Below are 288,358 nucleotides of genomic sequence, written 5' to 3'. Positions count from 1 at the left end.
ACATTGTCCTGTGCAGATTCTGAGAGGATAGAGAACACACATACAGCAGAAATGAGAAAGAACAATCAAGTGGCTGGTACATCCCATGGGCATCATAGCATCTCGGTAGCCTCACCAAGAAAACCTGGTTCAACTCGTGGTTAAACTTGACGGCGCAAGCGACAGGTATTGGAAGCTCACAAAGAGGCCAAGAGAAATGAGAAACACCACATTGGTCTACAGAGAGCTAGGACTACACATTATTAAGTCTCTAAAGATTTTGGTTCAGGTCTGTAAGTAAGCAACGAATAAGTTTGCTCGAATTACAATTCATTGAGTTAACTGTTTATTTGCATGTACCAGTCAAAATGACACGAGCTTTCAACTAGGCATGAAATCTTTTGACTGCTGTGCTTCTTGAGACCCTCAAGGGACAATGTTGTCCACTGCGTCAGCAGGTTGCTCCTTGCACGATTTTTATGGAGCAAGATCATACACACTAAACATTATAACACCCATAATCGTGTAAAACGGGTGTAAGTTAGGAAAAACACCCTTCTTACACTTCATTTACGCGATATTTGAATATCGGTGGGTGTAAAAAGGGTGTGCTGATGTTTTTCATCCCTTCCACACCCTTTTTACGACCTCGCTTATTGCGATGGCGTCTGAAATCGTGTAAAAAGGGTGTATGGGCGGATTATACGCCCTGTATTAACACGGTGTGAAAGGGGCGTTATGGTGATGCCAGTCTAATACACCCATGATTTCATATCCGTTAATGCTTATTGCTTTGCTGAAACTGTTGCTGATGTACGGCGGTATAAACATCCAGTATAATTAATCGCTACACGAAGTCGCGTATGGTTAGGAAATGATGGAGTATAGTTTTTGCAACTCCGATCGAACTCACCGTCCGACACGAGCCGAAAATGACGTGTCGCGTGCGCGTCAGTTTCATCAGTTCAACTTCGATTTAAAAACAAAACATCTCCACTCGCAAAAGATGAACGAAGACGTGTCAATATACAACCCAAACAGCACACAGCATTGCGCCGATATAGGATCAAATATGAAAAAATGCGCCGTTACCATTTTGGTCCAGCCAATATCTGTGAAAAAAAGGATGGGTCGCGGCGACGCCATCCAGACATACCGTAGGCAATGCCGTTTTTGGTTGAGCGTCAAGATTCCCGCATGAATGGCCTATGCCGGCGAGGTATGTCCATTTCTTAACCGCCTAAAATCCGACGTTAAAAAAGAAAAGAAAAACAAGATGAAGCAAAACGGAATCTGCTTACTTTTAACCAGAGAAAGACCTCCTGCGCTGAACCGTGCACTGAACAAACTATGGGCCGTGGCGCCCTCATTTCGTGTATTACAAACTCACCTGACTGGCCCTCGCACTACTTATAGCACCTTCACTGAGATTTTATTTTTGTGTGTAGTTCTGACGAAACAATTCCGCAAGACAATCGAAAGTGCCGAATTTATGACACCCCGGCTAGAGTACGCGATCCTTAGTTGACACCAAAATATCTAGCCTCCCGACGCTTTTTTTTAGTTTTTTTTTTTTCTTTTTTCGTACGGGTGAAATTTCATCTCTTGTTTCATGCGTTCGAATTTGTTTTGTGTTATTTATTTCGTGATTTCGCGGTCGGCATCAGAGCACACACGCCACTGCGTGAAGCAAGTCCTGACGTGTCCCATTTTGCGACCCTCCTTGGGCAGCCCAGGTGGCTTATACAAAGCCGCAGAGGGTGATTAGCTGCTTTGTCCACCCCTCTTTGACCTCGTCTTCTGATAAGCCTCCACACCTTCTTTTGTGTCTTCGTGTGGCTGGGAGCGAGTGCGAAGGCCGCTTCTAGCAAATCAGAGGGGTGGTGTGTAACACGTGACCGTTCTCCGTAGGACAGGCAGCTTGGACTATAATATGTCACGTGGCCCGCTCCGACGCGCTGATGGGCTCACTGGGGCCGAAGTCTTTGCCGTATTCCAAATTACGGTGAGTGTAGGGGCCACGTAGGTCCAGTTTCTAAAAAGCTTCCGTCAGGCGTCAGTGTTCTTCTGTTTTTCGTGCGTTGCAGTCGCAGCCGTGGTTTTTCGTCTTGAACGGCCGGAATACGTTCCTACTAATTTTTTGGTAATATTTGTGAATTTCGTCGGAGTCCATGGAATTATTGTGCTGTGTTTGTTGGACGCGTTTCGACAAAGAACTGCTCGTCGGCGCTCGTGAGACTTCCGCTGATTGTGATCGACCGCCTTCATCCTCGACATTGTGTTTGCGTAGTTTTGTGCTGCCCTAGTCGGATTGTGCATCTATCACGACAGAGAGCTGCTCATCGGCGACGGCGAGAGTTCCGTTGAATGTGAGCAACCGCCTTCATCCTGGACGTTGTGTTTGCGAATTTTTCTGTGGTGCCCGAACCGGATTATGCAACTATCACGGATTACATGAGATCGGTGTTTTATTTGTAAGTACTCTGCAAGCATGCTTCTGGTAGTAGACCTGCTTCCGTCTCAATAGACCATTTTACTGTTTACAAGCATGAACTGCTGCTTACGCCTCAATCAACTCCCGGTCGTTCCGTCTCTGCCAGCCTGTCGAGTTTTGCCTACGTCAGCAGGGCTAGAAAGCTTTAAAGTAGGTTTAGGCGAAGGAAAGCCTTATTTAAAGTTTGAGTGCATTTATTTTAAGCCTCTAAGAATTTTGTAGCTTTGTCACAAAAACTTAACACTAGGTCACAAATGCCAGCATTTGAGGTTTGACATTGGTTTCTCGCGAATTCGCGAAAGAAGAAGATGAGGTCCATGCATGTTTTTTCTGGATTCAAAAAATAAAGTGTTCCACATGTTTCAATTTGTTAGCAATCATTTCTCCGTAAATACTTTTTGATGAAGTGCTGTGTTACACATTTAGTATAACTTCTTGTAGCTGAATGAAGTGAGAGTTACTGCGCAGGCGAGCTGGTGAAGGATCATGGTGAAAAAAAAAACCAAGACTAGGACAAAAATCGGGACAACACAACACGTCTCAAGACATTTTGAGACAGTATTGTGTTTTCCCAATTTTTTTGTCACTAGTCTCGGGGTTTACCCACCATGCTCTTCTAGCTGCAGTACACGTTTTTGGTAGGGTGTACTGCTGCCATCACACCCTAATAAATAGGTGTAGAGCAGAATCACTCCTTTCTGTGTAGGGTGTAAGGGATTACACCGGTTTTTGAGGGAGTGAGAAATAACACCATTTTTCTAGGGCGTTTTTGTACACCAATAAGGGGGTGAGTTGTGACCCATGCCATTTACACCAATAAGAGCGTAAAAATGTTTAGTGTGTAGACTAACAGAAGCCTCTGAGCTTCTACTTTGTTTAAACACGTTTGCCTGCTGGTGGCCAACAACCTCTAGGCAGTTTCTTTTCTTTAGGATGGGAGGGCGACGGGGGAAATATCTGTTGCTTCGAATCAGTGATTCCAGGACATTTAATACTAATTTTTTAATAATAATAATTTATTTTCCTTTTTTCTACAAAGGAGGGAGATAGGGCAAAAAGCTGCGTGGCTTGCAGCTTGACGAGGCCCTACTCCGTGTAGCAAAGCAGCAGAGACATTTCAAAACAGGACACGCAAAAAACAAAGCACTACACCTTATTGCATTGATTATCTACAAAAAAAAAGTCTTTAACACTGTTTTCCAATAGCATTTCGCGTAGCATACCCTTTGATTTTTTTGTAATGTCAATATTTTCACCTTCGAGCTCATTTAAAAGTGACGGTAGTGTATGTTTTAAAGAAGTTAGTCCATAGTTCGTGCTGGAAGTAGTAACACACCAGCCCTCACAGTGTCTAGTTTCATACGTCTGGGTTGTTCTCTCCAGGCCCGACAGCACAGAAAGAAAAAAGTTGTTATTTTGTTTTACTGCCGTACTTTAGACTCCCATCAAACGATAGTTGTACAAATGCTTAATTGTCACAGCTTTATGTTTACGAAAAAGCTCCTCAGAAGAATGCAAAAAAGAAACATTTTCAATTATGCGAAATACTTTCTTCTGTGTTAGTAGCAGTGTTGTTAAGTTTTGTTTCGTTGTGGTTCCCCAAACCAGGTGACAGTACACGTAATGTGTGTAGATCAGAGAGTAATACAAGAGCAACTTCACTCGCGCGGGAAACATAAAACGAGTTTTTGATATTATTCCTATGGCTTTGCAAACCTTCCGGTGGATATACTCAACGTCTTCAGTCCAAGAGAGTGATTCGGTAAAAATGACACCAAGAATTTTAACAGATTTTGCAATCTCTAAGGGAGATGAATTCATCGTGATATTTAAAGGCAACGATTAACCTTAACACCAGCAGACAAAGAAGGCGGTTTTGTTGTCATGCCCAAAGAGGAGTTCGGGGTAAAATCCCTTTTAGCAATCGAATCTGTGTTCCAACGTCACGACGGCATCTCATTAACAAAAGTAAAATGTGAAGCTAAAAGGCTCCTTCAGGACCTAAATATAAAAGAGTTTTGAAAAAAGCAAACACCTTAGCTTAGAAATATTTTTCAGCGTTAAGACGCACAAGGTTGAGTGTCCCTTGCGAGTTATTGTGTCAGAAAGAGACACCTGGCAAAAATCTTTGGCTATATTTTTACAAAAAAGACTTAATTTATTAACAGTTGATGAGCCCTTTTTGGTAAAAAAACTCATATGAGGTCATAAGCTTTTTACAAGGACACAGCGCCAACCAATACCAGGCCTTCTCAATTGATATCAAAGACTTGTACTATGCTTTACCTCAGGTACGCCTTTTAGAGTGCATTGAAGACAGCATTGACTCGTATGGTGCCGTAGCTTTCCAGAATACCTCAGGACTTTCCCAAAGCAACGTTCTTGGTTTGCTCAGGTTTTACCTCAGGTCAACCTTCGTGTCTTGGAACGGTAACACATACCTTCAAAAAAAGGGAGTCTGCATTGGATCCTGCATAGCGCCAATTCTCAGTGATTTATTCCTAGCACACCACGACAGACTGCTTCAAAAGAGCTTAGATTCCTCGACTGTTGTGAAAGTGTTGCGCTACGTTGATGACTATTTGATACTCCTGGACACCAACGAAAAAGATCTCCCGATTCATGTGCCCAATGTGCTCGTCAAGTTTAAAACATGCTTAAACCCTTTGGAGATTACGCACGAGCTTCCAGAGCTAGGATACTTAAGATTTCTGGACCTAAGATTGTCTTTTCAGCCCCGTCATGTCTGTTGGTCGTATGAGCCAAGAGGGAAAAATACCACTCCTCAACTATAATTCGGCGCATTCCAAATTAGTAAAGAGAGGCATAGTTAATCAGTGCTTCAAAAACTCTATTTTCAAGTCCTGCCCACATTCAGGCCTAACAAGTTTCACAGGACAAGTATCTAGGATAGTAAGTGCGGGATATCCTTCACATATATTAACTTCAGTCGCCGAAAGTCTGCTTAAACAGATTAAAAAATGTCAAATCACATCCCGCAAGCCACGCGAAAGATTCAGTAACCAGAGACCGGTAGTCATCCCCTTCATTCATAACATTTCTCATAACCTGAAGAAGATTGGGAATCGCGCAAACATATACGTAGTCTTTTCCGCCCCCATCAAACTATCAGGCCTTTGTAAAAAAGTTAACGCCACACCAAAAACTAATACCGTCTGCACTAAAAAGCATAAAACCTCATACATACCTTGCTCAGAGGGAGTGACTTATTCCTTTCCCCTATCATGCGGCAAACAGTACATAGGACAAACTGGAAGATGTATTAACGACAGATTAAGGGAACACAACAACAACACCCGATTAGCAAACTCAGGACTTTTGGGCATTCACTGCCGTGACTGTGGGTGCGCCGCGGACTTCGAAAATAGCACCATAATAGGAAAGAACCATCATCAGTTAACACGTGAGATAATAGAGGCAGCTCACATCATAAAAAGAAGTGACACCTGTGTTAGCAGTCCATCCATAACGCTAACGGAAAAAGAATTGTTTTATCTTGATTCTAGAAGGTAATGTGCGATAGACACTGCTAATTGTTTTGTACAGAAGAGAACGAAGTGAGATGACAATTTTAATACGGGTAAAAGAAAAACGAATGAAGACGAAAATACAATTTGAGGTGAAAGTCAGCGCGACGTGAATGACCGTTTTTCTGGTGTGAGTGTGAATGTGAGTTTGAGGGTGAGTGAATCTACTTAGCGCTTCTCCTACAATACTAAGTGGCAGTTTGCAAAAAGACTCTGTCTCCGGTCCTGTTTCCCAGCAGTGGCCTGCTTCCACCAAACATTCCCGGCAATACCACAGCTACCCACCACTCTGAAATTGACAAGCGAGTGACACGAAAACAAAACTGGTTCACCAGTTCCAAGACTGACGTTTGCTATTTATATAGAAGGTCCACTTCTAGAAGCATCTGGTACAAAGGGCTGTGGGAGCAGAACGTACCTAGCTGAGCATTGCCTATCGAACTCGGCCAAATCGTCGTCATGCACTTTTGCATATTTCTTTTAATTGTTTGCACTCTGGTATTCAAGTCCTCCACCTTTAACTAGAGATCACAATCTGTCACAGTCATGTTAAAAGTAAGTAGCAGAGGGTTCCTGCCACCGCACAGGGCAATATTTTATGCGTCCTTCATTGGACAAACACAGGCAAACTTTGTCGTGATCACTTGGCGGTTTAAACTTCTGTGTAGGCCTAACCCAAGTTCCTGCACTAGCATATACTGCCACGCGCGTCTTCGAGCAAGCGCGTTCGTGGCCCAATGATTATCATGCTTGCCTCCCTTGCAAAGGGTCGAGGTTCGATGCGTGGCCGTGTATGCCTCTTTGTGTTAATGACCCGCAACTCCACCTAAATGTCACAAATGACAGATGATGAGGTGACGAATGAACAGAAATGAAACGTTTAATTTGGTGAACGTGTGCCGAAAAGAAAAATATCAAGAGGTAGCGTCACAGGTATCGAGGCGGAGTAGCACGATCGAGTGGAAGAGCGAGACTCCGTTTCGCCTCGCCCTCATGTACTACACGCGTGGGCTTCCGGGACAATCGGCGTAGAAGGTTCGGCGCATATAACATTTGGACTTCGAACAAGCGGCAGGGTTCTTGAATTTACCAGAACGTGACATTTACAGAAACAACAAAAGGTGCCTGTGTGGCCAGGCATCGTACCTCGGCCCTTTGCATGGGAGCTAAGCGCGATAACCATTCGGCCACGGGCACACTTGCTCAGTGACGCGCGTGGCAGTATGAGCACCCTCTGCCATTAACCATATCCCACGTGTACAGAGTGGTGGCCACCACCACGGCATTCTTGAAAGTGCCCAAAAGCAGCGTCTCTTACACTGACATGACATCACGTGCAAACCATAAATGCGTGCTACTGAAACTGTGTCATGTTATAATATAATAAGTAATATAGTAATATAATATTATAATATAGTAGTAATATAGTAATAAGTGGTATTTTAATAATAATAAATAAATATTGATAATAATATAATATAGTAGTAGTATAGTAATATAATATAGTGCCATGTTGTCAGCCGTGCACCAGTCATCAGGTACACTGCCACCCTGGATAGTGAGGGCCTGAACTGCCCCCAACTGCACTGTTTAGGACCTCTTGCCCACTCAGCAGGAGTAGCTAGTTGCATTGCACATGCTGCTGGAGTGCAACATGAATGCCCTAGTTTTAGAGAAGTGCAGTCAAGGTCCAAAATTGGCTGGCAAGCATTGTGTAGAGAACCATAGAAAGAAAACCTGCATTATATGGCAATAATGAGTTACTTTAGGCGGAGTTTCTTCATCCTTGCTTTATTCAGTTACGTCAAGAGCAGCTCGTGCTCGCATCCTTTGTTGCAAGCTCAACGCATTGCGGAAATACTGGACTTCTACAGTACCAAATGCATTGATGGGAACAACAGTTAGCGTAATCAGCTATGACGGACAGTTATAGGAGAAAGGAAGACGAATGCAGCAATCCTGTGTTTTCCCTCTTCATTTTCTGACCTTCTGTTGGGTTTCGAAGTGACCAATATCCACAGCTTGTCCCTTTCCATTTTTTTATGCGATCGACAGAGACGGCCTGCTTAATGCAAATTAATTAGATCAAGCTAAATGCACATTGCTGAGGGCTGCCCATCTCATAGGTTACGTGCTGCACTGGAAAACCTACAGCATGAGTGTGCTGGTCTGAGCACTTCCTTGGTTAGGAAGGTGCTCGCATAAACTAAAGTTTTTCCAAAGTCTCGCATTCTTGCTATTTTCAGTACTGCATGAGAGTTATGAGAGCAGGTAAAAGCAGTGGTATGCCATACACTACTGCTCACCGGACCACTGGGATTATATTGTTCTATGCGATTTCTCCAGCAACGTCCATCACGACAGTGTGCTAGAAAAGCTCCTGGCAACCAATTGCGGCACCAGGCTCTACAATTACGTCCGATGCTTCCTACGCGGACGCACATACTCTCTCAGCTTAGGTGGAATCACATCCACTACCTTCGACCATCCCCAACGCGGCATTCCACAAGGCTCAGTACTCTCACCTACTCTTTTCAATCTCGCCATGTGCCATATACATCAAGCGCTAGCTCCCATACCAGACATACACTATATTCTATACGCCGACGATATCACCCTCTGGGTAAATCGGGGCTCAGTAGGACACATACAGGATACATTACAACATGCTCTCAACAGAATCCAACAAGCCGCCAACCACATAGGCCTACAATGTGCTCCTACTAAATCGGAACTCCTTCTAGTTCACAATCCCCGCTGGGAACCGCCACAGATTCACCTTGAACAAAACGGTATCCCTATCCCACAGCCTAGCAGCATCCGTCTTTTAGGACTCCACATCCAGCGTGATGGCGGTGGCTCAACCACGGTTAATCATCTCCTCAAACAAGGCGAACAGGTTCTGAACCTGCTCCGCCGCGTCTCCACTTCCTCTCGCGGACTTAAAGAAAGGAGTATGGTGAGGCTCTACATGTGACGCCTTACTGATATCCCGCCTCCGCTACCACCTCCCGTACACTAAACTCACACAAAGACAAAAAATAAAACTGAACGCTCTCATTCGTAAAGGCATCAAGCTCGCCATGGGCCTACCCGTCACCACTAGCACCCACCGCCTCCTCGATATGGGCTATCACAATACCGCAGATGAGCTCGTTGCTATTCACAAACGCCGTCAGGAAATCCGACTCCTTCTCACCCCTCAGGGAAGACACATACTCACTCAACTGGGCCATAATGTCCCATCCTCACTTCCTCCGAGAGAAGCAGCTCTCTCCACCACCACCCGTTCACATCTTATCATAGCACCACTCCCTCGACACATGCACCCGATGCTGAATTTAGCACGACGCGCTCAACGTATTGCCTTTTTCACACGTTACACCGCCCGCACTCCTCATCGCACATACGTCTACACAGATGCAGTACGACCGATACTCGCACGGCAATAGCGGTCACAGATCATCATTTCACTACAATACACACCGCCGTTCTTCCTCCCATGGACCCATGGATGCTTGGCGGAACTACGCGCCATTGCAGGGGCTATCACATATACCTCCTCAGGCTCTTTTACCTCGTCTATTCCCATCATCTTCACCGACTCTATGGCCGCCTGCCGGCGACTCATACACAACTCGCTTCCACTTGCCATCGCAGAACAATTAGAACGCGACCTACTATCACCCGTTGAGGTGGTTTGGATACCAGGTCATGGGGGCATGCCGGGCAACGAGAAAGCACACTTGCTCGCCCGCGAAACGCTTTACCGGGCACCCGACATCCCCAGATCTGCCCAGACGTTTCCCGTGGCCTTACCTTCCCTCGAGTCATATAGACGAGCCCGTCGAGTCTTTCCCCCCCTTCACAATCACCTCACACGCCACCAAGGCACCATCCTGCGCAACGCCCAAAGTAACACTCTTCCCACCCAGCCCGCATCCACCTTCTACGAGGTCTACTTTCTGAGGATCCTCCCCCCTGCATCCACTGTGGCGACCGCCCAAATACACATCACATCTTATGGATCTGCCATCCCCCGCTTCCACCCCTCCCTAACCCCACCTCCCTGTCCTTCCCTCCCAACCCCGAGTGGCTGACTGCGGCCACCACATTATCGGACCAAATTTACCTGGCTGCGTACATCCAGTCCTCTCTGGAGTACGCCACCAGAGGGGGCCTGGACTGAGGCCCCCTGCTCATATTCTTTGGGCATAATAAAGTTTCATCTCTCTCTCTCTCTCCAGCATGCTCTTTAAAAATGTATGTATTTGTAAGCAGTATCCCCCTTCGCGTACTTTGTCTGTAGGCTGTGGAGGGAAAAGCAGCTGCACATGCCCAGCCGTCATTTTCACTGACGACACTCGTGCTGCACCTCATGGTGGTGCAGAATGTTCATCAATAAGAACGCTTCCTATGCACCATTTTGCTTCTGTCATTATTTCAGTATAGCATGGAAACAAAATTTGCAGAAGCACCTTAAAGGGATACTACAACGAAATTTCGGCGCTCATTTTTTTGGTCTATATGTGTTCAAAAGAGCAGTATCACATGGAACATACCAATATCTTGTTAAAAAAGTCTCGAAAAGGAATTTTAAAACGAATTAAACAATTAGCAAAGAGCACCTGGTGGATGTCGCTAACGCCTCGTTTGTAATGCTCGTCTAGGAACCTTGACAGCTAGTGACGGAGGTTGTCTCGTCTCCGGCCACGACGAGAGAAGGGGGGAAGGAGGAACTCCCCTCTTCCCGAGAATCCCTTTTGTGTGTCGCAGAAGTCGCTATTGTCCCCCTAGAAGATTATAGAAGATTAACCCGTCACTCAAAATTCGTACAAAAGCAGCCGCTTCGGTGGCTGGAACGACTAGGCCATCCTCTCGACGTCAGCCTCGCCGTAGCTTTGCTCGTCTTGAGACGACCTACGTCATGATTGCGTTGGATGTCACGTGCTCTAACCTAGGCCTTCTCCGAGCGCTTGCCAGAGTGGGCCGTTTATAACGAAAAATACAGCCACCAGGATCAAAATACAAACGTGCGATTGTCATTTACGGATATTGTGGATCATATTCAACCTATTTTTGAACACGACGGGAATATTTCAAATTTCGTTGAAGTATCCCTTTAATCCTACCCTACAAAATTGTCATACATAAAATAAAATTTTTGGGTCAGCAAATCTCGGTGCAATTGTTTTTGTACCGACACTTGTACCGTAACTTCTGATGTCAATGTGAATTTCATATACAAGGAACCAGAAATTTCACAATTAATGGTGGTAAGGGGGTGGGGCTTCAATCGTCCACATGCCAGCAACCACAGTTGAATCTTCACCTTCTCTTTCTCTGTGCTTAGAACAATACACTGTTCAAGCCGGAATGCTTACACAGTCGATGAGAAACGAGATGCCACCCGTGAGGGGGCCCTGCTTTTGTTCTCAGTCGTAATGCTTCGGAGTCTAGCCTTATGCGGTTTAAATTTTTGCCAGGTTACATTTGCCATAAACATTGTGATAAAAAAAAACTTTTTTAAATACAGAAACTTATCATAAACATGAAGTTCTAATTTAAGGAGCCATACAAAAAAAATTCTGACAACACATGCTTGGTATGTTGTTTCTTAAACCGGTACCACAGCATTTTAAAGAATTATACTTGTCTTCTATTTCTTTCCGCCTAATACGTAACAGATTTTTTTAAATACCAGACTTGACGGCGATGGGCTTGGGGTAAGTTGTTTTGATGCATATGCAATTGCTTCAGACCAAAAAAAGTCTCCTTGTGTCAAACTGCTTCTTCGCCCATAATAGTGTCTCTATAGGACACCGAGGGCATTGAATGTTGCTTGGACTCTCTGCTACGTAGATCACACTGCAGTCAAAAGGGACTTGCCGTGTCTCCTGAATTGAGAAGGTTTCAAAGTATGACCCAACATTGCAAGCGGATGCGCACATATTTCGCAGATGTGACAAGTTGAGGGACTAAGCTCGTAACGTGTTCGAGAGCAGGCACACTTAAGTTTAAGCAGGGCGACCCTGGTAGGCAGCACATACTTGGGGTGCAGAGGCGGACACCTCTAAAATTTTCAACGCTGCACAGCTTCTCCTCTGCTGTCAAAGATGACATCATCTACGGGGTCGAACTCTTGAGGAGCAAGGGGCTCTTGAAGATAGTGTTATACGAGCCCGCCTTGTAGAGAAAGGCAAATGATGTCGCTATGCCCAGTACCTGTGCAACCACAGGGCCTGCTTTTGAGCATTCTATTCGCTGCTCCAAAACAAAATCTTAAACAATGCGTTTTGTTCAGCTGGCCTTGGGACAGCAGAGCACCAATTGGGGTTGCAAGGAATAAGTGCGCAATCATGGCTTCAGGGGTAAGTCACAGTCACAACAGTGGGACGGTATCTGACGTGGATGTTTCATAACATTTTCAGTCGTCCAAAAGCACATCAAGACTTCATAGATGCGTTTTATACTAATTCAACCTCTACTTGGAGCTAGTAGTTTCATAACTTCCCAAAGAGCCTGCAACATACTAATAATAAAAAATATATTTACAACGAGAGAAATGTGGATATATTTTACTTGCTTTGCACAATACCAAAAATCATGTCTTCCACAGCAAAAAGGTGCAGCGTCAAATGAGTTTGGCAATCGTAAAGTGAAAAACTACACAGCATGCTGCAGCTAAACAATTTCCCGAGGTTGAGGCGCGAGACCTTTGGATCAATGATGCACATGCGATCACGAGTAGGCTCGAATGCGTGCGACGATCTCGCACGACACTCATCACGGTGAATGAGGCACCCGTTTTCTACCGAGAGCTCTCGTGCAAGCGCGTTGAGAAATGTTCTCTTCAGGCTGTATTAGAACACAGCGTATCGATACGTAAGAGCATTTACCGGGCACACCGCTGGACTCGCATCGCTGATCTACTTGGTTGTCGCCTTTCCGTCTTCTCTTTGCGCGAAGCCCACCCACCAATGGAGCCCCGGGTCGCCCGGCTGATCGATTATGACCTTTGAACCCGAAAGAATGCGATTCACAGCGCACCGATGCACGGCGATATCTTCGTTGGAGCGAAATGTGCCGTCGACTACGCAGAAGCTGAGAGCACTTGCTACTCGGCTGTCAGCGCATGCGGCCTCTCGCAACGCCGCCAAAGCTTCTGCGGCAACTGTCAGAGCCAGCGAGTGTCGGGCAGTGTTCCCCGATTACGTCCTTGACGAACCTTGAGCCGAACATATCAAAAACGTAGCGATGGTCCGTGAAAGCTCGCTTTGGCTCGTCCCGTCCGCGAGCGTGAACGTCGCCATTTTCATTGACTTCGGCAACTTTGGCCTCCTGACGACTACAAGATTATCGTCATCGCCAAACTGAATCGTGACGACATTGTGACGTCACCGCGAACTTTAATATTTCACCAGCATAGCTCGAACTCTATCGAAATCCGTAGGGGAAAACGCAATCGCAACGTCACATCACGCGACCAAAAGGGCAGCCAATCAGCGACCGATTGAGTTAACTTCATCGTTGATTTTGCGATCTAGCATAGACAGACAGAGCACGAACGCCCTTGTTTTCTCGCTGTTAGACCCGAAAAAGGCGGGCGCGAGCGTACCCGATTGCCGGCCGCCCACCTCTCTGCCCGTCAGTGACGTCACGTTTAGATTTTCGGCAGCGGCCGTGGTGACGAACGAATCGACGCCTGAGCAACACTTTTTGATACCGCATGTTCCCGTTGCAAGCCATCTACATTCGGCAGTTTGCGTGTGAACATCAGTACTCGGCTCGGCTGCAGTTGCGAAGCTCTGCAGCGTCATCGCCCGCAGCAAGCAGACGCGCAAGAAACACGCAAGTCAGGGACCTGCGCGTGACTGTCATCGAAAGCATCGTCATCCCACCAACGCCCTCAAGATCATCACGTGGTCACTACGTCATCGGCCACTGGCTATATAACACGGGATTGTCACCGAGGTCTCAGCATTTCGGCAGCGGCAGTGGTGACGAACGAATCGACGCCTGAGCAACACTTTTTGATACCGCAGGTTCCCGTTGCAAGCCATCTACATTCGGCAGTTTGCGTGTGAACATCAGTACTCGGCTCGGCTGCAGTTGCGAAGCTCTGCAGCGTCATCGCCCGCAGCAAGCAGACGCGCAAGAAACACGCAAGTCAGGGACCTGCGCGTGACTGTCATCGAAAGCATCGTCATCCCACCAACGCCCTCAAGATCATCACGTGGTCACTACGTCATCGGCCACTGGCTATATAACACGGGATTGTCACCGAGGTTTCTGTATTTCGGCAGCGGCAGTGGTGACGAACGAATCGACGCCTGAGCAACACTTTTTGATACCGCAGGTTCCCGTTGCAAGCCATCTACATTCGGCAGTTTGAGTGTGAACATCAGTACTCGGCTCGGCTGCAGTTGCGAAGCTCTGCAGCGTCATCGCCCGCAGCAAGCAGACGCGCAAGAAACACGCAAGTCAGGGACCTGCGCGTGACTGTCATCGAAAGCATCGTCATCCCACCAACGCCCTCAAGATCATCACGTGGTCACTACGTCATCGGCCACTGGCTATATAACACGGGATTGTCCCCGAGGTTTCTGTATTTCGGCAGCGGCAGTGGTGACGAACGAATCGACGCCTGAGCAACACTTTTTGATACCGCAGGTTCCCGTTGCAAGCCCTCTACATTCGGCAGTTTGCGTGTGAACATCAGTACTCGGCTCGGCTGCAGTTGCGAAGCTCTGCAGCGTCATCGCCCGCAGCAAGCAGACGCGCAAGAAACACGCAAGTCAGGGACCTGCGCGTGACTGTCATCGAAAGCATCGTCATCCCACCAACGCCCTCAAGATCATCACGTGGTCACTACGTCATCGGCCACTGGCTATATAACACGGGATTGTCACCGAGGTCTCAGCATTTCGGCAGCGGCAGTGGTGACGAACGAATCGACGCCTGAGCAACACTTTTTGATACCGCAGGTTCCCGTTGCAAGCCATCTACATTCGGCAGTTTGCGTGTGAACATCAGTACTCAACTCGGCTGCAGTTGCGAAGCTCTGCAGCGTCATCGCCCGCAGCAAGCAGACGCGCAAGAAACACGCAAGTCAGGGACCTGCGCGTGACTGTCATCGAAAGCATCGTCATCCCACCAACGCCCTCAAGATCATCACGTGGTCACTACGTTATCGGCCACTGGCTATATAACACGGGATTGTCACCGAGGTTTCTGTATTTCGGCAGCGGCAGTGGTGACGAACGAATCGACGCCTGAGCAACACTTTTTGATACCGCAGGTTCCCGTTGCAAGCCATCTACATTCGGCAGTTTGCGTGTGAACATCAGTACTCGGCTCGGCTGCAGTTGCGAAGCTCTGCAGCGTCATCGCCCGCAGCAAGCAGACGCGCAAGAAACATGCAAGTCAGGGACCTGCGCGTGACTGTCATCGAAAGCATCGTCATCCCACCAACGCCCTCAAGATCATCAAATGGTCACTACGTCATCGGCCACTGGCTATATAACACGGGATTGTCCCCGAGGTTTCTGTATTTCGGCAGCGGCAGTGGTGACGAACGAATCGACGCCTGAGCAACACTTTTTGATACCGCAGGTTCCCGTCGCAAGCCATCTACATTCGGCAGTTTGCGTGTGAACATCAGTACTCGGCTCGGCTGCAGTTGCGAAGCTCTGCAGCGTCATCGCCCGCAGCAAGCAGACGCGCAAGAAACACGCAAGTCAGGGACCTGCGCGTGACTGTCATCGAAAGCATCGTCATCCCACAACGCCCTCAAGATCATCACGTGGTCACTACGTCATCGGCCACTGGCTATATAACACGGGATTGTCACCGAGGTTTCTGTATTTCGGCAGCGGCAGTGGTGACGAACGAATCGACGCCTGAGCAACACTTTTTGATACCGCAGGTTCCCGTCGCAAGCCATCTACATTCGGCAGTTTGCGTGTGAACATCAGTACTCGGCTCGGCTGCAGTTGCGAAGCTCTGCAGCGTCATCGCCCGCAGCAAGCAGACGCGCAAGAAACACGCAAGTCAGGGACCTGCGCGTGACTGTCATCGAAAGCATCGTCATCCCACCAACGCCCTCAAGATCATCACGTGGTCACTACGTCATCGGCCACTGGCTCTATAACACGGGATTGTCACCGAGGTCTCTGTATTTCGGCAGCGGCAGTGGTGACGAACGAATCGACGCCTGAGCAACACTTTTTGATACCGCAAATTGGTGTTATTTCTATTTGAATGTTTTTTTTTTGCCACTGCTGCTGCTGCCACTGTAGTACTGCTGTTTTTGTCTTTGTTTTTTTTTTTTGTTTTTGAGCAGTTTTAGTTTTATCCATTTTTGAACATGGTACTGAACAAAGAATTGTTGGCTGCATTTGAGGATATAAAGAATGAGTTCAAAGCAGAGCTCAAGCTTTTCGGAGGTACTTTTGATAGAGAAATCCGAAAGGATCTGCGGGACGTTAAGGCGAGCTTAAAGTTTATAAATCAAATGTGTAAGGAAATGAAAACCCAGGTCAAAGTCGTACAGGATGAGAACAGGGAACTGAAAAAGGACAATGCACGGCTCCAGACGACGTGTGACGAACTTGCCATCCGTATGAAGGATAGCGAGACGCGTATACTGAGTTCAGAGCAGTATTCTCGAAATGCAAACATTGAAATAAAAGGGGTACCCACAGCGCCAAATGAGAATCTGTCCATGCTACTGGAACAAATAGGTGCCCAAATTGGCGTACCAATTACAAAAGAAGACATCGAGATATGCCATCGAGTACCCATCGCACACAGCACCACCGACAAAAACATCGTCGTGCAGTTCGTTCATACAGCCAAACAAAACGATGTACTAGAGGAAGCAAGACGCTACAGGCTTACTGGAACAAGAATCGGATTAACTTCAAACGAGCCCATTTACATCAATGAGCACCTCTTTCCTCAGCTGAAGAGGCTCCTTGGTCAAACTACCAGCAAAAAAAGGGAGGCGAATGGGAAGTTTGTCTGGGTTAGAAACGGCCAGACCTTTGCACGGAAGGCAGTTGGCACTCTGGCTTTAAAGATCATGACTTGTGACGACCTCTCCAAAATCGTTTAAATTTCATACAAAAAAAAATTGCAGCATTGAAAGATGGGAGTCGCAAATTTTTTAGATCCCGCGGACCTTGGAAAGTTACTAAACGCAAACGATTTAACATTTTTTTTTTACTTAAACTTCCGTTCAATGAGTAATAAAACGACGTCGAAATGTTGCTAGATAGTACAGGTATAAAATTTGATGTAATAATGTTTCCTGAAACTTGGTATAATGATAACTCGAGTCACTTTATTATTCCTAATTATAACAACTTTGTGCTAAATCGATCGCATAGAAGGGGCGGTGGAGTAGCCATACAAACCAGTATCATCTCTAAAAACCGAACTTTTAACTGAATTTACTACGTCAACCAAGGACTACGAAGTATTAACTTTATGTAATGATTGTAATATATTGTGTGTTGTATATCGGCCTCATGATGGAAATTTTGCCAATTTTTGTGTGTTTCTGGAACGATTTCTTGATTTTGTATGTTGCAACAAATATCTATTGTTTATGAGTGGAGACTTCAATATAGACGTATCCACTGTATCTGCCTCGCAAACTGAATTTATTTCTATTCTTGAATCAAATGGCTGTCACAATTCAATCACATGTCCAACACGTGTCACAAGTAACTCGTCTACTCTCATTGACCTCTTCATAACAAATAATGATAATGAACATGGGTAGTCTGGCGTAATACTAAGTGATGTCAGCGACCAATTCCCCATTTTTTCGTTCATTAGAGAAGCTCGTAATAAGACATCAATACCATTACAGGAACCAATATTTGCTCAACAAATGAATGCCCAAAGATTAGAAATGTTTCGTAATGCCATAGGTAATACAGACTGGAACTTAGTATATATAGAAGAAACAGCAGATGAAGCTTATAACATTTTCTTGTCTTCGTTAACTAGGATCTATGAAAATTGTTTTCCGTATAAAGAATTAAGGAAAAGCAAAAAGTCTAAAAAGCCAAGGGTCACACCTGAACTAGTTCGTAAAATAAACATAAAAAGTAAGCTTTTTAAAAAAAAAATTTTAATCAGGGATCCAAATTAACTAAATGCTTATAAAGTTTTCCGTAACAAACTAAATTCCGAACTGAAGCATGCTAAATCGAATTACTATAGCACTCTGTTCAATGACACCATCAGACAAAGGGGAGATATTTTATGGAAACGCATAAATTCTTTTTAAAACCAACTGAAGAACGTTCTCGTTTAGATGTTGAACTTGATGGAAGCAAGTTGTCTGACTTACAGCTTGCTACCACTTTTAATAATTACTTCGTAAATTTGGTACAACCAGCAAATTATACCATAGATCCGTTGGTAACATCGCGATATGTTCTTAATGAATGTTCTTGTTTTCTACTACAGTAAGTGAAGTGATTAGCACGTTCCTAAATCTTAAAAATAGCCGATCCCAGGACATAAATGGATTGCAAATTAAACCCATCAAATGTGTCATTGACATAATTGCTCCTCCTCTCACGTACATTTTTAACCTCGTTTTAACGACCTGTGTTTTTCCAAAAGCAATGAAAAAGGCAAAAGTAACGGTGCTGCACAAAGGTGGTGACAAAAACAACCTCACTAATTATAGACCAATATCAATTTTACCGGTACTGTCTAGGGGTCTTGACAAAATAATTCATTTGAGACTAATTAACTTTCTTAACAGACACAATATTCTATCCAACTCACAATTTGGTTTTCGTAAACAGAGATCAACAGAAACCGCACTGTTAACACAAAAATACCTGATTGTTGAAGCATTTGAGAAAAAAAAACTCGTACTTGGTATATTTATTGACCTGACTAAAGCGTTTGACCACATAAACCATAATATACTAAACCTTAAACTTCACGCTTAGGGTATTAGAGGAAGCGCAGCATTATTAATTCAATCTTATTTGCAGCATCTCTCTCAATGCGTCTGTATAAACTCATCTTTTTCTCCACTTGATACTATTACAACAGGTGTGCCCCAGGGCAGCATATTAGGCCCTCTTCTCTTCATACTTTACATTAATGACGTTTTTAACATAATGACATCAGCAAAAATAATAGCCTATGCCGATGATATGACTTTTCTTATTACTGGTACTGACCCGACTGACATGGTTTCAGAAGCAAATAGCTCTTTTAGAAATTTGCAAAGATACATGGGCGCAAATTGTCTGCAAATAAACCCTAATAAAACTAAAGCGATTTTCTTTGGACCCAGAAATAAATTCATTTGTAGGCCTATGTAGGTATCTTCATCTAGACAACCAGAAAATAGAAGTTGTAAGTAAAATAAAATCTTTGGGCGTTTATTTTACCGAGCACCTTACATGGGACATTCATATAAATCACACCCGTACAAAGATAAATAGAATAAATGGGCTGATAAATAAACATAGATACAGCCTACCATGCAATATTAAAAAAATATTATACAATGCTCTTGTTGTTCCTCATCTAACATATTGTCATCTCCTATGGGGTACAACTACGGAACATAACATACTTAACCTCGTTCGTGCACAGAAAAAATCAATTTGAATAATAGCAAATCTCGCATGGAATGAGAGCACTGCTAATTATTTTCAGCAGTTAAACATTCTAAATATATCTTTCCTTTATGAACTCAGACTCACATGCCTTTACAGATCTGCCCTACTCGCAAACAACACCTTTATAATTGAATTTTTTAATCTAAACAAGCATCTCGCAAGTCATAATACACGACATGCAGAACCATGGTTTGTGCCGACATTTTGTACATCATATGGACATCAGTCAACCAAGCTACAATCTACCTCACTTACTAAACGAATTGATTCAATATCACGTCATACCTGAAGTTGTCACCAAGTCCCATATAATGTCCCTGTTTATGTCTTTCACTAGCTCTGACTAACAAATTTTAACCCACAGGTTTTTTGGTTGACCACTGCTTAATTTTTATTGTATGTGGGTAGTTTTTGTTTTTCTTGTTTTCATTATTTTTGTAAATGAGTGATTATAGAACATGTCATCACTACTTTCTGCCGTTTGTATCGGGGCAGGGACCTCTTCAAGTTGCTGAATGCAGCTTTTTGTCCTTGCCCCTCCGCTCCCTGGAGAGGAAATAAAGTATTATTATTATTATTTATGACGGGGAAAATTGGGGAAAATCTAGGGAGAACGAAGTTCATTAATGTCGGCAGAGAACAAAACATCACTTTTTTTTATTTACTAGAGTGAATCTGGGGGTACGAGATAGCATTTCAGAACCAGGAAGTCATCCGCATTCAGATGATTCCTTTACACTAGGCATCTAATAACATCGGCGGAGATCCCGTTTAAATGTGCGGAAGCCCGTCACCGATTGATCACAACTTACATTCTGGCAACACAACCCCTTCAAAGTGACGGCAAAAAACAAACAAAAAAAAAACGTTCAGTTTCTTCTTGTCTGGTGACACAGCCCAGCTTTTCATGGACAACGAACGAGGAAAGGTAAGTCGTCGCAGCTGCCTCAAGCACGCAATGGAAATGTTTGAACACATATCCACCAGAGCACTTGAATGACGGTGTTTATGTTAGGGCAGGATCATTCCCCGGAGATGGATCTACTTTGGGCTAAATCTTTAATGCGTTAAATCACGCGCTACAATGAAGGCATTGCTGTTGGTGCTCGCGCTGATATTCACCTCCGGAGAATATTTTGAATTGGAGCAGCAGTACTTCGACTGGTGCGCGGGAGAATTGAGTAAGTTTGAGCAACAGCCCACCAATTTATGGTCTCGAGACCTTTGTCCTTTTTAACTTGAAGTCGTAAGAAAACCTAGAGAAAGTGAGGACTGCCGGCGCGTTTTCATACACGCGATTTCGTTCCTAAAGGCGACATCCTTTGCTGACCGTAAGCTCTAAACTCTAGAGATATCGCTTAACTACAGCTCGCAAAGTCAAGAATTGAAGCAGCCAATGTTTGGCTGCTTTCTGTCTATAAGTTTTATTTTCGTACTTCCCGAAGTTATACGGCATTCGGTTCTAATAAAAGAATAATAAAAGACATGAGGAGAATTAACGAATCTAAGCTAAAAGTACACAAGACCAAGTAGAAGACACACAGTTCTTTCCTTCGTTTGTCTTTTTCTTTATTTTGGTATTGCAATAACTTGCCCAAACAGACACTTTGCCATAAAAGGCAGCTATCCGATTTGTCAAGGGAAGGGTCCTGGACATCAGCGCTCCGCAGTCAATCAGATGAGGGCCGATAACAATGACCAACCACGAATAAGCACGAGCCCGATGAGCCGAGTTTTTGAAGCTCCCAGTACACAGCTCTTTAAATGTATGCATCACAGTTCTTAAAGAATTGCGTACAAAGTATACTAACTATTCCGATGGATGTGTCATCTCGTTGTGCTTCAATAAATCCGACTACAAAAACATTACGCTTGAGGTTGTGCAGCATATTCTGGCCATAATTCTAAATCTACGACTAGAGCTTTTTCTCCTAATTGGTTTTCTCACTGTTTGTCCTTCTAGATCCTATTGAGACGGCCAAAGCGACCAGAATGATATCGGGGGCATTCCTTGCTTGCAAACACGTTATTATCAACCTGAACGTCAAACCGTCCATTCTCAAGGTCGGAATTTAAACGCCTTTTACGGCTTAACATTGACTTAAGACTTGAACTCTCCAACCTGTCTTTAAGCCTACTTTCTTCCCTTTCACTCGATATTTTCCGACCGGGGAAAGATGTACCGCCAATTTGTTTTTGTTTTTCTTACTTTTTCTAAGATTTGTATTTTGCATGTGACTTTGGAATACATTTTAGCGCTCAAAATACAGGGACAAAGAGGCGAGAAACAGACAGCACAGTGCGCTACTAACAACTGATTTTATTACGTGAAACGACACTTTTATACCATCCGAGTTTCTGATTTTGCTCCACCACTAGCCAACCCGGTGCCAGGCCGCGTCATTGAGGAACGCACGCTCCTTGTCCAGTAAATCAATTGAGGCCACGCTGACACATGCTGCACCACCCTTCCTAATCTCATCTGCCTCGATTATCTCCCTTACAGTTTTTTCCTTGTGCCGTGCCAGAATCTTGCTCTCGGAAAACAACGCCATACACTTGCATCTTTCACAATGATCAGACAGATGACCGTCCCGATAATTTCCTACTTTAAGTTTGTGCTCCCTCAGCCTATCTTTAACACACCTACCTGTCTGACCTATATACTTGTTTCCGCATGATAAGGGGATCTGATATACTACTTCCTCCGCACATTCAACGAAGGGATCCCTGTGTTTTACCGCGCAGCCAGAAGGGGCCTTACAAAAAGGATCTGTCATCCTACATAATCTACTAAGTTTGTTTGGTGCGGAAAACACTACTTTCACGTTTGATCTATTGGCCACCTTTTTCAAGCCATGCGCCGTTTTGTGAATGTACGGTATCACCGCGACCTTCTGTTTATCTCTGGGAACCATTGGGCAAGGGCGATCTTCACTACGCAATCTTTTTAATACGATCTCTGCAACTGAGACCACTACATTCTTCGGGAAGCCAGCTGCCAACAACCGCCAGCTGCCAACAACCGCCTATAGGCGGTTGTTGGCAGCTGGCTTCCCGAAGAATGTAGTGGTCTCAGTTGCAGAGATCGTATTCTTTTTAATACGATCTCTGCAACTGAGACCACTACATTCTTCGGGAAGCCAGCTGCCAACAACCGCCAGCTGCCAACAACCGCCTATAGGCGGTTGTTGGCAGCTGGCTTCCCGAAGAATGTAGTGGTCTCAGTTGCAGAGATCGTATTAAAAAGATTGCGTAGTGAAGATCGCCCTTGCCCAATGGTTCCCAGAGATAAACAGAAGGTCGCGGTGATACCGTACATTCACAAAACGGCGCATGGCTTGAAAAAGGTGGCCAATAGATCAAACGTGAAAGTAGTGTTTTCCGCACCAAACAAACTTAGTAGATTATGTAGGATGACAGATCTTTTTTGTAAGGCCCCTTCTGGCTGCGCGGTAAAACACAGGGATCCCTTCGTTGAATGTGCGGAGGAAGTAGTATATCAGATCCCCTTATCATGCGGAAACAAGTATATAGGTCAGACAGGTAGGTGTGTTAATGATAGGCTGAGGGAGCACAAACTTAAAGTAGGAAATTATCGGGACGGTCATCTGTCTGATCATTGTGAAAGATGCAAGTGTATGGCGTTGTTTTCCGAGAGCAAGATTATGGCACGGCACAAGGAAAAAACTGTAAGGGAGATAATCGAGGCAGATGAGATTAGGAAGGGTGGTGCAGCATGTGTCAGCGTGGCCTCAATTGATTTACTGGACAAGGAGCGTGCGTTCCTCAATGACGCGGCCTGGCACCGGGTTGGCTAGTGGTGGAGCAAAATCAGAAACTCGGATGGTATAAAAGTGTCGTTTCAGGTAATAAAATCAGTTGTTAGTAGCGCACTGTGCTGTCTGTTTCTCGCCTCTTTGTCCCTGTATTTTGAGCGCTAAAATGTATTCCAAATTCCAAAACCAACTAGCCCAACAATCGACTCTATTGCATGTGACGTCAGCGCAGCATGCGGGCTCTTATTCCTAGTTATTCTTCCGAAAAAAAACAAGAAAAAAAACATTTACTGCACGCAACGTATGTTGCCAAAGGTATGCGCTCCACAATAAGGCCACCCAGTGGCGACTGGTGTGACATCAGTACATCCCATGTAAAGGCTCATGATAACTCCAGGATTTTTGTTTTCTTTTGTTAATCATTCTTTTCGCAGTAGTTGATAGGTCAAACTTGGAATGAGGCATAAAATACGAGGACATAAAAAACGACAACGAAAATCCTTAATTTTATTGAAAGCGACCTTTAAGGGAAACTTCAAGAAGTGCTTCGTATGGCACTTTCATTGAATGGAAAGCGCCGAATAGACAAGGACGAAGAAGGGAACAGAGACGAAGCGCACTTACAAGGTTTATTGAAAACAACATTGACTATTAATACTGTCTATCGGGGTGTTGGCTCTAAATAGCGGGTATTAATAGTCAACGTTGCTTCCAATAAACCTTCAGTTGTGAGTGCGCTTCGTCTCTGTCCCCTTCTTCGTCCTTGTCTATTCGGCGCTTTCCATTCAATGATGTATCAACTAGCCCAATTATCTATTTTACGACACTTTCATAGACTACTAAATATGCGTTCCAAGCCTTGCAGTTTTAGGGCTCCAATAATTGTGAAAGGAAATTATTTTAAGTTTTACAATATGCATTTCTGACCAGGCAACCATGAAAAACTTTCCGCTATACACTCGGTATCGCTGTTGCCGACTCAAAATTCAAGAAGCCGCTAAAGGAATTTCGAAAAAGGGTAAAAAAACGAACAAGAACATTCAAGGCGCTAGTAACATTTTGACAGAATAGTCCGATGCCACCAGCCAGTTTGACTACGCCACCACTGCCATCGCGGGAACTTTAGTATTTCTGTGCGTGCGACAACCTCGCTAGATCTGTGCGCGCGCAAGGCACGAACAGTCTCGTGCGCTGCCGATTGCCTCCTGGGAAGTAAAGTTATGGCGGCCTCGCGTATGCGCCGAACGCTTGGTGAGATCGGTCTATTTACTGCTCTAATTTACCCAAAAACAGCGAACTAAATAAATCAGCCCTGAGAAAGGAGCTGTCCTGTGTAACCCAGAGTCCTTTAATGCAAAAAACAATATCCACTGATTGGCCTTACTGCTACCAGGTGTTACCACGTCTGTTGTCTAAACAAACCTGGCGACTCACACACAATTAGTTCCGATCTTTTTTGTGCAATATTTGGTGGCTGTTCGAAGCTGGAGCGGCCAAATTTGCATGGTTTGCAAAAGGAGTTCTTTATTTATTTTATTTATTTATTTATATACCTTAAGGACCCCCTAGGGGTATTACATAAGCGGTGGCATACAACAAACATCAAAAAAGGGTACAAATGTCAAAAAAGCAAATTATGCATATAAAATAAAACAAAATCGTCAAGACAATTAGTATGCAAACAAAAAAATATATATATACCTAGAACGCGATTGCACGTATTAATTCTTTAAATTCGAATGAGTCATGAGTAGTAACAATGTTCTGGGAGAGCCCGTTCCAATCAGAGGCTGTACGTGAAAAAAATGAGTTCTGAAATGTGGTGGTTCTTGGCCTTTCGACGCTGTACATCAAGATTGTGACCCGTGCGACGGTTGCGGCGTACAGAAAGAACGATGTATGATAATCGGAGGCACGGGCTGCAAAAAAATTTGTGAAAAAGAGATCACCTAGCTAAACGGCGGCGTTCAGAGAGGAGGGGGAGATTGGCACGGGTTCGAAGAGATGTGACGCTAGTAAAAGAAGAATAATCTGAGTAAATAAAACGTAATGCTCGACGCTGAACTGATTCGATGTTATTGATGAGGTAGGCTTGGTGCGGATCCCAGATAGCAGATGCGTATTCCAGTTTAGGGCGGATAAGGGATAAGTAGGCAAGTTGTTTTATGTGAGGAGGGGCCAGTTTCAAATTGCGCCTTAAAAAACCTAGAGAGCGATTAGCAGAAGATATGGTGTGACTGATATGAGTAGCCCAGGAAAGATCGGATGTAAGATGAACTCCGAGATACATGTAAGAATTAGTTTTTTTCCAAAGGAACGCTGTTAAGGGAGTAGGAAAAGATAGAGGGTTTAGATCTGTAAACGACGGGTGTAGGAACAAATGGTCCCGGAACTAATGGTCCCGGAACTAAAGGTCCCGGAATAAATGGTCCCGGAACAAATGGTCCCGGAACTAATGGTCCCAAGTCCAAGGCAGGAAAATATGGTCCCGTAAGAATATCGTTTAGAAACTAAGATGCACCATATGGTGCGTCTTAGTTTCTAAACGATAATCACTGATTCCCTAACGAATGAAGTATATTGTATATACAATATACTTCATCCGCGATGCAATCAGTGATTTCCTGGTAGAATGAAGGATCTCGTCTAAATTTTGAGTTCGGTTACCTCGAAGAAAGTGGTCGGGTATTGAACTTAAATTTCTTCAAAATCGTCAGAATATTTTCGAAATGAATACTGTCCAACAGTTATCTCCTAACTGTTATTTAGTGACCTTATGCGATATTATAGGCGTTATTACTATTTTAATATAAGGGGCTTTAGGATATTTAAAATATCAGTAGGCTCTTTTGAAACAAAAAATGAGTACCCTTAGTCATTCTGGTGAAGCCTTGAAACTCGAATTACTTCCATCTCGCCATGACGCGTGATGGTAGCACAAAGAAAGAGCGGAGCTCAATTCTTTTATAGGTGCATTAGGTTTCCATGCTCATTTGGTGTTCCTCCATGCCTCTTTAACCAGATCAGCAACTGCACTAGCTAGGTTAAACTATATTTTACGACAGGATATTCAGAAATTATACAATTTATTGATGACACATATATGGACGTGCCTTAACATCTTACTCCTGGTGTTCAAAACCGAACGGTGTGACTGACACCTCGAAGGAATTCCTCCATCGTATTTGCTCCCTGCTCCTACTGGGCGGAGAGTCTGCAGTCGGCGCTACATCAGGACCAGCGCTGTTTTTGTTGTCTTCTTCGTAAAAACTCCTGAGCAGCTTTTACGGAGACAGATAAAGCTTCCGCCCGTAGAGCGTCGATCGCCTTCCATAAAGTTGGATGACTATGCCCGACTATGCTGCTGAATCCCCGGTTACATTCCTAGCAGTTGTTTTTGAGCATCTTTTTTATATAGCAGTGTTTTTGAATAGTATATTTATATAAGCGAGCCCCATTCGATTATTGTCGTAGAGAAGCTACCTGACTTTTCTTTTTTATATGGGCTGAAAAAATATTATTTTATGACGCTTGTAGCACAAAAGTTTAAATAAAAAAAATCTACGCAAAACATTTTTGAGCTTTCCAGAAAATATAAAAACCGGATGTGTGTGTGCAACCGGCAGCATCGAAATTCGGAGGTTTTCGTATAAATTGGAAACCGTAAAATGTTTTACCGGCAAGTGTTATTGGATATTATCGGATTTATTTGAAAACGCGAAACCCATCCCTACCAAAAAATCCGGTACAACTTTTCGCTATCCGGATTATGGAACCGGAAATTTGTTTCTGGAAACCCGAAATCCAGATTGCAGACAAAGGAATAATTTCTGAAAACCTGAATTCCAGATAGAATCCGGATAGAATCCAGATAGATTTCCGGTTCCATAATCCGGATAGCGAAAAGTTATACCGGATTTTTCGGTAGGGATATTTGCAATATTTATCTAGGACCATTTTTTCCTAGTTTGTACTTGGGACCATTAGTTCCGGGACCATTTGTTCCGGGACCATTTATTCCAGGACCATTTGTTCCGGGATCATTTGTTCCGTTTCCCGTAAACGACACAAGCTTGCACTTATTGACGTTGAGACTCATCTGCCATGTATTGCACCATGCTTGGATGCGGTTGAGGTCATCTTGGATGAGTACGTGATCTGATGGGTTAGTCACTTGGCGATAGATGACACAGTCCTCAGCGAAAAGACGAACATGCGATGTTATTGATATAGGCATGTCATTAATGTAAATTAAAAATAGAAGGGGTCCGAGGACCGATCCTTGAGGAACACCGGAAATGACTGGAGCAAAAAAAGATGATGACTCGTTAGCGGTAACAAGTTGCTGTCTGTTAGTTAAAAAGTAAATGATCCAGTTCAGAATCAAGGAATCTAAGTTGAGTTTAGAAAGCTTGTATATGAGTCGTCTATGATGGACCTTATCAAACGCTTTGGCAAAGTCCAGGAAGATAGCGTCAGTCTGAATGTTTGAATCAAGGTTAGCATGTATGTCATGAGTAAACGATGCAAGTTGAGCTTCACATGAAAAATCTTTTCAAAAGCCGTGCTGGAATGGGTTGATGAAACAGTTGTCTGACAGAAATTGAATGATGTTAGTGTACATGATATGCTCCGTTAGTTTACATGATACGCTTGTTAGGGAGATGGGTCGATAGTTAAATCGGGAGTATTTGTCACCATTTTTGAAAATCGGGACAATCTTTACCACTTTCCAGTCATCAGGCAGAAGACTACTAGAAAGAGATTGCGAAAATATTTTAGCTAATATCACGCTCATCAAGTCTTTCGTGTTTTTTAGAATTTTTGCATTTACGTTATTCATGCCTGCTGATGAAGAGATTTTAAGGTTGTCAATGAGTTTAGCGATGCCTGCGGGTTCAAACACAATACCTGAACCATTTCGTCGTTTACCCTGAGACAGGGGGGTTTTTTGAAGAGCAGAAGTAACAGAAAAAACAGACAGGTCTCAAACTCAGCTACAAGTTTATTTCAACAACTTCCTCTTATATAGTTCGTTCTCGTCGTCATCAACCAATCACATACGACTTGTCCTCTGCACCGTGACTTTAGTGGTTCCACTCTATCACAAAAGAAGCGGACACTCCCAACGTTTCCAAGTGAAAAGGTTCTAGCAGAAGATATGCCTCACAAAGACTTCAAGCAACTCTTTTGTGTCCTCACAATAAACAGGACAACAGCCCACAACAACATCCTACTCAAAACTGGTCACCTCCAAAATTATAGAAAACAGACAATACACACCAATACACACCACAGACAATACACACCAAAGAAGCCTTTCAGGATGACTAAAAAAAACACTTAAAACTGCAAAAATTGCTTGCAGCGGTTCCCTATTTGCATGGAAATTGACTAATGCAATTTCCCAACGATCTAATCCTAAGTGTTTCTCTTACCACTCTTTTAACATCGTTGCTTTCCTTAACAACTACATCCGTTCCAGACCAATCCGTGTAGTTGTTAAGGAAAGCAACGATATTAAAAGAGTGTTAAGAGAAACAATTAGGATTAGATCGTTGGGAAATTGCATTAGTCAACCTTCCATGCAAATAGGGAACCGCTGCAAGCAATTTTTACAGTTTTAAGTGTGTTTTTTTTTTGTCATCCTGAAAGGCTTTTTTGGTGTGTATTGTCTGTGGTGTGTATTGGTGTGTATTGTCTGTTTTCTATAATTTTGGAGGTGACCAGTTTTGAGTAGGATGTTGGTGTGGGCTGTTGTCCTCTTTATTGTGAGGACACAAAAGACTTGCTTGAAGTCTTTGTGAGGCATATCTTCTGCTAGAACCTTTTCACTTGGAAACGTTGGGAGTGTCCGCTTCTTTTGTGATAGAGTGGAAGCTGTAAAGTCACGGTGCAGAGGACAAGTCGTATGTGATTGGTTGATGACGACGAGAACGAACTATATAAGAGGAAGTTGTTGAAATAAACTTGTAGCTGAGTTTGAGACCTGTCTGTTTTTTCTGTTACTTCTGCTCCTCAAAAAAAAACCCAGTCTCAGGGTAAACGACGAAATGGTTGACTTCCACCAGCTAGCCTTTACTTTGACTCTTTTCTCGTTAACAATTCCTGACATGGGTGTAGGAATAGCGGGAAGAGGAGAAAGAAAGACTTCGCTATTTTCTTGCGTAAATATGGAACAAAAAGCATGATTCAGTAATTCGGCACATTCGTTATCCTGAACCAGTGTGTCACCGTTATTTTTAAGTGTGATTGCTGTATCAGATTTAGGGTTAATAACTTTCCAGAACTTTCAGACGAGTACAATACCAGACGAGGTATCGTACTCGTCTGATCACGCTTTAAAATTCCATTAACTAATCCCAAAGTTTTGAATCCTGTCAATGTGCTGTGCACAGTTCATTGCACAATAAAACAAAGGGTGGTGTTGCCCTTACACCCCTTGTCACATACTCGACACCCCTAAACTACAGTTGGACGTACAGCGCAGCGACGTAAAGCCGACGCTACCATCTTTCACGAGCGGCTTGATAGCCGAGTTGTACAACTTGTTAAAACAGCTTAAGTGAAAGTAGTTGCAAAAAAAGTAATGGGGGTTTTCATGGCCCTATAGCAAAGCCTCTGTGTTTTAGAGCGCAGCTCTAAGGCGCCCGTTTCCGGCTTGAGCGGCGTCGCCGTCAGCGTCGGCGTCGGCGTCGGCGTCGGCGTAATCGCGCGGAGCATTGTGGGTAAATTTCCCCAGTAAATTTAGCGGAAAAAGTTCCCCGCTCAATTTAGCGGAAAAAATTCCCCGCTAAATTTAGCGGAAATAATTCCCCGCTAAATTTGAAGGAAAAAAATATCCCGCTAAAATTAGCGGAAAACATTTCCCTCTAAATTTAGCGGAAATATTTTCCCGCTAAGTTTTGCGGAAAAAATTCCCTGCTAAATTTAGCGGGAAAATTTCCCCGCTAAATTTAACGGAAAAATTTCCCCTAAATGGGAGGCGAGGAGGAGAGGATGAGGGGCACAGCCTCCTCTCCGTACCTTCCCCTCCTCCTCCTCAAGAGCTGCGCTCTAATTCGGCGGTACAGGGAGTTGTAAACGTCTTTGATTTTTTCTTTCTGCACTCTTTGATGCGTTCTTTCGCTGTTTAAGATCTTATATCGTACCGTAAAAGTTGGGGCCGTCAGTTTGACGTCAGTGCGTTGAATGGCGAACTGAAGTTTTGGGGAGTCGTTTATGTGCCAAGGGGTGTAATGGCTACACCCTTTTTTTTTTTAGTGTGGGCTCGCGTCATCTGGCAGACTTGGAAAACAAATTGATACATTTATGCACAAATTACTTCAAAGCACGTTCCACTTATTGTTTACGTAATATCTCAATAGTGTTGCAAGCGTTGTTCTCACTGGCAACAATGTTGAGAGCAAGCAAAAATAACGACCTCGTGACTCTAAATTACCATAAAGAAATAAGTTACTTACGATAAATAAATGTGAACCGGAGAACATTTTATGCCATTAGGGAATACGCGAACATGATTGAAAATCCCTTAAAATTGTGCCAATCGCAAAACGGCTATTGCCCCCTCTACACGACTCTGAAAACCGTTAAATGTAATGGGAAAGCTGCTAAATTGGCAACAATGCACGATATGTTTTCAACCTTCTGCCCTTTACATGGAGTCCGTATGTAATATCAAGAGAAAAATGTCCCATTCGACCGCTTCCGAAGGTCAGGGCGTACACGTGGAAATTTACACGTGCAAATAATTTATTAAATTTATTTACCACTACTATCAGCCCCCCAGCGGAGACTCACTTGTATTCCAACGAGCACCTCTTGCCTTCGCACATCTGCCGCAACCGGACTGAGGGTCACGGGAAGTGGGGAACGCGCGAAATGAGTACAGAGAGTGGTTCGTGACGTCGTTCACATTTTAAAGCCGCTTCTTCAGAAGGCTGGAGCCATTTTGTCTGCGATGAAATCAAATTTATTCGCTAAATCAGCCTCACAGCGCAGGGGTGGAACATGAATAGCTTCATGTATTGAATTTTTGCAGCTACGGATCTTGAATAATCCGGAAGATCTAATAGATTTTAACTGCAATATACTCCAATTCAAAAAAAGACTCAAGACACTTCTGGTGGGCAGTGACATTGTGTTCTGATATGTGTGTACTTTGTACTTATTAAATCATGTCCATATTTCACTTGGGAATTGTTAAAACATGTTTCTGACCAATTAGTTTTATCCTTCTTTGCTGAAAAAAACTATCGTGGGAGAACTGGTCGATCCTGTTGTCTATTGTTTCTGAGTTATATAGAGCTTTATAGGTTCTTTTCTCTAATTTTCGTGTTCAAAAATTTATGTACTCCGCACTGCTGCGTTAGAACTGTAAAGGGGACCGAGACCTCGTCAGGCATCACGCCTTTAGTCTCTGCCCACCTCCCGGTCAATCCGGAAAGAAACAAGTCCGTAGTTTCGCTCCGATTTGCAAGGAAAGCCGAAGCGCATACGTTGTAGTCAAAATTAAGGTACGTAATTCAAATCAAGCTTCCACAAGTGAATGTAAAAGAATTGTTTCCCAACAACTTTACTTTTTTGCAAATCCCAAGCGTAAAAAAGACAAATATTTAGCGCACCAATCTATGTTCCGTGTCATAGCCGCGCAGTCGATGGGCGAATTTATTTGCGATTGTGACATTCGCTTTCCTCGAAATATTACCAAAAGCGTCATTTTTGGAAATTCGCAAAAGATATAGGCTTCGAACATAGCCCCGTTTACACAATGTCAAGTTCGTATGAAGATTTTATGTTGTTAGCGTCTATACACTAACATTTTTGGGTCTTCGTCGGCGTGCCGTCTTATTTTCTAATTCGAAATATGTCACCCAAGAGAAATTAAACAAAAATTGAACTTCCGAAAAATTGCAACTGAACGCTTTATTTTTAAACGATCTTCCCGACAATCGATTTGAAGATGATTTAACGTGTTCTTATGTAGGTATACTACATTTATTTACAAATTCACCAGGACTTCAACAGATTTTGTGCCGTTCTACGACTTTGCCGTCCAATTGTGCTCGAAGCGACAAATGTAAGTTTGATTTGTCGAACGGCAACCGAACGCCTGGCGCGGCTGTTTCGGGAACGACCTTCATAATTTTGTATCACGTTTAAACATGTATACGCGTGTTATTCAAATCTAGAAGCGTCATATATGAAGCTCAAAGTATTTACTTTAGTATCTAGGCGAATGAAGCATCTTTGAATGTTACTTCCAATCTAGCCGAGGAATAGGTTCCTTCATTCCTGTTCTAGCTGTCCTACGCTTCAATATTACGTAGCTAAAAGGCACGTCCTCTTACGACGCACCGCATTAGACGCTACGAGTCATCCCAGCCAATCAAATGCTAAGAACGAATCAGGCTGTGCCCCTCTCGAGTGCCGCGTGACGCAGCGTTGAATTGGCTCTGATTCCCAGCTCGGACGGCTCGCAGAGTCTGCTGCGGTTTGTCGTAAAAGAAATCTCCGATTTCCGGTTTTGTTTCGACTTGCGTCCTTTCTTGACAAAGAGTGAACGCTGCTTCGAGCCAATCAGAGCTAATCAGTACGTGACAGCTCTCGGACAAATCGCGCTCTGATGATGCGTTGTCGCGTGCCTCGCGCCTACGCTGTGATTGGCTCTCTGGAGCGCCGTCAGCTAACTTATAAAGAAACTAGTGGTAGTCGTAGTAGGAACGTTCATTTCACTTTTTCGCACTGGGAAATGCTTCGGCGAAACGGAGCGGGGGGCCTCCATTCTTATTTGTTGGCCCGGTAGGTGCGACGGCGTCAGACGGAGTAACGCGCGCTCCTTTTACCAGGGCTCCCCGCTGCAGACACATTCCATGGATGCACGTCTCTCGAAACTTGGTGTTCCTGTTTCGCCTCCGTAGAGTTTATCATCTTAATGAATTACCCCCAACTGGGGCGAAAATTTACAAGCATCAATCGTGGAAGAGAAAAGAGAGAGTGACAGCAAGGGTAACGTTACTAATGTCACATTCAATTGGGGCGCACCACACCGCACCGCACTGCACCGACGGACGCGTCACGTTCAGATGGTCGTGTCGGCGCGGCTGCACTACGTTCATTTGGGACTTGGTGCGGCGCACGACACCGGCGCGTTGCTGCACCAGCTGCACCGTCGAAAGGAGACCGTGCAGCTTCGCGCACTGCGGGCCGGCGCGGCCTTGAGCTACCGCTCTCCGCCTCCTTCGGCCCCTTCTTTCCCTCGCTTCGTCTTCCTCGTCTCGGTAAACATGGCGACTCGGGAGACCCTCGCTAGATGGCGCGCGCCGCCGCCCCACTCGCGGCGGATTTTGTTCAACGGTCCACCTGTTTAAGTTTTGCCCTTGAAGTGACCGCGCCAAGCGCGCTGCACGGCGGAATGCTTCGTGTTCACTTGGTAGTGCGTCACACGCTGCACCTGCGCGGTGGCACGGCCTTGGGGGCAGCATTTTCTCGGTGCTGCGTGCGCCCCAATTGAATGTGACAAACACTCACTTGGGAAACTTGCCCTTGAAACCCGGACCGCTCGCGTCCACCGAGGCCAAACTAAATACGATAACAGCGCCGCCCTTTAGCAGTAATTGAAAACCTGAAAGTTGATTTTAATAGCTACTGCGAAATGGCACTTCAAGATGGCGACCTAGGGCCTTGCGGAACTAAGGATAGATGATATTTATCAAGGGGCCTTGACATAACCCTTTCATCAATAAAAAAAAGTCTAACCACCACCCCCACCATCTGAACCATTAAGTGCAGCCGTGCAGTTCCCGGAATGGCCGCTGCGAGAGAAATGGCGGCGTTGCGATCGCCATTAGCTCGGCTCTCGAGTACGGATCGGAGCCAATTTCCCAAAGCAGGCTCTATGGCAGTTTCCCCAATTGAGTTGTTCTACCGGGTGATTCAAGGAAACGGCAGGCTCTTTAAATCGACCGGAAAATTCGGTTTCCTAACCTATCGCGCTACGACTTTGTGCAGCGTTGCCCACAGATGGTGCTTTTTTTTTTTTTTTTGTAAAATTTGCAAAGAGCGAATTTACCTGAGGAAGAAGTAAACAAAGAAAAAGGCTTAGCTCCTATGGAAACGCAGCGACGCCACCGGTCTTCAAACAACACGGCGCCGTTTCGCACGGGACACAAGAGATGGCGCAACGAACGACGCCAACGAACGAGCATACAGCGCCGAGAGCCAGCCTCTTTAGCAGACAATCTTTTCGACTCAAAAGCGGAGCGCGTTCCGCGGGCGGCGACAGTCGCAGTAACAAAAACAGGCGCGGTAACAACAAGGAACTGCAGTTCCTTATCTGCTAAATATGCCGGTTGTCGGCGTCGTGTGCTCGTTCGTTGGCGGCAGTTGGCGTGGCGACCGCTTGCGCCATCTCTTGTCTCCCGTGCGAAACGGCGCCGTGTTGTTTGCAGACCGGTGGCGTCGCTGCGTTTCCATAGGAGCTAAGCCTTTTTCTTTCTTTACTTTTTCCTCAGGCAAGTTCGCTCTTTGCAAATTTTACAAAAAAAATGCACCATCTGTGGGCAGCGCTGCGCAAAGTCGTAGCGCGATAGGGCGTCGAGAACGAGAGCTTTCTCGAACAAAATACGACGGGGCAAGTTAGCTGCGTAGGTAAATGTTAAACCTGATGATGTTGCCCAATCCTCGGGTAAAGTCACCATCTTTAGCTTTCTCTAATGCTTATTGGGCAGTCAGAGGTTTCTGCTGGGGGAGTTTTATCGACAAATGTTAAATTTTTTACCCGCACACGGATGGTGATAGACATCTCGGGGGCCGCTGTTGCGTTTGTTCTGAGCATTTCTTTACACACTGGTATATTTCAGCGTTTGTACGGCAACAGAGCGATTTAAAACCTGCAAATAAATCACGGGTTGTCAATCGCTTCCTTCGTGAAATAGCAGAGGCTCACAATTCAAGCTCGCGTTTGATTTCGTTGCCCGCGGGACGCGATTTCTAACAAATTACTTTTTTTTTTTTTTACGTTTGTTCTGCGACACATTGTAGCAGACGAACCCTCGTCGTCTGCTCCCGCTCCTCGCCGGCCCCACCGGAGCGAGGCATGACGGGATTGCATTGTGGCGCACTCCCGATTTTCTCGGTGCAGCGAGTGCATGCACGCGTGGGGTGTCAGCGCTGAAACGAACTCGGAGAGTGCAACCACTCGTGGAGTGCCGGCCGAAACGAGCCCGTTCCACGCTGCGAGTGGGCACGCGTGGGCACGAGTGCCGTGAAACGAACTCGCTATTAGAAACCAAATTTTCCGGTCGATTTGAAGGGCCTGCCGTCTCCTTGAACCACCCGGTACATCCCGGGTGGAACCAGCTGAACAGGGAAGGAAGGAGATGCAGAAAAGAGAACTGACCACTGGTCTGTTTTTCCTTTTTTCTTTTCTTCTTCCGTGCTTGTTCAGCTGTTCAGCTGATTTCACCCATGATGTATAATAACCAACTAGCTCAGCTCATCTCCGTATTGAGTTGTTCTAGTAACGCTGCAGTAAAGGCCTTCGTGTCACTTTTTCTTTCTCTTGCACGATTGATGTTTCTAATGTTTCGCCCTAGTCTCGGGCAATTCATTCAGATCGTAAATATACACGAGCTCGCCTGCATTGTCACTGCAATATGTAGGGTTAATCTTATAAGGGAAAGTGGGGGATTATCTCTGGATTCTTGCTGTTTGTTGTTTATTTTGGGGTGAAGAGAAAGGGGGGAGCCAGGAAATATGTGGGCCTCCAGTCAGGGGCAAGTCGCAACCTCGCTTTTTTGGGAGATAGATGTGATGGCCAGCGGAGCCACGCGACCACCAAATATCAAAAGCGATCTGCAGCCAGAGCGCGTGCCCGCAGAGCGCGATCCAGAGACACGAGCCCCGATGGCGCAAGCCAGTCGTCCCCGAACGCTGATCCGCTTCTGATCAATAAACCAGAGCCTTCGGCGGTTCTTTGATCCAGCCGCCAGTCTGGCAGCACTGATCAAACAGTCTGGCAACTGTGCGCATCCGCCATGATCTGCCTTGCCGCCTAGCTTGATTGCACCTTTGCATTTAATTGCATTATAATTATAACCTTAAATTGCAAGCTTCACCCTTGTTTGGTGTAAGGCTGGTGGCGGCTGATAAAACCCGTTTGCCCTACTGACTCGAGCCGGCAGTCGGCTCGCTAGAGTCCATGGAGCGAGAGACAACGATGAAAATGATCGTTCTGCGCTGCGCTCGGCCAGACGTTAGATGAAAAAGAAATGGGGGGCTGCAGTGCCGTTGGGTGCTCGAACAACGCGAAAAAGGGGTTCAGGATGTACCGGTTCCCGCAAGGAAAAGAAAACCGCGCAAGGCACAAGATCTGGGAAACAAAACCAAGAAGGGCTGACTGGATGCCGAGTTCTCGATTTTGCGAGGTAAGTTTATGATTGACGTATGATTAACGTAACAAAATGCTTGATTTTTCGACTTTCTCCTTACGCCAACAAAAGCGCAAACGGCGAAACCTACACGCGTATGCATCGCATGTCAGTGGGGACCCACTCGCCGGGAGGCACATCATGGCGGAAGCGGCGCCCGCTGAGTCCGCTAGACCTAGCGGGCCGTAAGCCCCTCCCACCCGCCGAACTCTCCCAGTATAAAAGGCTCTGCAATAAACCTAAGTATTCGGTCGGTAGCCACCTAGTCTACGCGAATACAACAATAGATAAATAAAGGAAAGGGGAAGAAGCAATCTCTGGAGCAGACGGGGAAAATTACCCACTCGAGTTTCTCGAAAGTCGTTCTAGATGGAGGCACCTGTCGCGCATAGACGGCTTTTGTTGGTAAACACGCTGCATGAACAAATGAGTTGATTTCTCGAGAAGAATATCAGAGGTTGGATGACCAATACAAATGTATCTTTCTGCCGTTCTAATGATGCGATTATGAAGTGAGTTAGTTCCTAAACCCTACTTTCACAATGATATATTCGTCTGTTCAGGTTGCTGGTAGGGCAATCCTATATGTTTTACTCGCTACTACTCGCGTTTGAGGGCCGTTCACACAGAACACGACTTCCTTCAACTTTTCACGGCCACAATTTCGCGCCCCATGCAGCATAAAGTACGAGGGGCGTGCATAAAGTTCGTGTTGTATGCATGAAAAAAAGGCTACGTTCTCGACCCCCGGTGGTGAGGTTAGTCTAACTCAACATATGTGTCACCGAGGGCTGGACATACTCCAAAAATTGTTCCGGTGCACAAACACTCAGAGAACGTATATTTCAGCCAAAATACACATATAGATATGTAACGAAATATCACTGAGACACTTCAGCAAAAACGGGGAAAAAAGTATTCCGGAATACAAATACATACGAGAGTAACATATTAATTTTATTTTCGAAAGGGATGGGCGTCACGGCCAGTTTGGGGAAGAGGTGGTTGGGGTTTAAAAGTGTTTTAGCACTCTTCATATAGGTAGGTGTATTCCATTAGCTTGGGCGAAGTCCCAAAGGGACGTGAAGATTTTCTTATAAATGTTTTTGCCGAAACGTTATAGGTGCGGAGGGTGCAGTTGGCTGCAAACCCTCCCCGAAGAAAATTCTGCCTTAACTTCTATTGTCGGTGTTAAATCCCCGTGCCCCCACTGTTCGCTTCGGTTCTTTATCATGGGATTGTAATCGTATACCCACGCTCATCCATGGTAATCAGGCGATCAAAAAAGTTGGCTGGACCGATTTGATAAAGCTGCAACGTTTCCATTGCAGTTCCCATTGGGTGCCATTGTTTGCATGTGCATGAGTAGTTGCCAAATCAAGCGGGCTCCGAACTTCATTATGTGCTAATCATTGAGCATTGTGAAAGAACTATTTTTGAAAGTGCCGAAACTATAAGGGCGCCGGCTTTCCCCCTACGCAAACCTTTCCGATATTTTTTTTTTTTTTTTTTAAGGCTATTTTTAAAAAGGCAATTGTTTATGCTGTGCGTTTGATAGTTCTAGACGGAGCTTGAGGTTAAATGCTGTTTCACGCAGCACCGTTATCTTACGTTACGTGAAAATGGCCGAAATATTCGTTTCTCGAATGTCGCGTGTTAGGCTATCTCCTTGAACTGGTAGCCACGCTTAATACAAAGCATCCAGGTGACTTGTGGCGGAAGCTTTTTTCTACCGAAACGAAGAAAACGGGGCTTTCAGCGTCAACCAACATTAATATGTGTTCTTTAAGGCGATTGCATCGTTATTAAGCTTGAAACGTATCTTGGACGTTCCGTCGAAGAAAAGTGTAGCAAAACGTCCCATGGCGGAAGTTCCCAATACAGGAGTCCCTCAAAGCTGGACAAAGGCGCATCTTAACGGCTTCGGGATTTGTTCTTGGTCGCGCTCATGGGGCCCCAATCCCATTGGGCGCGTTCAGTAGCGCCTCGCTTGCCTGCGGAGTGACTCGAGTCAGAGCTCTTGGGATTTTTTCGCCGGAAATCGTCACCACTCAGGAAATGACGTCATCGTTAGCTCCTTTGACTCTACGGACACCGTCTTCGGACTCGGTGCGTCGGAGCTTGGCTCCGAAGCCCCGGAATCGCGAGCACCGAAAGTGACTTTTGGCCGTCCAGTGAAAGGAGTGACACCTTAACCTCTACTGAACACGCCCATAAGTGCGGGCCGATAATGAGATGAACCCGCCGCGCCACGCTTTTTTTTTTTTAACTTGGCAGCGCAAATATGGGGCGTCCCAAGCGGACCTTCTGCTGCAAAATAAGCCGCTGCCTGCACAAAGAAAGCATTCAGCCAATGTGTATTCGGCAGGTCAATCATAGCGCGTAAAATTTCAAAACGTAGTTTTCTTCCTGAAAACAAAAATGAGAGCGGAACTCTTTTTCAAGTCTAGGTTGAGCACGCAAACAAACAATTAAGCGACGCTATTTACTTATGGCGCCATCTCCCGATAGGCGCGGCGAACAAACGGTGCATCGTCTGCTCGCTGTGCCTATCGGGAGATGGCGTCCCAAGTCAGCGTCGCTTACTCAGTTGTCTACATACGCGCAAACCTTGACGTTGGCAAGTTTTTGCCCTCAATTTTCGCAGAAAAAAAACTACACGTCGGAATTTCACGTCATAATCTTGACTTACCTGCTCACTGCATGTTTGGTGAAAGTTCGAGCTCTCTACGACCAGGCGCCAACTCTTCCGGCTTGTTTTACAGCGGAAGGTCCGCTTGGGACACGCTACAGATGTCGAGTATTCTCGAGAGGTCTTAGCAACTAGGGCTAATACATTTTTTTTTTAGTATGGTTAACCGAGGCGAGCTGAAATAAAGGTTGTTACGGCCTTGAGCTCGAGCGTACTATGCATAAGTAAGAGCTATCCTCTCCAGTAAGCCGACAGTACGTCTGCGGCTTCTAGTATATGCCAAGTGTTAATGGTGATTATGTTTCTATGTGGAATAATAAATAGTAGAAACCTGCTGGAAGGATTTCTATCGTTACTTTGTGTTCTTTTCTCGAGGAATCGATGGATCAAGAATCGATGAAGACGGCAGGATTAAACTGCCTTAATAAATTCATTCACGGCTTCTTTGGTCTATACCCTGTGAGTATGCTCATCTCGCAACAATGGCATCATCACTAAAAATACATGCACAACAAAAAGAGGCACATAAAATGTTTGACATACTTTTTTGTATTTTAAAGCCTGCTCTTTTTAAGCGCGTTTACATAAATCTGAAAGTTTTTACTTTGAAACCAGAGAAGCTTAAATAACGAGGGCTGTTCTTTCTCTTCGTGTTCCAATAAACTCAGTAAAAAAGCAAGAGTGACAAAAAATCATTTAATACAACCAAAATTGAGTACGTCAAAAAAGCTACTTCTCCATATTGCCACGCGCCAGGCTGGCCAGACGTGCGGGCCGATAGCATGCGAAGGGCTATGTCCTTAGGATAAGCCCGTGACGGTGCGCAAATTTATTGAACGTTTTTCTTCTACCCTAATCTCTTCGGATGGGCTGACAAGCAAGAGGAAGGAGAGGCCTTAAACGTGCGAGAACCCCTTTTGGTTTTGGCGACATAAAGTCGGGACAAAATCCACCTCTTTAGAAATCATGATTCCACAGTTTCTGGTATGAAAACACATGTTCGTGTTTTATAGATCCACAAGCGACCATCGCATGCTTTCAAGCGAGATCTCGTGAGAGTGCTCGTAGTGTGCCCGCTTTCTCTGTCCAGAAATCTCGAACCGGGGATTTCCTAAAAAGTTGGATTGGTGGAGGTGCGGGGTATAATCACGGTCTGAGACGACCCCTCATCCCCCCCTCCTCCAAAGAAAAAAAACGAAGGCAAGCACGAACGTTCGACTAAGCAGACGACAGCGAGGTCGACCAGCGGAGCACGGCTTCCTTTCGGACCAGCCGCCAGCTACGACTTACAACTGAGACTTTAGGCGCTGAGACGATGCCTTCACCTCTTGTCCCGAGCCAAATAATTTTCCAGGTCATCCGAACACTTAAGACATTCCATGGTGACCTCTACTAGGACGAGAAAGACTGGGTTGAACATTTCGATCGGGAAGCGACACTTAGTAGCTGGGACGATTCGTTCAAGTTGCGAAATGTTTACTTCTCGCTTGAGGACATAGCCCGCGCTTGATTCGAAAAGCGAGAAACGGGCTTTACATCGTGGAATAAATCCAAGATCCAGTTCTTGAAACTTCTTCCCACGGAGCCTCCAAAAAGAAGTACTAAAGCGACTTCACTCTGGACATCAGGGGGGTCGTTCGGTGCAGAGCACGAGCAAGAGATGCTGCGTGGGCTCTACCACACTTCATCCCAAGTCACTTCATCCCAGGATAGTTCATCCCAGGCATATCATACCAAAGTCATTTCATCCCAGGATGTTTCACCCCAAGCCAGTTCATCCCATGGACAATTCATACCACGACATTTGATGCCAGAATAGTCCATACAGTCCAGCCGACTATTACTCGAGTTCATAGAGCTAGAAGAACTTCCACGAACAAGCACAGAACACATAACAAAAGTGTTAAGCCAGATATTCGCGATACATAGATGCCCAGAAGTACTACACTCAGATAATGGACCTCCGTTATGATCGAACGACTTTCGGCGGTTTGCGAACGAATGGGGAGTCAAATTGGTGACTTCATGCCTTTACTACGCTTAAAACGGCGATTTCAATGTTAACATATTAGATGACTCCTTCTATTCAAATTCTCTCAGTAGTGCACTCAACTTTAACGGCTTTGTAAATGTAATTACGTCTGCTACTAGAATCACCCAAACTACGTCAAATGCAATTGATCTTTTTATTACGAACGTTACAACCAAAGTTAAAGTATTTGGCACTATAAGCTGTAGTATCAGTGACCATATTCTCATTTTCTTGTCGATACAAAATTATGAAACACCGAAAAAAGTAAAAACTACCGCCACCTTCCGCAAAACGTCCGATGACTGCCTCCTGGCATTTAGGAATGCAGCTGTTAACTGTGACTGGAGCTTTGTTTATTCTAGCTTAAACGCTGATGTCTCTTATAATACTTTCTTGGACGTTTTTACAGAACTTTTTCATTTGCATTTTCCGTTAAAAACCGTAACCGTAAATAAAAAGATAAGGAAACCCTGGGTGACCGCCGTACACATTAAAATGATGCATAAAAAAGACCGCCTGTACACAGCTTTCCTAAAAACGAGGGACCCAAACAGGCTCTCATCTTTTGAGAAATTTAGGAGTAATCTAACTTCTGAACTTAGAAAAGCAAAATATTCATACTATAAGCAAATGTTTCATAATATCACTGGAAAATAATAAATGAAGTCATAAATCGTACAAAGGTGTTCCCCTCTATCGGTGAATTAAAAATAGACGGTCAGGTTATATCCGATGAAAGTCTGGCGGAATGCTTTAACACTCACTTTTCGGTTGAACAACCCACTGCTTATAATCCTAGTGCCCTTTCATTTGTAAGGCATAATAACGATACTTTTCTTCTAAGTCCAACTGACGAAATTGAGATATGTAATATATTCTTAGGACTAAAAAACAGCAAAAGTAGTGACGTTCATCAATTACAAATAAAGCCGGCTAAATATGTAATAGATGTCATCGCCCCATGCTTAGCACACATATATAATTTGGCATTATCATCTGGCCAATTTCCAGCAAACATGAAGTTGGCAAACGTTTCTGCTATATATAAAGGAGGCGATAAGAACATCCCGAATAACTACAGGCTATATGTAAAGCGAATAATATCTGAAGTAAATTTGACATGTGGTCCAAAGTTAATGCCCTTAAAGTAAACACCCAAAAATCCAAAGCCATTTTATTGAGATCTATTAATAAACCAGTTCTGGTTAAAAATAAAATCAAACTTGGTGATTCACAATCGAATTAGTTAGCCAACATAAAATTTTAGGAGTACTTTTTTCCGAGTATATGATGTGGGACTGCCATGTTAACTATCTAATCGCTAAACTTTCCAGAGTTGTTGGCATTATTGCCCGCTGTCGTAATGTTCTACCAATCAGTATTAAGTTAAAACTTTACTACGCACTATTTCAGTCCAATTTAAATTACTGTAATCTTGTATGGGCTACGACAACTAAGACAAACCTTCAAAATCTACTATTATTGAAAAAAAAAAGTTTTACGTTATATCGCGGGTGTCTCATATACAGACCATACAGAACCATTATTTTTTAGATATCAAATACTTCCCGTAGAACGCGTGTATAATTATCGTTTACTCTGTACCCTTCGTTTCTCATCGCCAACACTCATAGATTTTTTTGTATTTTATTTATGAACTTGGGAGAAACGTGAAAGTAATATAAACACACGCCGTGTAGACACTTGGCTCCTTCCTCGGTGCCGCACAAATTACAACCTCCAATCATTGCATTACAAAGTACCATACGTGTTAAATAAATGTTTCACGAGCAACATAAACATCTACACAATTGGCAAAAAAGACTTACGTACCTACTGTTTCAACTATTCATAGCTAATTTTGTTCTTGTGCTACTCCAATGTTATGTGACCTTTTTTTTATTTTTCTTAGCACCCTGGTAAAGTGTTTTATATGTTTGTAGTCCGAGCTGCTGCCATGTGTAAGGGGGACCCAGACCCTGTCAAGCTGCTTTTAGCAGCTTTTTGTCTGGGGACCCCTCCAGTACTTCTGGAAAAATAAAGTTTATTGTATTGTATTGTAAAGTAACGGAGAGGCTGAGCGAGTGGTACAAACAGCCAAGAATCTTCAGAGCAAATCACCCAATGTAGCACAGGCTCTTCTAACCCACAGAACAACTCCAGGCCCAGAAGGTCTCTTTCGAGCGGAACTCCTCATGGGGAGGAAGTTACGTTCAAGAGTTCCAACTGCGCTAAATACACTGACGCCTCGGTGGTAGCATGTACGCAAGTATAGGCGACAGCACGGCAAACGAAAAACAAGAGAAGCCTCACACTACAATCAACGCCATTGTACAAGAGATCTCGTACGATACCTCCTCACTCAGAGGTCTGGATACGAGCGGGCGCAGGGAAGGATACACCGCCAAGCGGGAATGCCGCTGTCAGACGTGGTGGAAACAAGTCAAGGTACAGTGAGACGCACAAGCCGTCATCTGCAGCCCGCGTCTTTGGAGGTGGACAACCGGACGGTCGAGCAACAGCAGCCCGCGACTTCGGATGTACAGAACCAGACAGTCGTGCAACAAAGCACCGAAACCTCCGCAACTGTAACAAGGAGCGGCAGGGTATCACGCCCAGCAAACCGCTACGGACAATAATGCTTCGAAAGGGGAAGGTGTCATAAAGCGCCTCGCGGTCTGGGATGCAAGTGGGGAGAAAAAGAGGAAGGCGAGTTAAGTGCTTGAGCGAGGGTAAATCCGATGGTGTTCTAGTTCCTCTTGTCTCGGCTCTTCTTTACATAGCACTCGGTAACACGATACTACGGACCTTCGAAAATGTGCAGCGCAAGGACAAAGCTGAACAGTTGCTACAGACGAGAACGCAGCACCTCAACGAGGGTGTCGTTACATACGTAGAGATGACGCGCCTCTTCCGTCGTGCGAAGTCGACCATGACCGAAGAGAAAAAAATATGGCGCCTGATGACCGCCGTACTTTTTTTGAACGATGAAGTACGGCACCTGATGAACGAAGAGAGAAAAAGTACGGCAGCTGATGACAACAAGGAGGCCACCCCTACCGAAAATGGTTGCCACCCTTTGAAAACAGAATCGCTCCCTCCAATTTGAATTCCCGTGAACGCGTCCGCCAAAGGGGATTGGCATCCTGTCAAAAATAACTCAACATCACCGGTACAACTTACCCAGAGAAGAGCCAAGTGCGCTCCGGGCACGTCGGGAGGATGACAAGATCGTTCTTCTTCCAGCTGATAAAGGTAATTCAACAGTCGTCCTTGACCGAGTAGTCTACAAAAAAAAAAGGTTCTGGATATCTTCTTGATACCTCCGCTTATAAAAAGCTGAAAAAAAGACCTTACACCACAAGTTCAGGACAGGATGAATAAGGTACTAGCGGAAATTTTCAAAAGCATCCAGAGTCACGAAGCCTTCACCTGCGACTTCTCTGTAGGAATGGATATGCACCGGGTTTTCACGGCTTTCCATAGATACATAAACCTAGCGTTCCATTCAGGCCCATCGTGGACTTTACGCCATCACCACTTTGAGGTCTCTCAAACTACCTTCACCGCACTATTTTACCTCTCGTGGGCAAAATCACGACATATATACAAAACTCCGACTTCGTGGAACCAATTTCGACGTTGAAGGAGAGCACTGAAGGAAGTCGCACATCCCCTGGCAGTCGCTACGGCCAAGAACGCCCTCGAGAAAGACCAATCCCTGAGCGAAAGGACAAAACTTAGCGTGGAAGAACTTTGCCGCTTGAGTCCTGCCACAGCAGCACCTATTTTGGCTTCAAGGGAGAGTTTGTAGCGCCAAAGCGCGAGACTTAGAGCGGTGGCGTCAAAGCGCGAGACTTACTGCGGTGGCGCCAAAGCGCGAGACTTGGAGCAGTGACTCACGCGACGTCAGCAGCTAATGAAGAATCAAGCGCGCGGAAACCATAGCGAAGGCAATCGTCAGTGGTTGGATTTCACGATTTGGAGTTCCGTCATCTATTTCCACCGACAGAGGCGCACAATTCGAATCTCGTTTGTTTAACGAGATCATGACTCTTATCGGGTCCTCCCGAATTCGAACAACAGCGTACCATCCCGCTGCTAACGGCCTTGTGGAAAGATTTCATCGTACCCTAAAAGCCGCACTAAGAGCACACAACGACCCGAACAACTGGAGCACACTTCTTTCCATCGTGCTTTTAGGCCTCCGCACAACACTCAAGCCAGACTTGGGATGCACTGCCGCAGACCTAGTCTACGGGCAGTCACTTCGCCTCCCAGGAGAAATGTTCGTGACGTCTCCTACTTCTACGGTGCCCGATCCTTTCAGCTATGCCACCCAGCTCCGAGAAGTTATGCGGAACCTACGTGCCACACCAACAAGGGAGCACGACCGTCATCCGACGTACGTATGCGACGAGTTAACCTCGGCCACACACGTTTTCTTGCGTCGAGATGCAGTCCGGAAGCCTCTGCAACAACCTTACGATGGCCCTTTCAAAGTCCTCGAAAGGCGCGACAAGTATTTCGTTCTGGATTTGAACGGGCGGCATGACACCATCTGCGTCAACCGCCTGAAGCCTCCTCACATTGAACTATCATCCGCATCCAGCCTACACCCTCTACATTGGCCGCCTGCATGCCAGCCGACAGCACCACCCTTACAAGCCACCGAGCATCAGCATCATCGCTCTCTTGGGCACAACATCGCCCTAGCGACTCCTCTAGGGGGGAGCCCTTGTAGCGCCAAAGCGCGAGACTTAGAGCGGTGGCGTCAAAGCGCGAGACTTACTGCGGTGGCGCCAAAGCGCGAGACTTAGAGCAGTGACTCACGCAACGTCAGCAGCTAATGAAGAATCAAGCGCGCGGCACGAGCAGCACCGACGGCGCCGAGCTCCGGGTTCGAACAGAACGGCACGAGCCTGGCAGCGTTCGACGATGTAGCAGGGCGGTCTCAGCGGAGCCCCTTTTTATGTTCTTTTCAGTTTTTGTGAGGTGATAAAGATAAGTTCGTTGATTTGCATCGACGGACGTCTTTCCTAATCCCCCTCAAGTTTTTCAAACAGTCCAGTAGAACCGCAATAGGGTATTTCATTTCCGTTACAACTGCGAACCTATGTATGGAAGCCATTGAGGAAAAGGCGCTACAGTCATTTGCCACGACCCCCAAAGTGCTCTTGCCGTATGTAGATGATTGCTTCTGCATCCTAAAAACATCGGAAGTGGACACGTTTCTTACTACCTCAACTCGATTGGAAAATTTATACGATTCTCCGCGGAGCATGAAAAGGCCAATATGTTTTTCAATGTGCATGGTAAAAATACAAAATGAAGAGCTCCAGTTTTCTGTCTGCAGAAAACCGACACATACTGGACGTCATTTCCATTTTCATCCCAATCACCCAGCCATGTTAGAAGGCATCAGAGGTCAGAACGCTCTTATCCAGGTCAAATAATACCTGCTCGTCCGAAGCTGACCGCATAAAAAAAAGAGGAACACAACGACCTACAACATCATGGTTAGACAAGCAGCTTCATCCACCGACTCGGCCGCCATCAAGCCCAAGATCGCCGACACCTGCAACCCCAAGCATGTACACAGTACCGTCCTATCTCTATTGGCATCAGCGTTCCCTACATAAAAGATACTAGTGAGGCGCTGGCACGTGTATTGGCCAAAGAAGGGATCCAGGTGGACCACAGGCCGATGTCCAATCTCGGAAAACTCATGCCTCGTCCAAAAGATCGCCCGCCTAAGGACAAAGCACAAGGCGTTATTTATAAAATTTCCTGCGCGAACTGCCCGGTCGCATATATCGATGAAACAAAGAACTTATAGGAGAAAATCCGCCAGCATAAGAACGACGTCCGTAAGTTCAACCATGAACGCATCGCCATAGCTGAGCACTGCGACGTCAAGGACCACAGGATTGACTTTGCCAACACCAGTATTCTTGCCGTTGAGATCTACCCCAGACCTACTTTTTATTGAATCCTGGCACATGCTAATGACGTCAGACACCATAAATAGATCCCTCGGCACTCTGCCGACCGTCTACGTGAATGGACTTCGCCACCTTACCGATGCAAAACGAAAGACACCGCCGTAGAAGAACAAAACAGAATACTGCTCCGCAATCACCATAGCCGCAGTCAACCCCTGAAAAAGAGACCGAGGTGGTCTCGAAACGTAGGGTTCCCCCTTAATCAAGGATTTGGTTGGTACATACTTTCATTGATTATTATAATCATAGTCTCTTCTTAAAGGGTCCGTGAAACAAATTTTGGGTTGGGATAAATTATTTTAGATTGGGATTTTACTAATAGCACATTGTTCAGTGGGCCAACAGAAAAAGGTAGAAAGTCAAAAGCCTGACTTTAGTGCGAAAATTGGAAAACACAGCGGACTATTTCGTACCTCCTCCCCTTCGTAGGCTCTCTGCCTTTTCACTGTGGTACATCCGCGGTCCCAAAAGCACGTCATCGGATCCAAACGCACGTCACACGAAACCGGACCTCACTTAGTTCCTTCCCTCCTAAGCTGACATTGTGGTGGAAGCTACGCGCTTGCTGGACCAATCAGACGCCTCCCTTTCATCACCTGACCTCGTTCTCTGCGCGTGAGTATGCGCGAAGGAGCGTGATCACGTGGCAAGTCTGCTGGCCCTACGAGCGCGTAGCTTCCACAGCACTGTCAGCTACGGGGTGAACGGGTTGGGGAAAGCAACTTTTGTCTGAATTTTGAGCGACGGGCTAATCTTCTTGGAGGGGAATGGCTGTGTCCGGGTACACAAGCGAGGGTCCGAGCAAGAGGGGCATCCCCTCTTTTCATCTTCCTGAACTGTTTGGTGGAATGCGCGATTTATGAGTTCAGGAGGAAAGCTAAACAGAAAAAAGTTGGACACGCGTTTCATGAACCCTTTAAGAATTTTTTGGGAGGATGCAAAATTGATTTAGAGGTCCCTGGCATTCAAACTCAGAATCAAACCGCGCTCGAGCCATGGTTAAAATCGTTCGCTTCCCTATACTTTGTAAAATGTAATGCTGTATGTTAATCGTCCAATAAATTTAGTTCGAGCTGAAGAAACGTAAATGCCGAACTTTAGGTTGTATGCTGCAGTGAGTGCTCATTTGCCAGTTTAGGAAAAATCCCGTATCCTAGATCAACCTTCAATCTTGTTCTTTGTACACACTAAGCGGTGCATCCAAATATCTACGATAATGTTTTATAGCAATGCATTTAAGTGTCTGTATTTCTGCCTCAACAAAATGAATTGTACTTCCAAATACGTTTCTATTGTTTTAAATTCATTTTTGAAACGTATCGCGATATGTTTTTACGAAGTCGTGTCAGTATCGGTAGACATAGTAACCCTGGATCGACGGAACAAAAAAGGAACGGACAGACACGAAACTCGCTCCAGGGCTACTATCTCGCCTGCCTGCTTGCTTCAACTTCCAGTATCAGTACTTTAGCTGTTTTCGACATGTATCCCGGTATTTGTATTTCCAAATACTTTTGAGAGTGTTTCTGCCCCACCCTGCTAATGAAACCTAAGCTTTTTTTACCGCATGACATACGCTTTTATACTCAGTCGAATACCTTGTTCTTTTACAAAATGTGCGCCTGAATACCGCAGCTGCGAGTTTGACGACACCTTTTCGATGATTAGCAACTGTCTTCTTTTCACAGGAGAAGGCAAAGGACTACAACCTCGACATCGACAAATCCTTTAGGGACCTAGAGGTAAGCGAGCTTCGCTGGAAAGCTATTCGTGAGCTCTTTTCCTTTTTTATAGGCGGTCCCTTAATCGCATACGCGCGCGAAAAGCCGCATGGACGTTTGGCACAACGGACAAAATCCACCGCCGCAAGCCAATATTATTATTTTATTTTAACACGCAGAACTTGTGCACGATTCCAATAAGGCCCTTTTCAAAATAACATCAAGCAACATTGTGAGTCGACATTTTCGAGCACGAGTCCTCGCCCAGTGCTGACACAGCGCTCATTATGAGTACTAGTTTAGCCGAGTTCATTCTCACGCCGATCATGCTCAATACATGCTCAAATTGGTGAATTAAGGGTCAGCTTGAACTAAAAGAAGACGGGATATGGCAAAACAGCCGACTAACCACTGCTTTCCAACACTTTATGTGCGTGATCGCCGTCAGTGGCTGTTCACATGTCCGTACTTCGCCAATTTGTACAAACTAGCTCAAGCCTGTAAACATCATCAGAGTGCGTCCAAACATAGACTAAAAATTGACACACCAACTACTATATATAGCGCTTTTTTTAAGGAACGCTTCTTAAAATGCATATTTTTCCCCTGTTAACGTGCCGTGCAAGGGCAATGTATACCAGGTTAAATTAAGCAGAAACAAAGGCAGATAAGATGCACCAGCTAACAACGTTTACACCCGTAGGTCATGCAACTCAGCTTATCCCAACGAGAACATACTAAGGGGGTTAGAGCAACACCCTTTGGACGCTGGTAGCCCCATAAAAATGGGTACCTGTCGATTTTAACGGCTTTCTATGGCTAGTGTTATATGAGCAACACGCTTACAAGTAGAATTCGGCTCTCACGTGTGCAGAAACAGCAAATTCGGACGCAAGGAATCATGTACGACATGTGTGGCCATCTTCACCATTACGGAAATTACACATTAATTGCTTTGTTATTCATATTTTACCTGTTATCAAAAAATGCACCTTCAGATAAAAAGCATTGGCATAGCCATTCAGTATGGAGTTTTAGAATAACGTACGCAATTTTAGTGCACGCTAGCGCTAAATGTAGCCCTTGTGTTAGAGCACGCTACGCAAGTTTGTTTTAGAATAGCGTTTCTCCGCTGTGACGCGATAGCTAAAGCATCTCGCGTTTGCAACGCGATTAAGATGCAGTAACAGTTTGTGTTTCACACACGAAATGCTGTTACTTGAGACGAAAAAAAAAAAGTCTTTTGGGTCAAAGCAGCATTTTAGGTCTGTTTAAATATGAGAATGCGACGGGAGCAATCGACCGGTCGTGTGCGCTTGCGTCGCTTGCCGCCGATCGATGCCCACCTTGCTGGGTCTTCCGAGGGTTTCTGACATGCACATTCCGTAGGAGCGCAATGTCGTCCTGTGTTCAAAATTGCTGTCGCGAGGATGCCGCCGACGTCCCACTAACGACGCCGCCACACCGACCACAGCCGCTGACCTGGGAGCCTTTGTAAATGGACTCGTCTTGGCTGTAGCCGAATTCTCATCAGAAATCCTCTTTGGAGAAGCGCAAAGACTCTTTGCGTATGCACGCGGTTTCCGACAAACAAGGTACGTTAAAATACCGCGCGCAAACCGCAGACCGCAATTAGCGTTCGGCTCATGCGCACAGTGGCGACGACGTTACTCTTTGCCTACCCAAAGCTTTAGCGTGCGCTATTCTAAAACTGCCAATTCTTCGACATAGTTGCTAAAACAAGCCGTTAAAAGCGAGTGTCAGTACAGCGAAACACCCATGAAAAAAAATTGCAGTGGCTTAGCTCGGCTCTGCCAGGATATACGTAGCGTGAGCTTATGAGCACAAAACGAGAGGCGCTATCAAGCGGCTCCGGTGCAGCGTCAGACTTGGCTACTGCGCAACGGAGGCGCACAGCTGGACACGTGGCGGCGCCAGTGCGTCTGTTGCGGCTATGACGTCACTCCTCTGGAATGCGGAGACCGGCGAGGCGCGCGTGGCGGCGGCGGCGCGCCAGCTGTGCGCCCTGTGACGTCACTGTTCCTCGCGCCTCCGCAGCACGGCTCTTTGGGAGCCACTCGAAACTGCTCAACCTCGGCCAGTGTAGCTCACGCTACAATATGAAGGGTTTTCTCACTTCACCGTAGAGCCCCGTTTCCTCTCCCTTTTTACATCCCTCATGAATGAAGGGTGTTTCATACACCAGAACCCCATTTTAGGACTGAAAAGGGTGTTTTACGAAATATTAAGGGACTGGAAGGCTCTAGGTGCCAATCTAAAACTCAAAACAAAACATTACTTTTACGCCCCGTGTAAAATGTCTTAGCACCAACGCAACGCGTCAGGCGCTGTTCAAAGTCTGGCGTGGGAAAAGGTGTTCGTAAACAGCGCCTAACAACTTCAAATGAACTTACTCGTTTGGCAACATGAACCAATTTCGTCCGTGTATATCAGCTTGTTTTTCACTTTCCAGAAATGTGGTCGCAAATACATTAGACCAAAGATGGACTACTTACTATTCGGATGTAGGTGGGCAAAATATCTCGTGTCGGGTTGAGGCAGAAATGATTTACCCAAGAGCGAAAAAAAGCAAACCGAAGGTAAGAAACAAAGACTGAATTTTTGTGGATCTTTCGGTGTAGTCGACAGTACTGCGCCAATTAGCGCAGAAATCTCTAACATATTGCTTTATATTCGAAATTATTATTTTAATTCCAATCAAGCAAAGTGAATAGGTCTTCTGCGCTCACCAAAGTAGCGAAACCTACCTTCCCCTCGGGCACCTAACCATATCCGGTTAGGTGCCAGCAGCGGAAGTCGACAATCCGACTGCCATCCGAACGCGTTCACAACGCTGTCTCCTCACTCATTCAGCATCCAACCGAACTTCTTCATCGAGAGTCTCCGTGTTACACTTCCGGTGAGGGTTAAGCGTGGTCATCCATACAGGGGCGCTCTGCTCCGTAAAACGATCGCTGTCAGGATCCTCCAGAAAAAGAAGGCAAAAAAGAACACCACAAAGTAAAAAAGAAATGCTGAATAGTGCATAGTATTCAGTTATCCACTACAGCGGAAATGGAGGCAGGGGAGTTGGAGAGACGGTGGGTCGGCATGTGGCCGCTTCCCACAGAGCCCGGAAGGCGCCGGATTTGGCAAAGGGCGAAGGCTGCGGTCCGAGTGAACCAACCAGCTTGTAGGAAGGGAGACACCTGACTATACCCACTAGTTGCGTGCACTGCTGTTAAAGCCACGGGTGGGAGGGAAGAGGAAAGACGCTTTTGTACGAATTTTGAGTGACGGGATAACTTTGGAGGGGAACAAAAAAAAAAGTCAGCGACACACGGAAGAGGGTCCGAGTAAGAGAGGAGTTCCTTCTTCTCTTCTCCAAACGCTTGTTTTACGATCTCGCCCAAGTGCATCTGTCGAGGCCTGTCACGTGCTTCGAATCCGTCGCTCTGATTGGGCCAAAAGGGTCGTAGCGTTCGCTCTTTGCAAAGATGGAATGATGGATGCCAACTGCTGTACCCTTTCTAACGGGCGGTTGCTTGTGCCCCCCAGCCTAGGAATTAAAAACCAAAGGTAAGATTCCTCCCCTCGGCCTTCTGAGCCAATTTGCTTCCCCTCTGCAATTTTGCAACTAGTAACACCAGGCGGTGCGGGATATCGCCAGTATGGGAAAGTAATGCTGCATTTGGGGGATCGTGCCTCAGTGTTGCTTGCCGACTGCGCCTTGCTGGAGCGGGGCCAACTCTGTCGTCTGCTAGCAAAACGGCTCTCTTGCCTCCTACTTGACGCATCGGGTGTGGACTTTTTCAGCGGCAGTCTCGGACAAAGCGATTTACAGCGCGCGTCCCTGGTTTTGAGCGTGCTCGTCAGTATTGCCCGACAGCGCTGGGCAGTGGGTTTCCTCCTCAGTGGGCTTTGGCAGCCTACGTAGGCGCAATTCCGGACCGTGGTGGCGTCTCCTTCAGTTCATCAGATAAAAGAACATCATTTCATTCCGAGGCGACGTCTTGAAGTGACCTCAAAGAATGAAAGCCGTTTACAACTCTCTGTGACGCCGTATTAGAGCGCAGCTCTTGGGGGGGAGGAGGGAAGGGTACTGGGGGAGGGTAGACCCCTCATCTCTCCTCCTCACCTCCTCATTCTGCCTGCTACTCCTCCCTCCGAGCGCCGTCGGCGTCGCCGTTGGCGTGACCGTGAGCGCACATGACCCTTGTGACCTCACGGGGGTCACGTGACGTCACCAAAATCACGTGACCTCACAGGAGTCACGTGACGTCAACGGGGTGACGTGACGTCACGGGGGTCGAGACGTGACCTTCCAGGGGTCACGTGGCTTCACGGGGGTCACGTGACGTCACCGGGGGGTCATCCTGATGACGTCATCGGCATCGTGATGAGTCACGTGTCGTCATCGTCACTGATGACGTAGTGACGTTACCAGTGACGTCACGCGTCCCATAACGCACCGCGTGGTTACGCCGACGGCGACGGCGGCGCCGCTCAAGCCGGAAACGGGCGCCTATAGAGCTGCACTCTAAAAGGTACCGACATCGGGCTAGGATGTTGACTTTCAAAGATATTTGGGTAGATATAAAACGAATTTGGAGGTTCTTGTGATATTGCTTCGAAGGCGTGCAATACATCTAAAGAACTGCACTGCATTATGGATGGAAACTATTTCCAACCTTAGTTCCCACAGCTTTAAGCTAAAAGAAATAGTACAATTCTACACGAAATAATTTTGGGCTCGAGAACACCCAAGTTAGATTTCAATCGTTTTTTGTTTTTTGTTTTTGCAGGAGGACTTGTTTTTCGCCTTAGAAGTACAAACCCCGTCAACGAAGGCTACCTATTACCATCTTTAAGCTTGGTCCTCATATACATTAAAACCGAAAAAAAAATATTTGCATGGTCTAAAACTTTTTTTTCAGTGTTAAAATGGTCGCCGTTTATTTTAATATGAACCTGTGTTCGTTGCCCAAATCGGCAGCGGCTGATCGAAGAGCTTTAAAAAGCTACTAAAGTTACCATATGAGAAGATAAAATATGCAGCACAAAGTTGTTTTATTTGTGTTTCACAAATCGTAATTTTTTGCCGGCTATGCAAAAATTCACATCACAAAAAGATTTTTTTTAACTTCATGTGAGTATTAGTGCCCCAGCAAAATGTATTCCTCGATATGTATATCAGCATGTATTTCAGTGTATAGTCTTCTTCGTGTATCGCAGTATTTGTATTTCCAAACACATTTTAGAGCATCTGCCCAACTCCGGTCCTAAGCAAGCTGGAACGTTGAGTATTATTACCTTACACCTCGTTCGTCCGTTTTGTGGGGCTTATTACAAGCAAACCTTGACGTGAAAAGCAAATCAAAAGGTAAATAAATGCTGTTAAAGCTTTCTACTAACACAAAAGCAAGCTGCTCTCAGAACTCTAGTATGGCGTAATTTACATCGATAAAATGTTGCTGATGAAAGTGTACTTTAAATGTACCGTAGCTTTCGCCCGTATTGTGTTAAAAAATCTGTGGGATTGATTAATCCATCCATCAGATTTTTTTTAAACAATACGGACGAAAGCATTTGTACATTTAAAGTACACTTTCATCATCAACTTTTTATCGATGTAAATTACGCCATTCTAGTGTTGATCATGGCAGATGATTGATCAATTCATCCGCCATATTTAAAAATACATGCAAAGATAAATTATTGCTTTTTTCAGCAGCAGTGATTTAAATCAAATTAGTCTGATTCATATAAAAAATGATTTAAATAAAATATATCTGATTTAAATAAATATGTTAAAAAAAAGATTGATTTGTGGATCCTCAGGGAATGCGTTAGCATGAAATTTGGGAATCGCCACACACGTATCCCTTTGGGAAACCCTAACGACCAAGGAGGCTAAAAGGCTAGGAGAGGGCATGACGCCAGCCGCGTAGCCTCCACAAGCCATGCTCCCTTGACGCCTCGCCTCTTTCTCATTTTCCTCCTTACTCTCCTCACTTACCACGCCAACGTGACCACATCACGTGACCGCAGCTAGCCTTCGTCTTGCTATGGGGTACTAGAATACACCACAGTCTAGCCTTCGATCTGATAAAACCTATCGGACGGAGCGCGCGCAACCCTGCAAGGAGTCCTTCTACAATCAACCATCCATCTCACACGTGACATGTCACGCGCACCAATCGCCAGAGAGATCTGCGGTCACGCTGGGCACAAAATTGTTTAAACTTTTTATGACTAGGCTTCACCAATATTGCAACGTTCTAACCTCCTTGCTAACGACTAACCCCTTCACTTTTCCTTCCTCTGTTTTTTTGCTCACTCTTTTCGGCTTCGTTACGGAGTCAGTCTTAGTGTCTTTAAAAAGGGAGATGTGTGTTGCGTCTTCCAAGCGTCATGCTGACGCGTTCCCTAAGGATTCACCAATGGGTCTTCCTTTCATTTTTTCCTGCTTCTGTCGCACGCAGACCCGCCACGGCTTGCCGCTTCCTGCGCCGCATTTCGGCCAGCCGAGTTAGGCGCTGCTGCCGTCCTCTGTATCGTTCGCGTCCCTTGCCACGCTTACATTATATACTCCGTTCACCCTCAAAAAAAACACTGACACCCCCCACCCCCAAAAAAAGATATATATATATATATATATATATTTGGCCAGGCGACCCATTATGGTCATCAAAAGACTACCCAATCAATATTTTGCTACAGCGTCACGTATATTTTTTAATGAAGTCAATAAAACGTAACTGCTCGAAACCGAAGCTGGTCTGGGAAGGAAGGAGAAATATAGAGGAGAACAAAGTTACCGAAAGTCACGTGACTGTGCAACTTTCTTTTTTTTCGGTCAACGTATTTGCGAATTTTAACAGGCCACAAAAAAAAATAGGTATCATATTTTCTGTCTTTTTTAGTTTTGAGTGTGTACCTTCGATGACCCACGGCTTTGATTGCCTTTGGGGTTTTTGTCTAAACCATAGAAAGATGCACGTGACCACGGGGAAGAGAGTGAGCGCGACTCAAACTGTCCGGTTCTAGATCAGAGGTACGCAGTACGCATGAAGGAGCACCGATTTTGATATGAGGTAGGCAGGGTCGTACTACCGCTTTATTATCAGTCAGTATGAAGGTGCTGCCCATTTGCTATTGCTTATTTATATTACAGCAAGCTGACCTGTCCTTTTGTTTATTTATGTTATAGTAAGCCACCCTCACGCCGCTTCACGGGAACAGTCTGCGGCCGCTCATTACAGAAAAAGTTAATCAGAGCTGTCGATGTAAGAGTTAAACGGCCTGGCGATGCCACTGTATGTCGACGAAACGTCATGCCGTGAACCAACGTTACTAAAGTACTCAGTTGGGAAACTCCCATAGAGACAGTTTTGAAAAAGTGGCCCCAATCTGTCTCCGAGCACCGAGCTAATGACGAACACAACGCCACCATTTCTCCCGCAGCGGCCACTCGAAGAACTGCACGTGACTTGTATTGTGGCTTTAAGAACAGATACAGCAGTAGAGGTTACATGGGTGCCACCCCCGTCTCCTCGGCGGATGCGCCGCGTTCAACAACCGAAGTTAAAATGCACCTAGGGCGGGACGCGCTACCTGAAAGGTCCGCTGAGGCATGGTTGTATAAAAACTATATTAATTGTTCCGCAAAACCTTGCGAACTAAAGATGATAAAAACATCACGCGCCCATCATTTGGTACTAAACTCCAATAAACTTCATACAAAAAAAGTATTTTCCGTTTGTTTTTACGTAAAAACAGGCTTTCAAAAAGCTCGAGGTGACCATAGTACAGACAAACGAAAAAGAGTGGCGCTGTTGTCGCATTTAGCTCGGTCTCGGTGGACGCCAGCGGTCCAGGTTTCGACGGCGAGTTTCCCAACTGAGTGTTTTAGTAACGTTGCCATGAACTGATTGCCTGCGAGATCGCATCCCGCGTTCTCGCGGATGCCTTGTACGACAAGCAGTGCTCACCGCTTCGCGGATTAATCGAGACCTTTTTGGTGGGTGCCAAAAGACTGTTAGAGATCGTCATTTCCTGCGGCCCCTATCTCAAAGAGAGAACACGTTGTACTGGCCTGTAACTATATTGGCCACGCATAAACGGTCACCGACGTTTGTCTGTCACAGGCCACATCACTCCATCACTTCCATCACTCGCTTCCCATCGTTGCTTCAATGCTTTGTTTCACGGAAACTGGCTTGGCTTGCGTTAGAACAACGTACCGCGGAGCTGTAAACCATTTTCACCGCGAACACAGCACGGCTAACACGCCTAGAAGGGCTCTCGACGCAGCTGGACGAACCACGACCGGCACCGGACGAACCGGAAGCGTGAAGTCACGTGATACCTCACTTTAGATGACGAAACTTCCGGCTCAAACGCCGGTCACCTATTGTGCTCTGGCCAGCCACGTATCCAGGGGGGGGGGGGGGGGGGGGAGAAGGGGGCAGAGAGAGGGGCATGGGGTTTGGGCCCCCCAAAATCTTCTTTTTGCTGGTGCCTGTCCCCCTCCACCTGGTAAAGCATTTTGTAATGAGCCCCCCCCCCCCCCCCCCTATTGCGCTCAGGCGCAATATGGCAATATGGCGTAGCGCGTTGTCGTGAAATGTCTGCGGTTGATAATAATATTAACTTAACTGAAAAAAAAAAAAAAAGACTCAGCGCGGCGCGGAGGAATCTGGAGACGACACCGCCGCGGCCGCCGCTAGCATCCTGATGCGCACGCGCGTCGACTGACGCGGACCTTCCCTCCGTCAAGCTGGATTCGGCGCTGTAGGCGGTCTCTTCTCCTGTTCTGGGCAGCTCGCCAAGATTGATATTTGTACATTACACATATGTAATGTACACAGAGAGAGAGAGAATAAACTTTATAAAAGCTTCATAAGATCCAGAACGTGGGTTCCTTCTCCTACGGCCGGCGTGGTGCCTCCCCTGCAGAGTGGCCGGACGGACTGGGCCGGGCGGCGACTTGCTCGGCTCTTGTGACCGCAGCGAGTTGAATAACGCAGTCGGAGCTGAGCAGCAGGGTCGTCCACTGAGTGTCTGGTTGTGTCAAATGTCGTGTGAGGGAAGACGGTGGGGGATCGGCCGGGCAGGACCAGAATATATGTTCGATCGTGGCCTTGTTGTATTCGTCGGCGTCCTTTGTTGGATCATAGCACTTGGTGCATCGGGCCTTGTATAGATCCGGGAGGTAGTGTCTGAGTGTCGGGGTTAGGAAGAGTATTCGTCTGAAGTTGTCGCCATAATACTTGTTGGCGTCTGTTGAGTGACTTATGTGGTGGTGGGTATATCTGGCGCTGTAATCTGTAGTGTTGTGTAATGTCATGAAAACCACGAAGCGGTTCCTTATGCCATGGGATATCTCTCGGCTCGTTAGCAATCGGAATGGCCACGCTGACCGCCCCGCATGTCCCGGCCCGGCGAGTCGCATCTCGGGCCGCGGCGTGGGCCGCCTCGTTACCACCGACCCCCTGATGAGCCGGAGACCAGATTAATGTGATTGGGTGTGTGACTGGAGGGATGATGGATGATTTCAATGTTAGGAGCTTTGTTTCTGATCGAGAGACGCGACCTGAGCTGAAGCCGAGAATGGCCGTCTTGGAGTCACAGATTATGGTGCGTAACGACTCGGACGCGTGGTTGAGGGCCAGGCCGATTGCAGCTTCCTCCGCTCTGGTGGGGGAATCCTCCTTGACTGAGGCCATCACTACAATGCGCCCCGTCCCATCCACCACGGCCAGGGCATAGCGGTCCCGGTGTTCGCTGTAGTTAGCCGCGTCTACGAAGTATACGTCGGGACGCCCCGCGTACAGCTTGTGAAGGGCCTCCGCTCGGGCTTTGCGGCGTTGAATATGGAAAGTCGGGTTCATGTTCCTGGGTAAGGGTGGGATCCTGAGCCGAGACCTAATTTCGGTTGGTAGTGGCACGATTAGAGACGCGGTATTTAGAGGTGGGGGTATGCCGAGCCTTTCGAGAACCGCTCGTCCGGTTCTGGTGCCCGCCAGACGTAGCATCTGAGCAGAGCGGTGCGCCTCAAGCAGCTCGTCTACTGTGTTGTGTAGTCCTAGAGCCATGAGGCGGACAGTTGGTGTTTGGGGGGACAGGCCCAGTGCTGATTTGTACGCCGACCGGAGAAGCAGATCGCATTTGTTCCTGTCGGTCTTTCTTAATAGTAGATACGGTAAGGAGTATAGGAAGCGGGACTCCACGAAAGCCTTGATGAGTCTCACAATGTCTGCTTCCTTTACTCCTCCGCGTCTGTTGGATATGCGTCTGATGAGTCTAACAGTCTGGTGGGTGATCGAGTGTAATTTTAGCATTACGTCCGTGTTTGGTTTGAAGCAATGAAAGATTAAGCCCAGTATTCTGATGGTTCTGACCCCTGGTATGGGTTGGTCGCCTACCCTCAGGTCCAGTCGCTGTACTGAGCCTTCTGTGTCAGTGAGACGTGCGCTCTCGTCCTTGATTAGCTGTTCTGATTTAAGCGGAGAGATGTCGAGCCCTAAATTCGCGACATATTCATATGTGACGTCTATGGCTGTCTGAAGCGTCTCCTCCATGTCCGCGTCACTGCCCTTGTTGGTCCACAGCGTGATGTCGTCTGCGTAAATAGAGTGACCAAGTCTGGGTATAGTGGCCAGCTTACTCGGGAGGTACAGCATGGCTATGTTGAATAGCTTAGGGGACAGTACCGCTCCTTGCGGAGTGCCTCTGTCTCCTGTGAGTATGGGGTCTGACGTGTATCCCGCGACTGAAATTTCTATCGTACGGTTTTCGAGGAACGACTGCACGTACGCGAAAAAGCGTTCGCCCAGCCCCAAATTAGTTATGTTGGATAGGACTGCCGTCTGCCGTATGTTGTCAAAGGCTCTGTGCAAGTCAAGCCCCACCACAACCCTTTTGTTTCGGCGCGGCTCGATTACCTCCGACTGGAGTTGGAGAAGGATGTCTTGCGTCGAGAGGTGTTGGCGGAAGCCAAACATGGAGTCAGGGAACAAGCCCTGATCATCCATGTAGTCCCGAAGACGATTGAGCACTACGTGCTCCATCACCTTGCCGACGCAGGACGTCAGCGAAATGGGTCTCAAATTATCGACGTTGAGAGGTTTACCAGTTTTGGGTATAAAAAGCATTTTAGCCCGTTTCCACTCTGGCGGGATTGTGCCGCTGTGCCATATCTCGTTAATGAAACGCGTGAGATCCGTTATAGATTTAGCGTCTAGGTTGCGTAGGGTCTTGTTGGTGACCCCATCGGGGCCCGGTGCCGAATTGGGATTGAGTTGAGTGGTGGCGTGACGGACCTCGGCCTCGAGGATATCCGCATCTAGTTCGGGGTTCCCGATTCCCGAGTACGATTGAGATTCCGCGTCGTCCTTCTTTAGGTTAACGTACTTGTCCTTCAGGGCCTCTATGAGTGCCCTGGCATCTCCCGGGAACGTACTGGCTACCTTGGTTAGTGTGTTACGCTGTACCGTTTTTGAACCCTGGGGGTCCATCAGGTGGCGAAGGAGGCCCCACGTGTCTCGGAGCCCCAATTTGCCGTTGATCTGGTCACATATCTGCCCCCAGTGTTGACTGTCTAGCTCAATCGCGTACGTTTCGATGTCCCTCTCTAGGCGCGAGATGCGTTTGCGGAGCGAGCGGTTGCGTTTTTGTTTGGACCAGCGAGCGCGGAGTCTCTCCAAAGCCTGCCACATATGTAGCAGTTTGGCGTCCGCCCTCCCTTCTGGTGAGGCAGCGGGGACCGTGTCCGTGGCCTGCCTGACACTGTCCTGTAAGGCACGCGTCCAGCTGCCCAGGTCGACAGCCTCCCCCTCCTCTTCGCGAAGGGCCCGGAAATGGTCCCAATTAACTAAACGTTTTTCGGCTGTCTCCCGTCTTTTGTGCGTGTTGTCGGGGATCGTTATTTCCAGAATAAAGTGATCGCTGCCGAGCGTGTTTCGAGTGTTCGACCATGTGGCTAGCGGGATGTTGCGCGTGATGGAAAGATCCGGGGTCGTATCCGGAGACACGCTGTTCCCTTCGCGGGTCGGATAATCCGGGTCACTTATGAGTGTGAGATGGTCCGTCTGGAGCGTGTTCCATATGGCTACGCCTTTGGGTAGTGAGCGCGGATATCCCCATGCCTGGTGGCGCGCGTTAAAGTCCCCCGCAATTAATAAGGGTGCTGCGCCGGCCAGGATCGCGGCTTTGTGGATGAGTGCAGCAGCCTGCTTGGAACTATCTTTGGGCGAGCTGTAAGCGTTAAGCACATATATACTGGGCCTGCCCTTCTTGTGCGGATGGATCTCGAGGAACACGTGTGGAATTAGCGTGTCCTCGATTTCGTGTTGTGTGACTGCAAGATTGCGTTGTGTGAATGTGACTACCGTCGACGTTTGTTTGTGTTGTCGTTTGGAAGTGGATGGTTGCGTGGGGTAAGTGTATGCGAACGCTGCGTAGCCCGCCATTTTAAGTGGTGGCGTCGCTTCTTGTAACGCTAGAATGTCTGGCTGTGTCGGTTGTTGACTGATGTGGAGCGACAGGTTACTCCGCTTTTGGCGAAGTCCCCTGCAGTTCCATTGCCACACAGTTATTGGTCTGTTGAGGTTGGCCATGGTTAATGCTTATGTCTAATTTGGCCGCTATTAGAGCGATGATGGGTAAGATACTGTCGAGGCTCTGTTGTATTGCCACGACCTTCTGTTCCAGACTATCCATGCGCTCTTCTAGTCTATTTATGCGTTCCTCCCGCCGAGCCACGCGATCGCGGAGCCGGAGTCTACGTTTAGGATTCTCTTTGACGGAGTTCGTCACCGATCCCACGGTCGACATTTCCGTGAGAGAAGAGTCCGACTTCCCCGATACGGCGTCTGTCGCCTTGCGCTTCGAGCTTTGCGGATGGTGTGTCATAGTGGGAGTGGATGTCTGTCCTCGCGGCGCAGTGAAGGTTGGCCTCGCTGTTTCGGTTTCTGCGTTCGGAGGGGTTGGTGGTGTTAAAGTCGTAGCTGCTGGTGTGTGCGCTTGACTGAGAAGCGTGGTATAAGTCTGCTTCGCGGTTGTGGTTTCCATGTTCACGAGGGGTGGTGTTGGGGTTGCGGTTACTTTCCGCCTGAGGATTGCGCATTCGTTCCTGAGTGCTTCCAGCTCCCTAGCTACTGCCGGGGGTATTGTGTTGTTGGGGAGTGTGTTGGTGTTGTGTGCGACCCTGCTAGCCCAGCTCACCTTGCGGGGGTCATCTTGCCGCTGCTGTTGCTGATTCGTCCTGCCCTTGCTCCCTGGGTGCGAAGTTGAGGACCTGGAGCGGTCCCGGCTCCTGAGGGATTCCGCTCCCCGCCGGTATTTTCTGTCTGACGGTGTCGACGGTCCCGGTGTCTTCTTGCGTTGCACGAAGCGGTGGGGGCACACTTTGGAGCCGCTTTCATGTTCCCCTCTGCAGATGATGCAGACCGGTTTACAGGTGTAAGTCGAGCCGTCTGGGTTGGTGTTGGAGTGTTCGGTGCCACAGCTGCGGCACTTGTTGCTGGTAGCTTGCCTACACACGTCGGCCCTGTGTCCGGTTTGGCGGCAGTTGAAGCAGGTCTCGATTTTCTCTCTGTATGGGTAGCAGAGCAGCACTGCGTGACGAAAGGTGACTTGTCTGGGTAGCTTGGTTCCCTCAATAGTCATTAGCATGGTCCGAGTTGTAGCCATCCTCCTCGCATGAAGGACGTTCAGTTCGGGGTTGTCAAGGGTGGCGTAGTGTATGACTTCCTCCATCGTCTCCCCCATGCATAGTGCCTCCGGTACAACTATGCGGGTGGAGTTTTCGGGCATCGCCACGTAGGCAGAAACTTGAAAAGTCCGGTCTCCCAGCGTGAGCGATGTGGCTCCGCCTAGTCGGCGAGCCCTGTCCTGACCTGGTGTGCTGACTGTAAAGGCGCGGTTGTACGGGTGAATCCTAATCTTCTCCTGTGGGCGTGACTGAAGAGGTGGAAGAAGCTGAAGTATCGCCATCATAAGCGTACTAGCACCGTATGTTATGGGATCGAACCCACGTGGACGGAAAACCACCTTAATGTCTTCCATAGGTAGTCTTGATAAAGTCGGACGGCGTTTTTGCGCGAAGCCTTTTAAAGGCTTTGCCGGATTCATTTCCCGCTTCCCGGGTGGAGTGGTGGATAATGGCGTGGCCGTCTGCTGAGCCGTACGCGCTGCTTCCTGTGTGGCCTTCTCTTTCTGTCTCTTCGAGACAAAGGCGGAGTGTGCGTTCATTTGTCGGCGAAAAACAGACTCCCAGACTCCCTCCTGGAGGTCCTCCGGTGTGATCGAGGTGCCTTCGACTTCGTAATGCATCCCAAAGGTCGAGGCGACTTATGCAGTAGCGGCGGAGTCGATTATATGATCGCCCCACGTATGCCGAGGCGTTGGGCTTAGCTTCTCCCCCCACATGCGTGGGGGGAAAAGCGGCGGATAAATCTGGTTCCTGGCGACGGTCCGGGTTCGGAATCGTGTGAAAGTGGTCCGCTTACCGTTGGCCGTCGGGTGGAAATCCAGAAAATCTGCAGAACTGGTGAATAGCAATCGAAAATGTGTCGAAAAAAGGAGCCGAGCAGAACACGTCCACACTGCCTGCCGCCCTCTTCTTCTTCTCTCTGTAATGCACAAATAAAAATTTTGGCGAGCTTAAATACCCTGCCAGTGTCCCTTTAACCTCCACTCTCAAATACTAGTAGAATACCATTCCACCCCTTGAAAATACAATAGACTCGGCGCGGACAGGTTTTTGTGGCTTGGCGAGAGCCATCTATCGTCGGGGAGGTCTCGGCTATCCGGCGGTAAATGATGATGATGATGATTCTTGACTGGCTGGTGGCTTTTTCTAGGGTATTTGCTTTTTCCTTCTAAGACAATGCCCGGTGGGTGCGCCGCTGGCCGTTCGATTGTGCCTTTTTATCTACCTTATTTTATTTATACATATATACGCGCATAAACAAAGAACACGTACAACGGCAACGACGTTGAGACTATAAAAACTTATCGCAAATTGCTTTGCAGAAACCAGCCTAGCCGGCTGCGATCACAGGGCCATCGTGACGGAAACCTATATGAACTTCCCGAAATCAGGCATTCATAGCAAACAACTAAAACGCTTTGCTGAGATCGACCTCAAGCACCTCAACTCGCTTCTCCACCTCGCCCCGTGGGGAATGGTTTTCCAGGAAGACAACACCGAAGATGCCTACAATCTTTGGCTGGATTTTATGCATGCCATCGAGACGGAGTGCGTCCCAGCAGTCTCGAGGAGGAACAAAAGCCGTGCCCCCTGGATAACAAAAAAAATCTTGCACCTAGCCCGCCAAAAACGTCAGCTATTTGCCAGAGCCAAGAACAACAGATGCGCCGCTACTCTCAGCGCTGCCCATGCTGCACAAAGAGACCTGAAGAAGATTATCCGGAAGTCTCACCAGAACTATGCCCTCGGTGTTCCAGAACGTGCCTTCAAAGAACCGAAGGTGTTTTGGGCATATGTAAGAAAACACAAAAGGAATACATACACATGCATTGGACATCTGCCGAAATGGCAAAGCCCTCAGCGATACTGAGGCCGCAGAACTTTTGAGCAGGCATTTCGCTTCAGTCTGGACACCACCTCTACCAGATCAACAGCTTCAACTTTGCCCAGTCTCGGATACTCCAGCTGACCAAGTCCAACTCACTCTGACCACAATCTATCAGCACATCTGACGTGGAAGAAGCCCTAACTCGGCTGAAACCATCGCAGTCGCCTGGTCCAGATGGCATCCGCCCTGCGCTTCTGAAAGCAAGCAGCAAATTCATTTTACCTATACTGGCACGTCTGTTCCAGCAAAGTCTGGACATTGGAAGGGTCCCAAGAACATGGAAAATGGCGTATATTACGCCTGTGTACAAGGGAAATGGAGCTCCAGCTCACAAGCTGGAATCGTATCGGCCCATCTCTACCGCGTCGGTGGTCTGCCGTACAATGGAACGAGTCATGAACCAAGCGATACACAAGCACCTCGAGAGCCATGTCTTGCTCTCGCCGGCGCAGCATGGCTTTCGTCCCGGCAGAAGTTGTGAAACCGCCTGTCACGATCTTTCTCGAACGTGGACGAAGGGGGCCGAAGCACCCGCCGAGAAGAGACGACACGCAGCCTGGTTGTGAGGGTGAACGATGACTGACCGGAGCAGCGTGCGCTCAACGGTGTTTATTAGCGCGGTGAACAATGTTGCCCGCCGAGCCTGGCGGCCGCAGATGGGCGGACTGGAGGGGGGCGCCACTAACTTGTCACACTCCTCCCCCCCAGTTTGTTTGTTCTAAAACAAAATACATGAATAAAAACACACGGCCGACACCATCTCGGCGTCTGGTCATGCAAAGTCCCGGCCTGTCGACGATGAAGGTCACCCCGGCGAGTAGCGGTCAGGTGGCCTCCTCTGCCGTGCACTCCGCCTGGGCACTGGTGTCGACGGGCCAGGTGTGGCAACGCCAGGCGCTGCCTGAATTGGTCACGCTCCACCCGGTGGAGCAGCAGGGACCGGATTTGGGAGTGGCACCGGTCCAACTGGTGTCGCAGGACTGGAGACTTTTGTTGCCTCCGTGGTGGGTGGCGCTCCGCTTGCCACGACTGGTGCTGTTGGGCCCCCTGTAGGCTGGTCCTCTGAAGCGACGGCCGAGGGTGCAAGCCAGGTCCCGGAACGAGGCCTGACATGGTCGGCGTGCCGGTGCCAGGTGGTCCCGTCGGGCATGCGGACGAGCAGCGATGAGGCACTCGCTGGTGAAACCACACGCCCGGCAGACCAGGGTGGGCCAGCACGGAAGTTCCTGGCGTACACCGACGCTCCCGGCTCCGGCAAAGGCCTGGGACGGCACCCTCGGTCAGCAGCCAGCTTCTGCTTCAGCTGCTTCAGGAGCGCCGTGGGCCGGAGGTCTGGATGCAAGACGTCCAACGGTGTCTTGACCATCCGGCTCAGCAGAAGCTCGCAGGGGGCACGGCCAGTGACCTCGAGGTGTGGTCCGGTACTGGAATAGTACCTGGGCCACGTGCGTCCGGAAATCCCCGGGCTGGTTCTTCTTGAGCTTGTCCTTGATGGTCTGGACCACCCGCTCGGCTGCACTATTGGACGCAGGGTGGTACGGCGGAACCAGCATCCGGCGGATTCCATTCCTCTGCAGCCAGTCCAGGTACTCGGCGCTGGCGAAAGCGGGACCATTGTAAGACACGATAATGTCCAGCAATCCCTGCGCCGCGAAGACTTGCCGCAGCGCCGCAATGGTCGCGCTTGCCGAGGGACTGGTGACTGGCAGTGCCTCCACCCACTTTGAGAAGGCGTCCACTACCACCAGGAAGTAGTGGCCCTTGAAGGGTCCCGCATAGTCCACGTGCAGGCGGGACCAGGGCCTCTGTGGGAACGGCCAGGGGGTGATCTCCACGTGGCGCGAGGCTCGCTGGTTCTCCTGGCAGACCTGGCAGCCTTGCACCTGGTGCACGATGTCCTGGTCCAGGCCAGGCCACCAAACGTGCGACCGTACCACCATCTTGGTATTTTCAATGCCAGGGTGCCCCGCGTGCAGCAACTGCAGCACCTTGGCCCGCAGACTTTGTGGAATCACCACCCTGGAACCCCACAGGAGGCAGCCCTGCTCCAAGCTCAGCTCGGCGGCCTTGTGGCTGTAGGCCTGGTGACGCAGCTCCTCCCCTCGGGAAACCGCCTTGACCACCTGAGACACGACCGGGTCCCGGCTGGTCGCCTGCGCCACCGCAGTCCTGGTAAGCACCCCCGCGTAGGCCCGCTCCAGCAGGAACACGTCAGCTGGCTCTGGAACGGCAGCAGGCACCTCCGGCAGGGGCAGGCGGTTCAGGCCGTCGGCAGGTCCCAGGTCCTTCCCAGGGCGGTAGACCAGCTTGTACCTGTAGGCTGCCAGCGTCAAGGCCCAGCGTACCACACGAGGCGATGCTTGCACTGGAACTGCCTTGTCAGGCCCCAGCAGCCCCAGCAGCGGCTTGTGGTCCGTGACTGCCTCGAGTTGCCGGCCCCACAGGTACTGGTGGAAGCGCTGGACCCCGAAGATGAGGGCCAGACCTTCCTTGTCGAGCTGGCTGTAGCGTTGCTCTGCTGCATGTAGTTGACGAGAAGCAAACGCCACAGGGTGTTCCTGACCGTCCTGACCCCGGTGCGACAGGACGGCTCCTACCCCATACGGTGACGCATCCACGGTGAGGACCACAGGCTTGGCCGGATCGAAGTGCACCAGCACTGGAGCCTTAACGACGAGCCCCTTGCTGCGCTGGAAGGCCAAGTCCTGCTCCTTCTTCCAAGCCCACTGCTGCCCATCACGAAGCAGGCGATGCAGCGGCTCTAGATGCGTCGAAAGGTTGGGCAGGAACCTCCTGTAGACGTTGATGAGGCCGAGGTAGCTCTGAAGCTCCTTCTTGCTCTTGGGCTTCGGCGCCTTGAGCACGGCCTCAATCTTGCGGGGTGCCGGGGCCAGGCCAGCCTGGGAGATGATGTGTCCCAAGTACCCCACGCTGGGGGTCAGGAACACGCACTTGTCCAGCCTCAGCTTGAGACCGACGTCCTGTAGTCGTGTCAGGACTTTGCGCAGGTTCTGCAGGTGGTCCCCGTCGTCGGTACCGGTAACCAGGATGTCCAAGTACACCGCCACGTGCCTCATGCCCCTGAAGAGGTTGTCCATGTCTCTCTAGAAGATGGCTGGGGCTGAGGCCACGCCGAACGGTAGGCGCGTGTACTGGAAGAGTCCCATGGTAGTCGAAATGGTGACATACTTCCGGGCGGCATCCTGGAGCACCAGCTGCTGGTAGGCATCTCGAAGGTCGAGCTTGGTGAACTTCTGTCCCCCGGACAGAGCCGACCAGAGATCTTCTACCCGAGGCAGCGGGTACTTCTCGACGGTAGCGACGGGGTTGATGGTGACCTTAAAGTCCCCGCAGATCCTGACGCGGCCGTCTCGCTTGAGGATTGGAACAATCGGTGCAGCCCACTCGGAGGTCCTGACGGGCACCAGAATACCCTCTCGCTGCAGCCGTTGCAGCTCCTGGGTGACCCCGTCCTTCAGGGCGAACGGCAGCGGACGCGGCTTGAAGAACCGAGGCCGGGCTCCCTCGGGTATGTGGATGCCGACCGTCGTGCCGGCGAAGGTGCCCACCCCCGGCTGGAACAGGGACTGGAAGTCGGTCAGGAGGCTCGGGATGTCCTTCACCACGTGCAGCGCAGCTTCTTGGTACTCCGGCAGCCGAACACCCAGTGCGTGAATCCAGTTCCGGCCCAGCAGCGTCGGCGACGACCCCTTGGTTAAGTAAAGGGGAAGGATTGCCTCCCTGTCGCCAAGGCGAACACTGACTTGGGCCCGACCCTGGACCTGGGAAAGCTGCCCGGAGTAGCTGCGCAGCATGACGTCGCACGCCTCGATGGACACGCCGGGGAAGGTCCGCTTGAACAGCTTTCCGGGCATGACCGACACGCTGGCCCCTGTGTCCTGCTCCATGGTGATGGGGTGGCCGCAGATTTCGACGGACACCAAGTAAGGTGGCACAGACGATGAAAGTCTATTGGTGTGCCACACGTCGAAAATCTGCGGTTCCTCGGCCACGACGTGGAGCCTGGCTGAGGAGGTACCCGGACCTGGTGCCGCTCGTCCCCGCCGCGTTTTCTTGCGACAGCCACCCTGGCCGCGGGCTTGGCTGGAACCCGGGCTTGAACCAGGCTGCTGCTGCTGGCCGCCGCTCGTCCTCCCCCCTCGGCAGAGACGTGCGAGGTGCCCAGTTCTCCCGCACGTAAAACATTGTGCTTGGACGAACTGGCACTGTGAGGGAGAGTGGGCAGCACCGCAGCGGCTACAGGCACCGCTCCTTGCCGCCATCTTGTTCACCGCCGCTTCCGTCGACGGTGAGCCGGCCGCACGCGCTATCTCGCTGGCGTCCTTCGCTGCTGCTTCCATCGCCAGCGCTGCCTTCACCGCGTCGTCCAGCGAGGGGTCGGGGAGCTCCAGGAGTCGTGTCTGCATGGCGCGGTTGTTGATGCCGCAGACGAACCGGTCCCGGAGTAGCGAGTCCAACTGATCGCCGAAGGCGCAGGTGTTCGCTAACCCTCGTAGCGCAGCGACGAACTGCCCGAGGGTCTCCCCGTCCTGGCGGCTCCGGTTGTTGAAGCGGAACCGCTCCATAAGCGTGGACGGCGCCAGGCTGAAGTGCGAGCGCAGCGTGGCGAGCAGCTCACCCAGCGTTTTGACGTGCGGCGTGGCCGGCTTGAGGAGGTCGAGCAGGAGGCTGAAGACGCGGGTCCCGCAGCTGGCCAAGAAGATGTCCCGTTGTTTCGCCTCCGGCGTGTCGTTCGCCCGGAAGAACACGTGGACTTGTTCTTCGTAGACTGGCCAGGCGGACCCATCTCCGTCGAACGGCTCGAGCCTCCCGTACAGCGGCATGGCGACAGGAGCGGGGGACGGTGTTGCGACTCTCTCGGCGGCGTGGGCCGAACCGTGCACGTTGGTGGCCTCCAGTGCCACGGTTCCTCGTCGCCAGTGTCACGATCTTTCTCGAACGTGGACGAAGGGGGCCGAAGCACCCGCCGAGAAGAGACGACACGCAGCCTGGTTGTGAGGGTGAACGATGACTGACCGGAGCGGCGTGCGCTCAACGGTGTTTATTAGCGCGGTGAACAATGTTGCCCGCCGAGCCTGATGGCCGCAGACGGGCGGACTGGAGGGGGGCGCCACTAACTTGTCACACCGCCCTCCTCACAGTAGTACACAGGATCAGCGACAGTCTCGATAGCGCAGTGCCGTGCGAACTCGTACAGCTGGACTTTACAAAAGCCTTCGACAAAGTTGACCACACCCTTTTACGGAAGAAACTTGTGCGTGCCGGCTTTCAGGATCAAATTCTAGTTTGGCTATCAGACTTCATCTCCAGCAGACAACAGCGTGTATACCACAACGGCACCCCCTCACAACCCCAATCTGTCATACCTGGAATCCCACAAGGCAGTGTTCTTGGCCCTACACTTTTCTCCTTGTTCATCAACGATCTTATTCCCCATATAAGCTCAACTCCTGTACTGTATGCCGATGACCTCACACTTGTTAAACCGATTAAGTCAACCAAAGATTATGATGACCTTCAGCAGGACCTCGACAGGGTACACATATGGACCACCGTAAACAAACTACCCCTTAGCGCCTCTAAATCTAAATCAGTGTACTTCACAACCCAGAGGAAGGTGCCATGCCCCCTTCCCCTCGTGAGGATCAACGACGAACTTATCCACCGCAGTGACAACATCAAGATACTTGGAGTGACTCTGGACACCCGGTTAACCTTCTCAAACCATGTTCATTTCATTGCATCGCATTCCCGCCGTTTGCTGGGGTTCATACAAAATAGCAAGGGCCTAGGACCCATCGTGATGGCGAAAATATACGCCGCCCTTGTTCTGCCCATCCTAGAATATTGTTCACCCATCTGGTCCCCTCGATCCACGTCAACACAAGACATTCTGGAGCGGATCCAGCGGAAAGCCGAATACGGGGTCTACGCCCGGAGTTCCCCGATCCCTCGTCTCCAACCAAGCGACATTTCGACGAGCCAGCTACTCAGAACCTCAGCGTGGACAAGCCTCGCTACCAGGAGAGACATGGCCACCCTGAGACTTAGCAACCATCACTGGGCCAGGGATACCCCAAGATGATTACCTGAGCACAGTCCCACGCAGGAACCACCGTACCGGTCATCTGGAGCCCCTGCTCGCAAGAACTGAGCGCCACGCGGGCTCATGCCTCGTCCGCGCTGTACAACTATGGCGTTCATTGCCACCAAGAATTGTCAGCACGCCCATGAGTGACAAACCGGAAATACTGGAACTTTGTCTCGAGGCTGGAGCACACCTGCGATCACACGCATAACCCTGCCCCATCCCTCACGGTGCATCACTGCCCCGCCCTTCATTATACCTCACTGTTCATTAATCACTAACATAATCACCCCCTCTAGACGGGCCTCACAGGCATTATTGTACGGGCTACACGCCTTTCTGTGACGCCTGTGCTCACGAGCTCAAATAAATACCAAATACCACACCGGGCGACGGCGGTGCCTTAATCTGAGCCCCGAGTTCCTCGCAGGCGGCAGCGTCTAGTTTAACTGGGCTACCTTTTTGGAGCCTGATGTTTCAACCCCGGTGGGCTCCAGTGAGCAACAGCGCCATCATGTTCCTGGGGCTGCTTCATGCACCGATCGAACGGCGTGCCAGATCCCCATGGCTCGCTGCTGACCCGCCCAACCCGCCGCCACAAAATCTGGACTTCTGCGAATCGGACTGCCATCCTCTCCAATACCAACAACCCATTTCGTCGCCATCTTGCACTCGTCACATTATCATATTCACTAGAAGCAGCACCGCGGGGCCTCCCTGGTACGGGCTACTGTCTTTTCGCGGTGCCGCGGCTCTCCAGAGCCGAATAAATTAAGACGAAAGACTAAAGACAAAATGCTTTGCTGATCAACAGCCGGTAGCGCCTTAAAAGAGAGAACATTAGCTGAACATGGTTAAAATCGCGCACAAAGAGACGTGGACAAACGTGGAAGGAACACAGAACACAGACAGGCGCGCACTCACAACTCTAGTATATTAAGTGAAGAAGAGAAAGATGAAGCACTATTTCTTACAGGGGACAACGTCACCAGGGGGAAACAGATCATCCGCAGTCAAATAATCGCAAGAAGGCAACTTCTTTTTCGCTCAAAGCTACCGACGGCTGGCTAACGCAGCGATCGGTCAGGCTCAAGATGTTGAACGCCTCGAGCACCTCGCGCGTTTGTTTTTCTTTAAAGCGGCCAATGATTGATGTTTTTTCTAAAGATGGTGTGCACATACAGGTTTTACAGTGCACCGAAAGGTGCCCTCCTACATTGGATGTTAAAGGAAGTTTATGCTCTCGTAGCCGGTCATACAGACACCGTCCCGCCTGTCCAACATAGCATCTTCCACATGAAAGAGGAAACCGATGAACAGGGAACAAATGGCCGCACATGTTTTTTGTGGCACGTGTTTTTTGATAATTTTTCCGCCTTTTCACGAACCTTACAACAGATTTCGGGGGGATCGGTGGCCGAATGGGCTGAAGCGCACACCCAGCTCGACGCGCGTGGATCGAAAGCTCGCGCTGCAGAACCCAGGGATCCTGGGTTCGAGCCCCACCCCTGCCCGTTTCGATCTGGATGAGCATCGTACCGGCGTGCGGTCGTGTATCACTACTGCGTGGTGCACGTTAAAGACCCCAGGCTAGCGGTTGTACTGCACTGGCTAAATTGCTCATCTACAGTGTAAACCAGTGTCGCCCCTACTGGCAGACCAACCTTACGCTGTATAAATCACTAAACGTCCAATTTGACTTTTTGACAACAGATTTGTCGCATTTTCTTAGGGCTGATAGTACTACGGGCACACCATACCTGCTGGCCACTTGTTTTAGGTTATGCGATATTTTGTGTGGGTATGGCATAACCACCACCCGGTTTTTTTTCTACGGGGCGAATAGTTTTTTTAAGAACATTAGCGTTTCCTCGTTCATAAAATACACATTCCAAAACTACACCATACTAGTGGAGCGCATCACTGAAATAATATATGCAACACAGAAAATAACAGATTTTAGAGCGCAGCTCTTAGGCGCCCGTTTCCGGCTTGAACGGCGTTGCCGTCGCCGTCGGCGTAACCGCACGGTGCATTATGGGTAAATTTTCCCGCTAAATTTAGCGGAAACATTTCTCCGCCAAATTTAGCGGAAAAATTTTCCTCGCCAAATTTAGCGGGAGAAACTTTTTCGCTAAATTTAGCGGAAAGCTTTCTCTGCAAAATTTAGTGCAAAAATTTTAAGGAAAAATTTACCTCCCTAAGTTTAGCGGAAAAATCTCCCGCCAAATGTATCGGAAAAAATTTCTCGCTTAATTAAACGAAAAAAGTTTTTACTAAATTTAGCGGAAAAATCTCCCCTTCAAATTTAGCGAAAATATCTCCCCGCAAAATTTAGCATAAAAATATCACCGCTAAATTTAGCGGGAAAATTTCCCTGCCAAATTTAGCGAAAAATTTTCCTCGTCAAATTTAGCGGAAAATATTCCCCACTATATTTAGCAGAAACATTTCACTGCTAAATTTAGCGGAAAAATTTCCCCGACAAATTTAGCAGAAGATTTTCCCCGGAAAATATAGAGGAAAAAATTTCCCACTATACTTAGCAGAAACATTCCCCACAACCTTTAGCGGAAAAAATTCCCCGCTAAATTTAGCGAAAAACTTCCCTGCTAAACTTAGCGGGAAAATTTCCCCGCTAAATTTAGCGAAAAAATTCCCTGCTAAACTTAGCGGGAAAATTTCCCCACTAAATTTAGCGAAAGATCTTCCCCTCCAAATTCAACAGAAATAAAATTATCCCCTAAATTTAACAAAAACTTTTCCCGCTAAATTTGGCGGGAAAATTTCCGAGCCCAATTCATGGAAGATTTTCCCCGCCAAATTTAGCGGAAAAATATCGCCGCTAAATTTAGCGGGAAATTTCTCTGCCAAATTTAGCAGAAAATTTTCCTCGCCAAATTTAGCGGCAAATATTCCTCGCTATATTTAGCGAAAAAATTTCACCTCTACATTTAATGAAAAAATTCCACGCTACCTTTAGCAGAAAAATTTCCCCGCCAAATTTAGCAGGACATTTTTCCCGGCAAATATAGCACAAATAATTTCCCGCTAAACTTAGCGGAAAATTTTCCCCGCCAAATTTAGCGAAAGATCTTCCACGCGAAATTTATCGAAAAAAATTTCCCCGCCAAATTTAAGAAAAAAAATTACCCGCTAAATTTAACAAAAAAAATTCCCCGCTAAATTTAGCGGAAAAAGTTCCCCGCTAAATTTAGCGAAGTAAGTTCTCAGCTGCTAAACTTAGCGGAAAAAATTTCCCGCCAAATTTAGCGGAAGATCTTCCTCGCCATATTTATCGAAAAAAATGTCTCTGCCAAATTTAACAAAAAAGCTTACCTGCTCAATTTAACAGAAAAATTTCCCCGCTAAATTTATCGGAAAACATTGCCCGCTAAATTTAGCGGAAAAAATTCCCTGATAAACTTAGCGGAATAATTTTCCCGCCAAATGGAGCGGAAGATCTTTCCCGCACAATTTATCAAAAAACATTTCCCCACGAAATTTCACAGAAAAAAATTTACCCGCTAAATTTAACAAAAAAATTCCCTGCTAAATTTAGCAGAAATAAATTCCTAGCAAAAAAAAATTCCATCTAAACGGGGCAGAAAAATTTTCCCGCTAAATTTAGCGAGCAGAACTCTCTACCAAATTTAGGGGAAAATTTTCCCCTAAATGGGAGGCGAGCAGGAGAGGAGGGGTATAGCTCCTCTCCCTTCCTTCCCCTCCTCGAGGAGGGGAAGGTAGGTTCGGCGTTAGAGGGCCCGATTGTAAACAAACTAACTCGGGGTATATCGTGTGCATCGTTTCGAAAAAGTATCAAACGAAAACACAACGCAACACATTTGACGTTGTTTGACACCTCGAGACAGTGGCTTTCACTGGCGCACCGACCGCCGGTGTAGCGCAGCGCTTAGTCGGGAAACGTCCGCGACTGATAAGGAGAATAGCTTATTTGCCAAATAAAACAAAGAAGAGGACCCGGCGCGGAGAAATCCGGAGAGGACACCGCCGCCGCCGCTAGCATCCTGATGCGCATGCGCGTAGACTGACGCGGACCTCCCCTCCATCATGCAGGGCTGGATTCGGCGCTGTAGGCGTTCTGTCTAATGCAAATACCCGGAGTGGAATGTATTCCCCCTAAGAAAGTATTTTCTACCCTCCTCGATTTTCTCCTCGCCGTTTTTTCCTGCAAGATGAAAGGCCCCTCCTTTTTACGTTGCCATTTAGGGCTCTAGTAGGTTACAAGTCAAGAAGGTAGCGGCAAATGCCCCTCAAAGGGAATCATATATCCCTCTTCCACCTCCGCATCCAATAGCGTCCCATCGTTTCCGTGACGTCGTGGCCAACGCGCGAGGAGGGTCTTGCCTTTCTGTACATATTTGCTTTATCTTTCGAAATTTGACTTAGCATTGTGGAAGCCACGAGAGGGAGATTAGAGTTTTCCCCCTCTGATGGAAACAAATACGACTTTCGGGGATTAGGTTCCCCCTCCGATAGATAGAAAGGCTGCTTTCAGGGTCTCGGTTCCCCCTCCGATGAATACAAAGGTCGCTTTCTTAAAAAGTGGGATCAAAGACAAGTTGGCATCACTCTGTAGCCAATATTGCCGCGCGCGCAGCTGGCCAAGTAGGTAGCGCGCGCGTCGCCTAACGGTTATCGCGCTTGCCTCCCACGCAGAATGCCAGGGTTCGATTCCTGGCCGCGACTACACATTTTTGTTGACAGTGTAATTTGATGTTCTAGTGAATTCGAGAACCGTCTTGCTGATTCGAGGTTAGAATGTTCTACGCGCCGAACCTTCTACGCCGAACGATCCAGAAACCCACGAGGGTACATAAGGGATTCCGCCAGGCGAGCGGAGTCAGTTTCGCCCCAGCGTTCGACTCTGCTGTTACGCCGACTTCGACGCCCGCGAAGCTCTCTTATTATCTTTTGTACCCTTTTATTTTTGTCACAAGTTCGCCACATTAAACGTTTATTTATTCCTGTTCATTTCTTGTTTATTGGTCACCACTCGTGACATTTTGGTGGAGGTGCGAGGTACCCGCATGCCCGTGCAGCGCTCCCCTCCGAGTTCCCGCAGTGCAAGTCCGGACCCAGCCTCCCGAGGACTGAGCGAAGACCAGATCGAGACCCGATCCAGTCGCCGCACCCAAGGTCTACCCCCGGAACACGGACTTCTGCCACCCCGGACCAGACAGCCAACGAGGCCGACGATGGACAACCAGTCGTCGCAGAACCCGTCCGCCGCCGCCGTCGTATACCTTCCCGTCGCACCCCGGACTCCGACGCCATTCCACGGGGAGGTCCACAAGGACGTTGAAGATTGGCTGCAACATTACGAACGAGTTGCTCGCCATAACGCATGAACTCCGGAGCAGTGCCTTCAGAACGTCTACTTCGCTCTGGAAGGCACGGCACGCACCTGGTTCTAGAACCACGAAGCGTCAATTTCGTCGTGGCAAGACTTCCAGACGGAACTTCGACGCACGTTTGCCAGCCAGCAGCGACGTCAGCGGGCCGAGGAACTTCTTCAAGCAAGAAGCCAAGGGCCAAACGAGAGCGTCACAAGTTTCGTCGAGGACCTTCTCCGCCTCATGAACCGCGCCGACCCAAACGCTCCTGACGAGAAGAAGCTGCGGTTCCTGATGCGAGGGGTGAAAGAGACCATCTTCGGAGGCCTTGTCCGCAAACCCCCAGCCACCGTCGAAGATTTCTTCAAGGAAGCCACAAACATCGAACGGGCCCTTCAAGCACGGGCCTCCCATTACCAGCGACTTCCCGGCGTCGCTGCCTTCTCGACTTCCAGCTGCACCGGCCCGGACCTCCGCGACATCATCCGGGACGTCGTGCGGGAGGAAATCAGGAAGCTTCTTCCTACTGCCGCAAGCCCGGATTCGCCCTCAATCGCCGTGATTGTCCGGGAAGAAGTTCAGAAGGCGCTGCAGCCACAAGATCTTGTCAACGCCGCTCCCGAACAACCGACACTGAGCTACGCCGCAGCTACCCGACGACCACCGCCCCTGCTCACCCGTACACCGCGCCATTTCGACGTGAACCTCCAGCGCCGCAGTTTCCCCGACGCCAGGAAGATTGGGCGCACGCCCACCCAGAACAGGCAGCGCCACGAAAGACCGACGTGTGGAGGACAGCGGATCGACGACCCCTGTGCTATCACTGCGGTGAAGCCGGCCACATTTACCGTCGATGCCCCTACAGACAACTGGGGCTGCGCGGGTTCCACCCGAGCGACCCGCACCCAAGATACAACGAACGCCCTCGCGACATTGAGGAGTACCTCCGACGCTCGCCCTCCCCAGTGTCGTCTCTCCGCCGTGAAGCCCGCTCCCCATCGCCACGACGTTCAGCGTCCCCAGCGCAACGACCCCGCCGAGAGAGCCTATCTCCCCTGCGTCGCCGGGAAAACTAAGTGCGGCAACGCCTGGAGGTGACGTTGCCGAAAACGACGGAAGCAAACAGCCTCCAAGAACTCCGGAGCGCTCCCACTCTACCGACGTCCACCATTGTATACCGACGTCCCTGCAACGGTGTCCAACAGCCTAAACGTTGTTATTGACGGCCTCGACGCATCGGCACTCGTGGACACCGGAGCGGACTACTCAGTCTTGAGTGGGAGGCTCTCTCGCCGCCTGCGAAAAGTGACGACGCCGTGGGGTGGACCTCAAATACGAACCGCCGGAGGGCATCTCATCACACCAGTCGGAAGATGCACCGCTCGCGTCAAGATCCATGGCGAGACGTGCCCTGTGAAATTTGCCATTCTAAAAGACTGTGCCAGGGACGTCATTCTCGGCATGGACTTTCTGTCTGAATACGGCGCCGTCATCGACCTTCGTGAAAACAGATTGACGCTGCGAACCCCTGTGCCACCTTCAGAGAAACCCCAAACAGCGTCAGCCGCCATCCGAGTCGCTGCCGACCACGTGAACCTGCCACCGCGATCAAGTGTTGTCGTACCCGTCGTGGCCGATACAGCTACCTGCGGCGAAGTTGTCCTGGAAGGCAACCTTCAATTGCTCCTGGGAAGAGGAATAGGCGTCGCAAGAGGAGTAGCTGAACTTCAGGATGGGCGGACTGTGGTCCTCGTGACGAACTTCCGAAATGAAACGCAACACCTCACAAAAGGTGCCGCTGTGGGCCACGCCGAGAAACTTCGGAACTCCGCCGAAATCGCCGCGATTGCTGAAGAATCATCAGCACCTCAGCAAGGCAGTAAGTCGCCAGCGCAGCTTGACATCCCTGCTGGAAATGGGCGATGTGAAATGAGGCCAAAATTCACATTGAACCAATGTGCAACTGTAGGTCCAGACACATTGAGCAATATGCATTTATGAAACAAAAACCTATGTGCACCAATTGGTAATCCTTTAGGGAATTCACATTGGGCTGAATTGGTAATCCTTTAGGGAATTCACATTGGGCTGATTGCATTTATGAAACAAAAACCAATGAGCAGCAATTGGCAACAGGTGCTCCTGTGCACATTGGGTTGATGGTATTCATGGGGCAAAAACTAATGAGTGGCTATTGGCAACAGGCCCCCCTGTGCACACTGGATTGATGGTATTTATGGGGCGAAAACCAATAAGCGGCAATTGACGACAGGCACCCCTGTGCACATTGGGTTGATGGCGTTTAGGGGGCGAAAACCAATGAGCGGTAATTGACAACAGGTGCCCCGGTGCACATTGGTTTGATGGTACCCAGTCAACCAGCAACCGTCTATTAAACATCAGAGAGATGTGTTGTTCGGACATTTAACATATCCAGTGGATATCTGCTACGATTCATCCAACATTGAAAGTATCTACTGTGCAGTGCAAAATGGTTCCCCAGAAAACGTACCACTAACGCAATCTGGTTGATGCAGCAGGACATTCAGGACCATTGTAGGATGTTCAGCCTGATCCTGTGGATGTACCATCTACATACCTCAGAAATATTACCTTTCCTGGTATTCGCGACTCCAGCGACCTATAGGGGGCGCCACCACCAAACAAACATGGCGGCTGAGTCCAGGTCGCGTCGGCTCAGCCGGGCCGCCTGAATGGGTGGCGCATTCAATTTAACAATTATTCTTTTGTTGAATGCCCAATTTTATGGGTATTCGAACTGAGACAGTTAAGTTTAGCTGGAGCGCATAAACTTGCCGAGCATAGTTTTGTTTTGCCGGTGTTTTTTGTTCTTTTCATGTCAAACTTTCGCTTCGGAGACTTCGATCAAAACCAAAACTATGGGCTCCGGAGAAACGGTAATAGACTGTAATTAGTTTTGGTCATCTAAGGAAAGCGGCGAGGGCTACAAAATTGTTCCACCGAGAGTAATTTTCAGCTAACTCGCATGCCTCGATCATGCGACTTACCTGTCCGCGAAATTGAGCTGTTGTGCCTGTCCGCGTTTCAAGAAACAGCTGCAGTCGTGTGCTCGGTCAAGAACACAGGCTGCAGGAAAATTACGAACGTTAAGCAAGCGCTTCTTGAGCCAAGGAGCATGTCAACTCGCTGGCACTTCACTAAGCAGCTGATACTCGTATTTCAATTGAGGTTTTAATAGCAATCGAGAAGTCATTTTGATGAATATGCGGTTATGTATAATATTACGTACTATGGTCCCACTAAAGCGATATTAGTATGTTCTTCGGGTTGAAATATGAACTTAGTTGACTAACTATTAGGGTGAACTGCTGAATAAAAGTATCTTTGACAGACAGAGAGATACTGCTTAAACTTAGCCAATTGGTTCTAGCCGGTAGAACGGAGACGAATGCGGACAAGCTGAGGAGAGTCTTCATCGGAGATTCACTCAGACCTCTCTGAATTGAACTTGACTTCGAATCCTGAACGGATAAAATTAGTATTTTTTGTGGCCGGTCAACCTGAGCAATGTAGACGTATATTGCTGCTGGATTCGACGGGGGTTATAATATAAGTATTGGGGGCGCGATAGATCCTAATGACGTGACAGCTTCAATCTTTGCGAGACGCGTCCCCCACCTTTTAAAAGCAGATAATTTCCCTCATTAATCATATGGAGCGAGCAGGTTTTCTGAATCAAGCAATTGCGAAATTAGCCCAACTCCTTCAATGTGCTCTTTTTCGGCGAGAAGCCGCCAAGATGAATAGCCAACGCACCGGCCGGCGTTAGTGGCTCAAATTAACTTGAAGCTAATCGAGCACAACCAAACTCAAGGAAAGCAGCTATCGAACCTTCCCTTTCACTTGACTGCAACATTGGTGTCCCCTCCAGTGAAGCACTTCGTCTGTCGACCTCAGTCTACTGTTCTACATCCTTATAAAAAAACCGCTTATCAGTTACCAAGCAGTCGTCACTTTGATTGTGATTAGAGACAGACGAGAAATCAAAACGTTTTTCCATGATTCCTCCCCATCCAAAAAATTGAAAGCACGCGATCGTGTGTTGTGAAATAAACGGGCTTTCAAACACGTGATGGAAAGAAACAATCTACTGAGGCTTCACCACACTAATGAACACTCAGGCAAACTTAAGAAATTTTCGGACCTTCGTCAAATTACATTGCTCGCCGCCGCGCCGACAGCACGCGTCCGCGAAAGCCATCAGAGACCCGGCGGGGCGCGGAGCGACCTGGACCGGCTGGTTCCCGGTTTTCCCGCTTGGCGGCGTCCGTTTTGCTGGAGTCGCGAATAGGGACCAGCCCTATGCCAGGAGGGCAAGGAAGTACCTAAGCAGCCTTCATTTTATGCTAGCATATAGCGTGTAAACTGTCCTACAAAAAAATTTAAACGGATAAGAGTCCAATTCTTTACAAAACAAGAGCTCAGAGGGCAGATTTGCTGTATGGCCCGTGCATGCTCTCAATGTATACCCAAATGGCGCATTACAGATGTATAATGTAGCAATCAGGCCCGCAGCAGACATTCTTTATATTGAAGTTTTTTTTTCACCATCAAGCTCAGAAGCTTTACCACAGGATCAATGCAGACGACACTGACAAGGAAGGCGACACTACTGATGCTGACTCGTTTTAGTGAGGTGGACCTCGCCACATGCGAGAGAACTGAAATACTGGACACAAACATTGTCATAAGCTATGACGAACGGCCCTGAGGAATTGACTACTGAAGTCTAAGGCTTCAGTAGTCATATGCTCTAGTGACGATTACACCAGAATTCCATGAGAGCTGTAGCACCGACTGCATGGCAAAAGATGCCGCTGCAGTCTTGCAGCGTAACTTTGAACGTGAGTAGCGCACTAAATTCCTGCCCAGCCTGTCAGGCATGCACATCCGTTCTGTAGAAAAAGTTGCAGTGCCAAACAAATCGCCATTAACTCTTTATTGTTACTGTTAGACAGACGAGCAGTGCTTGATGCTTTTAAAATAAAGTATAATTTTTGAACAATGCTGCATAGACAGCATGAGGTTTTCAAAATAAAGTATACTTACTGAACAATGCAGGATACTTTGCTTAAAAAAAATGTCTGATAAACATAATAAAAAGCTCAGCGCATTCAAGGCCCACTTAAGGCAGTTCACATCTCTCTCTCCTATGGTGCAGAATGTTCCTGAAAAGCAACGAAAAAATGTTACGTTAAAGATATGTGAGCAGTGGTTTACCATTCTTTGAAACAAAACTAATAAAACAGTGAAGTTCAAAGTGAAGTGACTCAAATATGCAAGAATTGGAACTGATGTAAATAAATCACAAGTATTTTATGCCTTGTTTTTAAAGCACATTCATGCTGGATGTGTGTACTGTATTGCCAACTTTTGTTTGTTAGATTTACATCAAATATCAGTGTTCTTAAAATTCGTTGTCTATGCATTCTTTTTAATCCATAATAAGGTACTATTACATATTGAAATTTTTCCTCTTAGAGAAACACTCCAAACAAAATTTTTTTTATTTAAAATTATTCAATACTGTTCACACCTGTAGTATTTGCTCTCAAATTAAACCAAAAAAGGTGTCACTGGCTTTAATAATTAAAGCATTCAAATACTCTTATATAGAAATTATGCTTTGAAGAAATTGCACACCATACTTACTGTTCTAGAAAAGTTTGATTTTTGTGCTAACATCAGCTTAATAAGACCAGCTTACCATTTGAGATGACTGATGTCAGGCAGGTGCGTGGCAAAGGTAATCCGTGACCATGGTTTCTACCTTGAAGTCTTCACATTTATGGCAGCTCTGCACTGCATCTGATAAAAGAAAGCAACAGAAGTATGACACCAACAATTCCATAAATCTGGTTCCATGTGAAGCGATCTGCAGTACTGTTCCAGAGATTACTTACTTATGATGCACTCAGCAAGGTGAAGGTTCCTGAATGTCAACTTTCTCTTACGTCCTTCTTACAAAAATTTTCGCCCCAACTGGTCAGTCAGCAACCGCTTCGTGATCTGTCTCGTACAGGAAGCATAACCAGATCCCCAGACTTTGATGAGCTGTCGAACATAAAAAAACATCCACATAGCAACCGCTTAGTGCAATCATAACTATTGATTGGATGTTTGTTTATTTTTAGTCAACCTTGGCAGGTGTTTATCGGCATCCATTTCTTCAGTAAATGTGCTGCAAAAATATTCCAAAAGCCGGGAATCATAATGATAAAAAAACTGCACCGACTTTACTCAACAAGATTAACAATTTAATCAAACGTTTCGTCTCCCATGTGGGAAACATCGTCGGTGAAACCTTGAAGCAGGAATGAGCGAAAGAAACTTCAACAGTCCTATTTAAGCAAGTCCGCATACACATTGAGGAGGGGGCCGCAGCGGGAGTTACAAGCTGATGAGTCATTTCGGATGAACCATGATTCTACGAACCTGCTTGGACCCCACATTTGTTCACGCGCCAGAGTGGACGCATTCTCAAAGTCGAAACTGTGTCCCGTATTCCAACAATGGTCTACGAGTTCCGTCTTCGCTCTTGTCGCATGCGTGGCCTTTGCCATGTCCCTTTTGTGACTTTCATTTAGCTTTAAACAGCATTGAATCATCAATCCAATTCACATATGAAGTTGAACAGAACGGTGCAAAGCCTTTTCTGTATGTTAATGTGTTCCGAAATAGTACCGGTCGCTTATATACAACAGTGTACCGCAAAGCTGTGATACAGGCAACCTCTTAAGCTTTAACTCGCATCATTCTGTCGAACATAAAAGGGCTGTCGTAAAAAACCTACTACACCGGTCCGAACGCATTTCTTTTAATCCTCAATTGCGCGCTTCTGAGAAAAAAGTCAAATTTGGGGGATTTACGTGCTAAACCAACGACGGGCATCTGGCACGCCCCAGCGGAGGACTGAGGATTAATTTAGACTACCTGGGGATCTTTTGACGTGCAACCGAAAGCTCGGTTACACGGCGCCTGCTCCGCAATAAGCCTCCGCCACATGGGGATCCGTAGGCCAGCGCTCTCGCCTCGGAGCCACCGAGGCGGCTTGCGCGCTTCTGAGGATGCTGTTATTGTTGACCTGCTGATGAAGCGGAATTATCCGAAACGTTTTATTGATAACACGCACAAACAGATGGGACAAAGAAGTCAGGATAATGGACAACTTAGGACAGGGCAAGCAACAATACCCTATTTGAGAGGTGCTTTTGAGTCCATTCGCAGGGCCCTCGCCCCTTTGAATATCCGCACAGCTTTCAAACCCCACCATAAACTATGTGATTTCATTTCTAAACCTAAAAATTACACCCCCCCAGAGTCCCAGTGCGGTGTTGTGTATAAAGTGAACTGTCTAGACTGTGACACATCCTACATTGGGGAGACAGGCTGGAAGCGCTGCACTCGCCTAAACAAACACAGCGAAGACGGAACTCGTAGACCATTGTTGGAAAACGGGTCACAGTTTCGACTTTGAGAATGCGTCCACACTGGCGTGTGAACAAAGGTGGGGTCCATGAAGGTTGGTGGAATCATGGTTCATCTGAAGTGACTCATCAGCTTGCAACTCCAACCGCGGCCCCCTCCCCCGATGTTTATGCGGACTTGCTTAAATAAGATTGTTAAAGTTTTTTCGCTCAATCCTGCTTGAAGGTTTCACTTATGATGTTCCCCGCATGGGAGACGAAACGCTTGATTAAATTGTTAATCTTGTTGAGTAAAGTCGGCGCAGTTTTTTTATCATTAAATTTGCTACTTATATTTATACCTGCTCTTATTGAGGCACTTCCGACATTTAAACTGAGGAATTTTGACGTCTTTATCTCAATATGGCGATTGGATTAAAGATTATACCACTGGGCACGGGCTTGGGCTTACCCGAAAGCCCAGGCCTGGGATGGGCTCGGACTTTTGACTGTGGGCCCGGGCCGGGCTCGGGCCAGCACGTTGATTGGCCTGGTTCAGGCCAGCACGTTGATTGGCCTGGTTCGGGCTCGGGCCAGCTGTAATTGACCATGATGCTGACAGAGGCCATCGTAGAAATCGGCGTCTCAGTTATCTCAGCAACATCAACTCCAGAACCACTAGACAAGTACCCATGAACGTAGGCCCACCTTAAGACAGTGGACGGCAGCGTCGTTAATCATGAGGTGAGCTTCAGGTTAATCCCAGTGGCGTGATGTTTTTGCTTGTGGTGATAAATAGCGGCAAACCAAAAATAAACGGACATTGAAGCGCTCTGTCAGGAATTAAAAATGGGGGACTCAAAAACATTAACGCTAAACAATCTCAACCTAATTGATCATGAGAAACACTTATCTCTCTCGAATAATAGCTGGGAAGCGCTAACATAGCGGCAATGATGTAGTGGGGAAGCTTACAGGCCTAGTAAACAATTATACACATACTGGGGAATGCCTGGCACATATTCAGGTATGAATACATGCTCAGATCTACAAAATATTTTAGGAGAAGATACAAACTGCAAATTAGTAGTCTTTCTTAGAAAACACATTGACGTATCTTAATCACAGTGCTAAAACCCATAAAAACACTTGATTACAATTATTTTAATAAAAAAAAGTTCTGAATATGTACATGACACCAGCAGTCATAACTTTGATTTAGTTCATCGCAAGCTATATTTCTCTGGCAGCAAACGAAGACAAACCTTTTAACTGTGCAGTGAATCAGAATTAATACAATACGACGAAGTTTCCGTATACCACTTTAAAATAACCACAAACAACGCTTTTCAGATCAGTATGTTTTGCTATAAAAGGCTTATTATAAAGCCATAGTCCTTACAGTATATTATAAAGCTTTTAGTCTTGCTGCATCCAGTTGTTGCTTTGCTTAGCCTTTGTGCGGTTTGAAGGTCTGCCGGTTACAATTCGCCAAGGGGGCCATCTGTGGCGGAGATAATTACCAAACCTTACCGGATGAACATTGATTCCCTCTTCTATTTGAGAACTTTCGTGTGTGAAGTCTTGTTGAGCCACATGCCATTGCCAATGCACACATAGAAGACATAAACTTCAGTTCATCTTTGAAGCAGCACTATGTACAGGAAATTTACCAGCGCAATATTCGTGACTCCAGCGAAATCGACGCCGCGTAGCGGCAGCGCCGAGAAGCTCAGGAGAGGAGGTTGTCCCGACTCTGTCGTCTGCTATCGCTGCTTGGTTCTCGTAGGCAGCATAGAAACAAACATTGTTTCCAGTAATCATTTTAATGATTCCACCGGGTCCTTCCTACGCACTGAGTAGACGAACGTTTCTAGGGTCGAAAAATCGCTTTGCATTCAAATGTAACACCGATTTTACGCTGCAGTGCAGGAATTTGTGATGGTCCGCATGCTGAACAACGAAAACGACCTTCTTTCGTCCGAATTTTGCCTGAGCAGCGCGCCATCTATAGTTCGCTGGAGTCGCAAATAACCTGGACTGGGATTGAAAACAGGGGTCCTATTTGTCAACGGCATGCCTCAAAATTAATTTTGTTGATGAAAAAAAAAATTGTAGCAATATTTACGCGGCAAAACGCAATTTGAGTTTGGCACAAAACCCAACCGGTGTAACTAGCAGGTATCCTTCTTACCTCATTACTGTCAGAGTTAACGATTTGAATGATTCGACCTGATCCCTCACCCTCCTCCTCTTCTTCATCTCCTCTCTCTCCCCCAACGAACAAACAAACAAACGAACACGCACGCACGCACGCACGCACGCACACACACACACACACACACATACCTCTTCTCCAAATAGACACAGACTGCGCCACGCCTTGACAGATATAATTCATTTAAACCTTAAGCCTATCAGCACAGAAAAAATGTTAAAACACATAACCTTTACCTAGTTTCTGGCCATATGAAAACAAACACATGGCACCCCTATCAATGAAATTCCTTGTACTTGTGGCGGCATAACTAAAGAAAATCTCAAATTTAAAATACGTCTTATGAATTGCTTCGCAAGCGCGAAAATGAAATTATAATTACCTGTCTCATACAAGCTTCCTCCAACCCCCCCGGGCAGTCACTCATCTCGTCGGAGGTACTAGCACCCGCCTACTGTCACTGGGTCTCCGCGTCACTCTGCGATCCTGAAACAACCGGCGCCGAGAGTTACTCCCACATATTGTGCTTAAAGCTGCAATTTTTAACTTAAAGGAGATGGTCACTAGACTGGGCACAACGCGTGTGGAGACTAGAACTTACCAAACAACTTTAGGATCCGCGCCTTGAAGAAGTCCGATTCCGTTTCGTCACAAGGCTTGACGGGCAGATATTTGAGATGACATGTGCAGTGATGTGATTGGCCTAAGCCATTTTGGAGCACCTTTTGGAGCAGCCAGAACAGTGTTTTGGAGCAGCAAATGTGGACTTTGGAGCAGCCAAGACAGTGTTTTGGAGCAGCAAAAGTGGCTTTCGGAGCAGCCAAAACAGTGTTTCAGAGCAGAAAAAGTGACTTCTGGAGCATATAATCTTAGAAAAATAAATATTTGTTTTAAGTGCTGGACAAACGAAGGACACTTTTTGTGGTGTGTTGTGATGTGACGTGTTGGGGCGGAACTCGCTGCTTGTGTTTGTGATGCTGAGACATCCCACAAGTATAGGAGGTATTCACTGGACGCCATATTTGTGGGTGCTGTTTAGAGCGCATGCTCAGAACGAGCTCACATTTATAGCCTGCTAAGACCGGCAACCTTGATGGTGCTAAATGCACGCTCCAAAAGGACCGCGGAAGCTCGCCGTCAGCACGCGCTCAGCAGCAGCGCACACGGATATGGCCGCAAGTGAATACAAAGCTGTAAGCATTGCCGAAAAAAAAAAAAAAAACACTTGCTATCGTTTTACTGGTTCCCGACGTGGCAGATTTTCATAAAAAGTAAGCAAACCTAAAACAATGAATCGCAAGCGTCCCGGCTCGTGCCTCTCGTGCAATCATGTTCACATGCACGTGAGGGCAACTTCGGCAGGCTTGCAGTTACACGTGATTCGCCGCGCGAGCGGAGACAACGGTTGTTCGACCGAAACCGAAACCATGCCACTCCGCGCATCGCCAACTGGTTCCCAAAATAGTATGCAAAATGTAACTGTCCAGCATACGACAATAAAAAGTCCAGCGGCGCGTGCTTTGCAGGCCGGCAGGCGAGGTACAGGCTAAACACACAGGAAAAAAGAACCTGAGAGTATCGATGCAAGACATTACCAATCAAGGTCAAAAAGTTCTTGGAGCGCTTTGTGCAACGACTAAACTCGAGACAAACAAGCACGCTGTGCGGGTTCAGCATGCAGACATTGCCTTCGTTGCTTTAGCTCGCTTCTCGTCATCAACTTTCTTTCGCGGGAGATTTTTCACGTACCGGGGTCCCTCTCGAAAGAAAGCCCACCGAGAGAAACCTAGGTAATCAAAACTTCGCCAAACATTAATCGAGTTAAAGAGGAATTTTTATAGCAGCGTATGATTTAAACAAGAGCAGGAATGTCGATGCGTTTCATTTTAGAAAGCGCCATATCTGCAGCGACGTGGGGACGGCAACACACGACGTCGCGCGACCACGGCGACTGTGGTCGCGCGAGCGCTTCAGCTCACAAAGTAACTCTCGCCCCGAAAAACGTGGTTTTGTTTCACAGCATGACGGCATGGCTAGAACACGGCACACTAACGTCGGAGCGTCCGCACACGCCCACGTCTATCGCTAAAAAAAAGTAAAAAAAAGAAAGAAAAAGGCGCGAGACAAGATTGCCGAGACAACGAGAGCGCGAAACGCAAGACGACGCGGGAAAAATCATGCAAGACCGAATAGACCAGGGGTGGCCAGGCCAACCAGGCCTAAGAGCCGCAAACGAAACCACGAAACTTTTAAGAGCCACGGGGGGGGGGGGGGGGGGGGGGGGGGGCAAGTTTAAATTATGTTCAGAGTCTGACTGTACGTAGGAGTGCACAAGGCTGTACGACAGTACGTATGGAGGTACAAGGCTGCCAAACCCCGAGTCGCACTTCATTCTGCCTGAAATCCCTTCTTTTTTTCCTGGGGAAATGCGGGAAGGGGGGGGGGGTCCCCTCACGAGGGATCCGCGAGCCGCACTTGGACCAGCAAAGAGCCGCATGCGGCTCGCGAGCCGCGGTTTGGCCACCCCTGGAATAGACGATTGATTCAGGGTACTTCGTGTCGGGCGGCGTCTATTGCCACCTAGCTCATACATGCTCAATTACGGTTCTTAGTTTCGTTTTCGAAAGGCGACCAAAAATGCTCCTTTGGCGCAGGCTTGGCGCAGATTAGCCATATTCCGGTGAAATGTAGCAGGATGTAGCAGGGTTAGCCCCTTGGCGCAGTTTGGCGCAATTGGCGCAGCAATCACATCACTGCATGTGGCTCATGGTCGTCCTCAAGACGTACGCTTGCATAATCGTTCGTAAAATTCCGGCCGCTCAACTGGTCTCGACTCTGCAACGTGCTTCAAGCGGTTAGACTTCCCGCGAACGTTGCTTCGGCAGCTTCGGTTCTTCTTCCACGCTTCCTTGTCCTCCGACCGGACCGTTCGGTTTATCACGTCGGACCACTTCCTGACGCAGGGGATGTATCACGTGACTATAATAATTCGTATTTTAACTCTTGTTTTTGTTTGCTGAAGTAAACGAATACTTAAAAAATTTACTTATTGACCTTAATTTAGCAAAAAATTTGCATAAATTGCACTTTGAAAACTTATTTTGGTTTTATATGTCATGCGGGCTATGTGCATGCGGGTGACCCCACTGTTCACTCTATTGACTCTAGCTCACTCTATATTGTCACGTGGTGTAACCCGCAAGCCCGCAAGTGTGACTGATGCACTTAAGAAAATAATAAACGTTTCTAAAAATTATGGTATTACTTAATTGTCAAATGTAAATACTGAATATATATTAAACTTATAACGGAGTAATTTTTATTTGTCATTTTAATTAGAAAATTTCATTTGCTGCGAGACGACGTCGGTGCGAATTTTAAAATTTGGATTTGAGACACGTAGGGTGTCGCGCTGTGCGACCATGAACCCAAACAAAAAATTATACTTGGAGCCACTAAGTATACCCAGCTTGCCAAGGACAACAGTTCTGAGACGAAGTTGTGTCCTGAAAAATGCTGCAACAGGCCAGGGACCAGAACCGACGTCGCCGACAGCAGTTTCTGTAAGCTCGGTAGTCTCGGAACACGGTGAGACAAAAACTCCCCGTGAACTGAGTAGTACCAATGAAACCAGAAGCGGTCACAGTACTGGGCCAGTTAGTGAAGACACAAGTGATAAAATTGTGGAAGTGACGGGAGATTTGAAGACCAATTTTCTGTCCAAGTTTCCGAAAAGGCCACTGCCAAAGACGAATGTAACGAGTCTGACGTACCCTGTTTCGGCTGGCCTTCATTTTAATTGGACGCAAAATGAAGGGCTTTTGAATCTCGAAAACTTCATTGCTGGAGTGTACACTCTTCCCGGCATCAAGGAAAACTACAACATTGGGAAGCCAGAAGCCAAACTAAAGGCCCAAACTGCCAACAAGCGCGTAAAATGCCTTTCAAAAAGGAACTTCCTTGCTCAACTACAAAGTGGAAAGCGCTGCCTGACACTTACTGTGCGTGAAACAAGGTGCAATCATAATTTCGGGAAGGTCATCCTTATTTCGTGTGTGTGTGTGTGCGCGCATTTTATGTGCTTTTTTTTAATGACTTCTGTGGTGTTAATAATTATTGGATGTTATTCGGCACTACCGGCTTTTCTTTTCTGTTAATAAAAAACATGCCCACGATAGAATGTGCTCGTGATCTGCCGCCCCAGAACGAGCGCGTAGCCTCTGCTAGGGCTCAACCAGGATACGTTCACATGGCAAAATGGAAGCCTGAAGTATCGCATTTTTTCGCCAACTCCGCCAAAGTTTTAAAGTCCCTACGTCGGAAGTCGGAGAGCTTTGGACCAATCGTGAAAGATGATAATAGGATTTTTGAGTCAGTGTTATTCTGTTTTTGACCCGGTTTTACCCTGATTTGCTCGGTTCCGGAGCGAAATTTATACAAAAACGAGAACGTTCCACTCCGAAACCAGGAAGAACTGAATAAAACGGAGCAAAGTCTAATGTGAATACATAATCCAGTTGGTGCAATCGTTTACGCTATTACTGTTACCGAAACATCCAGGAAAACAAAAGGACAGAATACACCGCTAAAACTGCCGAGTTCCGATGATACCTGAATTTCGTGGCTTGCCTATATATAATTATTCATGAATCGTGTGCATACTATGTGCACACACAATGTTCCCGTTCCCCATAGTCTTTTCTTTATGTTTTACTGGCAGCCGCATGTTTTATAATACGAAGGAGGACAGTACGTAATCAGGAAATTCTAAAACACGTGACAAAAAAGAGTTCATATTCACTTTATTAACTGAATGTTTTATTTAATTAGTGTCTACATGGCCCAACCCAAGTTATATAGCTAAAAAAAAAATTTTATTTGACAGAGAGGAACCCAGCGGGCACGCACGTATCTGCACGGGGGAGGGGGGGGGGGAACCATGGGACCCCCCCCCCTCCTCCCAAACCTTTCATTTGGTGGGGCCTCCTTTCCCCCCTCCCCCTCATACAGTATTTTGTAATGGGCGAATCAAAATCCTGGCTGCGTGCCTGCCATCGGGTATATTTGCGGCAAAAATTATTTTCCTGTGCTCAAAACAAAACTTTAGTATATAACAACCCTAATTTCTCCACTAAGCATACTGTTTAACCTGATAGATGCCCACTTAATAGATTTTATGTTCTGTATTCCCAGTCGACCATTAAAAGTTCTCGATCCGAAATGCATTCCATTTCACCAATGAAGCTTTCAGTTTAACCAGTACAACTTGTTATTGATCCTATTGAAGGACCATTAGGCACTTGTATTCCGGACCAGAAAACATTCGTGTTGTTCCCATAGGAGTTTCTACTTGTCCCATAGAAGTTCCTGCTTGTCCCACAGAAGTTCCTAATGGTACAAGAGAAGTCTGTATTGGTACGATATAACTTGTTATCGGCCCAGTAGAAATGCCCATCGGTACGATGAAATCCTATTGATCGCATAAAAATCTCTATCGGTCCCATAGAAAATTTTTGCAAGGGTGTGCTAATTTGGCGATTGAGCATTGTCACTGCCATACTGCACCGAGTTCACTTCTCTGCAGTGCATGGCTCTTTGCTATCTCCCGTACAATGGCTCTGCCACATAGCGCCACTGGCTGCAATGAGCGGTAATGAGCAAACTGAGTGTCGTGCACATTGACACAATTGCATCATGGCGCTTGCCCCCTAAAGTTGACTTTCCCTCAACCGATTCTTTGGCCTTCCCCCGTGCTGCGGCTTCTCTGCAGCATTTCGAGTTGCACCAATGTGCAAAACATCGGATTTTCTCATCGGCGCCAATTGCACATTCATGCTCATAGGCTTTGGCTATGCATTTCAATTGGAACAGGCCTGCCATTTCCAGCAGGGATTGACCCTAAGCTTCCGGGCCCAAAACGACGGCAGCTGATTAACCTCCTCACCGAGTACCGCGACTGCTTTGCGACGTCGTCGAGGGTGCGCCAAACTGCCGTTGCGAAGCACCGAATCGTTACCGAGGACGACGCGCGCTCTGTGCGTCGATCGCCGTACAGTCTCCGTCAAAGAAAGGGAGGTGATCCAGGAGCAAGTCCAAGAGATGCTGAACGACGACATAATCCAGCCATTAAGCAGTCCTTGGCCTTCTCCAGTCGTACTGGTTAAGAAGAAGGACGGAACGCTTAGGTTCTGCGTGGACTACCGGCAGCTGAACGCGGTGACGAAGAAAGACGTCTACTTACTTCCCCGCATCGACGACACGTTAGACCGGCTGCGCCACTCTCGATACTTCTCATCGATGGACCTGAAGAGCGGCTACTGGCAGATCGAAGTCGATGAACGGGACCGAAAGAAGACAGCTTTCGTCACGCCGGATGGGCTGTACGAGTTCAAGGTGATGCCCTTCGGACTATGCACGGCGCCAGCAACTTTCCAGCGTGTCATGGACACCGCACTGGCAGGACTGAAATGGCAGAGCTGTCTCGTCTACCTCGATGACGTCGTAGTGTTTTCCAGCGACTTCGACGAGCGCTTGCGACGACTCCGTGCTGTTCTTCAAGCCATACGGACCGCCGGACTCACCCTCAAGCCGTCAAAGTGTCGGTTCGCCTATGACGAACTGAAGTTTCTAAGTCACGTGGTTAGTAACGAAGGCGTTCGCCCCGACCCAGAGAAGACTCGCGCCGTCGCGTCATTTCCAGCGCCGACAGACAAGAAGGCCGTGCGAAGATTCCTTGGACTTTGTGCCTACTATCGTCGCTTTGTTCGGGATTTCGCAAGGATTTCCGCACCACTCACAAACCTCACGAAGGACGCCGAGAGGTTCAAATGGGCCGAGGTACAGCAGCAAGCATTCGACGAGCTGAAGCGACGACTCCAGACGCCTCCGGTTCTTGGACATTTCGATCGATCAGGATGCGGACACCGAGATTCACACTGACGCAAGTAACGCAGGACTTGGCGCGGTACTAGTTCAAGTACAAGAAGGCACCGAGCGAGTCATCGCCTACGCAAGTCGGACACTGTCCAAGGCAGAGAGAAATTACTTCACGACTGAGAAAGAATGCCTTGCGGTCGTCTGGGTAATTACGAAGTTTCGTCCGTACTTGAACGGAAGCCCGTTCCGCGTAGTCACGGAAAACCACTCGCTCTGCTGGCTTGCGAACCTCAAGGACCCGTCAGGACGCCTCGCTGGATGGGGCCTCCGGCTACAAGAGTTCAACATGACTGTGGTTTACAAGTCGGGACGCAAGCACAGCGACGCTGACTGCCTGTCCAGGGCCCCTGTCGAAACACCTCCCGGCAGCAGCGACGACGATGACGACGAGTGCTTCCTAGGGGCAGTGAACACCGATGACATGGCACAACGTCAACGAGACGATCCGGAGCTGCGCGCCTTAATGGAGCACCTGGAAGGGCGCGTGAGTACCGTGCCCCGTGTTTTCTCACGAGCCCTGCCAACCTTCGCCATTCGACAAGGTGTACTCTACAAAGAGAACTTCGGGGACAACAACTCGCCGTGGCTGCTGGTAATCCCGACCGACCTTCGAGAAGAGATCTTTCAAGCATGTCACGACGACCCGACGTCCGGACACCTTGGATACAGCAGGACATTGGCCCGTATTCGTGAAAAGTATTACTGGCCCAAGCTTTCCAAAACCGTCCACCACTACACCCGATCCTGCCACGAGTGTCAGCGACGCAAGAAACCGCCGACGAAGCCGGCAGGTCTCCTGCAGCCAATTCCTCCGCCAACTGCACCGTTCCAGCAGATCGGAATGGATCTACTTGGTCCTTTACCGCCGTCGACCCTGGGAAACTGTTGGATAATCGTCGCCACAGATCATCTCACGCGGTACGCAGAAACGAAAGCCCTTCCTTCGGGGACTGCGGTTAATGACTTCAACCGTAGTCCCCGAAGGAAGGGCTTTCGTTTCTGCGTACCGCGTGTCCTGTGGCGACAGTTCCTCGATTCCATTGTCCTCCGGCACGGCGCTCCCGAAGTTCTGATTACAGATCGCGGATCGTCGTTCATGGCACAGCTGACCCAAGAAATTCTCCGGCTCAGTCACACCAGCCACCGTCGTACCACCGCATACCACCCGCAGACCAACGGGCTGACGGAGCAACTCAACAAGACAATCGCCGACATGATATCTCTATGTATGTCGCCGTTGAGCACAAGACGTGGGACGAGGTGTTGCCCTACGTCACGTTCGCCTACAATACGGCGGTTCAAGAGACCACTGGATTCACACCTTTCCAGCTGGTACATGGTCGGAAGGTAACGACCATGCTGGACGCAATGCTGCCCCATGAGCCATCTGACAATGAGAGCGACGACGCCCAGGCGGTTGCTCAACGCGCCGAAGAAGTCCGCCAGCTCGCCCGACTCATGATTCAAGGCCAGCAACGCGTCGACGCGGGCCGCTACAACCTTCGTCGCAGGGACGTTCACTTCCAGCCCGGAGACAGGGTGTGGGTGTGGATGCCCATCCGTCGCCGCGGCCTCAGTGAGAAACTGCTGAAACGGTACTTTGGACCATACAAGGTACTTCGTCGCCTCGGCGAGCTGAACTACGAGGTGATGCCCGACAGAACACGAACATCGTCACGCCGCCCACCACGACCTGAGGTCGTCCACGTCGTGCGACTGAAGCCGTATCACGCTCGATAGGACTGTGGACCTTATGTGTTCCAAATGACCCTTTAGTTTACCTTTTTATTTGCTTGGTTTTGTTTTTGGGTTGCATAGGGACGATGCACTTTTTAAAGGACACATGCAAAGGAAAAAAACATTTTTTTTAGACAGCTTAGATGGAAAAAGGATGTCATAAAACGATTTTACAACGAAGAAACACAATTTTTAGAGCTATATTTACGGCGCTATACGAATTTGTAGTTGGCGCTCGCGGGAGCCGCCGCTGGTCACGTGGTAGGCCCGCGCGCCGCCGCGCTGCGTCGCCGCCGCACGCTGAGCGTTGTGCGAACGCCGCTTCAACGCGTTTCTCCACGCCGCCGTCGCCGCCGCCGCACAAGTTCGCCTGCTTCGGGGCGCCGCCGCCGTCGTCTGACCGGCGCACAGGTCTATCACGTCTGCTTGCGCTTTTTCAGGAGTTTCCTTTCGGCTCTAAAAGTTGCTTATTCGTCTTGCTTTTTTGTTATACTTCAAACAAAGATGAATAAGCTACTTTTAGAGGCCATAGGAAGCTTCCGAAAGAGCGCAAGCACCACGTGATAAATAAAGACCAGTCACGTGATAAATACGGACCACTTTTCCGCGGTGCCCGCGGGCGCCAACTACAAATTCGTTTTGCGCCGTAAATATAGCTCTAAAAATTTTTTTTTCTTTGTTGTAAAATCGTTTTATGGCGTCCTTTTTCCATCTAAGCCGTTTAAAATGTTTTTTCCCTTTGCATGTGTCCTCTAAAGGGGGGAGTAATGCCGCGCGCGCAGCTGGCCAAGTACGCAGCGCGCGTGGCCTAAAGGGCCATACGCACATTCGCGTTTGAACGCGTTTGAGTGCGTTGCGGAGTCCTTGCGGCCAGGCGCGGTCGCTTGCAGAGCGACGCGCGCCTTCCCGCAACGCTCGGTAGCGCGACGCAAGCGAGTAGAGACTCGCTCAACTTTCCGAAGCGTTGCGGTGCGTTCGGGTGCGTTCGACCAATCAGAAGCCGAAAGAGGAGAGGGCATGACGTGTTCGCTCGCCCCACCCGGCCGACTCGGCGAGACGTATCCGGTTCGCCGGTGCTTGCTTTTTCGTTTTGGGGAGCGGTGGGGACAGTATTTTCCAAGGCTGCGATGGTTCAAGCTTGACAAAACGTCGGGGAAGCCGGCGAGATTGTCCCAAGATCGAACACCGACGCCGTCGCCGTGCGCCGCCATGTTGCCTTGGATTTCGCAGGGAGTTTTCGTAGACCGCGTTGCCCCCTCCGCTAAGCTTTCCGCAACGAAGAAGTTGCCACTGCGCCTGCGCGCCGATAGCCTTGACTGTGGAGTTCCCGCTATCGTAGCGGGTTGCGGAGGGCCTTGCGGGACGGCGAAAACGATCTACGAAAACTCGCTACTATTGGTGAGCAACTAGCGACGATAGCGCGTTCTTATTGGCTCTTGACTGCGGTTGACTGCGTGTCAACGCAACTGTGCGTACAAGCTTGACGCAAGCGGTCTACGCACCGCGCTCAAACGCGAATGTGCGTATGGGCCTTAAAGGCCGCTGTACAAACGGGACGTTCTGCAGGGAAGAACCTTCTCTCCCGAAGCTGGAGACGGGGAGGGAAAGGGCCAGCGTTGGGTGGAAAGGGCGTCTAGAGAATAGGATTAGCCTCGGGGCGAGCCATCCTCTCGAGAGGGAGTGGGGACGGAACAAAGCTGCCGTGGGTAGGGAGCCTTCATGTGCGCTTTGCTGGGGGTTCCGGCTACCAGGTGGAAGATAAGCTTGTCAAACGGCGACCTCGGATGCGAGGACGGGCACGTCAGAGAATTTGAAAATAGCTGCTTGATTAGCCGGAGGACCCAGTGCGGTCTACTGGCTCTAGAAGGTGACTCAGATGAAGAAACTCGTTTTGCTCCAAAACTCTAAAAGCATTCTGGAACGTGAACTCTTGACACAAATAAAAATAACACATGCATGAAAAACTACGAAGGCACCTAAGCTTTCTCCTATGATGTGAGAATGCGTGAGCATTACAGGCAGAGTTATGTTGGCGCAACTTACAATAAAGAAAGAAAAAAAAAAGTTATGTTGGCGCAACTAGGCGCAACGAATAGCGCGCTAGTTTCACGATCAAGAGGGCCTAGCTTCGAAACCGGGCAGGGGATGGTTTTTTTCTCGTGTTCTTTTTTTATTTCGCTTATTTTTTTTTTGTTGGGTCACGTGACAGTAAAAATCACATGAACAGAAATTTTTTTGGCCACGTCACCAGATTTTTTTTTCTTATTTCTCCTATTCCTATTTTATTTCGCTTATTTTTTTTGTTGGGTCACGTGACAGTAAAAATCACATGAACAGAATTTTTTTTGGCCACGTCACCAGAGATTTTTTTTTCTTATTTCTCCTATTCTTCTGTCTTTTTTTTTCCCCCCTTTTTTTCGGTTTACGCTCCCTTTTGCAAAACTCTTGTCAGCCAAATAATTTTATTTATGGAAGGGAATTCTGCCGTACGTATCTTATGTTACTATTACCAACCCTGGCTTGCAATACGCATAGAGAATTTCGTCCGGCAACCAGTTTGGGAATGACGAGGCCAAATTTGTGTTATAGTTTTTTTTATGTATAAGCATAATTTCGGCCTCGTTATCCGTCGGTCTCTAAGATTGGCTCGTCAAGTATCTTTTCGGAAAGAGTAGACGACTGGCATTTTTACAGTGCACGTGTGTCGACCAGAGTGAACATTGCTGAAGCGCCTCCAGTGGGATTTTGGCCGTAAATAACTGGAGGCCCCGGGCAAACTCACCCTATGTAGAAAAGTATCTACCTTTCTGGTTTCATAGAGAGCTATCAAAGGGACGAATCCCAGCCGAGTCAAACTACCGGCTTGCAAACGTAATCGTGTTGGCAATAACTCTAAGGAGTTTGTATGACTCTCTCTGGCGGTGTGCAGAGGGTAAAGGTACGGAGGTAATATATGCTTTCGCCTAGTCACCTCGCAAACGGTTGGGTATTGGCTACAGAGATCCATTTCGCTTTGTTTTATCACCGGGATTAAAGCTTGATTTCTGTGTTCCTAATTTCACAGACAGAACGAAATCGCTTTTCTCGTGTGGCGTCACGGCGGTGAGACAGAAATCAATCAGTGTACTGGAATTCGACGCTTGTGCTCGTTCTATAGCGCTTCTAAAAACCGTGCGATCACGGCTGTGCAACGTCAACAATGCATAGACCGCAGTTACTTGTACACGTATTGCATCGTGAAGGAACGACTATGACTGGGTAAGCAGGAATAGGGAGAATGGGTGCGTGTGATTTGTAGAAGTTTGAATCAACAAATCAAGCTTCAACGAATGCGATAGTATTGCATTGACTCAACCAGCTATATGAGTTTTCAGACGGTATATACCTTCCAAGTATGCGATTCGTGTTCTGCCAGTGGTATTTCAGCTAAATTAAAAAGCAAAATCCACGTTGAAAAAAAAAAAAAAAAGTTTACGGTGACTCGAGCCGCTTCCGCGCAGAATCATGTTTCACGTAAGCGTAATCTTGGGGTCGATGCACGACGAGAGGTCTTCAATCATAAAAATAGTTTGATTACGATTATTGGCAACGCTAAAAATTTGAATGTCAAGCAGTGAAGACAACGGTGTTCTTATAAATATTATATACATTTTATTTTACACTGTTTGAATACGCTGCCGTCGTTATGTTCTTGAATTATTGGCTAGCTTGTGGCGGACAGGGAAGTCTTGCAGGACCATATGATAGGACCTACACTAAACCTGCCGTCCTGCGAAAAATGTTAGTCCAGTACATACAAGCTTGTTCAAGGCGGACGGAGCGTTGCGCATCCGGCAAAAGGCATTCGGTCGCTGCCCGCGGCGTTTTTCTTTTTTTTTTTTTGTTTTCGAGCAGCGAAATAATTTTTGGTCAAGCAGCAGGCCCCCTCTTCGGCGGGTTAGGCCGGATTAACGGAGGCGTCTCCTAATCCATTCTCCGTGTTGTTCCCTCGGGGAAGGGCGGTAAACAGGGGGGGGGGGGGGGCGGGCGGGCGGTGAGGGAAGGAAAGGAGGGCAGGGGAGGAGGAAACGCAGAAAAAGTGGAAAGCGCGAACTGTACGGCGGCCTTTAACGGTTATCGCGCTTGCCTCCCACGCAGAAGGCCAGGGTTCGATTCCTGGCCGCGACTACACATTTTTTGTTGACAGTGTAATTTGATGTTCTAGTGAATTCAAAACCGTCTTGATGATTCGAGGTTAGAATGTTCTACGCGCCGAACTTTCTACGCCGAACGATCCAGAAACCCACGAGGGTACATAAGGGATTCCGCCAGGCGAGCGGAGTCAGTTTCGCCCCAGCGTTCGACTCTGCTGTTACGCCGACTCGACGCCCGCGACGCTCTCTTATTATCTTTTGTACCCTTTTATTTTTGGCACAAGTTCGCCACATTAAACGTTTATTTATTCCTGTTTATTTCTTGTTTATTGGTCACCACCCGTGACAATATCTATCTATTGAAGCGGAGCAAGGAGCGTTTCCAGTGAACTCTTCTTTGGACTGCGGAGGGATTTGAAACCGGCGCATCTAGCTTGTAGGAGGAGCTTCTCCTACCTTCTTAACTTGTAACCGACTATAAAAGATTAGTCTAGCGGTCAGTTAGCAATCACACAAAGTAATGCAGAAACAGCACCACCTTTCTTCCCCACTTCCCCCATTCTTGACGCTAGACATCAGTCTGACCCTCGGACTTGAAGTACCGACAGTGCCTTGGATGCTACGTGCTCGACGGACCAGTTCTATCAAGGTCGCAGGCATATTTTTCCCCCCGTGGTTACGCCCCCTCCCATAGCTACGAGCGCAGAGCGGGGTCAGGCGATGAAAGAAAGCGGCTGAATGGTCCGGCCAGCAAGTAGCTCCCGGCGCACTTTCAGCTTTGGGCTGAACAGATCTAAAACTGAAGAAAGCCAAGCCGCTTTCCTTCTCGCATGCTGGCATACACTTGCCCCATCGGGTTCCTCACATGGTTCGCTCATTTCAACTACTGTTTAGAAAGCATTTTACCGACAAGAAAACGTCAACGACCACTTTTTTTTCTGAACGATAACTTTTTTTTCTGTCCGAGGTTTTGTATGATAAATATTTCCAAGTTTATTTTTGTTTGCCATTTTTTAATTAGAGAACGAAATATGGTTCTTTACTGTTTCAGCAACCGCATCAAATACCAAAACTGACTGGCTTCTGCGAATAACTACTTTTGACGAATTTTACGACTTATCACGCGTGCTGACTAAATATTGCCGAAATTCACACCAAGCGAAATTTCAGAAATTTCGTGACCGCAGTAATAAAAGTCGTCTAGAGTACAACAAACGTTGAGGTCTCTGAGCCTTTATTTTGTGTTCTCCAAAAAGAATGTGAGACGACAGCCTAAAAGAATACACATGTCGGAGGAGGAGATTGCGGCGGGGCATAAGCTTAGCGTTTCCGGCTCAGGCTGGCACGACAATGTTCGACCCCCTTCTAAAAGAGGCGAACACTGAAAATGAAGATGATTCATTAAGTGCCTTGACCATGAAAGCTCTGCTGTACCTCTCCGAGACATCTCGGTATCCTCACACAAGCCTTTAACATGCGGAAAAACGGCTTACAATGACGTGATGCGAGTCGTCGTCATTTGTTAATGACGTATATCTGCGCTCTTGAACATACACCAGCCGCCAAAACTTAACTTGACGCATAATGAAGAAAAAATAATATTACAAGCTTAGCAACTTAACGCCGCAGGCATTAAAAAAATAAAGACAAGGAAATCTTTGCTGACTTTTGAGCTGACAGTGCTGTGGGAGTTACGCGCCGCTGGACCAATCCACTGCCTCCCTTGCATCACCTGACCACGCTCTTTGCACGTCTGTATGGACGGAAGCGTAATCACGTGGCTAAAAATAGACATAGCACTGCTCCGACAAGCACGTAGCTCCCACACAGCTTTGGAACGAAAGGAGTACGCTCCTTCCCGAAAAAAAACTCGTGAGGCCGTCACAGAATAGCTTGAAGAGCGATCCATGAATCCGTGTCAAACAATAGCGGCAGCCCCTTTCGGCGCTCATATTCTGCCAGTGTGACTAATCCCAAATGCAACAACAAATGCCACAAACACAGCAACATGATGCAGCACTTCCAGCAAAAAATCCTTCAGAAGCTCGTATCAGCACCTGCGACGAGCCAGGCCATGCTGTTATGTTGTTGTTTTGTTGGCCTCACCTATCGACGCTAGCGAGGGCGTCGCCGTCAACCTGCTGCGTCAGCGACGCATAGTGCCGTGTTGGAACCGATAAAAGCGGCTGCGCCTAGCAGCGCGGGGCTCTTCTTCGTCCTGCTGGCGAGATGCAATCAACGCAGTCAGACCAACTACAGTCTCGGTGCCCGGAAACGTGCCTGAACATGTCTGCTGACCACAATCGGACAGGCTCGCTGCGAATCCTACAATGGAAGTGCAGCCAACTCCCACGACGCAAGGCCCAACTGCTTGTGCACATCAACGATTACAAGTTTGATCTACGCAGACGACACGAGCATGCTGTTTAAGGGAGGAAGCCCCACAGAACTCATTGAAAATGCCCACGTCATGCCAGGAAAGCTAAATACATGGTCTGGAGTATGACGAGGGTCATTTTCGGAGTCACGTCCAGCCCCTTTCTGTTGGCCGCGACCCTACGACATCATTTCAGAGAAATGGAGAGCCTATTCATCAAGACAGCAGAGCGACTGGGTAGTTCGGTCTATGTTGACGACCTGTTGACAGGTGCGGAAAGTGAAGAGGACGCCCGGACATTCTGCAACGAGGCGATCGAGATATTTGGAGCAGCGGGGATGAAGCTTTACAAGTGGGGCTCCAATAGCGCAGCCCTGTCGAAAATGCTTGAAGACAAGGGTCCCGATGAGAGACCATTGGGACAACAGACGGGTGTGTTGAAGGTGCTCGGTCTGACGTGGAAGCCAAATGAAGACAGCCTTTCGTTTGCGGCAGACCACGTGATTAAGTTTGCCCGCCAACAAAGAAACACCAACCGTTTCGTGCTCCAGACGACAGCACGACTGTATGACCCCCTTGGTTTCCTCTCCCCCTTCGTGGTGCGAGCCAAGATCCTGTTTCAGGAAATCTGGAAGCTGAAGTTGCGCTGGGACGATACACTGCCGGAAGAACTGATGAGTGGCTGGAACAACTGGAACAACAACTCACCACACTTCAGCAAATTAACGTGCCCAGATTCTATGACAGCGAGCTGAAGGGCAACGTTGTACATCGAACGTTGCACGTATTCTCTGATGCCAGCACCTCCGCATATGAATCTATGATCTTCATCTGCTCAACGGATGACACCGGAAAAACGACCGCGACACTCTTATGGCTAAGTGCTGCGTGTCGCCCCTAAAGGAAATCTGCCTTGCAAGATTAGAGCTCATGGCGTGCTTGATTGGATCGAGGCTGTTTAAGTACGTAAGGACACACCTCGAAATCAAAGTGGATGAAGTCCGCTTCTGGACGGATTCCACGATCGCTCTGCATTGGATTAGGGGAGAGCCATCCAGGTGGAAGACGTTCGTGAAAAATAGAGTGCAAGAAATTCAAGGAAACAGTGAGAAGGCAATGTGGCACCACCGCCCGGGGAAGGAAAATCCTGCCGACCTGATGACACGAGGGCTGTCCGCAGATCGACTGCTGTCTGCACCGCTCTGGTGGAACGGACCAACTTGGTTGCTACTGCCCGCGACAGAGTGGCCTGGGGAAAGTGACGAGGAGCTTTCCCACGACGGGCTCGAGGAGAGGACTCCAAGAGCAAAGCTCTTCGAGGTAACTGCAACTGTACCGGAAGAGTTGCTCGACATCTCAAGATTCAACTCGGCCTTGAAACTCCACAGAACAACGGCCTGGATTTTACGGTTCATCCATAACCTCAGATCATCAGAAAAAAGGATGGGACCAGTGACAGCCGAGGAGATCCACGTAGCGCAAACACACTGGATAACGAGAGCACAAAGATCAGCGTTTGCCTCCGATATTGATTGTACAGCAAAGAGAATGTCGCCCCCACCTGGGACGCTCTTGCGTGACTTTCGCACTTTCATAGATGAAGAGGGATTGCTGAGGATCAGCGGTCGACTCCAGTCATCCAACCTGACGCAGGAAGAACACCACCCCATTGTGCTGCCTAAGGAGCATCGATACTCAACCTTGCTGACTGTCGACGCCCATCGCCAGGTACTGCACGCGGGAGCCAGGGACACTCTCGTGCAGGTGCGCGAGAAGTACTGGATCCTCCGCAGAAGACAGCTGGTAAAGAAAGTTGTGTGTGCGTGTGTGACCTGCCAGCGATTCAACGCGACTCCTGCAAGTGCTCCAACGGGACCCTTGCCGGCGAATCGTACAACGCGAGCGGACCCGTTTGAAGTAGTGGGCACAGACTTTGCAGGGCCCCTGTTTGTTAAGGCGAACAACCTCACCAGCAAATGTTACGTGCTGTTGTTTACATGCGCGGTCACCCGAGCGGTCCATTTAGAGTTAGTGACATACATGTCGACAAAGAGCTTTCTGTATGCCTTTCGCAGATTTGTGTCGCGGAGAGGGGTATGCCGCGTCATTTATTCGGATGACGCTTTGACATTTAAGCGGGCCTCAAAAGAGCTAAGTGAACTGTGGAAGACACTCTGACACCCTGATGTGATTCAGCATTTTGCCAATGATGGCATAGAGTGGCGATTTGTTGTCGAACGAGCGCCATGGTGGGGAGGTTCTTATAAGAGGCTCGTGCGCTCAGTAAAGGTGTCATTGAGGAAAGTGATCGGAAAGAAATGCCTGGGCGTGGAGGAATCGGCCACGGTTCTCACTGAAATTGAAGCCGTGGCGAATTCGAGACCATTGACCTGACCTTTGTGTACAACGAGGTGGGAGAGGGCGACCCTCTCACGCCGGCGAGCTTTCTAATAGGCAGACGGCTGACGGCGCTGCCGGTGCCCGGAGGATAAAGTCCTTCTATACCGGAGGAGAGCCGCTCGCTTCGACACCGGAAACACTTCGCAGTCTGTGGCGAAAGCGAAAACGGATCCTAAATTTATTTTGGGGGACGTGGGGGGCGGAATACCTCCGAGAACTGAGGTCTGCTTATACTAGTCACCAAAAGCAGTCCCCTCCGCCCCGAGTGGGCCAGTTGGTCCTTTTAAAAGAGCCACTTCCACGACTGCTTTGGAAGCTTGGAAAGGTTGAGAAGGTAATTTATGGACGCGATGCAAGGGTTCGTTCATGCGAGACTTGCATACATCGCGGTACCGTATTGCGAAGGCCAGTGCAACCAATCTACTCCCTAGAAATGACGGAACTCTAGAATGTGCTTGCGCCCATTCAGTGGGGAGTGTGTTGGAACTTTCGCGAGGACGGCATCGGATTCCCTCTGCGGAGAGGATGCGCGCGAGGGGCGAGCTGAACCCTCACACCACGGCTTGTCTCGGCGAAAACGATTTACGATCGCGCGCGGGGGGCGAGACGTAAACTTCGTACCCGCAGCGGCCGGATGCAGCCGCGAAGATCAACAGCTGGGAAAGTGGAACGAAAGCTGGAACGCTACCAATCGGAGAACGAGAAAGTGGCTAGTCTGTTTGGAACGTCTGTGTAGTTTAAAATATAAGTGTTGGGGTTTGTTGACACTGATCGATATCTCGGAATCACGGTGTACTCGGAACGCCAAGAAGCAACAATTTCCTCAACAAGTATCTCCTGGCCTTTGCATGGCACAGTCCGAGCTCCTGTGGCAGTAACACACCGAGAATTTTCATATGACAACATCCTTTATTCAGAATAAACATTGCCGCTCCAGCATCGACGGTGCTATGTACAGCTTGATTAAGGTCGCTGCCACGCTTGAAACGAAGCTCAGACGGAGCATAGTCTTTGCACATCAGTCTTTCACTTTATATATGCGCAATATCAGCATGCAGTGCGTGCTTGGAATAATCAATCATGTTTCTCTCGCATCTGTTGATTTATTACCTCCTTATTAGATAGAAGGGCAAGCACGCAATATCCATTACCAAATATGGTTTGACAAGTAGAACAATCTGTTGCAAGCTCTCACCCGAAGTGAGAATGTTTATGGAGCAGGCAGAATTTAGCTGCAAAGCCCATCGCAATCGAAAGCTGTAGCTACAAAGCTCGAAAGCTGGCAAACAAAGATAATTAACTCATGAAAAAACACATTCTAAAAAAAAAATACTGTAGGTCGCTAGTTTTATGGAAAATAAGAGAAGCATCTGTCTACTCATGTCAAGTAAGTTGTAATTATGAAAATGGGACTCGCAGTAAATGCAGTGCACATCAAACGAATGCTTGAGCTTAAAGCAAAGGAGTAAAAGCTATGTACAATGCAGCAAAAGGAACACCAATGCTTGTAAAATAGCATTATATCCTATAAACAAGTATGACATTCTTTGCAGACTAGAAATGAAGTATTAGATGGTTGTAACCAGATTATGCTCAAAGGGCACCGAAGAGAATGATCAGCATTGTTGGTCAAACCTCCGCTGTTTGTCTAAGAATAAAACTAAGCTCAAAACGATGTCCCTTCGAAAAATATTTAAATAGCTGCAAACATAAAAAAAATTAGCAGAACCACATTCGCTTAACTGAAACACCTGACTTCACAAAAGGAAAGCTGCACACAATGCGTAAAGTTGGTCCAAAGTTGCCGTCAAATCTTGACAGTGCACTCCATTGAAGTAGAGCTGTACATTGATTTTTTGACACGCACTACACCAAGCCTCAAATCAAAATTAACAGAAAATATGGCATATGAACACAAATTAATTTAACCGCTGGAAAACAAAAATTAAGTTAACATTCTTGCACCCACAAGGCCAACAAGTGACCATATTAAACAAACTTATCAAATTTCATCCATTCCAAATAAATAGCTTAACCAAAAGAAACAATACAATAGTAAAACTGGAAGTTCAAAACAAACTTAGTACAAAGAACCAGTACATATTGTATAAAGATAATAATCGAAACAATCAAGATGAATGCAACGTGCTCACTAGCGGAACAACAAAGCTACCTAAAGACAAATTCTTTGGCAGTGCCGGGATTCAAAATCCGGGTAATAGAAGTCGCATACCACAGGGCGTCTGCTTTTAATCCAAACATTAACAAAGAAAAGAAGATATTCACCATTACCTAAATGCTGCATTTCTTCACCACGACCTCAAATAGCTGGGAAGAAATTCTATGGTAAGACAAGCATCATAAGTAAGTCTAATTTCCTCCTTTTTTTTAATACGAGGTTTTAGGGGTTGTTTTACAAGTGCAGCTTTGTTCAAGGCAGTGCTCTAAAAATAAATGAATACTTTACCGATTAATTGAATAGTAATGCATTAATTGCTGAACAAGTTTTTGTCCAATTATTGGTCGAATGTACCCTTTCGTCATGGGAATTGTCTTTGCCCTGTCAAACTGACTATCAAGACTAATTAAAGATGAGTCTCCAGTTCATTAAAGAGTTTAGAGACACATTTGAATCATTAGCCAACTGATCAATATAGCTATCACACTATTAAATAGCTGCCAGGCCAAGCAAGTTTGTAGCAAAGATGGCATTCATATAATGGTTGGCCCACTTCTTTTAATGAGTCTACATTAATTAAAACAAACCATCCTCGGTATAGTCATCGATAAAAAAAACCAAATAGGGAGAAGTGTTAGAATCAATTCTTCACAAGAACGGTCTAACTTATGGAGCACACGAGGTATTAATCGGAAATAGATTTGCACACTCTCGCAGCGAGTTTATTTTTCACGATACTGCTGCTGGTAAGACTGGCCTAGGACTTTCAACAGGCCGTCTGAAGTTCATAGAAATGGGCGGGGCTCCGTATCCCCAACAGAAATAAAACGTGGAAACCCTCTCGAGGAATACTGTTGCCAGGAGGAAAACTGTGTTCCTGCCCTATGGTACAACTTGCAGTTGGCCGATCACACATTGGCAGTGCCAGAACTACAAATACAAAATCATCATTGTTCCCCTTCTCCAGGGATTATTTTCATCATTCTTGTCCAGCTCGCTTGCACCTTTGCATTTAATTGCATTATAATCACAACAGAAGCCACAGTCTTTGTAAACCATAAATTTTAACCAACCAAAATAAAAAAAAACAAAAAAACAATGTTTTGGTGATTTATTCGGAAACGATTAGGGGTCTGTGTTTGCAGGGTTCATTTTCTTTGAATTCGGGGGCATTTTCAGGGGTTATTTTCGACCCGTTCGGTGTTTTTCAGTGTCATTCTTCGGTGTGGGACAAAAAATCCACATTTACCGGGGCTTATGCTGACCAAGGACAGCCCGAATTCTGGGTTTTTTGGTTTTTTCCGAGTTTGATGAATCTGACTCAGCGATGAACTTTTGGGGCCTACTGGTATTTACCCAAAACACAGCACCCTAGATATGACTAATGAGTGAGTGACAATCACAAATTATAGCGCATTCATGATTGTGGTGAATACCCTGCAAATGACGCTCTTTCAAGGAACCTAAATCCATACCTTGAGATAAAAAGCTGCTTACAATTTGCTGCTAAAGCAACGATAAAACACAAAAAAACCATAGAAGTTCAGAGTCAGTTGCGAAAGATGCTTCAAATACTACCGCAGAAATATTCTTACTTAAAATATATTATACTTTCAAAGCCAAGCCTGAGCATTCCCATGCAATTGCAACAGGAATAACTTTGGTAATGCTTTGTCCATGGTAAAACAAGCAAGAATGTTTATAATGTTGTTTCCGAACGTGCATCAGATAACAAAGCTACTGGGATGCTTTTCCTTGCTCGGGCAATCTGTTTTCTGGGTACGCTCCATTGCCACAAGTTGTCCTCAGAGACTAACAGTGGAAAGCCTAAGGGTGAAGGTTGCTTGAGAGCTAAAATCTCAAAAGGAGATCGCACACTGCGTCAATCAATTAATCTATCAATCGTGCAGCTCCCTCCAAGGGCGCAGTCACCCTGCTCGAGGAAAGCCAACCCAGCAAGTTGTCATTTCTCTAGTTTCCCACGTTCATAACGTTGTGCAACATACATATTTCTGCCCATGCAGAAGCTTGTCTGTGCCGGGTTTAGCAGTTCAGAAGGCAATGATTCAATAGACCCATTGCAAAAATCCCAAAAGCCTGCGCGCGCCACGCGACGAATAATGGGAGTCCTCGGTACGCCCCTCCTCCCGCTACCATGAGACCACGTGGCATACGCGAGCAGGTGCAGGTTACCACGGCAGCAACTTTTGAGCAGCCGAGAGCCGAGTCGGACGAGCGACGAGCCAACGGCTGCCCCTTTCTCATCCCTCTCCTTTGTACCGGCTCTGTCGTCTGCTGCCCCAACGCTTTGTCAAACCTGATCGACACCTGCCACGGTTGCGGTGCAAACTAAATGGATTCGGTGACACTTAATACGTGAAGGTAAGTTACGACGAATAATGTATTCAAACAAGTTCACCTGTCGCGATGCCTTTACACTGCCACAGATACGGTACGCTGCCAACGACATACGACGCGGCGGATGGGCGGGAGCGGATGGCTACAACGGCTGCTGGCGGTAGCTGTCGAGACGCGCGCGCAGTCGCGGAGGAGCAACAAGAAAATGCATGATCTGTACCGCGGGTTCCCGAAATTCTCTGCTGTCGTGGCGCTGTATGTTTTGCAAAGGGTCTATTGCTAGGCTTAGAAGAGTTTTGGGGGTATGCAAGTTTCATATGATGAACACAATAAAAGAACCTAATACTGCAGCGTCAGAATAAATGAGGGAAAACCTTCCTAAGCTTGCACCTAGTGTATTCAAATTAACGGGAAATAAGTGGAAAACTTATGCAGCGTACAAGTCAGCCTCTGTCGTGTCTACAGTAAAGTGCGCGAGCAAACAATTTTTGAAGTAGTTACGAGCGTATAAGTTACCGAAAACTAACAATCATCCGAGAATATCTCTGTTATCCATCATCACGTTCCAAGCACAGACAAACCAATGCCATTTCTTGTTTTTGCCTATATTTACTATCAGAACCATGTCCTAGCTACTAACTGAAATTAACTCGCGCAACAGAAAGCTCGATAAATATATATGTTACAAAGTTGCACTTAAAATTCATACAAAATATTTACATATCGACACCATGCATGACCTACATACACCTGCACGTTTCCTTTCTACGCTAGTCTTTTCTACCTCACCCACTTCCGTGAAACATGGCCTCGTAAATCTCGACAACCGACTTCATACTGTACAAACGGCACTACAAATCAGCTCTGCATTGCTTAGAATACTGGCTGACAGGGCAATCTAGGCACATAGTATCAAGGAGCCTCGGGCGCGACCTAATCATCGGAATAACAGATTCCCAGTCTAAATTGGCAACACTTGAGGGGCACTAGACCGCTTTCTGCGATAGGCCGTTTACGCTCATAAGTCAGTGGCTCCGAGCATCCTAAAATACCAACCATAACATTCATGCGTGGCTGATTTTTCTATTAAAATCCGTGTCAAAGGTTGAATACCACCAAACTTTGGGACAAAGAGAAGGGCTTTCCTTCGTCCAACAGAACCCTCAGGTGTCTGCGACAGTTCCGAGGCAATCAATCTTTGACCAACTTTTAATAGAAAAATTGGCTACGGACAAATGTAACCTTTTTTTTTCTCTCTTTAGGATGCTTGGAGCCCACTGGTCGATTTATGACCATAAACAGACCATCGCAGAAATTGGTTTAGTGCCCCCGTAAGAATAGACTGATGTCCCCAAGCACCGCCATAAGTGTAGTCCAGAGGATGGAGGCGGCGGGATAAGAGACTGCTCGTACAGTCTCGTGCTCGGCTTGTGCAGACCCGCAGTGGGGTTGTCCCTCGTGCAGAAAGACTACAATTCCCACAATGCATGCCAGCAGTGGAGGCCTAACAAGACAGGCTGGTCATATCGCTATTGCCAAGAAACTAACCCAGGATTTCAATGCTTTGATAAAAAATGAGTGATAACTCTCCCAAATCTAGAATAAAAACAGAAACAAAAAGCCCTTTTTGGTCCCTGCAGTTTACAAGGAGCCGTGGAACAAACAGGCAGCAAAGGCTGACGGCTGCTCCATTAGCATCTACACGGGTGTGGCTTTTAGAAGGACCCTCTGAAAGTTGTTAATTCGACTCATTCTACCGGGCAAGAATAAAAATTGTAAACAAAGACCAGTACAAAACCAAATTTCGGTTTTTTTGCCCCTGCACCCCTCCTCGCCACAGTCATTCTGCGTTCCCACCTTTCCTGAAAGACCAGAGTTCCCCTTGTGAAAGAGCGACGACGGAGCTATAGACAAAATGGCACGCTGCCGAACGAGTTGTCGCATCTCTGTACACATCACCTCGCACAGTACGGACGTTCACTATCCTAGTTTCTGCACCACGACCACTAACGAAGACCACTATCGCAAAAGTAAAAAGAGACGCCGTCTCGGGCCTGGGAGGGGTGTTGGCACCTCGTAAGAATGTGGCAGTAGCGAGTGATATGCCAAGCGTTCCTTTCTAAAACCTTTGACCGAAGGCAGTATACCACCCGTAAAGCCTATACCAGAAGGATTTCTACCTGCGAAGCTTTGACAGAAGGTGCTCTGCTCATTATATAATTTGATGAACCTCATTTCGCACGTGGTGCAGTGTCCAGCAACTAAGTCTTGGATGAACGCTGTAATGCAAGGTGCTCCAATTTCAAAAGCTAGCAATGGCAACGAAGAATCTCTGGCTAAAATAGGTGGAGGGGGGGGGGGGGAGGGGCACGGGGCCCACTGGACGTGTCGTGCGACGCATTTCTGGTCCCGAGACGAGAAGGGAAATGCCGTCGTAACATACAATCGTCCTTCGATACCTCCGTCAAAAATCCAACGAAAAATTACCTCGCCTTTCGATTATAGGGGGGCAAAAATATCTAGGCCTATGGTTCCCCCCCTCTATGGCAGGCAAAAAAGTCAAAACCCCTGAAATCCTCAATCGAGTTGCTTGAAAGAGCTAGCGAAAGGACCTAATTAACTAGCCACGACACATTTTAATTAGCGGTGAATACGGCCAAGTTCCCTTCTATATGTCAGCTCTCACGGTGAAACATTAACTGGGATGAAATCTAGTCGAGCACCTCCGCGGCTTTACCGTATTCAAAGTTAGACTGCCCGGAAGGGTCGAGGCTTTGCCCCACACGTGACGATCCCCAATGGAAATATTTCCGAATTGGGCGAGCATAGCTTACGCTCACTTTGGACAAACCACACTAAGCATTGTGGTATTCCTCCCACTGTTTTTGATACGGGAAAAATCTCACGACCTTGACAGTTTGTATGGGCCGATAATGATGGAGGATCACGATGCACAGGCCACCCTCTCATCCAACGAGCGCGACCAACAACGGCCACCAGTCGCACTTCGCTGGTAACGGTCACCTTCAACCATCCGGGCATTCATTCAAAGTACCGCTAGTATCGGTTGCCAGACGCCAGCACTAAATACGCTCGCAAATGCTAGTCGCTGGAACTTCGCGCAGCTCGGAATTTCACCGAAAAACGACGGGTCGACTCGTGAAGATTCCAAAGTTTTCAAGAGGGAACAGCGACTGGCCCCAGCTTCACGGCAGCATCGCTAGTGACACTCGACCCCACTCAAAGGCCAATTCACACTTTTGCATCCCAGTGCGCTCAGGTGCGTCGCGTTCGCTTGTAACTGCTTACCAGAGAACGCACTTGCACACTGGCGCCACCAGTTCTGAAACATTTTTGACAGGCATACATCTTTTTAAGGGTTCAAGGTCGGGCAAGTTGCGAATTCCCATTAGCCTCAACGGCGCAAAAAAATGAGCACAGCACAAAGAAAGGACAAATGAGAGCGTCGTTTGATAGGCGTCCCTCGAAACTGAAGTTTGACAAGTCCCGTTGCGAGCGACTAAGGGAGAATGCAACGTACTCGAGGGCACTCAAACGGAACTCTGCGAACCGGCCTCGAGAGGACGCCAACCGCCGCAAGATCTCTCGTCGTCCGAGGCAGGTTCCCGCCCACGGCAGAGTCGTCGACGGCGGCGGCCACTCGGCGCATCACCTGCGCCTGTCGCCGGAGGCGGGGAACGTCCTTCCGTAGCGCAGCGAGAGGTCCCTGGCAAACTCGCCCTTGAGCAGCGAGAGGCACTTGCGGTACTGGCTGCTTGACCGGAAGCGGGCAATGTCCAGCGACGGGGCGTGCGGCATGTGCACCATGAAGCCGTTGGGGAGCACCACAAACTCGTAGCCCTGAGCGTGCAGCTCCATGATGTGCGACACCTGGGAGAAAGAGGCCGCTGCAGGGCGCCGTTCTCCAGAGTCTTCAAACTGGGCTCTCGGGAACCGACGCCGAACGGAAGCTCGACGGGCAAAAGAAAAGCTCACCGGACAAAACCTCACCACACTTTTCATAGACCTGGACAATAGCTCGCCAGAAAAATAAGTCGCCAGACAAAAACTCCCAGATTTTCCCTAGAGTTGAACAAAAGCTCGACAGACTCAAATAATATGAAAACTCATAAAAAGGAGCTGAATCAAAGAAAATGCAAGACTTGCCCAAAATCAAAGTTGAGTACTTGCAGCAGAGAAAAATAAATCGAAAGAAGGTGCTGTCATTAGGCGGAGGAAAATTAGGCAGAGAAATTTTCGAGTCTCCGATACTCGTACCGTAAAAGCGCTATAGAGTCGATCTGGTCCTTCGGTGTCAGCTCTGCCATTGAATCTTCTGCGTGTCCCACAGCCACCTTAGAGTGTAATGCACGCGGAATAAAAACATTAAGAGGCTTACTCCAACAAACTCTGTAAAACTTTCATCTCCGTGTTTAGTTAGATACGGTTCAAATAACAATGTTCTGGATCGACTGTCACGCATGCCCACAGGGTAGCCCAGCGTGTTTTACACCTAACAAAACTTTTGTCCCAATAACAAAAAAAACAAAAAAACAAGGTGTTGTGTGTCCGCCGACAAGGAGAGACTTTGGTACGGAACGTGTCTTTATTCCGCAACCAACATGGGGAGCGACTTGCTCCGTAGCGTCCAGCTCAAGCGGCCCAATGAAAACAGACTACTCGCCGCCCGGGTGCCCCATCCCAGAGTTCCCCGCGGCGTTGTACCCAGGGTGACCCGACCCGAACCTCACTCCGCCAAACACCACATTCTTCCGCACTTGATTGAGAAAGTCCCCCTTAGGTCAGTCCCCCGGTGAATAACGATCAGGAGGGCAGCGCACTCTTGTTGGATAGCGCTGAGTCGGCGTTCGAGGCCTTGAAATACTGGTCGACCCCGGGTCCGTTGAGGCACTTGTAGGTGGGCTGGCAGGGGGAGGCTGCACTTGGCTTGCCGTACTTAAAGCTTGCGGTATGAAGCTAGCTCCATCTTCCTCCCGCGACGCCGGCGTTCCAACTTCCTGGTCCCCCTCCTGCCGAATGTGATCCTGATGGCGTCGCCAGATGACTGTGTCATGGTCCCGGTACACACGCAGCTTGTACGAGACAGGACCGCTCCTTGACAGTATAGTTGCCTTTAGCCACTTGTCTCCCCGATGGGGGTTCCACACACGTACCCGGTCCTTTATTTTAAACTCTCGGGTACGGCAGCTTCTTTGCAACATCTGGCGGAACTGATGCCTGGCCACTCTGTTTTCTACAGATGGCTTGAGAACATCCAGTCTAGTGCGAAGGCGTCTTCCCAAAAACAAAACTGCTGGCGCCTCCCCCGTTGTTGCATGTGGAATGTTTCGGTAGGTTTGCAAAAACTTTCCTAAGGTCTGCTGCAGTGGCTCCGAGGCAACTCCCTTGCACAGCGCCGATTTTAAGGTTTGCACAAATCTCTCCGCCAGGCCGTTGCTACTGGGGTGATACGGTGCTGTTAACACATGACGTGTTCCGATTCGTTTTAGAAAGTCCTTGAACTCGTTTGACGTAAACTGTGTACCGTTGTCAGAAACCAACGTCTCGGGCATTCCAAAACGCGCAAACACCTCCTGTAGCCTTTCAATAGTCTTTGCCGAGGTTGTCGCTTGCATAATAAACACCTCTGGCCATTTTGAGTGGGCATCCACAATTACCAAAAACATAGCTCCTCGAAATGGTCTAGCGTAGTCTACATGTACCCGCTGCCATGGTTTGGTGGGCCACGACCAAGGATGCAAAGGCGCTTGCGTAGGCAGATTACGCTGTTGCTGACACTGCTCACACGCCTTCACATGGTTTTCCACATCCTGGTCCACTGAGGGCCACCAAAAATAACACCTAGCTAGCTCCTTGGCTCGCACTACTCCTGGATGCCCTTCATGGATTTCGTCCAGCAGCACGCTCCGTAGCTTTTCCGGCACTACCACTCGCAGTCCTAACATAAGGCAGCCCTGTTGTGCCGACAGCTCCGTGTTACGTTGAAACCAAGGTTTCAGCGCTTGGTCTCCCACGTAAGGAGGCCACCCCTTCAAGACGTAGTCGTACACCCGCCTCAGCAACGGGTCTCGTGTGGTTTCTCTTGCGATGTCCCGACTGTCCACCGGCAAGGACAGTAATCTTAAGGAACAAAAAGACTCCACTTTTTCGTCACTCTCTTGCCGCCCTTCCACTGGAAGTCTGGAGAAACAGTCCGCTTCAACATTCTCAGTCGACCGCTTGAACACCAAGGAATACCTGTAGGCAGACAGGGTCACTGCCCACCTTTGCAGACGTGCAGCCGCCATTGCCAGGATCCCAATTTTTGGTCCAAAAATAGTCTGCAAGGGCTTATGGTCCGTCACAAGCTTAAACGTGCGTCCATAAAGGTAAAAGTGAAACTTCTTCACTCCAAACAGCAACGCCAGCGCTTCCTTTTCCAACTGGCTGTACCCTTTTTCTGCAGACGTCAGTGTCCGTGACGCGGATGCGACTGGCCGCGCAGTTCCATCTTCCAATATGTGAGACAACACAGCTCCGACACCGTAAGATGATGCGTCACACGCCAGTTGTAAGGGTGCTGTTGGGTCGTAGTGTACAAGCACTTCTGAGGACATCAGCAACTTTTTGACTCGTTGGAAGGCCTCTTGACATGTACGGTCCCAGTGCCACTTCACATCTTGATGCAGTAGCTTGTAGAGTGGAGCCACTATGGTTGCCAGTTGAGGAACAAACTTGCCGTAGTACCGTATTTACTCGCAGAATGAACGCACTTTTTTTTCCGAAAAATCGATGCAAAGTTGGGGGGTGCGTTCATTACGCGAAGTAAAAGTTTTGTGTCCGGCATAATGAACCATAATGAACAGACCTTTTATCCTGAAAATCGAAGTAACTTCATATCTCTTTGCAGGGCGCCCGACCCCGTAACCTAAGCTGTGCAAAAAAAAATATTCCTCTTTGTTTTCTTTTTTCTGGTTCCTTGGTTTTTTTTTTTTTTTTTTGTCCGCGTTTCGCAAGCTGTTTTGTTTGCTTAGGCGAGGGCTCTCCGCTTATCTTTCTTGTCTCCTTGCGCGCGGTGCGCGACGCACGACCCTAACCAAACTGCGCTGTGCAAAAAAGAAAAAAAAAAAAGCTCCTCTTTTGATTTTTTCTCAGTTCCCTGGTTTTTTTTTTGGTTCTTTTTTGCCGCCTTTCGCAACTGTTTTGTTTGCTTAGAGGGCTTCTCCGCTCCCCTTTCTTACCTCCTTGCGCGCGGCGCGCGACCCCCGTAACCAAACTGCGCTGTGCAAAAAAAAAAAAAAAAAAAAAAAAAAAAAGGTAGAAGAAGAAGGAAACGCTCCTCTGGTTTTGTTTTCTCTTTAGTTCCGTGTTTTTTTTTTTCTTTTTGCCGCCTTTCGCAAGCTGTGTCGTTCGCTTAGAGCGCTTCTCTTTCTTACCTCCTTGCGCGCGGCGGCGTGCGAACCCCAAGTCCAGACTGCGCTGTGCAAAAAAAAAGAAGCTCTTCTCCATGTTTTTTTTTTTGCTTCCGCTGGACATTTGCAAATTTTTTTAACGCCTTTTCCAAAGCGTTTTGTTCGCCCACGCTGCCCATGCATTGGCGACCTCGCTGCACCAGGAGAGAAAAGTGCGTTCATTTCGCGCGCGTTGGGGAGGGGGTTCAAAATTTTGACGTCCCAGTTGGGGGTGCGTTTATTACGCGAGTGAAAAAAAAAGTCAAAATTTTGATAGCCGACTTGGGGGGTGCGTTCATTACGCGAGTGCGTTCATTGTGCGAGTAAATACGGTAGTTCACGGCTCCCAGAAGCGATCTCAGCTGCGACACGTCTGCTGGTGCTGGTGCCTTTACGATAGCAGCCACCTTCTCCTCCGACGTCCTTATTCCTTCAGGACTTATCACATGTCCCAGGTACTGCAACTGATCCTGGAAGAAGGCACACTTTTCTCGCTTGATGCGAACGCCTCGTTCCGCAAAACGCTTGAACACCTCCTCCAGACTTCTTAGATGCTCCTCCTGCGATTTTCCGGTAATTAGCACGTCATCCAAATAACATGCCACCCCTGGGATTCCTTTGAGCATGTTATCCATTACCCTCTGGGAAATTGCCGGGGCCGACGCTATTCCAAAAGGTAGGCGATTCATGAGGTATAGGCCTTTGTGTGTCGTGATGGTCAGTAATCGTCGGGCCTCCTCACTCATGACAACCTGCTGATATGCTCTGTTGAGGTCGATTTTTGAAAAACTCTGACCTCCCGCCAACACTGCGAAGAGCTCATCTACTCTCGGCAAGGGATAACGCTCAACATCCAACATCGGATTCAATGTCATCTTGTAATCGCAGCACAATCGTATGGTGCCATCCTTCTTGGGAACAGGCACTAATGGTGTCGCAAACTCGCTACTGGTTGTCGGTGTGATGACAACAAGGGCTTCTAGGTTCGACAGTTCCTTTTCTACAGCTGGAACCAATGCAAAGGGTACACTCCTGGCCTTCAAAAACTTGTGATGACTTCCTTCTTTAAGGAACAGCCTCGCCTCCTCTCCAGAGATCTTCCCCAGTTCGTCCTTGATGATGGCCTGATACCTGTCTAGTAATACTTGCAACTTGTCCACTGGCATCGGACTTGCCCCTTGTGTGCTCCTCTGAAGATTGTTGAAGCCCGTCACTTGCTTCCAGTTCAACCGCAGCCTCTGTAGCCACTCCCGGCCAAGAAGTGGTGGCCCTGACTGATTCAGGACATACAATGGCAGGACTCTTGTTTCCTCTTGATGCAAAACTTTAACTTCCAGAACTCCACAGGGCTTGACAGTTTCCCCGGTGTACGTCTTCAACCGCAGCGCCGTCGGCTTCAAGTTCAATGCCGCAAACCTCTCACGGTACTGCTGCTTTGAGATGACTGATACCGCCGCTCCGGCATCGATTTCCATTGTCACCGGCGAATTCTCAACCAGCACTTCTACCGTCAATGGCTGGTCTTTTGGAGCTGTAATGCGGTTGACATGGGCGTCCTTAGTCACCGTTAAAGTTTTCAGCGACTTCTTCCTTCCTTGCGGCTTCCTCTCCTGAATTGAGCGGCATGCTCGCTGAATATGCCCCACTTTCTGGCATTTGTAACAGGTCGCCTCGCTGTGTATGCACGTGCGTGCGAGATGCTTGCTTGACCCGCAATGGTAACAAGCCACCCCTCGCTTCTTAGTATCTTCCTTGTCACCTTTCAACTTGTGGCCGCTGGCGCTTTCCACTTGGTCGCTGTTGCCACCAGACCCGTGCACCTCGGATGTGCTTTTTATCGCTGTCTCCAAAGCCACGGCCCGGTCAACCGCTTTCTGAAAGGTCAACGTCTTATCTTCGGCGAAAGTGCTCGCTGAATATCCATGCGGCGCATTCCGCAAACGAACCGGTCACGCAATGACTCATCCAAAAACGTGCCAAAGTCGCATGTTCGTGCGAGCGTCCTTAGTGCGGCGACGAACTGCGCAATAGTCTCACCCTCCTCTTGAATTCGGCGATGAAATCTGGCTCGCTCTGCAATAACAGACGGCTTGGGTTCTAGATGGTCTCGTAGTAGCTGCGTTAGCTCGTCGAAGGACTTCGTTACTGGTAGCTGAGGAGCTGTTAGCGACTTGAGTAAGTTGTACGCCGTAGGCCCAATTAGGCTTAAAAAGGCGTCAACCTGGTCGGTTTCCGGCACATGGTTCGCTCTCAAAAACGACGCTAGTCTTTCTTCGTATGACGACCATGAGCACAACGAAGCGTCAAAATGTTCGACTTGCCCGAACTTGGCCATGGCTCTGCACCATTCCGCTGCGTCGCTTGCTCCTCCGTACCCGCCGGAGTTGCTGTCTTCTCAGGCCTACACGGCGTCCACCAGTTGCTGCTCGAGTTCTGCTCGCATGGGTGGTCGGTCGAAAGTCCTCGTCGCCACTTTATGTTGTGTGTCCGCCGACAAAGGGGAGACTTTGGTACGGAACGTGTCTTTATTCCGCAACCAACATGGGGAGCGACTTGCTCCGTAGCGTCCAGCTCAAGCGGCCCAATGAAAACAGACTACTCGCCGCCCGGGTGCCCCATCCCAGAGTTCCCCGCGGCGTTGTACCCAGGGTGACCCGACCCGAACCTCACTCCGCCAAACACCAGACAAGGTAAGTTTTTGTTTGAATAACGGTTAAGAGTTGAGCTTGTTGGTACATACTTGTAAATATATCCGCTTGAACTTTAGAATTAAACTAGAACACAAAGAAAGAAAGGACAGGATAGGACAGCTGTGCGTCCTATCCTGTCCTTTCTTTCTTCGTGTTCTATTTTAGTTCTAAAGTTCAAGCTGATATATTTACACATACATTTTTGCTTGGTTTTGCCGAAAAATGGGTGAGTTTTGTCCGGTAAGCATTTGGCCAGTTAGCTTTAGTCCAGACCTGTGAATAATAAGAGGGGTTTATGTCTGGTAAGCTTTTGTCCGCAACTGTGGCAAATTCGGTTTTTGTCTGGTAAGCTTTTGTCCGGTCTATGAAAAATGCAGCCAGTTTCTGTCTGGAGAGCTTTTGTTCACCGGGTATAAATGTTAGTTTGTTATTAAACATTATCCCTAGAAACTTGTGTGCCTCCTTTCATAGGCTTAGACTATGGGGGGGGCATCGGGGCTCATGCCTTGCCTGGTGAGATCCGGGGGAGGGGGGGCAGAGCCCCCCCCCGGGCCATGATTCTTACCGAAACGCCGTTTACATGCCATGTAACGAGCTTCTAGTAGTGGCATGTAAACAAAATAACACACACAGCGATGGACCCATGGCGATATACATACGCTGTAAAATGTACCCCCTAAAATGAACTACCGATAATTGCCCATGTAAAACAAACTGGGCAACTCCCCCCCCCCGGAAGATGGAAAGTCTACGCCGCTGCCTCCTTTACAGATATAGCAACGTCATTCAAGTGCAACACTGGATCTGGAGACAGGCAACAGCGGAGTGAATACGGAACACAGATTGTCTTTCCGGGAGAGAACCTAAAGCCATTTTGATCGGCCCACTTGCTCATGTTATTAATTGTGAGGTGCAATGGCCGTTCACAGCTGGACAAGTTACAAGAAGAAAACAATATCTGCACATTGCCCATGCACATTGAATAGGATACAGATGGTGGTATAACCTTAACCAGACTATTGGTCTTTACAGCAAAGAGTAACGCTTAATGCTCCACCCTGAGGGATCCCATTCTCCTGGAAAAAAACACCCGACAGGATAGAGACCAATCGCACTTGGAAGCTACAACCCAACTAAGAAGCTTAAAATGCAGCGAAGCACGCGACCTCGGACACCGTATGAGTACAAGTCTCGAACGATCCTATATTTAAAAGTCGTATCGTAAGCCTTTTGTAGATCAAAGAAGACAGAAACACCATGCTGGCAATAGACAAATGCTTCCAGAATAGAAGATTCCAGGCGGACAAGGTGGTCAACCGTAGAGTGATCCGCTCAGAAGCCGCACTGATTTCTGTCGAAAACACCCTCTGCCTCTCAAAAAATGTACAAGACGGTGGTTAATGAGTCTCTCATAGGTTTAGCCCAGGCAGCTTGTCAATGCAACTGGGCGGTAGCTCGTCGTTAAAGAGGAGTCTTTGCTGGGTTTCAATAGAGGGATTATGTGTGCCCCTTTTCCAACATGGGAAAAACATTCAGCATCCCACAATAAATTTAAAAAAAGGTGAACAAACTGTTTACAGGTTCAGGTGAGTCTTTTTAGCATCTCGTATTGAATCCTATCCGGCCCAGCCGCAGATTCTTTTTTGACGCCGAGAACCAATTCAAGCCGACGCCGTGTAAATAGCTCGTTATAAGGAATACCCTGAGCACCAGACAAAGAAATAGCTAGTTTTTCTGCTGCCGATATAAACCTCTTAAAGGGGGACATGGGCCTAAATGTAAAATTAAGAAAAAAAATATTCATTTTTTAGTTTTTTCATTTTAGACTAAATTTGGTAACCATATGCCAAATAGTTCAATGGTTGAATGCATTTTTTTCAGTTTTGGTTTTTGCTGCAAATTTCATACCAAGGAATCTTTTGTTCAAAGGTAAAAGTATTTGGACACCACAATCAAGATGTTTCTGAGCTAAAATTTACTGGGGAATTGGGCTATCTACTTGATTTTGTTTTAAGTTGAAGTCCTCATGGAAAAAAAAAAAGACATGTTTTCTAACATTGACATAGAATAGATATGCAGCTCACATTTCGAGGTGCCCACTCTTCCTGAAATACTTATACAGTAAACATTTGTTAATTCGGCTTTGACGGGACCTTGAAATTTGGTCTAATTATCCGAATGATCAAATTAAAAAAAGGACAGAAAAACGGCTAAAGTTAAACTTCCTTTTAGTGTCCAAAGTACTCACGGATGATCTGCTGCCGTCTGCGCTTAAAACGCGTGTCTAAAAGCATGCTGCAGAGAGCAAGCGTCACGTTCTCAGAAAATCGCGCACTACAAAAAAATAACAACAAAAAAATAAAGTTTTAGGAGTTGACTTTGACGCTGGACAGCCAGACTGTCAACAACAAAAAAAAATAAAAAAAAAAAAAAAGGAAAAGAGAGTTTGCGTTTTCCGGCGTGCAAGATGGACCGCACACGATGCTACAGAAAGCGCTTTGAGAGTGCTTGCCACTGGTGCACGCTGTATCCGCGCCCAATCACGTGCTATGTTCTCCGCGCTACACCAGATCGGTTATGCTGGTTCGTATCATTCGCTACGGTCCATCTCAACAGCGTAGAGGAGCAGGCGCATATTTGTGCACGTTTGGCTTTGCAGCAAAGGGCCCGTGTTTCGCCGTATGTTTGTGGTTTTTCTGCTGTGGTGCCGTGCAATGTGAGACCGCGCGCATTCGCTTGGCACGAATTATCCGATGCGGAGTCTTCCCGAGTTCAAACTATCGAATTTTTCCTCCCATAGAAATGCATGGGCGCTTGCCAAGACTTTTGAACGCGATCGAATTAAACGAAAAGTCGAAATAACTGAAGTGGAACTAACGAAAGTTCACTGTATTAGAGTCATAAAACTAGATGGCCCAAAGTTCCACAACCCCCACCTTATATTCTAGCAGTCAAGATGGTGCTTAATAGCTTCATTTGCATATCATAGATTTCTTAATGAAGAGTGACACATGTTCTTACGCAGGAATGTAAAGTTGTCCTAAAGAGCTGAAAGTTTGCACAGTACACCTACATGTGACATTAAGTCTCCCCTGCAAATTTTTTTGCAATAACTTGAGCAGTTTAGAAGTTAAATCTTTAGCCAGTGCCCCCCCTAAAGGGGTTCACTACAGCTGGCTGAGTTAGAGACTTCATGGAAGTGTTCACCAAAAACATTTGCTCGTTCTTTCAGGGATGTTGCTGAGGGAAAAAGGGGTATTCTGAAAAACCGATACTCTCCCCTGATCTTCCAAGGCCGATCCCACACTTGCTTCGAAGAAACAAAACTGCTCAAAGAGGGGACATACTTTTTCCAAGAACTGCCCCTGGTTTTAGCTCCCTTCTTATTTTTATTACCGCGAGATATTTGTGCCAAATCTTCGTTGCAAAGTGGAAGGTCAGTCGGGAAACTGCAACTGTCGTCCTTGGAACGTGTCTCTGACTGGTGCGTTTGGAGCGTCCTTAAAAAGTGGTTCCTCCATTTCTGCCCAGCTTGCCTCGGCAGTGCTGGTGGAATCGGCAGATTCCCGTTCTGCCACAAGTCTCTTTTCAAGCAAACTGTCCACGGAAGCTACGGGACACTGCGACAACAGCGAAATAGTGTTCGCTCCAACTTTCTTGCCGGGACTTCTCGTGCCAACTACCAGAATCCCCAAAACCGACGGCTTGACAATCTGGCTCCTGCAATGTCGTTTGTAACCATTTCTAAACTACTTTTGGCGAAAATGCGTGGAATGGGACGCGCCAGTCGGAGACGCCGTACTGCAACGGCAGAAGCTGCGGCTCGACTAAGGCCGCCAAACGGGGTTGGCCTGCACGGGCACACCTTGTTCCAGCCGAAGCCCACGAAGCGCCTGTCGTACTCCGGCACGTCGCGCTTGACGACGACGTAGGGCTCGAAGTTGGCCTCCCAGGCGACCCGGTACGGCGTGGTGGCCGTGCGCCACTTGGCAAAGTTGGTCGGGGCGTGCCCCTTCTGCCACACGTGGTACCTGCACACAACGGGCAGGGCACACTTCAGAAAACAGAGCCTAACCTGACGTAACCGAGCCTAACCAAGCTACCGTAAAGTTCCGAGAGAACGCTCGCCCCCGAGAGATCGCCCATCTCGTTTTTCTGGCTAAATATCCGTCGCATAAAAATTCCGAAACATCGCCCACCCCCCCATTTCCCGTCGGATGTCACAGAATGTGCGGGGGGAATCGCATTAACCGCAGAACTTGCTGTAATGACACTTCTCAAAAGCGAGTTCATAGAGGGTTCAATGCAAAAGCATTAACTGCCCCATGGAGCGAGCCAACGTCACGAGCTGCGCCAAACGGCAGATAAATTCCCAAAGCCCTACCTGAGGCATCCCAGCTTTGAAACCACGCATAAAACCACGCAAAATGGCAGTGATACGAAGCTGCCGCGCGTCAGTTTCCATTAGCGCCTCCCCATGGCGCTGCGTGTCCACAAGGCAGCGGCTCCACCGCTCCGGCCCAAGGTCAGCGTGGCGAGAAGCGCGCACGCTCAACCGTCGACGCAAGTATGCCCCAGATGAAATAAGGGAGCGGAGGAACCATGCTCTCGCATTCGTAACTCATAAGAAGTGCTTAGGTGTACCTTGAGCCTTTTTGTTTGCGATCTGCACGCGCGACCTAGATTTCACGCGAGTTCGTATATTGCATCGTGAAATACGATTATGCTGCGTTTGCCAACTGCAGTATACGTTCCCGTAAGATACGAGTTTGAAGCAGATTCTATGCGTTTTTGTCCATGATCTGCATGCGCGATATTGGTTCCGGTGACAGGCATGTTTATAGCGGGTTACCGCGTGTTCATTGCACCTTGAAATTTGAACCTGCTGCGTCCTCGATATCCGTTCCCGTGAGATGCGAGTTATCGGCGGGTTTTCACGGGTCATTAGAATCGCGAAACGCAAATCTGCTGCATCCGCAACCTCCTGTATCCTTTCCCGTAGCACCCGAGTAAACTTTTTGGATTTACACACTTTGTGCAAATGTCATACAGTATAGACCACTTACAACGTAACCGCTTATAGTGCAGGACCGGGTATAACGCGGTTTTTTTAAACCACCGGTTCGCCTCCCATAGAACTCCATGTAATTACATACCGCTTAAAATGCAGGCGCGCGAAGGGAAATACCGGTTATAGTGCGGTTTCTGGCACAGCCCGCCGACCGCGCCGACGACCGGAGCGGCGAGCACGCTTCCCTGAGCGACACTAGATAACGGCGCGAACCGCAAACGGCACTCGCGGGGCAAGGAGGTTGCTCGGAGAAGCGAAGAGAGAGGCTTCATTTGCCATAGCGACGGAAGGACGCACGCACGTGTCGTTCATGTGCGTGCATCCCTCCGCTGCATTGGAAACAAACAACCGAAACGACAGACCAATCGCAGGTCGAGAAGTGTTCGCGCGCGTTGCACAGCGTTGCATGCCAATCGCGGGCCGGCAACTTCTGTCCGCAAACATGGCGTCGGTTGTAGCGTTCATCTCATCGTTCCGCGTAAGAACGCTATCCTTGACAGTGAATTTTCGTTGTGTGTCGCTATGATAACCCAGCACGTACTAGAGGGGAAGATCCACCTACTCGTGCGGCGATGTGGCGGCGCTCTCAAGACGGCAGAAACGCCCGTGTCGTCGTGTTTGTTTACTTCGGCTAAAGTGGTGCTTTCTAAGCATTTGTGTTTTCGAACATCGCCCGGATTTCTTATTTGGAGCATTTCATGCCTGTGCTCAAGTTCAAGGTATTTTTCTGGCGCGTACCGTATGAAGGATGCGAATTTTCACGCGTTTTCATCTCCGGAGAAAAGTGATTAGGGTTAGCAATCCTGAAAGCTCGCAACGTCCGTCCGCAACCCGCGACGCCGTTAAAAGGCTGCGCCAGGCAAAAGCCGCTTATTTCTTTCAAAATGTGTGACACACTTGAGAGAGATGTGTACTAGTCTGGTGAAATAAAGACTTTTCTCAAACTAAGCTTTATTTTTCATCTAACATAAAATAAATTCTTTTACAAAGGTAGGTTGTCTCATGGCATGTATTTTGGCCTGAAAAATTGATGTTTTGGTTATAACGCGGTACCGCTTATAGTGCGGATTTTCGCGATTCCCGCGACATACGTTATATGCGGTCTACACTGTATCAGATGCCAATATGGCACGACAAGGTGCTGTGGCACTCCTCCACTGATGAAGACGCACCCACGGCTGATGGGGGCGCGCCACAGTAACCATGCTTTATAAATTGCAAACCTTTTTAGGGTGCTTTCGGCGTACCTTTTGTCAAAGGAAAAAGATTGAGGTACACCTAAGCACTCCTTATGAGTTGTGAATGCGAAAGCACGCACGCCGCTCGTCTGCTCCCTTTTTAGTCTGTTGCATACTTTTCATCGCCAGTCGGCGCGTGTGCTCCCCTGGTGACCTCGGACGCTCCGCGCTGATGGACACGCAGCACCATGGGGTGAGCGCTCGTGGAAACTGACGAGTGCAGCGGCCAATGGAAGCCCCGTCGACGCGTCAGCCAATGGAACCGAAGGAAACTATCTGCCGTTTTCGCGCTTCAGACTGATGACGTCAGCTCGGTCCATGAGACCGTTAATGCTTTCGCATTAGAAGCACCCTACGAAGCTCACTCAGCACGGAAGGCAATGCGACCGATCTCAGGCAATATATATTGCTAGTATCCGGCGTCGTGCTCAGGCATGTACCGCAAATACGCATATAAGAACTCGTACGAAGTCCAACCGCCAAAGCCCGCTTGAACGGATGAAGTTTCATTGACGGAGACGGCTGTTTCCAGGGGCTACCAGACACTCTCAGCCTACAGCACAGTGTGCATCTCGCTGCGTCGTTCTGCTATGAACTAAAGAAATGCATTTACCCGGAGTTAAAAGTAAACATTAAACAGAAGTCTGTCTGGTTGGGGAAATGATTATTAAAATACGACGACCAACCAATCCCTAAATCAGGGGCCCAACGTTTCGAAGCCGGTTCGGCTTCTTCTTCAGGGGCGACTATGGAGGAAAGGAGCCGCAATCTTCCTTTTCCTCTATGACGGAGGCGAATATGCACGATCCCATCTTCTTCCTGTTTGATCGTTTTTTGAAGACAACTGGTGGAGTCCGTTCCCATACACAGATGGCAGTGTGCCAAGAGACCTATTAATGTTTGTTGGCGTGGTCTGAATGTGCCAAGATTCAAGGAAGAGCCTCTGGCGAGGATTAGTTTCGATGTCCAGGATACATGTGTTTAGAAAGTCAATGCGGTGGTCATTTTTTTCACAGTGTTCAGCAACCGCGCTGCGCTCTTGATCGAAGTTGCGCACATCAGCCTTGTGTTGAAGAATCCGTTCATGATAGCTCTTTGTTTCCCCGACGTACGAGGATGGGCACTCCGCGCAGGGAATCTTGTACACCACACCTTGCGCTTTCTCTTCAGGGGGCCGATCTTTTGGTCGTGGCATAAAGCGTCCAAGGGTTGAAACTGGCTTGTGGGCCATCGGAATGCCCTCCTTTGCTAGCACCCGTGCCAGCGCTTCACTTGTTCCCTTGATGTATGGGACGCTGATGCGCGTGGTTGGCCGGCGTTTCGTATCAACCTGTGACTGGCGGTGTTGTCGGCTTCGGTTTTGACGACGGGCAATGCGGTGTATGAAGCTGCCCGTGTATCCGTTCTTCTTGAGGTCGCAAATGATGGTTTCTTCTTCCTTTCGTCGGTCAGAATCAGTTGAGCAAAGGTTTGTTGCCCTTGATAGGAGTGTGTTAACCACCGATACTTTATGGCTCGTTGGGTGGTTGTCTGATTCGCACGGTAAGATTTCACTCGAAATTTTCAGTCGCGACGTCGCTCGGGCTGCAAAAGCGTGACCGTGGCTGAGATGGTCGACGTCGATACTGAAAATCACAAGCAGAATCCGACCAAGTGAATCAGGCATTACAAGTCGGTGATGGCCGCTGGTAACAATGATCAACATCTCCTTGGATCTACTGTTTACGTCGAGCCTGCTTACCAACCTTCAAACTTAAGTCTTTTGAGGCCTGCACTTACTTCTTATCGCAAGTACTGGGCCAACATTTGGTCTACGGGCCGGTCTCGTCTAAAAGAGCAGACGACAAGCAGAAAAGTTTGAAAGAGCAGACGACAGTTCGAACAATCAGGCAGCCGTTTGAACTTGAAGACGCGCTAAACGTAGTCCGCAGGTGGTCCGCACAACTTGACGGTTTTCCGGCGTTTATGTTGGAACAAAACAAATAGATCTGATGACCACAAGTATCCGTGAATTCAACCCCAAATGTTTCCCGCCCAAGCAATCGTGGTCCGACGGCGTCTGGTTTTTCATTTTCACGGCACATATCCAAGTTCTTGGACGAATCGAGCATATGAAAACTGACCTTCAAACCTTTCTCGACTCTTCTGGTACAGTCCCAGTCGTGGCGTTTTGACGAGAAAGGAGGTCGTTGTCTGGTTCCTTTCAAAACAACGCAGGAATACACGTCTCACATGGGGACTTCCGCCCACAGCCCCAGACCGGAAGTGCGCCCGACGCGCCACCACCGCGCTGTGACGTAACAGAGTTGAGTTTGTGTATACACGGTTGGCAACATTGGTGTATCGAAAATGGCGGAATAAAGGAATGTTAATACCCACGCTTTAATCCTCAATCTAAGCAATCCCTAAACACTCCAACACCACATGCAGTACCACTACTAGCCCGGGGTCTTTAAACGGGTACGGAAACCAAAATTGAAATATTCAGATTTCGTTCGTAAATGAGTCAATCATGACGGATAATAACCGTAAATGATAATCGCACGTTTGTATTTTGAACGATTGGCCATATTTTTCGTTCCAAACGGTGCACTCGAGCAAGTGCTCGAAGAGAAGCGAGCGGAGAGCCCGATGCATCATGGGATATCCGGCGCAAACAAAAACAGAAAAAAAAGATACCCCGCGTTCGTGACGTGGCGTGATTATGAGCTTTGCCCTTGGTGGCGTTGTCAGCGTTGCGGTGGTGTCAATAGCGTCAGCGCGTTACAACCGAGCCGTTCTAAGTACCCGTGGGGTGACGAGCATGTGGCTGGCCCAAGGAGCACATAGCTCCCACAACACTGTCAGCTTAGTGCTGAATGAGGTGGGGAAAGCAACTTTTGTTCGAGTTTTGAGTGACGGGCTAATCTTCTAGGGGGAGAATGGCTGTGTCCGGTTGCACTAACGAGGTTGCGAGAAAGAAGGGAGTCCTTCCGTTTCGTCTTCTTGGACCGCTTGGTACAATGCGCGATTTGTGAGTTCAGGAGGAAAGCTAAGAAGGAAAACGTTGAAATACCAAAGAGCGGCGCTGCTCCGAAGAAATCTGGTACGTCACGACTACGTAGCAGATTCCACAACGTTGCTAGACTACCTCCCAAATAGGCTCCGCATGCATCCACCAGGTGCACATTGAAGATCGTTTATTTAGCTTTAAAATTAGTTTTCTTGTGCTTTTCAACGGAAGACTGGTGTTTTTGAGGTTAGGGTGCAACATGCAACACATTAAAGCCAGAAAATGAGCGCTGAAATTTCGTTTCCCTATCCCTTTAATGTGCATCACACCGTAATGACACATGACCGCACGCCAGTACGTTGCTGGTCCAGATCCAAACATGCAGGGGAGGGGATTGAACCCAGGAGCTTGGATTGAAATGCTTGCCTCTAAATATAGTGTCCGAGCATTGCACATTATTATATTTTTGTTCTAGATTTTTTTCTGAAACTCCATCCCCATACACCAGTGGTCTCAAACTCATTTGAGAGTGGGGGCCAATAGCCGACACTGGGGAGGCCGAGGGCCAACATTGACCGATTCAAAGAGACGTTGTGCTCTATGCTTTTTGTAAGCTCAGTTTTGTCAGTGACATTTTTAGATTTGATTTGTTTATATGACTACTTTGGGCCCTGACCTGATATGATAACAATGATTAAAAGGACACCTCCCCACTAACGTGCTCACATATTTAATAGGACAAGAGAGCAAGTGCTCTGTCGTTCTTGTTTTTCAATTCACTCAGGAATTAACCAGGCTCAATATGTCTCTTAAAGGGGCGGTGCAACAATTTTCGGACTTCGGTCAAAGATTTCTGGAAGTTGCCCCCTGACACTTCTGAAGTAAAGAACAGAAAACCGATTTCGCCTGCGTGTCCTAGTTGTTGCGTAAAAAAAAGATAAAGATTGGCATTTCGGGCACCCCTCAACTCACTCCCAGTCTTCAGGGTCGCACTCCCAGGTCGCACTCCCAGTGACGTCATTCGGTGTGCCGTGTAGCTTCCCGTGTGCTATCTCGGAGGACGCATCCCCTCCCTCTCTCTGCGTACATTAGCGGGCGCTATGCTGCAGCTTAGAGCCGAGCGAGGTCACGTAATCTTTCCGCCGTAGTTCCTTCGGCTGCCATTTGGGGCTGCAGGTGGGGGAAAAAGCTCGACTTTTGCTTTGCGATTATGCAGCGGAATCGCGACATTTTTAATAAAGGAAGTGTTTTCTCTATCCTCTGGGATACGATAAACAACGTAAAAATGACGAGATGCAAATTGTTTTAATCATAAAATCGTTGCACCGCCCCTTTAAAGAGTTCATCTGGCAGTTCTTGCTTTTTTTGACGATTTCTATTACAACACCCATGCTTGTCTTTTTTGGGTGATATTTTTTTTAAGGCGAGAATCCCAAGCTCGTAGCTCTATCTTCGTCAGTTGCTCCTGCTGACCGAGAGTTCACGCAGCCGAGATGCATACTTCGACAAAGAGCTCACGCCCGCAGCCTAGAAGCGGAATTGTTGCACATTACATAAAACTGGGAAGCAAAACATAAAGCGAAACAAACCACAAATGAACACAGATAAGTAAAAACTATATGAATATGTTAAAAGCGAAGAACTAGTTTTCGAGTGAAAGTGAATCGGCGAGATGAGATCACCATGGCGCATGCTACGTCTAGTGCTGGAGACATAAACCAGGACTCGTAGTTGGTTGCCTGCGGGTGCCATCCCAGCGAGTCGCGGGCCGCGCGTTTAATACCCCCGCCATACACACTGCGTGCAAGAACAGATCTTCGTACCAACGCTTCCACCGGCCTCAAAATGCACGCGGAGAAGGCGACTCTCACTGCCAAGCCCACCTGAAGGTGAAGAGGGTCCCCATGTCCAGCATGGAGAGCAGCTCCGCCTTGGACTTGGGGAAGCTCAGCCGGTAGCGCTGGGTCTCGAACGCGGGCACAATCAGGGCCTGCACACCACGAAGGGGCGTTCAAACTGGGTTCCTAGGATCCCCCAGAGCAACCTGAACGATGTCCCCAATTTCCTCTGCCATATATCACCTCTGCCCCAAGTACATAAAGCATTCTTTCTGTTTAACCCTTTAATGGCAGAAATTTGTTTCAAAAATCCGGCGGTCGAGTTTTGTGTTCAAACGAATGGCCTAAAGAAAGGGTCAAAATGCACAGCTTGTTTCTTCCTCTGCACAGCGCTTGCACACTGCTCAGGTCCTGAAGCATCAGACGGAAAGAGGGAAGGCAAAAATTCCTCCCTTTGCTTCCGTCGGATTTTATTTTGGCACGTCCACGGTGGTTTCAGATTTTGAACCGGAGGTACCTTATGGAGCTTCTCCGTGGATCGCGAGCTTTCATTCTGGGAACTAAAACCTCCCAAGTGTAAGTCTGAATTGGAAGAGTCCTACCGCTGCCAGAGCAGCCAACACGCAAAGTGACCATCCCGCACACGTTACCTGCGCGGAGCGTCTAATTTCAGAACTAAGTCCCAGAAAGCGAAACGGTGCGTCAATGTAACGTTTATAGTTTGCCAAAGACGGAACAAATAGCGACACTTCCCGCGGTGCGCAGTTTTGCATTTAGGCGAACATTTTCGAGTGTGCAATCGCAACGCTGGAAGGAGGCGCTGTTGGCAATTCATTTGTTTGCGAGCTTTCGGTCAAATGGAAAGACACACAATCCCCACCTTAGCACCGGTTGTTGCAAGGTTCGTGAAATATTTGAAGAGCAGTTCTCCAGGTAAATAGCTAAAGGACTCATTAGCGAGAGATTTGTTGGAGGTTTTTTCATAGCCCCGCTTGACGACCAATCCCCTCTCATCTGTTTTACGGCGCAGCAGAAGGACCTCGCTAGATCCCCAAATTCGTGATTTCCATAAAACTCCATCGTCCCAGAATATTTTACATCAACAGGCTCGGAAAGTCTGCCTAAATGGGGCGACCGGAGAGTATCTTTGGGGGCGAAAAGACGGCTTGTGTTTGTGAACAGAAAAAGTCTCTATAACGGAGGTCTCCCAACTTCTTGGCTAAGGCGCCGGATGAGGCATCTGTAGCATTCTCGAGGGCCAGGAAGAAAAATAGTAATTATAAACGAGCCAAATCTAAATGAATAAACCTAAGTAAGAATTTAAATGCAAATGAACGTTAGAGTCAGCATCAAAAACCCAAAGTTGGCTGAACACACATCGTTCAATTTGAAATTGAATATTGAGCTACGGTAATTATGACGTCGCGCAATAATTGTTACCGGGAAAATTTGCCAGGCATAAATCAAAGCGCATAGAAACTTTGGCACATTCGCGCAGTGCAAAAGGCTAACGAGGATGATGGAACTAATATACTAACACAATGTACACGAGAATGCAAAAGACTTCAATTCACAAAAAATTGTCAACTTTTAATTAGTGAAGATAGACGTATAGTTCCATTATAAACTTGGTGAAAGTCATCAAAAACCACTCAATCGGTAAATTTTAGAAAATCTTCGAGCACACAGCAAGTGCGGTGGTGCGAAAAGATGCCCGCGTAATTTTTCCGTCTGCTACCATCCGCATTTTCCCCCACCAGCCTCGTGCACATTGCATGACTGCAGTGTCGGGAAAAGTTTGAACATTGTATGTGCGGGTGCCGATTTTTCCAGCTCCTTTATGATCGCAGGGATTCCTTGTGGACACCCTATATCGACTGATGGCCCTTGCGTCTCTTCCTCCCGGGTAGGTGCAGGCTCCCCCGCGGCTAGGCTCCCCCACCTTGCGTGCGGACTCCAGCCCCAGGGCAAAGACGGAGCGCTTGAGGTACTCGTAGAGGCCGTGCATGGGCAGGAAGTCGATGTCCGTGAGGAAGACGAAGGGCGTGTTCACCTGCTGCAGGGCCACGTTGCGCAGCAGGTTCACCGGGTAGAACGTCTGCGGGGCAGGGAGAGCACGGGGACTCACTCTCGGCTGGCACGGACGTCCCACCAACGTCCCCAGGACATTCTTGGGGGGAGGCATGCAAGATGGCGGGACGAAGAGACCGGGACACCGTCGTCTGCTGCGACCAGTCGGCGCCACGCCGTCCACCAATCTCAGCAGGCGGCGATGTCCCGCCGTCTTGCATAGCCTCGCAAGGCGGCGAAATCAAACTTTTTTTTTTTTTCACGCAGAATTTGGTTGACGTTTTAAAAACAGTTAGATTGAATGATAAGGACGACTGGAACACTGGACAGGACAAGCGTTACTGTCAGGTGAGATCTCAATGAAGAAATAGAGAAAGAAAAGGAGGAGGTCAAAAATTAAAACTCGAAAGAAAAACTAAAGTGAAAAACTGTAAAGAAAAATTTATGCACATGCAGCTTGAGCTTTTTATGAAAATGTTATTCACAATAATAATTAAAAAATACTTAGACTAATAAAATAAAAAAGAAATAAAAAGAACAATGAAAAAATTGGTTGGTGCATAGGTGTACTATGCTGCACAAATGTGTGTAGAACTACGTGTGGGTGGAACTACAGTCCCTGGATCCTGGGGAAGTAGCGCCATTGCCTCCCCTGCCTGCTACTTGGACACAGGCACAGACGTTGAAAACCTCGGCGTTCGTTGCCATGGCAGTATCCATTTCGGCCAATTTGTATCATCCAAGCTTCGAGAGGGCCATTCTAATCCAGTTGCACCAAGATCGCCATGGAGCATCATCGTATGAAGGCGTTCCTCGCCAATATAAACTTCTTTAGCACCGTGTATGCAATCAACTTATCAATCCTGCCCATCTCCACTGATCTCTTAGAATGATATTGTTCTTATTGCGTACAGTAAGACAAGATAATTAGTTTTCAATGCCTCCAAGCACCAAAACTGCATGTAGTGGCAGTACAAAGATGTACGCTAGTTTTGCCAGTGTGGGGGTAGCAGGATCTCGGCATACAAGAATCGTCTCCATAAAGCTACCCATCGCCGGCAAATTTAGATTGGCTCACCAAGAACGGAGAGGTCAAGGACAAGTTGCTAGTCTCACGAGCCAAATTGGCAACCGTACGGGGAGCTTGGCGCTACTCTCCCACGATCCGGCGATTTTTGGGTGGCACAAGAACTGAGAGGGAGGGGGTCAACGCTTCGCCGAGTCGCGCGAGAGTCGTGTGAATTGCCCGTGCCGCAGAGCATGCAACCTCGGCCGCCGTCCAGAGCGATGAGCGAAGGTTGCTGAATCACAGCTGCCAGAGCGGAGTCTATCCCCGTTTTAATCGGACAGGGGCGCGTCGCATGGAAGCGAGCAAACGAGTGAGTGAGCAGACAAGAAAGGGCGGGCGTGCGCACTGCGCGGTTCTCGGCGGTGTTAGGTATCTGTGTGATGTCACTTCCGTGATCAAGTTTCGTGGCGTCAACCTCCTAGCTTTGCACCGCCTTACCAGCGCGGAGAAAGACATACTGTAGTTCTACGTCAAAAATTATATGAGCTTGATCATGCAGACAAAGATTGGTAAGCACAGAATGTGTAAAAAACCTTCCAAAAAAAAACTTGTAGTTTTTTTAACTTGGTGAAGAAGGAAGAGCAGTGGAGCTTCTGTTCTCAAAGATGACTTTCCAGGTGAGCGATTTGCTCTTCTTTCGCAAGGGAATTATCGTTGGCTCCGAGTCCACTGGCGGGACTCGGAGGCAACAATAATCCGACTCTCAGCCTTCCCCTTTTCTCCGGACCTAAATTTCTTTCTTAGTGTCGTCCGTGTCACCTGTCATGCTGCAAAGTTGAAAGAATGAACAGTCCTCTTTACGATGTTCAAAACTAAAGAACGTTCATGGGTCTGTTCCACAAATCGCGACACAAAGATCCCATATTTGAACAAGACTTGCCTTTATCACGGTGCGGTAGCTTCAACATAGTGTTGTGATCAAAAAGACACTACAGATTATAAAAAGGTTAAGAGCTGGGCTAGCTGGTAGCGATTAAACATAATGAAATAAAACGGCGCAAAAAGGTACAAAAGGAAGCAACAATCCGGAGAGGTCTGAGCATCGACTCGCAACCACATATTTTTACTGATAGACAAGAAGAAAATGTCCATTGTTCCACGTATTCACACACATCTTGTGCCTACGTACTCATTATGGCACGTGCCGGACCTTCGTTGTCAGTTTCAGGGATTCCAGCTCCTAATTGGACAAGGCCACTGACGCAGTGCTAATGCAGTTTCTTCCACCACAGTGGATGTAGAATGCCTCAATTACCTCAAAGTGTCACTTTTTCTTTGTGCTTTCACAAAACTGCGGGCCCTTTAAAGGTCATATGGGTCGACAGCAAGGATTGATCCACAAACATCCTAAACCATGAGCCCATTAAGAAGTGAACAACAAACTTATTTATACTTATGACTGTTCACATATAACTTTGTATATATACATTTCTTTATTATTTTTTTCATTGCATAGTCAATTTTTTACCAACAAACTCAGGTGTTGTGGGATTAGTAACACCATCTATCACACACCACTTGACAAAGGCCTATCACACATTCTGTGTTTGCAGGTCTCTGTCAATGTAATCAAACTTGTTTATATCGCGGTAGTGTTCGATAGATAATGTTTTTTAAATTCCAATTGCTTGGCCGATAACACCTTCTATCGTACTGAGTAAAACACGGGACTATGGCAAAATATATTAACCTTTTGAGTCTAAGAAACAGACACAGGCTCTCTAAAACAGCATAGATGGCCGGAAGAATGGATGCATAGCGGCAGTTCGACGATGACATGCGCCACCTAACCACATGTTTTCTTTTTTACTTCAGATAATATTGTTTAAGCCTGTTTGCTGAGATTTATCACCTATCCGTTTATTTATATAAAATAAAATCCCGGATGCCCCTTTTCTCTCTTAAAATTGAGACCAAATATCGCAAAGTGCCCCTTTTCTGAGATATATAAATATAAAAAAAAAAGGACGTATCGTGGTGTTAGGTCGTGCTTTTAACGAGAAAAACAAGGCACGCGTGGCTGTAACTTTGGGTTTTTTGTGACGCTTAGGGGAGATGCATTATGTTTGCGCCCTAAAATTGGATCTATGGTGCCCAACGTCCATCAGCAGCTGCTTTTTGTTTTACAGCGGAGCTGTTAAGGGGGCACACCCCCTGGGAGGGTAAACTTTTGAACCCTCGGCTTAAAATTAATTAAATTTACACGTCTGTCGGTTAAGTGGGAAGGAAATTACGGCAGCTTTTATCAGCAACTGACCTACATTGTTTAGTTAATCTATCGTCGAGAAACTATCACAATATTCAAGATTTTTATTTGCAGTTATGTAGCAGAATGCCTAGGAGGTGCGGCTATGGAAAGCCTTTTATAAAAAGTCATTTCTATCAATTTTCTCTTCTGCAAAATTGGTCAACTTTTTGGTCTTCTGTGTCTTTGTCAACACTTTTTATAAAAGACATCCGTGAAGTGACGAGAAAATTCCAGGAAAAGTGAAGAACGAGCCTTCCCTGTATTGCCATTATCAAACGATAGATAGACTAAAATAGATTTTATACCAAAAAGTAGAACGGAGAAAAATGCGTTCAAAGTGCTCGAAACCCTGCCTTTTCTTTAGCTTCGGTGGACGGGAAATAATTTATAAGGAAATAACTATGCAGTGTAAACCAGTGAAAATTTCTGGGAATACTCTCAAGATGTTGGTGGATGTAAATATGTAATTATTCAAAATACACGCTTTTGGCAGAAATTGTTTTTTTCTGGGTAGTGTCCCCCCTTGAAGGGGGGGTGCAACAATTTTCGAACTTCGGTCAAAGATTTCTGGAAGTTTCCCTCTGACACTTCTGAAGTAAAGAACCGAAAACCGATTTCGCCTGCGTGTCCTAGTTGCTGCGTAAAGAAAAATAGACTGGAATTTCGGGCACCCCTCAACTCACTCCCAGCCTTCAGGGTCACACCTGGTCCCCCTCCTAGTGACGTCATTCAGAGTGCCGTGTAGGTTCCCGTTTGCTATCTTGGAGGACGCTTCCTCTCCCTCTCTCTGCTGACACTAGCGGGCGTTAGGCTGCAGCTTAGAGCCGAGCGAGGTCACGTAATCTTTTCGCCGTAGTTCCTTCGGCTGCCACTTGGGGCTGCAGGTGGTGGAAAAAGCCCGACTTTTGGTTTGCGATTATGCAGCGGAACCGCAACATTTTTAATGAAGGAGGTGCTTTCTCTATCCTCCGGGACACGATAAACAACGTAAAAATGACGACATGCAAATACTTTTAATCATAAAATCGTTGCACCGCCCCTTTAAGGGCTTGTTTCCCAGGATTGTGTCCCCCGCAAAGAAACGAAGACACCAAATTCTGGACACCTACCACCATCTATGAGTGACGGCTGCAAGCCACGTATCTGGTTGCCGCCGTCGCTCACAGATGGCGGCAGCCTTTCCACTCTGGCTTGCCGACTTGCAGCCGGCCATTACTTTCCATTGTGCAGCTCCGCTGGTCTTCCTTGTTTATCAAAATAAACAAGCCTTTTTTTTTATATTGCAGTTTTTAGGCGCTTGTTTCCAGCTTGAGCGGGGGCGGGGGGGGGGGGGGGGGGGGTCACGTGGGGAGGACCCCGGGGACAAGGGGGGGGGGGGGGGGGGGGTCATGTGACCCCCCCCCCCTCTCAGTACTTTTTCCCTCCTCCTCCTCAAGAGCTGCGCTCCAATTCACCGTTACAGGGAGTTGTAAACGGCTTTTACTTTTTTTATTAGAACTTTAATACTATTGAGCATTTGTTCCATACAGGATGCATATTCTGCACCAGATGCCTTCTCTGCACATTTAATAATCTCATTCGCAGCACACTATGAAAAATTCTTCCAAATAAAATCACTATTTGATGTTCGATTTGATATTCAGCTTTTTTTTTTCTTAACTGAATTCAGTATTCGATTCAATAACTACTCTTTCATATTCGCACACCCCTAAATAAAATATCCCCGTGACATCCCTTAAAAGATGGCGAGAGAGTTGAGGGGTACTCCAAACTTTAATTTGTTTCACTTTCTTCTCAAATAAAAACTAGCACGCGGGAAAAAAAATGTTAGTTTTATTTCATAGGAAATAAAGAAAAATTTCCCTAATTGATTAGTCAAACTCCAAAAATCATTGCACCACCCCTGAGACGAACCGGCAATCGAGAAGTCGACATGTCGGCGACACCAGATGTCGCCGGGACAGCTCGGAAAGGAAAAAAAGTGGAGCAAGTACACGTTTATCCGGCCAAAATGTACCTCCGGTCCCACTCACTGGGTTCTTCGGTCGACGGAGCCACACGTTCCGCTCGCGCATTTCACCGACACAAAGAAGGATGCCAACAGTTAATTATATGCGTGCAAACTAAATCGGGACCATAGCGGATGCATCGACGTGGCGAAACGTGGCTTGCCGGAAGTTGAAAGACGTTCTGCAAAACAGAGAAGCGCCCCTCACCCCGTCCTTGTAGACGATGTGGTAGCCGACGTTCTTGCGGCTCTGCAGGATCTCCGAGCTCAGGGTGTAGCTCAGGAACTGCTGCACTTCAGAATCCGACATGTACAGTGCCAGGCTGATGGGACCTGTCATGGAGGCAAAACAAAATCATCCAAGGGACAGCAAACTCGCCAAAGAATCTTTTCGTTCCGATACGTTCATAAACTCAAGCCCGATTACGTCAAACTCGGGTACTTAAAAATATTCCTTATTTCAAATGGTTAAAACACTCCCCCGAATTTCTCAACTAAAGGTATGGGGACCTTGTTGGTCCGTATCAAACTTCCACGCCCGCGACGTTCTATAACCCCGTTTTCCCAAACACATCAGTCGCAGGACGGTTTGCACGTGCCGCGACGAGGATTAACAGCTGCACAAGTTTCAAATTAAACGATAAAAAAAGAATATACTATATATCGCAATTTAAGCATCACTCAAATAATAAGGTTAGTCTATGAAGTGTCCAGCCCCGATATGCGTCAGGTGAGGGCGGAGGGCGATTGGAGTCTTCTGGGGGTCACCAGCCCTCGTCAGTAAGAGTCCTGTGTCGTGGTGCGGGTCATTTGTTGGAATGGCAGAGTCTACTATGTTTGAATAGAAGATTATTTTGCGATAAATTTATAATATTAGCTTTTCCACATCCGCGCCCCTCACTGACAAAATTGAAGCTGGTGAACCCACACTACAGAGAAAAGAAACTAATAACACGCGTGCTACTGCGTTGCTCGGTTACACCTGTTTGTTCCCCTCGCGGCAGATTTATTAGAATAGTTTGTTTCACTTGTTTCAAAACCCCTTCAGCATGCTTGTGATTGTCATCGAGGGTGATTATACCGTTTAAATAATAACTTACAAATTACTTTACCTTAAAAGGCTTCCCGTGTTCATATTTCTGTAGGCGTCACAACGTTAAGTTTAAAATGGAAATGCAATATGCCATTTATGACATAATAAAATAGTAAAAAAAGTGTACTTCTAACATCTTTTATGCAATATGACTGTTGAAAAATCAACAAACGGATTTGTCAATTGATTAGTCTATTAAAAGGGAACGATCAGTTGGATTAATTTTTTAATCAAGCAACAGCTCCAAACAACATTCAATGTTTTATGAAAGTTGTGATTTGTGCAAGATAACAAAAATATGTGGGACCAGTGATTGTATAAAAACCACAACGCTAAGATTATGAAAGCATCCGACTTAAAGGGGCCCTGCAATCATATTTAGGCGTCTACCTTTTATGCGGTTTCCAGGTCTCTTGGGGTTCGGGCAAGCCAGCGGGCACGGAGAGAGTGACTAAATATCAGTGCGTCATATTTTATCCGGACGACGCGGAAACCTCCTCCACCGACGAGGGCGACCCGCGTAAGCGAAAGCGCGCAATATCTGACGTCTTTGGTCCTGGGCTTACTACTGGTCAGAACCTCTAAAATCTTTTTTTTTAGTCGAGATACAAAATATAAGCGTCGCGAACTGTTTCAATTATGTATGAAAGTAGTTTTTGTTCGGTATATGAGATCAGAAAAGAAACAAATGCAGTTTATAAAGTACGGAAACAAGAATTGACTCGTCGACATACCCACCACCAAGCGGCGGAAAAAACGGCGCATATTAGAAAGGGCTAGTGTGATGATGCGCCGACGAACGGCGTGCGTAGAAAGGACCCGGATGTACGCGGCGACGCTGCGGTCGAGGATCCGACCGGTTCCGAGCGTTCCGAAGGCTTTCGGCGCCGGCTTTGCTGGCGATTTTGCCATTTGGCGGTATGGCAGCGCGAAGTGGCTCCCGTTCTAGACTGATATTTACCCCGTGTTTGCTGTCGTTTGTGGCCAATGAAGTCTTATGCCGAATTAGTATTTAATCGTGCAGCAAATGCAATGAGAGCCGCCCTGACCGCCCGCTTCATACAGCCTATCCCACACGTGCTTTAGTGGCGCCCTCTCGAGCCGTCGACACGGAGTGCGGCAGCCGTGAGCGCTCGATGAGCTCACTATCCCTCCTCTAGTTCACTGCCGCTCAAGCCAGGACCTAATACGTCATGAAGGAGGTTACTTTTTGCTTGTTTTTGTAATTCTAATTTGCCTATAACTTTTAAACTAAATTGAAATTTGAGAAAAGAAAAGTTTCATTAAGTTTCTACGTTCAGTGCGCTCAGGATCTGTGCAAATTAAAAATCAGTCAAAAAGTTGTTGCAGGGCCCCTTTAATAATAATCGCTTTTTTGCTGAATTTCCAAGCATGTGAAACGATACAACACAACCTTTAGTAGGGAGAAACGACAACAATAACAGCAAGCATTTAATGAGGAGGGTTCAGCTCAGCCGGAAACAGGCTTGCGTCGATAATATACATGCTTCTGAACGTGCGCCCGTAGCAGATGACGCACAACAGCATCCCCGCTTTCGCATCTTTCCGATTTCGGGCGCACAGTGGCGACACGGTTCTATCTCGAGGCGAATAAACTGACTTCTTTATAACTGGTCTCGACAGTGTAAAAGACAAAAGAAGCTGTATGCCAATTATTCTACAATGCCAAAATTGCTCACTTGTGAAGTGCAGACACAGCGCATTATTAACACACTGAATAGCTCTTTCGTGAAAATAGGAGCATGGTACTGTTTTTTTTAGTTGTACCCCACACAGAAGTGCAGTACAGTATAGACCATGCACTTACAACGTAACCGCTTATAGTGCAGGACCGGGTATAACGCGGTTTTTTTAAACCACCGGTTCGCCTCCCATAGAACTCCATGTATTTACATACCGCTTAAAATGCAGGCGCGCGAAGGGAAATACCGGTTATAGTGCAGTTTTTGGCACAGCCCGCCGACCGCGCCGCCGACCGGAGCAGCGAGCAAGCTTCCCTGCGACACTAGATAACGGCGCTGATGGCGCGGGGCAAGGATGTTGCTCGAAGAAGTGGGGAGAAGCGAAGAGAAAGGCTTCAGTAGGGACGCACGCACGTGTCGTTCACGTGCGTGCGTCTCTCCGCCCCTCCGCTGCGTGGAAACAAAGAAACAAACAACCGCGCCGACAGACCAATCGCAGATCGAGGAGAAGTGTTCGCGAGCGTCGCATGCCGGTCGCGGGCCGGCTGCTTGTATCACTTTTATCCGCAAACATGGCGTCGGTTCTGATCGTCATCGTAGACGGCGTTCTTCTCATCGTTCTGCGTAAAAGCGCTATCCTTGACTGTGAATTTTCGTTGTGTGTCGTGTTTTTAACCCAGCACGTACTAAAAGGGAAGATCCACCTACTCGTGCGGCGATGTCGTGGCGGCGCTCTCAAAACGGCAGAAACGCCCGTGCCGTCGTGTTTGTTTACTTCGACTACAGCGGTGATTTCTAAGCATTTGTGTCCTCGAACATCGCCCGGATTTCTTATTTGGCGCATTTCATGCCTGTGCTCAAGTTCGAGGTATTACTGGCGCGTACCGTATGAAGGATGCGAATTTTCACGCGTTTTCATCTCCGGAGAAAAGTGATTAGGGTTAGCAATCCTGACCGCTCGCAACGTCTGTCCGCTACCCGCGACGCCGTTAAAAGGCTGCGCCAGGCAAAGGCCGCTCATTTCTTTCAAAATGTGTGACACACTTGAGACAGAAGTGTACTAGTCTGGTGAAATAAAGACTTTCCTCAAACTAAGCTTTATTTTTCATCTAACATAAAATAAATTCTTTTACGAAGGTAAGTTGTCTCATGGCATGTATTTTGGGCTGAAAAATTGATGTTTTGGTTATAGCGCGGTACCGCTTATAGTGCGAATTTTCGCGACTCCCGCGACATACGTTATATGCGGTCTACACTGTAGTTCAGATTCAATTGGAAAGAGGAATGATGAATACGAAGCTTAATGCTCGCAGGAAAAAAAGATAGCAACATCGCAAGCTAGTGCAAGAGAAATGGAAAAAAAAGCCATGCACAAAATAGCTTGTTTTTAGAGTACCTGCTCAACTTGCAAGTTATATACAACATGTAACATCACCCCACTGGAACACATTAGAAAACTTCAATGTTGGCTTTGGAATCACCTTCATTTGCCATGCTCTCAATAGCGGTTTTGAATGTAGAGATAGTAAACAGCGCGCGAATAACTGGCATGGGTATTCCGAAAATGTCTCGAGCTAGAGTAGCTAAAAAATTAGCCGGAGCTCTCTTTACGTGCTTGCATTAAGCACATGTGATAAAATGAATCCCCCCCCCCCCCCCAAAAAAAAAAAAGTTTTAGCAGAATATTGAGGTTGCAAGATACATTCTGAATTAGCAGTGATCCTGATGTTCCAGCACACGTCGACTGGACAGAGAAGAGTGAATCACTCCGAAACACTGAGCTCGCAAAAAATGCATTTTTACGTTTCTGGATCCAATCAGTGCTACAAAAAACTCTTTTCCCCAAAAAGCAAACAAATTGCAAGACTAATTTTGATTATTGCGGCATGCTTACATTCGCTACCTATTTCGCTATGACATGCCAAGGTAGAAACTCGTTTTGAGTGAAAAGCAAAATCCAAACGAGCTTCTACTTTGTTGTGTCAAACCGAAATATAGGTACCAAATGGAAGCATGCCGCAATACTCAAAATTAGTCCCACTATTTCTCTGCGTTTAGGGAGAAGAGCTTTTTTCTTAAAACGGACTTTATTCGGGAAATTAAAAAAGTACTTTTGGTCACTTGAAGGCTTTTTTGAGCTCGAGAGTCAAAGACTCTCAATTTGACAGACTTGTGTACCACAAAATTGAGTGAAGAAACTTGCGTACAATTGTACACCAATTCAATTTTCCTGCCAAATTGAGTGTGTTACACTTTTGCGTTATACTCTAGCCAGCTTAGCGTTACATTTTTGCATCAATCTTGTTTTAGGAAATCTGTGAAACTCTAGCGAAAAGCACCTTTCCGCATAAACTGGGGAATTTGGCCATTTAATTAAAAGAAGACTAAACGAGGCTTTAAGATTTCAATATGAGCAATTCATTAATAGTTTTAAATAGTCACATGCAAATAGTGAATTTTGAGCTCCAAATGAATAGTGGCTCTGGCCGAATATTTTCGAATAGACTGATGTTGCCAGGCGTTTGGCGCATGCGTGACGCAGCCACAACTCACAGGAGGAAATCGGCAGAGCCCAAGACTGTTTGTGCCGTTTCGTGCTTTGCCATCACAGAGCCAGGTTGTCGCACGTGCAGAAAAAATAAAGTTGCCTCGATGCATCGCGGCAATGGTGGCGTACCTAAACTGGCTGGCCACATTGGTCTATTGAATATCAAATAACAGTTCACTACCATGCAGCGTGCTTAAACGAAAATTCAGGTGAACTCACGAAGGTTGTTCCCAACCTTGCACTTCTTCCCTTCTAAGCCCAGTGAAATTTAATTTAGCTATATTTAGGAACTGTGGCATAGAAATTATAACGGTGTCACAGCTATCCTAATCAGAGAAATTTGTAAGTCTGCTTGCTATGTGCACTTACTATATTCTTTTTCCAATTTAAAATTAGACGCCGAAAAAAAAAAGAACCAAAAAAATCCAGCACAAACGATGAGCATGGGTTGTGAAGACACTGCCTCCTAACACCTACTTGCGCATCATCGCGACGGGTTGGCCCCACTGACGCACTTCTCACCGAGCGCCTGTGCAAGCTAACTCACTGCAATTACCGTATATATTTGATTATAGTTCTACCTTTTTTTTTTCCAAAAATATAAAAAATTGAAAGCCAACCGATAATTGTGACTAGAAAATTTCGACCTACATTCGTGTCCAAATTTCGCGACCCCACTGAGCGCGTGGAGCTATAGAGCCCCGGAGCTGGAGTTTCCGTAATGCCACGCCACGCTTCTTGTTTCGGAAAGCTTTTGGTGCATGGCAACGACCAAAACAGCAGCAGCCGACGGCCCTTGTGGCTGCCTGCCGCTGGCGCGCATTCATCGGGAGTCAAATTACACGTATGTTTGCAGTGCGCCGGCCGGCGCCGATTGCGCATGCGATGCACCTTGCCCCCTCCCCTCCTCCTCGCAGATGTGCAGCAAAACAAATATGGAGGTTACTTTCGGTCCCTGCTGCTCACCGCGGCATTGCTGGCGTCTTTGTACATGGTCTTTCGTTGCTTCGCCCGTCTCCACCTTCTTTTATATGTTGTTGTCGCCATTTTGCAACGATGTCAGCGAGGTACTGTTGAGAGTTTGCGAGATTGTCGACAAAGCTGATGAAGCTTCTGACGAGGATGACAATTCTGGAAGTTGTGACGATGATGAGGTTTTTGGCATCGCACTGTGATTTAGCCGAGATTGCTGTACATAAAGGTTTGTCACTTTCCTTCGCCCAAACTTTCCTCCGTTTAAAAAAAAAGAAAAAAGGTCAACCTATATTTGTTTTTATTTCTGGCGAGTTTAATATAAAGGCATATATTTTTGTTACTCATATTCAAGTAAATACGGTAACACCTAGAAAAGTATGAATATCGCAGTTCAACTCAAAGCAAATACAAAATAGTGTATTTTAACCTACTATTTGAAAATATGAATATTTTGACAGGTTCAACAAAACAAAGGAAAAAAGCATTCTAGTAGTTAACACCTGAATCAACGTTGAGTAAAAGAAATAAAAAAATCATGAGGTTGCTTCTTTTTTTAGAGCACCTTTCCAACTCAGAATAATGGGCTCTAATGTTTGTATCGTAGTGCAAAGTAGGTATTAGGGACCCACAGACACTTGTGTGGTACGTAGGTAGTACCTCTCTAACTATGTTTTTTCTAAACTACATTAGGTTTTGCACTAATTTCAGAAATTTAGAACATGATATCGACAAAAATAAAATTTATTTTTTAATACATTTTTTTTGTGGGGGGGGGGGAGGTTTAGAGGTGTCTTTATTTAAACAAATTTTTTCGTGCATATGCTAAACATAAAGAAATTTCCGCGTCTCCTATGGCATGGAAGGACTCGGCCATAAGCATTCGTGAGAAAGCAACTGCAAATGTAATTTATAGTTACAGTTTAGGTTAAAAAAAACTCTCCACTTAGGCTGCTTTACAAGTGTCACATTTACGGCTCTAGAAAGGGAACTTCGAGGGACGAAGCAGCTCACTTTGGGAGATCCAAATAAACAAAAACCACTTTGAAGATGCGGGGCAACCAAACAGACATTCTACTACACTTCTATGTTCCACTCATTTGGACAGTTTCACCTAGACAGTCTGCAGCCTGCCATAGCCTAGGCAGTCCGAGCAAGCGAGAGACGGGCTGCGGCATAAACCACAGTGCCTGCAATGCTTCCCCGACCAGCGCATTTAGTGTCCCGTCCCATCCGCGCATCAAAAGTGGTCCCCAGGTGACGTCGAAAGTCAAATTTGGGGGTTTTACGAGCCAACCCAACGACGGGCATCTGGCACGCCCCAGCGGAGGACTGAGGATTAATTTGGACCACCTGGGGATCTTTTGATGTGCAACCGAAAGCTCGGTTACACGGCGCCTCCTCCGCAATAAGCCTCCGTCAGATTGCGGGCACCTCGGCTGGGATTCAAACCCGCCACATGGGGATCCGTAGGCCGGCGCTCTCGTCTCGGAGCCACCGAGGCGGCTCCCAAGTGACGTCGCAGAAGCAGGCGTGCCGAGACGTTGGAAGTCTCGACCCTGGCGTTACCGGTCACCGGAAGATTCAAAAACCTTTTTGAGAAAGCGGAGCAACCAGGCAACCATTCTGCTACACTAAAACGTCCGCTTGTTCAGACAGCTGCACCTGAACATTGTGCACCCTGCGGTAGCACTGGCAGCCTGAGCCCGCGAGAGACAAGTTGCAGTGGAGCGCGTGCAAAGAGAGAAGTGGGCACCCACCCTCCCAGTGTTTGCAGAGCGCTTCCACCATCTGGAGCCGGTCCATGGACAGCTGGGCAACCAGCGTCACGTCGTTGCCCTCTGGAGACTGGAAAGGGAAGAAAGGCGTTCGTTTCTCCAGCCGAAAAGAGGGAAAAGGTAAGGCTGGGCTGAGTATGCACTTGACATCTCCTCTTAGCACTTTTTTTTTTAAAGTTAGATGAAACTTAGCTACAGTCGAATCTCGTTAATTCAAACTCAAGAAGGGCTCGAAATTTGTTCGAATAAAGCAAAGTTTGAATTACTGGGAGTTTTCTCCCATAGAAATGCATAGGATGGAACCTGCATGATGGTTCCAATCGACAGGGTTTGAATTAACGACATACGACTGTAGCAGTTTCAATCGAGAAGATTAAGCCTGCTTCCTTGAGCTGCACAAATAAACTATACATTGTGGAAAGCTGAAGCTCCACCGAGATTTGATGCTAGCAGTGGGGTTAGGATACAAGATTTTGTGAATGTGACGTTACTCGAAGCGAAAGATGAAAGGAAAAGACTAAATTTATCTATGAGGAGACATCCACTTAAGCCTAATTTGTCGAAACCAGAAATGACATTGTGGGCGCCTGCGTTCATTTCTTTTAGTGAAACAAATTCGTCAGCAAGAAAAAAAACAATGTCGTCTTTTTGCTCGTAAGTTTGTTTTACTGAAATACAACTGAATCTCAGTGATACTACGGAGGCTGGTGCAAATTTCTCTACGATATGAATCCGCATCATTTTCTAGTCAAAGCGCACTGCGTACGTGAAACTTTTCAAACGTTCTGAACGGCCGACACCAACGCGCACCTTGTGGCCAAAGGTGAGGTCACGAACGGCCACACAAGCTCCCTAATCTCTGTCTTGGCAGCTCATCCCTGCACTGCACCTGCTCTCCTGGAGCCTCTGTTGGGCGGCGCCGTTGGCACGCTCCGTTGTTTGGTGCTCGCGCGTTTTGACACTGCTTGCACTTCGTTTGCGCGCGTCACCGATCAGTTGGCGAGTTTGCTCTGCTTTTTGTCCGTGAGGCGTGGACATTACCTTGTGAAAAGGCCCTGCCGTCGCATGGACTGTAACTTTCAGTAGTGGCGAATGGTAAACCAATGTCCGTGCCTAGAAGCCAAGCGAGGTTCTTTACTCCGCTTCATTACTTTTCAATTTAGAGATATACTTTTCAAAGGCTCAACCTCACTGTTTTTCTTTTCTCTAATCGTATTAGTTAACCGTCGAAATAATAGATTTGGCAAGATGGCGCTAGCTGCCTCCCGATTAAAAGGGTTCAGCCACGTTCATCCATCCATCCATTCGTCGAGGGCGTCATACACGGGCCCCGTGATGGAAGCGGCATTTGACCTTTCGTAGCGTGTTCCGTATTGGGTTGCAGCAGCCACCGACACTTTTGGAGCAGATGCAAACGTTTGTTAGCAACATAAAATATTGTTTGAAAATGAAAAATTGAATACATCGCTGAATAAGTTTGTCTTTGATAGTTATTGAGGGTTCCACCTTGATACTGGAGCATGTTCCCTATTACCTTCGTAATAAGAAAGGATAGGGCACAAAAGAAACAGCTTTTTGGAAGCAAGGCTCCGGTTGGTGTAGGCTCCATTTACGATGGGTACTAAAAAAAATGGATAAAAAATGAATCACAGCGCAACACTTGACTTTGTACCCTCCAATTTTACACCTGGTATGCTCTATGATTTGATGAACCCAACCAAGCGATACCATAAGTATAGACCTTTGCAAAAAGAGCGCTCTGGCCGCCGCCATTCTGCGAATCGAGCGACCCCTATCAGCCAGAAATTTCTGGCACCCGCCTGAGCTGTCGAAATCCAGTCAGCATGACTCCCCACCTGCATTTTGCATTCGGAGTTCACCGGCTTTTCTTGGAAGTTTTTACTTTATTCGCCTGTTTAGGATGCTTACCCTTTGTATGTTATCTTCCACTGTGAGAACCAGGAAACACTAGGGTGCCTTCATGTGCGCTTCGCACATGAAGGCTCCCTAGAGAATGGCTCGTAGGCTGCTCGGCCTTCGCAGGAAATGAACAAAAAGAGCGAACGTCAAGCAGCTCGCAACGCAGGCAGTTCCAAGTTCTTGGAGGATTATTTCCGTCGAGAGAATCTCCAAAAACCCTTCCCGGCTGTGTTCCGGGTCTTCGCAAAAAATAGCTGATAGGGTCGGGTCCGGGGTGTGGGGACAGAATAGACTCGTTCGTTTATTTGCTTTGTAGCTGCGCAAAAAAGCTGCTCTCTTCTACATGTTCCCCAAAACACGCCGGACTCCGTCCGATTGTCGTGAAGTGACTATCGTCGACGCGGTATATTGGATATGCTGTGTTATTTGAGACCTTTCTCAAATCCTGTTCGGATAACGCGGCACCGTGGGGTACGTACAATATATGTTCCTCGATTGATGAGACTCGATGAATTTTTGGATATGCTGTGTTATTTGAGACCTTTCTCAAATCCTGTTCGGATAACACGGCACCGTGGGGTAGGTACAATATATGTTGCTCGATTGATGAGACTCATTGAATTTCATGTTGTGGGCAGGGAATATCCATGCAGTTCGGATATCCTATGTGGTCAAATATTTTGAACACACACGGCTGAGTGTACGGTGCCGTAAAACGATGAACATAAAATGAAACAAACATTCCAGTTGCATTTGTTCTGTCGCGCACAAACTCACCAAAACAGCTTTCATTTCTTTGTTTTCATTCCCAAAAATAGAGCACTGCTTTCTTAAACACATATATAAATTATGTTCGCCACAGAACACAAAATAAAAAAAGAAAACGCGGCAATTTAGCCTCCACCAGCGTCCGGAATTGCGCCTACGCAGGCTGCCACAGCTCACTGACGAGAAGCTCCACAGCTCAGCGCAGTCAGGCAACACTGACGTACACTCTCGAAACCAGGGGCGCGCGCTGTAAATCGCTTCGTTCGAGACTGCCGCTGGAAAGGTCTATACATAGTTATTAAGCTCCTTGTCATTGCCCGTTTGCTTCGTAGTTTCTTTGGACTGTAAACATAATTTTCATAAAATGACAGCAAAAACCAGCATATTTGCTAGCCTGTCTATTAATAAAAATGCATCCTCCAAATTTTATGAACCTACCAAACTCGAGACTTTAATATTATAGACAGCAAAAATAACCACCCCAAATACTGTGAAAACCTACTCATGTGCTTTAAACGTGAAACTGCCCTTTGGTGCAATTGGAGCCAGAGTGAAATGGACGTTTGCTGCTCTTTCGATCGACAGCTGCACGGGAACTGCCTTGGCTACTGTATTTGTTCATGTATAAACCCACATTCTTTTTTGTTTGTTTTTTCTCTTTCATAATGCAGCATTTTTGAAATGAGAGATCATGCAATCAAGACCAAGGAGTGTAGACCTGTCATAGCACTGAGCATAATTCCTGAGCCTATCCCGCTAATCCAGGCGCTCCCCCTTGTCAGCCGCTCCTCCTAGCTCGACATGCACGGGCTTCCGAGAGGCGGCACGGAGGCGTGCGACAGACGCGATGATCGAGTGATCTCATCAGGAGTACAAGCGCCTGCTTCTTTCATCGATTACTAAACCAATGAAATGCGGCAAATGTCCCACGATTTACGCTTTTACTATTTGCGTTCGTGGTTGTAGGTATGCGTTCGAGCATTTGACCGTGCTCTGACCTAAGATTAAACAAACTATACGGCAACTAGAGACTTTGAGAAATACATATGTCTACCATTTTCCTTTCCTCTTACCTCTCAAAATATTAGGATCAACCAATAATAAGATATTTTTATTTTTTGCTTCACTAAGCCTATTTCGCTGCAGGTGTGGCGCAATTCTTAGCCAAAATGGTACTTTGGCGCAAGATGTAGCAGACTTTCGGTTATGGTACAATTTGGCGCAAAGGGTGCGGCACTTCCGTCGCTGCAGGCGGCATTGGCCTGCTGTGGAGGGGAGGGCACAGCCCGCTCACCGGCTCGTAGTCGTACTCGATGTAGTAGAGGTGCGTCCGGTGCTGGGCAACCCTTGCTCGCCTGAAGTCGTAGCAGGGGTCGTCCTCATCCAGCAGGTTCAGCTGCATTTCAAAGACCTTTGTAGGGCCACTGCTACGCTCGAAGCTAATGAAACTTCAGTCACCTTGTTAGTGAATACCATGGTTGCCAGTCATCTGCTTCACTTAGAATCGCAGGAAAAGCAAATCGTAACTAACGTCACTTCCTGCGCACTAGGCAACAAAGGTCAGGTGGGGCGGGAAGTGTCAATGTCCTACGGTAAGCGACAGGCTAAGAACTGTGCGGCAAATTCACGTCGGAAGGATTCATATTACACCACCAGTCAATCGCATCCGCTCATTCCTTGAAGTCACTAACGTCGCATCTCGACAAATCGACGTCATTATTGTTTTCGACGTGGTGCACGCCGTTTCGACGCCGGCTTCTCGAAGTGACCCTGGTGTGCATCGCAGAGCTGTGCTGGTGTCCACTTTTGTGCACGGAAGTTGCTCCGTTACGACGTCGAAGTTCAATGGTTGTGTCACCATCCAACCTAGTCGCCATTGACGTGCTCATTGGGGTACGTTGACAGCGAAGCTCGGACTATCGCGCAAATCTCGCTCGAGGAGACCGACAAAAGCGGTGCCGGTGGCTTCTCTTTATTTCTCAAGCGCTCGCTCCCGAGACGAGTCGCATCGCAAAATCGTGGCGGCGCGAACGTTCCTTCGCGGCGATTTTGCGGGGGCGTGATGATGTTGCGGTAACTACATCGATGCAACACACTGCTTGAAATACCCGAGTGGCACCATTGCCGTGCTGACTCACCTGACTCCGTTGGCTTCCCTGCTCGCTTTATTAAATGGCAGAAGATTCTGATAACACGCCTTCCAAGAATCAATATCTGTTAATTTATCCGTAAAACTGCCGCCCTCACCAAGACACGTCGATGTGGTCAGTTGAATGGTAAATTAGATAAGCAGGAATTGTCTCGTCCTACCAATGTTACGCATGAAGGTGTCCTGCCGTCACCTTCGACAACGTGAGATAGAGAATCTACCGGCACTCTGCCTCGTACAAAATAATGCAGGTACCTTTGCCGGATCGTAACGATGTCGTCCAGTTCAAGAAACACTGAACTTTGCTCCCTCCGATCGCGCCTGATTTTTTTCTGTGGGCTATTCCGAGATAGCTTACATAAAGCGAGAGCAAATTGGATGAAGGACTGGCCTAGCTTCCAGTGTGCAATTGAGAAAAGTTGAAAAAATGCCATTTTCAGATCATGGTTTCCGGCCAAACTTGTTATCGTGGCAAGGGGCAATGAAGCAGAGTTGCATGTGCTTCCCATTAACCACGTTCACTTGTATTCCACCGGACAACTAGCCGCACTTATGCCCAAGTCGTCGTTGATCCGAACACTACGATTACAAGTAGGCCATCTTTCGGCGTTTAAAAATATAAAAAAATAGAGCCAAAAATAGGGGTGGGGCATCTCTCGGGATATTACGGTATATACAGGATGTTTTATTTTATATCCAACAGGTTTTTGCAAACAAAAGGCGACAGACGACTGCCGTTTACACCATGTATTTACCGGGCTTGGTGGACATTATATAAGGGGATAAGTGTCCTGGAAAGTTGGCTAACTAAAATCCTTTAATTTCTTTTGCCAACATTGTTAGCGGGTTTTATGGCGCAGGAGGTGACTAGACTGTGCCAAACTAGGTGAACTAAAAACCTCTAGAAAAAGTACACTAAGACAGAAATTTGGCTATAGTTTGTGTGAAATCCCTATAATTTCGAGGAAAGTTAAAAGACGGTCAGATGACATGAGGCTCTGCCGCCCGTGCGAGTGCTTGAGCGGGGTTCTGCCGAACATAGTCAGGGGTGACACTCATGAAATGTACTTGGGAGCAGGCAGGGGAGCAGCTGAAACTACATTCTGGAGCAGGCTAGGAGCAGCCCAGGTCGGTTTCCATTGCACTCGTCTTAGCCTGTGTCTAAGACGAGCACGGGAGCAATTTCAATTGTGCTCAGCAGCACAGATGAACATGAGTGGTTAGGGACCTAGGTAGATGGGATAACAGTGAAACAGATGCGAAAACTTGAAACTTTGTGAGCCTTAATGAGAACAAAAAAGCAAGTACCATATGCTTCTGAAGATAGCACCCTCGATATTTTCTGAGTGGCTTTCAGCTGTTCAAAATGCAAATCAACACTGCTTGTCGCACAACCGACACGTGCTCGACAATTATATGTGTGAACCACGTGACCTGCGTAAGCAATGGACGTGCAGTTGCGCGGAGGAACAGGGCGAAGAATTTCGAGGTTATCCTATTGTACAACTCAATATCGAAGCAGGAGACTACGATTAACGGAGTTATCATATTCGAAGCGATAAGCAGGAGCGAGGTTAAAGTATGCTTGCGTGAGAGCAGCTGGCCGGCAAGGTTTCAAATTGGACCGCGTTTCAGTTCCCGCAAGATGAATCAAGATTCATCTTGCGGGAACGTGGTTCCAACTTCTAACGATGAAGTACTAAAAAGGAATCCTTTGGTAATGTGTTTTCAACTGGCTGACGTCCGGATCCCGGGCCGCAGAGCCTCAGGCAATCTGACGCTTAACGACTGGACCTCACCGCGGCCGACTTGCTTAACCACTCATGGTTGAAGAAGAACAAACAAGTCGTAGCTGGTGCAGCGCTTGGAATCCGACCCCCGAGTTTTTTTCGCGCACTTCCGACTCGGAATTGATACACAGAGAGAATAAACAGGGCAAAAGATTGCAACTTGCAAGGCCGACCAAGCTAAATGTGCTCATTGTTGCCAACCGAGTTGGTAAAAACCAAGACAAAATACTTTTTTTTTGGCACATGTTTTGTGATTTGGTGCATAATGACGCGAGGTATTGGATGTGGCGCAGTTTCCACAAAAGGGCGCAGAATGGTGCAGACATATGTGTCTGGCGCAAATGGCGCAGCCGTTCCACCCCTGATTGTGCACTTCCCTACCCGAGGGCCTCCCCCACGTGAATACCCCAAAAAGACACCGGTCTCATTTTTGCAGAGACTACACAATGCAGTTCCTGCTCATCAAAAGGAAGGAGTGGGCACTGGTTGAGCATCCCATCGCGTCGAATTGCGGGAGAGAGTCAAACCGCGATAGTGTGTCGGCCGTGGGGGAGCGTCGCCCATGGGAGTGTCGGCTGCGGAAGATTATAAAAGGATCAGAGAGAGGCAACAAGACCCAGCTTACCTAGCACCATATTTACTCGCATAATGAATGCACCTTTTTTCCCAAAATGTTTACACATATTAGGGGGGGGTGTTTATTATGCGAGGTAAAATTTTTGCCTTTACATACTTCGTGCAAATGTATTAAAGGTCAATATGACACGGCAAGGTACTGTGGCACGTCTCCACTGACGGAGGCGTACCCACGGCTGGTTGTGGGTGCGCCACAGTAACCATGCTTTATAAATTGCTAACCTTTTTAGGGCACTTTCGGCCTGCCTTTTGCTGAAGGAAAAGTGCCCTACGAAGCTCACTCAGCACGAAAAGCAAGAAGACCGTTCTTAGGCGAAACCACTTTCACGATTTCACTGTCCGAAAGCGGAGCACAGACGACGGCAAGTTTGCCGACATGAATGCAACCGACAGGCAAAGTATGCCCGGGGCTGAGCAATTCCTCGACCCAAGCAAGGGTGTGCGCCGCTCGGTTTCATGATCTAAGCTCGTTATAACAGACCTTGATTTTGACCAAGATTTCGGTCTGTTGTAAGAGCAGTATGTTGTATGCAGGTATGAAATTGAGTCAACGGTGCGTAGAGGAAAACCAACCAAACTTCACAAATCGGTATGTTATATCCAAATGTCTGTTGTAATCAGGTCTGTTGTAATCAGCTTAGCCTGTAAATCACTTCCGCAACTACGCACTTGCAGCCATTACGAGAGCAACTTGGCTTGGCTTGACTTGGCCTGACCGCTTGGCGGAAAAAGAAAATTGTCCTTGTGGCTAGCTAAATTGGTCGCAATTCGAGACTCGCGGAGCAGAAAATTGGAAATGCGTTCCTTACGCGAAGGAAAAAAAAAAAAATATTGGTACCTGCTGGGGGGGGGGGGGGGGTGCATTAATTATGCGAGTAAACAGGGTAGCTGGCACTCTCACATATGGTCTTGCTCGCCGCGGTCAGACCAAGGCAAGCGAGGAGGCTTCCCACGTAGAGCCACCGCCCCGGAAAGAGAGGTCCGACTCACGGCGTCCTGCAGGTGTGAGGCGTGAGCTCCGGCCGAGGAGGAGGCGGAGCCGTTGCAGCCAATGAGCTCCCGGCGCAGCAGGTTGCCGTCGTACTCGAGGAAGGTCAGGTACAGGTTGCGGAAGAACTCCACGTGCTTGTTCTTCACCTTCAGCTTCTTGGGTGAGTTCCAGTGGATGATCTTCAGCTCCTGCACCTCCGAGTAGCACAGCTGCACGGCCAGGAGACGCACACTGAGCAGACGCACGGCGGCACTGGAGCCACCCACACCCTCGTTACGTGGGCGCCCTTAAGTGCAGTTAACGGCGGTTAGGGGTGCCCATGGAACTGCAGGGTGTACAGTTGGCAGTAGGGGATGACCATACAAGAATGAGTGCAGTTCGAGATGTCCGTCGGGCGCCTTTAACCACAGTCCAACCTCAGTTACACCTGACTGCGACTAAGGATGCCCGTGCAACAAGGCCATAAGTTACGCTTTAGGTTGGTGACACTTTGGCCCTCCCCTCGCTTAGAATTATTACTGCCAGTTGCATCGAGACAGGTGAATTCCGCTGCAACCAAATTGACAAGAAATACGAGAAAAGTAGACGTGGGAAATTCATCGTCGTGCAATCGGAAAACGGCAATGAGATATTAGTACCGGTGGCACACCTCGAGCTTCAATTCTGCGCTCCCTCCTTCTTGATTAATTTCTTCGTAAAGGATCGCATTTTTGCCAGCATCAATGTGGACAAAGACGTGCCAAATCGTCCGCAATATCTGCCTTCTCTTTTACCTGCCGCCTTGGCGATAATTCCCGTATTCTCTTAAAGGGACCATGAAGGCAATTTGAAAGTTCTATTTAATGATTGAAATGGGTGTCGCGCACGTCTCCGAAGCTGTTGACCAAGTTCTACTTCGAACAGACGTTTTGGTGCCGCACCAATCGATTAAACAGGTACAGCAATAATCACGCTGGGAACAATGCCGAAACCCCCCCCCCCCCCCCGAGACGGCAGCAGAAACACGAGCTAAAGTGCTGCGTGTCGTCGAAGCATACAACAAGCTCTTCGTCAGATGATTGTTTGAAATCAGTGACGCGCACTTGGCGTTGCGTCGGCGAGTTGAGAGAGTCGCCCGCTCTAATGCAGCGACTTAAAGGTCGTTGGAAAGTTTGGGGCGCCCTCCTAAAGTGCCAGTCCAGAGTTTTGAATCCACGAAACACACAAGAAAATGACGAAAAACTGCTAAGAAAAAAGCGTTGCAAACGATCCCAATGCCAAAAGCGAAACGGAGCCGACGAAAAGAAAGCAAGCAGACCACTGCCGTAGTAGATGACAGGAGCGGCAGACAAGAGAAATAGAGAGAAGGGGGGAGCGCAGGGAGGCGGTGTCACGCATTGCGACCAATGGCAGTCGCGGGTTTAGAGGAATGCGCTCTTGGCCAATCGCGCTTTCTCAAACGCAAGAGAGGGGAAACCACCAGCCACGCGGACAACGCCATTTTGAAAGGCGGCAAAAGGAAGAGAAAGAATTAAGCTCCAAAACGAGATCAAGATGGCGGCCGTTGGCCAAAAGGAACGAGAGCGCGGATTGTGTGAAGGTGGGCTTGATTTTGCGTTTTGACCACCATTTGGAAGCTATCGTGGCCTCGTAACTAATTTTTTAAGCATATCTTCTGGATGAATTAGAAGCTGACAATTAAAAGGGAGATAGTTTATGGAATAGACAGCCCAAATATTAAATTTTCTAAAAAAACATTATTTTGCAATTTTTTTGTTTTTCAAGGTTTGTGTCCCCCCTTAAAGGGGCCCTGCAATCATATTTAAACGTCTACCTTTTTTGACGTTTCCACGTCTCTTGGGGTTCGGGCAAGCCAGCGGGCACGGGGAGAGTAACTAAATATCAGTGCGTCATATTTTAACCGGACGACGCGGAAACCTCCTCCACCGACGAGGGCGGCCCGCGGTACCGAAAGCGCGCAAAATGTGACGTCTTTGGTCCTGGGCTTACTACTGGTCAGAGCCGCTAAAAGCTTCTTTTTAGTCGAAATACAAAATATAAGTGGCGCGAAACTTTTCAATTATTTATAAAAGTAGTTTTTGTGCAGTACTTTAGTTCAGAAAAGAAACAAATGCAGTTTACAAAGTACGGAAACAAGAAATGACCCTTCGAATTACTTGCCACCAAGCGGTGGAAAAAGCGACGCATACTAGAAAGGAATAGTGGGATCAGGCGCCGACACGGAGAGGTCCCGGATGTACGCGGCGGCGCTGCTATGGTTTGGGCAGGAGGATCCGACCGGCTCCAAGCGTTCCGAAGACCTTCGGCGAGAAGCTTTGTCTTGCGGTTTGGCCGTTTCGCGTTATGGCAGCGCAAAGTAGCGCCCATTCTGAACTGATCTTTACCCCGTGTTTGCTGTCGTTTGTGGCCAATGAAGTGTCATGCCGAATTAGTATTAGAATTCGCAATGTGAGCCGCTCTGACTGCCCGCTGCATACAGACTATCCAGAACACGCTTCAATGGCGCCCTCTCGCGCCGTCGAGTCGGAGCGCGGCAGCCGTGAGCGCTCGATGAGCTCACTACTTCTCCTCGAGTTCACGGCCACTCTCAAGCAACCAAGGACGTCATGGGGGAGATTATTTTTTGCTTGTTTTTGCAATTTTAATTTGCCTATAACTTTTAAAATAAAGGGAATTTTGAGAAAAGAAAAGTTGCACTAAGTTACTACGTTCAGTCCGCTCAGGTTCGGTGGAAATTAAAAATTAGTAAAAAGCCATTGCAGGGCCCCTTTAAAGACAGCAGCGGAGATGCGACTCGTGGGCGCAGTCATGCGAGCGTACACTCGAACGGGTTTGTGGAACACTGTGCAGCCGTCGTTTATGAGCTGGGCCACGCACCTCAACACAGCCGCTTCCACTTGGGCCAATTTTCTGTGTTTTGGCCTCCGGAAGACACGGCGGGATCGCGACAAACCCCACTTACATAGGGATGTATGTTTGTACAACGACCAGGGAACAGCTCTATCGAGCCTCGATGCACCATCGGAGCACACTTGCCTCGCTCAATGTGTTGTCTCCAAGCTGCACGTTCCACTGGCAGGGAAGTCGGTACAGCAGGTCGGTGTGCTGCTTCAGCATTGCATTGAAGATGTCCTGGCAAAAACACCTCGCTTTAACAAGTCGTCTTCCCGGCTGATCCCCAATTTAGCTTTTCTTTTACACGGGGGGTCGACGCTTTTAGATTCTTGTACCTGCCGTAAAATACCGAGCATGCACCATGTTGCAGTAAGCATCCACCGCCTACTTTTGAAAGTTTTGAGACATAAGCAATTCAAACTTGGATCAATAGGGAAGTTTTACGTGCCTTTCGACTCTTAATCTTTCCTTGTCAGCATGCCGTGCAGTCTAGTCGCCTCTAAAGCTACACGTAGCGCGCGATACAGTTAACCTACTTTTAACTGAGCCTATGGTTTTGCAAGAAGCATCCGTTATGTCGGCAGCTTGTTACGTCCCTCGCTCCCAAAATCAATTCCTAAATTACTGTCACGTGGAGCTCCCACTGCAAAGTCAGAAATTTGTAAATTTGTTGGAAGGACAACTAAGTTTGTTTTATCTCCGAGTTCATTACAAACAAATTCGACTGCAGCACCAATGCCTTCCTAGTTATTATGTTTATGTTGTTGCCGTTCGTTCAAATGGGTGACAATGCACATGTGCAATGAAAAGATAATCGTGGACAATGTGGGCCGAAACAGTACTATATGCTTTTATACTGTGCCTGCCGGTTGTCGAAACAGCTGTGGTCCAAACCAGGAATGAAATACAAAGTCCCACATTTTGGACTTTTCGTCAAATCTCGCTAATTCTGTCCTTTTATTTGTATTTTCGCTTAGTCCGAAGCAGGGGCACAGTCCCCGTAATTACACGTAGGCGTCTAAGGTAAATATAATGTGTGGTATTTCGAACCACCGGAACTGGTTAATCCAAACTTTTTTTAGCTGCTCTAGAAGTCCGGCAACTCTAGCACAGGAACAGGTTTATGAATCAAGTTTGGCGAGGGGGGGGAGCAGTGGTGCAGCCAGAGTGCTTATGGTGCTTCGGCCCCCAATCCAGGCGACCCTCTAACATACAGATCCAGGTAGGCGGCATGCGGAGCCCACCTGGTCGGCGAGGGACGTGAACCACATGCTGATGAGCTCCTTCTCGGCGATCAGCCTCCACATCTGCATCCAGTTCCGCTCACGCAGCTTCTGAAGCTGGAGCAGGATCACTCCCGTGTTGAAGCCACGCCCCTGCGAAAGGCGACGGCCGATTGGCGGTATTTGATCCCGGGTCCTCTCGGATATTGGCACGTCGGGATTACCGCACGTACGCGAGTAATGCCCGTGCTGTTTATGAACAGAGCCCCCGAGTCCATTTTCCCTCGGAGCACACGCTCAGTCAATTATCGCACTTTGCACAAAAGATGTAGCGAATCACAAGTCGAAAACCCGCGTCTCTGTAAAACATGGATGTCGCATTTTTTACGGAGACTTAGGTAGCATTTTCGCGCTAGGACGTAATCTCTGTCCCGTAAACTGCCGACATTTTTCTGTCAATTGCAACGATTGGCTACCCGCCGGAAAGTGGATCTCCGGTTTTTCTTCATAAACGGTGCGGATACATACATACACAAGTTTATTGTATAATGAACAAGTATGTGAACTGTCCAGGCCCGGAAAAGCATGCGTGTGCTCGCGGGCGGGACACTGTTACAATGGATAGGACGTTATTAATCTTACATGAAACAAAACAAAGCACCGGCATACTCGAGAAAGTATGGTGCAACAGTCGGCTCATCTAGAAGCGCTTTTTCTTTGCTGCGGTGCATCTCACCTTTCTCTTCGGTGAATCTTTGATCGCGACAACCATCTCGGAGAATCTTTTCCCTCACGTCCTCGCCAAATTTTTCCTCGTCTTGACCATTCTTCTAAATTATGGGAAATTTCATTGTAAACAGGCTCTTGTCAAATGTCTTCGTTGCCATTGGCAATAAGGGTTGGAATGCACTACCTGACCACACTCTTTTCATAAATAGCAATATATCTGAAACAGTCACAATCCCTTTCTCCTAACCCCGCTTATTTGATTACAGTGTTTTAGTACTGTGTTCAAGTGTGATTGTCGTATACATATCTATATGTATGTCACTAAAAATAAATGATGACGATTAGAACCACTAATTAAGCTAGAGTCATTCCTTTCTTGTGGGTGCCCAGTGGCGTGATTGGTTCGAGTAATTTCTTAGCACCCTTTGGAGCAACCAAAAATCTATTTGGGAGCAGTAAAAATAACTTTTGAAACATAAGCACACATTTCATTTTCATTCACACCAGCACAAATATTATGTTAAGATTCACGTGTTGGTCTGTCCAAATAAAAGCAGGGGTGGGACAGACCAAACTGGGTTCGGAGCAGTTTTTCGAGCACAAAAATCTGAATTTTTTAAACTCTAAGGACAAAAATATCTGCACTTTTGAGCAGCTTACGAGTAACTGACATCATTTTAAGGAAGACCTTAGCCAGTTGTACCATACGTTACAATTCAAGCAAACTAAGTTTGTACTACAAGTGCTGGAAAGTATTGAATACAACTTTACTGCAAAATATCTAAAATTGCACGCAGAAAGATAAGAACAAATTTAAAAAAAAAAATGAAGAGGCACACCATGGGAACATCAACGCTACATGCTTTGTTGCATCATACATTGTAGCATGTACTATGTATGCTGCAAAAGTACGATGGTTAAGATGTACACATCGAATCCACAGGATGGATGGATGAATGGTCAGATACGCTTTGGACTTGGATTGGGTTTTTATGGCGCAAGGGCTGCTAAGGCCAAAGAGCACCAAAGAAGGAAACTATTGTATTGAGAGTAAGCGAGAAGAAAGGACTCTAGTGGTCAGGGTTAAAAGTAAAGGAATGAGACATGAATCGGATAATGTGACAAACAAAAATGGACATGAGTGAAAAGCTTTGAAGTTCCCAGTCGATGTAGAAGACCAATAGCTTCTAAAAACTTAAAAACCTGCTTGTAAGTTACGAATGGTTCATCACCCAATAACAGCATTGGGTGTAAAAGAATGTGCTTTCTGTATAACTGTGCGAAGTGAAATCGGCGTTCCCGTTCACAGAAAGGGCACTCAATTAAAAAATGGAGAACACTTAGAGGTTTCTCACACTGTTCACACAAAGGGGCATCGTCCCCATGAAGCAGGTAGCCTTGAGTCAGATGAGTGTGGCCAATGCGCAAGCGACACAGTACTACTTCATAAAAGCATTCCTGGTGCCGGGCGCTCGTCCATTCACCCAGGTTCGGCTTAAGGAGATGCAGCTTGTTGTAGATTTCATTTCACTCGGCTTTCCATTGTGCTCGTATGCGGGACTTTACAAAAGTGCGATAGTCCATGTAAGGGATCCCTTTTATGTCTACCTCCCTGCTGACGCATGTGCGGGCAGCACGGTCGGCCGCCTCATTGCCTGGGATACCAACATGGCTGAGAATCCAACAAAAGCCAATGGTGCAGTGCTTTCTGGCTGCCACAATAATTTTCTTCTGAACTTCAACAACAAGGGAGTTCCTTGCAGGCAGCAGTGAAGAGATGGCTCGCAGGGCACTAAGAGAGTCAGTGAAAACCACTGCCAGGGGTATCCTGTGACGGGCTATTTGTTCCGTAGCCAACAGGAGGACATACAGCTCCGCTGTGAGAATGGTAGCAGCAGTATTTATCCGCCTCACAACTTCCACTGAAGAGCCAATGACAGAGCAACCAACAAAAGTCTCAGATTTTGTTCCATCTGTAGAGAACTTTGTATAATCGTCATACAATTGAGCAAGTTCATGAAATTCTCGCAGAAGCACAGCACTTGGGGTGTTTTTCTTGTTATACTGTGCGAGAGACAGGTTGCAGTGTATGTCAGGGTGCTCCCAAGGTGCTACGATGCCAGGGAATTCGATTACCTGGGATGCCACATCTAATCCGACAGACTCGGCCAAGGTCTTCAGTCGCATACTGAATGGAGGGATCACGCTAGGTTTTGCGAGAAAGAGTCGTTCCAAGCATGTTTCTTGAACAACTTCTCGAGTGGGGTGCTGGAGGACAGATCGAATGCGAAGAGAGTACATCATGCCCAATGTGAATCTACGTCTTTCCAGGCAACACTCATTAGCCTCTGCATACAAACTGGGCACAGGGGATGTACGAAATGCACCTGTAGCCAAACGAAGCCCAAGGTGATGAATGGGATCCAACATACTGAGCACAGATTGTCTGGCAGACCGATAAACAAAGCAGCCATAGTCTGATCGGGAGTGCACCAAAGAGCGATAGATCCGCAGGAGGCACAATCGATCCGAGCCCCAAGACCGGTGAGAGAGAACTTTAAGGATATTGAGAGACTTGTGAGCTTTCAGTTTCAGGCTTTTTACATGAGCAATAAAATTCAGTTTACTATCAAACGTAAGACCCAAAAATTTGTGCCGAGGTTGGATAACATTACCATTGTAGATTGTTAGGGATGGTTCAAGAAGGATTCCACGTTTCCGGGTGAAGCAAACAGATGCAGTCTTCTCAGGAGAGAAATTAAACCCATTACTGTCAGCCCACCCAGTAAGCTTGTTGATGCCTAGCTGAACCCTGCGTTTACAGACTGAGAGGTTACAGGAGGAAACTGAAATTTGTAAATCATCGACGTAAAGAGGATACTGAACCGACGGGGGGATTACTGAAGCAATGGAGTTCATTTTAACTATAAACAAGGTGACACTTTGCACTCCCCCTGTTGCACTCCATTTTCCTGCAGAAATTCACGGGAGAGTGTGTTTCCCAGCTGGACTCGAAAGGTACGCCTGTCTAAATAGCTCTGAATTGCACGAAGCATGCGACCACGTAGTCCGAGGTCCCACAGGTCCCTCAAAATGCCAAAGTGCCAAACCGTGTCATACGCTTTCTCGAGATCAAAGAACACGGAGAGGCAGTGCTGCTTGTGTACAAAGGCCTCACGCACAACAGTTTCGAGACGGACCAAGTGGTCAACTGTAGACCTTGATGAGCGATAGCCGCACTAAAATTTGTCTAGTACCTTACCATGCTCCAGATAGTACAGTAGTTTGCGATTAATCATTCGCTCCAGTGTCTTACAGAGACAGCTGGTAAGAGCAATGGGCCTATAACTGGAAACACAAGAAGCATCCTTACCTGCCTACAAAAGTGGGAGGACATGTGCTACCTTCCAAGATGGAGGGAAATAGCCCTCCTGCCATATGCGGTTATAAAGATATAAAATGACATCGAGTGTAGAAGGATGAAGATGCTGTAGCATTGAATAACGTAAACCATCAGGTCCAGGAGCTTTGTGTTATGAAGAACTGCGAGGAGCTCGTGCAAGCTGAATGTAGCATTATATTCCTCCTGTTCACCTCCTGAGGTTTTCAAGGGATTGCTCTCAGCCTTCCATTTCTGTCGAAGGAAAGTAGATGAATAATGATGTGAACTGGATATATATTCAAAATGTTCTCCAAAAATATCAGCTTGTTTCTTGAGTGTGTCTGGGCATGTTCCATTCCTAAAAAGCAGAAGGATTTTAAATGCATGATAGGAGCCATTGATCTCATGTATTCGATCTCAGACCTCCTTAGGTGAGGTACTGCTATTTATAGTGGAAGCATAGCCTTGCCAAATTTCTCGTTTGGCTTTTCTTCGGACGTAGCCGTGCACGGGCCTTCATTTTCCGAAAGGATATGAGGTTGTCTGTAGCGGGGTATTGTCTCAGAATACCCCAAGCCCAATTTCGTTTCTTGCGCGTCTCTTCACATTCCAAATTCCACCAAGGCTTTGGCCTCTTAGGAAGAAATTGAGATGTCTGCAGGATGGACAGCTTGGCTGCTGTGATAATGCGCTCAGTTAAAAGATGATTGAGTTCGTCAATTGTGAGACTATTGAGACGAGAATATGCTAAAAGCGATGCCTGCTTGAAAAGGCCCCAATCAGCCTTGTCAAGCTTCCAACGAGGCGGGCGTGTATGAATGAAAAGAGGGGCTACGCTACAAGTTAAAAGAGTAGGAAAATGGTTGCTTCCACGTGCATTGGAATCCACACTCCAGGAAAAATCTGGAAGTAAACTAGCAGAACCAATTGAAAGGTCGATGGAAGTTGATGACAAGGATGATGGACTAAAATAGGTTGGCTGGCCCGTAGTAAAAAGTGAAAGTCGTTTACAACTCCCTGTAACGCCGAATTGGAGCGCAGCTCTTGAGGAGGAGGAGGGAAGGGTACTGAGGGGAGGGTAGACCCCTCCTCCTCCTCCTCCCCTCATTCTCTAATATGCTCCGGGGGGGGTCACCTGACCTCGGGGGGAGGGGGTCACGTGACCTGGGGGGGATGTCGCGTGACTTCGAGGGGGAAGGCCACGTGACCTTGGGGGGGTCATGTGACCTTGAGGTGACCTTGCAAGGGGTCACGTGACCTCAAGAGGGTCATTTGACCTCGGGGGTCACGTGACCTTGGGGTGACCTTGGGAGGGGTCACATGACCTTGGGGGGTCATGTGACCCAGGGGCGACCTTGGTTACGCCAACGGCGACAGCGCACTGCTCAAGCCGGAAACGGGCGCCTAAGAGCTGCACTCTAAAAGACAAAGACTTCATGTGGTTAAAACTGACTCAACAATTTTTCCTCCGACATCCTGACGTGTGCTCCCCCATAAAGGGTTGTGACAATTAAAATCGCCCATCAAAAGGAAAGGCTCTGGAAGCTGGTCTAACAGCGAGTTAAAATCTGAACATTTCAAAGTAAACAAAGGTGGCAGATATATAGTGCATACTGTAAGAGCCTTATGGTGCAAGAACCAAACATCCACTGCTTCAAGTGGTGTGGACAGTGGAACCTCTGTGCAGGGAACTTCTCTCGGGAGAACCACCGCGTCTCCCCCAGAGGAACTGACAGAGCTCGGACGATCCCTCCGGAAAACCTGGTAACGTCTGAGGAAATTGGTATGGCTGGGACTCAAATGAGTCTCTTGCAAGCACAGCGCTCGTGGCTTGTACTCCTCCAGAAGATGCTCTACATCATCCAGGTTTCTTAGAAGGCCACGACAGTTCCACTGTATGAGTTCTGAAGCCATTTTGGCACAGAAACCGGAGCACATGGAAAAGTGAGTCAGTTGCCTCACTTCGGAGGAGTTACGAGTTTTTTTTATTTTTGTTTCTTCGTAGTCTGCCACTCCATCTCATCTTGGTCAGAACCCGAAGTCGATGAGGGGGCAGACAAGGCAGTGCCAGTGTTCTCTTGAGTCCCGCAGGCAGACTTGCCTGCTAGCCTGGGAGGGTGTGTGCCGAGGGGCCCCAATCCGCGGCCACGACCAGAACTAGGTGGAAAGGTGGTCGACGTACTGGGGAGGGGTTCTACCCCATTCATCTGTTCCACCTCTTTTCCCGACAAGGAACCTGCGTGCGAGCCACGCAGCTCCTTGGTTGCTGGCTGCCTCTCCAGGGACTGAGGCCGAGGGCCTCGCTTCTTCTCCTCCTTAGGAGAACGGCCAGTGTTGACAGGTGCAGACGGTGCTGGCCTGTCCTGAGCAGACAAGGCAGCCAAAGCGCCCCCTCCACGAGAACAGGAAGCCTGCTGACCCTGCGCCACAGTCTTGAAGGGTAGGGCGGGCAAGGCTATTGCCGGTCCACCCCTGCCCAGGGGAGTAGCATGCTGCTCCTGTCGAAGGGATGGGGCCCTCAGGTCAGCTGCCAAGATCTCAGGAGAGACCTGGGTGGCCCTAGTCTCCAAGTGTGGTGCAGGGACCCTTCGCACCACCTTGGCGTAACTACCCTTTGAGAGGAAGGACAGCTTCTTCTTAGCCTCCAAGTAGGTGATGTACTCCTTCGCCTTTAGGGAAAGAATTTCCTTTTCTTGACGCCAAAGGGGACAGGTCCGGGAGTAAGCTGGCTGAGGCCCACGAGAGTTACTACAGTGGGCCGCTGCCTCGCAGATGTCAGCAACATGTTCCTGGCTTCCACATTTCGCACAAGTTTCTTTCCCTCAGCAATTGCGTAACCCATGCCCAAAGCGTTGGCAGCGGAAGCACCGTTCCAGGTTGGGGACATACGGACGGATGCGACACTGGAGATAGCCTGCCTTCACAGTTTCAGGGAGGGTGTGTCCCTCAAAGGTCAAGATCACGTGCTTTGATGGGGTTTCCTTGCCATCCTTCCGGAACATAATACGTTTAGCGGCGACAACATCGGCATCTTTCTGTCCTTCCAGGATTTCTTCCTCGCTAGCGTCGAGGAAGTCTTCTTCAGAGAGGACTCCACGGATCGTGTTGAGCGTCCGGTGAGGACTCGCGAACACTTCGACGTCGACTATGCTGGTCATCTTGGAGAGTGCCTCACTTTGGACTTTCATGTTTACTTCAACGAGAAGGTTGCCGGAGTGGAGTTTTTGTGCTTTGTATGAGAACCCAATAAGGTTTTCTAGCACATTGGCTACCACAAAGGGGGACAATTTGGACACTGGTTTCTCTTCAAGCTTCGAGTGAATCACAAAAAACTTTGTAAATGTCCCCATTCAGCGGCTTTTTCAATGACTTGGGGCTCAGGGTGAGGCCTCTTGGAAGCCTGCCTTGAACCGGGTTCAGAAAGGAGGGGTGCCATATGAAGGGCAAAAACCTTCGGCGTCCGTAGCGCACCACCCACCACGGAGTCCAACAACGGGATAGGTAACATCTCATAACAGGTCTGGCTTCTCTGAGTATGTTACTCTATCAGTGCTACCAGGATGCTATAACCAAGTGTGGGTCAAGAAAGAGTTCTGTCGCCACCCAAGGTTAGCCCTTGCCGCCAAAGAAGGTGAAAGCGAAGAATAGGAGAAAGGAGGAAAGAGAAAGAAAAGTGGGGATAGAAGAAGTGGCGACCGACTGAATCATCCTGGTCGGGCCAAGCCAGGACACCCGTCTACGGGAAGCGGGGGCCGAAGTGGTGTATTGCCTTGCCCGGGGGGCCCCGAAGGGTCCAAACCTACCCCGGGCTCGGCTCAACCACCAGGATGCCCTTTTCCCCGGACACGGGAGAGCCACGCACAGCCAGATGTGGGCGGGCGAACCCGCGTGGCTCGGAGTCCGTGGAGACGCCACTCTCCAAACACCTGCTTTCACAGTGTGGGAGTCCCCTTCTTTGGGGGTACCACTTAGAAACACAGAAGGTTCCTTGGGTCCGGATAAAGACGTGTTTATTGACTCAAATGTCACACGCTTGCCCGAAGGCCAACAATGTTGGAGATGACGGCGCTGTCTCTTTTGACAGGATCGCCAGTCGGAGTCCGCGCTGCCGCTATCGACAGTATCACGGAGGGGGAGGATCTGATAAGGATATGAAGGCTCCGTCGAGCAGAGCCTCCCCCAGCGAGAGTCCCGCCCGTTGGATAGGGGCCCCCTTATATAGCCTACGGGAATGGACGCGCCCGGGGTGGGTCGGATGTAGGTGGCTCCCCGGAGGGGCGGACGCGTCCAAGTCATGATCCCGAGGGGTGTGCCTTAGGCAAATCACCCGAGAAGGACGAGGGAAAGCCCTCCACCAGGGAATACGGCTTCGCCCTCGCATCCGGGACGCGCCCCCACGTTGCGACGTCCCACAGCCTGCCTGAGCTAGGCCTAGATAGGGATGCGAGGAACGCCGTGGTTCCCACAACAGGTGCCCCCTGCGGGGAGGAATGGGGCAGCGACTTGGCAAAACCTCGCAATGGAGTTGTCAAGGTTGTTGACCGAGCGTTCATTTTCTGCTAAACCTAGCATCAGCATGATCTTTGCAGCAGCGTGGCGAAATTTTTGTTGACCTCCTGTTTCTGGCGCCGCTAGGCGCAGGAAATTGCGAATGTGTCAAAATGGCGCAATTCTCGCAGTTGTCCAACCTCTGCAAAAGGCTATGTTTTTTGCAGGGGTCAGTAAAATGCCTGCAAAAGACATTGTCTTTTTGCAGGGGTTGGACAACTGCGCTGTTTTATGAAGGACAGTACAAAATGCTGCAAATGATTATTTTAGGTGAGGAACCAAAGCTAAACCAAACAGATATTTTGCAAAGTTAATGTTAGGATAGAACAGTTTTGAGTGCCCAAATTTATCTTTTATTGAAGTTCTTAACATTGTCATAAACTGAAATTCTTAATTCAACCAAAACAAATGAAAACCTGCAAAAATACTCTCCAGATGTTGGACCTATAAGATGATATTTTTAAGATTGACACTTTTTGCATAAAAATATATAATCGAGGCCATATGCCTCAAAACCCCATCTGCCCACACCTTGTGCGCCTTTCTCAGTTGTTGGACAATGTTCCTTTTGTGCTTCCAAGAAATACTTATCACCGAATTATGTCGTAAAAATGTTCAATGAAACAGAAGCATGGCTTATATTTATTTTTGCAAGCTCGATATCTCACAAATTTTGCCGAGACGTCCAAAATTTTGCGGTTGGAAGTGACACGCTGCATATATACTCGTAACAATAAAGTGACATGTTTGTGTGACAAATATCTTGCACTACGTTTTCAATGGCGAAATTGGTAAAAATTAGGTTGTTAATAGTACTGACATTGCTAGTCATTATTGATCTCCATTGACAGACATTATTGATGTCCATTGCTAGTCAATGATAAGTGATTATTGATGTCCATTGATAGTCATTGATAAGTCATTATTGATGTCCACGTGACGTATTAAGCTACCGGTTAATCACCAATAACTAAGTGCAGCAACTCACCAGAGCAGGCCAGGGCCGGTGGTTCTTCCACAGCTTCCCCAGGTACCAGTCACTCTGGTTCTCCACCAGGCCAATGGCCTGCCGTGCGAGAGAAATGCAACAAAACTAGCTCAGACAAGCGTTGCCAGGCTCCAAAGTGGTCGCAACACCCAACTCTCATCGAAATATCACCAGATTTCATCGAACAAAAAACGTGAGAAACTCTTACACAATCAAACATTCATATTCCAAACACATATTTTGGAAAGAATGTAAAATTAACCCAATCAGTTTCAGGTGTATGTTTCCATTTTTCGACGTTTTTATTGAGACAGAGCTAGTCCGAAACGAAATGTGCTAGCGGAGCGCAAATGTCACCTGTCCATGTATTGCGCAAAATAGTTTTTTACCAAGATTTAGTCGTAGGTATAAAAAATAAACCTAGGTTTCGGTGAAACAATCGTGGCCACTTGATCCCCTCTGCCACTCCCCCAGAAGCCGCCTGCCGATTCCTCCCGCAAAACGAAAAAGCGCTCGTGAGGGGGAGAAGTTCTGTGCGTCATGACGGACAGAGGGGACGCCGTGTGTTGGCGCAACCGCGAAAGCCAAAGCAGCGTCGAACGTGGCAAAGGGAAGGCAATTTTTACCGTTCGCCAGCGTTTGTCGGCGCTCGTGTCAATTTCTCGGTCATTTCATAATTTCATTTTAGCAGTTGCTGAGTTCTCACGGAAATTATGGGACAAGCAATGCCCAAAAGTTGTAAGGTGCCACGCTGCAAATTGAGTGTGGCAAGAAACCCGGTTATCCGATGTCACAAGCTGCCATCCAACGAAAACCTTTGGGATGCCTGGTGGCAGAACATTTCAGGGCAAGGCGCCCACCAAGGCAGCCACCTGCAGCTAAGACCCAGGGGCGTTGTGTGCTTGCTATCAACGAGTCGGTAAACACTGACACCAAAGCAACCGTGATATGCTATGCACAGGGTTCTGCGTTTTCGGTTTCTATTTTTTTCAAAATTTGCCGTACTTTTTTCGGCATTTATTTTAAAATTAAATTTTCGTTTTTTTCGGCGTATATTTATGCCCACAAAAGTTTATCGGGTTTTTTCGGTGAATATAAAATAAACACCAACGGACACGGGTCAGATAATTCTTGTAGATCTGGTATTTGTGATCGCTCAAAGAATAACGGCAGAGATACATTGAAAAAGAAATGGACACTTTATTTGGCAGATGTGTGGAACTATAAAAGAAGCAAGAAAAAAAAAAAAAGTACAAACAAGTCAGATATAAAGCCTGTGTCCAAAAAACATGGAACTTCACCTTCTGTACATCAGGAAGGATTACGTGATTATATTATTGTACACACGCATGTACTTTCCCAGGTTTTCCTCGTTCATCCGCACTCTTTATTTGCTGTTAATATGACCCTGAGCTTCGAGAATTATCTCTCAATGCTAACACTGGACACAGGCAGGCTGAGGAGATGAAGCGCTGCGTGAGCTAATATCGGCCAATCACCAATTGTGACCGAAAAAAGAGACACGGTGCGACGTTTTGAAGCGCACCACAACATGCAGAGCTTGCATCAAGTCAGTCTTCCTTACAACGAGTTTGAAAACACGCTCGTACATGGCGAAGTCATGGGGCATTTCGGACTTCACGTTCCGATCGATGATGCGCACAGTAAACCAAAACGTTGTGATGGCATCCGTGTATCCCATACATTCAGACACATTTGGATATACACTATCGTTCCACTTTTTCGTCACGGCTCTGAGGTACTACGGGGAGATCAAAGTGACCTTTTCCGGTTAAAACTGAATTTTAAAAAAATGGATTCGACCAACTTTTATCGGTTTTTATCGGTTTAAAATAAAAATTCCGAATGTAAAACTGACCTTTTTCGGTTAAAACCGAATTTCCGAAAATGGATTCGGCGTACTATTATCGGTTTTTATCGGTTTAAACCGAAAACTCCGAACCCTAGCTATGCATAAGAAGCACTATATTTGTTTCGCGACATTTCTGGAGTTGTAATGACGGGCAATCTATTTAGAAAAAAGAAAACACAATCTGTTGAAGGGCTCGAATATATTAGTAATTAACTAAACAGGAATAAAACAAAGGCGGTTACATTCAGGTCAGAGGGGATAAGCACTAGGATATTCAGGCTCTCACTATTAGGCTCATGTATACTGTTTAAAAATACTATAAAATGTCAAATATCTCGGTGGAATTCTCAACAAATACGTGCAGTGAGACAAAGCAGTCCGAATGATAGATTAAAACTATTTAAAATTATAAGTATAAAAGTACATTATGTACACTCGTCTGTGCTCAGTCATATTTATTATGGGTGTGCGAATACTCGAATATATGAATTCGAATCGAATAGAAAGTTCCCGAATAATTCGATTCGCGAATCGAATTCCTAGTATTTGGTCACTCAAATATTCAATATATTCGGCCAAAGATGCGCGGTCGGCGCGGAGCTGACAAAAAAAAAGCTGTTTTTCTCCCCAATGCAAGCGCCGTGATGTTACACAAACCATACGAAAAACAGCTCTTGGTCCTACCATTCCACGAAAATCTAACGCACAGGTTAGAAAAAAGGAAAGTAACGAATGCCACGAACTTTATAGCACGCAGATTTACTCACTATCGTGATACACCCTACCCTTGAATCACAACCGAAACATCCCGTTTGTGCCGCTTCCAGAGAGGAATTGTTGGGAGGCCGGAATCCCGCGCCATGCCTAATTCTTTTCACGAGTAAAGCCCCTCGTTTCACATTGAAGCACCAATGTAAAACACACTTGGCCGCACTCACAGAAATCGGCGCCTGCACGATCACAGAAAAAAAACCACGTTAAACACGCCGAGAAAACCAGCCGAGTTATCGTCGTCGTTCTTTTGGAACCTCAAGCAACCGGCGGACACTTCAAGCGACTTCCGGTTAGCTATTTAAGCGCCATCTCTTATCCGTTGGTATTTTATTAGGTCCGTCCGGTTTACGCCGTAAAGTTTATTTAATAGGATGAGATACATATTATTGTTGCTGCTTACAGATTTCAAAAATTATCCTGGTAAGATGAAACAAATATTTTGGTTAGCTAAAGTTTCGCCCGCATACTTTGCTCTCATTGGCCGGTTGTTTTTTTGTATTCTGACCGTTGAGAACAGTTGCGCGTCGGCTGCCGCGCTCGCGGATGCGTCAGCTGCTCGACGGCGCTTGTGCCAGCGTTGCGGTGGTGGTTTTCGTTTGCAGCAGCGGGCAGTGGCATTGACCTATTGGTTATCGGTCTATTTCTTCTACCAGTACACGGAGCAAACGAAACCTTGTCTATTGCTCGACTCAGTGGTGCTCTAATTCCAGTGGCAACAGCTCTGCCAAGTTCTTTGGGTTCCCGATCGAGTGACGAAAGGTAAAGACGGGCTGCTATACTTTTGGTTATACAGTTTCGAATTGCCGAAGACTTGCTGGTGCGTGTTTCTTTATGGTAGAGTTATTGTAAAAGGTCACAAGGGACAGCGAATGTGTCTTAAAATGAGCGGTGTGGGCGGTATCGGTGTTAGAGCACCACAGCTCACTGCAGAAGGAACCTGCGAGAGATTGTGGCGATCGAATCACTGTTTCTAACTACCGCAAAGTTAAATGTGTGATTGCAGGTCTGTGAATACTTGAATAGTAGTTTCGTGTAGATTTTGTCACTTTGTTGTGCCGTGCAGTGAACGTTTTTTCTTTTTTTCTCTGTATAAAGAGCGTGCCTAATAAAAAGAGATTGAACTTGCAAAAGAAGTTTGGACTTGTGCCCAGACTGGCGACGTGCGCCCATCTTAAGCCGCGAAACGGCAGCGGCTGGACGTACTTTGCATTCATTGATTGACGATTTTATGAGAACTGGCTGTCACTGAACATGCACTGTTGCCAAGCTGATCTCAATCGAGCGACGCAAAGTCAAGTGCAATCGTTTCGGAAGCGTCGAACATTCGCAAGAAAAGGTAAACGCACTTTTTTTTTTTCTAAAAAAGATTACATTGTATCGTAGAAGAACCAGATGGCGGCAATGGGAGCAGTTCCCTCTTCTCTCAACATCAGCGACAATAGGATGCAAATTCGTTCGGAGTTCGGAGGCTGCTCTGAACGAACTCGCATCCTTTTGTCGCCGAGGGTGAGAGAGTGGCAGAGGAGGGACCACACCTCTCACACCCCCTCCCATAACCAAGCGGTTGCCGTGACGACGGCGCGCGTATTGTTTTGTCTATTTCTTATTGCTTTTGGAGAAACCCAACGCCCGTTAGGGGAGATTTGGCGCTGCCGTCTGCAATTGGAGCCCCCCCAATGGGAGGTATAGACCTTTTCATCCTCCTCCGCATGGGCGCTACCATCTTGGAATCACGTGACGCGGCAGCCATTAGGTTGCTTCAACTTGCTGCTTCGCTCTCCCCTCCGCGCCTTGGCGGATGCGTTGTATTCGTGTTTTTCGTCGCGTTTCACCGCGCTCTCTTGCCTTACTTCGGAAACTACTCGACGACTAAGACATCACGAGGGGTCAAAGATCCTTATGAAATTGAGTTTTGTTTACTAAAAGTGACGGAACATTCTCAGTAAGAAGTGCGTATATTTATATCGCGCATTTAGGATCGGAAGGCGTCAAGAATACTCAGCGCAAGGAGTCTATCTGTATTTCCTGGAAGTATAATTCTTTGTATTCGTAATATATCGAATACAGTTTCTTTTGATTATGTGAGGAAACTCGCGGAGGGGATAGATAACGAACGTTTATCTTTTATATTATCGGAGGCTAAAAGTAATGGCGATTTGTTTGTTCATAATACCACATATACTTGTGTTTAAGGTTCTCAATCTTTTTTTGTGACGTAAACATTCGGTCGGTCGGTTTACCTATGAAGCTTAAAAAAATATATACCGTGCTCGCTCAAATTTCGACAGTCACTTAAAGGAGCTGTGCAACGATATTCATTTGGAATGTTTTTCTCTCTACACGAGCTTACTGGCACACCTGGGACTCAAGGATACTCACACGCAACGCCATTGGCCAAGAAACTCCTTTGTTGCGGTGTAATTTCAAGGACAAAAGCGATCATTTTCATTCAATCTCTCCTTTGCAAAATTTGATGACGTAACTCAGGGATCGCAGTACACCCAAGTGACGATATTTTAATGCGGTTCATAGATTGGACCCGAGCATTGCGTGGGCACTCGACTTGGGATCGTGACAATTGCTAGCTCGAGAAGCATTCGGGTTGTGACCCGTGTCCAATCGCATGCAACGACGACAACAGCCGAGCCATAACAATGTCTGGAACTCAGCGCGTGTCCTGCGCTTTGCCAACCCCAGCGCGTGGCTATGATCAACACTGGCGGCATATAATCGTGGCCGCTTGTTCTGGCTGCGAGTTGAGGGGGTGAACGCTGCTCGTTTTTCTTTAATTTTGTTCTGGGACTTCTATTGCGTGGGGTGAAAAACGAACGCGTGTTTCATAGGTCATTAACGTTAGGGATCCGTTTTAAGCGGTATTTGCGCAAAGTACAAAAATTGTTGCTATGCTCCTTTAAGTGATTGATTGATTATGTTTAGATAACCAGTGCCATTTACCTAATTAATCTTAGCACAAAGGTTGAGCCTTCCCGCGTAAAAAACTACTACAGAAACTTAGCAGTAGCGAGTTTTAGAATAGCGTGCACAAAGAAATAACGTTGTTTCTATTTACAAATTCAAAACGCGGTTTGGGTTCGGCGCATGCAAAATAATGACGATACTTTTTCTTTTTTTTTTTCTTGTTTTGCGGACGCTTTTTTAATTTTTTGCCTGTATCTTGAGTCCGTAATAATTGATGTCGAAAAAAAAAAAGAAGAAAAAGAGCCGTCTGCATAACAATTACTTGAGTCCAGGATTGTCGATGGCGAATACAGGTTTACTTTTGGTGGCTGGCGACGCCGAAATTTACAGAGCGAATCTGTTCAAACAAATAAATATTTGTTCACACAGGTCAGTGAAGTGGTGCCTAGCGCTAGAATTCAGCCAAACTCTCCGAGGTATTTCTCCTCCTGCACCCCTTAATTTTATTTGGCCAATTATACGGAAGGCAGATGCCAGATTTAATTTAATGGGACTGTCACTTATATCTCGAGTAAGCGAAGGGTCATATAAAAAATAATTTATTTCCTAAGGCCAATACCGCGAAATGCTGCTTATGAGTACTTTAGAAGGGTTGATAATTAAGAGATTTCCTACTCGGCCTGTCAAAGCATAGTCGAGTACTGAGTTAAACAAAAAAGGCCGAGATGATACTACTTGGCTATATCAATTATCTGCGTCACCACACGATACGTTTTTAGGCTGCAAAGTTCACTAAATGTTCGGTGCCCCGAAAACCAAACAGTGAGTAGTAAACTCGCGAGTTCATCTGTTCTGGCCGATTCAGCACATTGCTAATCAAGCTGTCGATATACTTCTTTACATTCACGTGTTAGTCTCTCCATTAGTTTGTTTTTCTAGATACAGGTGGTCATCGGGCATGGCCGCAGAAAATGGTGATCTTCCCTGTCCATCAGTCAGGCGTTTCGCAACCGACCATAATCAGATACACCAAAGGAGTTGGTCAAAAAGCCCGCAGTTTAAGCGCGATCCAAACCAACGCTTCTTTTTGCGCCTGTAGGTCGTGCGGCTGCGGATGTGACGCATTTTCGTGACGTCGCGCCGCTTCTTCGCTCCTTCCGGGCGCGCACAAAAAAGTTGGTTGATTTCAACTTCTTCTCAACGCGCACAAAAACGCGCGGTGACGTAGTAGGACGCTCCCGTGTCCCGGCCAATCGGTGGAGGGCAAGCTAGTTCCGGCTCCGCGTTTCTCGCCGTCTGGCTGCCCTCTCCTCCCCCCTTTTATTCTCTTCCAACATGACAACGCAATCTCTCTCTCTCTCTCTTTCTCTCGCCGTCTGGCCGGCCAGTCTGTCGCAGTTGCACCTTGCTTGTGCGCTCGTGCCTGCGTGCGCGCGTGCGCGCTCGCCCGAAGTTTTGCCCGTCCAAACCAAAGCGCACGGTTCTGACTCAGAAAGCGCGCCCGGAAACAGCAAAAACGCCACGAAATGCGTCACATCCGCAGCCGCACGACCTACAGGTGCAAAAAGAAGCGTTGGTTTGGATCGCGCTTTAGGCTAAAATAAAATACACCTCGTAGTCCTCAAAGTGGTTCAATACCACTGTTTCATTAGTTGTGTGCTACAAAGAAAATAACCGTATCACAAGATTAAGCAAAAACAATGTAAAACAGCAACACAGCCGAGTTCTCGTTGAAACCGAAACCAACCAAATCGAAGCAACCTAATGGCGCCGAGTGCGTCAGCGCCCTCTATCCGCCGGTGAGGCAACTACTAAAATGAAAAGGTCTATAGGAAGAGTCCGCCGGTTGCCTCAAGCCGCAAATTCTGATTCGGAACGAAATGGAACCGACGGAACGGGAAAATAGTGTGCTTAGATTTGAGAGGGTTTCCAACCGTTCGATAGCCACGTTTGAATTGCGAACTGCAAGAAGGTGACGAAAAAACGAAAGCGTCGATCGGGATCGGGCAGGCAGGTCAGGGAGAGCAGGCGTCGTCGCCCTTCTGTTTGCTCGCCTTTTTCCTCGCGACAACACAACACATGCGCACTTACGACCAATCTGCACTGGAGCCATCTCCGTGGTTTCAGTTTTGCTTGCTCCCTCTTTTAAATCAAGGTTCTCTAAAACAGAATAGATAGACGGAAAAATGGATGCATGGCGGCAGTTGGACGGTGTCTTGCGCCACCTAACCACGCTTTTTTTTTCTTCTTCAGATTATATTTTTTAAGCCTGTTTACTAAGATTTAACACCTATCTGTTGATTTACGTGAAATGAAATCCCGGGTGCCCTTTTTCTTCCTTAAAATGAAAACCAAATATCGCAAAATGCCCCTTTTCTGAGATATGCAAACATTTAAAAAAAGTCGCGGTGTTAGGTTGGGCTTAAAAAAAGGCATGCGTGGCTGTAACTATGGTTTTTTTTGTGACGTTTAGGGAAGATAGATTATATTTGTGCCATAAAATTGGATCTTTAGTGCCCAACATCCAACAGCAACTGCTTTTATTTATTTATTTTTTTTCACCAGAATTTTTTTACATTTTAGCTTTTGTTCTGCACAAGATGCATATTCTGCAACAGGTGCATACTCTGCACATATAATAATCTCATTCGCAGCACACTTTGAAAAATTCCTACAAATAAAAACACTATTTGATATTCGATTCAATATTCAGCTTTTTTTTCTTGATTCGATTTGGTATTCGATTCGAAAACTACTATTCGGTATTCGCACACCCCTAATATTTATCCTTTTGTTTTGTGCTCGCATTAATTACTTTCTTGATAGAGGGAAACAGCAGTTTCTCTTATTCATCTTGTTTATGAAGAAAAGGGTTAAACATCTTGTTATGCAATCAAAGTTATGACAGCTACGCAGCCCCGTCATTTGGAAAATTATATATTGTTCAAATAACAGTTTTTACAACAATCAATTTGGTCTAGCATAGAAAAAACATCCAAACAATCCAGATAGTAATTTGTTTCCACATTCTTCCTTGCAATTAAAATGAGACTTCGTACACCATTTCCTATCTCAATGTTTGGATGGTCCCACGCTCGAGGACAAACTCTGGTAATATCAGATGTTAAACATACCTTCCCCGAGCTTTTAACCTATTCTTTTGTAACTTGGAAACGGAGGGGCTGTGCCAGGCATCGCAATAAATATCCCAAGTGAAACAGAACCACCAGAAACGTTTGACTTTCAGCCGCGCCGCCCCTCAAGATTGGAATCTGCGGTCACTGCTTTTAGCAGCCTAGGGTGCCTCAATGTCCTTCTGTTTAGGGTGATGCCACCCTTTGTAGTACCCAATGCCGACAGCACGCACTAACGGGGAAAATACAAGAAAACCGCTGAAAACAAGAAGTCAACATAGCACAGTCAGCGCCACAAACACGTGCACGCTCTTTCACATGCTTCTGAACAAAAAACAAAAATAAACGTGTGGGACAAAATGGCGAGGTGCGACCACCCTAAGCAAAGCGCACATGGAGACAGCCTAGAGCAACCTCTCCCTGCTGCAGCAGTCAATGCGTCCAGCGTTGCCACCAGCAAAGACGACGACGCAACTCCTAGACATGAGCTCGATGGCACATAAATTACACGGAACGTCTTCGCCTAAGCTCGGAGCCGGTCGAACCATCTCTTCCGCCCTCAACAACAAATGTGCTCTCGGGAACAGAAAAGTATTGTGGGGAAGGATCTGGAAAGAGGGCGGTACCTGCTTGGCGGTGAACCGGTGGAAGATTCGCCAGAGCTCGGCAATGTCCGACGCAAAGGTGATGTCCGTGTCCAGAACTATCACCTGGGCAACACGGGCAAGAGGATGGAGAAGTCACCATTTCATTCCAGAAAGCACTTACCGCAGAACCTCGCTGAAATAAAGGGTCATGCACAGAAGAAAGGAACAGAGTGGAATGAGACTGAAGCACGCTTGTAGCACTTGTACAAACATTCGAAGTACCACTTATACTCCATTTAGGCGTAACTTCGCAAATGGCAAAAGCTACGGCTTCAACGAGTCATGCAGAGCAGCGAGAATGAGACTCATGAGAATGTGCATTTTTCCCATGCAAAGTCGCCATGCACTTTGCTTCGTTTTTGCCATTTCCCGAGTTACGCTCATTGTGTATGGTGAAGATCTTTCCTCGAAAAAAGTGTCTTTACTGGATGGACCTTTCAGTAATTAAATAACATGAACCGATACCTCAGATCACAGACATGGCAAATTCGAGTTTTACGACACAATAAACACGCGAGAATTCGCTACAAATGCCCGTGTCACGGGAAAGGATACTGCAGATTGCAAATGCAGCAGATTTGTGTTTCACCATGTGACAAACACATGGAAACCTGCTACAAACTTGCGTGCCATGGGAACCCATATTGCCCACACAGGTTATAGACTTAATATGCAGGAATCCACACATCACGGGAACCCATATTGAACACGCCGATCGCGGACAAAAACGCAGGAACCCGCTGAAAGCTTGCTCGTCACACGTACCGGTACTGCAGATTGCGCGGTTGATCAGATTCCTGTCGGATGTCAACAGGGGGCTGGGTGATGTTTCAGAGATTTTATGTTACGGATATTTCGCCAGAAAAACATAATGAGCGATCTCTTGGGTGAGGGCGTTCAAAAGGGATTTAACGGCATATCAAGATATTCGACGACATTATGCTATCGCATGTGCTCGTGCTCTGTTCTGCAAAGCAAGGATTCTGAAACTCTTCTATCTCGAGAAATGTCTACCGAAAAATTCCCTAAAGGCGCCCTCCCCTAAGAGATGGCCCACCCCATTTTTTTGGCTAAATATTCGTAACGAAAATGGGCAAAACATCGCCCATCCCCTAATTCTCTCGATGTCCGCGGGAATCGGAACAACTGTGCAATCTGCGCTACCAGTACATGTTACAAACAAGTTTGCAGCGGGTTTCCACGTTTTGGTCTGCAATCTGCATGCGCAGTATCGGCTCCCACGACATGAGAGTTTGTTGCGAGTTCCTGCGCTTCTTGTTTGCGATATGCGTGTGCAATGTCAGTACCCGTGAGACAGTTTGTAACCGGTTTCTCCGGAACACGAATCTACTGCATCCCCACTGCGGTACCCTTTCCCGAGACACAGGAGACCATAGAGAATTCCCACGAGTTTAACATACAGCAAAACGTGAATCTGCCACGTCTGCAATCAGCACTACCAGTTCCCATGTCACGTGATTCGCAGTGGGTGCCCCCGTGTTTATCATCAATTTTTTATAAAGTTTCGCTGTCTCATTTCTAAAAATACTGGAGAAGTCTAGAGACCTAGTAAACAGTAATAATCATACTAGACATTCTGTACTCAAATTTGTACACAATTAAGTTAACAAAAACAAAAAAAAAAAAAAAAAACTTGAGGCGAGAAGATATGAGGTAAGCAATCTTTCAAGGTGCTAGACAAATGTTTTACAAAAATTAGCTATCAAGACACAAGTGCATGCCAGAAATTTGCACGACACGGGAACCAATGTTGCGGCTTAGGGGCGTGGCAAACTCAAGTTCTTTGACTCGGGAATGTCATCGTAAATGATTTTGTGGATCCGCACAAAAAATAATTTTTGACGTGTCCAGTTTGGTTGTGTTCGATTAGCTTCAAGTTTGGGCCGCCCACACCGGTCGGTGCGTTGGCTACAATTGCAACCTGTTAATATACTACTGTGCAAAGGCCTCGCATCAGACGGCAGCCCGAGCGACGTTCACTGGCATCGCTGGCCAGGTCCTCATCCTCGCCCAAAGTTTCAGAACTCCAATAAAAGACTATTAGCAGTTTTCTGACATTTTTATTGAAAAAAAAAATCTGCTAGCCCACAAATACACCGAGAGGAATGGCATCTGCCACTGGAAACAGACCTATTTTCCTCGTTGAAAATCTTCAATATACAAAGATAACTTTTGAATTAGGTAACGGCAAGTTCTGAAACCGTGGCACCTGATCCCTACAATTATTGCTTTATGTGGGTGAAGGCAGAACGTTCAACAAAACATAGTTTATTTTTATGTCCCAAAAAATATTTGCATTTTCTTTTGTCTCGGAACGCCCGGTAATTTTAATTCAGTCGCTCGACGGCTCCGACAGAATCCTCTATGTCCCCGAGCCAGATCCAGACTCAAGCCTCTAAACAAGTCAATCATTGTTACCTGAAATCACCGGCAATGTTTCGCTGTTGCCAAGAAATGTCGGAACAGCTCGCAACAGATAAAACCGACATCACCCAAGCTTCCTTATGCCGTATTTAAAGACCAAGAAGCCGAGTCACGAAATTGTAATGGTTGCCACTTGCGTCTGCTCCGCTTTATAGACACTGATGAGATGGGGACTCATGGATCGGTTCGCCGGTGAATACCAACGCGTATCTCTTCTAACGGTTAAAGGGATACAACAACGAAATTTCGGCGCTCATTTTTTGGTCTATATGTGTTCAAAGGAGCAGTATCACATCGAACATACCAATATCTTGTTAAAAAAGTCGCGAAAAGGAATTTTAAAACTAATTAAACGATTAGCAAAGAGCACCTGGTGGATGTCGCTAACGCCTCGGTTGTAATGCCCGTCTAGCAACCTTGGCAGCTAGTGATGGAGGTTGTCTCGCCTCTGGCCAGGACGAGAGAAGAGGGGCAGGAGGAACTCCCCTCTTCCCGAGAATGCCTTTTGTCTGTCACAGAAGTCGCTATTGTCCCCCTACAAGATTAGAGGAGATTAACCCGTCACTCAAAATTCGTACAAAAGCAGCCGTAGCTTTGCTCGTCTTGAGACGACCTACGTCACGATTGCGTTGGATGTCACATGCTCTAAGCTGGGCCTTCTCCGAGCGCTTGCCAGAGTGGGCCGTTTATAACGAAAAATACAGCCACCAGGATCAAAATACAAACGTGCGATTGTCATTTATGGATATTGTGGGTCATATTCAACCTATTTTTGAACACGACAGGAATATTTCAAATTTCGTTGAAGTATCCCTTTAAAATAGCCGCAAGGGAGATTTTGAGGTTGTGTGACCGGCACCGGGAGGTAAGAAACCGGAAGCACCCGACGTTCCAAACGATGGCGGCCTTAGGTCTGTCACCGCTTCGAAGATTTGAGTCAGATTTTGAGCGTAGAAAGAAGCTGAACAGATATAAAATCTAAGCATTCGTGTACTTCAGGAGCAGCATGTAAAGTCGTTTCCGTGGAAAGTCACATTAAGCTCCAATGGAAGGAAACGACGGGCAAGCCTTTTGTCTACTGAGTGGAATCGGTCGTAACGCCAAGTACTTCCTCCCCACGGAGTCTAGTCCCGTCGCCTCAAAATTCCTTTTGCGGCTATATTTTAACCAACTTCAGAGACGCCTGGTTCGCCACCAAAACGGCCCGGGGGGCCCCTAGGAATCCTGTTGGAGAACCCTCGCTCCGAGCATAACTAGTCTGGCGGCGCCCACCTTGTCGAGGTCGTCCGGCAGTGCCCTGGGCAGCACCAGCTTCATGAGGCCGTAGACGCCCGAGTAGTGCTTGTTGGGGATCCAGGACACCTCCCCCTGCAGGTTGTCCGCCAGGTAGAAGCTCACCTCCACTGCGGGGGCGAGAGGAGGGCAATCGGGCAACCGCTGCCGCCGCATTGCGGGGGCAGCCACTCGCGGGCGAGGAAGGACGCTTTTCGATTGGCACCCAATTCGTTCCAAAGGAAGTTTACGGTGCGCTACACGGAATGCGTCGCCAACTGCCGCGTTTACCGCGCCCCGAAACGTGGCCCTCGAGTTCTGCCCGACGATGTCTCGGAAGCATCGCGCCATTGCCGGCCGCAGTCGGGGGGGTATTGCGGCAGCGGTGGGGGATGCGACGGATGTCTGTTCTACTGCAGGTTTCTCTCCGGCTTGAAAGTCGCCGCAAGTTTAGACGGCCGGAGTTGGGGTGCTGCGACAATGTCGACACTCAAGCTCTTTCCTCCCTTTTGCTGGGACTTCCAGCACAAATTGCCAGGTTCGCAACATCCGAAAGCGTCGCACTCCAGCTTTTGCGACGTCGTCTGTCGACACTTGGGGACCGCTTTCGACGCAATGCGTTGAGGGCACCACTGCGAAGGTGGCCACGTGCGGGCGAGGAACACTGCCTTTTCAAAAGGCAGAGAGTTTGTTCGAAAGGAAGTTAACGGCTAGGGGTGTAGCGAACCTGCCGAGGTTCCAGTGCAGACAGGGTCCATTTTTTGCAAATTTGTAACGCAAAATGTGATGGAAGCTGAACTGAAGTTCGAACGTTATGCCCATAAGTGGAAATAAAGGGGGCCAATACCCAGAAAAAAAGCAACAATCCAACGCTTCTGCCAAGCAGACGTGGACGAGTACACCAGTATGAAGGTAGACTTCAGGTGAAATTTTCCCCTAAAGTAAACTGTAGCAGGGAGATTTGTTACTCCAAACAAGCAGAGAAGGCCATACGTGCCCCAACCACTTCCAACGCCGCGCGAGTGTCCGTTTCGTGCAGCAGAGGCTGTTGTGAACAATTGAGGGAGCTTTCTTTTGCCAGACGATAGTGACCAACCTCTTTGCTTCTGTGGCTGAGGCAGTAAGTTGTGAAAGTGGGTGTCCTTTTGACTCTGCTCAACTGCAATTCAAGGTTGATTTAAAATCCGAAATTGTACATTGCAGCATTTATCATATATTCAGCGAAGGCAAAACATTTAATTTTGACTTATTAAGACTATTATGCGTGGGAATGAATGAAACCAAGTTAATCAGTTAAAGGGTAATCGGGTTAAAATTTTTAATTGATGCCCAGCCCTATCTTATACTGTCTAAAACTTTCAAAAATCTGTCCGGTTTATCATCTCAGGAGCCGTAATAAAACAAAGTCTGGCTCCTTGGGGAGAATATCCCCCCTTATGCCGCGTATTAAAAGGATCATGAAATGACTCCTGGGCTGGGACAAATCCTTTTAGATTGGGATTTGACCAATCGCATATCGTTCAGTGTGCCAAAAGAAAAAGGGTAGAAAATCAAAAGCCTGCTTTTCTGTGCAAAAATCCTAAAATAGAGCGGACTATTTCGTACTTCCTCTCCTTGGAGAGCTCAGTGATGTGATTAGCCCGAGCCGTTTTGGAGCACCTTCTGGAGCAGCTAAAACAGCGTTTCGGAGCAGCGAAAGTGGCTTTTGGAGCAAATATTCTTAAAGAAGAATAAAAAAAAAAAAAAATATTTATTTTAAGTGGTGGACAAACGAAGGGCACATTGCTCGCCGCAATCAACCAGTTATTGTCGAGATAGGCCACCTGGGAGTCTTTTAACATGTAACTGAAATGCTAATAACATGACACATTTTGCAATGCTTCGGTTAAATGATAGAAATGTATCGGACCAAACTGCAGATATTTAAATTTATTTGAAAATGACCAGCTTAGTAGTAAATATCACATCATTAGGTTGACTAGTAATATAATAAATGGAAGCAGTCTCCAACTGATGAAAGACGTAACTACTGCCGTGCAATGCGAAATTGTCGCGCGAGCGGCGATGGCTGTTCGATCGAAACCATGCCATTCTGCTCCGTCTCCAACTAATTTTCAAAATTGTATGCAAAACGTAACTGACCAACATACAACAAAAAACAAACAAAGCAAAAAAAAAAAAAAAAAAAAAAACAGTCCAGCAGCACGTGCTTGCCAGTCCAGCAGCACGTGCTTGCCAGGCCGGCAGGCGAGGTACAAGCTAAACACACACAAAAAAAAAAAGAGAACCTGAGCGCATCGATGCAAATCATCGCGAGCCAGGGTCCAAAAATCCTTGGAGCGCTTTGTGCAACGACTGAACTCGAGACAAATAAGCGCGCTGTGCGGGTTCAGCATGCGGACATTACCTTCTTTGCTTTAGCTCACTTCTATTCACCAACATCTTTCGCTGCTGATTTTTCACGTACCGGGGTACGTCTCGAAAGAAAGCCTACCGAGAGAAACCTAGGTAATCAATACTTCGACACAGCAGTCTTTGAGCTAAAGAGGAATTTTGTAGTAGCGTATTAAACGAGAACAGGATTGTTGATGAACATGCAGCAGTCCTTACGTTTCAGTTAGAAAGTGCCATAACTGGAGTGACGTGCGGACGGCAACATCCGATGTCGCGCGACCATGGTGACTGGCAGGCAGGGACCAAATATAGTTTGGCCACCGCCGTTGCTTTCAGGAGCGAGTGCTTCAGCCCATAAAGTAACCCCCGCCGCGCAAAAAAAAAAATGGTTTCGTTTCACAGCATGACGGCATGGGTGGTACCCAGCACGCTAGCGTCGGGGTGTCCACACACGCCCACGTCTATCATTGAATTTTTTTTAAGACACGAGACGAGAGACGGCGGGAAAGACCATGCAAGACTGGATGAACGATTGATGCAGGGTACTTTGTCGGACGGCTGCTTGCACCACCTAGCTTATGTGTGCTCAATAACGGTACTCTGTTTAGTTTCGGTTTTCAAAGGCGGCCAAAATTGTTCCTTTGGCGCAGGCTTGGCGCAGATTACCCATATTTTGGCAAAATGTAGCAGGATGTGGCAGGGTTAGCCCCTTGGCGCAGTTTGGCGCAATTGGCGCAGCAATCACATCACTGAAAGCTCTCCGCCTTTTCGCCGTGATGCATCTCTGGTGCACACTGCACAAGCACGTCGGCCAAACCCAGCTCACGCAGGAGACACGAGCACTGCGTCACTCGACAATCGATCCTTCGACGAGTATTTGGATTCGCTTTCGTGGCCAGTAAGTGCCGTGACGGTACTTATCATCACTTTCCAATAGGAGGTTCCATGGTTTGCCTAAAAAGGACGGTGGAAGCCTGGAGTCATCAAGCCCGTGCTCAAGCACGTCACGACCATGCGATTTCTCATTATGTTTTTGAGTTGAAGACTAAAGCTAAGGAGGAAGAAGTTGAAAAATCATTTCATGGTCCCTTTAAGACATATGTAGGTGCATTTTAGATTAGATATATGTTACATTATCAAGACATACACACTTCAAACGCCAAAAAGAATCACTTCTTCCTCCGACAACCAAATCTTGTAAGAACTGCTTCAAGCGGGCGTATGAGCAATACGAGAAACTTGCCTTTTTTTCTTGAACTGACAACGAGTATAAGAGTGTAAATTGTTTTTCCCAATAGTGCGAAATATTTGTGTAGAAGTAGGGCAACCCTATTCAAAAGCAGCATTGAAAACAGCATTCCCCGACTTGGGGCGCTCCAGTGAGCCGAGGACGGCAACATAGAGGAGCAAATAGTAAACGCTGGCATTGGTGGTCCCGAGGGAAAGAACAAGAAAAAGAGCGAAAGAGAAGCGGAGAAAGAAAGCAGACGTTGGGTTAGGCGGGTTCGTTTTGCCATGACAAGTTGAAGTTGTTTGAGTGCCCGTCAATCTTTTCTTCCTTTTATACGATGCTCAACGTCAGTCTTTTTCTCCAAACCAAGCTAGAAAACAACTCAGGTGCAGACCTTATAGGTGATGTGTTCCAGCATCTTTCTTTATACTAAAGTGTCGCCAGTGATGTCCCATCAAGACTGCCAACGTCCGCATTTCTGCCCACCGTTCTGAAGCAGCCAAAATGAGTGGGACCTTGCCCCCTACATTTTTACATCAACTCTATGATTTTAGGGGTGGATTTCACCTCTCGAAATTTCTATGCTTAGCTTCCTTCGACACTCTCGAGATTTACAATGGCAAATGGCGACGCAGGTGACGACCAAGGTGTGCTTGTGGGGCCACCTCCCGATAGATACAGAAAGCAAAGAAGCCCATCCAAAGATGACCCCACATATTCCAAGAATACACACAGACTATCAAATGAAGGTAGGAAACTATTACAAAAACAGTCGCGTTAATGAACTTCCAAAGAATTGACAAAACCTCAAGTACAATCCAGTAAAAAGCTAAATCAGAATGATATCCATGTATGTCTTCATGTATGTTAAATTGTGTCTTTTAGCATTGTGCTCTTACATTTCTACGATACATAAATTCAGTTTGTTAGTTTTGACTTGGGTTTTACGTTTATGAATGCTAAAATCTGTCTTTTATTGATGCTTTTTTTTGGTTTCAAGTCTATAGATATTAAATTGTGACATTTAGCTGTTTTTTCTTGCACTGTAAAATAATTTCCAATAAGCTGAACTGAATGATTACTGTTTTTGTTTTCCTCTCTAGATAAGTTTGCAGTATACAATGCAATCCACTTATAACGATAACGAGAAAACCTGAAATTTCAATCGTTATAACCAATTATTGTCGTATTTGGAATAGAATCTAATCATTTCTAGACTAGAAACTCTAGAAACTGATCGTCATAAGCAATACATTGTAACATGTGCTATCGTTATAATGGGATCGCACCTTAGTAGCATACAATTTATTTATGGTCACGCGTTAATAGTGATCTTAACCTTTTTAATGCGAAAGCATTACCTGGGTCTCATGGAGCGAGCCGACGTCATCAGCTTTGAAAGCATGAAAACGGCACCTTAATGAAACCACGTGCAAAGCTAACCAACGGCACCTTTTACATTTCGGTCCCACTGGCTGGCGCATGTCGACGAGCCTCCCATTGGCCGCTGCGCGTCAATTTGTGTGCTGTCATCCTGACTGTGTTATCACACTGCTGTGTTATCAGTGATCACCGCGTTTGCTCGCCTCGGTTGTAAGGTGCGTGGCAATATATACGGCGCATGGAATAAACCAAGAGGCTCGTTCTGTGGTGAACTTCGTTGCTGTCTGTTCCTTCCTCGCGCAACAAGGCACACGACAGTTTGAACGGTCGCTCACCCGATGGCGCTGCGTGTCCGCGAGGCTCCACCGTTTCATGCCCAAGGTCAGCGCGTTGTACACCGCAGATTAAAGAAGGGGGCTAAGAGCGGCGTGACTGCTTTCGCATTCACAACTCATAAGAAGTGCTTAGGTGTACCTCGAGCCTTTTTCAAGTTGCTTTTCTTTTCTACAGAGTTTTTAAATTTATTTTATTATATTGCTATTTTTGGGATTTGCAGTATTGCTACAGGGTGTTCACCAGTGCTGTTGGGGTGTAAAACTCTTTTTTTATATAAATAAGCAAATGAACGATGTGAAATCAAACTTTTCACTAAAATGTCTTAAGGTGGTGCATTCATCGTACTGTGCGAGTGTGGGTTTTTAAGAAAGAACTTATTGGAAAGGAGAGAAAGTAAACAAACCATTTGGTAGGCGCTCGCATGTCGTACCACACACGCTCGGATGTGCTAGATCTGCTTTATAGTCTCTAAGAAGCACCTTTTCGCATACAGTCCTTGTATACTTAAAAGTAGTGTAATTCCCCCTCTTGCGGTGTTTTCCTCCTTTCCATCAAAGGCAATTTTCCTTGCCCTTCTTCCGTGCCACACCCTCGCCATCATTTTCGTGCATCACCGAAGTTAGGCAAATGAAAGAAAGCATAACGTGTGGAAAACCAGGACTTTTGAGTAATTTCTAGCATTACCACTCGTTTTGCCAAATCAGCTGCTTGGCTTACTTCGTACACATTTTATAAACATTGAGTACCACCCACAACTGCGCACATGCGCACAGAAGAAAGTGCAATGTCTTGTTATTTACACGCCTTGTGCATTTATCTATCCATCAAATACGCTCGTCTCCATTAAGAGCAGTCAAAACTTTTCAACCGATCTGGTGCAGCCACTGTCTTTGTCGCTGAAGATTTTCTTTTTCCCGTCGGGACAGTAGAAAGCTTCTGCCCTTTCGCAATGCTGTTCGTACAATCCACAGAGGAGCAAGATGGAAAAAAAACGCCTCCAAACGGGCCGCAAGCAACAAAGCCGCCTCCATACCTCGCACGAGAATGGCACCGGTTCAGAGCAGACAAGAAATCGTGTGGGATCAGGGGAACGTAACAGTCATGTGTCGCGCTCGGATTAATCAAAGCGAGAGGAAAGAGTAATTTTTAGAGGACACAGGTGAGAAGGAATTTCTCTTCCCCATTCCAGACAATAGTTTGTGCTACCTTTCAGCATATAGAAACCTGATTTCTGCACCATGTGGTGTGCCATTTGTGAGGCATCAACCCGACAGTTTGCTTCTTTTTTCTCCCGCACATAGGAAACGAGGAGGTTTTCTTTTCTTCCATTTTTTTTTTCCCCAGAAGCCTTAATTAACTCACAAAATTTGGGTAGGATGAAGAGAACACATAAAGGTATCTTTCTGAAAAGTTTCATTGCCTTAGCTCATTGGCTTATTTATACAATTTCTTTTTTCCACACAAATATTACGCGAATACATTGCAATAACCAGTGAAAGCCATGGAAAATTTTATGTTCTATAATGATAATAGAGTAAGCCTCTTTAGTGTATTTTGTTTGCATACTTTTTTTCTGAGGGGTTATGTATTATTATTTCATGAACTGCGGTCTCATACCCAAGCATGAAAATGCTTCTGTGAGACAGAAATATGTTGTACAACTTAAAAGAAATAAAACCTGGAATAAGCTTTTCATTATTTGTTTAACAAGAGCTAAAAAGCAGGGCTTAATTACTTAAAAGTCCTTCACCGAGAAAAAAAAATATATAAAAAAGATTTACAAATTGTGACTAACTTCGGTTGTTTGCGTGGGCATCTGCCCTTGAGAGCCTCAAGAGTGTTGGGTCATTTTTTCGCAGAAAGGGAACTATGCCTCCAAATTTTAACGAGGTAAAATGCACTGCTAAATTACATTTTCGGCGAAGATTCGCCTTGTAATGTGCAGGCGTAGATTTTTCCTGCCAAGTTTAGGGCTAGCCCCATGTTTCGTAACACCCTGTATATGATGTGTACTGCAACGCACCCTCCAGTGTTCAGCATCCGAAAGAGATTCCACAAGAGGCTTCCGTAGCAGCACATGCGATTCTACGATTCAAATGCTCTAGAATCTAGAGCGGGGGCCCTTAAACGTTTCTATCGCGATCCCGTCTGCCAGTGGGTAAATTGAAGTCACATGACTTCAACACCAATGCAGTTTCCCCGCTAAATTTAGTGGGAAAACTGATGCCACATGACACGAAGCCGTGACAGAACTGACACCACAACTTTGTGACGTCATGTGACGTAACGACTTCGTGTCAGGTGACGTCGATTTCCCCGCTAAATTTAACGGGGAAATTGACGTCACGTGACCTCAACACCAATTCAGTTTCTCCGCTATATTTAGCGGGAAAAATGACTTCACGACTTTGTGTCACACCACCCATGAACAAGTTCAGCGGCAGGAGGAGAGGAGGAGGAAAGGAGAGGGAAGTGCATCACCCTCTTTTTGTCATCACTCCAAGCCACTTGCGTGTCTAGTTTCCTCCGGTTCCATAGGGCGGTGATAGTCCTTGACATGTGTGTGTGTACCTTTCGTCATGATGACCTCCGGATCAAGACAATAAGCGTGTTTCTACCTTCGTTCAAAATTCTACGTCACATCTGTGTTGTGTGCTAAACAGCTTCGCGTGCCACCCACCTCCACAGAGTGGAATGGCTCATCATTTTTTTGCAGGGACTCGTAGCACTAACCGCTAGAATCGCAACACCCAATGGCAGGGTGTGCCCACTTTCGTGGCCTCTTCGGGACCCCTTCTGATGCAAGAGCAGAACGGGAAGCCAAACGCATCGGTTGCGGACGCATTTCGTAACACTTCGGTACCCGTCTCCCGCTGTCTCCCCACGTCCCCGGGGAGGCACGAAAGACGCCGTCTCACCGGCAGGCACGTTCCAGGTGCGGAAGAGCGTCTGGAGCACCAGGTGGGCCACGGCGTCCGAGACGAAGTGGAAGTGAAGCGGGTTCTTGCGGTAGAAGAGCACGCTCTTGACGAGCGTCACCACCGAGCGGGAGGCATTGTAGCCCGCGCACACAATGGCCACCTGCAGCACCTCGCACTTGGGCACCTCGGGCAGGGCGTCCGCCCCCCCAAGGCCAGCCCGGACCCCGGGCGCGGCCGCCGGGCAGGGGCCGGACTGCGCGGGCTCTGACGCGTTGCGACGGGTCTGCTGGAAGTGCGTCGGCTGCTGCTGCTGGGACAGGCTGCGAGGGGAAGTGGGAAAGAGAGTGTCGGGCAGTGGACAACGCTAGGCCTGCACGCGACGCCGTCGTTGGGGGATTCCCACCCCAAGCGGCACACGCGTCTCAACAAGAGTCCCCAAGAAGCGGCAGACTCGGCCGTCTTATCGTCGCTGCGAGCTAGTCATTGCGCTCGTCACGAAATGTGCAGGCGGCGATGTCTTGCTGCTTGGATCTGCAAGTGACGACGTATGGAGGGGAAGGGTCTTCTCTTCTAAATGGCACTGCACCACGTGAGGGGGTAGAAGATAGCAGAAAACTGTAAACATCCACGTCGATGGTCTCGAAAGGAAGAATGAAAAAGCGGATGACATGTTAGGCACATTCGGTCGGCCACGACGTGCTTAAGTTCCACAACGGTTTGTCAACTTGCTTCCTTTTATACAACAAGCAGCCCCTTTCTTTTCTTTAATAACTGATCAAAATAAATGAAAAGAAGACATTGGCTGCTGCTATAGCAGCGCCGGCTACTCCTTTGAACTTGAGTGTTTAGTGTCCATTTCCTTGAGAGTTCACACTTGTCACATAAACTAAACACCGCACAGAACACCCTGCAATACACTCCAAGTTATAAAAGTACATTATTTACATCAGGGTGTAATGATTTGTCATGCTATTTATATATATTCCTACACTCAAATGTATGTGGTGCACTGTACAATATATATACATTAAAAAGGGCGGTATGCACATTAAATTATTCAAACACTTTTTACATTAAAAGCTCAATTTAGCGCGATAGTATAGAACCAAGGTGTATTATATACAGAATTTCACAGTTGAAGGATGTATGTAACGTAAATTTATCATATAATGATGTTTCCACTTTGGTGTTGCGTTTGTGTTGTTCTTGTTGAAGATGTATAACTCTCAATAACTGTCCACTATTTTAGTTTCCAAGATGAAATCGCGTAAGGCAAACAGAGCCCTTTTTTGTAGAACTGGCGTAGGCCAAGGTCCTAGCATCTTCTTTAGTGACAAGGAACGGTCGTCAAGTACCATGAGCCGTAAATTGAGCTCTTTTCGACATTTTACGAATCTCGAGCACTCTAGTAGGAATGAGTTTCATCTTCGACCGACTCTCCACATGAACATTCTGGAGATTCTGCGCGATGGATGCGGTATAAAAAACTAGCGGTATAAGCAACATTGAGACGAAGTCTATGTAGTAATGTTTCTATTGCAGATGACTGTGTTATTTATCGCGCGGTAAGAGATTCCGATGAATGTGCTGCCCTCCAGGAGGACATCGATCGTATAGCGAGCTGGTGCTTCACTTGGGGAATGGAACTGAATGTAGCGAAATGTCACTTTGTGAGGTTCACGAAGAAACAAAAACCTGTAATTACCACGTACAATATAAACAGCATTGTAATCAACTTGTCACTCAAAGTAAAATACCTGGGCGTCTACTTCTCTCATAATCTTTCGTGGAATCACCACATAGAATATATGACAGCTAAGGCAAACCGGATGTTAGGTTTCATCAGGCGTAACTTTAAAGATTGCCCACGCGAAGTAAAAAATACCCTTTACCTTACGAACATCAGGCCGATTCTTGAATATGCCTCCGAGCTATGGGACCCTTACCAACAGTACCTCATCAACGACATAGAAAGTATTCAGAATAGGTCTGCCAGGTTCGTTCTTAACTCCTATAATTGGCGTCAAAGCGTGACCGCCTTAAAAGAGGAGCTCAAGTGGGAGCTTCTCCTAACTCGCCGTAAATGCCTTCGATTAAAACTACTACACGCGATCCATTACGAACTCTCTGGAATTGATAAAGGAACATACTTACTTGAACCACATTTCATTTCCCAAAGACGTGATCACTCGAGGAAAATTAGACCTTTCTCATCCAAAACTGACATTTTTAAACATTCTTTCTTCCCGAGCACTATTCAGAGCTGGAATGAATTACCGGAGGAATTAGTGTTAGAGAAAAACAACTCAAACATTTTTCAAGCTCTGCTTGGCCTTTAGCACTCAATGTATGCTGTCTTCGTTATGTGTTATTCCTTGTTACGTGTATATTGGTGCAACAATGAGCGCGTTTCTCTGCGTTACATTTTCGCAGGGCTGGTTTCATGTTGTTCTATGCCTTGCTGCAGGCTGCGAGTGCTTTTACTTAATGTTCTGTGACGCTCTTTGTTTTTCTTATTTTTTTTTGCCCCTCCCCCACTATAATGCCTCCACGGGCGCTGTGGGGTACATGTAATAAATAAATAAATAAATAAATAAATGCTGCGTGGGAGAGAAATGGGTACGCGGAATTTTATCTGAGGGTCGATTTCAAAAAGAATGGAGCGTTTAGATTGTTTGTCAAACCACGTGAAACAACACTTTGCGCGTACCATTGTCCTTAAAGGGGCAGTCAAGTGGTTTTTGAGTTCGTGTTTTGATAATGACAGCTGAATTTAGACGCCTTAAGTATCCCTAAAAACCAAAAAGTATAGTCATACGGTGATTATTTCTTTAATAAAAATGTAATTGAAGGCCGCCAAACCTTGGATCCATCCGAAAACGAAACCACTCTCATTGGTCGTCGCACGCTTATCAAAAGGATCTCGGGCCAATGGCGTTGGACGACGTTCCGTCGCGCAGTGATCCCGAGGTAGCCGCATCGGCCGAACCTCTTTGTCATTCGAGCTTCGATCATGGCGGAGTTCTCTACGCTCGAGGACCTGACGCCGTTAGAGGTTGAAGTTCTTCGGCGGACAGCCGACCTGGGGATGATTTCCTATGACGCCACTCCGACGTGCGATGTGGACGATAGCAGCGCTTCGGAGTCATGTTCGGGTTCCGAGGACGACGAAACGCAGACCTTTTCGGGCGTTCTTCGATTTGCGGTTGGGGCAAGTCGTAACCAAACCAACGTTTGACATCGCAGCGTTACCTTTGGTACGTGATGTCAAACGATGTCGCCACGTTGACTTTCGCCTCGGGAGAACGGGGGGAAGGCTGGTTCAGACATTTGCAACGAGCGCGTACCTACGACTGCGTCCGTTGCAACCGGAACGACCGCACTACGCCGCGCGTACACACACCTGTAACCACTACAACAAGCGCAGCGGGTCGTCAGCACGGCGACCGCTTCTGTACGCCGCCGTCAGCTGTGTCAATGCCGTAACAGAATATAGACAGACAGTTTTCTAGTCTAAAGCTTTATTATTTTTTCTTGATAGGCTTGCAGGGTACAGCGAATGAAAAAAATAAAATAAAAAGATGCAGCGCCGTCTTGGACGATCACGACTCTAATACACGACATTGCAATAGTACAAATATCGCCACACGCCTTTTCTATGATTATAAAAGACAATGTAATCTTAGCAGCGATATAGTAACGTAGAAATATGATTTCGTGATCAGATAGACGTTGCGAGCGTTCAGGATTGCTAACACTAATCACTTTTCTCCGGTGATGAAAATGCGTGAAAATTCGTATCCTTTATACGGTACGCGCCAGTAATACCTTGAACTTGAGCACACTCATGAAATGCGCCAAATCAGAAATCCGGGCGATGTTCGAGGACACAAATGCTTAGAAAGCACCACTGTAGTCGAAGTAAACAAACTTGACGGCACGGGCGTTTCTGCTATCTTGACAGTGCCGCCACGACATCGCCGCACGAGTAGGTGGATGTTCCCTTCTAGTACGTGCTGGGTTATCATAGCGAAACACAACGAAAATTCACAGTCAAGGATAGCGCTTTTACGCGGAACGACAAGCTTTCACCAGGCCGTCCATTCCGACGATCACCACCGACGCCACGTTTGCGGATAGAAGGAACCGGCCGGCCCGCGACCGGCACGACCGGCCTGCAACGCGCGGAGATACGTGCGCTTCCGCGCGTCCCTGGGGAACGGGAAATTCACCCCCCGCGGAGGAAGGCAAATAGAAAACGTAGTCCCTTGTTTGTGAAACGATAATTGCGCTATCGCGTATTCTAAATTAGAAATATTTTACGTCTTGTGAAATTATCATGCACAACATATTTAAATGAACTGAAAATTGTTTTTTTAGCGAAACTTTAAAAAGACCGCCAAAATTTTCAAACATACGATAATTTCAATGGTCCTCGCAAGTACAGAAAAGAGTCCGCACGTATTTTATTCCTGCGTGATTAATAGGCGTTTCTGCCTTCTAAAACTGAAGATACTCATTCACTGACACTTCCTTAACACCATCGCACCAAAAGTAGCTTCTCCAAAAACCGCTTGAGTGTCCCTTTAATATTTCCTGAGTGTCTCCACGGGAAAGGGGAACTCGTTGATATTGCCCGTCCCAGTGTGCCTTTTTGGCGAGGCAGTCTGCCGCATCATTGCCCGTGAGGCCACAGTGTCCTGGGACCCACTGAAGTGCAATGTCGTGGCCTGCCTTCATTGCCGCCGTCATTTCAATCAGAATTTTGTAAATGTTACTTTTATAGTTCATTGATTGTATGGATGTGAGAGCTACTTGCGAGTCACTGCATATGACCCATTTCTTTATCATGCTTCCATGCCAAATATATTGTAATGCTGATAGTATGGCATGTAACCCAGCTGCAGTAGAGGATGATCGATGTGATAGCCGGAATGAACGATGTGTGTCTAAAGATGGTATAACAAATGCAGAAGCTGCTCCTTGATCGTCGGTAGATCCGTCTGTGTACACTTGAGTGAAACTGGGGTACTGATTGTATACATGGAAGAGAGCCAGTTGTGCCGCCACCATACTGCTCACTGAGCTTTTCTTCTCCATCCCATTTATTGTGGTCTGAACTTTAGGCATCGTCAACGTCCAGGGAGCAGGTGAGGCCGGTACTTCCCATTGTGTGTAACTTGGTAGGTGGCGCTGATGTTCTAAAAGAATGTTATGTACTCGTGCGCCTGTTCTGCTCATAAGGTTATGACAAATAGGATGGTCGATATGTTGTGTCTTTAACCGAAAAAAATGCCTGCAGGTTTCTTGTATTCGAAGGACCGAGACTGGCGGCTCCCGTGCCTCTGCAAAAACTAGAGTACCGGATGTTGCGCGAGGCACTCCCAGGCAAACTCTTAGACTATGAGCCAATAAGTAATGTAGACGAGTCTCGGCAGTGCGCGAGAGGCCATGGAGCACTGGTATAGAATAGGCTAGTGTTTGACGTACTAGCGCTACGTGCAGGTGGAGGAGGGATGATGTTGAGCCTCCCCATTTGGTTCCCGCAATGCAGCGTAAGGCATTAATTATCCTATTAACTTTTTGTTCCATCGCAGTCACGTGCGTGTTCCACGTAAGGGTTCGGTCTATAACTATACCCAAAAATCGGTGGGTCTTGACAATTTCTAGTTGTTCTCCGTCTACAGAGAGTCTGAAGTCTTTTAGTCGTTTTAAGGTGAAAGGAAGAACTGCCGATTTGGTCGCAGAGAGGTCCATTCCATGCTCTTTTAAGAATGACACAATAATGACTAGACCGTTCTGCAATGATGCTTTAACAGTATCAATAGACAGTGATGACGCCCAGATGCATATGTCGTCTGCGTAGATGGAATACTCTAGCTCTGATGGAAGGAGACGTGACAGCTGATTCATAACCGCGTTGAAGAGAGTGGGGCTCAATACGCTGCCCTGAGGAACCCCATTGCGAAGAGTATGTTCCTGGCTTTTGCCATTGTTTGTGTCTACAAAAATCTTGCGTTCATTGAGGAAGTCTGCTATCCAACGTAGGGTGCGACCGCAAACACACCGAGTTCAAGAAGTCCATTCTTTATTCTTTATTCTTTATTCAATGATTACCCCGCAGTGCCCGAGGGCGTTACAGCAGGGGGGGTTACAAGGATGAAAAGAACACGTCTTCATTGAAACAGCACACTTGCTCTTCAGACAGCCGATTCCACTGTGCAATTGTTCGTACAAAAAAGGAGTTTGCAAACATGCATGTCCTAGCGCGGTACTCTCTAATTTTAAGACTATGATCATTACGACTAGAAACATAATAGGGTTCTTTTAAGTAAGTCTCGCTATTTATTCCCGTTTTATTTTTAACTATTGAGTATAAAAATTTTAGTCGCAGTTTTTCCCGACATACGGAAAGTGGTTCCCAGTTTAACATTTTTTTCATTTCTGTACAACTTTCTTTCCTCCCGTATCGTCCAAGAACAAACCTAGCCGCCCTGTTTTGTATTTTCTCCAGCTTATCTATCAACGTTTTTTGGGCTGGATCCCAGACAGCACATGCATACTCTAAAATGGGTCTAACACATGTTAAATAAGCAGTTGTCTTTAAGTTAGGTTGTGAGCATTTTAAGTTACGTTGGATAAAATTCATTGCCCTGCCAGCTTTTAAGACTACTTCCTCTATGTGGGCATTCCATGAACAGTCAGATGACAATATGACACCCAAGTATTTGTAAGTAAGTTCCTTGGTTATAGGGTTATTATTTATAAAATACTGAGATTCAATTTGTTTCCTTTTCTTTGTAAAACAAAGGTTAACACACTTTTTGTGATTTAAATTCATTTTCCACGTAGAGCACCAACTTTGAATACGATCAAGGTCTGCTTGCAACTGGGCGACATCATCTGAACTCTTAATCTTTCTATACACTACACAATCATCAGCAAAAAGTCGAATACAAGAGGAAATTCCAACAGAAATATCATTAATATAAATTAAAAACAAAAGTGGACCCAGGACAGAGCCCTGTGGAACTCCTGATGTTACATCAACGTAATCAGATTTCTTGCCATTCAGTACTACACATTGACGACGCTGGAACAAGTAATTTTCTATCCATCTAAGCACAGCCGAGTCTAGATTTAACATTCTTAGTTTGTTGAGAAGAAGTGAGTGTGAGACCGTGTCAAACGCTTTTCTAAAATCCAAGAATATACAATCTATTTGCCCTCCCTCATCGACATCAGATGCAAGGTCATGATAAAATTCAACAAGTTGCGTAGTACATGAAAACCCCTTACGAAAACCATGTTGTTCATTAATCAGCAAGTTGTTTCTTATCATATGACCGATTACCTCTGAATATAAAATATGTTCATGACTTTGCATGAGACGGAAGTTAATGAAATGGGCCTATAATTTACGACGTCTTTTTTTGGCCCCCCCTTATGGATAGGGACGACATGAGCTACCTTCCAGTCATCTGGCAAAAGTCCTGTGTCCAGTGACTTGGAAAAAATTAAATAAAGGTAAACCGAAATTGGGTAAGCACATCGCTTTAGTACACGCGGAGAAATGCCATCCGGTCCAGTTGCTTTTGTTTCATCTATGTTCTTTAACGCCTTCTCAATACCACTCATGCCAAGCTCAACTGGCTGCATTAATTCCACCGTACTAACAGTGGATGGATTAACATAGTTGTGTTTGGGCAAAAAGGCAGACCGAAAGTAATTATTGAAGCACGTTGCTTTTTCTGTATCATCCGAAACTGTCTGTTGATTATATGTAATTTCACTTATTCCTACTGCATCCGATCCACATCCCTTTAAATACTTCCAGAAAAGCTTGGGGTTGGTTTTTAATCTGTCATTGAGTGTATTAAGATATTGTTCCTTAGCACCCTTTATGCTCCTTTTATATTCACGCGTAAGCTCAGCCAGTTTTTCAAGGTGATTACTACTTTTGGTCTTCTTATATCTATCAAATGCTCTCCTTCGCTTTTTAATTATCCTAAGAGTACTTGAAGTTACCCATGGTTTTCTTCGTTTTTTTAGCTTTCTAGAATCTATGCAGGGAACATATTTATCCGTTAATTGAAGCAACATTTTCTTGAAAACATCCCATAAATTATGGACATCATATTCCTCAGAGAGACACTCAAATACGGGAAGGCGGTCAAGAAGCTCTTCAGAAAACCCAGAGTAATTGCCCTTCTCAAAGAAAAAGACTTTCCTCGATTCGCATGAATTTACTCGTTTGATTTCAGTTTGGATATTTGCCACAACAGCGTGATGGTCACTGATACCAGGGATAATATTAACGGTGTTAATAAGATAGGGAGAGCTACAAAACAAGAGGTCTAAAATGTGATTATTCCTTGTTGGTTCACTCACATACTGCTGAAGCCCAAACGTATCCACAATGTTTTTCATTTCAAGATTATTTCGGCTACCAATCGTGCATACACAAGTGCCATCCCTCCACTCTAAGTCAGGCAAATTAAAGTCTCCCGCAAGGAGAATAATTTGGTTTGAGGCCTCAGAAACAATGTCGTATAGCGATCGGATTGTACTAAGATCCGAATTCGGTGGTCGGTAATACGATCCAAGAACATAGGAAGAGCTACCAGGTAACGTGACTGTACACCAGATTGATTCAATAGCGTCATGACCAAGTTCGAGTGGGGATGATCTCAGCGATGAATGAACCAACAAGAAAACGCCCCCCCCGAGGCGTGACCTATCTTTTCGATAAGAAACAAACCCTTTCGGAAAGACTTCGCTATCACTTATGGAAGCGTCTAGCCATGATTCGGTTCCGAACACGATATCAGCCTTTACTGAGTCGATTAAGCCTGCCAATTCGTCAACTTTATTTACGATGCTTCTACAGTTTATTACAACAGCAACTAGGTCACGATGAACGCGCTTATCTTTTTTTCCTTTTTTCGTGGGGCGTCAGTCTTTTTTGACAGGAACAACTTGTTCTATTTCCGTATCCCATGTAAACACTTTATCATTTACGATGAGCTTATCAAAGTTTAGCTTTACACGGTTGCCACTATCCGCTTTTTTTGTTTTAGCATATTCCCAAAGTTTCTTTCGAATTTCACGGGTTTTCGGCGAGTAATCTTGGTCTACACTGTAGTTTGATCCCTTGAACTTTTTGGCGTTAGACAGAATATCCTGTTTTTCCTTGTAGGAGGCAAAATTAACGATGATTGGTCGTTTAAAGTTCTCATTATAGAGACCTACACGGTGCGCCCTTTGCACCGTTTTTAGGTCCACACCGAGCTTGTCTTTACAGATACTTTTAATGAGATTTTCAGATTCATTCCATGTTTCTTTGTTATTCGTGTCATCCACACCATAGAAAACAAGGTTTTGCCTACGACTTCTGTTTTCTAGATCAACATTCCTGTTTTCCAATTCGTTAATTTGTCTTGCCAAAAGCTCAATTAGCTTTGCTTGTTCTGTTACTAATTGATTAACGACCCCGATTTTCCCCTCCGTACCAACAAGCTTCTTATTTATTTCCTCGATCATGTTTTCATGCTTCTTAAACCTACTGTCGATAGCGTCCAGCTTACTCATAATGGAAGCCTGACCGCTCTGCAAACTTTTACGAAGGTCAATTTCTACTGCGTCAAGGGGGCCAGGGTTAAGTTCTACATCCCCGGAAAGTAGCAACAAGAGAAACAGGTAAAGTACTCGATGTGCAAAGAGGCGAAAATATTTGCGAGATATACGCAGTCTCAATCGTCTGCCACAGAAGGTATCAGCACTTGAGCATAGTCATGTGAAACATGACTATGATTAACGGTGTCAAAAGCCCGTTTGATGTCAAGAAATACGGCTACGGTAATGTTACCTCGGCTTCTTTCGTGTTCTACATGCGCTACTAGGTTCAGTATACAATCCATTGTGCATCGTCGTCTTCTAAAGCCAGCAAGGTGCGGTGAAAGTGTGTTGTTTTCTTCAACCCACCATTGCAATCGCTCGTTAATTAATTTCTCCATAACTTTACCAATACAGCTTGTTAGACTCACGGGGCGGAATGACTCGAGTGACATGGGCGATTTTCCTGGTTTCAGAAGAGGGACAACTTTCGCTAGTTTCCAGTCCTCTGGTAGACGTTCTTGTTGCCATATGTTATTAAATAGTTGAAGAAGAAGCGTGGTTACTTTAGGTCCCAAGCTCGAAAGGGCTCCGTATGTTATGCCATCTGGTCCTGGCGCTGTTTTTCTACCAGAAATTGTTTGTTAAGGGAGTCTCCAGTTCGGGCATTGTGAATGGGAGATCCAACTCTGAATGAGTTGACCAAAATTGTGCACCTATTTTCTGTTTTACTGCGTTGCATGATGTTGTGAATTCTTTAGTACATGTCGCAGCGCCCGGCCGCGTGAGCAGTTGGCAAAACTCGTCCGCAACGAGGGCAACAGAGATATCCCGATGTAATGCCAAAGCCCGGAATGGGTGAATCTGAGTGACAGGAGTTCTAAGTGCTCGGAGTATGTTCCAGATTTTGGGTATTGGTGTAAAAGGCGAAAGAGAATCACAGTTACTGCGCCAGCGTTTTTTGGCAAGCTTTTTCAGTTGTCGACGCATGAGGGCATGCGTCCGTTGAGCCTCTAAGTAGTGCTCAACTTGCCCCGATCGATTGTATTTCCGTTCAGCCCTTCGTCGGATAGCCCGTAGCCTCTCATATTCGGCATCTACTCCAATACATCCCTGAGGAACTGATATTACCCGCGTGGAGCGTTCCATATTTGTGCGAATGCTTGTAACAAGATTTTCAAGTGTGCAGTCAATTGTATTTATGGTTTTAGTATTTAAGTGTCGATAAACCTTCCAATTTGTTAGTTGAGTTCTACGTTTCTGAGGAGACTGCAAAAGTTTAGGTTGACACATGAGGATAGGAAAATGATCACTTCCCCTTGTCTCGACATCTGTGCGCCACTCCATTCCAGAAGATAAGTTGTGGGAGCAGAGTGTTAGGTCTAAACAACTAGAATAACTAGGACCGCGCAAGAATGTTGCGGACCCATCATTCAATACCATTAGGTCAAGATTTTCAGCTGCGTTGGAGATCATATCCCCACGAATATCGCATCGATCACTTCCCCAGAGAGGATTGTGGGCGTTAAAGTCACCAGCAACTACGAATGTTTTCCCAAGCTTTCGGATCATACGGGAAAACTGTGTAAGAGTGATGGGTGTAAGGGGTTCAAAGTACACACTTGCAATGACTATGCATATCTTACCGATGTAGATACGACAGTTGATGGCAGGTCCTTTCGCACACACAACATTGCCCGACTAGGGCCTGAAGGTCGTGTCGCTTGATAGGTCACATAGTTGGGCAGTCTGAATTGGGCTGTGACTCGTGCTTCGGAGATGGCGAGAATTGGGAACTGATGGAGGGCAACAAACTGCCGAAAGTCGCCGCTCTTTGATTGCAAAACATTGGCGTTCCATTGGAACAAAAAGGCCTGTTGGTACCGATCATTCAGTTGTAGAATTTGAGCTGATCGGAGCACTCGAACGTGCAAGGATACGCTCCATTGAAAGTAGCATTTGCACTTCAGGAAGGTCTCTAGCCTCCGGTAGTGTTGTAACAATTGCCTTCAATGCAGCAAACAACATCGGGAGCAGCAGCTTTTTTAGCTTTTCGGATCGGGCAGTTGTGTTTTGTCGGAGAGACGTTGAATATGGGTTGGTGTCGGCTGTCTGTACCTCAACTGTTCTTGCGGTCAGAGGCGTTGGCGTCTGCGTCGAGTCACGTATTGCTGGCTTGCGTGGAGGAACCCGTGGAGGAAGTCGAGGTGGTATCGGTGGTGGAGGCGGTGCCTCTGGTGGTGGTGCCCTAGGTCCGGCAGCTCCGATGGCTTCAGCGTAGGTATATCTTGATCTTTTCTGTATTGGGTTTGGAGGCGCAGGAGACACAGATCTCACTGCCTCTGGATTTGGTGGTGGCGAATGACGCTTAGTCGTCTTGCCGTGAATCAGTTTGTGTTTACGTAATGCTCCTATTTCTTTGTTTCGCACACAAATGACGTCGCATGTGGTCCACCACAGTTTGCGCACTTGGGGTGGTTTCTGGAGCTGCACTCTTTATAGTTATGTGGGCCTGCGCACACCTTACATCGCTGTGGTCCGCGACACGTATTAGCCACGTGTCCATGCCTTTGGCAGCGGAAACAGCGTACCGCATGTCCAAAGTATTCCTCCACCGGATGACTGGTGAATCCCAGGAAAACGCGTGTGGGCATTGGGCAGTCTTCTCTAAATTGTAGGATGACGCTGTCCCGTGGCTGTTTAACGACACTTCCGTTGCCTTGAGGTACGTAGACAATTTGCCGTTTGACAGACGTAACCCCTTTGTCAGTGAGATACTCCAGGAGTTGTTCCTCTGTGTACTCGTTTGGGACATTTTTTATCTTGCCAAGATTCCTTGAGTAAGACTGCGGCACATTGGCCGCGACATCAATTCCAGCAACTGTTTTCAAGGCTAGAAGCTTATTTGCTGATGACAAAGAGGCAACACTTACCACAAGGCTTCCATCTTTGGTGATTTTATGTGAGCTCACTTTCTCTTGTGCTGTGGTGACAATTTCGTTGGCGATTCGGTTAGGGTTCACTTTCCAGAAGGACTGCGCCTTTGTTGACCTGAAGATGATGGGGATGCCTTTCGAGCGCTTTTTGCGGTATGTCACTGTTGTGAAAGGTGTCTCATCAAGATCAACGTCAATTTGGTCTCCTATTGAGTAGTCGGAAGACTCTTCGAGCTCACCTTGTATAAAGGGAGAAGCCACATCATCATCATCATCATCATAATCGTTGTGTTTGCCGGTTGTCTGCTTGCCGCTGTCACTCATAGATGGCGCAACCTTTCCAGCCTTTCCATAGGGAGGCTCAAGTGAGGGTGGGTGCAACTGCTAGATCGGGGATCACGGGGCATGGACGCTATTTAATTGCTAAATTTTGCTGGGAGTGTATGGGGCAAAGGTTCGTTTTATTTCCTAACTCAGGTCATAAGAGCCAATTAAGGTGCTTGAATAATTTATACAATGTATAAATGAGTACTTTTCCATAGGCACCAGTTTTGTTGCAATAGTTATTTTTTTAGTATTTTTTTTAACGCGAAGTATTTTTTTTAACGCGAAAAATGGTAAATTCCGCCATCTTGGACGTTGCTGCTTGTCTGGCAACCCTGCTTTCTCCACTCGACGTTTGGAATTCTCGGAGCGAGAAGGAAGCGAGAGAGGCTGCGCCAAGGCATTCGTTGCTTGCAATGGGAGGCGAGAGAAGGAAATGCGCATGGAGCAACAGAATGGCAACAGAGCAGGGGTGTGCTCTCCTGAAGGCAACATTGGCACATATCCTGTCCTGAATCCTTTCCCTCAGGCGCCGCCAATAAATTGCAAACACTCTCCAGGTTTTGAGTTGCACCCACCCTCACTAGAGCCTCCCTGCCTTCCCACTCTGGCTTGCCGACTTGCGGCCGGCCATTACTTCATTCCCACCATAGTACAGCTTCGCTGGTCTTCCTTCTTCACCAGAAAGGAAAGGCTGAAACTTTTTTATTAAATTTATTTATTTAAACATATTTGTTTAAATAAACACAATGACATCACGCTGCGATTGAGTGTAAATTTTGGAGATGTTGCGTCGCAGTAATAAAACTTTTTATGTGTGCCACGGTGATTACTAAGTGTGTGCACCATGCCTATACTCCGTTTCAAACATAGCGTGCAACGTAGTCAAAGCTAGCGCGCCGGTTTGCACAGCCAACCGCGACTACGTTCGCTCCACAGAATAGTGCGGCCCCTGAAAAAAAAAAAAAAAAGTCGAAAAGTGTACGTCTTTGTAGCTAGTAACTAATAGTGGCGTTATGATTTCGAGGGAACACCATTCTTTTTCAATAAAAAGGAAAAGATAATGTAAACTACTCCAAATTATTTTCCGTTTTCGTTCGTGCGGCACTCGCACTCGCTTCGGGTTTTCGGGTTGTGCGGCTGCCCCTGCCTCGCCGGTTTCGAGAAGATGGCGTCTTACGCGGGAATGATTTCTTTTCCTGCTCGGATATTTTCGAAGATTCGTTGTGTGAAGATCTCGCAAAAGTGCAAGTAGGTGATCGCCAACGTGTACGCGAGTTCAAGAACGTGTTTCCCGGAGACGGTCAGTAACGACACCGGAGTGTCTGGCAAGGTGGCGTCCCCGAAGCGAAGACCTCGCAACGTGAAAGTTCTGAGCACACGGACAGTGTTGTGAACTGCCACCTGTTATTTCTGGTGTTGAAATCGGCCTTATGGCTTCAAAGTGAAACAAGCCTCAAGAAGGAACTGTGTCGGTGATGAATCGTGCCTACGGCTCCGTCTGCTTGCGGTACCTTACAGCAGGCGGTGCCCGTGATTGCATTCCGAAGCGTCTGGGTTCTTCTGCCTGCGGGACCGTAACCTTGGTCGGCTCCGTCTGCCTGAGGCACCTTAACCTTGGCCGGCTAAGTAAACGACGCACATGCCCGTGCCTGTATTCCGAGGCCCCTGCTTTCCTCGAAAAGGAAACAACATTCGATCCTGATCTCGAGTGCCGTGTGTTGTGTACTCGTCTAGTGTGAATCACTCCCGGTTCATGGGGGCGCCGGCACCAGAGCAGCGAGATACTGCCGTCTGGATGACTTCTTCCATACACCGGCGAGTATTCCGATTCTGAAGGAAACTTCCATGAAGTCACATCACGTGAGGGAATGCCAAGCCGTCTGACCAATGGCAGTGCGGTCCCCTAATCACAGTATTCGTGATATAAAGGACCGTCCACCACACTCTCAAGGTACTCTCTGATTTTCACGCTACCATGTAAATAAACGACTTTAAATAGAGACGCCCTGGATCTCGACCGTTCTTCCGTTTTGACGAGGCCGGCGCAAGTTCAAGCGGAACACCAGCCCCTAGTCTACCTTATCAATAAAAATCGACAAAAAAAGAGGAATTGAAATGTGCACTTCCGCAATACGCACAATCTTGCACAAAAAATAGGTCGAGAAAAAAAAAAAAAAAAAACCTTTGCGCCCTAAGTGGATTCGAACCACCGCCACCGAGACGTCAGCATCGCCAGAGCAGTGCCTTGTACCGCTCGTCCACGAAATCTCGCGGAGTAACACATTTTTTTTTGTGTTTTTTCATGCGCACTACTTCAGTAGCTTTCCCAGCGTTGCACGCGATGTTTGAAACGGAGTATATGCACGAACACTGCATAGCACACACCTTGAAGGTAGTCGAGCCACTGTCTGGGTGCACTACGGAAAAGCAATACCTGCAGGAGCCCACAAGCTCCACGGGTATTGCTTCCCCGCAGTGCACAAATGCTGGGTGGGAAGCGCACTCAACAGGGCTGACCTACTGCGATCATGGAGGAATCATATTCAGCATGTTTCCTTTAACGCTAACCGCATGTTAGGTTATGTTAAACGAAATTTTTCATTAGCTCCAGTTGCACTAAAGTTGACTCTTTATAAAACATTAATTCGTCCAAGGTTGGAATATGCAGCCTCTGTCTGGGATCCTGGACAAGTCACCCTCATCACTGCATTGGAAGCGATTCAAAACAGATCAGCTTGTTTCATCCTTTCTAACTACCACAACACGGCTAGCGTGACTGCCATGAAAGCTACTCTATCATTGCCGCCTTTAGCCTTGCGCCGTAGCATTTCTCGCCTTTCTTTATTCCATAAGATTTATTTTCACAATTCTATCCTGCGCGACAAATTAATATCCCGTCCTTTTTACGTTTCTTCTCGCAACGATCCCAATCACAAGGTTGGTATTCCAATTTCTAACACAACAACATTTCATTCATCGTTCGTCCCTCGTACATCACGAGAATGGAACCACCTTCCCGGGACAATTGCCACCATCACGGACTCTAACCTTTTCAAAACTGCAATTACTAATCTTTTATTTGTTCAGTGTGTTTAACTTATTTCTAGGCTTGTTTTCCTTTTCTGTACTTTTCTTTGCTCTCCCCCTCTGTAATGCCTCTGGCCTTGAGGGAAAATTAAATAAATAAATAAATAAATAAAACACTTAAAAAAGCATGAATATTGCAGATCATCTAAAATCTAAGAGCAAATAGCGTATTATTCGAAACTGCTATAAGAAATTTCAAATATTCGTGCAACACTTGTATAAATAAATTAAAGCTATTGATGTCACTGTCAAAACGGCAAACTTCGGAAAAGCAGAGAGCACTACGTCCCTCCTGTAGGAAATATCTCGGGGTATTGCCGAGAGATGCAGCTGCTTTATGACGTGAAACGCCCCTCATTGCTGCCTTTCGTTTGTTCCAAAATATATTCCCCCAGAGGTTGAGGGCTGTACATTGGCCCTGAACTTTTCGTGGGTTGGTCCTGAATCTCCAAATAAGAACCCTGCATTAAAGCGGGGACTCCCAAACTTTTCAGACTCCAGGAATGCCTCTCGAACGACAGCCAAGGAAGCCCGGTCTCAACACTGATGCAATAATGCGGTGTAGGAGCAACATTCTAACCAAGGAGCCTATGTACCACTGGAGAGCTTATAATGAGCCAGCCGAGCAAAGAATCCACCTCACGCAGAGAAACTACAGGGAGTTCACGAGAAAAGAGAACCGTTTTTTTTGGTTAGGGTAAATGAGCTATGCATCGCAGAAGGCTCAAACTCCGTGAGAATGTGACGCTGGCATCCGAGACAGGACACGAAAGCTTAAGATCATGACAATATACCTGGATCAAAAGATAATAAAGTAAAACAAAATTTCTCTACGAGCCAATGTCCAACTAAGCCTAATACCCTCGAAACAAGAATTGACACTGCGGAAGCTTCTCAGATTTATATCAGCGAAAACACTTGTCAGCAAGAAAGATAATTTTGCACTGAAATTGGTGCTAGTACAGGCGTCCAAGTTGTCATTTCTTAAAAATATTAGGCTTAGGTTGGCTAATAGAAAACTTTTGTTTTTCTCAGTTATCTTTTCATCCAGGTAGCGTCGTGTTCTCAAACTTTCGTGTTCTATCCCAACTGCTGGCGTCGCTTTCTCAAGGACTTTGAGCTTTCTGCGATAAATAGTTTATTTACCTGGGCCGAAACATACGGTACTCTTTGCTCTTTTTTCGGGAACTCCCAGTACATTCACACTGCTGGACTTGCAACTGTTTAATGCTCCTCTTTTCCCCTCTTTTATCGCATAATTCATATTTTCTTTATCTTTTATCACCTAAGTCATATTTGCTTCTTCTTTTAGCCGCTTTTCATTTCTGCTTCTCGGGATGAGGCGGTTGTACATTCTTACTCTTCTTTCTTTTATCTTTACTCGAAAAGGCGGTCAAGAGGAAAAGAAAATTGTGTTGAGTGTATGTTTATACAGCCGGAAGTTAGTCTGCCTCAGAGGGCGTCTGGTGTCTCAGCTGTAGATGAGCAATTTAGCCAGTGCGGTACAACCGCAAACCTGGGGTCTTTAACGTGCACCATGCAGCAGTGATACGCGACTGCACGCTGGTACAATGCTAATCTAGATCGAAACGGGCAGGGGTGGGAATTGAACCCATGACCCCTAGGTTCTGCAGCGCAAGCTTTCACTCCACGTGCTACGAGCAGGTGTGCCCTAGACCACTCGGCCACTGAACCCCCAAAAACAAAAAAGGATTGTCACAAAATTCGATAGTTTTGTGTGTTTGGTTTTGAATTGATTTTTCTTTTTTTGTTTTTGCCGTCTACCCCACTGGACCGGCGCGTTGAGCGGCAGGGTTCGGGCCCCGTCCACTTTTTGTTTTATGGCCCCTTGGCCCCCCTCGTCCCGAAGACGCTTCTCGCGGGGTTGTTAGTTGGAGGCGATGGGCCGACTCGCTTCCCAGAATGTTGGGGATAGCTTCGAGATGTCCGAGTGGGGGTGCGCTTTATGGTTCGCTCGGGGTAGGCACACTACGGGGCTTGCCAGTGTGACGTGTATTTTTTTTTTTTTTATACATAGTTTTGTTGCTGCCACTGCAGAAAAACAATTATTTTTTGGGCAAGGGAGAGTGGTGTCTGCCGCTGGAATTTGGGAAAGTGAGGACCTCGGCTTGATTCTGAGCCAAGTCAAGGCAGTGTATGCGGAGACTGGACCGGTGGGTGGACGCGACGCGAAAGTTGGGAGCGACACCGGGTGCGGCGGAAGGCGGAACGCGGGAAGAGCTCGGAGCGGCTCTGCAGTTCCCCAAGTGTGTGTGCTCGTGGATGAGTGTGGTGCCGAGGAGCATCTCACGGAGCATCCAAGCACGCACAGACTTCCCCGTTTCGACCAGCGTCGTAACAGGCCCGCGTCACCCACACCACTCTCCGGATCCAGGTTCGCTCACTCACTTTAGAAGAATTGTATAGCATTTAGAGTCATTATTGTGTTCTACATTTTTTTGTTCGTTTGTTCTTGTGTACTGTCCAGTGTGAACAAAGCCTTTAAACCGCTGCTCTGCTGGTTATTTTTTTTTTTGTTTTGTGAGTGGCGCCTGTGTGATAAGAAAAACGGTGTGATTTTTTTTAATGTGAATTTCATTATGTGTAAAAGCGCCGCGCGCGAGAAGGGCAGAGTTAGCGTGTGATTATTATTTTGTTTGCGTTTGGTGTGTGCGTTGTCTTGAACGTGAGTCAAGTAAATCCTTCGTTATTTTTAACGCAAAGTCTCCGTCTCCTTCCTTGCCCCTCACAGTGAGTCCGTCCACCAGGGCGTGGACCTATCGTCCGGTCAGCGGTCCTAACAAAATTATAAATTTTGTTTGCATGGGGATCATTTGGATCTTTTATTGTTAATTTTCCGAACCTGTGACAAGGATTATGCGATAAAAGAGAAAGAAAATTTGAATTATGCGATAAACCAGAAAGAAAAAGGAGCATTAACCCCTCAAGTGCCACATTTTTTTTTTTCCAAAAGTAATCTACAAGTGCCATATTCTTTTTTTATTTTGAATTTTTATTCCTCTAGTATTACACGTATAATTTGAAGAGTTTATTGCAAAAAAATCAGCGGAGGCGAAAAAAATATTTGCCAAGTAATACGAGTGCTGCCATCTATGATCAGCGTCGCAAATCTACACGGACAAGCTTTGCTCGTCCGTGGAATTGAGGGCTACCGAAAAAACCACTGGACGAGCTGAGCTCGTCCATGACAATTTTAGCCAAAAAATGGCCGACGAGCTCAGCTCGTCCGAGGCACTTAAAGGGGTTAAACAGTTTCAGGTCCAGCAGTGGGATTGTAGTCTTTTTGTGTGTGGTGTTTTCTTTTTTCGTATGGCCCATCGCAAGCAAAGGATAAATTTTTTAAGAGACTGATTAAACCGTTAGAACACTTCACTTAGGTGCAGGGACAGTCGAGGAAATTTGGAGGGAACTTACGAGGGCACTCTGGGGAACCCAGTTTGAGAACCCACATAACGCGGGTCTTTCAACACATCCTCTGGTTTCCTGGGAGAACACCAAATTAAAAGCAACCGAGCCAATGGTCCTACAAGCGAATACCGATTCATTTTTTCCGCGACCTCAATGACTCGAACAGAGTTGCTAGATGGATTAATGGTTTGACCAATGTTGCGTGCGTAACAAGAATGCAACTTATTTTCTCTCCTACATCCAACACGCTGGACGGGTCGCCTGCCGCGAGGTCGTCGACCAAAATATTAGTTCAGGCCACAAGCTGGCCACTTCCATGGTAGCTTCTCAGAGTTCTAAAACATGACTCGGCTTTATAGACCAACAGACTGTTTATAAACAAGCCCACGTTTGCCCACACCAGGTGTGGGCACTGCGCGGGCACAGAAACCTGATTTGCGTCAGGTGAAGCTTCTGCAGACGCCCCGTTGAGACAACAGCGTCACCGCACAGGCGTGACGTCAGAGCCAAGTGTTGGCGCACGAACGAGGATATGTGCGTTGAATTAACCGTCACATCGAAAACTCGGACCACTGGGTCGCAGCCCTTTTGTCAAGCGAATCGCATGTGGGTCACTCTGCTTGACCCTCGTTTCGCCACTCGTGTGGCCCCTAATTCCTTAACTAAAGAAAGCAGATAACTTCTGTCCGCAGCCATCGTCAGAGAAAACGGGTTTAGGGGATATTTTATGCGCTCGAAATTAGGACCACACTGGTTGGGCGGCGCTAGCCGACGCCCGATTCAAAGGGTTCACCACGTTGATCTTCCCATCTATTTGTTCACCCATGAATAGAGCCATAGCCCGTTAGTTTTGCATTCTACGTATTTCTCCAAGTGGATTCAGTGTTTCCCATTATGCATGTATGCAAAAGTCAGTCACAACTGGCAACATCAATCCTGGCCAGCACATTTAGGGATTTGAGTTATAACTCTTCATTTGGTGGAGCAACCGTGATGTACAGGGCACCCCAGATAACTTGCACCAAACTCTACAAAAAAACGGAGCGCTCTGGGAGAGTTAAACTAACTCCAGTGATGTGATTGGCTTAAGCCATTTTGGAGCAGCCAAAACAGTGCTTTGGAGCAGCAAAAGTGGTTTTTGAAACATATGCTCTTAGAAAAAAAAATGTTTTAAGCGCTGCACAAACGAAGGGCACTTTATGTTGTGTTCTGTTCTGACATGACATGTTGTGATGGAACTCGCTGGTTGTGTTTTTAGTGCTGAGACATCAAGCGTACAGTGCTGTAGGAGTTGCCGAGCAATTCCAAAAAATCGCTTGCCACCGTTTTACTTGTTTCTGACGTGCCAGATTTTCGTAAAAAGTAAGCAAACGTAAAACAATCAATTCCAAGCGTCCCAGCTGGTGCCTCTGTCGTACAATCATGTTCGCATGCACGTGAGGGCAACTTCTGCAGGTTTGCAGTTGCGCGTGCTTCGCCGCACGAGCAGAAACAACGGCTGTTCGATCGAAACCGAAACCATGCCACTCCGCTTCGTCGCCGACTGATTTCCAAATTGTATACAAAATGTAATTGTCGAGCATACGACAGAAAACAGTCTAGTAACGCGTGCTTGCCAGGCCGACAAACAAAGTACAAGCTAAATACACACACAAAAAAAAAAATAATAAAAAGAACCATGAGTGCATCGATGGAAGACATGGCGAGCCAGGGTCACAAAGTTCTTGGAGCGCTTTGTGCAACGACTGAACTTGAGACAAACAAGCGCACTGTGCGGGTTCAGCGTGCAGACGTTGCCTTCTTTGCTTTAGCTCACTTCTCTTCGCTAACTTTCTTTCGTGGCAGATTTTTCGTGTACCGGGGTTCCATTCGAAAGAAAGCCCACGGAGAGAAACCCAGGTAATCAATACTTCAACACAGCAGTCTGAGTTAAAGAGGAATTTTTGTAGTAACGTATGATTTAAACATGAACAGGAATGTTGATGAACAAACGGAGGTATTTTGTATCATTTTAGAATGCGTTATATCAGCAGCGACATGGGGACGGCAACACCCGACGTCGCGCGACCACGGTGATTGGAAGGCAGGGACCAAATATAGGTTTCCCACGGTCATTGCTTTCAGGAGCGAGGGCTTGAGCTAAAAAAATCTCCCGCCGCACAAAAACGTGGTTTCGTTTCACAGCATGACGGCATTGCTGGTACCTGGCACGCTAGCGTTGGAGCGTCCACACACGCCCGCGTCTATCGCTCAAAATATTTTAAAAAAAAACGACACGAGACGAGACCCACGAGACGACGAGAGTGCGAAACCGAGACGGTGGGAAAATCATGCAAGACCGAATGGACAACCGATGCAGGGGACTTTGTGTCGGGCGGCTGCTAGCGCCACATAACACTTGCGTGCTCAATTACTGTACTCATTTTATTTTCGGTCTTGAAAGGCGACCAAAAGTGTTTTTTTGCCGCAGGCTCGGCACAGATTACCCATATTTTGGCAAAATGTAGCAGGATGTAGCAGGGTTAGCCACTTGGAGCAGTTTGGCGAAATTGGCACAGCAATCGCATCACTGCAGCTCTATGTTGTTGAAAAGCACTTTAGGAAAGTGTGCAGCTTTTTTTTATTGCACCTAGGTATTTAAATAAGTAAGACTAACTAGCTCATTTTTTTAATTACTTGTTTAAGAGCCAAAGTGTGAATTGGAAAGTTGCAGAGCACATTGAGAAACATCCAGTTAAGGTGTTTGATACATGATACACTTTGCACGCTTCTTTTTATTAGCCTAAAAAGAAAGCCCGCAAAATACTAAAAAAAGACCACGTGACAATGCACCTATTAGTCGTGCTTGCAGCGCTTTCAGACGGACTCTGAAGGAGCAAAATCCACCTCCCCACTGGCGTAGCCGTCAATTTTTTTTCAGATGGGGGGGTTTGAAGTGGCTGGGTTGTCTATGACTTTGGCTGTAGAGGGGGTGAGGGGGTCAAAATGCATGCGTACATTACATATACACAGGAGGAGGTCTATGTGATTGAAATTGTATCGCAGCATCTTTCGTAATTACCTCAGCATATATACAGCTAACTATACGCTGCCTCCCCACTTCACATCAGGAAGGAGAGATCACTCAAGTAAAGGGAGTAAAAGAATAGAATGCATGCATTTAAAGGGATACTACAACGAAATTTTGGCGCTCATTTTTTGGTCTATATGTGTTCAAAGGAGCAGCATCACATTGAAAATACCAATATCTTGTTAAAAAAGTCGCGAAAAGGTATTTTGAAACAAATTAAACGATTAGCAAAGAGCACCTGGTGGATGTCGCTAACGCCTCGCTTGTAATGCCCGTCTAGGAACCTTGACAGCTAGTGACGGAGGTTGTCTCGTCTCCGGCCACGACGAGAGAAGAGGGGCAGGAGGAACTCCCCTCTTCCCGAGAATGCCTTTTGTGTGTCGCAGAAGTCGCTATTGTCCCCCTAGAAGATTATAGAAGATTAACCCGTCCCTCAAAATTCACACAAAAGCAGCCGCTTCGGTGGCTGGAACGACTAGGCCTTCCTCTAAATGTCGGCCTCGCCGTAGCTTTGCTCGTCTTGAGACGACCCACGTCACGATTGCGTTGGATGTCACGTGGTCTCCGCTGGGCCTTCTCCGAGCGCTTGCCAGAGTGGGCCGTTTATAACGAAAAATACAGCCACCAGGCTCAAAATACAAACGTGCGATTGTCATTTACGGATATTGTGGATCATATTCAGCCTATTTTTGAACACGACGGGAATATTTCAAATTTCGTTGAAGTATCCCTTTAAAACATCTTTTTTTTTCATCTACAATGATTAACTGGAACTCTCTAGCAGAAGACATCTGCAGCTTTGTTTTTGGAAAATATCTTAAATGTTGACCTAAACCAATGCGAGCGTTTTCATGCTCATGCCGCCGTTCAACTGAAAACCGCGTAGTTACTACAAAGCTGTTTTGCACGCTCATGTTATCGTGACTTCTTCTTTTTTTACATTTGTAGATGTATTTGCGTCCCTCCCTAGGAATAATGCCTTCTTAGGCACTGCGAGGTAACTGAATAAATAAATAAATAAAGGGTCGGCTGGATTTCTGGGAGCGGGGGGGGCAGTCTCAAACAGTGTGCCAGTGATAAGGTGGACTTAGTTTTTTCAGAGCACACCTAACAGCGCTGCAAGCGCCACGTGCTTAGATGTGCAGGCATGTTGCGAAGTGGTCTTTTCTTTCTTTAATATTTAGTGGAGTTCTTTTTAGGTTAAAATAAAGACACGCACAAAGTGTATCATGTAGGAAACACCTTCATTGGGTATTTCTCAATGGGCTCTACAACGTTCCGATGCACACCTCTGCTTTTATAGTGGAACACTAAAAAAGATTGTGCACTTTCCCTTTTGAACAGCACACAGTTGGTTTTGCCCTTGCAGAGTGCTCCGTTTTTTTGTGAAGTTTGGTGCAAGCTATCAGGGACACCCTGTATATGAGGTTCACATATATCGAAGAAATCAAATATTTTGCCCTTTGACTTAGTGGTTCAACGTTGCTGAAAGAATCTGGGCCACACTAGCTAGGTGGAACTAGATGACACCCAATGGAAAGGGTCCCTACCAGTAAGAATGCCAACTCACCTGAGCTGCTTCCTGAGTAGCTGGTTCTGCTGCTCCACTTCCCGGAGTCTTTCGGCCAACAGAGCTTCCCTCTTGGTCAGTCCCAGTACACTGTCTTCTCCTGATGACAAAAAGGAAACAGCAAGTTCACAAATTGGCCATCCCATTTTTTTATTTATTTATTAGGAGACCAGGTTACATAATGTGAGCACATGTTATACAAAAATATAAACAATATATGCCTAAAAAACGAGAATAAAAAAAAGTGAAAGCCGTTTACAACTCCCTGTAACGCCGAATTAGAGCGCAGCTCTTGAGGAGGAGGAGAGAAGGGTACTGGGGGGGTCAAGTGACCTTGGGTGGGGGTCACGTGACCTAGGGGGTCACGTGACGATGACGATGCCGATGACGCCATCAGTAACGATGACGATGCGGATACCGATGACGTCATCAGTGACGTCACTGATGACGTCATCAGTGATGATGACAATGACGATGCCGGTGACGTCATCAGTAATGATGACGATGCGGATGCCGGTGACGTCATCAGTGACGTCCCTGATGACGTCATCAGCGATGGTGACGATAACAATGCGGATGGTGATGATGACGATGACGATGCGGATGCCGGTGACGTCATCAGTGACGTCACTGATGACGTCATCATTGATGATGACGCTGACGATGCGAATGCCGGTGACGTCATCAGTGGCGTCACTGATGACGTCATCAGGGGTCACGTGACTTGGGGAGCCACGTGACTTTGGGGGTCACGTGACCTTGGGGGTCACGTGACCCTGGGGGAGGGGTCACGTGACCTTGGGGAGTCACGTGACCTTGGGTGTCATGTGACCCTTGGGAGGGGTCACGTGACCTTGGGATGACCTTGGTTACGCCGACGGTGACGGCGACGCCGCTCAAGCCGGGAACGGGCCCCTAAGAGCTGCGTTCTAAAAGATTATAGCCGTACTTCGAACGCGCATCTTGTAAAACTGAAATGAACATGGATAAACTGAGAATGCCACAGTCAAGACGATTGCACTCGTGAATGCTACAAGGTACCAAGAATGAGCAGTCGGAGCAAATTTTAATTCCAGGAAATCATTTTAGTACTCGTTCAGTTAAGTCCCATCACAAAGTGCCACAGCAAGATGAAAAGACACAAGCAGGAAGTTTGGATCTCACCGTTGCGGATTTCACAGTTTCTGCCTAGGCAGGTGATGAGCTAGGCTAAATATGGCCCATATGTGGTTTTTTGCAAAAAGAAAAGTGAATTTGTAAAAGGGAATGTTCAGGGCCACAAGCATATAAGGGGTATTTCCACATTGTTTCTACTGAATACTTAACTTGTTCACTTGTCCTTGGGTATTTTATCTGCCCCGGTGCTAAATAAAAAGACAATCATTGGGACACTTTGAATTAATTCTTCTAGATTTTAATTTTTCACTGCAACTTTCGTTTTAGTTAGTCCATTGTTTCATAACAGGACTAAAAAGGAAGCTTATTAATTTTTACAATGAAATATAAAAAGGAATGTGCCATGGAATTGTTCATTTACTGAACCAATGCCACAGTATCCCAGGCAAGACTTTCAGAGGGTAATATTTATGAACTGTTGGTTCATATATTGTACATAAAATGCCTAATTATTTGTTAAATTAAAGCCAACCAACACAATGAGTAGGTGCCAACAAATAACAATGTGGCAAAAACAAATGGATACAACATTGCTTTGCATCTTAAAATAGAGCTTCAAATAATATATGGTGTTTTCGAAAGTATAGATCTATATGTTCAAACTATACATTACATCCCATTTTTATTACATGTTTTAAACCACAAAAGCTCTCCATATAAAAAAAGAAAAAAAACATTTAAAAATGGCCTTTTTAAAAAAAAATTAAGTAAAATTTTGGATTACAGTCTTTTTTTTTGGGGGTGTTTCTTGCCAAGATAACTTTTTAGTATAACGATATTGTGCTTCTGAATAGGTATTTCTTCAAGCTTTCATTTGATACATAATTTATGTCATAAAATTGAATGTTATGAGGGTTGCCATCATGCAAACCTGGTAAATTATATCAAAAAGGCCAGGTTCAATATTTTTCACAAAAAAAAATAAATAAACACAACCCCATTTTCTTTTAACATGTTGCACTCTCAATGTAGTTTAGAAAGCCACACAAAAGATATCCTTGTTGCGCGGAAGATATCTAAGCCTGGTGTAGCTCTCAAATATGCCACCTGTGACAATCGTCCAAATCCCCAAATCTGCCTTTGGTCCTTCAGAAGTCTAAAGCTCAAAAACTAAAAATATAACAAAATATTTTTTTACAATTTTGTTTTAGTGAAGAGTTTGCCCAGCAGATGTATTTATTTCACAAGTTTTAGAGACATGACCTCTTTTTCCTGTACAATTTGAAATTAAATCGGCCAGCATTTAAAGGGACAATGAGGGCAATCTGGAAGCTTTATTTGACGATTGTAATGGCTGTCAGGCACGTCTTGGACACTCGATGTTGATTAAGTTCTAGCCCAAACAGACGTTTAGGTGCCAGACCAATTAATTAAACTGTTGCGGTAATAACCGTGCTGTGTCATCTTCAAAGATAGCCTACCTAATATTTTTCCCCATTTATCTCTTCTTTTTGGGTGGGTACCCTTTACCAGAGAGTCTAGTAAATTATTATTTTGAAATTTCCCGACTTTTTCAGGTTTTCCCCGACTTTTTCAGGTGAAATTCCCTGACCACTGCAGAAGCGGTTAAATATATGAGACCATTACAACACTAGGCACTGAGCATTAAGCACTGTGAGCATCATTTTGCATGGGCTCAATCCAACTTGCAAATTCCGAAATAGTCAGGTCCGTCCAGTCTGGATGAAATTAGCACTTTCTTGCTGCCGACATCTTCAATGAAGAGGCCACCTCCGGAAACATGATGAAAACGCATCGCTCAACCACACACGTCAATAACCGAATTGCAGTATAGCTGCCAGATGCACACTTTCGGATACTTTCGGTTTAATGCTTGGTCTGGGATCTGCGGCTTTCCCATTTGTTACTCAATCTAGTATCTCTAATTGTATCTAGCCGAGTGTCGCACCCTCACTCCAATTCAAGGCTTGGACTGGATTTGTCGGCCGTTCCCTTTGCATCGGGCAGTGCACACTACATCTGGTGAGCAGGGCCCTTGCTCCGCTCGAAGCAGAATTTATTGACTATTTTTCTGCCCCCAATTCCTCGAGTCTTTGTTCAGGGCACACAATGGCGTTTCTGGCTCATTTTCCCCGACTGGGCTCGCTTTTTGACAATATACCTGACGATTCCCCGATTTTTCCCGGTAATTAAAATTTCCCTGACGATTCCTGGTTTACCCGGTCACTAGACACCCTGGTTTACCCTTTAATTGCCACTACTGAGATAACTCGGGAGACCTCCCACGCACACCCCCTTCTACTCCCGAGTATACTCATGTTGCTTTTTAAATTCACTCCCGAGACAACTCGTGTGAAAAACATAATGCGGTCCATCCCGCCATCTATGGAGAGGTCACATAAACTTGCAGGACTTGTAGGTTAAATTTTAGACAACAGCCCGGAGCACATGTTTGTACCACCCACGTCGCTTCGTCTTCGTCTCAGCAGCGCAGCCAGGAGCCATGGTGAGTCAGCGTGCCACGTGCGTCCACGCTTTGATGGGCGTAGAGACTCACAAACTGTCGATGAACTCGGACTCAGATGAAAGTGATAATGATGAAGGAGCTCAGATAAAAGACCTGTCGAGCGACGACAGCGAAGAAAAACCCCTCTCACCGAAGAATCAGAGCAAGAAGAGGAAATGCGACGAGTGGAATGGCTGTTGGAAGAATTCAAGCCTCAGGAGCTCGCTTTTGACCCATCATCTGCAGGGATCTGCAATGGCATCAGATTGGTGTCCAGTGAGCTCGAGATATTTTGAAGTTTTTTGTACATCCGATATTGTGGACGCGATTGTGGAGCAGACATACATTTTCCAGCACCAAGTAGTTGCCAAGCCGACGCCGGCGGCCGGATCCCGTACACACCAGCAAAAAGATGCGACTCCACGCGAGTTCTACGTATTTCTTGCTGTCGTAAGGCTCATGGCACGTGCAAGAAAGGGCACCATTGCGAGGATTGGTCCATGGATCCCCTCTTGAGCAGACCCGTATTCTCAAAGTTGATAAGTCGCAACCACTTCCTTCTCCATCTCGAGGTTTTTTTATTTCTCCGATAATGAACATCAGATTTATGGTGACAGGCTGCACAAGGTGCGCTCGGTCCCCTTGCCGCTTCGAAAATCTTTCAAGGGGCCCTATCTCCCATCCAGGATCTTCGCATTGACGAGCCTGCTGCTTCTCAAAGGGCGGATGTCATTCAAACAATATATCCCGCCCGAACGAAGCAGCTCCGGCCTGAAATCATTCCTACCCTGCGACGTAAAGACAGGATTAGTGCTGGACATTGTGATCTACGCCGGCTTATCAACTCAAATCAACAACCCCGAGATGGGATAGAGAGCCTCGATCATTCTTACTTTGTTGGACAGGCACAGAGCACGACACATTTAGCGCGAACAAGCGATCGCTGGCTTTTCCAGTTTTTCTCTTTGAAAAAAATGTCATCCAAGTTATTATGGCTACAGAAAGAGCTCATTTAGTTCCATAATGTAAGCGATAAAATTTCGTGCTCGCTAATACTATTTAGAAGTAAAATGCGCAAATGCGCTAATGTCATGTTCGCGTTAACAAGTATCGCGATGTGCACCTGGACAAGGGGCACGTCCTCTGGGTCGATAACTGGTACACCAGTACGGCCCCGTTCCTTCTCGAAAACAAGACCCACACCTGCGGTACAGTGCGGAAAGACAGGAAAGGTGTCCCACACCAAGACTACCAACAGCAGGAAGGGGAAACCAATGACATGTGCAATAACCGGCTTTTCTTCGTCCGTTTGAAGGTCAAACGTGAAGTGCGCGTGCTCACGACGAAGCCTAAGGGTGGCATGGTGGACAGGACCACTGGTGAGAGCAAAAAGATACCCCGGTGCGTCGCCGAGTACAACTTGTGCATGGAGCGGTGAACAAAGTAGATATGTTTGTGACCGCGACCAGTACAGTCACGAGAAGGTCCATAAAGTGGTAAAAAAAGTACTTCTTTCACCTCTTGGACACCACTGTCCTAAACAGCCATACAGTGCAACCACAGCGTCCGCTAAAAGAAGGAGCGTGGCAGACTTTTGGCTCGAACTAGTCCTCCAGCTGGTCGAAGGGAATCTCACTATGTGTGTTCTAGCTGCCAGGTGTCACTTTGTGTGGTGCCTTGTTTTGAAGAGTTTCACACTAAAAAAGTTTTTTAAATGGCTGGACATCCTAATTTGCAGCTAATTAATTATCTTGTTAATCGTTGCATTAATTATTTGTAATCAAAAATACTTTTTTTATCTGGATAAGATAATCCCGAATAAACATGTTTACATGTCTTGCCAAGCATCGTGGTGCATTACTAGCATGAAATTTCCACAGAACCAAGATACAAAAAAAAAAAAACACGGCAGGGGGAGAGGGGCAGTCGGAAAAAAAAAAAACGGCAGTGAAAGGGTCAAGGGACTTTACTGTCTGTGTTTCATATGCACTCTACTGGTGGACCTTGGGTGTCTCTAAAACAATGTTTGGTGGTCCCTTCCACCCAACATTACCTTAAATTTTATCGGCTTTAAATCGGTTGGGCCTTATAGGCGGTACTGATCGAGTAATTTTATTTTTCAATTTTTTATGAAGCCTCTCTTTACATTATGTATCTTGGGTGCTGGGGGTCAGTCAAGTTGTTTCCGAGAGAATTTTCCCCATGTCTGCCAATATTGATTTTGTTAGAAAATAAGGAAATCATTCCCTTTGTTGTTTCGCCTGTTTGTACCCACTCGGTTATCATCGGCCTCGGTTTTCTCTGCTCTGCTTTAGCAGTAACTGATTCCAGTACCTCAGAGTTGCACATAAATGAGCCCAGTTTCGGGAAATATTAGTAACACAAACAAGGTTTTAGTCGCTAAGGGTGTTCCAAATTTACACTCTTCTAGCGTCGTCCTTTTCCTTACCCCACACCTTCACCCCATTGTGAGGAATATCAGGCAGCAAAGCTGAGAGGCAAAGAGTGAGAGATTTCATTCTAACCCCCTTCGTTGAGGCGCCAGTGTGAGAAAAAGCGGCTGCTTGCATTCGCTTGACCAGCACAATGATTATGGTGACAGTTATGTTTGGACACGACAAAGTTACATTACATGCTCATATTAGTAAATAATTAAATGCTTTTTAACGGAACCACCAACAACAAGATTTTTTCCGTCCGTCCATGAATCCCCCACTAAATTTGGTGGGGAAATTGACATTACGTGACCCGACGGCGCACTATCTATATGCACAAATTCAGTCTTCGCGATAAATTTAATGGGAAAATTAATGTTTCTGACACGACGTCGGGGGACCTATGCTCCAATTCAGTTTGCCCACTAAATTTTTTGAGAAAATTGATGTATTGCGACCAATAGACGTTTGTATGTGGGTACCAGCAAGTAGCCTCGGACCGCATGACATAGAAGGAGAGAGGCGCCGACACCTTCTTTCCAGGGTGTCCACTTGCTCTCTGCACGCACTGCATGCCGGTCGCGGTTTTGTGCAATTGTGCAATCCTCCATTGAACATGGCGCGTCGGCATGGCCTTCGCAGTCTCCACGCCGAGAATTAATTTTGCGTGCAAAGTGTTATCCTGGGTTGTGGCGACGCTATAGCGATGTGCTGCGACCGCAAACCAGCACAACGAAGAAGCCTATCCGCCCACCAGCGTCGTCGTCGCAGTGCGGCTTCAAGACAACAGAAACGTTTCTGCTCCGTGTCTTTTTACTTTGTCTATGCGGCGCTGGTACTTTTAGAGCATTTATGGCCTCCGTTGTCACGAGCTTCTTATTGTGCATACGGGTGTGTGCTCATGTTCAAGTTATTACTGGTTCATACTCTTCCTGCAAGTGCGTGTGGCTGTGTACAGGGAGAGTGAATTTTCACTGTATCCAAATATTTAATCGAACGGATTAGGGCTAGCATTCCCGAACGTTGACTCTATCTGTGTCACCTAGAAATCATACTGACTACCATTCCTGTTGCGAGTCACCGCACTCCTCCTTGGAGAGTGTGCTTACTGCACAGAGGGTTCCTAGTGCAGGGTGTCACAAAAGGAAATTTACACGGTCTTTTTTACCGCAAAAATAAACTGGACATCGCCGTGCGCTCATTCTCCGCCCAAATCTAGAGCTAGAGGTCACAACCAGATGCCAAAGTTTCAGTGATTTTCTGAAAATTTCAATGGGAAAATGAAGCCCATTTTTGATAGTTTTCGGTTTCTGGTGCCATAGAGCCCCATGTGTTTGAAAACTCCGTCGGCCGCCATTTTCCCATTGAACTTTTCAGAAAATCACTTATAACTTTTGATTAAGTTATCAGATCGGGCTGAAACTTTGGCATCTGGTTGTGACCTCTAGCTCTACCTTTGGGTGGAAAATGAGCGTTCGGCGGTGCCTAGTTTATTTTTGCGGCAAAAAAGATTGTGTAAATTTTCTTTTGTGACACCCCGTAGTTGCAAATGATGCCAGCCATAGCTAATCCGCTTGACATAAATGTATCAACTGGCCACGAGTGTGTGATGCCGCATCGATATTCTGCGCGTGAGGGTTCCCTTTCGCAATCCGAGCAAGAGCAGACGACGGTGATTCTCGAGTCATGACGGGAATTAAGGCTTATTAAAATGTCTAGGAATTGACTCCGGCCGCAGCCACGTTCGAGACAATTAAAAAAAAGTTAAGGTCCACAAAAGACCGGCCAAAGGTGAAAAAAAACAATGGGGGCTCCAAAAAAAGTTTAAATTAATATTACAGGCGGCATTCATGTTGAGCACGCTGGGAAAATGGCAAATCTCCCTGCTCCAACATGGCGGAAACGTGCAGCACGCCCGAAGGCGCCGGTGTTTTCCAAAATGGAAGTTCCACGGAGACTCTCTCGCGCACGCCGATACACTAATTCAGTTTCCGAGCTAAATTTAATGCCGGCGAAACTGATGTCTTGTGAGCTATGCGCGAGTTACCCCAATATATTTAGCGGAGAAATCAATAAAAATAAGGGCCCTTCGTTTTTGGGTTTTATATTTGTAAAAATGAGGAAGGGGGTGGGGGCTAAAAATTGGCCGCTTTGTTCCAAGCTGGTAATCGGGGAGAAATTGCGCCTTTCAAGAAAGTGTCCTGGTGTTTGGGTTTTTCAGGTTATATTTAGTGATATTGCAGCGTGCGCAGCTGGCCAAGTAGGCAGCGCGCGCGTGGCCTAACGGTTATCGTGCTTGCTTTCCACGCTGAAAGCCAGGGTTCGATTCCTGGCCGTGGAGGCGCATTTTTGTTGACTCTCTAAAGTAATGTTCTGGTAAATTCGAGAACCATGTTGCTTGTTCGAGGTCAGAATGTTCTACACGCCAAACCTTCTACGCCGAATATTCCAGAAGCCCACACGTGTCTCCGCGTGGCGATCTGCATTCAGTCTCGCCCCAGCGTTCGACTCTGCTGTTACACCGACTTCGACGCCTGCGACGCTGTTATTATCTTTTGTACCCTTTTATTTTTGGCACAAGTTCGCCACATTAGACGTTTATTTCTTCCCGTTTATTTATTGTTTTGTGGTCACCACCCGTGACAATATATAAGTATAATTAACGATAAAAAGAACTTATCAGTGCCAGTACACAGATTTGTTTTTCACAATCAAAGTACATAAAATAGCATTGAAACATGGTATAAGAGCTAACTTGGGCTTCTTGATATTCCATAAATTCTCTTTGGTGACAGTCTTCTGCACAAGCAGCATCTTTGTCTCTCTCCTAGACTTGTGCTGCCTTTGGAAATATTCCAACTGAGAGAACATTCTCTCAATGTCACAGCTTACGCATACATTTGAAATGCGCAACAATATCACATCGGCTAGACTGGAACAAAATACCTGCTGTTTCTGTTGAAGCTTAGCTTTTAAAGGAAGCAATGGTGAAAGAGCAGGCCAGCTGGTGTAAATTGAGCATAGTTGTAAACCCGAGACTGGGGATACGCGCTGGTTAAAACAGAAAAAAGGACAAAGAATACTTGACAATGGGCATAAAAGTGTCATTTTGGGGTTCGATTTATGTCACTGCAGTCCACCAAAGCCAAAAGAATCCAGGTTTGTTTTCAAGGCCTCGAGCCAGCACGCAAGTTCCTACCAACTTTTTGTTTCTCAAAAAACATTTTCGGAGGAGTGGAAACCAAAAAATGGTAAAATTGAATATCTGAATTCGGGGTAAAATCGGGTTTAACCCTGTTTCCAAGAAACATGTTTGGGGAGTAGATACGGGGAAATATCGGGTTAAAGCCAATAATATAGGTCCTTGTCCACTCCCGTAAACAACCGTCTAATGTTTTCCAAACACATTTCTTGCGTTCTAAGACTTTCTGGAGGTAAAAGTTGCCAGCCATTTCTACCATTGGCCTTCTCACCTTGGTCCTTGGAGTCGAGGTAGAGCAGGAGCAGGGCTGGCACCGAGAGCACGGCCAGGGCCAGGGAGAGCAGGACCAGCTGCCGGTGCCTCCGCATGGCACCGGGGAGGACCTATCCCCGGCCCGGCACCACGACCCCGTCTCCCGGCTGCACCTGCAACCGTCCCGGGGCCAGTGGGTGGGCCGGCTTCTCATCCCGGGGACTCAATCGGGCCCTCGGTCACGGGTCACAGTCCACCCCGTTTCTAAGGGCTCCAGTTTCTCATTTGCACCAGTGGATCGCTTCAAAGGTCTTCTATTGGCACCAATGAGCTTTTGCATTTGTTTCCGACTTTTCCCGTTTCTTCTGTCGTTTATATAGGGTGACTGAAAAGACGAGACTCATTCTAAGATGGGTCAAAAAAATCGGTGCCTGCACGTAGCAATCTAAACTTTTAGTCAGTGGTGTATCTTGTGAAATTACAAAGCATAGCTCCCTCCCTATAAAACAATAGGGCCAAATAACTTGCCAGGGTCAACATCGGACGGCGACGCGTACTACTGAGTTGAGTTGCAGAGCGCGTTTGGTGCACATATTTCATTTAATTTCATTTATTTACCTCAAGGGCGTCTTTGAGGACGCATTACATGATGGGGGTAGGCAGTGCGAGCATTTATAAAAACATAATCACACAATTTTCCAAACACAGTCAAAGATATAACAAAATAATTGCAATCAGCCCAACACAGATTACAAAAGAGAAGTGACATTGTACGTACACAATAGCAATTTTCAACTGAATGTAACTGTGTATAAAACAATAATTTCAATATTGGAAAACAGAAAGCAACTATGAAAACAAGAAATAAGCATGTATGTGCACTATTCCTACCATAGGTGCTAGCACATTGCTTTAATTTCAATGGGATTTGCGTTAGTAATCATCTCGTTTAGCAAGTCATTCCATTCTGTAATCGATAATATTAAGGGTGAAAACAAAACAGTGTGACTGGTATTGCTGTACCTTACAGGAATTATCGGTTCGAGGAGAAATATAATGTGCGGAATGACAATAGGTGTTTTTAAAACACAAGTTAACTGTAGTACGAGTCATGAAAGAAACATTAATTTTGCGCTGGGTCGACAATGACGCGAGACCCGAATTTGTTTTTAGAGCTGAGGCACTAGTTTGAGGCGAAATTCATATGAACCGGGCTGCTTTACTTTCGACAGATTTTAACTTATAAGTAAGATAATTTTGATTTGGATGCCATATGATACTTGCATATTCTAGTTTAGGGAGAACAATTGTTTTATATGCTAGCAGTTTTGTTGAAGTGGGGGCCAGTTAAAGGGTGTGCCTTAGGAAACCTAAAGATTTAAATGAGTTGGTGACTAAGTTGTTGATATGCTGTTTCCATGAGAGAGTTTCAGAGATGTGAACTCCCAAGTATTTGTATAGTGAACCACATTCAAGTTGCTGCAAGAGTAATGTATATTGGCTGTAAGATTTGTTTGAATTCGTAGTAACGGTCATTTGTTTACATTTATCGGGGTTAACGGTCATCTGCCATTCTGAGCACCAGGAAGATATAGCATCAAGGTCATTTTGGAGGGCGTTATGGTCTGTCGGGTCTAAGATTTTCCTATAAATAACACAATCATCTGCGAATAGGCGGATAGTTGAGGTAATCGAAGAGGGAAGATTGTTAATATAAATGAGAAAAAGGCACCACCTCCTTACCGAGATTGCTTGCGACGACCATGGCATTTGGTTTAAAAATAGATGCGGACAATATAAGCTAAACTTGAAGTAAAAAAGTACAATAAAAAAAATGTGGTTGCATAATGACGGTGCTCTTCCTGTCCGCCAGTTTCGACTCCGTGTCGTCTGCTTTGTTTCGCTGGTTGGCTACACCTTCCGACGAACGGTCGACGGTCGCCTCCTTTGCCGACTGCTGTTGACCCTGACAAGCTCTTGGCCTTATTTTTTACAAAAAGTACACTTTCCAATTTTACAGGATAAAACTAACCTGCGAAAAACTCATTTGACGCAAATTTTAGATTGCTTGAAAATTAAAACAGCACAAGGACATGGACAAGAACAAGAGGGTAGACAAACAAGGTCCTATGTGCAGGTGCCGAATTTTATGGTCTATCTTAGATCAAGCCTGGCGACTTCAGACACCCTATATTTTCTACAACTTTCTAATGAGCAAATGAATGAATAAAAGCCCAGTCACGAGACTGCCAGCTGTTTCTGTTTTCGAAGCATCTTCTGCCTGCTCTCTGGCCGATGAAAGTGCTACCACTACCGCTCTGCTTTAAAGACGACGAAATGTGCCCTACAGTATTCTGTGTTTTCAAAGCTTATTTCTCGCAAAATACGGCGGGTGTTTTTCCGAGCTTATTTTTGGTTGAAAATTCCACTTTATTAAAGTTTGTTTCTGTTCGATTTCCAAATTTTCAAGATTGAAAATATAAATATATATTAACCGGAGGGTGTAACCCTGCCCTAGATTGATAAGAACTCACGTGTACCACACTACATTGGAGCCACTGCTGTTAGTAATACTAACTGTCCCAGGACAAAACTTGAAAAAGACACATTAAAATCATCAAACTCGTACGTAGTTGTTGGAAAGCTTGTTTTCTTTTCATCCTATTCTACCGCTTCTACCTGCGGCTGCACTGGCTGAAGTGGTGAGGTAGAAGCATCTGCTGCGCCCCTCCCTCCTATGAAATTCAAGTTCATAGCTTTCAGGGTTATCCAAGTCACAACCCTACCTGCCTCTTAGAAGCACAATCTGGAAATCAAAACTGTGGCTTTTGTCATGACCCAGAATTGCAATGCCCTGTTGTCCGGTGAACATTCTTTGGTAAATACAATGAGATTTTAAAGGAACCTGAGAAGGCCTCTCCTGATGACTGCTGAACCTGTGCTCTGGACAAAGTTATACATAGAAAGCTGACTTTTCTTTGTGGCCTTCAAATTTTGAGACTTCCAAATAAATCAGACTTGGAAAAAAAAAAAAAAAGAAAAAAAAGTGCACAAGAGTGTTTTTCAGGTTTTATGGAACTTATCAGAAAATATGGCACCCTACCCATAGGCAAAGGCATAACCAGTTTTTTTTTTTTTTTTTTTGTTTTTTTCGGTGATTATTTGTCTATGACTTGGGGTGCAAGTAAGGAGAGGGGAGAGGGAGGAGGGGGGGGGGGGGGGGGGGGGGGGGGGCTTGGCCACTGCCCATAAGGCTACATTAATGGCGATTGCTCGGCATCTGGACAGTGCCTTGAACAACCGCGCGATCTCATTTCTACTACCGAAGAGAAGCGGTAGCACACATGGCTACGTCGTCTGTGTCGACATGCACTTCGGGGTGTGAATGCTGGTACGATCTCACGACAGAACTCACTACGAAAGGACTCGGTACCTTACGCGAAACAAGCTCGTTGTCGTCTTTGCGTGGTGTCCGAACCACAGTATCGTTTCAACGCCCACTATCAGGAAGTCGAATTCGAGGTCACTTTCGCAAAAAAAAAAAAAAAAACTCGCTTCCGCTGCACGAGCGCGATGTGCTACGAACGAGAGCAATCTTTCGGGCGTCGCGCTCGTGTTATCGCTTGAAGCTCGATTACGGTAGAGACTCCTCTCTTGAAATGTTCAGAGAGCGCAGCAGAAGCTACAAGAGTGAGCTTCGATCGTTCGATCACAGGGGTTCGAGGTCCCTGGCGAGCACGCGCGCGCTCGTGCACTGCAAACATCGTTCGAGGCAACGTGCTCGTGTTCGTAGCTTCGGCTTCGCTCGCACTGGAAGGGGAACGGTGTAAAGACCGATGAAAGATGAACGGAGCACGCATATTGCTCGAGTTGCTTCCACGCACCCACGCTCTCGTACGCGAGCAAACAGGCGCTGCCGCTGTTGTCAGCCGGCGGTGGCCACGCTCGCAGCTTTCCGGCGAAACATCGCTCGTACCACCTACCCCGGTCACCCCCGATCACCACGAGCTGGTAGGAAACACGAAACTGCCCGAAACCACGGAATTGCTAGGCCTAAAAAAAAATATTTAGAGAAAACCTCCACTGCACAGCAGGCAGCGCAGGTTCAAAAGGTTCGAAAAGATCCGGTACCTGCGATCTTCTCATGGAAGCGCCGACGGTGTCTCGCGAGGACTGAAGGAGCGCACCGTCCAGCGTACCGAAGAAGGTCCGTCCATGCCGGACCACCATGCCGGACGAAATCGAGAAGCACAGCGAGCACGATACCAAGCAAGCGCCGGCGGCGGCTTCGGTCAAGCACAGAGACGGCGCGCGACACTAGTTCACTTTAACACAACGGAGCCGTGTGGGCGGAGGTTGCTGGCCTATCTTCGGTGGCCGCCCGCCTCCGCCAAGCACGGACTGCTGGTAATGGCGCCAATTTTGAAACCATTAAAAGGACGGGTGCGAAACGTACGATATTTTCGAATCCTTCTAGGGAGTGTCTACACCCACGCGCGGGGATGTAGCCACGTCGGGAGGAGATAAGGCTCCATCAACGATAAACCGGAAGTTCGGAAGTGGCACCCCCCCGGTTGCCGCCATATTTTACGCAAATGTGACCACTCGTCACGTGACCCCTCAAGAGCCGTGACGTCACAGGTAAGATGGCAGCGCCCAGAGCTGGCGAATGAGAGTTTGTTCGGTGCGCGGTAGCCGTGATGTGCAGCTGTTTTCCGACGACTTCGGGCTTCTTCGTGCTTGCTGACGCAGGTATAATGTGAAAATATGAAGGAATGAGACTTTATACCGTTTTTGCGCAAGATCGCTCTGGATCATCTGGTTATTAACGCCTGTGAGACAGCATCAGCTCTGCATCGCCGTACCGGTGCTTGGATTCCGGGATGTGTCCGAGGATCGATAGAACTTTGAGTGCTTTTAACATGAAATTTTCGCATTCTCTTAGCTTTGTTTGAACGTTGAATTATCTAAGAATCTACGCGAAATGTATACGTCGCGTTAGGGCCTAAGGGAAGTTGTTTCAGCCCTCCGTCACTGAACAACCATAGCAACTTTTAGCGAGGAAGCTCCTGCGATTTTAACCTTTTGTGCTAATCCACGATTCTACATTCGATCGCTTTTCTTCCTTTTTTTCTTTTTGTGTGTGTGTGTGAGTGTGAAGTGCACCCTTATTTTCAGCTACGAGGTTGGCGTTTTATTGAGTATGGGGAAGAATAAATCGTTGCAGGCACCTGCTTCAAAGCTATTCGACTTGCTATAAGAACAACTGTTTTGGTGCATGCACAGATTAACTGCGCATTTTTTCTGTTTTGTAGGATTTATTTCAGCTATGCTCTTTTCCATCAAGAGTGCATTGTATTAGTCGGTCAATTATTTCATTGTTCTAATTACCTGGATAACATGATTCATATTTGTGTTCATCCCTTGCCTGGAGAGCAGTCTTGTTGAAAAATGTTGACTACCATTCCTTTCGGTCTCTTCAATAGACTCTTTTTAAAAGTGTGGGCTGTCTATACTTCGCATCACCGTAACTTGGAAAAGGCCAACCGCCACAGCCCCCTCGAGCCAATCAGAGAGACGGAGCGAAGGTGTGTGACAAATCTGTGCAGACGAGCACTCTGGTGATATGCTGTCATGTGCCTCTCTCCAATGTGTGTATTGACCCACCGAGACCGTAGCCTTTGCCATCTGCCAAATTCTGATGAAACAAATTACAGTAGCTACTACTGTAATTACCCCAGGCTTTCATACTTTGGGTATTTGTTCGACAAGAATGTTATGTCCGCCATCCCTGTGAATTCGGCTCAGCACCTATTGGACTCGAATGCTGCATTGGCGTTCGACGTGAACTGGGGCCCATTCGTGTGCTTTGCGCCGAAAAAAATGGTGACGGTTGTGTTGCTTGATAAGGTTCTGCAAAGGGTCTGTTGTGTCATACATATAGGAAGTGTCATGCAATACAACAATGCATCAACACATACTATTAAACTATATGCTCAGAGGTGTGTTTGTTTTTCCAATTAACAAGTTACAGCAGTGTGCTTTAATGCTATTATCATGTGTGTAGTTTTAAGTATCCTCTCTGCAATGCCTACGAAAGCCCCTGGAAGGAATAAATTAATGAATAACATTTTCACATCACTGGAGTTGGTTTTCGGATGCACCACATGTTCAGGAAAGGTTGATTGAGTGCAGCCCCTTGCATGAAGTCTGCCAGTCTGGCATGACCCCTTAATTAATATTGAAGCGTCAGAGAAGCGAGTGTCCTCGTAAGGTCCAGAGCGTGCAATGGACACAATTCTCGGTGTGTAGACTCTCAAGGCACGAAGGCAAGCGGAAATATGTTTATCTGGTTAGTGTATCAAACATGTTTATTTCCACTTGATTACAAAATTATTGATTCTTAGTAAATGGTTCCATAACAAGTTCTTTCTGCGACAGTCTCGTGTCAGGCGTTCAGTCGTAGTACCTGTGGACCTTGTTGTCGGATGACGCTCCTGGCACGTCGGTGTTCAGTTTGGTCGAGTGGCAACTTTGACCGACTGATGCTGTCTTGTAATCATACGTCATGCGCACTGAAGCTGCAGGGCTGGCTTCTAATCCGAAAATTTTCCTGGTAGTTTTCGGCATCAATGTAGCAAGTTCGGGCATGTATTGCTTACGTGCCTGTGCCTTTTGCTGTACCGTTGACTTGAAAACTGGCAACAATTTTTGTTTGCTATCCAAGTCTGGTGATGCTTGCAGTTCATTTTTGAGAGCAACCAACCATTCTATTCCTTCAAGTCACTCAGGGGCATTCTCCCTCAAAGTTGGAAATTGTGTGCTTCGTGGAGTGGACACAGAAAATTGCTGTCAGCAAATTTTTAGGTATTGTCCTTGGACGACAACCGACACCAAATCCACTGTCACTGCATCGCCGCTCACCTGCTTTGTCGTGCTTACCTCTTGTTGAGGTGATGGACATGAGGAGCTTTGGGGGTAATCAGGGATTCAGAATCTTCGATTCAGCACCTTCGGCATCAGGGACAAAGGTCGCCGAAGGTAATCCTTAATCTCCCGTGGTCGCTCCTCGAGACGTAATCGAGGGTCGTTTGGCACGAACCCTCGCCGACCAATTCATTGGTACGGGCTGCTTTGGTAGACATGGTAGGCTTCATGCAGTGGTAGCAAAGTGGTTTTCGGTCGCACATTCGCATCACCTAAGTTTTCCTCGGTGTACATTGTTGAGCACAGACCTACACACGATGTCGGGAATGCTTCGGCGTTTGAGTGTCTCATTGAATTGGCATTGAATACTAAGGGGCAGCCGGTGCGGTCGTCGTGCCATTGTGGCGTAAGTTGCCCTTGGTTTGTCAGATGCCGCTTCGCTCGCAGACGTCTCGGTTGAAATACCCGTCAAACTTGTTCCGAAACAATCTCGGCAATCAAAATAAAAGCCGGGCAACTGATGGCAGGAAGTAGCTTCCTGATCTCCTCCCAGACAACGTCGTGGGTGATGTCGTGGATGCCTGGGAGGCTGGCATCGAAGTAGTAGCTGGACAACTCGAGTGTCGAGACGCCGGGAAGTTGTTCATAGTGGCAGGCTCGGGCATGCAGTGCACATTCCATGTTGGAAGCAGTGATATGAACACTTCGACTGTTGTTGGGGGGTTGCGGACAAGGCTGCCGAAGGTGTTGTCCCTCACGTGAGGCGCATGGGATTCTTATGTTCTTGTCTTCTGTAGCATCAAGGTCGGCGTGGGCGTGGGCGCTCGATCAAGCGCAAAACATCCTCCACGAGTGCGGTGGCGCTCTCATTGGGGCAGTGTCCTGGACAGAATCAAGAATGCGGCTCTCTTTCGTTGATGTTGGCTGACGGATGCGCGCTTCAGCTTGATCTTGCCAACTTCCCATGACGTTAAGGAGGATCCATGGTTCTCAGACCGGCGCCGGCATTTGCTTCCACGAGAAGTATAGGTTCTGCAGGAGCTGGTTGTCTGTCCACCCAATGTGGCGGGCGACACTGTCATATTGTTCAATCCAGTCCTTGACGTCTTCATACAGCTTGCATGAAAAAGCGTCGGAGTGTGATTTGCGACGGGCATGCAAACAATGGTGGGAGGGGACACGGTTTGCTGCTACAGGTTTGTCATTGTTGGCTTAGTCAGCTTCGGATTTTTTGACAGGAGACCGAATTCCGGTGGTTTTTCCTGGTAGCAGCAACTGGCTCGGATTTCAGGTGCTTCGTGGTGTATTTCCGAGCTTACTCCTTGTGGTACTCGGTCGTCTTGCGGTTGTTCTGTCAGGCTCGGGTCAGGACTTTGCCGACGGCTCGACAGGGGTATAAGATGCAGAATAGTCCGCCAGCCGTGTCCCATTATCGGGTAACTCGGCTGAAGAGCCGCCGGGTTCACACAGAGAAGGGCTACGGGTAAAGTGCCCAGTACCTCCACCTGAACATACGATTACAGCTGAGCATGACCTGCAGTGTCCCAGAATAGTGAATATTGATAGAAGATAGGACTGGAACAAGGATCCGTGACAGTATAACAAAACTAGCAGAAGAGAATCTATCCTGACCACTGAAGAAGCTGCATTGCTTTGGTGGCATTCTGTCCGAATAAATCCTCTCCTTCGGGGTTTGGCGACTGCGGTGGACGAACTGAACTGAAATGGATGTGGGACCACTTTTCTGGTAATGAGCCACTGCAGACTGTTGTCACAAAGCGGCGTGAGCTGGGTACGTAACACGCTCGGTGAAATGTCCGGACAGCTTGCAATTCGCGTAACGAGTGTGGATGAAACGTTTGTGTTGACGAAACGTGCGACAGACCAGCGGGATCAATACCAACTGCAACACCTGTGCTCCGTGAAAGTGCAAGTCTACGCCGGAACAATTTCGGAAGCAGCACAGCATCACCTAAAGCATGGCACAGGAACTACCAGCTTGAAGGCAGCTCTTCGGTGCGCCGCACACCTGTGCTCCGTGAAAGTGCACTTCTACGCCGGAACAATTTGTAAGCAGCACAGCATCATTCAGCACGGCACGAAAACTACCAGCTTCAAGGCAGTGTTCCGGTGCGCCGCACAACCGAAGTGAGCCCTCGGTCATTCGATCGAAGCTGCACCGCGATTGCACACCGCCAAGCACGACTCAGGCAATTTCCGTCGCTAAACTGTGTATCCAAATATATTGCACAGGCTTCACTGCAAACCTCGAAGATTCCGATGGTCAACGAGAGCACAGAAACGTCGCCTTAAATTTTATCCTAGCGGTATCCGAATCAATCCGAGGTCCGAGCAACGTAGGTCAGATTGTCTCTTCCTTGGCAATATCCCGGTCGGTCACCAGCGAAATGCACACCGTTTCTCCGTATTTTCACGTTATACCTAGGTCAAACACCACGCTGAACTCTGAACTCGCTTTCGACCGGCCTCATATGACGGCTTCCGCGTCTGAAATCAACTCGCCGAGACGAACGACAACCAACAAAGCATCCGACAAGCTCCGGCCCAGCTGGGGCCAGCCGCTGCATGGGCGCTGCCATCTTTCCTGTGACGTCACGTATTTGGTTTGGTCATGTGACGTGTGGTCAAATTTGTGAGCTCCAGACTCCGGACACCTGCGCTCGAGCGCGCGGGATCGGAGCGTAGCTTAACGGCGCACTTTGGTACCGAGGCTGCCGAGGCGCCATCTGACGCCTACTTTTTTAACGTTTCCGGTTCCGGCTTTCCGGCGCGCGCTTGAACATGGCTCCCGTCCCGTCGAAACATCGAAAAAGTGTTTCGTCGACGACGACTTCGATGAAATAAGTGCGCGGAGACGGCGGCAACAGCGAGAGCTTGTATTTATGCTGCACGCTGTTGGTGCGGCGATTATAGGTACGCCGAACGCCTTCTGAATTACCAAAAGCCTTAAAGAATGACATGAAGAACTTCGACAAGCATTTGAAGGATGTATGCATACCTTTCTACACCAGCACCATGCTTTTTTTTTATTTTCCACGATGACGGAACGACTACACGAGCTGCCAAGCGATCGCCGTCGAAGTATCCACGCATCCAAGCAGGCGCGACTTGCGCGTCCGAGGGAGTCCCTAAAGGCTTCGGCGCAAGCACGAACGACGCCGAGAGCTCCGAGCACTGCATCGTAGCGCAGAACGAGCAGCTCCTACCCACGACCGGCCTACCTCGGTGCCGTTCCTGGCTAGGCCGGAGCCTTTCGGCCGCGGGGTTCGGTTGGTGCGGTCGCGGTCAGCGAAGTTTGGCGAGGCCACGACGAGGCGAGCGCGGTGGCATCATCGGAGCGTTCGGAAGCGAACTCGCTCGCCACGGATTGCGCACACCCGAAGCCTCTGGTCCAGCGTGGCCCGGCGGCCCGGTCCAGAGTGTCCGGAGCCCAAAACGCGAGGGTTTTGATGATTCTTCCGTCCCGTGCGAGACCACCGCACCCACCGCACCACCGCACCACCGTGTAAACCGGTGAAACCACGACCACCGTGCAAAATCACCGCGAGTAACCGCGAGACTGGCCGCGAGAGCGGAAACACCGTCATCTCACCGGAAACCGACCTGTTCGCGCTCCCGCGCACCATCTCCGACGACGGAGCTCGCGGAGCGCGCTCCGCCACCGTGCACCGGAAGTGAGACGATGTCGTTTAGTTTTTAGCATCCTCGATCATCCGCACCGGTGCGCACCGGGGCACTGAGGTGCGCCCCTTCGTCTTCGATCAAGTGCACCGGTGCGCACCGTACATCCTCGATCAACAAAGCGCACCCTCCCGGTGCGGCTTTTCGTTGCCCCAACGTGCACCAAGAAAATCGGCGGTGCGCCGGGGGGCAGTCCCATCAGGCATTGCGGCCAGGAGCGGGAATCGAGAAGATGGCGGGAGTAGCAGACGCGCAGACTATCGAGATGGCGATCTTGCAAAAACGAACACGCCTTGCAGCTGCACTAGATGATTTCCTCGGGTCCTCTGACGGCGAGACGACGAGCTTCCCACCATCGCCGCGATTACTGGCGATTGCTGCGGTGGCAAGGAGCGCCCGAAAAGCACGAACTTCGTGGAAAGCGGCGTGAGGCGTTTCGATGACAGCGAGGTACGGCTATTATCTGGCGTTTCGTTTTCTTGAACCAATAATGATGGCCAACATATACATGTGGAATTGTCACCCGCTTCGTGACCCCATCGACAATCACGTCCACGATGTTTATTTCTGTGGGACCGTCAAATCCGCGAGTAAAAAATAGCAGAAATTGACAGCAGACGGGCACCGTGCGCTGACCTACGCAAGAAAAAACGAACAAAACGCGAAGTGACGCAAGGTGGAGCTCGCCGCGGTGCACCGGCGCGGCGCAGTTTGTCCTCGATGTTGCACCGACTTTGCGCTGCACGACCGAGGAGCGCTGTGCACTGTGCTGGTTTCAGGGCGATTCCGGTGCGAGTTGATCGAAGATGCTATTAGCTCGAGTGCACTCTGACCGCTGGAGCGCGCTCGAGCGCGTTAACTTAACGCGCCCAATGGCAGCCTCCTTATGGGGGTCACTTTCGAGTGCAGACCGGAACCCCGGTTTATCGCTCTAAGCCCCTCTACCTCGTTGGGCTCCATCCACGCAATACGTCACTTCCGGCGCACTACGATCAACTTCCGGTCTAGCCTCCCATTGCGCCCATTGTTTTTCCATTTGCTTGGCGGCCGTTGCACCTTGCGTTCCTGCCGTGCGCGGACTACTGTCTACTTAGAGCACTATATAGCTCCTTCGGAGCAGAGTAGCGCAATCTAGAACGCCGCCTCTCGGCGACTAGTGGCGAACACCCGGAGGTTCCAACTGCGGTCAGAAATGCATGGAGAACGTGAGAAAATCGTTATTTCTTCAGTATTGTGGGGATGTACGGAATGGCAATCATTTTTGACATAATAATGGAACATTTTAGAATAATTTGCGCTAAGTTTTGTGCCCCGCAAGGACGTGACTTTTTTTTAAAAATTGCCTGAGCGGCATCATGCAGCAGACGACACGGCGACGTCACACCATTCACGTGACCCGCTCCGGCCAACCCGAAAAGCCCATCTCCGCTGCGAGCAAAAATCGTCTGCTTCAAACGCCATTGCCTTGGAAATTGCCTTCTCAAAATTTGTACACGCATCCGATATTATTAAAACTTTGATAAAGTGTTTAGTGCTTTACTACCTTCACGACACACTAGTTTTGAAAAGTGTGAACTCGCCGTTCATTTTTTAATCAGCCGTGTTGTGTCGATCTCCATGTATTCTCCCATAGGGCTGGCCGCCTCCTGGAACCCTGAGTACCACGTGACTCGCGCCGAGCTGCTCTGTCGGCCATGTTGTCGGCAAAACACGGGGTTCAAAGGATTGCGCTACTCTGCTCCGTAGGAGCTATATAGTGCTCTATGTCTACTGTGCCTGCCTGGTCTTCCGCAAGCGGTTTTGACTTTCTCTGAAGCGTTTTTATTTTATTTCTGTTTTCTCGGACAAGGAGCTTGGCCGTTTGAGTATTAGCACGGTCGCGCTTCCTGCCTCAAGTTTTGGTTGCCGGGGGTTCGACGGTGAAATACTTGTCCTAGTATTTCCCATCGAATAATCGGGAGGCTGTCGAAGTGCGGGCGTTTAGTGGCATTAGGATCGAGGCTTTGTTTTCCAAGGTGTCTGACGCCCTGCTCGATTTTGGTACAAACAACACCAGCGTTTGTGCCAGCGCGTACGTTGACAAGTATTGTTGGCTGGCCGCTCAGACTTTGGGACGCAATCGACGATGCAGATCGCCTTTTCTTCCGTCCTTCCTAGGCGGGGGAACAGGTTCTCTTCGATGGAGTGTCAGCGTAGTCAGAGTGCCGATATCCAGGCGTTGAATGATCGGCACAGAGACGTGAACTGGCTCCTGCAGGAGTTCTGCCGCAAGCAGGGCTTCGTGTTCATCGGTGATCTCGTGGACGAGTGGCATCTGCGCATCGGCTACTGTCTTATTTGTCATGGAATAAACCGTTTCTGGAATCTTTTACCCAGTTTTCTCGATTGAATGCTCTCAGTATGTTTGTTATTCATGGGACTAGTGCATGTTTTCCCTTTTCTCACAATCTTTGTGTGATTGCAAGCGTGCGCGCAAATCAAGAACGTACGAAGCGGTGGGCACGTACTTGTCCCCTTCGGTACACATAAGCTCACATTAAAAGGCTTCGAACCAAGCCAACCACACACACCACGAAGCCTCTCCGCCTCGCCTCAGCAGCGATGCGCACATGGGCGAAGGCCCCGGAGGCCGCACCCGCACCCGCACCGCCCGCACGCACGGATGGCACGCACGCCGCCCACACGTGTGTGTGACTCCTGGACAACATAAATATAAAGATATATATTGAACATGATTGTAAACCTGAGACTGGGGCAGAAAAGAGGACACACCAGAAGGTAGAAAAAGACGAGGCAACGTCTCAATTGGTACTATTTTCATGATGCATCATATTTGCTATTAGTCTTAGAAAACAGTAAACCATTAATGAATTGTCTAAACATTTATAAGGTCACGTGACATATTAACCTTAAAACAACAATGAAATATAACCACTTTATTTTTATATCCTATATTTACTTATAAGAAGGTATAATATGTACACAAAAGCAAATTATCTCTTTATATTATAAGTCACGTGACCTTTTGCGTGGATGGAGCCTTATCTCCTCCCGACTTGGCTACGTCCCCGCGCGTGGATGTAGCCTCGGCCATCTTTCTAAGGTTCGAATTTGAAAAGGTCGCAACTTTAGAACCCCGCTGAAGTTCGAATTCGAATAAATCGAAAATGTTCCATACACACGACGTCGTGCTCTTCTGAAAGAATCGAGTTCAAAGATATCAAATTTGAAAATTTTGATTTATTTCAGATTCAACGTCGAAAAATCGAATATTTCGTGTTTTTTTTTTTTCAGGTACAAAGTCAAAAGTTTGAAAGTTTCGATTTTAAAGGGGTCATGAAACGATTTTTCACATTTTTCCTTCTTAGCTTTCCTCCTCAACTCACAAATCGCGGATTGTACCAAACCGTTTAGAAGATGGAAAGGAGGGACTCTCTTTTTGCTCGGACCCTCGGTTGTGTACCCGGACACTTTTAACCTCACATACCCGGACACAGCCATTGTCCCACTAGAAGATTAGACCGTCGCTCAGAACTCGGACAAAAGTTGCTTTCCCCACTCCTTCCACCCCATAGCTGACAGTGCTGTGGGAGCTAAGTGCTCGTTGGGCCAGCCATACTTTTGCCACATGGTCATGCTCCCTCGCGCATACCACCAGCATGGAATGAGGTCATTCCATGCTGATTAGTCCGGGAAGCGCATAGGCTTCCACCTCACGGTCAGCTTGCGGGTGAAGGGAATAAGTGAAATCCGGTGTCGCGTGACCTGGGTTTGGGCCGGATGACGCAATTTCGGTACCGCGGATGTATTAGTGAAAAGGCAGAAAGCTTTCGAAGGGAAGGAGGTACAAAATAGTCCTCTGTGTTTTCAAATTTCTGTACCAAAAATCAGGCTTTTGACTTTCTATCTTCTTTCTTTTGGCCCACTAAACGATATGCTATTAGTAAAATCCCAATCTTAATTCATTTATGCCTGCCCAAAATTCGTTTCATCGGCCCTTTAAAGGAGCTGTGCAACAATTTCAGTGCTTTGCTTAACGGGATACTTCAACGAAATTTGAAATAATATCCGTCGTGTTAAAAAATAGGTTGAAGATGATCCACAATACCCGTAAATGACAATCGCACGTTTGTATTTTGAGCCTGGTGGCTGTATTTTTCGTTATAAACGGCCCACTCTACCAAGCGCTCGGAGAAGGCTTAGATTAGACCATGTGGCATCCGACGCAATCGTGACGTAGGTCGTCTCGGGACGAGCAAAGCTACGTCGAGGCTGAAGTCGAGGGGATGAGGATACGGTCCATTCGTCACATGCGCACTCGTCACAGGACGATTGGTCACAGGACGATTCGTCACACAGGAACATTCGTCATAGGATGACTCGTCACGCGGCCAACCGGTCCTACAATAGTTCGTCCCCCCAAAAATGTATTGTCCAATTTGGTTCGAGCGGACGTGCCTCACCTCATATCTTAGTATGTCATTGGCTTCTGAAAGGCGAAGAATTTGTAACAAACGTTTTAGCTTCTGGTTCGGTCCCGAACATTGAATGTTGACCATGTTGAATATACCTGAGACTGGGGTAGAAAAAAACATAAAAGTCGAAGAAACAGAACGGGACAGGACGACGTCTCAAACTCAGCTACCCCAGCTGAGACGTCGTCCTGTCCCGTTCTGTTTCTTCGACTTTTATGTTTTTCTACCCCAGTCTCAGGTATATTCAACATGGTTAACATCCACCAGCTCGCCTGCACCCTTACTATTGTATCATTGAATGTTGGTTCGGCCTGACAAAGTGGGTCACGTACCTCTTATCTTAGCATGCCTTTCGCTTCTCAAGGTCGAAGGATTTGTAGCAGACGTTTTAACTTCTGGGTCCGTCCCAAACGGTGAATGGGGAGGCCATATAATAGCGACTATTTTCGAACTTGGGCTACATTCAAAAGGATGGAGGTGATCGCAACAGAGAGAGGTGGAGCCATGCAGCTGCACGAGGGGTACTCGTACATATGCATGCAGCAGTAAGGATTCCGATACTTATTGGTTTTCTCGAAGAGGTGTATGCAAGGCAAAGTAAAAACTTATTTGGCTGCCAGTCGGGTTATTGCTCGTTCAACCCAGCAACTTAGGTCAACCTGCTGAAAAGCGGATGAGTATCGTAAGATTAGTTCTTCTAACTTTTGGTTTATGTCACTGTGGGAAGTCGTGAAACTCCTCATCAGGGAATGTGGGCGGTTGTTGAGATTTAAAATTTACTATCGTCCCCTGCCCGATCGATGTGACCAGTTGCCCGCATGACGAGTCATCCTGTGACGAATGTTCCTATGTGACGAATCGTCCTGTGACCAATCGTCCTGTGACGAGTGCGCATGTGACGAATCGTCCTCATCCCGAGGGGATGTCCTAGTTTTTCCAGCCACCGAAGCGGCTGCTTTTGTACGCATTTTGGGTGACGGTTTAATATTTTATAATCTTGTAGGGGGACAATAGCTACTTCTGGAACACACAAAAGGGGTTCTCCGGAGGACGGGAGTTTCTCCTTTCCCTCTTCTCTCGTCGTGGCCGGAGGCGAAACACTCACCGTCACTAGCTGTCGAGGCGTTAGCGACATCCACCAGGTGCTCTTTGCTAATCGTTTAATTCGCTTTAAAATTCCTTTTCGTGACTTTTTTTTAACAAGATATTGGTGTGTTCGATGTGATACCGCTCCTTTGAACACATATAGACCATAAAATAAGCGCCGAAATTTGGTTGTAGTATCCCTTTAAAGGGACACCGACAGGGTATTTATGCTCGCCTAGGTTCTCAGTTGTACATGACATATGAGAGCCCAACTACCCAGAACACAATTTGCGGCTCGAAATTCGGTTTGTTTCCACCCGAAAACCGCCGATCAAAAACTGTCCGGTTCGAGTCTCGCTCACTCTATTTTCCGTGGTCACAGGCCGTTTCCATCGACGCGACCACCAAATTTAATTAAAGTCGTTGGTCACTGAAGGCACGCACCTAATATTAAAATATAAAGAAAAAATATATGCAAACAATTTTTTGTGGCTTCTAAAAAGCTGCAATAACGTTGATTGCAAACAAAAAGTTGCACAGAAAACCAGAAGGGCTCTGTGCGTGCCTCGTTTCGCGTATCGTGGGACTCGCACGGACGGCGATGGCAGCAAACAACGGACGTGGGACCTCGACTTCAGAACTGTCGTTGGCGGTACCGGCGAATTCTGTCCGCCTTTAAAAGAGAAATTTGGGACTGATTAAAAGAATCGGTATTCATCCCGTACGACACGCCCGACCACCAAGCCGATTTGCACGAAGACGTCGCCGAACCGTCGCTCCCTTTTCGTGGCTGAAGACATCGCCCTCGCAAACGTCAAGCACCGCACGAAGTGTGTCCTTTGAATTAAATATGCACGCGTACGATTTCTTTACTAGGTGCGAATGTCGCCAATGCGTGGTGTTTCGACTTCGACCCGAAGGTGCTTTTGCTGGAGGAAAATCGGCAGCAAACTTTCCAACTTACGGTTTACTGGCTGTATTATTACCCATGAGGGAGTTTCCCAGCAGTGTTGCCATTTTAGCGGTTTTGTCGCTAGATTTAGCGATTTTTTATACATTTAGCGATGGATTTTTTTTGTTGTTGTTTAATTTAGCGGCTAGCGACTTTTTTAGCGACTTTGGTGTTCAACCGTAATCTTGTTATTTTGAACAATTTTAGATATGCTCGCGGCCTAAAACCCTTTTTCTTCTCTAGCCGAGTTTGCTTTGGATATATGCTCAATTTAGCGGCGCGTTTAAAAAAAATGTCAATGTCATCACTGCAGACCATCTCTACTGTACCATTTCTCCCGCGCCCACGTACAGTCACGATCAGAAGTAATTAGAACACGGGAGCGGTGGCCCAACTGCATTGCAGCGCAATCTAGCCGCGCTCGTGGGAAGTGATAGGAGAGTAAGCGCATGCGTGCGTGCCGGCGACGATGGTCCCTCTGCTCCTCTTGATCTATTCCTTTACCGGAGGTTCTAATCGTTCCTTATCGCTTCTGGGACGCAACGCTACGTCCCCGATGGCGCTGCAAGCAGACAGCGGGCACGCTTTCCACCCTTGAAGCCATCTTGGTGCAGACAGAAACAGAAAGATTGCTGTCCCACTCAAATATGCTCTCTAATATCTTATCTCGACAAAAATAAAATAAAAACGCGGTTCGTTGCTTGGAACTTATGCCCTTTGTCAACTTCGCGCGTCATTTTCTGCAGCTGGCGTTGCTATCTACTCGAGAACAATATAAAGATATTTTTTACGTAGCGATGCGTCACGCCATTAGCGTTTGCCGCGTCATTGAACCAGCACCGATCCGCTTCAGATGACCCTGATAGTGCACCCGTTTCCTCAGTTCGCGCTCGCGGGGAGCGTCCTCGTAACGCTGTCGGACGCTATCAGCGCCATCACGTGTCGTATCTGAGAAGCAGCGAAGGATTATCTTGATCTCCGGTAAAAGAAATAGATAGAGCGGTGCAGAGGGACTGTCGGCGCCGGCATGAACGCATGCGCTTAGTCTCATATCAGTTTCTACGAGCGTGGATAGATCGCGCGGCAATGCAGTTGGGTCACCGCTCCCGTGTTCCAGTTACCTCTGATCGTGACTGTACGTGCCCTCCGCCAAACGTTGCTACCGCCACCCAAGAGCGCAGCCGCTCTTGGCTGGTGGCATGCGCTCTTGGCTTTCGCTTTCGACTACGAACTTCCAGAAGAATTTGTTCGGCGAATTGGCACAGCTGAAGCCTACAAACTGGCAACGAACCGTCGACATCGGCAAATTTAGGTGACTTGAGTGCAGTCACCATCGAGGAAGAACTCTTCTTCTAGACTGTTCCGTTGAACTGTTCTTGAAGACAAAGCAGTCATTATTTCCGTGTTAAAATATAAGTACCCGTTTCTTATTCGTACTTTCATACTTACCGCCTAGTCGTTTCCCAAATAAAACATTACAAATAAAAACAGTCCTAGTTGTTTTTCGAGCGCAGCTCTTAGGCGCCCGTTCCCGGCTTGAGCGGCGTCGCCGTCAGCGTAACCGCGAGTAACCCTCAAGAGGATCACGAGGGCTACGAGTGTTACTAACCCTCGTAACCCTCACGAGGGTTACGAGGGTTAGTTACCCTCAAAAGAGTTACCCTCACGAGGGTCACGAGGGTTATGAGAGTTACCCTCACGAGGGTTATGAGAGTTACCCTCACGAGGGTGACGAGAGTTACCCTCACGAGAGTAACGAGAGTTACCTCCACGAGGGTCACGTGAGTTACCCTCACAAGGGTTACTAGGGTTACCCTCACGAGGGTAACGATGGTTACCCAGGTCACGTGACTCCCTGAGATCACGTGACCCCCGTTGACGTCATCGCCGCTGATGACGTCATCAGTGACGTCACTGATGACGTCACCGGCATCCGCCTTGTCATCATCCCTGATGACGTCATCAGTGACGTCATCAGTTACATCGCTGACGACGCCATCGGCATCGTCACGTGACCCCCAGGTCACGTGACCCCCAAGGTCACGTGACCCCACCGCCACCCGAGGTCACTTGATCCACCCTCCCAGTGCCCTTCCCTCCTTCTCCTCAAGAGCTGCTCTCTAATTAGGCGTTACAGGGAGTTAGTTGTAAACGGCTTTCATTTTTTAGTGTAAATTTAACCTCTCAAAATACCTGAGATATGATTATTTGAGGTTCACTTTAAAAGGGTTTAATAAGCTTTTGGAATTCAGCGAATATTTTAGCGACTTCCTGGCGAATCTAGCGACTGTTTAGTGACTTACTAGCCTCAATTTAACGGCGCGCAAAAAAAAAAAAAAAAAAAACTGGGGATCGAACTTGGTCGTACGTTTTTCTTTTAGACATCTTGCGATGTTTACATATTTTTTTTACGATTATCACTGAAAAAACAAACAAAAAATAACAAACAAATGGTGTGGACGAAACGTCGCTGAACTAAATGGTATGGGATTTACTTTTGGACACCTGCGAACTCAATGTAATCACTTTCCACAAAATGCAAGGAGCATATAAATCAGGTAGCGTCCGCTTTCCGAGGTGCCCGTAAATGTTCTACAGGAATCGCGGCTAGCCACTGGTCCCGATCCCGTTGATCTTTCGGAAACTCTGTCGCACAATGCCACTTTTTTCGGACGCAGGACGTGTGAGCCAGCTCTTCACGCAACATCTTGGGTATATTCTTTTCGGAGCCGATCACGGAAATTCACCACGGGCACTCACTACTCATCTCCAACTCCTCAATGTACAAAACAACTAATCTTGAAGCAGGGCCGGCCTTAGAGTAGCAAGCGCCCTGCGCAAACTGCAGCCGTGGCGCCCCCCCCCCCCCCCCCCCGCTCCCACACACACACGCACACACACTATGTTCGCACCCAACATCACGTTGTTAGCAAACATGCCACAGTGACCCAGCGCGAATGGTCGCGATTTTGCCGTTGTCAGTCGAAAACCACATCCTAAAAACAAACGAGTTTCGCGAGCATTGAGAGTTTTGTCGGCACCCTGTTCAAAGGTTCAAGAATCATTTATTTCTTAGGTTAACCAAACTTCAGCTGTGGGTCTCCCATATCAAGCTAACGTCTGATTGACAGAAAAAAAAACAAAAGCACAAGTTAACCTTGTCAAATACCCTAAAGGAAACCCTCCGAGCTTTCAAGATCACAAATTGGGTTACGCCTTGCGACATATCCAGGCTATCCTGTTTTCAATGGACAAAATTGCCAATGACGATATCCTGTCATCTGCCATGGTTGATCTTAGGTATGTCTTGGTGAGCTTTAATCGTGAGAAACTCCTCTCAGCGGTGGCCGTTGACACTGGCAAAGTGAGGAGGATCCTCAATGGGCACCCACGTGTGAGGGAATTTGTCACACAGATGGTTGTTCAGAATGAACTGGAGGACGTCCTGGGGAGCACTGCATCGAGTGGGCAGCAAGCCGCATAGGTGGATCAGCCCCTCGCAGAAATCTGTACCGTCGATGTCTGCACTTTCTAGGTGTCTCAGACTCTCGGTGCATGGTCAAGGCCTTGGCGAAGTCGGGTCAAGCCGTAAAGGAACCCCCAGAAGTTCACGTGCTGCTTCATCTGCGTGAAGCGTTCTTCAATCGACATCTTACGGTGTCAATCACCTCGTAGAAGAACTCTCGCTTTAATTTTGTCTCGACATCATTAACCTCGTCTCGGCACTCATAAGAGAATTGGCGCTTTTTCCGCCGCAGTCGAGGGGCCGGTTTCATCGCACTGTCAATACCCATGCTCTCGGGAAGACCGTTCGCAGTTGCCAGTAGCCGTTTTGTACCCGACATCGCGATAATTGTCGATGTAATCGCTGCATGCTTTTGTCGCAAAGTTTGCTCGCGCGAGTGTTTATCTAGCTTTACTTTGTTTACTTTGTTTTTACCTTCTTCGGCGGTTCGCTCGTCTTTACGACACGGAGTCGGGGGACCCCAGATGGGGGCGAACGTGAACGCACGCTGAAGCGCTACACTTTGTGTACAGAACCCCGCGTCGGAAATGTTTTGTCTTGTGTATGTTTCCTTTTGGGATCTCTACTTCGAAGGTGGTTATGCTCTGTGCATGTATAACTTCTCTGTCTACGAATGTGCTTTCTATTGTTTATGGCTGCTCTTGTGAGCTTCGTTTGGAATGTGTTCTGTCTCGTGTATACGCTTGTTTTTGGAATGTTCGTATTTGCTTTGGGCTCCGAGCCTTTTGATTGGTGGTCAGAAAACCCCTCTTGATTGGTCCTTCCAAAACTTTCTGATTGGTGGACTGGAAGACCCCAGAATGCTGCTTAACCCAACATAATGGCGCCCACCGAGGGGCCGTCCATCCGTAAGGCACTTGGCTCCCGGATACCAAGCCCTATAGTCGGTTACAAGTCAAGAAGGTAGGAGAAGCTCCTCCCACAAGTGTGATGCGCCCGTTTCAAATCTCTCCGCAGTCGAAAGAAGAGTTCACTGGAAACGCTCCTTGTTCCGCTTCAATGGATTCCAACTTGTCTCCGATCCCACTTTTTAAGAAAGCGACCTTTGTATTCGTCGGAGAGGGAACCGAGCCCCTGAAAGCAGCCTTTGTATCCATTGGTGTCGTCCCAATCCGGCTGAAGCCTCAATTCGGCTATTGCCTCAATTCGGCTAGAAGTTTCAATTCGGCTGGACGTTCCAGTTTGGCTACATCCTCAATTCGGCTAGAAGTTTCAATTCGGCTGGACGCTTCAGTTTGGCTAAATCTTCAGTTCGGCTACAAGTTTCAATTCGGCTGCATGCTTCAGTTCGGCTAGATCCTTGTTTCAGTTCGGCTGGACGTTCCAAGCTGATCAAGCTAGATATCCAAGCATAAAGTGCCCCCAATTGTTTTAGAGGGACATTAACTATATATGCATCTTGCCTTAACATTGCAACGTGCAAGCTCAGATCAATAAGTTCAAGCAGCTACGAAGGCTTTGGGCACAGAAACATTTGTGTTTGTGTTGTTTGTTCTGTGGAGCTGCTGTGCAAACACCAGGTCTCTGCTTCAAAGAAATTTATTCACTTGCCCAAAGAATGGATTACAGCAGTCCAAAGATTGCTTCTTCCAGCGCTGGCCACTGTTCACGTGAAAGGGACAGGACGCCTTGGCAGCTCCTACGTCGAACTGAGTTGACGAAAAAAAGAAGATACCTGCATCAGTTATGAGAGAAAACAATATGGTAGGGGTTCAATCCAGTGATTTACATCTTCAGGAGGCTAAGGAGAATGTAACAGTGTACCTGTAATTTTTTTCAAGGTCACAAATTTGCCTCAAAATTGGCTAAACACACCAGTAGCTATGACTGACCTCGTAACCAAAAGCTTACGTCCGCAAAAAATTGTTTGGCGACATTTAATTTTCAAATTCGGTCCTCATCATATTTTCAAAGTGAAAGTTTCTACTGGCAGTCTTAAAAATATGCAGGCTCGGGCAAGCTGGCGTTGCATACTCCTCCACAACGCGAAAAATTCGCAACCAAGCACAGGGACACACAAAAGGAAAAGATATTAATGAAGCTCTGGCTTCCAACTCAGACTTGTATTTTTTCTTCTCTGCCTGCACCTGCCTTTTTAAACAATAAGATTTTTTTTTGTTATTTTTGGTTTCATCTGGATGCAAGATAATCTAATTCCTTTTTGCAATAAATTTGGACAAGGTTTAGTGACACAGTTTTCTTCTAACCTCGAAATCTTTTCAGCTTCAATAATTTCCCTAATTAGTTGATTATTACTTTTACTTATTACGGGGCAATGTTTTTAGTTCTGCTTGACATCTGCAATCTTGGCAATGTATGCCTTAGTGTCCAGAAGTGATTCTGTTTATGTTGTAGTTGTGTTTCCCCTAGTCTATGTGACATCACTATTTGTGACGTCGGGGTGGGGAGGCAGGGCCGTAACCAGGGGGGGGGGGGGGGGGGGGTTAGGGGGTTCTGACCCCCCCCCCCCCGAAATTTTTTTTTGGGTACGGCTCTGGTCGGTGCACTTGCAGCCAGTCGATTTTAATCTCCACCTCTGCGCACGCGCAGTGGCACCGGTCGGCTACCGGGTACCAAACCGGGACCGATTCTCCGGTTTGCTATAACTCTCCATTATGTGCCACCGATGCACATGATTCATAGGTGAAAATAAGACAATAGACATTTTCAAAATGGCCGCCGTTGTCCCCGAAACCCCCCCCCCCCCCCCCCCCCCCGAAATTTTTTTCTGGGTACGGCCCTGTGGGGAGGGGTTGGGTTTTGGCAGTAGAACTTGTTTCCAACTGATTAGAAGAATTTCGATGGCAACAAATAAAACCTGCGGAACCCCAACAATAGCTCAGCAGCACGAAAGAAATATGTTCCATTCTGTTCTCTGATGCGGTTGTGCTAGCTATGCTCCAAACAAATACGAGTTTCGAACGAACCATTTGGGCTTCGTAACGTGAAGAGGGGTATAGTTCCTATCATGAAGGAAGCCATTAGCCCACAGATTTTGTGGGACGAGCGAAGGCGGCGGAACCTTTCTAGATTTCACACTTCACCCCGCACAGCCATGCCGCGCAGCACGTTCCCGTGGCACCTACGGCTGTGAGTAGCAAGTATGTCAGGGAGCCTTTAAAAAGGTGGGTAAAACAAAGCTTTTCAGTGACCGAATCGAGGAGACTGACAGCTTAATGTACCGACACCAGGATAAGTAACCCTGTTGTTGTTGTTGTTTACGGGTTTTATGGCGCAAGAGCTCTGACGGCCATACTGCGCCAAACAAGGTAGGATAAGTAACCCTGGTTTGCAAGTTTTGTCGTGGGAGAGTTGGTATTAACTGGGGTGCACTGCGAGTTGTAGAGGATCTAGAGTCACACCGCCATATTCAGCTCAAGAAACCTCGTCTAGGCACAGGAAACTCCTTCCGCAATCATTGAGACTATAAATTAATTAATAGACTGGTGTCTTGTTATTATTTCTTTTTCTTTTGACTTTCTGAGAATTGGGAAACTCAGCAAGCAAATTTAATATCTAAATTATTCTGAAAAACTGAGAATTTAATCAAAACAAGCTCTGAGAAACATAAAATTTTCCACAAAGGTAAACTCCAGAAAACACCCTCCAAATGCCACAAAGGATTACGGTCTTTTCTCCTGTCTTTCTTCTCCGACATTGTTTCCCTGCTTTTACTAGTCTCGGGTTTTCCACATTATGATTAGGGTGTGTATTTTCCGGTTTTAACCGAAAAACACCGATAAACATCCGTCGGTGACGAAAATATGAAATCGGTTAAAACCGAAAAACACCGGTGGTTGGATATTTTCGCCCTGGTTAAAACCGAAAAACACCGGTCGTTGCCTGTTTCCGACCTAGCGAAACCCTTTCCCCATAGAGATTCGTCAAACGTGTTATGTCGTGGATCCTGCATTCTTCCAGTGTTTATACATGGCTTGCACGTGGCATCAATCCGCCCTCCTTTCTGGGGGTCAAAAGCGTCTTGTTAACGCTGTGGAAGCTAAGCACTCACACGCCTTTCCCCTATTGTGTCTCCCATGGCCCCCTTTTGTGAAAAACTTAACGCAGTGGAGGGTAGGCTCTCACGTGCCCTTTCCCCATTGTGTCTGGCCAAGTTATGTCGTGCAAGCCATGTATTCAGAGGTTGTTGTGGTTCCTGGAAGACACTGCCAACGTCCGTGTCGTACAGGAGCGTGCGTTTTCATAATTGCGGGTTGTGAACTGCAAGGAACGTGCTGCCATGACGGATGCAAGCCTCTCGAAGTATGCTTGCATCCACTATAATAACCAAGTGTAAGAAATAGATGCTTCCTAGAGAAGAAATGTATGAAATATGTAAATAAAATTGGAACACTCTGTCTGTGATCATTAGAATATTTTTCCACCGATAATCACCGATTTTAGCCTAGTCGTGACACGTTCCACCGAAATACACCGGTGTTTTGAAAATAAATAAACACGGAAAAACATCCGCCGATTTTTCTCACAAATAAACACCGGAAAGTACACACCCTAATTATGATCGACAAAGGATTAATTCTGGAAACACGGAATGCCGCTTATAGTGATGCTGCTATATGTCACGCTAGGGGTAGCCAGGCAGGCTCTGGTGCAGCTTGGTTATGACCTTCCTCGCAAAGGGAAGTTTTGGCATTGCATATGAGGCGATACTTGCCCAAGTCTAGAGGTTACCTTGGCAAGGCTATGGAAGCACCCATGCTCACAAGTACGGTAACTGCCCAGGTCACCTTGGAAAATCTCAACACACGGCAGGCATCACCGTCTGTCGTAGGTATGATGTGCTGCAATGTCTGATGACACAAACTGCAGCAAAACAAAACATATTTTCCTGTGAAACAGTATCCATAGCTGCAATCTCCGTACCAGCACACTGCATGAGTAGCTAATCTCATTGTGCACTTCTTTCTACATTAGAAGCACAGTTTAGCCTGAAGGCGTCGGCATATTTCAGTTCCACGTATAAAGTCACTCATACAGATTTACGTCATCAAACATATTTCGCCACGTCTGTGGCTGTGGCAGAAAATACTAAGAAAGGCGAGATAAATCGACGATTGCATGCTTCAAATGGTCAGAAATGGGAGGAAAAAGCCCCGAGACACTTTCCTCCCCTTTCTCCTCCTGTGAACAGCAAGGTCGAGGGAGCCCACCAGTGGTGCAACCGGTGGTTTGTACGCGGTGCTCGAACATGATTGATTTACGATGTTTGGATACCATCATTTCAGCCATGTTGCGATTACATTGATACCTTAAGAACTGTCAAACGCCGATTGAAAAATAATTGTACCGGCTCATTCACGGCTTTCTTAGCTTTGGTTGCTCCCATTACGGAATAAAGGGTTTGTTCAACAAATAAACGACGCACTCCCGAGCTTCATCCAGTTTGTCACTGAAGGCTTTGTTCGTGTTCGAAGCTAGATCTTAGCTTTGGTGGCTCCCATTACGGAATAAAGGGTTTGTTCAACAAATAAACGACGCACTCCCGAGCTTCATCCAGTTTGTCACTGAAGGCTTTGTTCGTGTTCGAAGCTAGATCTTAGCTTTGGTTGCTCCCATTACGGAATAAAGGGTTTGTTCAACAAATAAACGACGCACTCCCGAGCTTCATCCAGTTTGTCACTGAAGGCTTTGTTCGTGTTCGAAGCTAGATCTTAGCTTTGGTGGCTCCCATTACGGAATAAAGGGTTTGTTCAACAAATAAACGACGCACTCCCGAGCTTCATCCAGTTTGTCACTGAAGGCTTTGTTCGTGTTCGAAGCTAGATCTTAGCTTTGGTTGCTCCCATTACGGAATAAAGGGTTTGTTCAACAAATAAACGACGCACTCCCGAGCTTCATCCAGTTTGTCACTGAAGGCTTTGTTGGTGTTCGAAGCTAGATCTTTGCTCAAAAAGCACTTCGAAATTACAAACAAATCTACGACTCTCAGCAACCCTCGTCTCATTGAACCGCAGTGCAGTTTTCGCCCAAAGGAGCCACAAGTAACGACTCTTGAGAACAAAATAATTATCTATAAAAGCTAGACACAATGCATGGTTCCGGCACTTGAGCACAAGGTATTTGACGTCTTTCGGAGAACGTTACAAAAGCTTAGTACTCCAACAAGAGCTTAAACGGAAAAAAATTTCAGTTTTCCTCGTATCTGCCTGAAATGGGCGGAGCCACCCGAACGACCCGACGTATGCAAGATCCAAAGCATGTGTCGCAAACTGCTGTGTGCAGCACGCCGGAGCAGCCATCTTTCCGACTGTTTGCACGCTGGCTCACATTGTTTCGACGCACATGTGTCTTGCGTTTAACGTTTCGATGGCAGCCTTTCAATTCTAAGAACAAAGCCTCAAGTGCTAGCCTGGCTGTCACTAACACTGTTCACACACACAGTTGCTCAATGCGAAGTGTAAACAAGTAAACAATGGCAGCCTTTCAATTCTAAGAACAAAGCCTCAAGTGCTAGCCTGGCTGTCACTAACACTGTTCACACACACAGTTGCTCAATGCGAAGTGTAAACAAGTACGCCCATGACATGCTGGAAAGGACAGCCTGGCGCCTAGGCAGTACGGCCACGCAGGTCCAATCAAAGCTCGCAGGATGCTGTACATACACTGCGCGACACTGTTAAGCACTAGACACAACAAAGAAATAAATGCACCTTGATCCTACGAGAAAACTCGGATGACACAGAGCATAGTAAGACTTGCGAAGATTGTAACTGGGTTCATGAGCTTTTAAACACTCCCGCGACACACACCTGCACACAATGTGTCATCCGAATTTACCCATTGGATCAAGGTACATTAAATTTTTTTCCGCTGCCAAATGGAAGGGAAGGTGCGACAACACTATCCTTTTGTCTTAACCTAGCGTGAACTAGCTGGTAATGGTACAATTACAAGCGAGTTGCTTTCACTGGCGTCCCTCCTGCTCGAGCTCTCGCACAACCAAACCGCAATTAAGGCTGCGGTCCCACGGCAGCCATCTTGAACAAGGCGTTAGTTCAACCAATAGATGGCGACACGCACCCGTGGGGTGGCCGAAACATTGGTTCACAGTGGGATGGCTCGAGCAGCATCACGTTCCCCTCGTGGCCTTGCTCGCGCCGCTGCCAGCTGTGCTCAGCTAGCTCAAGTAGCGTGGTCAGGCTGGGTATAAATTGTTCTCTGATATAGGGAGATGCGGTCGGCGGTTGTAACGGGCTTTCGCAATAAATCTTACCAAGAAGGAATCAAATGTTGATTGACGTGTCAATATTCTATCAAATAAAATTTCCTCTGCAGGAATGCACGCTCAGTAGACTCAATCTTCCAAGACACCAGTGGAAGCGGACGTCAAGTAAACTGCTTCGCGATTTACGGTACTTACCTCACCATTTTAATGACGACTAAAAAATGTCACGAAATATTATATTTCACGGGGTCCGGAAGGTGTTGTAAAGGTTGTTACATTATAGGGAGTTCCCAGGAAACAAATGCCGTTGCAATATTTTCGGAAGTACACACACACACATAATGTTGTAAGTTCAGCTTAGGAGGAGTATGATGAAAACCATCAGAAGAAATAGGAAGACGTTTATTTGCAATGAAGACGCTATGAATGAATGGCGTTTAGCGACGGCAAGTTATGAGCGTTCGGGAATTTATAAGTTGACGTGATTGCTAACTATGGACATGCGGACAATGAAGACCAGTTATGTCGGGAGATGGTGTTGCGGTGATGACCTGATATCGGACGACTCATGGCAGACGAACAAGCAAGTTTCTTCTCGGCGAATGGTAAGTGTCCAGTGTCAAGCACAACACGTGGCTACCGACTTTGTCGACGTTTTGAACACTTACCGCTTTCCAAAAAAGTCCTGGCAGCTGGGCTAACTTAGTGGAAAGACTCGAACTCTTCCTTGAGTCCAACGCCATCATGAACAGTAACTGAAAACGATCCACTATTCAGTCGGTGGGTGGCGAAACGTATCCACATCTGCGGAGTCATGGGCGATGTGTGCTCTAAGTGGCTGGAAGTTTACACGATGCCTGCCACGACGTCCAAACACGTCATTGACGTTCTACGGTCTCTTTTACCTACTTTTGCCCTACCGAAAATACTTTTTTCTGATAACGCGCCCAATCTTGCTTCAAATAAAATAAACGAGCTTTTGAAAAAAAAAAAAAAGAAAACAACTTCAGGCATCACATTAGTGCGCACCATACCATCCTGCAACTAACGGGCAAGCAGAACAGATGGTGTGCGAAACGAGAAAAAATCCCTTTTGAAGCTTACGGAAGAAGCAGTTCAGTGAAGAATCGCCAAGTTCTTGTTCCGGCAGCACGCGTCGGTCTCATCTTACACGGAAAAAACCCACCGAAGCAATATTCGGCGGACGAAGAGCCACACCCCTCGATCTCATGATACTATGGCTTACGAACAAAGATCGAGAGCTTCCCAGATCGGGAGTAATGGCAGTTTATTCGGTAGGACAACTCGTCTACGTGAGGAATTTCAGCAGAAGTCTGGCCTTTCACGTAAAACTTGAGTAGAAAAGGCTCTATGTTGGTTGACCAGGAGGTGTCATCTCTCTGAATACGTTGGATATGAATTCCCTTAAGTGTAAATATAACTAAATCACAAAACTTTCGTTCTGTATTGTGTAACTGCCCTCGTATTTGATAGTAGAAGCTATGGTGGTGATTTCCACCTTTCACACCAGGCTCCTTTTTCTTATTTTTCGCCTCATACTCCTTTGCGGTTTAGGTATGCTTCAAGAATCTTTTGGAACGGGGACACTTTACGTCAACGAGGCCATTTGTTCCAAGTAGTCAATCAGGGAATGCTGCTAGAAATCCGTCCCTCATATTAACGAGTAAGCCGCACTTCTGCACAGTGCAGTTTTCCTGTTACACGTAGTTGTAAAGCAGCATCCTTATTGATTCTACCATATTCTGTTGCGGGTGAAGAAAGTCTTTGGGTACACGATACTTGAAACAAGTCTGGCACTGTACGTTGTGGTTCGACACCCACTAATGTCGTCGTCCTTATAGAGCCTCATCATTTAATCATTACCTCGTCACCTCATATTGCACTTCAGCAACAGTAAGTACAATAGGCTACCGCCATATTACAATCCAAGAATTGAAAAATTTAGTTGTGCAGTCCTGCAACAAGTTTATTATTTATATAATGTATTACGTTACATTACCTCAAGACGATCGACGTCCATCGTCAATCTTTAAATACTTATACCTGTATATAAATTAGACGCACAGGGGGTGGGGGGGGGGGGGGGGGGGGGGTCGGTGGCCGAGCGCGTGGTCTAGCGCACATCAGCTCGGAGCACTTGGAGCGGAAGCTCGCGCTGCAGAACCCACCCCGCCCCTGCCCGTTTCGATCTGGAAGAGCATCGCACCGGCGTGCGGTCGTGTATCACTAGGGAATTGTAGTAGACCGTTTCCGCAGCCCGCTAAGCACCCGGATAGCGCTCCGTAATCCGCCACAAGACCTTGAACTATGCAGACAAGGCTGGCGGCGCGCATGCGCAGCTGCGGCGTTTTCTTCGGGGATAACGTAGCGGAGGAGAAAAAGGATCTACTACAACTCCCTACTATTGCGTGGTGCACGTTAAAGACCCCAGGTTTCCGGTTGTACCGCACTGGCTAAATTGCGCATCTACAGCTGAGACATCAGACGCCCACTAAGGCACACTAACTTCCGGCTGAATAAACATACACACAACAATTTGCAATTGGACGCATAATAACAAAGAACACAGCGTGCCGCCTCTTTTCTTTGGATGCCTTTTTTTTTAAACCAGCGCAAGCTCGGGCGTTCTCTCTTTTGAGACGGTTAGAACGGTCGCATATAAAACCCGCGTTTCTCCTACCCGCCCGCTTCCTCCTCTCATTATGTGTATTTGGTTATAACTAAATAAGCTATAATAATAATGTATTATTCATATTTACTTTCAGTTTCAGTCAGCGAAAAGGAGTTTCGCGGGAACTAGAGCCAATAAATGAGCTGCGCTTAGAGTATCGGCACTCTCTTACCCGACAGTGTTGTGAACGCCGCCATTTTGGTGCTTGTGCAGAGCAGGCGCAACTGCCGATCGTCATGATTCAAAAGTGCGATATCCTCAGCATCAGATTCGGTGTTAGGAAGCTCATGTAACGTTGCTTTGCTTTGTTACAATCTGTTTAAAGTGGAGGACGGAAAAGTGCGTTTCTTTTGATTTCAGATAAAGCTTCAAATAACTGGCAACCATGATTTTAAGCCACACTAAGGCCAAGTGTCGCTACTCTGAAGCGTAGCTTATTTAATGACACTATTCATGCTCTTGTTCAAGAGGCTTGTAATACCTAGGGTGCCTCAATGTCCTTCTGTTAAGGGTGATGCCACCTAGTGCCACTAAATAAGCTACGCTTCAGAGTAACGTCACTTGGCCATATTGTGTCTTAAAATCATGGTTGCCAGTTATCTGAAGCTTTATCTGAAATCACAGGAAGCGCTTTTCCGCCCTCCACAAATGTTCAAACAGTTCGCGGCAGAGCAAAGCAATGTTACATAACCTTTCTAACACCGAACCGAATGCCGAGGAAGTCGCACTTTTGAATCATGACGATCGGCAGTTGCGTCTGCTCTGCATACGAGCCAAAATGGCGGCGCCCACAACAATGTCGGGGAACGGAGTGCCGATACTCTAAGCGTAGCTCATTTAGTGGCTCTAATGCCACCCTTTGTAGTACCCGATGCCGACAGCACGCGCTCACGGGGAAAATACAAAGAAATAGACGAAAACAAAATGTCGCCATAGCACAGTCTGCGCCACAAACGCGTGCAGGGGCACGCTCTTCCACGCGCTTCTGAACAAAAAATACAAATAAACGTGTGGGACAAAATGGCGAGATGCCACCACCCTAAGCAAAGCGCGCATGAAGGCACCCTAGTAATACCTAGGGTGCCTCAATGTCCTTCTGTTTAGGGTGATGCCACCCATTGTAGTACCCGATGCCGACAGCACACGCTCACGGGGAAAATACAAAGAAATCGATGAAAACAAAATGTCGCCATAGCACAATCAGCGCCATGAGCGCGTGCAGGGACACGCTCTTTCACGCGCTTCTGAACAAAAAATAAAAATAAAAGTGTGGGACAAAATGGCCAGATGTCGTGCTCCAACCTAAGCAAAGAGCACATGAAGGCACCCTAGTAATACCTGAAGGGGCCATGACGTAAGCCCCGTGGATTCGACAAGCCTTTTGACACCTGCCTCTTCTTCATTGTTCCCGCTTGTGCCAGTAAATTAGCTACGGTTCAGAGTAACGACACTTGGCCATATTGTGGCTTCAAATCATGGTTGCCAGTTATATGAAGCTTTATCTAAAATCACAGGAAACGCTTTTCCGTCCCTCACAAATGTTTAAACAACCCGCGATAGAGCATTGCAATATTGCATCAGCTTCCTAGCACCGCATCTAATGCTGAGGAAGTCGCACTTTTGGATCATGATGATCGGCAGTTGCGTTTGCTCTGAGCAAGACCCAAAATGGCGGCGCCCAAAACAATTTTGGGGAACGGAGTGCCGATACTTTAAAGCTCATTTAGTGACTCTAGGCATAAAGTGAACTCGGGTGTATTCTTTTCCTCTTCGTCTTCATTGTTTATTGATTTCAATCATATCGAATAATGGACACATTATATCACGCTAGGCTTGTGTAATTATTTGTCTTAGATTTATTACCCTGACCCAGTACTTAAACCATTCATTTATCGATAGCAAATCTTCCAATATATTTTTTAAATGTGAGGGTAAAAATACACGGAGATTGATGATGATACAGACGCCAACGCCACCCTCGGAAATATTTTGAACATTAGAAATCAGCAGTTTGTCTGCCATCCGCCAGGTAGCGCAACAAAACACCCAAACAGTTTTTAATTGTTTTTAAAATTAGCTAAGCTCTACACCTATTAAGAAACCAAAGCAATATCATTGTGAAAATTTAATGCATCGCAATGTATATATGTTCCAAACAATAAATGTTATTAGATGCCAATAAATCTGTTTGATGTCTAAAAAATATATGCGTCAAAACAGGTAAGTTTGAAACGCTCCTGGAGCGTTATGACTTGGAAAATGAAAAAAGCCATCGTCCACCTCTTGGGCAACCATTGTAGCTCTAAATGTTATAAAAGATTTTATCATAGTTTAATTATTTCCTCAGCGGCATTTGAAGTACCATGACTCGAAGCATAAAAAAGTGCTATGTTTGATATAAAATATCTGAACAAAGAAATTTTGCACAACATTAAATTTTTTTCTGGGTATTACCAATTATAAGCACTACATCTGTAGCTAATTTCATTACCCTAGCGCGTGTCATTAAAACATATTTGTGCTGAAAAATGTTAATTTTAGGGCAATATTTGGAGGGATGAAAAAAGCAAAGTAGTGCAAATACCAAACAAGTGTATCGTTAGATTCTGCTCCGACATCATCTTAACAAAACTGCTATATTGGAACCGTGTTATCTTTAATGGATCGTTCATAAAACATGAACTAGCGGAGCAAGTGAGGGTCCGCGCCATCATATTCGCAACTCTACAAATGCGCATGAGCAGTAAAAACCAACACATACATAATATCAAATGAAAGAGGATTGCATTGCCTCTCGAATGACATTAATCCCACAAAACAGAATTCAAAAGGAGATGAGTAATGACCTGCCAAAAAGTACCTAAACTGCCACATTCAGTGGGACCGTGGCCTTAAACGCAGGGCGCTTGCCCGCACTTGTAGCCACTCCTAGAGCACTGCACGGGCTCGGGCCTACCCGAAAGCCCGGGCCCGGCCCGGCCCGCGGGACGGGCCGGGCCGGGTAAGGCGGTTTTCTGGCGGGCTCGGGCCGGGCCCGGGCTTTTGACGGCGGGTCCGGGCCGGGCTCGGGTCAGCACCTGCTCGGGCCTAGTTCGGGCTCGGGCCCGCTGTACGTGTCAGTGATGCCGACGGCGTCCGTTGAATTCCGCGCTCGGTGATCCCAGCAACATGGGCAGGCGGTAAGGCGAGCACGCAGCCGTTCAAAGTTTCATCCCGCTTAGCGTACAGTTGGCAGAGCGTCTTAAATTTTTTTATCCCTTTATCTGCACGTAACTGTGAGCGGCCACATGACTCGCTCGGAAAATACAAGATGTCTCAAAAAGCGGCGCGGAAACGAACGCACCCGCGAAGCCACGATTGACGCGCGTTTATCCCGAGCGAGCAACGAGGCGAGAGCCAACCCTCTCAACTAGGATAGAACCTACTAGAACATAAAGATCGGGAAGTAACGAGCACAACGAGAGAGCTCCTGACTCCTGAGCTACTGTAGCCATGCCCTGGCCTCTGGCGCCTTGGCGTCTGGCGCCCTGAGCAGACAGCGGCGGGGAGGAGAGAAGCATCGATGAGCGGCCGCGGCTTCGCCCGTGCGGGAGGTGTCTATTTTGTTGTTCTTTACCGCTTTGCAGGCGGAAAGTACAGACAGACGCCGCTGCGCTCGGTATAGAAAACCGCGTCGCGCTCCGGTTAGTTAGTGTTGGAGGTTGTATTTTCAAGGGAATGTAGACTGTCGCGTCTTCAGTCTGACTGCCGTGCGATTCCCGGGAGCATGCTTTTGCTGCCGCTGTCGTCGCGTTGAAGGTCGATCGGGACACTTGGACGCCTGCTTCTCCGGAAGAACTTACCTTCGAGAGTTGCCGCAACTTTGCGTCGTGGTTAACGGACTGCCACTAAGCACCGGTGAATATTATATGACACTGCATGGCTACTTAGGTAGAAGCTTTACTTTTGAGAATTTGTTTCCTTTTGTTTGGGACTTTTGCTACGTTGCCAGCATTGCCCGTGCGCGTTTTGTCAGATTTGTATCTTGCCTAGTTCTGTATGCGGATTGTTCACGTTTTGCTTAATCGAGACTGCATTTCATTTTTGCCGGAATGAGACTTCACATTCAGCGGATCAAACTGCAGGTGGGTTGCACAAGAGATATACTTTGCCCACGAAGCTACATGGTGTAGAGCTACATTAGTGCTATTTCACGTCTTAGCTACCGTTTATTTTTTGCCCTTTGCTGAAATGAGCTCTGTAGAATCTGTACGCCTAAAAACCGACCTTGCTTCCGGAAAACTCAAACTCATCCCGAGGGTGGCCCAGAAGAGTGAAGTCTGGAAAAAATTTCTTCAACTTGTTGACGCCAATACTTTGTCGCCGGCAGGGTACGTGCAGTGCAAAGACTGCAAAGGCTTTCTCAGCTACGATGGTGGGAAAACAGGAACATCTCACTTGAATCGCCACAAATGCAAGGTGCCGGCCGAATGCACTCCTATAACGTCCTTCTTTAGCGAGAAGAAACCTAGTATAACTGCAAGCGTCAAGCAGAATGTGACGACGGCCTGCGTTCGTTGGTGCGCCAAGGATATGAGGCCATTTGACGTCGTATGTGACGAAGGGTTCTTGAAGTTAGCCGATGAGCTAATTTCTATTGGGGCGCGGCACGGAATCATAGCCGCAAAAGATGTTCTTCCACACCCCACGACACCATCTCGCAAGGTAGCTGAAGTCGCTGAAGAACTCCGAGAAGCGATAAAACCAGCGGTTCGGCAAGCTATAGAGGAGGGCCGTTGCGCTTTCACTGTGGACATGTGGACTGACGACTACAAGAAAGTGGCGTACATAACTGCCACTGCTCACTACGTGAACGACGAGTGGGAACTAGTCAGCTTGGTCCTATTTACATGTGATTTTCCTCCCGAGAAGAAAACTGGAGATAACATAAGGAAAGAGCTTGTGCGTAGGTGCGCGAAGTTGGGCTACGAGGAGGCCATCTTGGAAAATGTAGTATTTGTGACGGACCAAGGTGCGAACATTATTAACGCACTTCGTCCTTACACCAGAATGAGCTGCACTGCCCATATATTGAATACTGTTCTCCGGCATACTTTCGACGATGAGTACCTCGCCGAGCAGCTGCCTGAATTGCAGAAGAGCCTGAAGAAGGTAAAAGCCATTGTCACATTTCTAAAGCAAAGCGGACTGTGCAATCAGCTGCCCCATGGTGTGTGTCAAGAGGTAAGCACCAGATGGAATTCCAAGGTGGCTATGATAAAGTCTCTGGTCACACAGTATGAAGACATTGAATCTCTTCTTGACAGCAGGGGCAATACCTTGATGGAGGATCTTAACAAAGCAGCTCTAAAGGACGTCGTCAACTTTTTGGAGCCATTCAAGGAGGCCAGCGAGAAGCTTGAGCAAGACAAGCAACCAACGCTGCCCCTGGTATTGCTATACCAGCGGAAGCTCAAAGGACATCTGACCCCAGTGGCTGCAGACACAAGGACTATTTCCCAGCTCAAGAAACGTGCGGCACAGTTCCTGGAAGCTAAGCTGCAGCTTGAAGAGATACACTACGTTGCCACACTGTTATGGCCCCCCTTCCGCCAGTTGCGGGCCCTGAAAGAAGCGGAGAGAACCGCTGTTTTCAGCACGGTGCGACAAATGATGCTCGGTGTTCCGGAGGTTCCTTCTGAACAGGAGACCGGTGAAGAATGCACCAGTACAAAGCCACCAAAACGGAGACTCCTTGATGAGTTTCAAGACTGGCACGACCACGCCGAGACGGACATTGACGACGATGAACTAGACAGCTACCTCCATGCCGGAGGTTCGTGCGAGGGCATCGATGGCCTCCTGAAATGGTGGAAGTCCCAATGCAAGAAATATCCACGTCTTTCTTTCCTTGCAAGGAAGATTCTCTGTATTCCTGCAACGAGTGCTACTAGTGAACGAAATTTCAGCGCCGCGGGATACATTATCCAAGAGAGGAGAACGTGCTTAAAACCAGACACATTAGATAACCTCCTGTTCTTGCACAAAAACATGTAGTGCATGTACGCTAACAACTTCAGTGTACAAATAGTTCATCACACCTTTGTTATTGCCGTTCATTTTTCTTGTGAATAATAAAAAAAACGAGGTCCAGGTTGTGTCTGTTGATTGAGTCGATGGCGGTCAAGTCATCTACTGTAAAAACCTTTATTTACGCAGCCTCAAATTTTCGCATATCAGGCAGTACAAGGGACATATGCGCGTTCATTGAACGAATTCTAGAAGGTCACGATTTTGACCTCTTGAAGACGGACACTTTCGCGCGTTCTTATGTTTCGTGAATTTTTAATTGAAAAGCAGGGGCTCGCAAATATTAGGGATTTTGCAATATAGGCCTGTCGCCTTTGTTATCTCCATATATGTTAGGCCGATGTCACACTCTGGTGTCACGATTTTAATAATTTACGCGGGTTATTCGTAGAGCCATCCGGTACTGAAATGCAAACGCCTTGCTCAGTAAATTCGCACTTTACTAAATTTCGGGCCTAGGCCGGGCCCGGGCCTGTTATAACACGGGCGGGCCGGGCCGGGCCGGGTAACATAGATAATGCTCGGGCCCGGGCCGGGCCTGGGCCCCGCTTGGAAACCCTCGGGCCGGGCTCGGGCGGGTAGCTTACCATGATGCCGGGCCCGGGCCGGGCCCGGGCTGACAAAAGCGGCCCGTGCAGTGCTCTAGCCACTCCAGCTAGTCCATGCTAAGACGCGACAAAGCATGGCAGGAAGCCTGCCACTACAGCACGTCGGCCTCCGGGCATGACTCGCGAGTGCAAGCGCCACGTGAGTGACATGAATGTTCCGCAATGGCTGCGTGACTTAAAAGAACCCAGATGAAACGCCATTCGTTGTGCCATTCAGTGGTGCAGGGGTAGAACATCGGGCTCCTAATCAAAAGGCTGTGGGCTCGATCCCCCTATAGGGGAGACATATCATTGATCTTCTTCACTAGCTTTATTAAGTGAACCCTATCTTTGCTTTTATTCTCTGTTCTTCTCATTCGACGTGCTTCTGTGACTGACTGGGTAATCCATGTCGATCTACAACAACTGGATCGGTCGTTGCATGCTCTCAACCCTAGATATATAACACACCGTATAATAAATAAAACAAGCGTCCCGCAACACTTACCATAGGAACCGTCACTGGCATCACTAACAGTGACAAGGTGCAACGCAACATCGCATCGCTCGGATGTAGCCCATCAAGAAAAGATTGCGCAATCTGTCAGCTGCAATCCATTGGGAAGCAAAATGGCCTCCCTGTATGTTTCGATTGAATCGGTGCTGTGGGCGGACTCACTGTTCTATGTGCGAGCCTAACATCTGTGTATATCTTTGGTGAGTGAGTACTCTGGGCTGCACCGGAAAATATTTTCTCGCGTCCATTGTTCTCATTAAGAAGAGCGTCACACTATCACCGTGCTCCTAAATAGCATGGATGCAGCACAGCGTTCAATGTGAACGCTTTCGCACGCAACAAAAATATTACACTCTACTTGTGCAAAAAGAGAAAACACCTTCGGAATTTCACTAAAAAAACATATTCTGAAAACATGGAACCCTAACTATAACCACTCCAGTGTATTATATACTTGGGCAGGGGTGGCCAGGCTGACGCGGCCTAAGAGCTGCAAACAAAATCACAAAAGTTTCAAGAGCCGCAGGGGGAGGGAGGGAGGGGGGGGGGGGGCCGCGGCAGATTTTTGTTTAGAGCAATAAACGAAACTCAAACTAATTTCGGTCTATCTTATCTGAGTCAAAAGCAGTCCAATTGTGCGTAAGGCAGCAGTAGCACATTTAAAACGCGTTTCATTTCTCTTTTATGGGAAGTGCTCCGGGAGAGAGGGGGGTGGGAGAGAGAGAGGAGGGATAAGGGAGGGAGCGGCGAGCCGCGCTTTAACACGCGGAGAGCCGCAGCTTGGCCACCCCTGTACTAGGGCATCGCCATGCAGGTTCTCAAGGAGCTTGGGAATGGCCTTTCCCTCTAAATTAATTCCTGGCATTGTATACTAGGCGATACCTGCTGTAGTCTATGGGTTATCTTTGCAGGGAGATGGAGGCATCGATGATCACACGTACGGCAATTGCCTATGTCGCACATCATCATGGAAGGTCTTCATGAAGCAGACAACTTGTCCTGTCGATGGAGACCCACACATATCCTGCATATGTGGGTAAAGTGCCTAAAATTTAATTTAATTACAACTACAACTACTTTTCTCCAAAAGCATCATGACATCAAAGCTTGTCGCTTTCCATAGATGGGGCTCGCTAGCACAGCCTGGCCATTTTTCGGTCGGCCAGGGCGTCGAGAGTGTTTTGTAGCGACCCGCCACACGCCCTCAAAGTTGATCTTGTGTCGTATTCAAATTTCGGAAGAAATGCCTACTACCAAGTATGATAGAATTGTAGCAGGGGGTCATGATTAGGGTGTGTACTTTGCGGTGTTTATTTGTGAGAAAAATCGGCGGATGTTTTTCCGTGTTTATTTATTTTCAAAACACCGGTGTATTTCGGTGGAACGTGTCACGACTAGGCTAAAATCGGTGATTATCGGTGGAAAAAAATTCTATTGATCACAGACAGAGTGTTCCAATTTTATTCACATATTTCATACATTTCTTCTCTAGGAAGCATCTATTTCTTACACTTGGTTATTATAGTGGATGCAAGCATACTTCGAGAGGCTTGCATCCGTCATGGCAGCACGTTCCTTGCAGTTCACAACCCGCAATTATGAAAGCGCACGCTCCTGTACGACACGGACGTTGGCAGTGTCTTCCAGGAACCACAACAACCTCTGAATACATGGCTTGCACGACATAACTTGGCCAGACACAATGGGGAAAGGGCACGTGAGAGCCTACCCTCCACTGCGTTAAGTTTTTCACAAAAGGGGGCCATGGGAGACACAATAGGGGAAAGGCGTGTGAGTGCTTAGCTTCCACAGCGTTAACAAGACGCTTTTGACCCCCAGAAAGGAGGGCGGATTGATGCCACGTGCAAGCCATGTATAAACACTGGAAGAATGCAGGATCCACGACATAACACGTTTGACGAATCTCTATGGGGAAAGGGTTTCGCTAGGTCGGAAACAGGCAACGACCGGTGTTCTTCGGTTTTAACCAGGGCGAAAATATCCAACCACCGGTGTTTTTCGGTTTTAACCGATTTCATATTTTCGTCACCGACGGATGTTTATCGGTGTTTTTCGGTTAAAACCGGAAAATACACACCCTAGTCATGATGTTAGCTCCGTAGCCCCCGCAACCCAACCTCCATTATCGCCAGCCCCTTTGCCGTCTACTTCCTCGCCCATCACGACTACCCGTCATCCCTTGTGGTTGACGCTTGTTCGTAGGGAAGGACTGGCTGGCACTGCTGGGCTCTGCGCCGCTACTCATCCCAATTCCCAAATGGAGACTGCGGCTGACCGGTGATATCCGTCGTCTGCTTCCTTTCTTCGGTACTTTGCTTCGGTTAAGGAACTGCTTTTTGCAGATAGTATAACGTGTTGAAATCGCTTACCTACTAATTTCAATGGCAATTCATCTTGGAAGTGCCCGCGCAAAGCTGGTGTCGCGATGTGTGGTGATATCAAACGCAGAGAGTGCCTGAAGAATTTTACAGGTTACTCAAACGGTTTGTGGATTTGTTTGGACGCACTTTATGACAAACAAATCAGCGGCAAGCAGCTCATAGTCAGATCTTCTAAATTGCCAATCGCGACACTTCCCTGATGACTTGCTAAGTGCTTGGATATGGTCAAAAAAACTTCGAGTGAAACCTATTTCTTCAGACTACAGATACGGAAGGCTCCGCTTCTCGCGGCGCGATGACCCAGGTCCCCTCTACAGCCCATCGAGCCTTCGGACGGCGCTCGAATGCGTGCTCAGAGTGCAGTCCAGGGTTACTTTGGTGCCATCGGACGGCACTCAGATACAACCTGGATTAAAACAGTTCGCTTTTATTGTTATTGCGGTCACTGTGTGGGTCACTCACTGAGGTGAAGAGGAGGTGAGTTGGGGTCCAGTCACCACCGCGAACAACGACCGAAATCCAGCGGTTCCGCAGCTCGCCGACCCTCGTAAAACCAGAACTGCCCACAAATTCACTTTACTGCGAATTGTATTATGTTGTGGGACTTAACGGTGAGATGTAATGCCTGCGGAAGAATAATCTCAACGGTCCTTGTAGCCGCGCACACTGCAAAGCCCCATCCTGGCCCCTCCGACGCGCGATGCCACATACTTTCGATTCCTAGAGCTCGCCTGTTCATCGCAGTTCGCCCAGTCTGCCGCTCACGGCTGCGCTCGCTATATCCCTTCCGTTCTGATAAAACCCACTAGACAGAACGAGTGAACGGGTGTGGTTTCGCAAAACGTAGTGTCTAGAAAACTGTCCGACGGCACTCTTGCAGAGCGTTCAAATGCCGTCCGACGATACTCCACTCGCGCGTTCAAGTGCCGTCCGAAAGTCCCGTATAAAACGAGTTCTCAAAACGACTTTTACCAAGGGGAGTGTGGCGTAGTGGTAAGATGTGTCGCATAAGCACGTGATCCCGGGTTCAATCCCCAGTGCGGGCTTACTTTTTTGTTTTTGTTTTCTCGAACATTTTATTTTGCCGACGCATTTGGCGATATGTACATCTTTTTTTTTTTTTTTTTTTTTTTTTTTTTACCATTAACACAGGAAAAAAAAAACGAAAGTTGTCGCCGAAATTTCGCTGAACGAAATAGTATGGTACTTCGTTTCCGGAGGTGCATCGGGTACAGCGGGGCTTGGTTTGCCGGCTGGACGCCGCGAAGTAGCGTCTACGACAGGGCCAAATGGGTCAATAGATTTGTAATTAGCAGCCGCATACTTTCGCCGCGAAGCGGCGTGAACGCAGGCGGGGGTGTGTGTTAACGAGCTCCCCAGTGATACACGCGCCGTCCGACTCTCGGACGGCACTTGTAGGCGCGATTGGAGTGCCGTCGGGCGGCACTGTAGACACAGCCTTCGGAAAGTGCTTTGTGGCCCCTTCCCGAACTTGTGCTACCATGCTTTCGTGGATACTCACCCTTGATGAACGAACTGTGAAGTGGGACCGGTCAGTGATTCGGTATTACTTTCGCTGCAATCGGAGGCATTGATTTGAACCGCTCGTTTCCGAAATAGGAGCCTTGTCGTGAACAAAACCATCCAATAACTCAAAGGCCGCAACTACCTCGCACACAACGCACTAAACGTTCCACATGCCTTGCGCCATCATGGCTCCCAGTGTTGCCAGGTGGGGGACACAAAAATCGGTGGATAGAACTCAATCGAACTTCTAAAAATCAGTTAATAGAATTATGTACTTTTTGTACTCCCAGACTAATCTTTTAGCAAGTATCATAAACTATAAGATGACAGCTTAGCTAAAATTGTATGCCCAAATTGAGCTTTAATAAAAAAAAACTTTCCTATACTAAACTTAGTGTTATTTTGTTGCGGCACTTTGTTGCAATGTCCGGCAGAAATGTTTTAACGTCCAAAAGTCGCTTTGATTGTATCAACTATTCCGATGACTTGACTCAACACTGCAATACAAAAACCCAAACCCTTCTGCGTGAAAACGGAACTACGTGGATGCGAGTTGCAAAACCTCTTCGTGGTCTGGAAACACTGTACGGGCGGCCGTCTTGAGTTTCGGTTTTTTCGCATTTCCTTCCAGGGCATGGACGCTCCGCCACTGAGTGCGATTCGGAAATTTTATTGTTTTCTGACTTCCGACCGATCACCCAACGTGGCCAAAGAGCTAGGCCGTCATGCGCTTCATCTCTGACACTCTTTTTTCGATGCGAACACCGATGAAATCGTACTGTTTAGCGGTAGACTGCCTACGGTGTTACATGCGACTCAAAGTTTTTTTTTGGTTTTTTTTTTGTTATTGGCAACAGTGTTTTATTATTATTTTTTTTAGAAAGCTTTGTGTTTTAATGGAAACTGTGCCCTGGGAAATATTTTTCAGACGTTCCAAGAGCTGAAATTGGTTTCAGATAGCACTTACCTCAAGCACAGTTGACGGATGTTTCGCTATTATTGAAGATTTGTTCTACCCTGGCACGATAACTGCATTGACTTTCTCATGACTAAACAACTTTTTTTTTTCACCTCGGCTGCGACAAAAAACAAAAAAAAAAAACGATGTAAAAAATGAGTGTGAAATGAGGTTGGCATCACCCGTGTTGCTCCACTCGACGTCCGCAACGTAAGTTTTCGCCGCCGCGGCCGTCGAATTTTTAGCCACTGCGATAGCAAAATCCCTTCTCCATGAATGTTGAGCAAACAGACACGTAGTCTGTGCCTGTTATATTTTCTATTCAAGAATATTTCAACAACAAACTTCTGTTTTGTTTTAGATGTGTTTTACAAACCTCGTTTACCGACGCCAGATAAAGTGCATGGAAATCGCTGCAAAGCATTGAGGTTGTTTTTTGGCTTTCCAAAACATTAAAACGAGGGCTCTGTGGTGTAGAAAATTTTTCTCAAGGTTTGTGAAACAAAATATTAATAATAAAAAAGCTGGAAAAAACGCCCGTTCCAGCTTACATAAAATTAAAAGAATAAAAGACAAAGGACAAGCACAGGACAACCACTTTCTTTCGTGAAAGAAAAAGGTTGTCCAGTGCTTGTTCTCTGTGTTTTGTTCTTTCAATTTTATGTATTCATGTTCAACCCGCTCGCCTTCACCAGTCCTGCCTACATCGAAAAGTTTGGGAGTCACTACCAGATGGATCCTTTTCGCATCCCAAAACAAGATTGAATCGGTGTTCTTTTTTTTTCCCCTTTTTAAATGTATTTTTTCACAGATAACGCAGGGCTATCTGGCTACGTTAGCGCTGAATCAACATTAGAAACAGGGACATAGGCACAACAAACTTTTAAGTGCAATAAAGTACTATAACTATCACTATCACTACTTCGCATGAAGCGCAGCAACAGGAGCAACCTAAATGCGGTATACGAGACACGGCCGGACATGCCGGGGTGACTCGGGGTTCTAACATGAAAGCTAGATCGGTGCTGTATGTGGGAACAAAGACATCAGCGCTTGATTAGCGTGTGTAGCCGCCGCAGTGAGGTAAAGCCCCTCATCTTGGGAAAAGTGGCACCATTCATTGTTGCGGAAATGCTCGAGACACGTGCCGCGCGTTACTTCTGGGAAGAGCATAACGTCTGAAATATTGATCAGTGCTGCGCTGTGCAGCCATGATCTTCCCAAGTGCGGCACGTGCCTCGTGGATCCACGCACCTTGCGCTACTTTTGAAACGTGAAGGGGCTTTAGGGTGAGGTAAAGCCCCTTGATAAAGGTGTTTTCACAAGTACCGCCAACCATTGTTGTGGAAATGCGCAAGACATGTGCCACGAGCGGGTGCTCCGCCGCCATTCGCTTCCAAGGGCCGCTCATTTCAGTGCTGCGCCGCCATTTGCTTCCAAGGGCCGCTCGAGACCTGGGCCACTTGCGCTCGCGCATTTGGCGCTACTTGCAAAGACAAACGAAAACATATCGAGGGGCTTTAGAGTGGAGTGAGGATCGCTGAAGCGCCCCCTTATGTGCTTCTCGCCGGGAATACATTCGTGTTATCTTAGTGCGGACAAAGCCCCAAGGCTACGAGCGCGAGCTCCTATAGTGTGACAGCGGCACGGCTAAACGAGCGCTCTAGCTGCAGGACCAACTGTAAAAATTATTGACACCAAGTATAGGATTTCGAACGGAGGCTGATGGCGCGTGCTCCATTTTTGTTTTCTTGGTTTAAATATTTTTATTCATTAGCGCGCGTGGATAGACGCTGTAGTGCTGCTTTATAATGGCACGCTCACGCCCTCGCCAGACAACACGGCCGCCGCTCCGCCATCGCTCCCTCTGACCAGACAAAGGAGCCCCGCAAAAGATGGGACGTTTGCAGTATTGATCTCTATGAAAATATACCTAATACTAAATTACCCAAGCATCAAGGAGAATCCAGGGATTGGTGTTCCAGGCGCCGCACGCGCATGCCTTCCACGTGTAAAAGATTCCAAGTAAATAACCAGAATAAGGCGTTGACGAACGCGCGTGTAAGATGCAATTTGTTTTAGGCATCTGCTTTGGAAAGTTACTAATGTGAGGCCAACACGTGCGGCGCGTGGAACACCAATCCCTGCATTCTCCTTGATGCTTGGGTAATATAGCAATAGGTCTATTGCTGATCGCGCATCCCCGCTTGGTCGCTGAAGTGCTAGTGAAGTCACCGGGCGGCCATCTTGCAAATAGACAAATTGCGGTTTTGCTAGCGTTACAGAGGCAGCCGGCAGCGTGCTGGAGAAACGTTTTCGACTCGTTCGTCGTCATTCGCAAAGGAGGTTTTTCAAGACACTGTGTAAACGTTGATGCTTACTGTTGAGAACACGTGGAAAATTTTACGAAAGTGCAGGAACGCACGAAAAAGGCACAATTCGTCGAGAGCAAGTTTCACCGGTCTCGCGACGTAATCAAAATTTCCTTGTCACGCCGAAGTGCTACGTCTCTGCCTTCGTACGCTTGGATACCGATCAAGATTCGACGTCATGTGGACGTGTTTTACTAGTACAATGTGCGTGAAGGTGTATGTGCCTCTACAGCAGCGTTTTACTTGACTCTGCCGACTGTATTTGTAACTTGCGGCACTCGCAGTCCAGAAACGAGCTACATCCAGCATTAAGTGGCGACGGAAGAAGGGGGGGGGGGGGGGTACGTTTTTTTTTTACAGGTTACAGAATACCAAGGAACGGCAGCTCATCACTGATCAGTGGTCTGACTCATTATCAACAACTGCACGTGACATCAAGTTTAAGCGCGGCTCGATTAATTATGATTGGTGAACAGATTGCACACCGCTTCACAGATTTTCAATCTCGCCGTCTTGTACTTTTGCCTTCTAAAACCATCTTTGCTCCGGAGCGTTGCTCTATTAGTTCTGCTATGTCATCGATTAGAGATCAGTGCTTGAATCTTTTGCGGGGCGCCTTTGTCTGGCTCGAGGGAGCGCGAACCACCCCTCTATTAGGGTGCCTCAATGTGTGTTTGTCATAGGGTGAAGACACCCATTGTTGTATTGAAAACTGCCTGCGCATGCCGAATGGGCCTTAAAATGGCGCCAAAGCGCCGGGCAGGGCTAAGCGCTCGCTCCGAACGAGATCGAAGAACGCGCATTCTGGGCATAGAAATGGCCGAGATGCCGCCACCCTAAGACTAGAGCCACTGAATGAGTGGCTCTAGTCTTAGTGGCACTACCTAAGACAGACGTGGCGAAAGTGTATGAAGGCACCCTACCCTCTATCCTGGGAAAAGTGGTGCCATTCATTGTTGTGGAAATGCTTGAGACACGTGCCACGCGCCCCTTCTGTGAAGAACATGTCGTCTAAAATCTAGCTCAGTGCCGCGCTGTGCCGCCATGATCTTCCCAAGGGCTGCACGTTGCACGTGCCACGTGTATCGACGCATCTTGCGCTACTTTTTTTTAAAGGAATACTGAACCAAGGAATTTCGTGTCCATAAAAAGTGGCGCACGTTTTTTCCACGAGCCAGCAGCCGCCGGTGTGCGCGAGCATACGCAACCAAAATGACGTCAGAAACCTCCATTCGCGGTTAAGATGACAGTGAAATGTATGGGCTTCGGGCCAAAGGAGGATAAAGACAAGTTTTTCATCAACACAGTGGTGTCTGGTGTAAAAGGTAAGCGATTAATTGGTGTAACAAGGACGTAGCTTTCACTTGTGGAGATGAAAAGTCTGTCTTTATTCTCCTTTGGCCCCAAGCCCATGCATTTCACTGTCACACACCAAAACTCAAGACGGCCGCCCGTACAGTGTTTCCAGACCACGAAGAGGTTTTGCAACTCGCATCCACGTAGTTCCGTTTTCACGCAGAAGGGTTTGGGTTTTTGTATTGCAGTGTTGAGTCAAGTCATCGGAATAGTTGATACAATCAAAGCGACTTTTGGACGTTAAAACATTTCTGCCGGACATTGCAACAAAGTGCCGCAACAAAATAACACTAAGTTTAGTATAGGAAAGTTTTTTTTTATTAAAGCTCAATTTGGGCATACAATTTTAGCTAAACTGTCATCTTATAGTTTATGATACTTGCTAAAAGATTAGTCTGGGAGTACAAAAAGTACATAATTCTATTAACTGATTTTTAGGAGTTCGATTGAGTTCTATCCACCGATTTTTGTGTCCCCCACCTGGCAACACTGGGAGCCATGATGGCGCAAGGCATGTGGAACGTTTAGTGCGTTGTGTGCGAGGTAGTTGCGGCCTTTGAGTTATTGGATGGTTTTGTTCAAGACAAGGCTCCTATTTCGGAAACGAGCGGTTCAAATCAATGCCTCCGATTGCAGCGAAAGTAATACCGAATCACTGACCAGTCCCACTTCACAGTTCGTTCATCAAGGGTGAGTATCCACGAAAGCATGGTAGCACAAGTTCGGGAAGGGGCCACAAAGCACTTTCCGAAGGCTCAGAGCCGTTTATACTGAGAGAGTTTGGCCTTCTTAAGGAGATTTTGGCAGTCTGACAACCACAGCAGCGTAGTCTGACAACCGGGGGATGACTACTTCCGTCCGCCATATTGTGGATCTGCCTCATAGGAACTCTACGCGATTTCACAGGAATGAACAAGACAAAGAAGTAACGCCATATTGTGTTATCGCGAAATCCGCTGTTTCTAGCGGCCAACAAGCTCCGCCCATCGGCCAAACTCTCTCAGTATAAACGGCTCTGCGAAGGCTGTGTCTACAGTGCCGCCCGACGGCACTCCAATCGCGCCTACAATAGAGTGCCTTCATACACACGCGCGCTTTTGCTAGAGTGGTGACATCTCAGCCATTTTTCCGCCCAATCGTTTTTTTATGCATTTTGAAGTGCGCGCAATCCGGTGTCACTCAGCTCGAGCGCGTTGCTCTGGCTGATGCATAGACGCCATCTTACCGCCCAAGTCACGCACCGAGTGCGCGAGAGCGTCACGCGCTGGCACATTCCGGACAACAATGGATGTCTTCACCCTGAAACAGACAGACATCTAGGCACCCTAGCCTACAAGTGCCGTCCGAGAGTCGGACGGCGCGTGTATCACTGGGGAGCTCGTTAACACACACCCCCGCCTGCGTTCACGCCGCTTCGCGGCGAAAGTATGCGGCTGCTAATTACAAAACTATTGACCCATTTGGCCCTGTCGTAGACGCTACTTCGCGGCGTCCAGCCGGCAAACCAAGCCCCGCTGTACCCGATGCACCTCCGGAAACGAAGTACCATACTATTTCGTTCAGCGAAATTTCGGCGACAACTTTCGTTTTTTTTTCCTGTGTTAATGGTAAAAAAAAAATGTACATATCGCCAAATGCGTCGGCAAAATAAAATGTTCGAGAAAACAAAAACAAAAAAAGTAAGCCCGCACTGGGGTTTGAACCCGGGATCACGTGCTTATGCGACACATCTTACCACTACGCCACACTCCCCTTCGTAAAAGTCGTTTTGAGAACTCGTTTTATACGGGACTTTCGGACGGAACTTGAACGCGCGAGTGGAGTACCGTCGGACGGCATTTGAACGCTCTCCAAGAGTGCCGTCGGACAGTTTTCTAGACACTACGTTTTGCGAAACCACACCCGTTCACTCGTTCTGTCTAGTGGGTTTTATCAGAACGGAAGGGATATAGCGAGCGCAGCCGTGAGCGGCAGACTGGGCGAACTGCGATGAACAGGCGAGCTCTAGGAATCGAAAGTATGTGGCATCGCGCGTCGGAGGGGCCAGGATGGGGCTTTGCAGTGTGCGCGGCTACAAGGACCGTTGAGATTATTCTTCCGCAGGCATTACATCTCACCGTTAAGTCCCACAACATAATACAATTCGCAATAAAGTGAATTTGTGGGCAGTTCTGGTTTTACGAGGGTCGGCGAGCTGCGGAACCGCTGGATTTCGGTCGTTGTTCGCGGTGGTGACTGGACCCCAACTCACCTCCTCTTCACCTCAGTGAGTGACCCACACAGTGACCGCAATAACAATAAAAGCGAACTGTTTTAATCCAGGTTGTATCTGAGTGCCGTCCGATGGCACCAAAGTAACCCTGGACTGCACTCTGAGCACGCATTCGAGCGCCGTCCGAAGGCTCGATGGGCTGTAGAGGGGACCTGGGTCATCGCGCCGCGAGAAGCGGAGCCTTCCGTTTCTGTAGTCTGAAGAAATAGGTTTCACTCGAAGTTTTTTTGACCATATCCAAGCACTTAGCAAGTCATCAGGGGATTGGCAATTTAGAAGATCTGACTATGAGCTGCTTGCCGCTGATTTGTTTGTCATAAAGTGCGTCCAAACAAATCCACAAATCGTTTGAGTAACCTCAAAATTCTTCAGGCACTCTCTGTGTTTGATATCACCACACATCGCGACACCAGCTTTGCGCGGGCACTTCCAAGATGAATTGCCGTTGAAATTAGTAGGTAAGCGATTTCAACATGTTATACTATCTGCAAAAAGCAGTTCCTTAACCGAAGCAAAGTACCGAAGAAAGGAAGCAGACGACGGATATCACCGGTCAGCCGCAGTCTCCATTTGGGAATTGGGATGAGTAGCGGCGCAGAGCCCAGCAGTGCCAGCCAGTCCTTCCCTACGAACAAGCGTCAACCACAAGGGATGACGGGTAGTCGTGATGGGCGAGGAAGTAGACGGCAAAGGGGCTGGCGATAAAGGAGGTTGGGTTGCGGGGGCTACGGAGCTAACATCATGACCCCCTGCTACAATTCTATCATACTTGGTAGTAGGCATTTCTTCCGAAATTTGAATACGACACAAGATCAACTTTGAGGGCGTGTGGCGGGTCGCTACAGAACACTCTCGACGCCCTGGCCGACCGAAAAAGGCCAGGCTGTGCTAGCGAGCCCCATCTATGGAAAGCGACAAGCTTTGATGTCATGATGCTTTTGGAGAGAAGTAGTTGTAGTTGTAATTAAATTAAATTTTAGGCACTTTACCCACATATGCAGGATATGTGTGGGTCTCCATCGACAGGACAAGTTGTCTGCTTCTTGAAGACCTTCCATGATGATGTGCGACATGGGCAAATGCCGTACGTGTGATCATCGATGCCTCCATCTCCCTGCAAAGGTAACCCATAGACTACAGCAGGTATCGCCTAGTATACAATGCCAGGAATTAATTTAGAGGGAAAGGCCATTCCCAAGCTCCTTGAGAACCTGCATGGCGATGCCCTAGTACAGGGGTGGACAAGCTGCGGCTCTCCGCGTGTTAAAGTGCGGCTCGCCGCTCCCTCCCTTATCCCTCCTCTCTCTCTCTCTCTCCCCCCCCCCCTCTCTCCCGGAGCACTTCCCCTAAAAGAGGAATGAAACGCGTTTTAAATGTGCTACTGCTGCCTTACGCACAATTGGACTGCTTTTGACTCAGATAAGATAGACGGAAATTAGTTTGAGTTTCGTTTATTGCTCTAAACAAAAATCTGCCGCGGCCCCCCCCCCCCCCCCCCTCCCTCCCTCCCCCTGCGGCTCTTGAAAATGTTGTGATTTTGTTTGCAGCTCTTAGGCCGCCTTATATACTTGGCCACTCCTGCCCAAGTATATAATACACTGGAGTGGTTATGGTTAGGGTTCCATGTTTTCAGAATATGTTTTTTTAGTGAAATTCCGAAGGTATTTTTTCTTTTTGCACAAGTAGAGGGTAATATTTTTCTAGCGTGCGAAAGCGTTCACATTGAACGATGTGCTGCATCCATGCTATTTAGGAGCACGGTGATAGTGTGACGCTCTTCTTGATGAGAACAATGGACGCGAGAAAATAATTTCCGGTGCAGCCCAGAGTACTCACTCACCAAAGATATACACAGATGTTAGGCTCGCACATAGAACAGTGAGTCCGCCCACAGCACCGATTCAATCGAAACATACAGGGAGGCCATTTCGCTTCCCAATGGATTGCAGCTGAGAGATTGCGCAATCTTTTCTTGATGGGCTACATCCGAGCGATGCGATGTTGCGTTGCACCTTGTCACTGTTAGTGATGCCAGTGACGGTTCCTATGGTGAGCGTTGCGGGACGCTTGTTTTAAAAAAAATTGGGTTGTGTGTGTGTTTATACAGCCTAGAACTTGGTCTGCCTCAGAGGGGCGACGAGTCTCCCAGCTGTAGATGAGCAATTTAGCCAGTGCGGTACAGCCGCTACCCTGGGGTCTTTAACGTGCACCACGCAGTCGTGATACACGACCGCACGCCGGTACGATGCTCATCCAGATCGAAACGGGCAGGGGTGGGGCTCGAACCCAGGATCCCTGGGTTCTGCAGCGCGAGCTTTCGCTCCACGTGCTCCGAGCTGACGCTTGTTTTATTTATTATGCGGTGTGTTATATATCTAGGGTTGAGAGCATGCAACGACCGATCCAGTTGTTGTAGATCGACATGGATTACCCAGTCGGTCACAGAAGCACGTCGAATGTGAAGAACAGAGGATAAAAGCAAAGATAGGGTTCACTTAATAAAGCTAGTAAAAGAAGATCAATGATATGTCTCCCCTATAGGGGGATCGAGCCCACAGCCTTTTGATTAGGAGCCCGATGTTCTACCCCTGCACCACTGAATGGCACAACGAACGGCGTTTCATCTGGGTTCTTTTAAGTCACGCAGCTATTGCGGAACATTCATGTCACTCACGTGGCGCTTGCACTCGCGAGTCATGCCCGGCGGCCGACGTGCTGTGGTGGCAGGCTTCCTGCCATGCTTTGTCGCGTCTTATGGGGTATCCACACGAAGGAGAACTCCGCGGACGGATGTCGTGACGTCAACATCCCGGGAAACTCCGTCCCCGGCTCCGCCGCGTGCACTTGCGGAGGTTTTGTGCTGTCAGCACAAAGCCTCCGCGCCTCCGCCACGGAGGAGAACGTGCCGCGAGGCGTCAAAAAGGGATGACGTATGTCTCACGTGATGCGCGATCCGCGGAGGAAAGTGGCGGATTTCTCCTTCGTGTGGATACCCCATTAGCATGGAGTAGCTGGAGTGGCTACAAGTGCGGGCAAGCGCCCTGCGTTTAATTGCGGTTTGGTTGTACGAGAGCTCGAGCAGGAGGGACACCAGTGAAAGCAACTCGCTTGTAATTGTACCATTACCAGCTAGTTCATGCTAGGTTAAGACAAAAGGATAGTGTTGTCGCACCTTCCCTCCCATTTGGCAGCGGAAAAAAATTTAATGTACCTTGATCCAATGGGTAAATTCGGATGACACATTGTGTGCAGGTGTGTGTCGCGGGAGTGATTAAAAGCTCATGAACCCAGTTACAATCTTCGCAAGTCTCACTATACTCTGTGTCATCCGAGTTTTCTCGTAGGATCAAGGTGCATTTATTTCTTTGTTATGTCTAGTGCTTAACAGTGTCGCGCAGTGTATGTACAGCATCCTGCGAGCTTTGATTGGACCTGCGTGGCCGTACTGCCTAGGCGCCAGGCTGTCCTTTCCAGCATGTCATGGGCGTACTTGTTTACACTTCGCATTGAGCAACTGTGTGTGTGAACAGTGTTAGTGACAGCCAGGCTAGCACTTGAGGCTTTGTTCTTAGAATTGAAAGGCTGCCATCGAAACGTTAAACGCAAGACACATGTGCGTCGAAACAATGTGAGCCAGCGTGCAAACAGTCGGAAAGATGGCTGCTCCGGCGCGCTGCACACAGCAGTTTGCGACACATGCTTTGGATCTTGCATACGTCAGGTCGTTCGGGTGGCTCCGCCCAGTTCAGGCAGATACGAGGAAAACTGAAATTTTTTTACGTTTAAGCTCTTGTTGGAATACTAAGCTTTTGTAACGTTCTCCGAAAGACGTCAAATACCTTGTTCTCAAATGCCGGAACCATGCATTGTGTCTAGCTTTTATAGATAATTATTTTGTTCTCAAGAGTCGTTATTTGTGGCTCCTTTGGGCGAAAACTGCACTGCGGTTCAATGAGACGAGGGTTGCTGAGAGTCGTAGATTTGTTTGTAATTTCGAAGTGCTTTTTGAGCAAAGATCCAGCTTCGAACACGAACAGAGCCTTCAGTGACAAACTGGGTGAAGCTCGGGAGTGCGTCGTTTATTTGTTGAACAAACCCTTTATTCCGTAATGGGAGCAACCAAAGCTAAGAAAGCCGTGAATGAGCCGGTACAATTATTTTTCAATCGGCGTTTGACAGTTCTTAAGGTATGAATGTAATCGCAACAGGGCTGAAATGATGGTATCCAAACATCGTAAATTAATCATGTTCGAGCACCGCGTACAAACCACCGGTTGCACCACTGGTGGGCTCCCTTGACCTTGCTGTTCACAGGAGGAGAAAGGGGAGGAAAGTGTATCGGGGCTTTTTCCTCCCATTTCTGACCATTTGAAGCATGCAATCGTCGATTTATCTCGCCTTTCTTAGTATTTTCTACCACAGCCACAGACGTGGCAAAATATGTTTGATGACGTAAATCTGTATGAGTGACTTTATACGTGGAACCGAAATATGCCGACGCCTTCAGGCTAAACTGTGCTTCTAATGTAGAAAGAAGTGCACAATGAGATTAGCTACTCATGCAGTGTGCTGGTACGGAGATTGCAGCTATGGACTGTTTCACAGGAAAATATGTTTTGTTTTGCTGCAGTTTCTGTCATCAGACATTGCAGCACATCATACCTACGACAGACGGTGGTGCCTGCCGTGTGCTGAGATTTTCCAAGGTGACCTGGGCAGTTACCGTACTTGTGAGCATGGGTGCTTCCATAACCTTGCCAAGGTAACCTCTAGACTTGGGCAAGTATCACCTCATATGCAATGCCAAAACTTCCCTTTGCGAGGAAGGTCATAACCAAGCTGCACCAGAGCCTGCCTGGCTACCCCTAGCGTGACATATAGCAGCATCACTATAAGCGGCATTCCGTGTTTCCAGAATTAATCCTTTGTCGATCATAATGTGGAAAACCCGAGACTAGTAAAAGCAGGGAAACAATGTCGGAGAAGAAAGACAGGGGAAAAGAACGTAATCCTTTGTGGCATTTGGAGGGTGTTTTCTGGAGTTTACCTTTGTGGAAAATTTTATGTTTCTCAGAGCTTGTTTTGATTAAATTCTCAGTTTTTCAGAATAATTTAGATATTACATTTGCTTGCTGAGTTTTCCAATTCTCAGAAAGTCAAAAGAAAAAGAAATAATAACCAGACACAAGTCTATTAATTAATTTATAGTCTCAATGATTGCGGAAGGAGTTTACTGTGCCTAGACGAGGTTTCTTGAGCTGAATATGGCGGTGTGACTCTAGATCCTCTACAACTCGCAGTGCACCCCAGTTAATACCAACTCTCCCACGACAAAACTTGCAAACCAGGGTTAGTTATCCTACCTAATTTGGCGCAGTATGGCCGTCAGAGCTCTTGCGCCATAAAACCCGTAAACAACAACAACAACAGGGTTACTTATCCAGGTGTCGGTACATTAAGCTGTGAGTCTCCTCGATTCGGTCACTGAAAAGCTTTGTTTTCCCCATCTTTTTAAAGGCTCCCTGACATACTTGCTACTCACAGCCGTAGGTGCCACGGGAACGTGCTGCGCGGCATGGCTGTGCGGGGTGAAGTGTGAAATCTAGAAAGGTTCCGCCGCCTTCGCTCGTCCCACAAAATCTGTGGGCTAATGGCTTCCTTCATGATAGAAACTGAACCCCTCTTCACGCTACGAAGCCCAAATGGTTCGTTCGAAACTCTTATTTGTTTGGAGCATGGCTAGCACAACCGCATCAGAGAACAGAATGGAACATATTTCTTTTGTGCTGCTGAGCTATTGTTGGGGTTCCGCAGGTTTTATTTGTTGCCATCGAAATTCTTCTAATCAGTTGGAAACAAGTTCTACTGCCAAAACCGAACCCCTCCCCACCCCGACGTCACAAATAGTGGTGTCACATAGACTAGGGGAACACAACTACAACATAAACAGAATCACTTCTGGACACTAAGGCATACATTGCCAAGATTGCAGATGTCAAGCAGAACTAAAAACATTGCCCCGTAATAAGTAAAAATAATAATCAACTAATTAGGGAAATTATTGAAGCTGAAAAGATTTCGAGGTTAGAAGAAAACTGTGTCACTAAACCTTGTCCAAATTTATTGCGAAAAGGAATTAGATTATCTTGCATCCAGATGAAACCAAAAATAACAAAAAAAAATCTTATTGTTTAAAAAGGCAGGTGCAGGCAGAGAAGAAAAAATACAAGTCTGAGTTGGAAGTCAGAGCTTCATGAATATCTTTTCCTTTTGTGTGTCCCTGTGCTTGGTTGCGAATTTTTCGCGTTGTGGAGGAGTATGCAACACCAGCTTGCCCGAGCCTGCATATTTTTAATACTGCCAGTAGAAACTTTCACTTTGAAAATATGAGGAGGACCGAATTTGAAAATTAAATGTCGCCAAACAATTTTTTGCGGACGTAATGTTTTGGTTACGAGGTCAGTCATAGCTGCGGGTGTGTTTAGCCAATTTTGAGGCAAATTTGTGACCTTGAAAAAAATTACAGGTATACTGTTACATTCTCCTTAGCCTCCTGAAGATGTAAATCACTGGATTGAACCCCTACCATATTGTTTTCTCTCATAACTGATGCAGGTATCTTCTTTTTTTCTTCAACTCAGTTCGACGTAGGAGCTGCCAAGGCGTCCTGTCCCTTTCACGTGAACAGTGGCCAGCGCTGGAAGAAGCAATCTTTGGACTGCTGTAATCCATTCTTTGGGCAAGTGAATAAATTTCTTTGAAGGAGAGACCTGGTGTTTGCACGGCAGCTCCACAGAACAAACAACACAAACACAAATGTTTCTGTGCCCAAAGCCTTCGTAGCTGCTTGAACTTATTGATCTGAGCTTGCACGTTGCAATGTAAAGGCAAGATGCAGATATAGTTATTGTCTCTCTAAAAAAATTGGGGGCACCTTATGCTTGCATTTCTAGCTTGATCAACTTGGAACGTCCAGCCGAATTGAAACAAGGATCTAGCCGAACTGAAGCATGCAGCCGAATAGAAACTTGTAGCCGAACTGAAGATTTAGCCAAACTGAAGCGTCCAGCCGAATTGAAACTTCTAGCCGAATTGAGGATGTAGCCAAACTGGAACGTCCAGCCGAATTGAAACTTCTAGCCGAATTGAGGCACTAGCCGAATTGAGGCTTCAGCCGGATTGGGACGGGGGGAAGCTAATCCCCGAAAGTCGTATTTGTTTCCGTCGGTGGGGGAGAACTCTAATCTCCCTCTCGTGGCTTCCACAATGCTAAGTCAAAGTCGAAAGATAAAGCAAGTATGTACAGAAAGGCAAGACCCTCCTCGCGCCTTGGCCGCGACGTCACGGAAGCGGTGGGACGCTATTGGATGCGGAGGTGGCGGAAGGATATCTGATTCCCTTTGAGGGGCATTTGCCGCTACCTTCTTAACCTGTAACTGACTATAGACATCTCCCTGCCAGTGGAGGCCAACCTGTACGTTCGACCCCCCTTCGGATGTGGAGTCTTCCGCCCGCTAACTCGCAAACTTGGGACCCCTTACGGCTGTGGAGGAGTTCGGCTCGCCCGCCTTTTTGTGGATCCTTGTTTGTCGAGTTTGGCTGTGGTGGGGGCCTCCCTGACGGTGTGTGTGGTCGAGGAGGACGGCAGGGGAAGTCGCCAAAAGTTTGGGAGTGGTGTAGTATTTCAATTTTTTCATTAAGTCACTCGCCACACTACCTAGATGGCGCCAGTGTTCCACCCCTCGTAAAGTATTTGCCCGTCGGGTTGCGAGTTGAGACCTCCTCCCCCATTCAACCGCCGGCGTTCGCGCCGCACGTTTTACCCCCATCGAGGAGCTCGCGCGCGCTCGTCGTGCGATTTTTGTTTCTTATGTGGCCGCAAGAGCCACGCGCGGCAAGATTGTCCGGCATCCGGAGCTACGTGCTTTTCGTGTGGTCGTGCGGGCCACTTCGCCAACGTCTGCCGGAGTCGCCCAAGAAGCGACCGTTACCAGCACCAGCTGGCCTTTCCTGTTGGACGGCGTTCCTCCGTCCACGACTACTACCGTCGGCAAGCCGAGCCGACAAGGACCCCTGTACGAGGCATCACCTTCCGGGACTACGATCTCCCAGCAACAATCTACACCGTCGCGCCGCCCGATGATTTTCCGGAGCGGTGCCGTTTCCGTGGTGGCCCCTGCCACTCGAGGAAGTGTTTTCCGGCCGCCCACCGTCGCTGCTTCTCCTGCCAGAAGCAAGGACATCTAGACCATGTCTGCGAGAGTCGACCCCGGTGGCCACGACTCGACCGTGGGGGGCCTAGCAACCCTCCCACCGTGTTTGCGTCGGACCACCGGAGGCGTCGAAAGTTGAGTCACCCTTCGGCGCCCCGAGCGCCACAGTCCCGGACCCGGGGGCGTATTAGCAAACCATATCCCGTACAGTGCCTGGCCACGCCCCCTTCGGCGCGACGCAAAAGCGGCCATTTCATTGGTTTTCAGAATGTCACGTGACATGACGTCACTTCCGCGCCGTTTAAATGCATTTGAGCGCGTTTCCGTCTCGTCAAGATGGCGTCCGCCGCTACGCTGGTGGGTGAGACGCGCGTTACGCTGCCCACCAGCGTAACGCACGTAACGTAATATGACCATCAACCAACTCGCCCAACTTTCCACCTTGTCGCTGTAAACACTTCGTTTCACGCGCGTGCCTAGATGACTCGAATGCTTTCAACTTAGCAATGTGAAATCTTATACAATCTCGTGCGCAACAAAGACGAGGACAAAGGCAGAGAAGAGGACACAACAACTTGCCCTCCTCTTCTCTGCTTTTGTCCTCGTCTTTGTTGCGCACAAGATTGTATAAGATGTCAAACCAACTCGCCCAAACAATCACTCTTCTAGCAATGTGAACTCGTTTTTCGGTAAGATGAACGCCCAGGACTGCACACCGAGATGATGCCACCGCATACGCGCCGCTGCCGAAGTCGCCCATACGAGTACGACCACTACTACCGTCGAAGTTCGCCGCTGCACCGTACCACCAAATGCTAGCAACTGATGCTTTCACCTCGGCGATGTGAACTCGTTTTTCGGTAAGATGAACGCCCAGGACTGCATGCCGACATACTGCTACAGCATACGCTGTAGCATTATGTGTCGTGAGATGCGCAACTCCAACCTACTGCGGTACATTTACTGAAGGTGTCAGTCATTCTGAGGGGCCCGAGTACTTGGTTGGTGATAGAACGACACCTCCATCGCTTTCCGAATTCGCACTGGAACGCGCGTAGGCATCAGGCGCACAGCGCGCCCATGTCACGATTAGGCGCGAATTCGCGTAACGAGGACATATTCACGTATAAAAAGCATTGCGTCCGCGTCGAGCCGCCCTCCTGCTAGCATTTGGTGCTACGGTGCAGCGGCGAACTTCGACGATCGTATAGTGGTCGTACTCGTAAGGGCGACTTCGGCAGCGGCGCGTATGCGGTGGCATCATCTCGGCGTGCACTCCTGGGCGTTCATCTTACCGAAAAACGAGTTCACATCGCTAAGTTGAAAGCATTCGAGTCATCTAGGCACGCGCGTGAAACGAAGTGTTTACAGCGGCGCAGCGTAACGCGCGTCTCACCCACCAGCGTAGCGGCGGACGCCATCCTGACGAGACGAAAACGCGCTCTAATGCGTTCAAACGGCGCGGAAGTGACGTCATGTCACGTGAAGTTCTGAAAACCAATGAGATGGCCGCTTTTGCGTCGCGCCGAAGGGGGCGTGGCCAGGCACTGTACGGGATATGGTTTGCTAATACGCGACCCGGGGAGGTAACTTGCCCCCGGAACCTCCAGTTTCTGCTGCAGCCCTGCCTGCAGTTCCTGGAGCAGACATGTACAAATTACTCAAAAAAGGTAGTTAAGTTAAGTTACTGAGTATCGACGCCAAAAGTAATTGGAGTAGAGTAGAAATTACGCATTTGTAGTAGTAATTGAGTAAACTACTAAATACTCTAAAAAGTAACGAGTTACTTTTTATATTTTTGTGGTTGCACAATGAACAGCAGTTTTGATCCCTGAAAAACCCTGCCAGCCTAAAATAAATGCAGTCGTTCTATAGTTTCCGTTTTCACCAAAATAGTTTATTCGCTCGCAGAAGCAATTGAACTTCGAAGTTCTTATCGGAGAGTTTCCCCCCTTTTTCTCCTAAAGACGTCCCCAGCCAAGCTAAGAAGACGTTCCACCGACGCACTGGATGGAACGGCAGCGTTGAATTTCAGAAACAGGCGGTGCAGGGTTGGGTACTTCAGGACGTCCTTCACATCTCTATCGTCTGACTGCAAGTAAAGCATGACGTCTTGGGCTTCTGAATCCCGCCTGCAGTGGCCCTCCTCGTTGAAGCTGAAGAAATCTTCAGGCTCTCCTGTCGCTGGCGGGTCTGAAGTTACGTGGTGTTCCCGCCGTGGCATGCAGGCGAGAGACCTCAGTCTTCAGCAACTGGATCACTCTGTCACGGTCAGCTTCCGGTACCCACTGCAGCTTAAAGCGCGGGATGAGGACAGCGCTTATCACCAGAGCGGTGTCGTCCATGGCACCTGCGAACCTGTAAAGAGGACAAAATATTTAACATGCTCGTCGGGCCAAAATAATGAAAATCACATAACTTCTAGCGCCACTATAGAAGTATCACCGGTTTACTTTTTTTCAATGCCGTCGGTAATTGCGCTTTTTAGTGGCCTACAATACTAGAGGCCGGATAGCGCCGCTAGTCTGCGTCTTGTTGCAGTTATTGTGGGCAGCAGGTACCCAAGATACATCTTGTCATCCGTTTGAAGTATGTCCAGCGCGTTGGCAATCGGCTTCATCACAGAACGACATATCACATTTGTTACAGTACATTTTGAAAAAGTACTGACAATAAACATACCTCGCAGTACTCGCTTATGAAATCTGCTTCTATTGGGCGACGAAGGATCGGAAGTTTCAGGCGCAGGCACAGCTCCTCCAGTTTTTGCGGCGTCTCCTCCGATATACCTTGCAGGCATCGCATCGCGTCGTACCGTGAATTCCAACGCGTGGCGTTGGGCACAACAAGATACCTGCGTCATTTGATTGGTTCAGCAGCGTTAAATAAGAAAAACGCTCATTCGAATAGACAGGTGTTTTTCAGACGGTTCAGATTTTTCTTATGAAGCCATGAAAATTACACTAATGTTGTGTGTGTAGGTGAATTATACTGCTTGTGAGACATATCATTGGGGGGGGGGGGGATATGGAAAATAAACATACTCAGAAACTTGCTGAGCGTGATGAAAAACTCAATTGGTGAACTGAAGAAAAATATGGTGCTCTTTCTGGCTCTCCGAAAATGCATCCAAATTGAACGAGTGCTAGTTTTAGCCTCACCGCTCTGCTCCCCACACATTCGGACGTGTTCTTTTCTTTTTTAAGTTCACTATTTGAGGTTTTTTTAATCTCTTTTACTAATATAAAGTTAAATTACCATATTTTCGAAAATTATTTGACTTATAGTAACAATTCGACCATATTATGTCCCCCTGGCCGCATAATTTACCAGCCCAGAACTCAACAGTGTAGCTTTCACATCTGTTTATAAAACCTGGGACTCTCAGAAAAAACAAAAAAATAAACATCCTAGGATTTGTTCCCAGGGCAATTTGGTGAATACTCACCTTCCGCAGAGGTCATGAATTTCATCTGCCGCCAACGTTGATTGGTTTTGCTTGGCCCAGAGGCTCTGGCACTTGCCGAAGACCGACTGGCTTAAGGTTCGATAGTCTTGTCGTGGTCGGCTCTTTGGGCGTCGACACTTGCTACAAGGTTCAGCGTGTGCGCAGCGCACCTTTGATGTGGAGGCAAACGAAACGGCTGACCATTCTCCAGAACTGACGCCAAATCCACTATGTCTAACTCCTCACTCTCTTCGTCATACTGACCATAAACTCTGTAAAAAGATGCAAACATTCAGTCCGTAATCAGTATAGCACATAGTGCACTATCCAATTAAAAAGTACTGTACCGGAATGCCTTGAGGAAATTGGAGCCATTATCCATGATCACCTTGACCACTTTGCTGTGCACCTTGTAATCTAGAAACACTTCTTCTAGCTCCTCGTCAATCTTTTCAAACGCCATGCTGCCTCTTTCTCTTCTGCAACACAGTGCCGCTGTCTTTCTCTCCAGTGTCAACGAATCGAGCCACAAGGCGGTGACCCCGAGGAATGCACTAAACATCAGTGGAAAGAAAAACCAGAAAAAGTATAAAATACTGACACCTGCAGATGTATACTTCGCGCGTTCTTTTTTTTTGTAAGAACTAACACAAATTGTGACGTTTCGATAGACGAAAACACGTTCGGGAGCCTCTTCTACTACGCGACGAGTTTATACTTCGTTCCGCCCGCCGTACTTCAGCATATATAATTACAGCAAACAGCCGGCGGGATGAAGTTCAGTGACAATATATTTCCTTCTCTTGCCCTTGCGTTCGTTAAAAGTTGAAAAGAATAAAATCATATTTTGAGTGCTAACCGCACCGTTCAGTGGGATGATTCATCAGGTCACAATACTTCTTGATAGGCGCCAAAAAAAAAAAAAGAAGCCAAATTTGTTGTATGAAAGCTAAGACAGCGCTACGTCAGTGAAGCACGGCTACTAGCCTGCGGTCTTTCAATTGGACTGCCCTGTAGTGATTAAAAGAGCACATGCCGGTGCGAGGCTCATCTAGTTCGTCATCGTTACGGGCAGAGGGGAGGTTATAAACTCAGGATCCCCGAGATATGCCGCCCGCCAACTGTGACCTACGGGCCTGCACGGCCTTGCAACCCATCGTTGTTTTCTATTTCCAGTGAAGCTCTATTATTCACATATGCCGCGCGAAATTTCGATCCACGTGCTTCGAGCTGCAGTTTGTTAACACACTCGGTCACCGATCATCCACGTGTGCACTGAGGTGTATTATAAACTGTTTAATACGCTGAGCGCTGCTAAACGTTTACTGTGTTCATTTTAAACGTTGCGTTTTATCACTTCTCCTTTGAATATAGAAGCTCCACCGAGAAAAAGCAATGTAAACTGTTCGCCCGATTCTAGAAATGTCTTTTTCTTCTTCTGTTACTTTTTTTTTTAAATTTAATAATGCAAGGGCAGTTTTTTTAAATCATATCTTTTCGCGCTCAAATAGTATAAAATAGCACCTACCGGTTGAAACTTTTCCAGCAATCGGCCGTGATCGCGATGTGCTCAGCTCTCCCCAACTCGTCCAGTAACCGCTGCTTGGTCTTGTCAGAGCGGGCAGCAATGCGTTCCATGAGCGCACGTCTCGTCAGTGGAGTCTTGGTCGGCGCAAGCCGTGTCACCATGTTGAGGAAGCCTTCGCGTTCGACGACGGAAAAGGGTGCATCGCCCCGATTACAAAGTTTTCAACGACCTCCTCGTAGGATTTCTGGGTTAAAACTCCGGAACGAAAGGCATCCAATTTCAGCTGCTTGGCCTCCCTTTCTGCTTCAGGCCTCGATCCAGAGTCATGACATGCCGTTCGTTTGCGAATGCCGCTGTCCAGCTTCGAGAGTTGGGTAGGGTGCAGCGACTGCAATTTATGACATTGTGTCAAGTGAAGCACTCCCAATAGTCAGACAAAATATAACTTTACGTTTATGTTCATTAGCTAAAGAAGTTAGGCAGCACAAAATTTTCATTATCTGGCGAATTGTAACTACGATCATAGCCCGACCGTAAGAGCTACTTGCAGGTTTCAAGCTCAAAGGTAAAATAATTTAAGCAGCGGTCAAAAGGTGCAAGCGTGAAATTAACTTCATATTCTATTGTAGCGCCAATCACAAGCACTAGTCACAGCGTTCGTCTGTCGCCGTAAAATCAGATTTTCACACATAGCTCAGAACGAAGTAGAAATATAATATAATGCAATTAAATGCAAGGGTGCAAGCGTGCTGGACAAGAATGATGAAAATAAAGAAATATAGCTCACCTTCATATGTTTTCTGAGGTTGGAATTTGACTTCTTGCATGCAGCCAGGACCTTGGTTTTCGGAAGACATAGTTTGCATTTCGCTTGAACAGAGGTTTCTGTCTCAGAAACAAACACAAAGAAGGGCCTGAAATTCGGCCAGGGTAAGCGAGTGTCCGCATCTTCGGTGCTCATGACGAAACATGTGAGGTTTGCCTCGGCTAGAGGGTCTTTTACTACAAACCCTCCGCCTTTTTTTTTTCTTTTTTTCTTTGGCAAGTAGAGAGGGCCATGATTGGCCCCTCTTTATTTTCACGACTTTCGAAGCGTACGCTGAGCGAGTGCACCTGACCTTCAAGGGATCAAGCCTCGAGCCCCGACGATGAGATAATCCGGAAATCTCGTTGCAGTGCTACATTACTGAAGAAAAAAAAAGTTTTGGTTTAACAGAAGATGAAACGAAGCATACTTCGCCGCTGACGCCGGGTCCAACAAAAAAATCTCCCAAGGGTGACTCACAATCTTCGCCGGCGCCTACGGTATCCTGACGCGCCTGAGTTTGGACACGCCGTTCGTTCAATCGTTCAACAAAGAGGAGGTCTGCCTGGCGCGGAAGGTCGGATGGACGCGAAGGATTTTGTAAACAAGCATCGTCGCTCGTACTGTTGAAGCTGGAAGTGGGAACGTGCTCCCATGAACGGATTATCCGTGTCTGCGTTTGTGCGCGGGAAGTCCGGCTTTGCAAGGGATGCGCTGACGAGGCGACCATGTGAACGGGTGTTCAGCTGCGAGGTCATTTCACTGGCGCCCCCTGTGGCCCCCAAACCGCTTGAGTCAGAACTCACTAAAGGCAGACAACATGAAAACAACTCTCGGAGTGTCCTCGTCTTTCACCCCCTTCTATCCCCGTCTTTGCTCGCATGGTGCAGCTGGAGTGGCGGCGCCTGGGTGCATTACCGGATTAGGTCAATACCTTACCAAGGCTTGTTAAGCATCTCTGTCTGCGTTCGGGCGCGCCGGTGTTATGTTTTGGCTTTTGGCTGCTCGGCGCCACCTTGGCCCAAGGACGCCTGTGATGCAGTTTCTACGGCTGCCGAGTATAAGTGCGTGGGAACGGAATGGGAGGGGGCCCCTTGTTCGGGAATGCTACATTATCTGCCGACGTCTTATTTACTTCTGCGCTCAAAATGTTGTTAAGAAAAAAAAAAAAATAGGACTCGATTTCGGAAGTAGTTAGTAATTTGAGTAGAAGTTACCTGAAAAACATAGTTAAATTAAACTACTAATTACCCAAATAAACTTGTAATTGAAACTTACCAAGTTTGAGTAGAGTAGTTTGAGTAGAGTAGTTGAACTACGTCCAAGTCTGTCCTGGAGGCAGGGCTGGGAGTTCCTGCCGCTGCCCCGTCAGCCGCAGTTCCTGCCGCTCCAGTTCTTCTCGCTGCAGCCCTGCCTGCAGCTCCTACTGAGGGTGCAACCTTTAGCACACGCGACAGTCCAACATTGCTGACGCAGCCACCTGTGAGTGTGTGTTCGGTACCCATCACAACGCAACCCAAGCCGTTCCCCAGACAGGAGCCACCAGAGCCCCAGGGTCCAGACGCCTCTGCGCAAGAGTGTCGTCGGCGGCTGCCAGACGTCCTGAAATTTCACATTTTCTAGTGTCTTGACATAGAGTTGTCAGATGTCATTGCATTTCAGTGCATTTCCATACTTCCCAACTGCCCTGCAGTTTGGCGTCAGTTTGTTTTCGGGAAAACAGTCCAATTTTTTTCCTAAGAGAGGGAAGGATAGGTATTTATTTTTTTTTTAAGGAAGGAAAGTGTAATATTTCAATGTTTTCATTATGTCACTCGCCACACTACCTAGATGGCGCCACTGTTCCACCATTGCGCCCGTGTTATCAGAATCAGTTTATTTCGTCTATATGTACAGACGACAAGGGCATGGGTATGGTGTACTAGAAGGGGAGGTGTGCCAAGCCCCGCTCGGTTCCGGGGGCCTCCGCCGGACGCTGTCGCTTCGTGGCGCTGCTAGGCAAAGCGCGGTAGATAGAATACAGCACGCCGCTTCGAACGTATGCAATGCAGCCGTGTGGTTATGTTTAAAAAATATTTTTGCGTTCGTCGCGTTGCTTGTTTGAAACATGGTTGCTTTTGACAAATACCCTACTCCATTTTTTTGCCTCTGTAACATAATAAAGTAGTGTTTACTGGTTTTATGAGCCGGGAGCACTGATTCCGTTCCTCAGCGCGCGAGCGGGACCATACTGGATTGCTCGCTTCCTGGTACTTCTGCAGTGGCATTTGTTTTTTTTTCTCAAACATGTAACATATAAAACTTGACCAGTACATAACCAAAACCTAATAAATCCCCAATATTATTTTTTTTCTCTCTAATAACCGCAATATCCGGGCCCCTCCAAACAGAACATAAAAAAAGTAATACAGGTTCAGTTCAGTTTAGCGGAAACTTTATTGATGCTATGATGCTAAGACTAGTCTTGAAGAAAAAAAAATTAAAAAAAGAGGAATGCTTTCATTTTTTTTTCATGGTAGATATACCTCTCTTAACGTGTAGGTGTCCAACTACACTTTCTTCTTTTTCAATTTCTGTTCTTTTGATCTAGTTCTTTCGGTCCTGTTTTTGCCTTTCAAGAAGAAATGCATCCGTGTGATGCAGTAGAACTTCACCACTGATCGGGTGTGGCAGTCGCAGTGGTCAGCGCAGCCAACTTTTGGGAGCCCTTTCAGCGAGCCAACGATCTCGTACATTATGCTGGCGTGAAGCTTGGACGTGCTGAACGCCTTTGTCAGATGGTTTTCCAGTGTCATCACCAGGTGGTACAGCTTCTCGGAGGGGTACAGCAGACCTCCCTGGTCCCACTCCATTGTCGCATCTGCTGGCAGGTGTTGTGCGACGTCGCTCCGCTCTGTGAGGCAATCCGCTTTGCATAGCCTGCAGCCAGTGTCCAATACCCGTTTTCGTGCCACATACCCGGCTATGTAGTAGACGAGGCGACCATCACTGCGCTCAGCAACGTAGGGAAGGTGGTCCAGAACATGCTGAGCCCCATCAAGGTCGCCGACGTCAATCAGCTCGTCGAGCTGCTTGTAAGCCGCTGGTTCGTCGAGAGGCACGGTCTCGGGAGTCAAAAGTGCATCTAGCACGCCAGGTGCTATGCTGCCGCTCACAGGGCTTTTAGCAAGGCTGTAGTAGCTCAGGCACCTCATGATGGCACAAAATTGTGCCGGGGTGGGGTTGTCGTTCGGACCGGATGCTTGCCGAGCAATCCCAAATAACCGTTCAATGCAATCTTGGCTGAGTCTGGATGTCATTATGTAGCGGTAGCCAAGTTTCGTTGTGAGGTATGTCAGCAGCTCCTTTGTGCTGCGCAAGGTTACCCTCAAGCCTTCTGCAGTACTCTTGCTTAGGAAGCCGCTGCCTTTGGCATGACGGTCCCACCGATCAAGGAAGTCCAGTGTCTGGTTGATGACAGCTTCCTCGTCGCTGTTTCGCCTGCATATGTACCAAGAAAGCAAAGCTTGCATCAGTGTGTACCACAAAACATCGAGCTAACCCTGATACACTAATAGAGCCGAATGATAATGCATCGTGTGCTTCTGTGGACTTGATTCAGTTGTTCTGCCCCCATCTGGCTATGTGGTAATCTGTGATGCAGGCACAAACACGCTATGCGACGCATTCTGCACGAATCTGCTCTATGTTGAGTATCAAAGTAGATTCAAATTTTTCTCTTTACGCTTGCACTCAGTTTTTAGTTGTTCAATAACATGTCGTTTGTAAGCACCATGATACTGGCTAGAAGAAAAACGATGAGGTGCTAGTAAAAACTTGACCTCCTCCCCTTTCTCTTGTTCCCTTCCACCCTACTGTGGGAAGTAAA

General features: G+C 47.3%; 2 protein-coding genes, 1 long non-coding RNA gene and 1 pseudogene across 6 annotated transcripts; 1 reads left to right on the top strand and 3 right to left on the bottom strand.

The window, feature by feature from the left end:
* The first annotated feature begins 16,390 nt into the window (after positions 1 to 16,390).
* Positions 16,391 to 17,140, top strand: LOC120840457. The gene has a single exon (XM_040211011.1). It carries the CDS (start codon positions 16,391 to 16,393, stop codon positions 17,138 to 17,140), a length of 750 nt encoding a protein of 249 aa, XP_040066945.1.
* A 64,249-nt stretch (positions 17,141 to 81,389) lies between these two features.
* On the bottom strand, positions 81,390 to 86,762 carry LOC120840465. 4 transcript variants are annotated; one of them, XR_006076601.1, is made up of 5 exons: positions 84,578 to 86,750; positions 84,342 to 84,466; positions 82,367 to 82,517; positions 82,171 to 82,271; positions 81,390 to 81,631 (listed from the first exon to the last, which is right to left on the bottom strand). It is a non-coding gene; the product is annotated as an uncharacterized LOC120840465 (long non-coding RNA). The 4 variants fall into 4 exon arrangements; XR_006076602.1 differs by lacking the exon at positions 81,390 to 81,631 and having other exon boundaries at positions 82,030 to 82,271; positions 86,470 to 86,573; positions 86,689 to 86,762; XR_006076603.1 differs by lacking the exon at positions 81,390 to 81,631 and having other exon boundaries at positions 82,040 to 82,271; positions 84,342 to 84,484; positions 85,403 to 85,844.
* Positions 86,763 to 104,559: 17,797 nt separating this feature from the next.
* Positions 104,560 to 226,432, bottom strand: LOC8024924 (LARGE xylosyl- and glucuronyltransferase 1). The gene is made up of 17 exons (XM_040211030.3): positions 226,022 to 226,432; positions 221,910 to 222,063; positions 212,359 to 212,458; positions 188,322 to 188,644; positions 180,060 to 180,190; positions 176,322 to 176,405; positions 166,996 to 167,073; positions 157,370 to 157,501; positions 156,267 to 156,362; positions 153,230 to 153,439; positions 148,959 to 149,060; positions 144,959 to 145,046; positions 137,091 to 137,215; positions 131,430 to 131,585; positions 129,533 to 129,639; positions 122,214 to 122,379; positions 104,560 to 112,098 (listed from the first exon to the last, which is right to left on the bottom strand). Exons 2-17 carry the CDS (start codon positions 222,004 to 222,006, stop codon positions 111,877 to 111,879), a joined length of 2,217 nt encoding a protein of 738 aa, XP_040066964.1. The 5' UTR covers positions 222,007 to 222,063; positions 226,022 to 226,432; the 3' UTR covers positions 104,560 to 111,876.
* A 54,445-nt stretch (positions 226,433 to 280,877) lies between these two features.
* On the bottom strand, positions 280,878 to 283,846 carry LOC115319568 (annotated as a pseudogene).
* Between the last annotated feature and the right edge of the window lie 4,512 nt (positions 283,847 to 288,358).

This window comes from Ixodes scapularis, unplaced genomic scaffold (genome assembly GCF_016920785.2).
Source record: "Ixodes scapularis isolate PalLabHiFi unplaced genomic scaffold, ASM1692078v2 PGA_scaffold7__128_contigs__length_106722199, whole genome shotgun sequence".
NCBI classification, from domain to species: Eukaryota; Metazoa; Arthropoda; class Arachnida; order Ixodida; family Ixodidae; genus Ixodes; species Ixodes scapularis.
Note: the sequence above shows the minus strand (reverse complement) of the source record. Positions and strands in the feature narration are given on the sequence as shown.

Excerpts from the sequence above, each read along its gene's own strand:
- LOC120840457 (XM_040211011.1), top strand. The coding sequence starts at position 16,391 with ATGGTACTGAACAAAGAATTGTTGGCTGCATTTGAGGATATAAAGAAT.
- LOC8024924 (XM_040211030.3), bottom strand. The coding sequence starts at position 222,006 with ATGCGGAGGCACCGGCAGCTGGTCCTGCTCTCCCTGGCCCTGGCCGTG. Across the intron at positions 157,502-166,995 it reads ACCGGCCCTGGCCTGCTCTG|GGGCGTGGCTTCAACACGGG; the intron begins GTGAGTTGCTGC and ends CGCCTTTCGCAG. Across the intron at positions 129,640-131,429 it reads GGCTGGAGTCCGCACGCAAG|GCCCTGATTGTGCCCGCGTT; the intron begins GTGGGGGAGCCT and ends CGTGGTGTGCAG.